The sequence below is a fragment of the Balaenoptera borealis genome (assembly GCF_965194805.1).
Source record: "Balaenoptera borealis genome assembly, chromosome: 14".
NCBI lineage: Eukaryota > Metazoa > Chordata > Mammalia > Artiodactyla > Balaenopteridae > Balaenoptera > Balaenoptera borealis.
Window position 1 is genome coordinate 74,590,706 of NC_138875.1, and position 254,096 is coordinate 74,844,801.

The 254,096-nt window shown below is 43.2% G+C and overlaps 4 protein-coding genes and 2 long non-coding RNA genes across 12 annotated transcripts; 5 read left to right on the forward strand and 1 right to left on the reverse strand.

The window, feature by feature from the left end:
* Positions 1-41,655: 41,655 nt before the first annotated feature.
* On the forward strand, positions 41,656-59,891 carry OASL (2'-5'-oligoadenylate synthetase like). The gene is made up of 6 exons (XM_082354486.1): positions 41,656-42,058; positions 47,025-47,307; positions 48,727-48,902; positions 53,666-53,907; positions 56,164-56,311; positions 58,873-59,891. Exons 1-6 carry the CDS (start codon positions 41,861-41,863, stop codon positions 59,434-59,436), a joined length of 1,611 nt encoding a protein of 536 aa, XP_082210612.1. The 5' UTR covers positions 41,656-41,860; the 3' UTR covers positions 59,437-59,891.
* Positions 59,892-61,873: 1,982 nt separating this feature from the next.
* Positions 61,874-69,832, forward strand: LOC309610939 (protein CUSTOS). 2 transcript variants are annotated; one of them, XM_082354530.1, is made up of 6 exons: positions 61,902-62,050; positions 64,175-64,217; positions 64,397-64,495; positions 67,272-67,345; positions 67,883-67,973; positions 68,486-69,832. In XM_082354530.1, the coding sequence occupies exons 1-6, from the start codon at positions 61,927-61,929 to the stop codon at positions 68,835-68,837; spliced, it is 783 nt and encodes a 260-aa protein (XP_082210656.1). In that variant the 5' UTR covers positions 61,902-61,926; the 3' UTR covers positions 68,838-69,832. The 2 variants fall into 2 exon arrangements, with proteins under 2 accessions (XP_082210655.1, XP_082210656.1); XM_082354529.1 differs by lacking the exon at positions 64,397-64,495 and having other exon boundaries at positions 61,874-62,050.
* HNF1A (HNF1 homeobox A) lies at positions 69,781-95,196 on the reverse strand. Of its 3 annotated transcripts, XM_082354483.1 has the most exons (10): positions 85,562-95,196; positions 78,757-78,956; positions 77,050-77,236; positions 76,370-76,611; positions 75,228-75,379; positions 74,905-75,106; positions 73,946-74,137; positions 72,698-72,819; positions 72,470-72,614; positions 69,781-71,079 (listed from the first exon to the last, which is right to left on the reverse strand). In XM_082354483.1, the coding sequence occupies exons 1-10, from the start codon at positions 85,888-85,890 to the stop codon at positions 70,952-70,954; spliced, it is 1,899 nt and encodes a 632-aa protein (XP_082210609.1). In that variant the 5' UTR covers positions 85,891-95,196; the 3' UTR covers positions 69,781-70,951. The 3 variants fall into 3 exon arrangements, with proteins under 3 accessions (XP_082210609.1, XP_082210607.1, XP_082210608.1); XM_082354481.1 differs by having other exon boundaries at positions 71,020-72,819; positions 76,382-76,611; XM_082354482.1 differs by having other exon boundaries at positions 71,020-72,819; positions 74,965-75,106.
* A 13,227-nt stretch (positions 95,197-108,423) lies between these two features.
* On the forward strand, positions 108,424-114,812 carry LOC309610960. Its single transcript, XR_014234262.1, has 2 exons — positions 108,424-108,569; positions 111,915-114,812. It is a non-coding gene; the product is annotated as an uncharacterized lncRNA (long non-coding RNA).
* Positions 114,813-119,667: 4,855 nt separating this feature from the next.
* On the forward strand, positions 119,668-173,587 carry LOC309610958. Its single transcript, XR_014234261.1, has 2 exons — positions 119,668-121,829; positions 154,618-173,587. It is a non-coding gene; the product is annotated as an uncharacterized lncRNA (long non-coding RNA).
* Positions 173,588-187,803: 14,216 nt separating this feature from the next.
* Positions 187,804-243,030, forward strand: SPPL3 (signal peptide peptidase like 3). Of its 4 annotated transcripts, none has more exons than XR_014234234.1 (12): positions 187,804-187,943; positions 194,395-194,472; positions 223,617-223,705; positions 227,056-227,175; positions 227,949-228,027; positions 228,946-229,058; positions 238,276-238,382; positions 238,865-239,028; positions 239,777-239,976; positions 241,061-241,229; positions 241,803-241,844; positions 242,042-243,030. XR_014234234.1 is itself a non-coding variant. In XM_082354506.1 (12 exons), the coding sequence occupies exons 1-11, from the start codon at positions 187,891-187,893 to the stop codon at positions 241,842-241,844; spliced, it is 1,155 nt and encodes a 384-aa protein (XP_082210632.1). In that variant the 5' UTR covers positions 187,804-187,890; the 3' UTR covers positions 242,042-243,030. The 4 variants fall into 4 exon arrangements, 3 of the variants coding, with proteins under 3 accessions (XP_082210632.1, XP_082210633.1, XP_082210631.1); XM_082354506.1 differs by having other exon boundaries at positions 241,061-241,170; XM_082354507.1 differs by having other exon boundaries at positions 241,803-243,030.
* The last annotated feature ends 11,066 nt before the right edge of the window (positions 243,031-254,096 follow it).

The following is a 254,096-nucleotide window of genomic DNA, read 5'->3' on the forward strand; positions in this document are numbered from 1 at the left end:
TACATAAAAGGAAATAGAACTTTCTTCTCCCGACTCTACATTGGCTACATTTATCCAGCGTCATCAGGGCATCCATGGGTATTTGCCCCAATTGTCATGGAAAACTTGATTTCAAATCCAGAAAATCCCTGACAAATCATAAGGTCCAAGATTTAGAAATTCTGATTAACTGGATTTTCCAGTCAATTGAAGGTTAATCAGGAAATCTTTTGTGCTTTAACCCCTCTGGCTGGTTATCTTTCAATACGTGTTGTGGTTCTCTCCTGCTCTGAATCCCAGCTCTATCCCTGAGGAGCTCTGTAGCCTTGGGCAAGTTACTGAATATCTTAGTTATCTATTGCCACATCACAAATTTCCTCAAGCTTAGTGGCTTAAAACCACATGCAATCAATATCTCGCGGTTTCCATGAGTCAGTAGTCCAGGCATGGCTTAGCTGGGTCTTCTCAGGGTCCCACGATGCTTCAATCAAGGTGTCAAGTAGGCTCCTTCCCAGAGCTCAGGGTCCCCTTCCAAGCTTGCAGTGTTGTTGGCAGAATTCAGTTCCTCGTAGCTGTAGGACTGAGGTTCCCATTGTCTTCCTGGTTGTCATCTGGGGCTGCTGTCAATTCCCAGAGGACACCTACAGTTCTTTGCTATGTGACCCTCTTTCAACATGCTAACTTCCTTAGCATTAACTTGTTTAGTGTTCACCATGATCCTCTGAAGGAAATGCAATTATTATTCCTACTTAGCAGATGAGGAAACTGGGGTTTAATAATGTGCTACGATTGGTACAAGGATATCCATCTGGCAAGTGGCAGAGCCCAAAACAAAGTCAAGTTTGTCTGGCTACAAAGCCCATGTGCTTACGTAACCACTACAAGATCCTGCGTGTTGTGTCTTATTAAAACCTGGCTGAGGGCTTCCCTTGTGGCTCAGTGGTTAAGAATCCGCCTGCCAATGCAGGGGACATGGGTTTGAACCCTGGTCCGGGAAGATCCCACATGCCCCAGAGCAACTAAGCCCATGCACCACCACAACTGAGCCTGCACTCTAGAGCCCACGAGCCACAACTACTGAGCCCACGTGCCACAACTACTGAAGCCTGCATGCCTAGAGCCCGTGTTCCACAACAAGAGAAGCCACCGCAATGAGAAGCCTGTGCACCACAATGAAGAGTAGCCCCCGCTCACTGCAACTAGAGAAAGCCTGCGCGCAGCAACAAAGACCCAACGCAGCCCTAAATAAATAAATAAATAAATAAATAAATTTATATATATAAAAAAAACCTGGTTGAGCTTTATTTTGTCTTTTTTATTCTAGAGTATAGCTCTTGCACACAGGATAGAGATGTTCTTGGGGAAAGGAGCCAGGTCTCAAGTTATATGTGTCCTAGGTCCATAACGCAAGTTGTAGCACATAATGAGTAATTAATAAACGTTTGCTAAATGGATGGATAGGGTGGGCAAGTGGTGGATGTCTGGATGGATGGATGGATGGATGGGATAGATGGGTGGATGGATGGATGGATGGGATAGATGGATGGATGGATGTCTGGATGGATGGATGGATAGATGGATGGATGGATGGATGGATGGATAGATGGATGGATGGATGGATGGGATAGATGGGTGGATGGATGGATGGATGGATAGGATAGATGGGTGGGTCTGAAGGGAGATGGAGTGGGTAGAGGAATAGATGCATGAAGAATGGGGTGGGTATTAGGTTGGATATGGACTGGGCAGTGGGTGGAGGGATGAATGTGTGGCTGAGTTGGTGGGAGATGGGGATGCGTATGAGATAACTGGGTAGAAACAGAGAGTAACTTCTCCCTGAATAGCTTCCTAGACATTTTCTACTTACCCCCTGTAATCCTCTTATACTGTACACATCATGTATCTACAAGATTCAGGCTGGCCTAAGTTCGTCATTGGCTTGATACCCATAAATGTATATTTAGATTCAAGAATTCACAAATCCTAGGCTATTACAGGGACTGGCAGAGCCCTGTTTCTCAGGAATGGAGCAAGCTGAATGGCTGTTTAATAGGTGGATGATCCCAGACCAAGAGGCTGATCCTAGGAGAAATTCCCTGCCCAGTGCATCCCAGAGCTTTGGAGGGCTGAGGGATACCTCAGCTCCTACCTGCCTGGAAAGGAGAACAATTTTACTTTTCTAAGAGCCTATGATATCCCACTGATCGAAAAACTGTGCATAGCCCTCCCAATAGCAGGGGTGGGTAACCCAGTGCTGTAGCATCAAATGGAGCATTCTGTGATATCCTAGCCCCATTCCGGAGTCTCAGTCTTTACCCTGACCTCATTTAGGACATGTGTAGTTACAATAACAGTTTAACAAGCATTAGCAAAGTACTGTGCCAAGGGCATTAATGTACATCCCATTTAATCCTCAAAGTGGCCCTAGAACCTGGTACTGATATTCTCTCCATTGGTTGAGGAATCAGGTGAGGTCATCCTTCAAGGTCACCCAGCTGCCAAGAGGGGAACTTGGGCTTCACAACAACTTCGATCTGACTTTAAAACTCTCGTTCTGCACTTGTGTTCCAAACTGCTCCTGTCCAAGGAGAAGAAACGCCTTGTCTCTTGACTAGCAAGATACTTGGAGAGGACAGGACAGAGCTGGGCCTCTTGTGAACAATCTCTTGGAACACATGGTTTTGATAAAGACATTGGGAGGCAACAGATTCAAACAAATATTCTCTAAATCCCCCTCTCAACCCTAATAATCTTGGGAATGGCTCTTGCTTGGCTGATGTATTGCGGAGGGGGGAAATTCCTGAAATAATTGTAGGATTGTTCAAGGAAGCCCTTCTGGCTAAGTCCACGGAGAGATCCCAAAGACCGATCCCAATCACTGGCCAGAGCAAGAGAAAACCAGGGAGACTGAGAAGGTGCCCAAAGGGCTGTACATAGATGGGGCTCCTTGTGCAAAGCCCCACAGTGCTTTGTTAATTCAAGTGCCCCACACACCCTCTTTCGTTCTTAACTGTGCTGCCAGCTTGGGGTAAATAAGAATCAGATGGACAAAAATCATGCCATCTTCTTGCTGAGCTCACACTGTATCCTGTGCATGGTGCTGATTTATCTTTTTGTGCATTATCTCATTTAATGATCATAGCCGCCCTGGGCAGGGACTTCTATTACTATCCCTATATATGAAAACTGAGGCTCAGAGTGGTGGAGTAACTTCCCAAGGTTACTCAGCTTGGAGGTGAAAGAGGCAGGATTCCACGCCAGGTCTGCCTGACTCCACAGCCTCTTAAGGACTGCACTTGACGCCCGGCATTGCAGGAAAGACAAGGGCTTTGCAAACACGGACTCATTTCGTCCTCATCTGTGCAACTGGTTCAGTTAATTGCCCATTTTACTGAGGAGAAAACCAAGCATCAGGGAACAGAACCCAATTTCCTCAGAGAATCACAGGCAGAAAACAGCACAACGGAAATACAAATCCAGTTCTGTCCACTCCAGAACTTAATCTCTTTCTTCCATGCCTCATCGCCAATCAAATCTACTCTCTCAACGAGATGATGTCCTGAGCAGGTCCCAGTGGGAACTCTGGGCAGCTCTGTCCACAGCTCCCTGGACAGAGGTCGGCCTCCTCCACCCTCTGCCTCGTCTCTCCTCTAATAGCCTGGCCCCTCTCCAGGCCCTGCAAGCTCTCCACCCCCATGTCAACTGCTTTTCAGGCTGCCTGTCACCCATGGTTTACAGCTCACTCGATGAAGAGCAAATTTGTATTGATCTCAGAACAGCTCAAGCTGTAAATTACTGGTCATGATTGGCTTGGTCACCTCAAGATGAGGATCTATCCACTGCACCAGGGGTCTAAATCTAATTATCATCCCAGAAAACCCACTGGCACTGTGACCCAATGTCTACGTGAAAAGAACTATTAAGATGGCCAAGAGCTACCTGTAAAAATACATACCACATGATTCAGAGCTGGCCCTGGTCTTGGCTGATGGATCAAAGTCTTAGCGGCTTACTTTGGCCATTGAATTAAGTTTCAGACCTGACCGTGAGCCATTTCTGTTATTAATAATAGTGGTAATAATGACCATGGCACAACAATAGCTAATACTCACTGACCCCTTTCCATGCAGTATTTTATCCTCACAAAAGCCCTGTTACTTATTAGCTATGGGATTCTGGGCAAGTTACTTAGCTTCTCTGCACCTCTGTTCCCTCACCTGTAAAATGAGGAATAATATTAACAGCTCCCTTATCACAGTGGGGGAAAGGTTAAATGAAGTGATTTATGTAAATTGCTAAGATCAGGAGCTAGGTGTACTCTTACCCTCACTATTCATAAAGAAACAGAAGCTCAGGGATGTTAAGAGACTTGCCCAAGGTCACACAGCCAACATGGGGTTTTATTATAGATCGCAGTGCATTGTTTTTAAAATGTTCAACTGCCAACACCGAAAACTAGAGATGACTTCCTCTTTCTCTTGAACACTGGGGGAAAAAACTGGCAGCACCGGGCTCGCCTTTCTTTCTGCCATATTTTTCTGCTAACCAAATCTGTTCTCTCCCATCAGCTCAGCCCAACAATGCCTAAATCTGCCCACAGACTCTTGAAAAAAAAAAAGTCTGGGATTTTGAGGTTTACTAGAATGCCTGGAGCAAATGCCTGAGTGCCCTGGGGCAGGTGACTCTGGCCAGCAGCTGCCACCATTCCACGGGGTTAGGGCTCCTGGTTTACCACAGTTCCCACCACTCCCTGCTGCCCTACACCTGGCCTACTTCTCACGTTCACAATGCCTGCCTGGCCCCTGGAGGCACCTGAGACTGTGGAATACATTAGCACACTCGACCCTCTGAGGGATGTGCCATCGTCATTCCCAGGTGCAGAAGCACAATCAAGGAGACCGTGACTTGCCCAAGGTCACCCAGTCAGTGAGCCTCAGGACCAGAATTCCAACGCAAGCCTACCTTGTCCCAGAGCCAACCTTCTTTGTCCTTTGCCGAGTTTCCTTCCCAGGCTCGCGGGCTACGTGAAAGTCTGCAGGCAGAGACAGGAAAGAAAAATCAATATCAATCTCTCACCCTGGGGAAGGAATGTAAAAAGAGAGAGTCTTCAAGTCGTCTTTCAGGTCTCACAGCCTCTCCTGCAATGACTCTTCTGAGGACAAAGGGCTGTTTCCAGTGGTTAATGGCTTGGTCTGTGAAAGACCCATATCGGGGAGAACACAGAGCTTACATGTGTCCCTGTTTTGTGACCGTCACAAAAAGGCTCCCACGTTCAGGTTGCCGTCCCTTTTTCCATCTTCAGACCTCGCAGGAAAGAGGCAAGGAGGGCTGTGGCTGACAGACACCCCACGCCCAGCCCCGACCCCAGTAGGTGACAGCACCAAGGCCCGTGAAGAGACGGCTCCCCCCACCCCAATGAAAGCAGCGCCCCTTCCTGGCCCCAAGGTTCGGGAGGTGGGGCGGAAACGGAGGCGGCGCCCGGAAGAGAGATTTCATTTTCTCTCCTCTTCCAGAGCTGACAGCTTGGACAGTAGCTTCCGAGGAACAAACTTTATTCTAAGGCAGACCGACAGGCCTGAGCTTTAAGCGATGCCATGAATATTTATGGCTTTTCTCCCTGCTTCTTCCTCAGCTTTGGCCATTACACAAGGTTCCCGCTCACTGCCGGCAGATGCCTCGTTATTGCTCCGCGGAAGCCGCTTCTCTGTGCCCGGGATGAAGAGCCACCAGGTGGCGCTGTTGTCTCTCGTGAATGTCGGCGACGATAAATCTACATCAGCCTCTGTAGTTTATGGAGTGTGCTAAGGGCTTTACACAGGTTACATCATTTAATCCTCGCAACGACCCCGAGGAGGAAGCAGTGAGGCGCAGAGAGGAGAAGCTGCTTACCCAAGGTCACACAGCTAGGAAGCATGGAAGACAAGATTCAAATCTATACGCCGGCGGCAGAAAATTTCTGTAGCAAAAATGTCAGTGTACAAACACCAGCTGTCCCTGCCTGGGAAAGGCTATGGTTATTTTTTTTTTTCGTGAAGTTATGTCCTTCTTATGTTTAGGTGTTAAGATGGATTTTCTTTTTGGAAATGATGGAGATGGGATGCGTGGTGGGTTTTCATGTCTTTAATAAGTAAAATTTTAAATTTCCTATCCAATGGACCTAGAGATTATCATACTAAGTGAAATAAACCAGATAGAGAAAGACAAAAATATCATTTGATATTGCTTATATGTGGAATCTTAAAAAAAATGATACAAATGAACTTATATACAAAACAGAAATAGACCCACAGACATAGAAAACAAACTTAAATTACCGAAGGGGAAGGAGAGGGGAGGGATAAATTAGGAGTTTGGGATTAACACATACACACTACTATAGATAACCAACAAGGACCTGCTGTATAGCACAGGGAACTATACTCAATATTTTGTAATAAACTATAAGGGAAAAGAATCTGAAAAAATATATATACGTATAACTGAATCACTTTGCTGTACACCAGAAACTAACACAACTTTGTAAATCAGCTATACTTCAATAAAAAAAATTTTAATAAGTAAAATTTCCTATCCAAAACTTTTTCCCCCCAATTTTCAAGCCCCAGATATTCAAGATCAAGGACCATTTCCCTTAATGGACAAGCTCTGGTGTTCAGTTAGGAGGATATTCAAGTTTGTACAACAGAATTCTGTTGGTAACCCAGTCACACAGGAGTACAATCAGTAATGCATCGTCTGGTACAAGTGGATGTAGACAGGGGACCCAAGGTCTCTGGGCCTCCGTCTCCTCACTAGTAAAATGGGATAATAACAGCAACTCACGGTCTTGTGATGAGGACTCAGTGAGATGATGCGTGTAACTTGCTTATCACATTATCTGGCCAACAGTAGGTAATCTGGTGTCTGATTTCCTTCCTCTGTGAGGTTCGTCTATCTTGTTCCATGCAGTTGTGGTTTGCTCATTCTCTGCGTGTGTAGCGTCCCACTGTGTGAATATGCCACGCTTTATTCATTCTGCCATTAATGGGCATGTGGACTGTTTCACATCTGGGATTTCACAATCTTAGGGACTGTGGTCCTATGAACATTCCAATACATGTGTATTTGTGAACATAAGTACACATCTGTGTTGGAATTATGCAGAGGGGAGACTGTGGTATCCAAGGTATGGATGTACTCACTTTTAGGAGATACTGACACATAGCTTCCCAGAGTGTGTGTCAACTTACCCAACTGTCAGCCCTGGAGGAGTTCCAGTTCCTCCACATCCTCAGCAACACTAGATATGACAACTTTTATATACTTTTGACATTCTGGCAAATGTGTGGAACTGTCACATTGGGGTGTCAAACTGCATTTCACTGAAGACTAATGAGCACATTTTCATTTGAGTTTTAGCAATGGATATCCTCTGTTGGGAAATGTCTATTCACGTCCTTTGTTCATATTTCCTTTTTTTTTTTTGCCACATCCTTTGTAGGAAATGTGTTTTGCAGAAAGTCTTTTCCATTGCACTTTACTGTTTCTTTCACTTAATTGTGTCTATTGATGAATGGAACTTCTTATTTTAAAATAGTCAATTTTTTCCCTTCATGGTTAGCACAATTTTATCCTAGTTATGTAATCTTTGCCTACTCCCAAAGTCATGAAAACATTCTCCTTTGTTTTAGTCTACAAGTGTATTGTTCTACCTTGCATAATTAGATCCACAATAGACCTGGAACTGATTTTGAGGTCGGTTTAAAGACTTCCATATGGAAAATTTATTGAAAAGCATGGTCAAATTTATTTTTATTTTCACTTCCAAGAGTGAGGTGTTTTAGCTGCAATCATCTTTAAGTGCTTGTTGTAGAACCTGCACTAGTCTATTCATTTATTCAGCCAACATTAACTGAGGTTGTACTTTGTGCCAAGCTCTGTGCTGGGCACTGTGGACACTCGGGTGCTGCCCTCAAGATTCCCTGGGGAGTGGACACAGGACATACTGTCCATTGAATGGGTCTGTCATTCACCTCTGTATTCTCCAAGCCCCACACAGTGCCCAGCCCATAGTAGGAGCTCAATAAATAGCAACTGCCTTGGGCAACAGAACAATATTATGTCTCTGGTATCTGGACTTGGACAAAAACTTTGTCAAATCACAGCCTGTCCAGTTATGAGCTGTGTGACTCTGGGCAGGTCACACCATCTCTCTGAGAGTCGATTTTCTGGTATGTAGGATGGGAATTTACATCGCAGGGTCTCCTGGGGGTTTAAGGAGCTAATCCATGAAAAGAGCCTGGCACACACTGAGTGCGTGACAAGTTACAGCTTTTGGAGTTAATATTGTCACCATGATGTCAAGAAGCCCTGGTAAATACTACGGTCTCCATTCTCCCTTCTGGAAAATAAGGAGGACGGACCACATCGCCTCTGTCTCCTCCACACCAGGACCCTAAGGGATCAGACATGGCTGCTGTGAGACCGTCAAGATGGCGGAAGAGTAAGACGCGGAGATCACCTTCCTCCCCACAAATACATCTACATGTGGAACAGCTCCTACAGAACACCTACTGAACGCTGGCAGAAGACCTCAGACCTCCCAAAAGGCAAGAAAACTCCCCACGTACCCGGTTAGGGCAAAAGAAAAAAGAAAAAAGAGACAAAAGAATAGGGACGGGACCTGCACCTCTGGGAGGGAGCTGTGAAGGAGGAAAAGTTTCCACACACTAGGAAGCCCCTTCGCGGGCGGAGACAGGGGATGGTGGGGCGGGGCGGGGCGGGGGGCTTCAGAGCCACGGAGGAGAGTGCAGCAACAGGGTGCGGAGGGCAAAGCGGAGAGATTCCCGCACAGAGGAGCGGTGCCGACCAGCTCTCACCAGCCCGAGAGGCTTGTTTACTCACCTGCCGGGGCAGGTGGGGGCTGGGAGCTGAGGCTCGTGCTTCGGAGGTCGGATCCCAGGGAGAGGACTGGGGTTGGCGGCGTGAACACAGCCTGAAGGGGGCTAGTTTGCCACGGCTAGCCGGGAGGGAGTCCGGGAAAAAGTCTGGACCTGCCCAAGAGGCAAGAGAATATTGTTCCGGGGTGCGTGAGGAGAGGGGATTCAGAGCGCCGCCTAAACGAGCTCCAGAGACAGGCGCGAGCCGCAGCTATCAGCACGGACCCCAGAGACGGGCATGAAACGCTAAGGCTTCTGCTGCCGCCACGAAAAAGCCTGTGTGCGAGCACAGGTCACTCTCCACACCTCCCCTCCCGGGAGCCTGTGCAACCCGCCACTGCCAGGGTCCCGTGATCCAGGGACAACTTCCCCGGGAGAACCTATGGCGTACCTCAGGCTGGTGCAACGTCACGCCGGCCTCTGCCGCCACAGGCTCGCAGCGCACTCCGTACCCCTCCCTCCCCACCGCCTGAGTGAGCGAGAGCTGCTTAATCCGCTGCTCCTTTAACGCCGTCCTGTCTGAGCGGGAACAGACGCCCTCACGCGACCTACGTGCAGAGGCGGGGCCAAATCCAAAGCTGACCCCCGGGAGCTGTGCGAACAAAGAAGAGAAAGGGAAATCTCTCCCAGCAGCCTCAGGAGCAGCGGATTAAATCTCCACAATCAACTTGATGTACCTGCATCTGTGGAATACCTGAACAGACAACGAATCATCCCAAATTGAGGCGGTGGACTTTGGGAGCAACGATATACATATTTTTTTCCTTTTTCTCTTTTTGTGTGTATGTGTATGCTTCTTTGTGTGATTTTGTCTGTATAGCTTTGTTTTACCATTTGTCCTAGGGTTCTGTCTGTCCGGTTTTTTTTTGTTTTTTTTTTTCAGTACAGTTTTTAGCACTTGTTATCATTGGTGGATTTGTTTTTTGGTTTGGCTGCTCTCTTCTTTCTTTTTTAATTTTTTTCTTTTTTTAAATTACTTTTAAATTATTTAATTTTAAATTATTTTTTAATAACTTTATTTTATTTATTTATTTATTTTTCTATCTTTTTTTCTCCTTTTTCTTCTAAGCCGTGTGGCTGACAGGGTCTTGGTACTCTGGCCGGGTGTCAGGCCTCTGCCTCTGAGGTGGGGGAGCCGATTTCAGGACATTGGTCCACCAGAGACTTCCCAGCTCCACGTAATATCAGATGGCGAAAGCTCTCCCAGAGAACTCCATCTCAACGCTAAGACTCAGCTCCACTCAATGACCAGCAAGCTCCAGTGCTGGACACCCTATGCCAAACAACTAGCAAGACAGGAACACAACCCCACCCATTAGCACAGAGGCTGCCTGAAATCATAATAAGGCCACAGACACCCCAAAACACACCACCAGACGCGGTCCTGCCCTCCAGAAAGACAAGATCCAGCCTCATCCACCAGAACACAGGCACCGGTCCCCTCCCCCAGGAAGCCTACACAACCCACTGAACCAACCTTAGCCACCGGGGACAGACACCAAAAACAATGGGAACTACGAACCTGCAGCCTGCGAAAAGGAGACCCCAAACACAATAAGTTAAGCAAAATGAGAAGACAAAGAAACACACAGCAGATGAAGGAGCAAGGTAAAAACCCACCAGACCAAACAAATGAAGAGAAAATAGGCAGTCTACCTGAAGAAGAATTCAGAATAATGATAGTAAAGATGATCCAGAATCTTGGAAATAGAATGGAGAAAATACAAGAAACATTTAACAAAGACCTAGAAGAACTAAAGAGTAAACAAACAATGATGAACAACACAATAAATGAAATTTAAAAATTCTCTAGAAGGAATCAATAGCAGAATAACTGAGCAGAAGACCAGATAAGTGACCTGGAAGATAAAATAGTGGAAATAACTACTGCAGAGCAGAATAAAGAAAAAAGAATGAAAAGAAATGAGGACAGTCTCAGAGACCTCTGGGACAACATTAAACACACCAACATCTGAATTATAGGGGTCTCAGAAGAAGAAGAGAAAAAGAAAGGGACTGAGAAAATATTTGAAGAGATTATAGTTGAAAACTTCCCTAATATGGGAAAGGAAATAGTTAATCAAGTCCAGGAAGCACAGAGTCCCATACAGGAAGAATCCAAGGAGAAACACACCAAGACACATATTAATCAAACTATCAAAAATTAAATGCAAAGAAAAAATATTAAAAGCAGCAAGGGAAAAGCAACAAATAGCATACAAGGACATCCCCATAAGGTTAACAGCTGATCTTTCAGCAGAAACTCTGCAAGCCACGAGGGGGTGACAGGACATATTTAAAGTGATGAAAGGGAAAAACCTACAACCAAGATTACTCTACCCAGCAGGGATCTCATTCAGATTCGATGGAGAAATTAAAACCTTTACAGACAAGCAAGAGCTAAGAGAATTCAGCACCACCAAACCAGCTTTACAACAAATGCTAAAGGAACTCCTCTAGGCAGGAAACACAAGAGAAGGAAAAGACCTACCATAACAAACCCAAAACAAGAAAATGGTAATAGGAACATACATATCGATAATTACCTTAAATGTAAATGGATTAAATGCTCCAACCAAAAGACATAGACTGGCTGAATGGATACAAAAACAAGACCCGTATATATGCTGCCTACAAGAGACCCACTTCAGACCTAGGGACACATACAGACTGATAGTGAGGGGATGGAAAAAGATATTCCATGGAAATGGAAATCAAAAGAAAGCTGGAGTAGCAATTCTCATATCAGACAAAATAGACTTTTTTTTTTTAACATCTTTATTGGAGTATAATTGCTTTACAATGGTGTGTTAGTTTCTGCTTTATAACAAAGTGAATCAGTTTTTGGTCACAAATACATATACATATGTTCCCATCTCTCTTCCCTCTTGCGTCTCCCTCCCTCCCACCCTCCCTATCCCACCCCTCTAGGTGGTCACAAAGCACCGAGCTGATCTCCCTGTGCTATGCGGCTGCTTCCCACTAGCTATCTATTTTACGTTTGGTAGTGTGTATATGTCCATGCCACTCTCTCACTTTGTCACAGCTTACCCTTCCCCCTCCCCATATCCTCAAGTCCATTCTCTAGTAGGAAATAGACTTTAAAATAAAGACTATTACAAGAGACAAAGAAGGACACTACATAATGATCAAGGGATCAATCCAAGAAGATATAACAATTGTAAATATTTATGCACCCAACATAGGAGCACCTCAATACATAAGGCAAATGCGAACAGCCATAAAAAGGGAAATCGACAGTAACACAATCATAGTAAGGGACTTTAACATCCCACTGTCACCAATGGACAGATCTTCCAAAATGAAAATAAATAAGGAAAGACAAGTTTTAAATGATACATTCAAACAAGCTTTAAATGATACATTTAAAGACAAGCTTTAAATGATACATTAATTGATATTTATAGGACATGCCATCCAAAACCAACAGAATACACTTTCTTCTCAAGTGCTCATGGAACATTCTCCAGGATAGATCATATCCTGGGTCACAAATCAAGCCTTGGTAAATTTAAGAAAATTGAAATCGTATCAAGTATCTTTTCCGACCACCATGCTATGAGATTAGATATCAATTACAGGAAAAAATCTGTAAAAAATACAAACACATGGAGGCTAAACAATACACTACTTAATAACCAAGAGATCACTGAAGAAATCAAAGAGGAGATCAAAAAATACCTAGAAACAAATGACAATGAAAACATGATGACCCAAAACCTATGGGATGGAGCAAAAGCAGTTCTAAGAGGGAAGTTTATAGCAATACAAGCCTACCTCAAGAAACAAGAAACATCTCAAATAAACAACCTAACCTTACACCTAAAGCAATTAGAGAAAGAAGAACAAAAAAACCCCAGAGTTAGCAGAAGGAAAGAAATCATAAAGATCAGATCAGAAATAAATGAAAAAGAAATGTAGGAAACAATAGCAAAGATCAATAAAACTAAAAGCTGGTTCTTTGAGAAGATAAACAAAATTGATAATCCATTAGCCAGACTCATCAAGAAAAAAAGCAAGAAGACTCAAATCAGTAGAATTAGAAATGAAAAAGGAGAAGTAACAACTGACACTGCAGAAATACAAAAGATCATGAGAGATTACTACAAGCAACTCTATGCCAATAAAATGGACAACCTGGAAGAAATGGACAAATTCTTAGAAAAGCACAACCTTCCAAGACTGAACCAGGAAGAAATAGGAAATATAAACAGACCAATCACAAGCACTGAAATTGAGACTGTGATTTAAAATCTTCCAACAAACAAAAACCAAGGACCAGATGGCTTCACAGGTGAATTCTATCAAACATTTAGAGAAGAGCTAACACCTATTCTTCTCAAACTCTTCCAAAATATAGCAGAGGGAGGAACACTCCCAAACTCATTCTACAAGGCCACCATCACCCTGATACCAAAACCAGACAAAGATGTCACAAAGAAAGAAAACTACAGGCCAATATCACTGATGAACATAGATGCAAAAATCCTCAACAAAATACTAGCAAACAGAATCCAAGAGCAGATTAAAAGGATCATACACCATGATCAAGTGGGGTTTATCCCAGGAATGCAAGGATTCTTCAATATATGCAAATCAATCAATGTGATACACCATATTAACAAACTGAAGGATAAAAACCATATGATCATCTCAATAGATGCAGAAAAAGCTTTTGACAAAATTCAACACCGATTTATGATAAAAACCCTCCAGAGAGTAGGCATAGAGGGAACTTACCTCAACATAATAAAGGCCACATATGACAAACCCACACCAACATTGTTCTCAATGGTGAAAAACTGAACCATTTCCACTAAGATCAGGAACAAGGCAAGGTTGCCCACTCTCACCACTATTATTCAACATAGTTTTGGAAGTTTTAGCCACAGCAATCAGAGAAGAAAAAGAAATAAAAGGAATACAAATCGGAAAAGAAGAAGTAAAGCTGTCACTGTTTGCAGATGACATGATACTATACATAGAGAATCTTAAAGATGCTACCAGAAAACTACTAGAGCTAATCAATGAATTTAGTAAAGTAGCAGGATACAAAACTAGTGCACAGAAATCTCTTGCATTCCTATACACTAATGATACAAAATCTGAAAGAGAAGTTAAGGAAACACTCCCATTTACCACTGCAACAAAAAGAATAAAATACCTAGGAATAAACCTACCTAAGGAGACAAAAGACCTGTATGCAGAAAACTATAAGACACTGATGAAAGAAATTAAAAATGATACAAGCAGATGGAGACATATACCATGTTGTTGGATTGGAAGAATCAACATTGTGAAAATGACTCTACTACCCAAAGCAATCTACAGATTCAATGCAATCCCTATCAAACTGCCAAAGGCATTTTTCACAGAACTAGAACAAAAAATTTCACAATTTGTGTGGAAACACAGAAGACCCCGAATAGCCAAAGCAACCTTGAGAAAGAAAAACAGAGCTGGAGGAATCAGGCTCCCTGACCTCAGACTATACTACAAAGCTACAGTCATGAAGAGAGTATGGTACTGGCACAAAAACAGAAATATAGATCAATGGAACAGGATAGAAAGCCCAGAGATAAACCCACGTACCTATGGTCACCTTATTTTTGATAAAGGAGACAAGAATATACAATGGAGAAAAGACAGCCTCTTCATAAGTGGTGCTGGGAAAACTGGACTGCTACATGTTAAAGAATGAAATTAGAACACTCCCTAACACCATACACAAAAATAAACTCAAAAGGGATTAAAGACCTAAATGTAAGGCCAGACACTATAAAACTCTTAGAGGGAAACATAGGCAGAACACCCTATGACATAAATCACAGCAAGATCCTTTTTGACCCACCTCCTAGAGAAATGGAAATAAAAACAAAAATAAACAAATGGGACCTAATGAAACTTAAAAGCTTTTGCACAGCAAAGGAAACCATAAACAAGACCAAAAGACAACCCTCAGAATGGGAGAAAATATTTGCAAATGAAGCAACTGACAAAGGATTAATCTCCAAGATTTACAAGCAGCTCATGCAGCTCAATATCAAGAAAACAAACAACCCAATCCAAAAATGGGCAGAAGACCTAAATAGACATTTCTCCAAAGAAGATATACAGATTGCCAACAAACACATGAAAGAATACTCAACATCACTAATCATTAGAGAAATGCAAATCAAAACTACATTGAGATATCACCTCACACCAGTCAGAATAGCCATCATCAAAAAATCTACAAACGGTAAATGCTGGAGAGGGTGTGTAGAAAAGGGAACCCTCTTGCACTGTTGGTGGGAATGTAAATTGATACAGCCACTATGGAGAACAATATGGAGGTTCCTTAAAAAACTACAGATAGAACTACCATACGATCCAGCAATCCCACTACTGGGCATATACCCTGAGAAAACCATAATTCAAAAAGAGTCATGTGGGGCTTCCCTGGTGGCGCAGTGGTTGAGAATCTGCCTGCCAATGCAGGGGACACGGGTTCGAGCCTTGGTCTGGGAAGATCCCACACGCCGCGGAGCAACTGGGCCCATGAGCCACAACTACTGAGCCTGAGCGTCTGGAGCCTCTGCTCCGCAACAAGAGAGGCCGCGATAGTGAGAGGCCCGCGCACCACGATGAAGAGTGGCCCCCACTCGCCGCAACTGGAGAAAGCCCTTGCACAGAAACGAAGACCCAACACAGCCAAAAATAAACATAATAAATAAATAATAAATACAAAATTAAAAAAAAAAAAAGTCATGTACCACAATGTTCATTGCAGCTCTATTTACAATAGTCAGGACATGGAAGCAACCTAAGTGTCCATCAACAGATGAATGGATAAAGAAGATGTGGCACATATATACAATGGAGTATTACTCAGCCATTAAAAAGAAATGAAATTGAGTTATTTGTAGTGAGGTGGATGGACCTAGAGTCTGTCATACAGAGTGAAGTAAGTTAGAAAGAGAAAAACAAATACCATATGCTAACACATATATATGGAATCTAAAAAAAAAAAAATGGTTCTGAAGAACCTAGTGGCAGGACAGGAATAAAAACGCAGATGTAGAGAATGGACTTGAGGACGTGGAGAGGGGGAAGGGTAAGCTGGGACGAAGTGAGAGAGTGGCATGGACTTATATACACTACCAAATGTAAAATAGATAGCTAGTGGGAAGCAGCCGCATAGCACAGGGAGATCAGCTTGGTGCTTTGTGACCACCTAGAGGGGTGGGATAGGGAGGGTGGGAGGGAGACGCAAGAGGGAGGAGATATGGGGATATATGTATATGTATAGCTGATTCACTTTGTTATACAGCAGAAACTAACACAACAATGTAAAGCAATTACACTCCAATAAAGATGTTAACAAAAAAAAAAGAAAAAAAGAAATGGCTGTTGTGTTGGGTGGGTGTAGAGTGGCATCTAGTGGAGAGGAAGAAAAAGTGACAAAGTGTCACAAGGATATTTGGAAGAGAATGTTTTCAAGGCTGGCAGAAAATCCAGGAAGGTGACTGGCACGTGCTTGTGTCCCCAGCCGGGGAGGTAGACAAACTGCCCTCGGCAGCACTCAGGGCTCCCTCCCATGTGCCTGAGCCCCATGTACTAATGGAAGACTCCCCCCTCCCCCTCCCCAGGCCTCTCTGGGTGCTGGGTCTCTGGGTCCTGTGGGCTCAGAGGCTCACCTTCCCTGTTCTGCTCCACCTGCCCCGTGTCCAGCTAAGGGCATTGCCTCCGCTGCCCCCAAGTCCCCAGCTCTCAGGATAATTAAGACCATGTACGTTAGCAATGTTCAAACACATTTTTCTGTTTCCACGTTTTGCTACTCCGAGTGCAGGAGCAATCTAAGGCCTGACTCCAGCCTTTTGTTTTCCCTGTTTGTAAACAAATCAATTTTCTTTGTGGTCCTGACAGGTCATTGGTCTGTAACACCTTCATGTGACACAGTCAGGCAGGACCTCTGTAGGTTCAGATCACAATTTCACTGGAAGCAAAACCTGCAAAGTCTTCTTAAATAATGTATCACAAAGTCTTCCACTCTGTGAACACAGGATATCTTTCCATTTATTTGTGTCTTCTGTATTTTGGTTTAACAATGCTTTGTAGTTTGTGGGAGATGGGATATCTCTGCAGATGGCAATATGGGGACAGAGGTACCATTGCTGGACACCAGTAGGTGTCTATGGACAGAAGGAGGATGTGGAACTAAATGGAAGAGTATTTTTCATACTGTGTGAGAGGTGAGGCCTTAAGCAAAATAAAGAGGAACAATGAATCTCCAGATATCATGGAAGGAACTGGTCTGATTAATTTGACTGATTAAATTGTGCTTAATTTGTGAAATAACAGTTTTGTTTTCAAATTACAAACAACTTGAACATAATCTTACTGTTTTTCCCCACCTAAAAATGTATCATAAATTAAGTATCTTTTCTTTCTTTGTATACATTTTTTGTAAGACCGAATTTTGGTCCTATCTGATAATGATTTATCATGTGATTAGTAGACACAGAGAACAGACTTGTGGTTGCCAAGGGGTAGGGGGGTAAAGGAGGGATGGATTGGGAGTTTGGGATTAGCAGATGCAAACTATTATACATAGGATGGATAAACAAGGTCCTACTGTACAGCACAGGGAACTATATTCAATATCATGTGATAAACCATAAAGGAAAAGAATGTGTATATATATATATCTATATATATCTATATATTTCTATATATATCTATATATATCTATATATATCTATATATCTATATATATATATATATATCTGAACCACTTTTCCATACAGTGGAAATTAACACAACATTGTAAATCAACTATACTTCAACAAAATTTTTAAAAAAATTTTTTTTAAATATCAAAAAGAAATCATGTGATTAGATGACTCTTACAGATTCAATGTTTTAGCAGTGGGAATAAAGACTCAGGGAGATGGTCTGAAAGAGGCCAGGTTAATTCTCAATGGTTGGATTAAATTGTATTGCATCTAGAAAGTAATCACCCGGTGTTTGCTTTTTGCTGGATCCTTCGGTCATTGTAAAGACAGAGCCCAGCGCTCCTGTATTATCTAATTAAGAAAAACTGAAAAAGACGCATCTCTAGCTAAAAACCGTGACCCGTGTTCTGTGAGGTGGGGGCTAAATTTCAAGTGTAAGAACAAAAGACAGTGGAAAGCATTTATCTCAGTATAAGAACAAGTTTATACAGAGTGCAGCCAGTGAGCTGGGCTTTCAGTTTTCGTGGAGCCAAATACGCTCATCTCTGGGCTGAAAGGAGGGTATGTGGATGTCGCTGGAAGAGTGAAAACAACATAGGCTGGCTTTTTGTTTTTTACCTTTTGGCCCCGCTACGCGGCACGGGGGATCTTAGTTCCCTGACCAGGGATTGAACCCACGGCTCCTGCATTGTGAGCGTGGACTCTTAACCACTGGACCGCCAGGGAAGTCCCCTGTTTATTAATCCTGTAGATGTAACTTGTAGGGAATAGGAGGACCCTGATGACCGCGCTAATGGGAAAACGCACAGTATGTCCATGAGGTGGTGCGAGGACCATATTCTGTGACCTGTGGAAGGATGTACAGTATTTGCCTGCGGTGCTCCCAGCAGCTGTGCTGGTGAGCATCCTGCGTGGCGGGGACGGCTGGGTGCTGAGACCAGGATGAAGGTAGTCATGGTTTGGGGGAAAGTTAACAGAGAGCAAGGAGCTGAAGTCTTGGAGCAATGACGGGGTAGGCCCGGCAGCTATTGCGTCCCTGCGGTGAATCCATGTATGGCCCTAAGCAAGATGCTGAAAGAGCACAGTCCCCAGCAGAGAGGTCCAGCAAGGCAGCAGTGTAACCAAGGAGACGCCAACTCCGGTGATGGAAGCAGCGGGTGGAACCTTCAGAGAATCAGCTCAGGACACGTGGGAACTGTGGGTGAGTGTCCACGATTCTGAGGCAGCCGAAGGAGGGTGGACGGGAGGCCAGGGGGTGAGGCACTCCAGGCCCCACCTGCACAGAGCCAGGGGTGATCCAGGCAGTGGGTGGGCTGTGAGGTCGACACCTGGGGGCATCAGACAGCAGGTGTGCCAATTTTTCAGATGCTGGTTACTACTATAATTAATTTTGTGAAGGATGGAAATATTGATGGCATCATCGCTTAAAATTCACTGTGGGTAACGTTTGCTTTGTTTTACCAAGAGCCCAAATTGACCTTTTTTAGTCTTTTATATTATGTACATATTATTTTGATAATGTTATTTAAAAAATAAAATTTCCAAATTGTGTTACATTTTTAAACAATATTGAATATTTTTAAATTACATTTTCAGAAGTTTCTTTCCTGAGTGTTCACCAATTTCACCATGTATTGCTTTCGTCCAGTGTTTATTGATGTTGCTTTGACCTTGAGGAAGAAGTTTACATTATCAACAAAATTAAATCTAGACATTCTACGTCATTGTTGCATGTACATATATAATTATTACTGTATAAATACATATATAAGTACAATATAAATATAACATTAGATACATATATGTGTGTTTGTATATGTGTGTGTAAATATTTCATGCTTAATCTTTAGCCAGTGCAATAGTGGGTTTTTAAAAAAAAAACAACTCTCATTTTAACTTCACTTGATGGCTTTTTAAGGCTTTTTAAGATTTAAAAAGTTCATTATCACATAAATCATATCAATGTTTTGTTAGGTCAGTCTCCCAAGGCAATAGAAGTAAAAGCAAAAATAAACAAATGGGGCTTAATCAGACAAGTTTTTATACAGAAAAGGAAACCATAAACAAAATGAAAAGAAACCTACGGAATGGGAGAAAATATTTGCAAATGATGTGACTGACAAGGGATTAATTTCCAAAATATCCAAACAGCTCATACAACTCAATAACAAAAAAACAAACAACCCAATCAAAAAATGGGCAGAAGACCTAAATAGACATTTCTCCAAAGAAGACATACAGATGGCCAACTAGCACATGAAAAAATGCTCATGATCGCTAATTATTAGAGAAGTGCAAATCAAAACTACAGTGAGGTACCACCTCACACTGGTCAGAATGGCCATCATTAAAAAGTCTACAGATAACAAATGCTGCAGAAGGAGTGGAGAAAAGGGAACCCTTCTACACTGTTGGTGGGAATGTAAATTGGTGCAGCCACTATGGAGAACAGTTCGGAGGTTTCTCAAAAAAAACAGAATTGCCATATGATCCAGCAACCCCACTCCTGGGCATATATCTGGACAAAACTATAATTCAAAATGATACATGCACCCCAATGTTCATTGCAGCACTATTTACAATAGCCAAGACATGGAAACGACCTAAATGTCCATCAACAGATGAATGGATAAAGATGTGGTGTGTGTATACACATACACACACACACACAACGGAATATTATTCAGTCACAAAAAAAGAATGAAATAATGCCATTTGCAGCAACATGGATGGACCTAGAGATTATCATACTAAATGAAGTAAGTCAGAAAGAGAAAGACAAATACTATATGATATCACTTATATATGGAATCTAAACTATGACACAAATGAACTTATCTATGAAACAGAAACGGACTCACAGACAGAACGGACTTGTGGTTGCCAAGAGGGAGGTGTCGGGGAGGGATGGATTGGGAGTTTGGGATTAGCAGATGCAAACTATTATACAGAGAATGGATAAACGACAAGGTCCTATTGTATAGCACAGGGAACTATATTCAATACCCTATGATAAGCCATAATGGAAAAGAATCTGAAAAAGAATATATGTATATGTATAACTGAATCACTTTGCTGTACAGCAGAAATTAACGCAACATTGTAAATCAACTATACTTCAATAAATTTTTTAAAAAAGATTTTAAAAGTTCAGTGTTGTTATTATTCACTCCATTGTTCATTCATGATATAAATTTTCACTTGCTTTAGCTACAGTACTTAGAAAATGTAGGTCCAGGAAGAAGAACGGATGGCATGTTTTCCAAATAATCATGTTGTATTGTGATCTAAAGTAAAGTGAGATGGAATCTGAAAATGTTTTATTGCGATCTGATTCTTTTCCTTGGCTTCATTTCCAAGCAGAGTAGAAAGAAGGAATCTTACTGTCTTGTTTTACCCCTTGATTAAATGTAAAAAAATTTAATGATCAAAAATAATGAAGCTGATTCTCTTCTTATAAATTTATTTATTTATTTATTTATTTATTTATTTTTGGCTGTGTTGGGTCTTCGTTTCTGTGCGAGGGCTTTCTCCAGTTGCGGCGAGCGGGGACCACTCTTCATTGTGATGCGCGGGCCTCTCACTGTCGCGGCCTCTCGTTGTGGAGCACAGGCTCCAGACGCGCAGGCTCAGTAGTTGTGGCTCACGGGCCCAGTTGCTCCGTGGCATGTGGGATCTTCCCAGACCAGGGCTCGAACCCGTGTCCCCTGCATTGGCAGGCAGATTCTCAACCACTGCGCCACCAGGGAAGCCCCTGAAGCTGATTTTCAATATTTTTTAAACTCATAGAAATGAATAGGCCGTAGGGGCAGTTCACAAATTGCAATAATTATTTAATATCTTTAGAAATTACTGGGCACTCTCAATGCAATTTGATGGTGTGTGTGTCAAAGATCCTGCACAGGTGTTAGTGACAACTGCAGACCCTTTGAACATAGTAAATGACCCTTTGACTAACAAATTTGTGCTAAAATGAGCAGCAACCCTCAGGGGTCGTTATATCACCATTTACAAAGGGATGGGTACCTCCCTCTTCTGATGCAGGTTCCAGGACTCCATTCTACTTTCTGAACACCCACCACAGTCCAGGACTAAGGTGAAACCATCTCTGCTCAGTTCAGTAAACATATGTGTCTACTAAGACCTAAGACTTGACCCTGCTCCTTACAAGTTTATTTGAAATTACAGCAGTTTCAATTCATATGCAGCCAATGTTTTTAGGAGAAGATGCACCTACACTGCCCTCCCTTCTGCTTCAAAACCTGTAATTCCGGTTATAAGATAAATAAGTACAAGGGATGTAATGTACAACATGATAGTTATAATGATCACAACTGCTGTATGGTATATATGAAAGGCGTTAAGAGAGTCAATCTTAAAGGTTCTTATGAACCCAGGAGGAAATCAGGCTGCTACCAGATGAAGGGGGTGCAGTCTCTGGCAGTCAAATGTACCAGCCCTTATACTTGGGCTTCCCGAAAACACTTCCTGTGCTTGTCCCTGGGGGAGGGGCCTCAGCCACCCACGTCCAGGTATTTGCATGTAGTCCCTAGAGGGCGTGGAGATCCTGGCTGAAGGACCGTTCAGGGTGGGGCTGCTGAGATTATGAAAAATGGGGCAGGCAGACCCCTCCGGTTTCCAGATCTGGGTCTTTCGCAACTTATCTGGGTGGCCACTTATTTATTTATTCAGATCAGGCCCTCCATTTCACTGAATTGCATGTGTTTATTTCATGCCTCTGAGCCTTCACTCCATTTCTTTTAAAAGAAGCAGAGAAAGGCAAAATACAATGTCGCAGTTCTGCTTAATCCGGTGCAAGGCTTAAAAACCAGACTTTCCTCAATTTCCTCATTCGTTGAAATGGAGACGACATAAGGAAACCACTAGAACAGTAGCATGCCACGTCATTTAGGGGCTGAAACGTGACACTATTTAAGGACAGCTGCCCCCTGTTAGGCCCTTAAAATACTGAGCACCTGGTTTGTGGTGACCCCGCCATCATTGAACGTTAATTGAGTAAGTTCGTTCCTTAAAGACGCATTTATACATTGCCGCCTACAGATGGCGCCAGAGACCGCGATCCGCGGCCTAGGGCCCAGAGCACTTTCTGGTCCGGCGCGCTGGAACCCCACATGTCTCAGCCTTCGACCTTCTCACTCTCGCAGGACACACTAATCACGCACACGAGCCCCTCACCTCTCATTCACTCTCTCTCAAACGCACTCGCACACTCTCACCTGTACCGTCTCTCTCTGATACATGCTCTAGAAGTTTCTCCCAATATACAGCATTAAGTAGCCCTGGCAGATCCCATGGCCCGGAAGCCTAAAACACGTGCTCTGGCTCCTTGAGAAAACATATGCTGACTCTTTCAGCTGGCGCTTTGCAGGACTTCTCGTGCCCGTCACCCACAGCACCTCCAGGCCATCAGTGGGCCCAGTCCCCGTGACAACCATCCGGCTCCCCGTGGGTTTCCAAGAGGCTCCCACTGAGAAACTGCTTTCAGGTCTTTTGTCTCCTATTGACTGCCTCTCCAAATCTTTATCCTACTTTTAGGGATAATGCTTAAACAGTAAAATATTATTTAATTATTTTACTTAATTTGCACACTTACGATTCCAAAGCCTGGGGCTGTCAGGAAGGGCTTCTGAGAGATGCGGTCTGAGCTGATGGGAGGCAAGGGGGGAAGCTGCCGAGGAGGAGAGGTAACAGGAGTTACAACCACTTCTTTATGGGCACTTTCTGTTTGTCAGATGTTTTCTCGGACTGTTACTGCTTCTCTAATCAGAGTATTACTGAGAAGGAAATGAAATCAGAGGTTTGAGGGTGGGGACTTAAGAGGAGATAGAAGAGCTGGGGCTGGAACCAGTCTCGCTGTCCAGCCGGGTACTCTTAACTTCTGGGCGTCCTCCTTTTCTGAGGCCTCTGCATCCTCAGAGGCCTATGGGGTGCCAGGAGATCCACTGCTAATGTTATAAAAGGAGATGAGGCCAAGATCCATCTTCAGGAAAATCCATGAAGGTCACTAGACCTGGGCTGCCCAGTACTGTAGCCACCAGCCCCATGTGGCCGCTGAGCACCTGAAATGTGTCTTATCTGAATTGAGATGTGCAGTGAGTGTAAAATGCTTCAAAACTGATTTTGAAGACGTTATAAGAAAAGTGATTTCAACTATTTCATTTTGAGATCTTTTAAACATTGATGACTCATTGAAATAACATTTTGCCAAATAAAATTATTTTGACTTGGTTTCTTTTGCTCTAGTTTAATGTGGCTACTAGAAAATTTATAATTAGATATGTGGGTTACATTCTCCTGGACATCCTGGTCTAGACTCAGAGACCCTCCAACTTCCGCCAGCTGGTCCGACTCGGCTGTGGCTCAGATCCCCAGCAGCAGCTGAGAGGTTGAATCAGTCAACGGGGGAAACTCGGTTCACCATGTGGTAGAGGACTCCAACCAGGATCTGATTAAGGAAAAAGAGCATCATCTCTCCAGCCTGGGTGCTGAAACCTAGTCCTGCCTACAGCTCCTGGAGCAGAGGGCCCAAGGGTCCCTAAGTGTACACACTAGGTCTGGGATTGAGCTGGCCTCGGCATCACTTGCTGTATTAATAAATTACTCCATTCCCCAAACTTTGTTCTGTCATATTTGCCTTTTGTAGAAAACTGAGAAGCAAAAAAGAAATTACATAAGATTGGACTTGCCTCTCTACTAGATCCTCCTCTGGCCTCCAACTCCTTCTGAAGGTGATTCAGCTCTTGAGTGAGATCCACCTACAAGGGGCTTTTAATTTTTAAAATTTTTTAGAAGATTCTTAGTCACACATTTAATGAGACTTGTATAGGACTTGTACAGGGTAAAATCTGTAAAACTTTGCTGAAGGATGTGAAAATTGATTTTTTTATTGAAGTATAGTTAATTTACAATATTAGTTTCAGGTGTACAGCATACTGATTCCATATTTTTACAGATTATACTCCATTAAAAGCTATCTATTCTATACATAATAGTTTGTATTTCTTAATCCCTTAATCCCATACCCTCCTCCCTTCCCTCTCCCCACTGGTAACCACTAGTTTGTTTTCTATATTTTGAGCCTGTTTCTGATTTGCTATATACATTCATTTGTATTATTGTTGAGTTCCACATATAAGTGATATAATACAGTATTTCTCTTTCTCTGTCTGATTTATTTAACTAAGCATAATAAATACCCTCTAGATCCATCCAATTGTTGCAAATGACAGAATTTCATTCTCTATGGCTGAGTAATATTCCATTGTATGTATATACCATATCTTCTATAAGGGGCTTTTTATACTGAAGGATCTCTTCCCACCCTATTCATACCAGGCCTCTTTAATCTGATTGTATTTTGATTTACTTCTAGCAAAAATGAGATTTTTACTAAAGACAAAGAAGTTACCACAAACATTCTTTATTGAAGTAAATTATCACAAGCATTTTTACTCAACATTTTAAATGAATTGCACGTGCATTAATTAATTACAATTCATTAATATTACTTCATATATATTTGTAAATATGTCATGCTTAATCTGTAAACCACACAATGGTAGGTAAAATTCTCATTTACTCTGACTCATACATTTTTAAGATTAAAACATTCAGCTTTGCTAATTAATATTGACCCTTCACTAATACCTGATGTAAATTCTCACTTCAGCTAAACTATTTAGAATATGTGGGTCCAGGTTGATGGACACACAACGTATTTGCTAAGGAATCACGTGGTACCAAGGGGAGGTGAGATGGGATTTGGCCGTGCTTAATTCCCATCCTATGAGATAGATTCTTCGTCTTGATTTTATTGTCAGTCAATGACTAGAAAGAAGATATTGCAAATTGCCACCTTGTTTTACTGTGCATTAAAATGTAAGAGTGAAGATGTAGCAAAAATCATGAAGCTGATTTGAAATAGTTTTGAGATTCAAAATATGAGGTCATAATGGCAGTTCATAAATTGTACATATTTTAAATACCCATATTACTGAACACTCAATGAAGTTTGAGAATTTGTTGTTGTTTTTAGACACTTCCCCACATATTTTGACCTTCTTTCTTCATATATAAAAAAACATGGACAGGTTTTAGTTCTTGAGTGACAGTTGCAGACATATTTAACATTTGATTAATGAAGTAATCATAAAAGGCTCCAGCCATCTCACAGCTACCCGCTAGGTGGCGCTATGTCAAAGTCTATGAGACGATTTGGCTCTTCCCTGTTCTGATCCAGGTTTCCTGCCTCCTAGATTCTACTTTCTGAAATGCTCACCAGAAAGCAAGGACCCATCTGATCCTGTGACGGCTCAGTTTTGTAGACATTTCTGTCTCTTGATAAATAGGATATCCTGACTATCTGCTCCTCACAAGATTATTAAAAATTACAGCAGTTTAAATTCGTAGGTAAATGTTCAGCCTTCCTTCTTCCTGGAGACCTTTCACCCTGAGTGACATGGCAAAACTCCGCCACACCCAATGCCTGGATCAGCTGTTCCTTCTTCTAGGAACCGTTCCTTTTGTCCCAAGACAAAACACTGCTTTATGTTGCTCTCCCAGGACAATTTATAAACATTTCTAATAGAATCTGTTACCATTTTTATCTGGATTGGTGTGGTCTTAAAAATTCTTTAATGAGACAAACTTAGTAGAAAGCTGAGTCTGTGGCCTTGATTTTGGATATGAAATACAAAGATATCCAGCAAAAAGTAGACAACAAACAATTACCGTTGGATTGACAGACAATTGTATGTAATAATTTGAAATCAATCTGACTTCCTTCATATTTTCTCCTGATTTTCATCCTCCCCACACTCTCCTGGTCCTCTAGGTGTCATCTAAAACAATAAAAGAACTCAGCTGGCCTCATACCTCCAGACCCTAAGTATGGAACCCAGGTTAGCCAGAACAGACTTCTGACTTACAGAACTGTGTGATAATAAATGGCTATTGTGAAAGAGGAAAACAAATATCATATATTAACGCATACATGTGGATTCTAGAAAAATGGTTCAGATGAACCGGTTTGCAAGGCAGAAATAGAGACACAGATGTAGAGAACAAACGTACGGACACCAAGGGGGGAAAGTGGGGATGGTGGTGGGGGGATGAACTGGGAGATTGGGATTGACATATATACACTAATATGTATAAAATAGGTAACTAATAAGAACCTGCTGTATAAAAGATAAATAAATAACTAATCTCCTATAAAAAATGGCTATTGTTTTAAGCTGAAAACAAAATTTGTGAATTAATAATGTAATTTTATTCATTGATTAAGTGGGTGGTATTTATCCACTCATATTTATTTTATAACCCAGACAGACGTACTGTATGTTACTTTGTCCATTGTTTAATTCATTGAAGACGCCTAGAGAAGACAAGGCTTGTTTTCAAAGCTTGACCATGGTGTAAAAAATTAATAAAGGGAAACCTCAATTAAATAGAGTTGGGAGACCAGAGGGGGAGCTCTCGTGCCCTGTGACCATAGCAGAGCCCAACAGGAAGAAGAAAGACTCCTCTTCTTTCCTGGCAAGACTCAGCCAGTGAAAAGCTGTGAACTCTTGACTAGAGCCCTCCCAACTTCTTTGTCCCCTCTATAAAAGCATTCTCCTTCCCTTGCCGCTTGGGGACTTACACAAAGCTCACCATGGTGGCCGACCCTGAACTGCAATTCTCTGCTGACCCTGAATAAACCTGTCTTTGCTGAAGAAATATCTGGTAGTCTATCTGTTTCAAGTCAACACTTTCAGAATATATAAATGCCAAGGTTTTCTGATTTAGAAAGTACCCATTTTGGCCAATTAGTTTCTATTTATTGTCTCCTCTGATGCTCATTTTAAAAAATCTGATTTTTTTTTTCTAAAGACGAGTTTATCTTTAAAACACATGTGGGGTTTTATTGTACCTAGAGATTTTACTGTGGGATGGACTTTTAAAAACTGCAATAATAAACAAGTGCAGAGTTTTTAAAAATCATGAAGCTGTAGCAAGCAAACTTGACTGTACATCATACAAAGGAAACTGATATGAGTTGTGGTACAACAATGAGAAGGGGCAATATTAAGATTATATATGAATTATTTGTGATTTCCTGAGAAGTAAAGACCACACTTATCATTATTCTTGTGTATTTTCAAACATTTCCAAACTTGAAATGAACAAAAGAAAGCAAGTACAAAACACATAAGATGCCAACATTGAGAAACAGTGGTTACATTTGACTTTTAGGTTCATTCTACCATATATATTTCCCAGTCTCTGTGGGAGAGTGGAAACCTAACTTTGATGGGCACTAAATACCACACAGAGATGTCCTAATCACAGAGAAAAACCATTGCAAACTCAGGAATAACTCAATGCTCTGGAAGCACCCCATAGATCAACCCCACCTCAGCACCGAGAAACTCTCCTGCCTTTTGTTTCAGTGAAGCTGAGCCCAGACTGAGTCCTGGTCTTTCTCCCTTATTACAGTAGTCTTCAATATCATCTTCCTTCCCTATTTAACTCTTTTGGGTGCAATTTTTAAAATTAATTAAGTAAGTTATTTATTTATTTATTTATTTATTTATTTAATTTATGGCTGCACTGGGTCTTCGTTGCTGTGTCTGGGCTTTCTCTAATTGTGGAGAGCAGGGGCTACTCTTCCTTGCGGTGCATAGGCTTCTCATTGCGGCAGCTTCTCTCCTTGCGGAGCACAGGCTTCTAGGCACGCGGGCTTCACCAGTTGGGGCACGCGGGCTCAGTAGTTGTGGCGCACGGGCTTAGTTGCTCCACGGCATGTGAGATCTTCCTGGACCAGGGCTTGAACCCGTGTCCCCTGCATTGGCAGGCGGATTCTTAAACACTGTGCCACCAGGGAAGTCCCTGGGTGCAATTTTTGCTTTGACGAAAGTAAAATGTATTACAGAAGTCTTACAGCAATATAGATTTTCTTACCCTTTGTTCTTTATGTTATAGTTGTCATATGTAATACCTCAGCATGAATTGAACTTGACCTTCTGAGATTGTGGTGTAATTTTTTCCTTCAAAAGTCATACTTATAAGTAAAAGAATTTAAGAGGAGAAAACTAAGCTATCTCATTTATCCAGATGCTACCCCTTCTGTGGCTCTTTCTTTCTTCCTGAAGTTCCAACTTTAGGAACTCTTGTGTCATTTCACTTCAGCCTGAAGAAGTTCCTTTCCCATGATTTTATATCTAGCCACCTGATAATTGACTATTTTGTCTTCTTTCATCTTCATCAGCCTTTGTTTTATTTTCATTTTTGTTTTGCCTTCAGTCTTTAAGGATATCTTGGCTACATCAGTATCCTGAGGTGATAGTTTTCTTTCAGTAGTTTAAAGATATTATTCCGATCTCTTCTAGCCTCCGTTTTCAGATGAGAAATCACGTCTCGAAACTGATATTCTTTTACATTTAACTGACTGCATTCAAGGTTTTTCTTCCTCTTTGATTTTTAGCAGGTTGATAAAGATGTGTCAGGTTGAAGGTTTTCTGATTTTATTTGAGATGAATGCCAACCTCGGACACTCCTCAGGTTGTCAGAAATCACGAGTTGTCATCGGCTGTATCTACATGCGAGGTCATAGCCACTGGAGAGAGAAAATAATTTAGCAGGTAGACTGAATCCTTGGCCCAATCAGAGAAGGCACCCACATATCCCATTTGCATTTAAGTTGGTTTATTTCTGCTCTTTCCACAGTCAATAAAACCTTTCCCCAGAAATCCTTCTTGAACTCCCAATGTAGGACCTAGGAACTGGGCCTAGATGAGATTTTTCAATACCCAACCTGAAGAAGTGGATTATTTCCTTATTTTCATAAATGAAAGTATAGCCTGGGGTATATATCTTGAACAGACTGTCCAATATATATTTCTGTGATGGAAATGATGTATATCTGTGCTGCCCAATATGGAGGCAATGAGCTCCATGTGGCTCTTGAGCCCTTGAAATATGACATTTCTCCTGCCACATGTAGAAATTCTAACATTTTGCAGATACTGAATTAAAAATCTATTATTTACATTGACTTCACCATTTTCATTTTCCTGGTGTGTTCATTAGAAAATTCAAAATTACATATGTGCCTGGCATTATGTATTTTTTGGTGAGCAGTGATCTAGAGGATGGAAATGTATGCCTCCTTCGACTCCTTAAACTTAACCCCACTCTGGGGCAATGTCCCAGCCAGGCAGAAACTGCAGGTGGAGCTGGAGACCTTGAAAAGTTTGGCTATACTTCCAACTCAGCCCAAAGCCCAAGGATGATTCTAGACTTCCATTCTGACTCGTGCATTTCAGATCTTTCTGGGTTTGGACCTGGTATATATGTCCCTCCTAGCCCGCCCTGGCTGCCCCTTCAGTTGTCACCCCAGCAGGATCTGGGTGGCTTAGGCACTTCTGGGTTTTTTTGGGGTTTTTTTTGTACTTCTGTTCTTAGCGGCTCTTCCCTCCAATGTTACCAGGCGGGAGGCCAGGCGGACGCACAGGCGCTGATGCCGAAGCTGCCACCTCGGGCGGCGGCTGCTGAGCCAGGTACCCTGCTCTTCAGCTTTCCCGCTCTGGTGGCCGGGGACCCATCCTGTACAGTTAGAGCCGGCCGAGGGAGAAGGGGCAGCTGCCCTGCCAAGAAGCTCATCACCCTCAAGGCAAACACCTCCAACCCGCAGACCCTGGGAGATCTGGAAGCACCTATGCAGCCCCAGGGCCTCACATGTCCTCTGCGCATGCGCCACCCCTCCCTAACCTTTTGCGCCCTGCGAACGCGCGCCCATTATTCGCTCACAGGTTCCAGAGCTGCATCCCAGCAACAGGTCAAACAGTGCGCACTTCGCCTTTGGCCGAGTTGGCAGCTGAAGGAGAGCGCTCGGAGCCCAGCTCTCTGTCCAAGGACCGACCTCACCCAAGTTCTCTAGGGACAGTTACCTAGGCAGGCCCTGCCCCTCACCCCCGCCCAGGGCACTGGGGGACCAGCACCTCCCAGGAGGGCTCGCCGCCCCCAGCCTGCTCCCCGCGCCCACCGACTTCCCGTGGCTGGCCCGGGTCACCCAGTTGTTCATGGCCCGCTATCCACTCGCAGGCCAGCCCACAAGTGTCCAGTGACTCTGCATCTGCGCTTTGCCACAGAGTCTCTGAGACCCCATTGCAGCATCCCGCAGACCCTGCGCTCCTTTCTGGGGGTCCTTATCTCCATCTGCAGGCGAGGCCATCGGAAGAAGGCGGTGATGGGTGCTCACACCTCCACGATGTCCCGCAGCTCAGTGTCTGCAGTGGACACAGTCCCTGTCAGTGTGGCGCGGGGGCAGCCAGTGCCGCCCACGACACCCAGGTGTGTTCCGAACAGTAGTCGGTGCACAGAGAAGACGGCATTGAGGGTCCTGGGAGAGAGCGGGAAAGAGATGGCCAAGCAGGAGGAAGTCCCCACAGTCACCGGGAGGAATGACGACCGGAGAAGCGGCCCCGATGGCACCGGGGGCACACGATCTGCATTTAGGCCCCTGGGGGTCTCTTTCTTAGTGCCCAGGCCTGGACCTCTGCAGATACACCTCGACGCCAAGAGAGCAGAAGACAGGTACAAGAGGAAACTCCAGACCTCTTTTATGAGCTCCTGCCGCCAAAGAAACGCCATCACGAGCTCATATAGCTCCAACCCGAGGTTTCCCGCCAGTGCAGAGAAGGAGGGGTCCCGCCATACCGCAAGGGCTGCCCCAGAAGTCCTCAAAGAAAGGGAGCAGGGAGGGCCGTCCATCGCCCTCTGCAGCTCCGGTGGTTTCCCAGAGCAAAAGCCAGCCTGACAAGGATGCAGAAGCAACAAGAGGGCAGAAACGGACCTGGAGGAACTGCTCACCCACATCTGACAGTCCCAGGCCCCGAAAACGCAGGATTCCTCTGCTGCCGCACAGGCGAGGGGAGCCTCTGAGGCTGCCCTCACCCCCTGAGCTGGGTTTCCGGGTCACCGCTGAACACCTAGACGCGGAGAAGGAAGCAGCGCTCCAGCGCATCAACAGTGCGCTGAGGTGAGACCCAGGCCATCGGGGGCCTCGGCGCCACGCAGCCTTCCTGTCCCTTCCCCCTGCCTGCCGCAGGGGCTGCTTCTCCACCAGCCGTCCCTCCAGACCCCAGCAGGGATCCACCGCTGGAGAGATGCGGTAGGAAGCAGGACTCCCCAGCCCCAGTGGACATCCCGGCATCCGCTGGAGGGGCCTCCTCTGTGCATCCCTTGTCTGGGAGGCAGCACAGCTCACCCGGCCGCCTCTTCTCCCTGCCGCAGCCTCTTCTCCCTGCCGCAGCCTCTTCCAGGTACCTCTTCACACTCACGGCCCTCAGCCCCTCTCACCTTGCTGACCCCCGCTTCCCCCCCAGTATCAGGCAGGGCTGGCCTGTGTGCTAGGCCCCCAGACCCCTCCGCCCCTACTCCCTCCCCTGTGCCAGGCATGGCCGGTGCGATCAGAAGCCTGGCTCCTGACCGGCCCGCTCCTCGGCTGCTGCGGCTTCCCTTCCCTGCTTCAAGTTGAAGCTCATCTCGGGGCCTCCTACGAATGGGGCAGGAGGAGGCCGTTTACAGCCCAAGGCATCCGTGATGCCAGACCTGCCTTCCCTGCAGCTCCCAGCACCTCCCGAATGGAGTCCCGCACACCCGTGTGCGTGGGGTCTCCTGTCTTCACCCCACAGAGCCTCCCTCCTGTCACCAACCCTACTGCCCCCCCCCCAGCCTGCCCATTATGTGTACTGTCAGTTCCAGACCCTCAACCAGCACATCTGCAGGCCTGGCTCCCCAGGCCGCTTCTGACCCTGAGGTCACCCCCATGGACACCCCTCCACCCTCCCAGCCTCTCCTCTTGGGGTCCGCCCCTGGCTCCAATGGGAACCTCTTCTTGTCTACCCAGGCCCTGCAGACGCCCCCCCAGTGACAGCACATCCTCAGTCACCGTCACCAGCGGCCTGCCTGCACTCAGGTTCTGCGGCCCCGCCCAGACTCTGAGGTTTCCTCTTCAGCCTGGAGCCACTACCCAGCCCATCTCTGGGGCCCCTGATGGGCAGCAGCGGGGAACCACCGCCTGTGGCAGCTCTCCCCACCGTAGAAAACGACAGCTCCAGCCTTAGCCTCTGCTCCGGGCCCCCCAGCTTCGGGCAGCCCCACACAAGCATCTTCTGGGAGTTCATCATCCACAAATTCCACCGTGGGCACCCATGCCAGCACCTAGCTGGGTTTTGGGAGCGGAGCGGCTGCCCTAGATCTGAGCTGCATCTTTGCAGCTCTCAGCATCACAGCAGGAACCAGGGGGCCCCCGAGCACCACACACAGCAATGGGGAAAGCGTGGGCCTGAACTCCTGGGGCCCTCCTCACCAGAGCACCCCCATGGTGACCATGGGACCCAGCACTAAGAATAAGCCTGGGTTTGGAGGCACTACTGCCCCCATCTTAAGTCACATCTCTGGGGGCGCACCCAGGCAGGACTCCCCTACTTCCAGCCGAGGGCCAGCCCATGCCAGCCAAGGCTGCCTTTAGGGGCATGTCGGTTCCAGCCTCTACACCTAGTAGCCCCGCCTCCACGGTGGTCACAGCAAGGTGCAGCCTTCTTGTTAGGGCCCCCTCATCACCTGCCCAGGGGACATAAAACCATTGGGCCATCGACCAAGTCATTCTCCTCCAGGTCGGGATTCATTACCTTGGGGTGTAAGAAGAGAAAGTTGGCCTGAGCCAATAATTTTGGGGAGAAGCCATCAGTGTCCACCTCCTCCCAGGCTGGGCCTTGTGTGGACCCTGTTTCCATGTGAAACGGACATCTTAGCCCTAACCTCTGTAATCCTGGAGCAAACTGGGCACCCAGAGATACAGCATTCCGTTCCCACCCCCGGCCTGCAGTCTTCCTCCCAAAGGTGGGTGGTTTGAGTCTCTTGTCCCATCCCAGCGGTCAGAGTCCTCAGGACAGTAGACAGAGGCCCTAGCTTCGTCTCCTTCAGTCCTGGAACAAGGGGATGCCCTCTGTTGCCTGGAGCTGAGTCCTCCCCTCTCCCTGTTTTCCTTCCAGAACCCTTGTGTTGTGTTCATAACTTATAATAAAGCTTTGTTCTTGTTTATTTGCATAATCCTCACCTGTCTGTGATCTGTAGATCAAGTGCGGAAAAGCACTGGCTTGTATGAGTGGTAACATGGAAAGCCAGACCTGTTTACCGTTTCCTGTGACCCTGCTCATGGGTTGTGAAGAGTAGCACAACAAGATGGCTACAAGGGCCCTGTATCAAAAGTGTGTTTTGAATTTAAATGATGCAGTCCAGAATAAAATGGGCCCTGGGGGAGGGGTAAACAGGGAGGATCATCCTTGTCTGTTGTAATTGCTGCTTCTCACCCACCTCTCTGACCTGGAAGGGGCTGGATCATCCCGAGCATACACCAGCCGCCCATACTCTACACGTTTAGTCTTTTCTAATGTAGCAGTTTCTTTGACTTTTTTTGTTTTGCTTTAATAAGTCTTAGGCAAATCACCTACATACACGTCTCACTCAGAGAGTATATGTCCATACAACCTAAAGCAATTTACAGATCCGGTGCAATCCCTATCAAAATTCCAATGACTTTTTTTACATAAATAGAAAAAACAATCCTAATATCCGTATGGAACTGCACTAGACTTCAAAAGCCACAGCAATCCTGAGAAAGAAGAACAAAGCTGGAGGCAACACTTTTCCTGATTTCAAATTATCCTACAAAGCTATAGTAATCAAAATGGTATGGTACTGGTATGAAAACAGACACGTACACCAGTGGAACAGAATCAAGAGCCCAGAAATAAACCCACACACATACAGGCAACTAATTGACAGGGATCCAAGAGTACTCAACAGCGAAAAGATAGTCTCTTCAGTAAATGGTGTTGGGAAAACTGGATACTTACATGCAAAACAATGAAACTGGACCCCTATCTTACACCATTTGTACAAATTAACTTGAAATGGATTAAAGACTTCAATGTAAGACCTGAAACTGTAAAACTCCTAGAAGAGACAATAAAGAGAAAGCTCCTTAACATTGGCTTTGGTGATGATTTTTTGGGTATGACAACAAAACCACAAGCAACAAAAACAAAAAGCAACCAATGGGACTACACCAAACTAAAAAGCTTCTGGAGAGCAAAAGAAACAATCAACAAAATGAAAAGGCAACCTAGGAATGGGAAAAAATATTTGCAAACCACATGTATGATAAGAGGTTAATATCCCAAATCTATAAGGAATTCACACAACTCCATAGCAAAAAAACCCCAAATAATCTGATTCTAAAGTAGGCAAGGCAGAGGACTTCCCTGGTGGTCCAGTGATTAAGACTCCACGCTTCCACTGCAGGGGGCACGGGTTTGATCCCTGGTCAGGGAACTAAGGTCCCGCATGCCATGCAGAGTGGATTAAAAAATAAAATAAAATAGGCAAAGCAAGACTAGGAAACAACTCAGTGTCCATCAACAGGTGAATGGATAAAGAAAATGTGAGAGAGATATATATAATGGAATTTTATTCAGCCACATAAAAAGAAGGAAATCTGCCATTTGTGACAACACAGATAGACCTTGAGGGCATTATGCTAAGTGCATTAAGTCAGATGGCGAAACACAAATACTTATGAGATCACTTATATGTGGAATCTTTAAGAAAAAGAAAAAAACCTCACAGATACATAGAACAGACTGGTGGTTGTCAGAGGTGGGAGGTGGGTGAAATAGCTGAAAGTGGTCAAAAGGTACAAACTTCAAGTTATAAGATAAATAAGTCCTGGGGATATAATGTGTAGTGAAGTGACTATAGCTAACAATATTGTTGTATATTTGAAAGTTACTAAGAGAGTAGATCTTAAAAGCTCTCATCACAAGAAAAAATAATTTGTAACTATGGGTGGTGATGTATGACAAGCCATGGAAGAAGCTTAAATGCATATTGCTAGCTTAAAGAAACCAGTCTGAAAAGACTACACACTGGATGATTCCAACCATATGACATTCTGGGAAAGGCAAAACTATGAAAATAAGAGGACATGTGGCCCCAGTGGACATCACTGTCTCTCCTTTCAGGAGACTCCAGATGCTGGAGACCTTCCCTCCTGAGATCCAGGTCTTCATGAAGGACTCCAGCGGCCAGAGCAAGCCTTATGCCATTGACCCTGAAGACTCCATCCATGACTTGAAAGAGAAGATTGAAGAGGCTGGAGGACCTTACATGGAGGATCAGATACTCAGGTTCTGGGGCCAGAAACTGTGGAATCAATAGCTTCTCAGACCTGCACATCAAGGATTGTGACACCATCATGCTTGTTAAGAGAGGCCCCACATCCTCATGAGTGCCAAGATCTGGCTGTTCATTTTGTAGACTTCTATGGTCCTCTCCCCCTAGCTCACCCCTTTCTACCCAGACCACTGTGCTCTTTCTGAAGCATAAATAGAAACAGAATCCTCCCCTGCTTAAAATCGTCCAGTGGTTCCTATTACCTGCAGAATCAAGTTCAAGTTCCTTTGCTTGGCATTCAGGGTCCTTGACCATTTAGCTCTTGCTGACTTCTCAGTCTCTCCCCATCACTCTCAAAACACACCAGACGTGGCCAAACACTTGCAATTCCAGAACACTGAATGCTGCTCACAACTCCATGACTTTGAGTCAACTGTCCTTCTCCCCCATTTTGTCATCTTTCAAAGCTCAAACCTCTAAGTTATTAATTCTCAAAAGTATGGACCCCAGACCAGCAGAATCAGCATCATCTGGGAACCTCTTTGAAAAAAAAATTCTCAGCAACTACACCAGAATTACCTGAGTTAGGTTCTCTGGTAGTGGGACTCAGCAATCTGTGTCTTAACAAGCCTTCCAAGTAATTCTGAGCAAATATGGAAGTTCCAGGGAGTTAACACCCCAGGGGGTAAGCCTTGGCCCATTGAAAGACAGGAACCAGCGAGTGCATACTCCCCTCCTCCACCTCTCAGGTGGATAATTTTGAGGCACGTTCCTCAAAAGTTTTTGAGGCATTTGCTCCTTACGCGTTGCTCCTTAGAGAGTCCGCAGTGGGATCAAAGCTCAGCTGCCCACAGTAGTGATCAATTTCATGATATTTCTTGGACTGGTTTTTCCTCCTTCTCAATCCCCCACACCTGTCCCTTGGGATCATTTCCCAAAACAAGTCTCATGCAAATCCTTGTCTCAGGCTCTGCATTTAGAGGACCACAAGCTAAGAGAAAACCCATCTTTATGTATCTTCCTCCTTCCTAAAACCCAGCCCACACCCTTCCTAACCACTAGCTCTTCCCCCACCTCCATAGGAATGTGCCCAACTGGATGGCATTTCTACAAACCATAAAGCCAATACACAATCGACTTCATGTTCCCTTTTTAAATCTTTTTTTTTTTCTTTTTTTGGCCACGCTGCAAGGCTTGCAGGATCCTAAATACCAGACCAGGGATTGAACCCCAGTCCCCGGCAGTGAAAGCCCAGAGTCCCAACCACTGGACCACCAGGGAATTCCCCCTTTTTAAAACTTGAAAGCTGCTGAACTCCCAGATATTTCATGAAAATCAATAATGAAAATGAATCAAAACTAATATGTAAAGTCTATTGAGCAAAGTGGTGGCTACCAGTGGGGAGAAGGAAGGGGGGAGGGGCAAAATAGGAGGAGGGGATTAAGAGGTACAAACTACTGTGTATAAAATAGATAAGCTACAAGGATATATTGTACAGCACAGGGAATAGAGCCAATATTTTATAATAACTATTTTTTTCAAAGATTTATTTATTATTTGTTTATTTATTTTACTTATTTTTGGCTGTGTTGGGTCTTAGTTGCGAGATGCAGGATCTTCATTGAAACATGCGGGATCTTTCATTGCAGCGCATGGGCTCTTCATTGTGGTGTGCGCGCTTCTCTCCAGTTGTGGCCTGCAGGCTCCAGGGCTCATGGGCTCAGTAGTTGTGGCGCGCGGGCTTAGTTGCCCTGCGGCCTGTGGGATCTCAGTTCCCCAACCAGGGATCGAACCTGTGTCCCCTGAATTGGAAGCAGATTCTTTACCACTGGATCACCAGGGAAGTCCCTATAATAACATTAAATGGAGTATATAACCTGTAAAAATATTGAATCACTATGTTGTACACCTGAAACCGATATAGTGCTGTAAATCAACTATACATCAAAAAAAATGTTTTAAACTAAGATGTAAGGTCTGAATGTTTATTGTTTGAATAACTTGTATATTGCCTTGAAGCTCATTATCTGTCATTATAAACATAGGGCAAATGTTTGGAATCTCACTTTATTGTCGACTTTGGTTTGCGAAATTGGCCACTGCTCTTTAAACAGTTACAATATAGGACTGTTTAAGGACCAGGCACTACCAACCTCTGAAAATATGGAGACTTTTAGAATTCATGTAATTAAAAAAGTGATTCTTTCTGTTTGGGGTTAGCCAGTTGGAAAATTTAAATTGAAACGTGTCATGATTGAGGGTTTTTTTGTGTTTTTTTTCCCCCCAAAATGGTATTTAAGACAACAGACACCCTCCACCGCACCACTTCCTCCAGCTAACGCCTGTCTTTCTCCTCCCTTTCACGACAAAGTTCTTGAAAGTGTTATCTACACTCCTGGTCTCCATCCTCCTCACCCAACTTACTCTTCAACCCCACCCCTAAAATCTGGCTTCTGCTCCCAGCTCTCCTTTACATTTCGCCCACAATGATCACCAGTAGCCTCTTGGGTGCTTCTCAGACCTATATTCCTGAACTTATCAGAAGCATTAGGCAATGTGGACAACTTTTTTAAGCTCTCTGGCTTAAACAGCTACCCTTCTAGACCTCTCCCTTTCCCATTCCTCCTTGTATCTTCCTCCCTTTGTTAATAGTACCCTCCATCCGTTACCCAGGTACCCAAGCCAGAGAGCTGATAGCCATCCTGTCTTTTCCCTCACCTCCTACCTGTAGTCATCGAGTCCTGTCCACCCTTCCTCCAAGGTAGACCTAGAATCCCATCCCTTCTCCAGCCCAGTCCAGGTCACCTTCCCTCTCACGTGGACCACAGTACAGTGTCCTGACACGTCTCCCTATATCTACCCCTGCCCCCTGCAATCCATCCTCCCCACAGAAGCAGCCAGACCAATCTTTCCAGAATGGTAATTTCACCTCTGGTCGCTCCTCTGATTTGCCAATGCCCTCAGGACAAAGTCAGCACAGATTCACCTGATATTTGACCCAGTGGATCACTTTCTCTTTCCTAGAACAATGTTTCCACTTGGCTATCAAAACACACTCCTGATTTTTCTTCCACCTCCCTGGCTACTCCTTCTCATTCTTGTTTGCCGGATGCTTGCCTCTCCCCAATCACTTAATACTATTAAGTATTTCAGGGCCCAGTCATTGGTCCTTTTCTTGTCTTACTCTATACTCACTCACTTGGTGATCTCATCCAGCCTTATGGCTTTAAATATGTCTATGCTGGTAATCTGTATCTCAACCCCAGATTTCCTCCCTGAAATCCAGACTCAAATATGCAACTCCCTACCCCATTTGGATCTCACTAGTCACTCAAGTTCACTTCCAAAACCGAGCTCCTGATCTTCATGCCTACACTGTGCCCTTGCCCAGTCTTTCCCTTCTCAGTTAAGGACAATTGCATCCTTCCAGTTGCTAAGGCCAAAAGCCTTAGAGTGGTCCTTGACTCTAATCTTTCTCTCACATCACACTCTATCCATTAGCAAGACCTGTTTATACTCAAAATATAGCTAGTGAAATGATATGATGTCTGGGATTCACTTCCAAATAATACAGGAGGGGAGATATGGATGGAGATATCGTTGAAACAAGATTGTCTATAGGCTGGGACTTCCCTGGCAGTCCAGTCGTTAGGACTCTGCGCTTCTACTGCAGGGGGCACGGGTTAGATCCCAAGTTGGGGAACTAAGATCCCGCGTGCTGGGCGGCCAATAAAAATAAAAATGGGCAGAAGACCTGAAAAAACATTTTAAAAACTGTCTACAGGTTGATGATTGTTGAAGGTGGGGGATGGTACATGGAGGTTCATTATATTATTCTACTTTTGTTCATGTTTGAAATTTTCCATAATAAGAAAATTGAATCATACCACTTCTCCCTACCTTTCACTGCTACCATTCTGACCCAAGGTGCCACACCTCTTGTCTGGACTGTTGTAGTAGCTTCTTAACTGAATTCCTGCTTCTGCTCTCACCTCCACTCCCCACCCTCTGCTTTTAATCTAATCTTCCCACCAACAGTCAGTGTGATACTGTTAAAATGAAAGTCCAACCATGTCCCTCTTCTGCTTGGAACTCCCCAGTGGCTCCCCATTTCAATCAGAGTAAAAGCCAAAGTCTTAATAGTCTTCAAAATCCTACACAATTTACCCCCCACCCTTGTACTCAAACCTCATCCCCTCCCACTCTCCCCCCTTGATCATTCCATTCCAGTCACACTGCTATTCCTCAATCCCACCAGGCATACTGCCGCCACAGGGCCTTTGCACTTGCTGTTCCTTCTCCCATTCTTTTTTTTTTTTTTTAATATTTATTTATTTTTTTCTTTTTGGCTGAGCCGGGTCTTAGCTGCAGCACACGGGATCTTTCGTCGCAGTGTGTGGACTTCTTAGATGCCGCATACAGACTGTTAGTTGCGGCATGCATGTGGGATCTAGTTCCCCGACCAGGGATCGAACCTGGGCCCCCTGCATTGGGAGAGTGGAGTCTTACCCACTGGACCACCAGGGAAGTCCCACCTTCTCTCATTCTTCCCTCTGACATACATACAGCTCACTCTTCGCCTCCTTCATGTCTTGGCTCAAATGTCTCCTTTTCAGACCTTCCCTAACCACCTTCTTTGAGACTGAACCCCTAAACATCGCCACTTCTCACTCCCCACACGTAGTCGATACCTTTTAACCTCTTTCCCTGCTTTATTTTCCTGATTAGCACTTATCACCGTCTTAATTACTATAATGTTACTTATTTATCCTGTTTACTATCTGTCTCCACCATTAGAGTGTAAGCCCTCTGCGGTCCAAGAATTTTGCCTATTCACTGCTGTATCCCCAGGACGCCTGCCTGGCACACAGCAGGCACTCAACAAATGTTTGTTGAATGAATGAATGAATGGCATTCTGAGTCTCAATCCCTGCCCACCTGTCCAGGCACAGCTCTCACCTCTCCCCTCCCTGCCCTCCATGCCAATGTGGATCTGAAAGCCGAGTCCTGGCACATACCAGGATGATTCACACTTCTCAGCCTTATCCCGTCTTGTGCCCTCTGTCTCCTGGCCGCATTCCCAGTCTTTTAAGACTCATCTCAAGCAGGTGTCCACTGACACCACAGGTGACCCCAAAGAAACTCTCCTGCCTGAATTTCCACCAGGTTTCTGTGCCCTCTTTTCTCCTAGTTCACAGGACACTGGACTCTCTGTGTCTCCTCTGTCTCCCCTACTGCTCTGGGAGCCCCTGCGGCAGGAACCACGTCTCATGTTTTCTTCTTAGCACAATGTCTGGCACCCAGCCAGCACTCACTAGATGTACAGTGAACGAATAACAATACTTGCATTTACTTAATGTTTTCTCTGCTAAATGTTCTCACGCTTAATCCACACAACCTATGGGGTAGGTATTATTCTTAAACCCATTTTAAAGATTATTTATGTGAGGATCAGAGAGGTTAAGAGTCTGGCAGAGGGCAGAGTGGAATTCTAGAGTTTGTTCTGCGGGACCCTAGAATTCCCACTGTTCAGCCCAACCTCGAGCGAGTCCCTGCTCTTACTGACCTGTTTCAGGTGACAAGGTGGTGGGGATGGGATTGGTGGATACCGTCCAATTCCCATCTCCTGGGGGAGTTGCCTTTCCCAGGGCCATCCTCAAGCCAATTTCAGTTTCCAAGTTGTAAAAGGGAAACTAAAAGTTGAGAAACGAAACCTACAGCAGAAAGGGTGACTAAAAGCCACGCCTGTTAAGGTGGTTTCACTCAGTGTCCCTCGGTGCCCCAGCTGCAGTGAACGGCCTCCAGGAAGAGGATCGCCTGGTCAGCCAGACACCCCTTGTTTCCTCTCCACTCTGATCCTTTATTCCACAGGGTGCTGGAGGTCAGCTGAGGAGGAGTCCCCTTAAAGAAGAGTGTGTGTGCCAGGAGCTGGGTTGGTGTGTGTGTATATATCTAGCCACCAGTGGTACTCTCAAGACAGAGATGGCAGTGCCCCCGGAGCTGTTTGTCACCCCGGCTTCCAGGCTGAACTCCTTCGTGGCTCACTCTCTGCATCCCAGCCAGGAGTGGAAAAAAGAGGTGCTGGAGACTGTGCAGACTGTGGATCAGTTCCTGAGAGAGCAGAGCTTCCAGGGGGAGCACAGGCTGGACCAGGAATTGTGGGTGCTGAAGGTGGTCAAGGTGAGACTGGTCCCCTCCATCCCCAGACCAGGGCTGGGCAAAATGCAGCTTGTGGGTCTACATCCCTGAGGATGCTGGGACCTCTTGCCTCATTATCCCTAGCCCCTGCTACTGACATCTCAAGACACTCCATCCCAGTGCACTGCTGCCTTGAGCAGAGCAAGTCCAGTAAGGAAGCTAATAATAATAGTGCACTTTTTTGGATGCACTACCCTAACCCCTTAACGTATATTATCTCTAATTTGTGTACCCTGTGAGGTATGTACTATTCTTTTCCCATTTTACAGATGAGCAGAATGGAAACTCAGTGATTTAAGATCCATAATGACCAAATACAATGCAAATTCTCTGATTGGATTTTGGTGTGAATGGACCATCTGTAAAATATAATTTGGGAACAATTGGGGAAATTTCAATATGGCCAGAATATTAAATAATATATATAAGGGAATTTTTAAAAAATATTTATTTATTTTATTTATTTCTTTTCTTGGCTGCGTCAGGTCTTAGTTGTGGCAATGCAGGATCTTTCGTTGCAGCGTGCGGGCTCGGGCTTCTCTCTAGTTGTGGCGTGTGGGTTTTCTCTCTCTAGTTGTGGCGCGTGGGATCCAGGGTGTGTGGGCTCTGTAGTTTGCGGCACGCGGGCTCTCTAGTTGAGGCGTGGGAGCTCAGTAGTTGTGGCATGTGGGCTTAGTCGCCCTGCGGCATGTGAGGTCTTAGTTCCCTCACCAGGGATCGAACCCGAGTCCCCTGCATTGGAAGGTGGATTCTTTACCACTGGACCACCAGGGAAGTCCCAGGGAATTGTTTTTTTGAGACATAATAGTTTTGTGATTATGGGGGAAAATGTTCTCCTTTGTTGGACACAAATGCTAAAGTATTTAGGGACAATAGTCCTTAGCGTCTGTAATTGACTTTAAAGTGGCTTAGTTGAAGCAAATATGGCAAAGAGTTTAGACTTGTTGAATCTGGATGGATGTATAAGTGTTCATTGTATTCTCTTTCTATTTTTCTGTTTAAAATTTTTGATAATGGAAAATTTTTTTAATGGAAGCTCAGAGAGGTGAGGTCACTTGCCCAAGGTCACACAGCTAGTGGTGAAGCTGGGATTTCAACCAGGATCTATCTTACTCCACTCCAGGCTGAGCTTTTTTCCCCCAAGCCCTTCCTGCAGCTGCCTTATGTCACCTCCTGTCCTAGCTAGGATAATAATGCAAGAGGGTCAAAACTAGAAAGGCATGATGAGAAAAACAACTTTTGAGGAAAACAATTTTGTTTTTCTGAGTGGCTGCCTAGGCCTTTTACAGTATGGTGACCCTACTAACACCAAAAGTTCAGAGTCTGGACTTGTAGATAGGTTTAGGGTATCCCCACAGGTTCCTGCTTTGCCTTTCCCAGTGGAACCTTTTAAAATAACCACTGAGTGGGCTTCCCTGCTGGTCCAGTGGTTAAGACTCTGAGCTTCCACTGCAGCAGGCACGGGTTCGATCCCTGGTCAGGGAAGTTCTGCATGCCACACTGTGTGGCCAAAAAACATAAATAAATAAAATTTTTTTTTAATGTAGAGCTAAGAGCGTTTTTTTAAAAAATTTTTTTAATTAAAAAATAATAACCACTTAGAGTTAAGCCTGTGAAAAGTTAGTAACCTCTGCCCCAATCACCTTGTAAGTACTAGGTGCTTGCTACCCTGCTCTATCTCCTGCTGGCTTGTGACCTGGGGCGGAGAACTGCCCTTCCCCCAGCTCACTGCGTCCCCTTGCTTCTGGGATCTGTAAGTAATAAATCTTTTTTTTTTTTTTTTCTTTTTTTTAAAAATGGTGCTGAAAGAAAGGTTGTAACCAAATTAAAGGTTGTTGACCAAATTTTTTTTTTAATTTTTATTTATTTATTTATTTATGACTGTGTTGGGTCTTCGTTTCTGTGCGAGGGCTTTCTCTAGCTGCGGCAAGTGGGGGCCACTCTTCATCGCGGTGCGCGGGCCTCTCACTATCGCGGCCTCTCTTGTTGCGGAGCACAGGCTCCAGACGCGCAGGCTCAGCAGTTGTGGCACACGGGCCCAGTTGCTCCGCGGCATGTGGGATCTTCCCAGACCAGGGCTCGAACCCGTGTCCCCTGCATTGGCAGGCAAATTCTCAACCACTGCGCCACCAGGGAAGCCCTAAATTTTTTAAATTAATTTTTGTTGGAGTATAGCTGCTTTACAATGTTGTGTTAGTCTCTGCTGTACAGCAAAGTGAATCAGTTATACATATACATATACCCCCTCCTTTTTAGATTTCTTTCTCATTTAGGTCACCACAGAGCATTGAGTAGAGTTCCCGGTGCTCTACAGTAGGTTCTCATTAGTTATCTATTTTTGAAAGTAATAAATCTTATGACTCTACTCCCTTTGTATGGGTGTATTGAAACTGTACCTTTCCTCCAAATGACCCCGTGGGTTTCATTTCCCCACGGAGGGAGTTTGGATGCTGAGGGAGCTACCTGCCCACCCTGTGTGGGCGGCTTGTGCCCCCCCAACACCAATGAGAAATTAACACTTTATTTGGGCTTTAAACCCTCCCCCCACCCCTGAAAATCTGGTGAGCTGTGCTGGTCCACAAGAGTGAATGCTTGTCCTTGGGTTTGAATAGGTTTGGACTGAAGCAAGTCATGAAGCCTGTTCTAGAACGCTCTTCCCTCTCTGCCTGTATCTTACCACTGGAAAAGGTGGGAAGGGCAGCACAGGCACAGCCTTCAGCGGGATGTGCTCTTCATCTGCACCCAGGGTGCCATTCCCAACACTCTCACATGGGGCAGAAACGCTGAGTCCGAATGCAGGTGGAGAAAGAAAATGGAAAAGGAAGAGGAAAGAAAAGATGGCGGACTCCTGCACAGAAGCAGGGCCTGCCACATAGACTTGGGTCACAGGGAAGAAAGAGGTAGAACCACCACACCTGGTGTTCTGACTCTATCTGACTGTGACTATCACTCCTGGCTGTGAGTCCATGGCAAGTTGATTAACCCCCAACTGCCTCCCTTTTCTCATCTGTACAATGGGGATAATTATACTAGTCCCCCCACCTCAATTAATGGGGGTGAGGATTAAAAGACATTGTGTGTATAAAGGGCTTTCAGTGGTGCCAGGCACAGCGAGGGCTCAACTGGCGGCAGCTGGGTCATCATCAATGTTCCTTGACTCCACCCACCAGCAGAGGTAGCCGACCTGTGGTCTGATGCATCCCTGGCAATTCCACCTCCCGACCTGGAGTGAGAAAGAGAGAAGGCCAGAGAGTTGGGGGACTTAGTATACCAGAGGCAACAGTGCTGGAGAGCAAGTTTAGGATCTCAGAACATCAAAAAGACCCTTTCAAAATCATCCAGCTCAGGCTCCTTCAATTCAGATGGGGAAGCTGAACTCCAGGCAGCAGAAGAGATGATCTAAGTCAAGTAGAGCAGAAGGAAGAGAGATATATTGCTGACTTCCTGTGTGCCAGGCACCACGGCAAGCCCTTGGCACACATTGTCTTATCGAATCCTCCCAATCACCCAGTGACTCATGTGCCATCATTACTCTGAGGTGACAGATGAGGGACGGCGTTCAGAAGGATCACGCAACTGAGAAACAGGGGCAAGAGGCGAGGTCAAGATCAGGCTGCCTCATTCCCCAGCCCGTGGTTCTTATCCACCAGGCAATACTGTGCCCCCCTTTTATTTTTATTTTATTTTATTTTTTAGATATTTATTTCTTCATTTATTTATTTATTTAGGCTGTGCCAGGTCTGAGTTGCCACAGGTGGGATCTTAGTTTTGGCATACAGACTTCTTAGTTGCGGCATGCATGCAGGATCTAGTTCCCCAACCAGGGATCAAACCTGGGCACCCTACATTGGGTGGGGGGGGGGGGCAGAGTCTTACCCACTGGACCACCAGGGAAGTCCCTGTGCCTCCCCCTTTTTTTTAAAATTTATTTATTTATTTTTGGCTGTGTTGGGTCTTCGTTTCTGTGCGAGGGCTTTCTCTAGTTGTGGCGAGCGGGGGCCACTCTTTATTGCGGTGCGCGGGCCTCTCACTGTCGCGGCCTCTCGTTGCGGAGCACGGCTCCAGATGCGCAGGCTCAGTAGTTGTGGCACACGGGCTTGGTTGCTCCGCGGCATGTGGGATCTTCCCGGACCAGGGCTCGAACCCGTGTCCCCTGCATCGGCAGGCAGACTCTCAACCACTGCGCCACCAGGGAAGCCCTGCCCCCCTTTTTAATGTCATGAAATTATTCAGACCCCCCCCCCAGAATCCTCCTACCACCACCCTGTGGAGGATGACTGTTCCCTTGGAGTGGGGATCACTCTGCCGATAAGGCTGAGTCTCAAAAGCGAGGCAGTGGAGTAAATAAGAAACGTGGGCTGTGGAGTCTGGCTCCCTGGTTGGAAGCGCCCACTGTGTGACCCTAGAGGAGAGGCTTGCCTCTCGACATCCCCGTTTTCTCCCCTGTAAAGAAGGGATGTTAATACTCCCCACCCGGACATCCCTGGTGGCACAGTGGTTAAGAATCTGCCTGCCAATGCAGGGGACACGGGTTCGATCTCTGGTCCGGGAAGATCCCACATGCCGCAGAGCAACTAAGCCCATGTGCCACAACTACTGAGCCTGCGCTCTATAGCCTGCGAGCCACAACTACTGAGCCTGCCTACCGCAACTGCTGAAGTCCGTGCGCCTAGGGCCCGTGCTCTGCAACAAGAGAAGCCACTGCAATGAGAAGCCCGCGCACCTCAATGAAGAGTAGCCCCCGCTCGCCGCAACTAGAGAAAGCCCGCGCACAGCAACGAAGACCCAATGCAGCCAAAAATAAATAAATAAATAAATAAATAATTTTTAAAAAAGGAAATACTCCCCGCCCATCCCTCAGGGCGGTGGTGATCATCCGTGGAAAGAGCCTCAGGGATTGCCTGGTCCAGGCAGTGGCCTCGTGGTGACGGGACTCTGTGCTCTGCAGGTGGGCTCTTTCGGGAACGGCACAGTGCTCAGGGACAGCTCGGAGGTGGAGCTGGTGATGGTCCTGAGCGGTTTCCACAGCTTCCAGGAGGAGGCCAGGCGCCTCGACGACGTTCTGAGCCTGCTATGTGAAAAGCTCAGGTACTGCCAGGACCTCCGGAGCCTCCAGCTCCAGGACCTGAGGCTGGTCCAGGGAGTCCCCTCTGCTGTCGCCTTCACCATCCAGTCCTGGGAGACTGCGGAGCCCATCACTGTCACCGTCGTGCCGGCCTACGGGGTCCTGGGTAAGGGGAAGCCCACCAGACTCACACGACCGCCCTCCCGGGGGACCCGCAGCTTCCTCACCTCTCCTTCGTGGCCACGTGCAGACACCTGTATTCACCCATTCAACCCACGTCCTGTGCTGGGTGCTGGGTGACCGCAGTGCCTGGGACTGACTCAACTCTGGCTGTCCTGTGGCTCAACTTAGGAAACAGATTTATCAAAGAATCACGCAGATAAATATATGGTTGGAGAGGAAGTGAGAGCCATGGAGGGGAAGGAGGAAGAGCAACCTCGGGTGCTTCTGGAACATTTACCGCGGGGCCGGGGGCCTGTCATTGTCTGTGCTTTCCCGGAAGCAGACCCTGAGACAGGGATTTGGGGATAAGCAGTCCCAGGAGATGCTGGTAGGGAAGCAGCGGAGCGAGACGGAAGGGGAGGAGCCTGACAAGGTGCACGTGGAACTAGTCACCACGGTGAGCAGCTGGGCTTGTGCCCCTGCAGAGCTCCGGTAAAAGTGCAGAGCACGTCTCCCAAGTGGGTTGTTGAGTGTTTCATCCACGAGCTTCCCATCGGCCATTGGCTGAGGGCTGCTTCCCGGGAGCACCGATGGCAGTAGCAACGGTATCAGCTACAAACCCAGATGATACAGCTTTCACCTGGTGCACCAGCTCCTCTTAACTAGAGTGGCTGCTGGGAGTTGCTCCATGGAGAAAGTGTCACAATTGGGATCCCATCTGAGCCAGAAAGAGACAGTGGGAGACATTAGTGGTAGTGATGTACGCCCCACCCTTCAGCAAACGTGCTCTCTGAGCCCAGCTTTCTTATACGGAACTGGTCCTTCCCTACAGTGATGGAAGCTTCATATAAATCGCTGAGAGATCCAAAACAGACATTAAGGGAAACTGAGGGTGTTGGGCACATCAAGAGAGGACAATAGTCCTTGAGTAGCCTGAGGAATAGAAAACCCACTTTTAAAAAATATGTATTTTATTGAAGTCTAGTTGATTTACAATGTTGTGTTAATTTCTGCTGTACAGCAAAGTGAGTCAGTTATCCATATATACACCATTATGTTTTATCACAGCATATTGAATCTAGTTCCCTGGGCTGTACAGTAGGACCTTGTTGTTTCTCCATCCTATGTATAATAGTTTGCATCTGCTAATCCCAAACTCCCAATCCATCCCTCCCCCACCCACCCTCCCCCTTTGGTAATCACAAGTCTGTTCTCTGTGCCTGTGAGTCTGTTTCTGGAAAACTCACTTTTGATTCTCCAGAAGGACAATCAAGAAGGCAAACTGTTAGTCTCTTAAGCTATGTGGTCCCAGGTTTCCCTGGAGAGATACTCCAATAATTACCAGTCTCTCCCCCATGGACTAGTCAGCAACCTGGGGCTTCCTGAGCCCTCACTCTCTCCCTTTTGCCTCCTCTCTCCTCAGGGCCTTCTGTTCCCAACCCTCATCCCTCCCCAGAGGTCTACGTGAGTCTGATTAAGGCCTGCGGTTCCCCTGGACATTTCTCCCCATCCTTCAGCGAGCTGCAGAGAAACTTCGTGAAACACCGGCCAGCCCAGCTGAAGAGCCTCTTGCGGCTGGTAAAACACTGGTACCTGGAGGTGAGGAGGCTGCCAGGCTGGGGGCAGGAGCGGAAGATGGAGGAGGGAGGGGAAGAAAAAGGCAGGAACCATAGCTGTTATCTCGGGAAACTGCACCCAGAAGCAATGAAGGTTGGGTGGGAGGGAAGGCTCATCTTTTAAAATGTAAACCTGGCAGAAGATGCAGATGAAGAAGGAGGAAGGAGAGGAGGGGGAGGAGAAAGAAACAGAGGAGGAAGGAGAGAAATAAGGAACGTACTGTATTTCAAAGAACGAGTGCTTGTAATGGTCCAGCTACAGTCCAGTGCTGGCTAAGGTCAACTTCTCTGGGCTCTCTGGACATTAATCTCAGCTGATTAAGGACTAACAAGAGGAAAAATTCGTTTAATTCCACACTGCACCAATTCCCCCTCCAAATGATTGAATTCCTGAGTATCATGATCATTACTGAGTGAATACATCCACAGCAGCTACTTTTTAGATTTCACATATGATGTCTGCATGGTACCAGGTATATTTCAAAATACCCAGATGAACATGTCATCTGAATTTATGAAAGGAAGACTCAGAAACAAGCAAAAAATGAGAAAGAAAGAAAAAAGATGCTTTCTTATTTTTAAAAAAATGATAAGGGTCAGATTTTAGAAAGACCGGTCCAGTCCAAAAAGAAAAAAAAAGTATTTAAAGATAAAAATCAGAATATTACCAAAGTTAGTTTATAGTTAGTATGTTTATGGTGGGAAAGCAGTCATTTTCTTACATGATTATCACTTCTACCGAGGTTGTGATGTATCTTCAGATGTTAGCATCACAGAAGCCAAGAATGAAATTGGTTTTTTTGGTCAGTCAGGCACTTAAGAGGAATTGATCCAAGATTTTGTGGATTTGGAGAGCTAGAACTCAACAAAATGATCTGTTTGCTTTGTTTGTCTGCCTGTCTAAGTGTACAAAGTGTTTTCTTCCTGTATATGACTTGCACGTTTATTGTAATGTCCACAGAACAACATATCAGCTTTACTTCTATAGCCCTTTCTTTGTTCAAGTCTCTGCCACTAAGGGACTTCCCTGGCAGTCCAGTGGTTAAGACTCCATGCTTCCACTGCAGGAGGCACAGGTTTGATTCCTGGTCAGGGAAACAAGATCCCCGCGTGGCCAAAAACAAACAAAAAAGCAAACAAAAAAACCCCAAAAGTCTCTGCCTCTAAGACAAGAATTTGTCTGCATATGGTTTTTTGAAACAGTTTTTTGATTCAGTATTATTATTTATTTATTTATTTATTTATTTTTGGCTGCGTTGGGTCTTCGTTGCTGCGCCCAGGCTTTCTCTAGTTGCGGCGAGCGGGGGCTACTCTTCGTTGCGGTGCGCGGGCTTCTCATGGCGGTGGCTTCTCTTATTGTGGAGTACGGGCTCTAGGCGCGTGGGCTTCAGTAGTTGTGGCTCGCAGGCTCCAGGGCGCAGGCTCAGTAGTTGTGGCGCACAGGCTTAGTTGCTATGCGGCATGTGGGATCTCCCTGGACCAGGGCTCCAATGCGTGTCCCCTGCATTGGCAGGCGGATTCTTAACCACTGGGCCACCAGGAAAGTCCCGATTTATTCTTGATTTATCTAAGTCTATCCTGGTAGGAAGGAGGACAGATTTTTTTGAACGTATGTAAACACTACATATTCCTGAAAAGGAACTTAATAAAGACACTTTGTGAATATTAAGCCATCATTCTGAATAGTTTTATAAACGAGGCCAATTTACGTATGCTATTATTTTACAGAATAATTATTTTTGTTTTCCTGAGGATTTGTTAGTTCATAATCTATAGTAGGAATTTTTATAGGGATTTTTTTTAATTCTGAGGTGTCAGTTGGAATAATATATCATTTACAGAATGTATCTTAGTTTGCACATGTATTTCCGTATATTGAGGGTAGGAGAGTAAGAAAGAAAGGGTTTTTTTTTTTTTCTCTCTCACATAGTCATCAATAGAACATTAACCTGAGTAATTAATTCTCATTTTGTTAAGCAATCTGTTCTTATGAAGTTGCCTACTTCTGAAATAAAAGATTCTGGTGAAATTCTGACTCAGTCCCCTTTGGTGGCCATGAGTCTTTATCCACGAATTTATTACACTTCATAAATTTCCCATAGTGGAGTTGGGAGGAAGAGATTTGCTGGCAGATAGATTATATTGTAATCAGACCATTCTTTTATGAAATCCTTTTTTTTTCATTTACATACATAAAAACAAAAAGAATTGGCAGCTGTGATTTTACTATTTTAATTATGTGTCCAAAATAAACACAGCATAAAATCTAACAGTCCATCAGCTCCTAATTTTACAGGGCGGTTTTCCAGGAATCACATGTGTGTGCGTGCACACACCACACCCCTACCCCCCAATTTTTGAGTGATTTAAATTCATAATGGCATAGAAGACAACAATAACAGGGCTCCCAGGAGATATCTGAATTCTCAAGACAAACTGACCAAACGAGAGCGAGAGAGAGAGAGAAACACAAAATACAATCAAATTCTCATCGACTGCCACCCAGCAGAGAATAAATTCCTATCATCTGTCTCCCGATAGAGACCACCAGATGGTCAAACCATAAAAGCAGAGTTACAGATTGTAGTCATCAGTGGGGACATAAGTGGCCCCATACAAATACGTACAAGAACCAGAATCAGACTTGTCCAAGAATCAGACAATCTAGAATCAGAAATAAAAACAGAGTAGAGGTGGGGAGGGAGGAGAGAAACATCAGAAGAGTAAAAACTATTGTACTACAAGATTCACCCTCAGAGTTGAAAAAAGGGGCACATCTGAGTGTAAACAGCCCATGGGGCGCGTTTCTCAGGCAACACAGTTTACTCAGCTTTGGAACAGTCTCAGTGGAACCTCCAGCTGCAAACAGAAACAAGAGGTAAAAAGTCATTTATTAAATAAGAACTTGCAGAGAAGTTGCAAGGGAATCAGACTGCAGAAGGAAAGGCTTAATCCAATAAAAAATATATAATAGGTGTTTAAAGAAAAAACGATTACCAAGATTACTAGGTTTATAGTTCATCTCTGTTGGTGGTGGAAAAATAGCAAATTTCTCACATGCTTATCAGATCTAGAAAGGTCATGAAGTATTGCAACTTCGCAAAAGTCAGAGAAATCCAAAATAGGAAGAAATCAGAGCATCGCTAACATAAATCAGCACTGGAAGGGAACATAAATCTTTTCTTCTGGTTTGCTCTTTTTTTTTTTTTTATGTACCATTAAATAGTCTATCAAAGGTCCTAAAAGAAATGAACGGCTCATTTTTCCTAAGGCTTACATCTTATGATTACAGGCATTCTGCATTTTCTTTGTCATGTAAATTTAAGAATCTAGCTAGTAAAATTTCACTAGTATTGGAGAAAATAAATTGTCTTGTCATGAGTTTACATTCTTAACAAAATTATAATTTTATTAGTTAAGATTTACAGCTTTGTGAGATGTGAATTCACAAAATGTTACAAAAACAAATTCATTAATTTATGAATAAGTTTGAAATCAATTAAAAAATTTTAAAGTCAAGGATAAAGTTGTTTTTGTTAGTGAGTCAATAACTTACAGGAAAGGCACAGGTTTCATTTATTTTGGGGACTAGAACTAGACCAGATGGCCTCGTTTCTGTTTGTTTCAAGGTCAAAGTGGGTTTTTGTCCCTTTGAGGGGTGTGATATAAAACTTATTTATAATGGCCACAGGACAAGATGTCAATTTTGCTTCCACAAACCAAATAGCTGGATGTTTGACAGAAATTTTCATTTCCTAGCTCAATGTTAGAGAGGTTCTTTAGACAGGAGGTGACTGGTATCCGTTAAGATGCTTTCTTTTGCAAGTAACAGAAAAACAGAAAAACCAACTCAAACTGGCTTAACCAATAAAGAGAATTATCAGCTCATGTGTGAAAACCCACAGCAGTGGAGAGGAGGCTTCAGGCACTGTTTGATGAGTGCTCCAGCTCAGTTTCTCTATAATACTCTCAGCGTCTCTCAATTCTATATGTCACCTTGGTCCTCAGGCTGGCTTCCCTCATGGTGGCAAAATGGCCACATCTGTTCCTGCCCTCACATCCACATACAAGAGAGGACTTCTCTTCTTTCAACCACTGAACAAAAGAACTAAGCTTGACTCAAATTAGGCCAACTTAGATTACAAAGCTTCTCTTGAACCAATCACTTGGCAAGGGGAATAGGTTTATACTGGTGACCCTGTCCAGTCAGGGCCAACCCTGGACAGGAGGATTGGGTCAATCCCGTCCAAACAGCATGGCTACTATACAATGGGGAAGGAAGAAACGCCTGTTAGAGAGGCAACCCCGATGTTCACCATGGATTCTCAGCTATTACCTAGTCCTATAGTCCCCCAACACACTCATACTATTTTTTTTCTCTTTAGCTAAGAAGACTTTTCTTTAAAAGAAATCTTTCAGAGGCCCAAATAGATTAAAATGGAGCTGCTTAGGCTGGGGTGCTGGTGACAGAGCCCAACCTGCTCACTCCTTGGGACACCCCTTTATCATTCAATTTCCGGGAGTTATGTCAAGCACAGTTTGAAACCAACTGGACTAACCTAGCTGCTTAATTCTAAAATGGAGAAACCCATTTAGGGTCAGAGAGGGAAAGTGACTTGGCCATGACTACGCAGCCAGTAGGTAGCAGAGCTGGGACCAGAACTTGGATTTTTCTAGTTTCTGGTCCAATGTCATCCTTATAAGGAATCTTGGGGTCTCGCTCTCTCTTCCCATGTCTTTCAACAGTGCGTGAAAGCCTGGTGCCTTCGGGCCGAGCTACCCCCTCTCTATGCCCTTGAGCTACTGACCGTCTACGCCTGGGAAGTGGGTACTCAGGAGAAGGAATGTTTCCGGTTGGACAGAGGCCTGGCCACCGTGATGAGCCTGCTCCAGCAGTATCAGTTCCTCTGTATCTACTGGACCAAATACTACACGTTCCAGAACCCAATCATTGAGGACTTTGTCAGAAAACAGCTCAGAAAAGAGAGGTACTAGATCACTGCATGCCAACCACATCTCAAAGAGAAAAGAAAGAGAATTAAGGGAAAGGTGGTATCGAGTTTTCTGGGTGGGCTTCATTAAGTAGGAAAGCTGATACCTCACGCTGACACACTTGACATCTCAAGTTGACTGCCTTTCAAAATTGCAAGGACCTTAGGGGCTATAAGCCTTTTCCTTGTTCCTCGAGCCACCACCCCACCCTACCTTAGCCCTCTTGCCCTCAGAAGACCATTTCAGAAAAACATTTCAGAAAAGCTAAGCTACCTTAGCTTTTTAGTGACAGCACAGGAAACTGGAAAGAAACGTGGAGACCCAAGTGTGAGCCCAGCTCCACCATTTTCTCATCTCTGTGAGCCTCCGTTCCTCATCCGTAAAACAGGAGTAATTGGCACCAACATGCAGGACTGTTGGGAGAGTCAGACAAAATATTTGTAAAGGGCCTACAGTATCTAGCCTATGGTAGATGCCAGACAAATGTTGTAGCACATGCTGCCTGTACCCATTCATATCCCCTGGGCCTTTACCGTTTCCAGGAAGGCTGGTTCAACCTCCAGCTGTCAGCACCTGCGTCCCTTTGCCTGTGGGTTTTCAGCTTCCCCCAGTGACTGATGGAAGTTGGTGTATAAATACCCCAGTTCCCTCCCATCTCAGATGGAGGGACTCTCTTTGGGACACATGTTCTATACTACTTCCCAGAGTCCACCCTGGGGGACTAACCCCCAGTTGCTCACAGTGGTAATCACCTTGACACATACCCTTTATTGGCATCCTTCCCTTCCCTGTCTCACTTTCTCACTCTCTTATTGGTGCTTCCTGGTATCTCCTTCCAAATAAATGACTTGCACTCAAATCCTGATCTTAGGATCTGCTTCTGGGGGAACCCAACCTGGGACAACTCTTTACATTAGAAGTTTTAGGTCAATGCAAGCAATATCGCAAGATTGTTTATTATTCCCTTATGTGAGTGTTGGGTCTTTTTTTACAAGGGAGAAAATCCCGGCTTCCTAATGAAAAGAGGATTTATTGTAAGGATGACCAGAAAATTGACCTTGGAAAACCACTGGGACCTGAGGCAAATCTATAGACTCCCCCTCTCTCTGTTGCTCACTCTCATTGCCCACGTGCTCCCTTTCCTCTCACTGCTTCTCTCTCCACACCTGTTCGGCTCCCCTCTTACTCCTAGTTGATGAGGAACCTCCATCATTCCTGGTCCAAACTCCAGAGGGAACCAGTCTGATCGCTGGGCACGGGCCCTGCATATCAGGTCACCTGGTGGGTCACTTTGGGTCGGGTGACCCCATCCCATAGGACAGCGTGTTATGACTCTAAATGAGGCAGGACCATTCAGTGAGCCAGGGATGTTGGGAGTTGAGAGCATGGAGCCTAAGGTGTCTAGTTCATGTCAGTAGCCTGCTATCACATTCTGTCACTTAGATCAAATCTCAGCTCCCATCTAAGTCAAAAGCTCCTGGAGTACAAGGGCCGGGTCTTGATCATGGGCTTGCCATCCAACACATGTGGTCACCCCAAGCAACCCAAATAGGCTATTAGACCCCCTTCAAGCCAATATTCTTTAAAGTATTTATTCAACATTTACCTAGAGGAGAGATGCTTGGAGACAGCCCAACCTCTCCTCTGTTGAGGCAGAGGACATGGGTAAGAACCTCACCTTCAGGTTGGGAGAACCTAGGGAGGTCTGTGCCTCAGTTTCCTCATCTGTAAAATGGGGGAAAATCATCATCATCACCATCATCATCATCATAGTCCCTACCTTATAGAATTGTTGTAGGGATTAAAATAGGTTAATTCACTTAGGGTTTGAGCCCGTGCCTCAATAAACATCAGTAAATAGTGGTGGTGGTGTTACTGTCATCCAAAGCAATTCAGCAGCTCTAGCCTTGAACTCACTTCCGTAGCCTGTTCAGCAAAATGAAAGCTCTGAACTTGAGGCCCACCTGCCTGAGTGGGCCGCTGTTACTGTTCCAGCATGCCTTTGGGGCTCTCACCCTCCATACACCTCAAAACTTCCTTGCAAACACCTAAAGTACTCTCCCCAAGAGGAATTCTTGGAAAAAGAATCCTCTCCATTCTGTTACTCTCCGGCAATGTTTCTGGGCCCTCCTAGACTGATAGTCCTGGGCTCTGGACATAGCAGATGCTCAGATGATTGCCAAGAAGGTTTCTTTCTGGCTTGCGGGCCTCCAAACCAGAAAGAACCTGGGCGCCTTCTCTCTGTGTTGCAGACCTATCATCCTGGATCCGGCTGACCCCACCCATAATGTGGCAAAAGGCTACAGATGGGACATAGTCGCTCAGAGGGCCTGCCAGTGCCTGAAACAGGACTGTTGCTATGACGACAACGAGAACCCAGTCCCCAGATGGAACGTGAAGGTAATGGCTCCTCTCTGGGCTGCCAGGGGCTTGAAGCTCAGAATGAGATAACTGCATAGTATTTACTTCTGTGTCGATGGAGCCAAGAGGACTCTAGTGTCAGTTTGAGGCCTGGCTGCACCACCTACCAGCTCTGTGAACTTGGGGAAATTATTCAACTGTCTGAGCTTCAGATTCCTTATCTTCAAATTCTTGTTTTCCTGTTTTTTCTTCTTCCCATAACCTACCAAAGAATCACTGGGATTCTTTGCTCTCAATCATTCTCTGCATAAGCTGAGCCCAGGCAAGTCAATTCAATCAGCTGTTTTGTGTTAGCACCAGGCTTGGGGTTGATGGGGGGTGACGAAGGGGGCAACAATGGTTCAGAAATAAGACATGGCCACAACCCTTAAGAAACTTGCCAGATGGAAGCAAACTTGCACAAAACTCCTAAATAGAATTACCAGAGAAGATACTCAGAAAACAAAAAAATGCCATATAATATTATAATGTGATGTCAAACCCACAGTACAGGTAAAGAACATAATAATCTATTTTATTCACATTGTGCTTTACGACTTGCATAGCACTTGTTCAGGGACAAGTCTGTAAAATAGAAAGGTCAAGTAGTATTATTAGCTTATCATTATTATCCCCATTTTACAGATGAGGAGATTGAGGCTCAGAGAGGTAAAGTGAATTAACCAAGGTCACACTGCTAAGAAGCAGCAGAGCCAGAATTCACACCCAGGTCTTTGTGGGGCTGTGGAATCGGAAAATAAATGTCATCATCATAAGTCACCAAGGAAGATTTCTTGAAGAAATTAAGCCTTGAGGTGGGCCCTAAAAGCCAAGGAGGGATGTAGACACTCAGAACAAAGAGTACTCCATCCAGGTAGAGGGTCAGGTAGGGGATGAGGGGCAAAGGACTAAAGTTGTGTTCAAAAGACTGAGGTGCTTAGAGCAGAAGGCAGAAGCAGAATCAGAGGCTCCCTAATAAGGAGCAGAGATTACAAACTGGGGGCCCACCAGCCATATGAGGCCCACAGATGGGCTAAAAAGTATATGCCTTTGGATTTTTCCTGAATATAAAAAGCATCATGAAAAGATTTTTATCTTGACAAATCAGAAGACTTGGCAATGCTGGGCCTATATTCCTTCTTAAAAGGATCAGCTAGAGGTCTGCCCACCATTCCCCTCCCCCAGCACCTTCCAGATGTTGCTCTTCAGACATCTGGGGCTCTCAGGCCCTTGAGTGTGGCCTCCAGTGGTGAAGAACAGACTTTGGAGTCTGGCTGACCTCAGTTCAAATACCCGCTCTTGTGGGCAGAAGACCTAAATAGACATTTCTCCAAAGAAGACATACAGATGGCCAACAAATACATGAAAAGATGCTCAACATCACTAATCATTAGAGAAATGCAAATCAAAACCACAATGAGGTATCATCTCACGCCAGTTAGAATGGCCATCATCAAAAAATCTAGAAACAATAGATGCTGGAGAGGGTGTGGAGAAAAGGGAAGCCTCCTGCACTGTCGGTGGGAATGTAAATTGATACAGCCACTATGGAGAACTGTATGGAGGTTCCTTAAAAAACTAAAAATAGAACTACCATATGACCCAGCAATCCCACTACTGGGCATATGCCCTGAGAAAACCATAATTCAAAAAGATACATGTACTACAATGTTCATTGCAGCACTATTTACAATAGCCAGGACATGGAAGCAACCTAAATGTCCACCAACAGATGAATGCATAAAGAAGATGTGTCACATATATACAGTGGAATATTACTCAGCCATAAAAAGGAACGAAATTGAGTTATTTGTAGTGAGGTGGATGGACCTAGAGTCAGTCATACAGAGTGAAGTAAGTCAGAAAGAGAACGCATATATATGGAATATGAAAAAGCATTACTGATGAACCTAGTGGCAGGGCAGGAATAAAGACGCAGACATAGAAAACGGACTTGAGGACATAGGGGGTGGGGAAGCGGAAGCTGGGATGAAGCGAGAGAGTAGCACTGACATATATACACTACCAAATGTAAAATGGATGGCTAGTGGGAAGCTGCTGCATAGCAAAGGGAGATCAACTCGATGCTTTGTGACAACCTAGAGGGTGGGATAGGGAGAGTGGGAGAGAGGCTCAAGAGGGAGGGGATATGGGGATATATGTATACATATAGCTGATTCACTTTGTTGTACAGTGGAAACTAACACAACATTGTAAAGCAATTATACTCCAATAAAGATGTGGAAGAAAAACAAACAAACAAATACATGCTCTGCTCCTCACTACTTTTGTGATGGTCAATAAATGGCGTAACCCTGCTCAGCCACAGCTTCCTCATCTGTAAAATGGGCTAATAGCAGAACCAACCTCATAGGGCTGTGAGAATAAAATACATTAAGAAGAGTATGAACGGCGCCCAGCACAGGGCCTGGAAGGTGATTGGCACCCCCTAAATATTTGCAGCTGCTGCTGTCGTTGTAAAGATGAGGGCAGGTAAAGGGCACTTTTGTACTCAGACAGAGGGATGTGGACTTAACCCCTCTTTATCCTCTCCCTTCCAGGGGGCACGAGACATCCAAGTGACAGTGGAGCAGTGGGGTTTCTCGGATTTCATCATCACGGTGAACCCTTATGACTCCATAAAGAAGGTTAAAGGGAAGATCCAGGGGAACCTGGGCTCCACAGCCCTACAGCGTCTGTCCTTCCAGGAGCCCGGTGGGGAGCGACAGCTACTCAGTAGCCAGTACTCCTTGGCTGATTACGGGGTTTTCTCCAACACTCGCATCTGTCTGCTGCAGACCATCTCCCCTGAGATCCAGGTCTTTGTGAAGAATCCCAGTGGTGGGAGCCACGCCTATGCCATTTGCCCTGATAGCCTTGTCCTGAACCTGAAGCTGCAGATTGAATTCAAGGAGGGGCTGCTCAGAAAGGAGCAACAGCTAGAGTTCCAAGGCCAAGTCCTGCAGGATGGGTGGAGTTTGAGGAGCTATGGTGTCCAAGACAGCACCACCTTCACGCTGAAGAAAGAAGAAGAACGTGGAAAGAAGACGAACCCAGCTAGTTCCTCTGAAAGACCTCTCTGTGCATTTCTGCCATTTAATCCAGACCCCATCAGTTCCACCTAACCTTGCCAGTGGACGGATGACGAGGGATATGAGAGACTAGATATACAAACGAACAATGGCCAGACTATATTCGACAATAGAACTCTGACCCACAAGCTCTGTAGCTACCAGCCCGAAGCCAAACCACAATCCCTGCATCAATCAACCCCAAACCATCAGGATTTGGTCAATAACTGCCAGCTTCCTTATTCCCTCCCTTCCAATTTAGGATCAATGAAAGAAAGCCAAACAAGCTCCCTAACCAATCACATAGGACACCCTGCTTCTGCTTAGCCCACCTCCAGCTTCCCCATGCAAACAACCTCAGTCAGGGTATGCATGAAGCCTTCTCTTTTTCCCACTATATAGCTGTCCCACCGCCCTGCTTGACTTGGAGTCTCTGCCAAAGGCAAGGGATGGTGGCTGATTCCCTGGTTATGGCAAGTTGGGAATAAATAATCTTTGTTTGTTCTCTTTTGGATGGTCTTCATTTCTTTCCACAGATGCTAAGGCTGTCCTGGCATTATTGCTGAAACATTTGAGCCTCTTAACTCTGGAAAGTGAGGACTGTAGGGAAACTGAGATGAAGAAAAGCAAAGTCTGGGAGAGCGAGGATGATGTGGTGTTAAACATCCCCTTGGACTTCCCTGGTGGCGCAGTGGTTAAGAATCTGCCTGCCAATGCAGGGGACCACGGGTTCGAGCCCTGGTCTGGGAAGATCCCACATGCCGCGGAGCACCTAAACCCGTGCGCCACAACAAGAGAAGCCATCACAATGAGAAGCCCGTGCACTGCAACAAAGACCCAACGCAACCAAAAGTAAAAATATAATAAATTTTTAAAAATCCCCTCAACTTATTTACAAAACAGAAGTAGAGTCACGGATGTAGAAAACAAACTTATGGTTACCAGAGGAAGGCGGGTAGGGGTGGTGAGGGATAAATTGGGAGATTGGGACTGACATATACATACTACTATATATAAAATAGATGACTAATAAGAACCTGCTGTATAGCACAGGGAATTCTACTCAATACTCTGTAATGGCCTATATGGGAAAATAATCTAAAACGAAAAAAAAGAGTGGATATATGTATATGTATAACTGATTCACTTTGCTGTACACCTGAAACTAACACAACATTATAAATCAACTATACTCCAATATAAAAACAAACAAACAAAAAAATTCCCTCAGCTCCTGCAATACACACACAAACAGTACCTAATGGTCCAAGGATGTAAGGACAGTAATAGCATCTTTAGCATCAAAGGACATCATGTGATCAGGTTTACTCCAATCAACCCATTAAAAAGTTTGCTTTTCCTCCCCTCCCCTTTGACCCACTTTCTAAAGGACTACTCACCGTAGGGGGGAAAAATGTACTTTATAATTGGTACTCAATAGTCTCTGGGCAATTTATCAATAGCAGCCTGTTTCCCACCTCTTTTTGCCTTCAGGGGCGGAAAGAGTGCCTCCTTTCCATGGAGCAGACAGGTGAGTCCATCCCACACCCTTTGTATCCTTTATAAAGCCCAGTGTAGCCCACATTGTAGGTAGTGGACCAATTCTTGTTTAATAGAATGATGAATAAGTTACCTTCCTCTCTTTCGTAATAGGAAAGCTGAGGCCAGAGAGTTTATTTTTTTTTTAATTTTGACACACTCAGCTTCAAAGATAAAACACAAAGAAAAGCATTCCAAAGACAAAAGTGATTTTGTTCATATTTTATATTGGAGTATCTTAACTGTGGAGATTCTAATGTGTCGGTCTTGGGGGGATCTTAGGAGTCAGTATTTTAAAGTTTCCCAAATGTTTCCGATGTGCAGGTTGAGTGAAGTCCTGAGCTAGAAAACTGCAGAATGTTTCCCAAACCATATTGTGCAACAGAATCACCTAGGATAGTGCCTCTCAAACTTTAGTGTGCACACAAATCACTTGGAGATCCTGTTTAAATGCAGCTTCTGATTCAGGAGGTCTGGGCTGAAGCCAAGATTCTGCATTTTCTAACAAGCCCTGGAGTTTGCCGGTGCTGCTGGTTCACGGATTATACACTGAGTAGCAGCAAGGCCCTAGGATGTTGGAGGAAATACAGATTCCTGAGTCCCACTCTCGGAGATTCTGATTCGCCTAGTTTTTAGTGAGACTCAACAATCTGCATTTTAAAAAGTTCCCTAAGGTGCTTCTGATGCCCAGACGGATTTACCAAAACCTGGGAACCAATCCTGGCTCATTAACCCCTTGTGTGACCTTAGGCAATTCTTTCCTCTCTATAGGTCTCACTTTCCTCCTCAAGGATAGATAAGTTGATTTCTTAGGCCCTTCCAGCTCTCACGTTTAAGGAAACCCCCATAACAGTTTAGGACCAATGGCGGCCTGAGTCTGAGAACTACAATCCCCACAATGCCCTGTGCTGCTCCGCTCCCTTGTGGGATCTTGGAAGAGGATCGCTCCTGGAGGCGCTCCCCACAATCCTTTGCGGTGCTTCAAGGTGGCGGCGCCAGGGCGCCATGAGCGATATGGAGAGCAGCAGCAGCAGCAGCGATGCGGAGGAGCTGGAGCGGTGCCGCGAGGCGGCGATTCCGGCCTGGGGCTTGGAGCAGCGCCCGAGGGGCCCGGAGAAGCCAAGAGTCGGTAAGGGACTATGTTCGGGGAGTCTGGCCGAAGGGCGCAGGATCTTCCCCTGCGGCCTGAGAGGATGGATGGTGGGGAGGGAGTCCCTGGAATTCGACTTCTTTCCCCGAGGAGGCTCCAGGGTCTGGGTGGGGTTCAGAGTCAAAGCGCGGACAAGTTCAGCAGGGAGGGTTGTTCCATTATCCCCGTCAGAAAAACCAAAGCACCTGAATGTCTCTTGACTTTGCTTCCCTGGGTCCATCCTAGCTGTCGCACCCTGGGCAGCCCACCACCTGTCCGAGGTGAATGCGACCCTTACTGGATTTTCGCATCCAGGCTTTCCCCGCCTCCAACACTTTCTCACTCCCTGGGGCTGCCAGCGAGCTGTGTCCTACACGTCTCTCTGACCGTGACTCCCTAGTGCCCTGGGAATAAATCCAAATCCCCATAACTTAAGGGTCCCTAATCCCGGACAGAATCCAGAGGGTCCGTGAATCTGAATGGGAAAAATATTTCATCTTTACCTTCATTAATCTCTGTTTGAAATTTAGCATCTCTTTCCATCATGCATGTGAACAACAAGCCACAGTAGTTTTGGTAATACCTGTTAACTTTGTCTTAACAAAAGTCACAGATTTTCAAATCCCATTACAGTCTTTGCAGATATATCAAAAATATTTTATTCACAGTAAAATGTTGAAAAAAATCATTTCCACTCATCCCTGCTTTAAAATTACAGTAATTTTTAGACCCATCAGTAGATCTTATACATTAATTAAGAAGCACATATATTAATAATATCCCAAATTTGGCTTTTTACTATTAATGATAACTGAATTTCAGTATCATTGGTTTTCTTTGTAATCCTATGTGTTACATTTTTTGCATCTAAAACATTCTGAGAAGGGATCCAGGCTTTACCAGACTGCCAGAGCAGGCCGTGGCAAAGAACCCCTGCTTTTGTTGAGAAGGACTTACAAGCCCTTTGGTAATCTATTTTTTTGCCTTCCTGCCATACTGCACACTTCCCGTAGGTAGGCTCCAGACCATACTGTGCCCTCTCATCTGTGGGCACCATAACTCTGCAGTTTTCTCTTCATTTTCTATAGGCAGAAATGCCTTTCCATCCCCATCACTTACTGGCAGTAAGAAATTTGGGCAAGGTACTTAAATCTCACTGTACTTAAATTTCCTCATCTGTAAAGTGGGGGTAATGGTAGTACCTACCCCGTAAGGTTGAGAAGGAACTGAGATGATGTATCTGCAGTGCTTGGCGCATATTAAAGGCCCAATAAATAGCAGCAATTATGTGATCGGTCTCTCTTCGTGGACTGCTTTCCCCCTCCTGTCTGACTCCCACTCATCCTTTAATACTACAGCTGAGACACCATCTCTTCGGGAAAGCTGGGTTACACGCCTTCTCTCCACCATCATCATACTTTGTGTGATTCCCTTCGTATATAATGCTTTCCTTTCTTCTACAATTGCCTCTTTATTTATCCTGTCTTTTTTCCTTTCATCCCCTGCATCCCCAGCACCTAGAGTCAACTCTGGCCTGTACTTGATCCACAAATATTTATTGAGCGAGAGGTTACATGATGTGAACTTCACGAGGGCTGGTATCCCTTCACCATGGTATCCCCAGGGCCTACACAGTGGTCAGGAAAATAGTTCTTAAATAAATGAACTTGCTGGAAAGGCACCTCTAATGAGTGGAGGCTGAGACCCCAGCCAGACTCTGAGTCCAGTGATCAATATAACTGAGCCCCCTTCTTCTCTCTCTTCCACAGCACTTAGCACACAGCCAAGCACATAGTAGGCACTCAATAAATGCTGGAATCAAATTACACTTGCTTGTTCAGCATAGTGGTTAAGGGGGGACCTTTGGAGCCAGATGGCCTGTGTCCTCATCCCAACTCTGTCGCTTATTAGCTGTTTGACCCTGGCTAAGCTATTTTACATCTCCTTGCCTCAGTTTCCTCTTCTGCAAAATGGGGATAATGGTAACCCCCACCCCCCACCCCATGGGGTCATTGGAAAGATTCAATGAGTGATACATGTAAATCACATAAAATAGTGCTTGACACACAACTGATGCTATAGTCGTTTCCTCTATAAATGCTTTGGTGTTCGTTATTTTCACAGGTGCTGCAAATACTCAGTTGCCAACCACCCAACCGAGCCTCAGGTACTGTGCACTTTGGGTTCACGTTTCATGCATTCATTCATTGATATTGCTCCCCTGCTGTGTGCCAGAGGCTATTAGACCCTGGGATGTCAGTGCGAACCAGACACATGTGTTCCCCGCCCTCATGGGGGCAGCTTCTGAGCTGGCAGGAAGTGAGGTCCTTTTCGTGTGTGTTGTAGGCACAAGGTGGATGAGCACGAACAAGACGGCAACGAGCTGCAGACCACCCCTGAATTCCGAGCCCATGTAGCTAAGATGCTGGGAGCCCTGCTGGACAGGTAACCTGCCCTTATTCATTAATACGAAGAGTAAGGGCTCCCATGGCCTGGAAGCTCAGCGTGTGTAAGTCGACATCGCGGCAAGCACGTGGCATCTGTCACATCATCGCTTTTCATAATCACCCTACCACGGAGGTCCTGTCGTTGTCCTTCTCTAGATGTGGCAACAGGCTCCCCTCTGTGAGAGGACGCATTTGCTTGAAGTCACAGGGAGGGAGGAGCAGAGTGGCTTTGACTCCAAAGGCCCTGCTCTTAACCACTGTGGAATCCTGCTACCACGAGAGGAAGAGGGGAACCCGAGCTCATTCCCACTGCAAGAGGGCAAGGGACCAACTGTATTCCTATTTCTTGGGTGCTTTCTGTATGCCAGGCACTGTGAGAATACAATCTGTAAAGATCCAGGTCAGCATTCCCAAAATAGGTGCCCAGAAATGTGAGTCCAGAGTGTGGCTCTTGACAAAAGGGGTCCAACAGCAAAGAGGTGGAGAAACGCTGCACTCTGCATACCCCCATGCCTGGGAGATTTAGATTCCTAATAGTGTATTCAAGGTCCTGAGAAGTCCTGCAGTAAAGAGACCTGTGTAACTTTGTTTAGCCCAGCATCTTGCGAATTCATTTGGCCACAGTGCCGCTGTTCCATGGATGACTGATAGTGTGTCATGGGACGTGTTCCAGGATAGGCTGGTCTACATCCATCCCCACTTGACAGAGCCCTAGCAGGGTTTTTGTTGTTGTTCTTTTTTAATATTTATTTATTTATTTGGTGGCACCGGGTCTTAGTTGCCACTCCAGGGCTCCTTAGTTGTGACATGCAAACTCTTAGTTGCAGCATGCATGTGGGATCTAGTTCCCTGATCAGGGATCGAACCCGGGCCCCCTGCATTGGGAACGTGGCGTCTTATCCACTGTGCCACCAGTGAAGTCCCCAACCTAGCAGGTTTTGAAAAGGAGATTGAGGGTGTTCAGGCCATAGTCCTGCAATTTGAAGTAGTCATTGAAAAAGGACAAATAAGCCTTCCCAAAGTGCACACCAGCTGCTCCTCCCAGACAGAATGTTGGGCCAGGCCTCAGCAGCCTGCACCCCCATGGCGTTAGTGCCAGTCCCCCAACCTGGGAATGTGTTAAACATGTTTAGGAAGGTCAGTTAGCATCTCACCCCACGGGAGCGGTTTTTCTCCATGACAGTTCGGCTTCAGGGTGACCAGGGCCTGCCTGGCGTTGCAGTGATCCACAATGGATGCTTCCCTAGGTGGACATCCAGCAGGATGCGGGTTACACGCGGTCAGGATATTCCCTGCAGCGTTCCCATATTTCTCTCCAAAGAAACGATACTCCAGTTGGTCCCTTGTGTTAGATCAGGGTTTCTCATCTTGGCACTATGGACGTTTTGGACTGGATCGCCCGTGGTTGTGCGGGGCTATACCGTGCACGTAGGATGGTTCGCTGCATCCTTGGCCTCTACCCATGAGATCCTAGTAGTGTCTCTCCACCAGCCGTGACAACCAACTGTGTCTCCAGACATTGCCTGGTGTCCCCTGCGGACCGACGTTGAACCACTGGGTTAGATACTACCCGGGTCAGGGGCGGCGCCCAGTTGGGCCAGACCGCGTCTCCGCTCCCTCTCCCCAGACCCCAGACCGCGTCCCGCACAGGACTTCGGGGAGGCCTCTGGCGCCTACAGAAGGCAGTTAGGAGAAGCACCCAGTGCATTGCTGTGTTCGCTGCGAGGATGTTGCTGAGAGCGTCGGTCTCTGCGGTGCGAGGTGACTGCCCCACCAGCATTCCCCCAAGACCTGCTTCCTGGTCTCGTCAGTTCTCCCCGCTCTCTCTGTGCTTCTAGAGAAAGGGGGTCCTGTGAAGCTCATTGCTTATCTCGACAACAGTAATCGTCTTCAGCATCGTCGTAGCTGCTGTTTACTGAGCACTGGCTTGCAGCCAGGCTCTGTGCTCAGGGCTTGGTACCCACTGTCTCATTTAATTCTTGTGGCAGCCCTCGGAGGCGGGGACTCTTATCACTCGCAGTGTAGAGACAGGTAACACAGGCTCAGAGAGATGAAGTCCCTTGTTAGTAAGTGACAAAATCAGGATTCAAAACCCAGGTCTGAAGTCTGAAAAAGGTCGGTGGGTTGTAGCAAAGTCAGTTTCCCAGTTGTGATAATGGACCCTAGTTACACACAGTGTCACCAGAGGGAGAAATGGGGTGGGGGGGAGTCCGTGGATCTCCCCGTATTATTTCTTGGTACTGTATGTCAATCTACAATGAGCTCAAGTTTTTAAAAATTTAAAAATGAAAAAAAAACAAACAACAAAAAAAACAGGTCTGCCCTGCTCTAGGAGCTGACCTCTGAACTGTTTTTTGCTAGACTGGTCATATTTCCCTTTTCGTGCTTGCTGCCAGGAAGTTCACAACGAAATGTGTACCCTCTGTCTAGCAAGTGTGTAGGGCTTCCTGGCCACACTTCTGGCTCTTTCTGTCCTTCCTGCTCTTGTTTTCTCTTTGCCTTATTTGAAATTGCACTCATTTTGTTGTACTGTATCTTCAAAACTTCTTCAGCACTTTCTGGAATAAAGTAGGGTTTAAACCAGTGAGGCACCGCAGTTTGAGCTGGCACTATGGACATTTGCATCCCCATCAGGCCGGGGTGCTCTCCGCCTTTGCACTTAGTATCGCGTTACCCTACCCCCTCCACTTAAAGGGAGAAAAGCAAGTTTTAATTAAAAAGAATTTTCGTTGTTACCCAGAATCTCATCTTAAATCCACCCTCTCTTCGCTTAGCTCCATTACCATCTCAGAAGTAGTGAAGGAGCCAAGAAAGGCTGAGGTACCGAGAGGCGTCCTGGAGGATGATGGTGAGCAGTTATACTTTCCTTTATCAAGCACCTCCCGTGAGTCTGGAGCTGGGAAATACATTTTTGGCATTTTATCTTCTTTCATCCCTGCAGCCCCTGTGCGAGGCATGTATTATGGTGATCCTGTTCACAGGGGGGAGTCATGAGGGGACTGGGGCTCTGGGGAATGCAGACACTGGCCCGAGGTGACCCTAAGCAGGAGCGCCTAGCCACTGCACCCTGCAGCCTCTCCTGCATGAGTCTCTGTCCCCTGCCCAACTCATTAGCCACTCTGAGGGCTGCCTTAGGCGGGAGGCTCAGCTGCTGGCTCCCTGAAGCCTCTGAGGGCTTGCTGACTTGATTCGGCAGCCGGCATCCCCTCAAGCACCCCATCCTCTCGCCGCAGCAGGTAGCAAGTGAGCCTCTCATCCTACGAGGCACCGTTTTGTAGTTAGGAGCGATGCCCGCTGGACTGGGAGCTCCTTGAGGGCAGAGACGGGGCAGCCTCGGCCCCTGGGGTGCCCCTGGCGGTGCTGACTCCGCCCCTGTGGGTTGCAGGCTTCCGCCTTTTCTTCACGTCCATCCCTGGAGGCCCTGAGAAGGAAGCTGCTCCCCAGCCCCGCCGGAAACGGTTGCCTTCCAGCTCCAGGTAAGATGGGACACCCATTCCTCAAGTTCCCTCGTTGTTGCCTGTGTTCTGTCTTGGCTAGTCCCCCCTGCCCCCCAAATAGCCAGGCCAACTCCAGTCAGGTCCAGGCCCAGAAGGAGCCCTGCAGTAGCTGAAAAAATAGTACCTCAGTGGAAGGGGGAAGAGTTTCCACTGGGCGTTGGCTTTGGATGTTTACTGCTTTTCCAGCACCCATCTTGTGCTGGACACTGCACTCCTGGGACATCCCTGTGAGGCCTGGGCTCTGTTAAGATCCCCGTTTTATAGATGAAGACACTGAGGGTCAGAGAGGTTAAGTCGCAATATGAGGTCACACAGCCAGGAAGCAGAGAAGCCAGTATTGGAACCCAGCTCTGCCTCACTGCCAAGCCCGAGTTCTCCAACCGCCACCCTCTGTCCGTGGCCTCTCTCTGGTGGCTTGGACTGAGGGAGTGAGAGGCGGCTTTGGGGCCCCGTCCCGACTCCAGCTGACCTGGCCTGCACTCCCGTTGCAGCAGCGAGGACGGTGACGAGGAGTTGCAGCGCTGCCGGGAGGCGGCTGTGTCAGCCTCTGACATCGTCCAGGAGTCCGCCATCCACGGCCCTGGCAACGTGGAGAAAAAAGCAAAGAAGAAGAAAAGGAAGTGGAAAAAGAAAGCCAAGGAGGACAGCACCAACCTTGCCCCCGTGGCCACCACTGCAAGCAAGGCCGCATCTGGGGAGCAAGGAAGGGAGTCCACCGGGCTCAATGGAGACCAGGCGCCGTTTGGGACCAAAAAGAAGAAAAGGAAGAAAAAGGCAAAGAGGGCCAGTGAGGCCTCCCCATCCCCACCAGCAAAGAGCGCGGCAGCCGTGCCTGCAAACTGAGCCCCGCCTGTGAGCACGGGGCCCAGCTCGGGCACCTGCCGGGGACAAGGCATGTCCAAGCCCCGCCTCCCTCTCCAAGTGCAAGGACTTGGCTAGCAAGTCTAGACTTCGCCCATGACTGGGGCTGGCCCAAGGGTCGGGGCAAAGCGGTTGTGGGGTGAGCAAGGCCTGCCCTTCTGTGCTCCCACTGGGGCTGGGGCAGACCCGTGGTACCAGAACATTCTGTGGTCTCAGGAAGAAGGAGGAGCCTCCCAGTTATTGAAGGCTGATGGCCAAGTGGTAGAGCTTCCACCTCCTCAGCCTGGTGTGGGAGACGACCTGAAGAAAACGAGGGAGGGGGTCTCCGAGATGCCAAGCCCCAGGAGGAGTTTTGTGCGTCCCCCCTCCAAGCCACACAGACCTGATATAACACTGTCTGGAAAAGAAGGAGAGAGATCCCTGCCTCCACCTGGTTTTCCAGAATTTTCTTTCTTCACATTGTGAATACGCCATGCATGATCATGTCTCTGAGCCAACCAGATAATTGAAAATAAATTGTCGAGGGACCCAGAATGTAACAGAGGGATTTGGGTGCTACCCTCGTGTCCGTGCTGAATCCTGGTGAGCCACTGTAAGTAAGCATCACACAGGAGGGGTCCTGCCTGCACCCCCAGAAGTGTTCCACTGCCCCAGCGTCAAGACTTCAGGAAGTGTCACAGCACTCGTCGCCTGGGGGATTCATGGACCCATGTATCCTGCAAGAAGGAGCAGAAGTTCAAGGTGAAGGTGAAGTGCTGGCTTCGTTGCCTGGCCTTGGAGATTCGGCAAAGCAAGGAAGACAGAGGTGGGATGTGAGAGCGTGTGTGCCGGCCCCATCCCTCCTTGGGCTCCTGGTCCCCTTCCACCCCCCTCTGCCTGCCCAATCCCATCTGGGCGATGTGTGGACAAGCAAGACGTTTCAACATGTTCCTCATTTACTTTACTAAAAGTTAAATAAATGTACAGGCTCGCCCTTAGCCGGCTGCAAGCTGCAGGGGATGCCAGTTCTCCCCTGGCTCCTTCCTCAATCCAGGATGGAGGCAGTCCACTGGGGCTGGGTTATCTGCAGCAGCCCCAGGGAGATGAGCCCTGCGTTGGCACGGCTCCCTTGTCCCTCAGGACCTCAACCTCCCCGGGGTGGTGGGCTGTGATCGCCTTCCCTCAGCCAGCTGGGCTCCAAGCTTCCAGGCGGCAACCTCTTCTCTGGTCTCGCCTCTCTTCTCCCTCTGGGCCCCTCAGCTCTGCCAGCTGCCCTGGCCTTACCGCCTTCTGAGCTCAGCAGCTTCTCCCCCAAAGCAGGGAAGGGTCTGCTGCCCCACGACCTTGACTTGGCACCAGGCACAGAGTCACGAGTCTCCCATAGGAGCAGGGACAACACCTAGGCCTGCGGGGGTGGGGGCTTTCCAGTAGAGGCGAGATGCCAGGCTGGCATCAGAAGGTGTGATGCACAGGGGGACAGATGTCCAAGAAAACGGGAGATCATGGCGGCCGGGGAGAGGGATGGCTCAGGACGAGGGAAGCTGGAGAGGCCTGCTTGCCCCAGGCCCTGGCACAGAGGAGCCACTCAGGCGATGCTTATGTGATGGGGGACAGGTGGGTCCAAATGGGTGTGCGGGTTAAAAGCAGGAAGGGGGGCTGGGTGGAGTGGCCTGATTGGGGCACAGGTGACAGCATGGGGCCACGTTGACCTATGACCTCTCTCCCAGCTGCACAGCCTGGTGTCCTGAGAAGTGTGGCCTCTCCACAGGCCCGGCCTGGGGGTACCAGAGTCCAGGGCTGCCCCCTTCTGTTCCAAGTGACAAGATTTACCCTGAGCAGCAGGGACAGTCCCTCCCGAGTCCCACCAGGAGCAGGCTCTGCTTCCCAGCTCTGCACGGTTCCCTCTCGTGCACTGAAGCAGCCCTCCTCGGGTTGGGGCGCCTCAGAACCCCCCCCCCCTTTTCTGAGGGGAACAGGGTGGGGACTGAGGCACAGTTTTCCAGGGAAGAGCAGCAGCCTGGGGGCAGTGAAAGTTTTGCAGGCTCAGATGTCTTGGTCACCCCTCCAGCAGTCTGTGTAGGCTCCAGGGCCCATCCCCTGGGAGGCCGTGTCCATGGTTACTGGGAGGAAGAGGCCATCTGCGTGGAGATGAAGGTCTCAATGACGCTGTGGTTGGACGGCAGCAGATGGCCATGGCCGTTGGTGGAGTCGGAGCTCTGGTACAACACCAGGCTGCTGGAGGACACTGCAGAGGCAGAGGAGGCGGCTGGCTTCCTGCCATGCCCGTCCCGACCCCTCCCCACCCACCATCCCTAAGGGGTACTCGGGATGGGAAAGTGGCACCTCGCCACCTCCTAAATCTCAGCAGGTGACCGGACCCCAGAGTCACACCTCTGCCCTCGGGCCTTATTAACCCCCAGCTAGGCTCCAGGGCCACGAGGCAGTGGTCTTCCCAGCACATTTTAGTGGGAACATCACAGAAGCGCTGGTGAGCTGGCTTCGTGGTTAGTTTTATGCGTCAGCTCGGCTGCCTTTTAGTACCCAGTCATTGAGCCAAACCCTAATGCAGGCGTGGCTGTGCAGGTATTTTGTAGATGTGGTTAACACCTACGCAGTTGACGTTAAGTAAGGGAGAGTTCCCTTGATAATGTGGGTGGCCCTCATCCAATCAGTTGAAGGCCTCAAGAGCAAAGGCTGTGGTTTCCCAGAGGAGACTGCAGCGTCACTTCCTACCCTGCAGCTCTCAGACTCACCAGCCCTCACAGTCGTATCAGCCAATTCCTTATATATATGTGCGTGTGTGTGTATTCCTATTGGTTCTGCGTCTCAGGAGAACCCTGACTGATTCAGATGGTTAAGAGCATGGATGGGCTTTGAGTTTGGACCTGGGTTCAGGTCCTGGCCCCACTACCTAGTGGCTGTTGGAAGCACCGCCAAGTCCCTCTCCTCCTTGAGTGCTTTCTCATCTGTAAAACGGGGATGCCGACACACACCTCATGGGTAGAGCACAGAGCCTGGACCGTGGAGCCCTCAGTGACTGTCCCTGCAGCCACCAGCGCTGGGCGGAGGATGCTGAGGCTCACACTTAGCAAGCGGCTGCCCTGGGTCTCAGAGCCCAGCAGCCTGACTCCAGAGTGCCTGCTCTTCACCCTGACGTTGTGGGCTGCAGACTCAGGTCTTCAGGGAATGGAAATGTGTGGGTTGGGTGGGACGTGGTGGGCTGGAGAGCCCACACTGTGGTTGCCACGGGGCAACACGAGTCCTTCCGACTTTCGAAGAGGAGCCAGAAGTCTATGAAAGCTCTTAATTTTTAGCTGTTGGCAATGAATTCAAAAAAATGCTAAACCCTGAGCTAAAGCAACACATCCATGAGTCACTTCTGGTCCCCAGCAAGCCCAGTTCTCGCCTCCTGATTACCCCCTACCACCTCTTCCGGTTATCTTTTTCCTCAACTGAGTTAATAGATGTTCCTGTGAGACAGGCCCATTTCCTGTGGTTTCACACCCCCCTCGGCTCACTTCAGGGGAGCACAGGTGCCCCCTCGCATTTATCCCCTCCCTGCCCCCCGTCTGCTGCTCACGTCTTCCTCCCCAGCTATGGGGACAGCAGGGGGGCGGCAGGGAAAGGCCACTCACCGGTGGGGCTGGCGCTGAGCCGATGGGTGGGCTGCAGGTGCTGGATGCCAGCAGGGTCCTGGCTGGGGATGTGGATGGTGGCGGCCTGGGACGCTGGTGTGTGAAGCCCGGACTCACTGGAGGCCTCAGCGTCTGAGGTGAAGACCTGGCAGAAGGGCAGCTCTTGAGCCGCCAGGGTGTGCGCTGGGGCAGGACCCAGGGAGGGGCCGGGGCAGGCCTGGGCCTTACCTGCTTGGTGGGTGTGAGGCTGGCCAGGGCGCTCAGGTTGGTGGTGTCGGTGATGAGCATGGTCTGCGGAAGCAGGCCCGTGTGGGTGTACTGGGCCACCTCGGGCTTGTGGCTGTAGAGGGCTGGCCGGGAGGGAGGGAGGAGAGAGGACACAGACTTGGCACCTGGGCTGGGCTGAACCCCTCCCAGGAGGGCCTCAAGGTGGGGGGCTCCGGGGAAATGGGGCGTGGGCCTGGTGAGCAGCCCAGTGGGGCAGTGTCTGGGGACTCAGGGCTGATTTCCCAAACTGGGGGCTCCAGATAGAGGGGTTGGACACTCTCCCCAACCACAGGGGCCTGCTCCGCCTGTCTCAGTGGAGAGGAGCCTGGGCGAGGCCGGGACCCCAAACCCAGCTCCTGCGGTCACCTCAAGAGGACAGGTGTGAAGGGCAACGGGAGCATAGGTGCTGTTAAGGCACTACGTACCGGCCTTGGAGGGAAAGGCCAGGGCTCCTGTTAGGGGGTGAGGAGGGGGCAGCATTTCTCCATCTCCAGGACCCCTCTCCACAGTGTAACCCAGAATTTCACCTGCAGTCCCCAGCCCCACAAATATACACACAGATGCCAGTAGAAAACAACGTAAATCACGTATTCTCACATGGACTCAGATGAAAACACAACCACTCACACACATAAATGGTGCCCTCAACCAAATACACAGATGTTCAGGTCCACAAGCCCTTATCCAAGAGTCCAAGTTCCAGAAAGGTCTGAAAGCCAACAGGTTTTTGTCTGGTTGGCACTAGAGCTCATTTGGTGGCAAAATCTGACCTGAACCTGATGTGAGGCTGAGTCTTTATTAACCCACTTCGTGGAATTCTACCTTTTGCTGCAGGAATCATGGTGTTTGATGACAGAGTGTTGCTCCAAGCCCTGCTGGGAGTGTTGTGTCATTCATGGTGTATGCTCCACATTACCTTTCTAAAAGCTGAGAAATACATATGGCCCCAAGGGCACACGTGGGTGTGCACACACAAACACCCACTCACACAAACCCATGTGCGTGCACATGCAGCCACACACTGAAACGTATTCCAGCCCACAGACGCTCATCTGAGCCCCCGCAGAGCCTCCGCCACAGAAGCACTCACGCTTGTATCAGACACACACACAGACCACAGCGTCTGCCATGCCGCCCCCTTCCCCTGGGCTCAACGACAGCCAGCCTCTCCCACCACCTCCCCCAGCAGGGGGGCCGAGGGGTGCTCACCATGGGGGCTCTGCAGCTGGGCCATGGTGGCCATGAAGGGGCTCTGGGCCACGTGGCTCTGCACGGAGGGCATGAGCGGCTGCTGGTAGGAAGGGTGCAGAGGCTGCGAGAACTGGACGGGCTGCAGGGTGGTCAGGCTGCTGCCCATGCTGTTGATGACCGGCACACTCTGCGCCTGCGTGGAGGCCAGGCCTGGAGCGGGAGCGGCAGGAGTCAGCCAGACCTCCTGCCGCCTCCATGGCCTCCTCAGGCCCAGCCCCGACCCCCAGGGGCACCATCTCTCCCTCCTGGAGCCAGTGGGGTGGAGGAGGGGACAAGGTAATCAGGAAAGAGCCTTGCACTAGGAACCTTCACTGAGTTACAGCCCTGGCAAGTTAACTCCCCCTCTGAGCTGCTAGCTCATCATAAGGGCAGGGGGTGTGTCAAACTAGGGTCCCTGGAGCCCTGCGCTTCCACAACAATGCAAAGGCCCTGGGGCTTAACTCTCTGTACCCGGCTCCCAGCAGCTCCCTGTCTGTCTTATATATTGAGTTTCTGCCTAATAGTTCTGAATAAAGTTTTTCTGGGCTTTTTAAAAAAAAAACTAAAACCTAAAACCTAGAAAACTTCAGTCCTCCTTGCTCTGCTCTGTTTTCCCATAGCTGTTTTACCTTTATAAGGTACTCTATAACTTACGTATTGGATTGGCCAAAAAGTTTGTTCGGGGTTTTCTGTAAGATGTTAGGACAAACCTGAACGAACTTTTTGGCCAACCCATATTCTGCTTATTGTCTGCCTCCCCACTTGGGTGGCTGAGATTTGGCGCTGTTTGGTCCACTTGTGTATCACTGGTGGAGCACGGAGTGGGCACTCAATAAATACATGAAGGAATGAGTCCCAGTGGCTCTCCCTGCTCCTGGATTCTGTGGGAGACCCGGGAGCCCCTCCCCCAGATGCCCCCGTCCACCCCACCAGCTTACCAATGACCAGGGTGGAGGCGCCCGTGTTGGTGAACGTGGGGCCCAGGGAGGCAGGCTCACCAGGCCCTATGGCCATGACCCCGGGAAGCGAGGCCATGATGAGGTTCTGGGGCTGCTGGCTGAGGCCCGGGGATGTCTGCTCCAAGCTGTGCAGTGCTGTCAGGGTGCTGACCGGGGGCAGCGGGCCCCCAGTGGCTGAGACCTTGAAGGGGAAGCCGAACTGAGTCAGGTGGGGTCCCACCCTACCTCCCTGGGGACTGCTCCAGAATCTCCCAGCCAAGGGGAGATTGGCGGGGGTGGGGGGGATGGGGCAGGACACTCACCAATTTGGCTTCTGTGCTCAGCAGACTGTGACTGGGCTCCAGACCAGTGGGGGACACTTGATGCAGGGGTGCAGACACTGTCACCAAGGGACCACCACTGCTTGAGGGCACTTCTGCCCCCTCACTGCTTGCAGGCTGTCCGTAGCGCACTCCTGGAGCGGGAGCAGTGTCCAGCCTCAGCACCCCGCTTCCCTGCCCGCCTCCATGGCCCCCATCATTCCAAACTGCATTGGTTTGCGCAGACCCCTCACCCCATCCCTATGCAGCCAGCAGACTTTGCTTGAGTGTCCACTTCCTGCCAGGCCCTGTGCTGGTTGCTTCCAACTCCTTGAACACAAGGGCCACGTTTTATTAGCTCTGTGGCCCTCACTGCCCAGGGCTATACCTGACGTGAAGTAGGTGCTCAGTAAAAGACAACTGAGCCAGGGACTTTCCTGGTGGTCCAGGGGTTAAGACTCTACGCTCCCACTGCAGGGGGCACGGGGTTTGATCCCTGGTCGGGGTAAGATCCCGCATGCCGTGCGGTGCAGTGTGGCCAAAAAAAAAAGACAACTGAGCCAAACTGAATTGACGGTAGTGAAATTAAACCACAGCAAACTGAGTTGAATAGAATGAACTGGAATTAGTTGAATGAAACTGAGTATCATTGAATCAAACCAGAAATGAATTGAGATTGATTGAGTCGAATTGGATTGGAACTGAACTGATACAAAATTAACTGAATTTCCTTGAAATACATTTAGTTAAACTGAATCAACTGGGAATTGGATTGGATCAAACTATTCCAAATTTAAATGAACTAAATTAGATTATAATGAGTTGAACTGAATTGAGTTGAATTGAACTGAGCTGAAATGAATTGAGTTGGTTTGATCTGGAATGAGTTGAAGTAACTGAAATCAAATGAGGGTGGAGTGAATGGAGCGGATGGAATGGAGTACAGTGGGCAAAGTTGAGTGGTCAATGGAATGGAGAGGGGTGGAGTGGATAGAGCAGTGCAAATAGAGTGGAGTTGGAGCCGTAAGGAAGTGCTAAGAGGTTTGGGTGGCTGCTGCCACTGGGGTGGTGCTCCCCAACTCTCCCACCCACCCCCATATTCTCTGTACCCACCATCCCAATCCCCCTGCCCACGTGGCACTCACCGTGGACCTTACCGGGGGAGAGGGCCGGTGGGGGCAGGCCAGGGGAGCCGTGGGCAGGCAGCGCAGGGCCTGGGCCTGGCCCTGGTGGCGGCCCGCTGTACGTGTCCATGGCCAGCTTGTGCCGAAAGGCTTCTTCCTTGCGCCGATTGGCAAACCAGTTGTAGACGCGCACCTCTGTGACGAGGTTGGAGCCCAGCCCCTGCGCCTGTGATGGTGACACCCCCCTCTGGATGCACTCCGCCCTGCAGAAATGGCCACTCATGAGCCTCTGGATCAGGCACAGAAGAACCCTCCCTTGGGGCTGGGGGGAGGGTTCTGAGAAGTAGGGCTCTACCTGAGTATTTGCTGAGGCTGGCAGACCTGGGTTCCGAGCCCAGTCTGCTGTGCAACCTTGAGCAAGTGACTTAGCCTCTCAATCTCTTCAGTTATAGAGTGAGCCCAGTAAGTGTAGGGTTGTAGTGAGGATGAGTGAGACGAGCAGCCACTCAAGGGCTGCTTGGGTCAGTGGGGGGTGGGTGCCAGGAATGGAGCTAGGTGTCAGACACTGAACAGGAGCTGAGAACTCCTGGGCCAACAGCAGGAGCTCTCAAAACCTGGGGAGCCTCCCTCAGGACCCAGAGCCCCCCTCGCCTTCCCCCAGCCCAGACCAAACCAGCCCTGCTGACCACCAGCCATTCTACCTGTTACACTCCTCCACCAGCGCCTCCCGCTCCTCCTTGCTGGGGTTCTTCTGCCTCTCGTAGGCCTGGAACAGGATCTGCTGGGATGCTGGGCCCCATTTGAAACGGTTTCTCCGACCCTTCTTGGTTGGTAGCTCATCGCCCGTGGGCTCTTCAATCAGCCCACCCTGCCCTGCGTGGGTGAACTCTGTGGGCACAGAGAGCCATTAGCAAGACACTGGCCAATCCCACCTTCCAGCATTGGTTCACCATGCTGGAATTGGTTCACCTAACCATGCCTCTGGTTCTTTCTCATTCCTAGGATGCTGAGCCAGAGGAGCTTACAGCTAGAACTTAGAAATCATCTAATCCAGTGATGACAGACACATAGCACACACACCACCCCTTTCCTAACCTGTGTCCAAGGCAGACATCACTAATCAACCCCTGCATACTTTGCTACTGGGCCAAGATATAATCTCACAGTCTTCAATACAAGGCTCCAGGTAAGCATTAAGCATTTGTTCACATTTGACACATATGCCGTCCCATTTTATAGATGAGGTAGCTGAGGATCAGGGAGGTTAAATATTTTTCCAGGGTCACACAGTAGAGCAGAAACTTGAACTGTATCTCCTGAGTAGATTCCGCGCTATTTTCAACATTCCAGACTTGAAAATCAAGCTTAAAGTATAAGAATTAGCCAGGAGAGAAGAGACCCAGGCACTTTCTCAGCTGGTTCTTTGGTAGGAGGCCAGTTAATGGCGCCTCCAAATAACAGAACAGCTAGCAGCCCTTCAAAGAGCAGGGGAAATATGTATATAGCCAGTATATACATACAGTACCCCTGGAAGGTTACGTATGAGACTGGGAATGCCAGTGGCTGCCTTAGGAGAAGGACACCTAATTTTTATTGTAAAATCTTTACTTTCTTCTATTTTTTTTTTAATTAAGTGTGTATTACCTTGAAAACCTGGATAATTGTAAAAGAAACATCAAAAACATTTTTTTTTTACACTTAGGCTCAAAAGTGTGGAAGTGCACTTGGGATTTTGTGGGGTATGAGGCCCGGGTAGTGAAACCCACCATCCCCGGAATAATAGTGCACCTAGCTCTTCCCAGGTTTGCAGTGGAGGATTCCCTAAGCACGCACCTCACCTCTGAGCCTTTACTCCTGCTGTTCCTTCTGCCTGAAACCCCATCCCTGCATCTTCATGGGTCAAAATTCAACTCACACTTTAAGACTTAGTTGAAAGATCATACTTCTAGTTGATCCTTCCTGATGCCCCTGCCTCCCTGAGGAAGAGATTATTCTCTCCTCCTCCACCAGCTCAACACTTGGAAACACTGTCTGTAGTGCCCTGCCCTGGGCCTGGCGCACGGTGAGTGCTCCATAAACACTAGCTTTTGTTGTTGGCGTTATCACATTTTAATACTTGTCTCACCGAATCATGATGATTTGTTCTCCTGCTTCCCCTCTACACAGGGAGCTCTTGGAAGGCAGGGGCCCAGTTCACCCACCCAAAGAGGATGCCCAAGACCAACCCTCCTCCCCTCCCCCAGAGCGCCTTGCGCAGAACAGCTGTCACATGCTGGCTGAATCCTCCCGACTTCCTCTCAGTCTGCCTGTCCGAGGAATGGGGTGGGAGTCTTCCAGCTCCCACCCTCGAGCTGCAGGTAGTCCCGGGCCCTGCTGGGAAGACAGGGCTGCAGTCGGTTATTACTTACGCTGGGCCACCTCTCGCTGCTTGCGGACGTACCAGGTGTACAGGGCAGCTCGCTTCTGCGTCTTCATGGGGGTGCCCTTGTTGAGGTGCTGGGACAGGTGGGATTGGTTGAGGCCGGTGGTGTCGACCACCTCCCGCTGCGGGATGTTGTGCTGCTGCAGGTAGGACTTGACCATCTTAGCCACACGCCATGGGTCCTCCCTGGGGTGGGGGGGGCGGGGGCGCAAGGACAGGCTGCTCAGCCCAGGGTGGGTGCTGGGAGCCCTGTCCACCCGGGGGGTGAGGATGGTAGATGGAAGCAGGCGTGGAGCCCAGGAGCCTGTACCTAGACTCAGAGACAGGAGATAAAGGCACTCATGCCAGGACACAAGGACATGGGGACAGAGACTTGCAGACACATGCACATGGCAGACGTGGACACAGGCCCCAACCAGTCCCACACAGACATAGGAACAGATAAAGTTTTCGAAACACGGACACACAGAAACGTGGACACAGATGTAGACAAAAACAGACCCCCTGGGAGCTGCCCAAGCCAGATGGGGAGGGTACTCATCTTTGTGCCTCCTTTAAAGATTTCCCCCGCCATTCTACCTAGAAATGTTATTTGTGGCTGTGTCTTAACCACTGTGAGAGACTATAAACACCTGGAGGGCAGGAACTGTCTGGTTCTCGGCACCCAAAATAGGCCTGGCATAGAGTCTGCCCTTGGTGAATGCATGAATGAATGAGTGGATGTGTGTATGTATGTATGGATGGGTGGGTAATGGGATGGTCAATGGATTGATGGTGGATGGTGGGTGAGAGGATGGATGGATGGATGGATGAATGGGATGGTTGATGGGTAGATGTTAGATGGATGGGTGGATGGGTGGGTGGATGGATGGATAGATGAGAGAGATCTACCGGAAAAAAATTTGGGTCTGAAAACAAGGAGAGAAACATGATTCTCCCACTTTACATCCAGGGCCACTGAGGCTCAGAGCACTGTGTCACTTGTATCTCTTGTCCAAGGTCACAGGGCCAGCCCAGTAGAGTCCCACCCCAGCTGAAAGGATTTGGTTCTAAGTCAGCCTGTCAGATAAAAATCACATAGCATCAAAACGCCTCCTGAAAATCTGCACTAAACCCTAGATGGTGGCGCGGCCAGTCTCCCCACAGCACTGAGACGGGTGGCTAATTTCTCAACAGAGTCCCAGGTGAAGGGGTTAGGGGCTGGCATCCCAAGGCCTTGTAAGAAAAATGAGCGTGTCTGAGCATGGAATCGCACTCTGTGGGCTCAGTTCTCTCACTCGAGGGATTCAAGGGGACCTGAGGCCACCTGTGGCTCAATCTCCTGTTCTCTGCTCACTGTGGGGAATGGAACGGGTCAGGTTGCCTGTACGATATAAATTCTTCTCTCTCCCTCTTCTGCTCTGTCTCAACCCTCCTCTCTTCCCTTCATCCTCTCCTGAGCTTCTATTACAACCATGTGTCAGATACAACAGTGCTGAAACAGGCAGAGCTGGGATTTAAACCCAGGTCTGTGCGATCCCAAGCCTGTGTTCCCACAGCCTTGATGCAGCAGTTTGCTTCTAGAATTGAGGCATATGTGACAAATGGCGTGTGTAGGAAGTGATTCATCTCCATGTCGTTTGCCACAGCCAAAGATTGGAAACAACCTAAGCGTTCAGCAAAAGGATGCTGATTAACCAAATTGCAGTGCCTCTGTACAATGCAGCCATGAAAACCCACTGAGAAAGCTCTGTACAAGCCCAGATGGAACAGTTTGTGTGATAGGTCTACTGTGCTATGTGTGTAAAATTTTAAGTGGGATAAAAGAAGATTTCTACGTATTTGTTTTGTTCACATGAAATACCAGAAGTATACGGAATGAACTGGAGTCACTGATTGGATGCTGGGGACAGGGTGAGAGGGGAGGGTTTTCTCTGTTACTCTTCTGTACTTCATAAATTATGTATCAATAATATAGTATCATATAATATACTACATATGCATATATAATGTTTAAAAGTGAATTGTGAAAAAAAAAAAGAAAAGAAGCCCCCCAGTGCTCTGAAGCCCACCCCACACTGCCTTCTCCCCTGGCCCTTCTCTCTTTCCTCAAAGAACCAGCCTCGCCTGTGTCCTTGACAATGCCCTTCCAAGACATGAGGGCACAGAGCCTTTCATCCACTTTGGCCCTCTGACTTCCTCCTTTTTTAATCAGCAGTTCCCATACAGGCAGGGAGGAATGGAAGGTGGGGACAGATATAGTTAATCAGCAGTCGGTCCAGCAAAGTCCCATTTGTGTAGAAATGATAGCTGTGAGAATTCATGCTTCTTGAGTATTTATGGTGAGCCAGGTAAGGACTGGTCATTTAAATCTTAGAATAACCCTAGGAAGTATGCCCATTTCACAGGTGAGAAGATTGAGGCTCAGAAAGGTGAACACTTGTCCAAGGTAACTTCGCTGGGACTCAAGAATATTTCACTTTCCTGAACCCCGCAACCTCTCCCCAAGCCCTATCTCCCTGCTTTCCTAGGAGCTTCTCCTCCCCACCTCCCCCGTTCCCCGGGTGCCAGTCAGAGCTGGGAGGGAAGGGCAGGACAAAGTCCAGCCTTGTGCTCCGTGGCAAACATGTTTATCTGACTCCAGGGCTGGGCTGCCCGATGGCCTCCCTCCTCCCCCAACTGCAGTCATCACCCTCCTGAGAGATCCTCCCTCCCTCTGTCTCTTCTCCAGAGAGAAGGAGCCCAGTCTTCCTTCAACAGGGCCTCTCCTGGCTCAAACTAAAGATTTACTGTCTGTCTCTGTCCTTCTGACCCCATGTGTCTCTATCTGTCTCTGTTTCTCTCACTCTCTCTCCTTCTGTCTCTGTGTCTCTCTGTTTTCTGCTCTCTTTCTCTCCCCCCACCCCACCCCGCCCCACAGTCTCCAAGAACATGGCTCTTTTCCGGACATTTTCCCCAACGCAGAACTAAGAGGCCAGGTCTCCAGGCATCTCCTGCTTTCACTCTAATGGGTTTGAGAGTCGAACCAACCTGGGTTCAAATCCCACCACTGTGACCTCGCGCCCAATGTGCACATGGCCCGCATCTCCCCTGTAACACAGCGGCAAATTCACCCCTGCCTCCCTGTTCTCTGTTGGGAGAACTGAATGAGTTTCTAATAGGAGTGAAATGCTGAGGACAGGGCCAGGCACACAGTAAGTGCTCAGTAAGTGGAACAATATTGTTACCATCAGCAGCAGCAGCAGCGACCTAGTCCTGGGACCTCCAGCCCCACAGCAGAGGGAAGAGGGCCCAGGAAAGGTGAAGGTCTGCCCACATCCCTCCTCCTCTTGCCTCCTGTCAGTTCTAGGGTCAATCAGAGGTTCGAGGCTTTGGGCCTCTTGCTCCCTGGCCCGTGGGGTTTCAGTGGGTCCAAGGCTGCAGAGCTGGGAGACCAGCCTGAAGGCCACTCATCCGGAGGGGGAGCTGAGTTCTCAGTGTGAATCCCAGCTCTGCCACTCACTCTCCGGGTGGCCCTGGGAAGTTTCTTAACTTCTGTGTGCCTCAGTTTCCTCAGCTGTAATAGGGAGCTAATAATATTTAATAGGCTGTCAGGAGGAGAAAACAAGCTTAATGCACTTGTAAGCGCTTCGTGAGCCCTCGAGCACTACGCAGAAGTGGTCGATGGTGACATTAACAGCAAGAATGACCCAGGAGGGTAAAGAGGGAGATAAATGTATCAAGGACAGGCATGCGACCTCAGGGTGCTGTGCAAAGTGTGGGATTAGGAGGACCTGGGTCCAAGTCCTGGCCTTACTGCTTTGTAAGAGTTACTTTGTGCAGGTCACTTTGCCTCTCTGAGCTTTAGTTTGCTCATCTGTAAAATGGGACCACTGATAATAGCAACTGTTCGTTGCACTCACATGCTTACCCTGTGGGTAAGCGTTATGATCAACTCTGCCTTGCAGAGAACACTGGGACTCAGAAAAGTGAAATTGCCTGCCTGAGCAGAGCTGGGGTTCAAGCCCAGGCAGGCTGGCCTCAGTTAGGGATGTCAGATTGCCCCACCTTGGCCACTGTCTTCCTGGGTCTCAGTGCCTTGGTGCTGCCCAGTGGAGAGGACCAGAGACCCTCAAGATTGAGTCTGAGCTGCTCAGGGACAGGAGGGCCCAGGAGGACACTGAGGAAGGAGCCCTGGGAACATGTTACTCCCTTGGCCATTGCAGCAGACATCCCCAGGGCTCAGAGAAGCCTAGTCCCTCGTTCATTCATGCTGTGTGTCAGCACTGGGCTGGATATCAGGGGTCTGAGTGGTGAACAAGCCTCTGGGAGAGCTTCTGTTGTCATAGCAGGAGATAGAAAACAGACAAATAAGGTAATAAGTAATGATAAGTTTCAGGGGAAAGTCAATGAAAGTAGTGGAAGAGGGAGTGACTGTGGTGGAATTTGAGCAAAACGAGAAGGAATTGACCGTGGGAAGATCTGGAAAGAGGGTTTCGGGGAGAAGTTACAACACATGCAAAGGCCCTGAGGTGGGAATCAGCAAAGTGTAGTGTAACTGGAGGAAAGTGAGGGAGGGAGAGAGGTCCCTCAGGAAGAGATCAGGGAATCAGGGCAGGGAGTTTGAATTTTACTCATTGTCCAGGTAGGGAAACAGAGGCAGGAGGAGAAGAGACTTGCCCGAGGTCACTCTTGGTCACACTTGGCTTCCACGGGAAGCCCTGCCTCTTCACCATCCTTTCCAGCCTCAACCTCCCCCACTGGCCAGGCCTTCATGGGGGTCCCCCACCCCTCTGCAGCCTGTGCCCTGAGGCTCGAGGCCCCACTTATTCCCCTCGGGGCGTTTTCAGATCCCTTTTGTTACCTGAACAATAAGTAACCCAGGTAGTTAGTTATAAACCCCGCAGGAACAAGGAGCTGGTTGATAATTTATAGCAACATCTCAAATTTAAATGGAAAGTAAATAGCATGCTGTTAGCATTAAAGAAAACCCAATCGGGGCGGGAGGCAAGCACTCCAGCTTCCTCGCAGCTTGGGGCGCCTCGCTCTCTCCCCAGCCCATTCTCCCAGCTGCGTGTCAGCCCCTCTCCCCTCCCGGCTCCTCCGCTCCACTCTGCTTCTCCAGGCCTCTCTCTCCATCTCCCCTGACGCCCTGTCTCTTCCTCCATGTCTCCCCTCTCTCCCTCAGTTTCCAGGTCTCTGCTGGTCCCCAGGGAGCACTTTGACCCCTGCTTCCTGCTCGAGTGCTGTGGATCAAGCCTTTCCCTCCACCCATCATCCCACCAAAGGGGCTGCTGATCAAGAGGCCCCACCCAGCCAGGTAAGGCCTTTGGCACTCCCTGCCCCCAGTCCCCCCCGAAAGCCCCCAGTCCCATCTGGGGCCCTGAGCAGGTCTGGCCCTGCCCCACCCTTGTCCGAGTTGCCCTCGCCCTGGGTCTGGAGATGCCAGACTCTTTGCCCCTCCCCTGCAACGCGGCAGGGCCCTTTGCCCTCCTCTTCCTGCCAAGTCAGGGGGCCCTGGCTACTCCCCTGCCCCCTGCCCAGGCCCTCACAAGGCCTGGCAGGCCCTGAGAGCTCCCTGAGGCAGGGATCCAGCCCTCCCCAACCCCAAGCTGGGATCAGGACCTTGGACAGAAAAGAGGTGGTCTTTGGGACTCTTCCTCAGAACCCCCAGCCACCCCCCAGCTGGCCCCTGGACCCGGTCATGGTGATTGAGGACACCGAAGAGAGTGGGTGTGGAGCCCCAGCTGGGTGGCCTTAGTCCAGCTCCGCCCCCCCTCTGAGCCTCAGTTCCCTCATCTGCGAAGCAGTTGTCCCCAGGTGCCTCCAGAGTTCATCTCAACACTACCCGAAATGATACCTATGAAACCTCAGCACGTGCCCCCCTGGCTGTTAAGATGGAGGTTACAGAGCCTTAGGGGAGGGGCAGTCCCTGCAGCCCCCAGGTTCCCCTTCCCTCACCTCCAACCTCCCCCACCCCCGCTCCGTGCGAAGTTGGTTGGCCCAGGCCTCACCAGGCTACCAGCCCTCCAAGTTAATGATCACAGGCCTTATCAGAGCCTTTTGCCATTTATAAATTTATAAAACAAAAGAGAAATAATAAAGCCCGTGGGTAATTAGTAACCAGGTCAGCACTGCTGAGGAGAGGGGAGGCATCGGGCTCAGACCCACCCAGTTCTCCAGGAGATGGGGAGCCAGCCAGTGGGTGGGGTACAGAGTGGGGAGGCTTCTAACGGTACCCACTGGTGAGGGGCATGGCCTGAGGCTGTGCTGGAAAGGGGAGCAGCTCCCATCCTAAGGCTCCATTTCCCTCAGGTAAGAAAGACCTGGGTTCTGCTGGCTGAATGCTTGAGTTCCGGGGAGGCCAAGCGGGGCGCCCAAAACCCCGGCCTGGGCTCCCCCTCCCCACTGGTGCATCCGGGGGCCTAGCAGGGAAGTTGGGATTGGGAGAGTCGAAATGGGCATGGTAGCTAAAAATTCCCTGCCTCCCCACCCCCGTTGTCCAGGGACTAGAGTCGTGGACTCTCCTGCTTTGTCCCCACCTTGGGGCTCCCCTGGGGCATGCCCCACTTCCCAAGCACTGGGCTGAAAGCCTTGGCTCATGGAGACTCGGGACCCCTCAGAGGGCCGGGTCAGGGGCTGGAGGCTCCAACCTCCGAGCTAGGACCCCACCCCACCCCCGCTTCCAAGCTCTAATGGGCCCTGTCCCCCTTGCCGACAACCAGCCTAAAGGCTACAGCCCATGGGACTCTGGACTGGCAAGGGCTGGTCAGGAGCCGAGGCTGGGCCCCTCCGGGCTCCTTGGGAGCTGGGGACAGGGGAGGGGTCCTTACTGCAGCAGGGTCTCCACCACGGCTTTCTGGTGGGCTGCCTCCTCGGGGCTGAGGTTCTCCAGCTCTCTGAGAATGGGCGGTGTGAAGTCTTCACCCTCGTCGTCCGTCTCGTCCTCGGAGCCCCTCGTCTCCCCCAGCCCATTGGGCAACTCGGCCAGCTCCCCTCGACCGCCGCCACCGCAGGACTCCCCCTTGTCCGGGGGGCCGTCTCCGGCCAGCAGGTAGGGCCCCGGCTCACCCAACGCCTGGATCAGCGCCTCTTTGCTCAGGCCCGACTCGAGCAAGGCCGCCAGGAGCTCCGTCTGCAGCTGGCTCAGTTTAGAAACCATGGCTCCACTAGCGCGGGCCACGCGGCCCAGGGCCACTGAGCCGGCCGCCTCCCCGCCGTGTGGGCTGGCTCCGTGCTGGCCGGCCAGCAGGCAGGCCCAAACCAGGCTCCTTGCGCCCGCTGCCCCCCCAAACCCCACTAGCCAAGCCCTGTGGGCACCCCCAACCCCCAACCCTGGCCCCAGTGGCCAGTGAATCAGGGCCCCTGCCCGCTCTGTTTACATTGGAGCTGGGGAAATTCTCCAAGGTTCATATTTATCCATGTGCTTAGCGAAGGGACTGAACTTTGGACTTCACCCTGCAAAGTGCAGGCCTCATGGCAGCGCAGAGGGATGGGGAGCCGTGGCCTTCCATGGGAGTGGGCAGAGTGGAGGGCGGGGGAGGCAGCGGTGGGGGGCCCAGGACAGCTGGGATGGAAGGTGCTGGGAGCCGGGGAGGCCTTCGGGTGAGCAGCATCAGGTCCCTCCCCCAGTGACCTCGTAGGGGGCCAGGCTGAGGCAAGAGAACAAAAACAGCCTTGGGAACAGAAGCAGCAGAGAGTTCTAGGCTGTCGGGTAAACTCTCCTCAAGGGCAAGGCTAGGACACATCCATTTGAGGACCCCCCACTGCCAGCCCCAACATCTGGCCTCCCAGGAGGGAAAACGCTTCGACTTAAGTCTACTGTGGGCTGGGTCTGTAACGTGCGTCATTACCTCAGTGTAGCCCCCTAACAGCTGTGAGTAGGTACAGGGATTATGCCCATTTTACAGAGGAGGAAACTGAGGCTCTGCGAGGGTAAGCAACTCGCTCAAAGTCACACAGCTAACAGGGACAAAATTTGTGGAGTGGGAGCAGGGTGAGGCCAGTCAAGCACTTGGTGCAGGTGCAAATTTTAAGGGGACGTCGAAAAACTCAAGATGAAAAAATATTTTTATATACTCTATTAAAAATTCAAAATTAATGCAAAACCCAAAAGAACTTAAAAGAAATGTCCACACGAAAACTTGCTTGCGAATGTTCTCAGCAGCATGATTCACAAGAGCTAAAAAATAGAAAAAACATAAATATCCATCAGTGGATGAATGGATAGAAGAAATGTGGTCTGTCTGTGCAATGGCATATTATCTGGCCATAAAAAGGAATGAAGTCCTGATTCATGCTACAGTAGGCATGAATCTTGAAGACATCATGCTAAGTGAAAGAAGCCAGACACAAAAGGCCATCTATTGTATGATTCCATGTATAGGAAACGTCCAGAATAGGCAAATCCATACAGACAGAAAGTAGATTCGTGGTTGCTGGGGGCTGGGGAGGTGGGGGTGGGCACAGGGAATGGCTGCTTAATGGGTACAGGGTTTCTTTGGAGATGATGGAAATGTTCTAATATTGATGGGGTGATGTTACACAACTCTGTAAATTTACTAAAAACCACTGAAGTTTGCAATTTAAAAGGGCAAATTTTATGATCTATGAATCAATAAAATATACTTTTCATTAATTTGAAAAATTAATGCCAAAAATCTGTGATGAACAAAAAATATCAAAATGTTAAATAAAGGCAGGTTCCAACCCTCACTCACCTCCCGCTAATGCCAGTCCTAGGCAAAAACTCATCCTCAACCCCCACCCTTCCCTCTTCCGGTAAGAGCCTGGACAAAAATTCCTGCTGTCTGTCCCCTGGGGTGGCCCTAAGCTCCCAGAACAAGGGGTGTGCGCCATTGCCTGGAGCAGGCAGGGTGGTGCTGAGGGGCTGCCCCCAGGCTGGGGCATCTCTCAGGGGTCTGCAGAGCCAGGGTCATGCTTGGCAGCGGTGGAAGGGAAAAGGCGCCCTTGGCCAGAAGGCCCTCCCTGCAGGCCAGGCTAGGCCAGCAGGGGGACAGGGGCTTCTCAGTTCTTCATTTTTGTACTCACCTGACACACTCGGCAGCTGTGAGGCCCGTGCGGCCACTGAGCACTTGAAATGTGGCTAATGCCTCTGGCTGAAATGATAATATTTTGGATCTATTGAGTGAACGTTTTTAATTTTAAAACTAAATATTTTAAAAATTAGAAAACTTAATTTCACCTGTTTCTTTTTACTTTTATAATGGTACCGCTGGAAACTTTTGAATTACATTTGCGCCTCACATTCTGTCTCTATTGGACAGCACTGCTCTGTAATTTACTTACACGTATGATGTTTATTATTTATGGTCTGTCTGCCTCTGCTAGAATGTCGGGCCCCCCACCCCCGCTCCAGAGCAGGGCTTTTGTCTGTCTTGTTCACTGCTGTATTCGAAGTGCTTAGTATGTTGCCTCATCCGTACTTAGTAGGTGCTCAGTAATATTTGTGGAATGATAAATTTCATTGCACACCGCCCAACGTATACTTAGCTCCACACCAGGCTTTAGTAATGTGTGAAATGCTCAGAACCCCTCTATGAAGTAGGCACTGTTATTCCCAGAGCCCGGCCGTCTGCACAGGATGATGCTGGCAGTTGCCCCTTGAGAAAGTGGGCCCCCCACATTTCTCTCAGTGCTTCCCTTCTCCTCTAGCACAACTAGCTTTGGGGTCAGGCAGCTCACTACTGGGGGCAGAATTCTCAAGTCCAGCTAAAGGACAGGGAAGATGCGGTGTGCTGTCCCTTCGCGGTTTCATGGCTCTCCTCCTTGCTACCCCGTCCAGGAGGCTGCTTGCTGCCTGCAGCTGCCCTCGGAGACTTTCCTCTAGAAGAGGGAGCCAGACAGGGTGGGGCCCGGATACTTCGCACAACTTTTGGGCTCATTGACTGCTGGGTCCCCCCGGCAGCCAGGTGGCTGAACTGGTGACTCCGGGACTGAAGGTGGATTTAGTTGGGAGGAGGAGAGTGGCGTGGGGCGGGGGGAGCCTCTAAGGTGTCTAAGGAGAGAGACCCCCCAGGGTCCAACTTCAGCTCCAGTACACACAGAGGCTATTGTCCTGCCCCCCCACCCCGACTAGGGCTCCCTCTGAAAATGAGAAGAGTGTTGGGTATTGATACTTGGCAACAGACAATGGAAACGGCGGTTCCAGCCCCCAGCCTGCCCTTCCCCACAATCAGGGGACACATCTAAACAGACTCAAAGGTTGGGAGAGGCATTTTGCCTTCTTGAGAATCACTCAGGACCTAGTGTGCGTTTCACGGGCCCCCCACACACACACCCCAAGCCCGCACTGGGTGGCCTCAGGCACTGAGTTCGCTTTTCATGACTTATTTATAAAACAGAGGTGTTGATCTCCTAGGGTTGCTTGAGACAACTTTATACACCTAATGCAGAGATTCCAAACTTTCTTGGTTCCAGGTACCCCCAGTGTCTCAGTAATGTATTCTTATGACAGCTCCTACCCATATCCTCCAACCCCCCAGCCAAAAAACTAACAGTTCTGTTTAGTAAGTAGTTAGGTCAAAACAACTAATAAGTATTTATGTCCTAACAACTTAGTAGCCACTTGAAAATGCACATAAACTGAAGAAAAGTAATATTTTAGTTTCTTCTTAAATAATCATAAGTATGTACTAATATGAGTGGATTTGTTGGGCTCTACACAACTGCTCAAACTTTGGAATTAGATTGGACATGACCACCTTCATTTCCTGTTCCACAATCATTTTTGCATGATGCTTACTTTTTTTTGTTGTTGTTAGAACAACTGCCGTAAACCCAGCTTCACAAAGTTATGACATCATCTTAACATTCAAACTGCAAACTACCTTGAGCTAGCGCAAGGTGGCCGACAGATGTCGCTGTGTTCCTTTCAAAAATCCTCTAAAATATTCTGCGGCGCCCAGGGGCACCTCGAGGCGTAGTTGGGAACTGCGGACCTAAGGGATGGTCTTGGACACAGAGGGTGTTCGGTAAACCGTAGTTGTGAACTTTATCACCATTCTCGCCTACTGAGTGAGCAAATGTTTGCAAAACCGAAGTTCTGGCAAGGCACAAGTCTTCTCCTTGGCCTTAGGAAGCGGCGCAAGAGGGGTGCCCCGTCAGCCAATCTCAGGGCTCTCTTGGAATTTAATCGCCAACCCTACCACCCCACCACCCCCACCTCGGGGCCCACCTGTATTCATACTTGGACTATTCTTCCTCCCAGCCCCACTACCTTTAACCTTTTAACCTTTATTGAGCAGTCGCTGGTATATGCAATTTTCATGCTTTTTCTCATTTAACATCTCAACAGCCTCATGAGGTAGGTACTTTTATCCCCATTTTACAGATGAGGAAACTGAGGCTCTAGGAGGCTATGTAACCTGCCCAGCTAGTGCTTGGCAGAGCTAGGATTTGAACGCCGATCACCCTGATGCCAGAATCCAAGCCCTTGACCACTATTCCACGCTACCTCTTTCTGTGAGGCAGTTCACTTTCACTAAATACTTGTTACTATTATTTTGTTGTCATCATTGTTTTGTTGTTCTGGTTAAGCATAACTCTGCTTATTGGACTTGTCACCTTTGTGTTGGTTTTACAGATGAGGAGACTGAGGTGCTGAGGGAATAAAAGAGTGATTAAAAACCAGACTGCCTGGGTTTGAGCCTGGCTCTGACATTTACCAGCTTTGTGACCTTGAGCAACTTGCTTAACCTCTCTGTGCCTCAGTTTGCTCTTCTGTACAATGATAATGAAAATACTATCTGCCTCGTGAGTTGTTAGGAGGATTAATGAAGTAATACACAGACAGCACTGTGCCTGGCACATTGTAAGCACTCCCCACTACTGAATGATAATCGTTACCTGATTACTAAAACAGCCGTTCCACTCCTATTACCCAGGCTGAGTTTTCTTCGTTTGCGAAAGTTCTCCACATGAGTCCCTGCCACCCACTTTATTTGACTCTTAAGCCCTGCCTACTCTCTATCCAGTCACACTATTTGCCATCTCCAGAGCATACCTGAAACTGTCTCCCATCTATGACTTTTGCACAAGCTGTTTTCCTGGAGACCCTCACCTGTGAACCTCAAGATCCTCAAGATCCTCCTGGGTCTCCTCCTGATCCCTTCTCCTTCCCACAGCAACATGAGCCTTCACTAGCCAGCCTTCCCTGACTCACTGGAGCAGGACCAGCAGCAACAGAAAGCCTTGGGTTGAGGATTAGAAACTCAGATTCCTGACTCCACACTCAAAGGGTTTCTTTAGTAGATCTGGGGTGAAGCCCAAAGTGTGCACACTCCTTGCATCAAAGGGCAGAGAACTGAATAGTGTTCTCTGCAAATCAACAGTAAGTGTGGTTGTATGTATGTGTTTGAGAAAGATGTGAAAGGACATACTCCAAGCTGTCAACATCAGTTATCTTTGGCAGAGAGGTATACATAAAGAAAAACAAAAACAATAGCAGGAGGAGAGGAAGAGAAATAAAGAAAAGAAACCTCAAAAAAAAATTGTAACTCTATGAGGTAACAGATATTAACTAAACTTATTGTGGTAATCATTTTGCAGTATATATGGACGTATATCAAATCATCATGTTGTACACCTTAAACTAATGTGATGTTATAAGTCAACTATATCTCAATAAAATTGGGGGAAAATTAGTTTATGATGATGGTTGCACAACTCTGGTAATATACTAAAACCATTGAACTGACACTTTAAATGGGTGAGTTATATGGTATATGTATTATATTTCAGTAAAGATCTTAATAAAAAAAGAAAGAAAAGGGGACTTCCCCGGTGGTCCAGTGGGTAAGATTCCATGCTCCCAATGCAGGGGGCCTGGGTTCGATCCCTGGTTGGGGAAATAGATCCCACATGCATGCTGCAACTAAGAAGTCCACATGGCACAACTAAAGATCCCACATACCGCAACTAAGACCCGGTGCAGCCTAAATAAATAAATAAATATATATTTTTTAAAACTAAAAAACAATGGACCTTCCCAAGCTTAAAAAAAAGAAAGAAAAGAAGCCTCAATAAAATATTGCATGTATAATGAAGTGACTGGGTGTGTATACGTGTATCAGTATAAAAGCACAGTGAGCCATGTGGAAAGATGGTCTTCAAAGGTATATTTGCAGTTATTGCTAGGTGGTAAGATTTCAGGTGATTTTTACTTTCTTGATTATCCTTGTCTGTATTATTTGAATAGTTTAACATGAATATTTATTTTCATAGATATAAAATAGAAAAACAATAAAGTTATTTTTATTTGAATGGTACCTCCTCCCCCCCCCCCACCCAATGAGCCAGATTCCCCAGGCTATCGTGATGCCCACAGTTCTGTCCCCCATCTCAGGTGTTTGTCCCTGGACCCCCACCTGGCTGTGAGCCACAGATGGCAAGAACCATGGTATGTCTATTCCTGGGCGCCCAGGGCTCCCAAGTGCTATTACCTACGCTAGTGGAGTTCCAGACACAGCTCATGCTCAGGAAATAGTTGCCGGATGGAGCCCCATCCAGTGTTTCCGAATGCATTTCTCATGATTTCCTGAAGATGTCTTGTCAGTTCAATTAGATTGTAAATTCTGTGAGATCAGGGAGAGCCTTTGCCTTCCTTTTACTCCCCTTGCCCCTGCCCACCTCTGATCTGGGCACATAGTGACCTTGAAGGGTAAAAAAAAGACTCGAGGCAGGAAAAACACCTGCAGGAGGAAGGGACCAAACAGCCTGGGAGTGCCTCCGTCCGTTTTATTGTCATCCTCTTCATCGACAGCAGAGGGCGCTCTAATTCTACGCAGCAAAAGTTTCCAAATCTGACTTATGTTTAGAACTCCGGGTCACCAGGGCAAACAAACAAATAACAACACCAAAAAAACCCCACCAAATCCGAAATCCAAGGCCCCACCCCCATTGTTTCTGAATCTGCCTCTTTAGCAGAAATACCAGAGAATCCCTCCTTTGAACAAACACCTCAGGCAATTTTCTCAGGATCAAGCAAGTTGCAGAAACTCTGTCTCACACAGCCCTCCAGGTGTTTACAAGATAAATAACGTGGTTTTGTGGTTTCGACAAGCAAAAAGCCCAGAGAGACTTACAAGGGTGTGAATCAAAGTGAGCAAACAAATTCTTTAGCCAGGATGTCACACTTCAGCCCCAGGGCTAGGTGATGGTGCTGCCTAGAGGGCAAACTATTACAGGCTTTGCTGTTGACTCTGAACAAGTCCCATAACCACTTTAAACCTGTTTCCTCATTTGTAAAGTAGGGACAATGTGGGCCTGAATGGGTTGTTGTGAGAATTCAGTGAGATAAACTGCAGTTGTATTTATACAGCAAGCAGGCATTTGGACAAATGTGAGTTTTCATCCTAGTGAAAATAGCTAGTTTTTGAGCACCTACTACCTGCCAAGCCCTGCATAAGTGCTTTACATTTATTTGTTCCTTTAAACCTCGCAGAAACCCTATGAGGAAAGGTCTGTTATTCTCCCCATTTCACAGATGAGGAAACTGAGGCACAGAGAGGTTAAGCAACTTGCCCATTGTCTCCCAGCTAGGAAGTGGCAGAACTGGAATTTGAACCCAAGAAGCCTGGCTCCAAGCCCCAGGATGAACTAGCCCCATGGGAACAAAACTATAACACCTTTGGGTTTTTTGTTTGTTTTTGTTGTTGTTGTTGTTTTTGGCCGTGCCACGCGGCACATGGGATCTTAGTTCCCCGACCAGGGGTCGAACCTGTGACCCCTGCATTTGAAGGTCAGTCTTAACCACTGGACCAGCAGGGAAGTCCCAACAACATCTTTTAGGAGTCATGAAAATTGCCCCTTGGCTTCTTTGGGGAAAAGTAGACCACCCAGATGAGCGAGTCCAGAAATTAGCTGAGGGGCCAAATGCAGATGCAGGTTGCCGGCTGGGATTCCTAGTCCTACAACTTTTCTCAGATTGGCTTACACACATCTGAATTCATGGGACCAGGAAGTGCTTGGTCTTGCTAAAGCTGGTTCCCGTTGGCGGACTTCCGACTCACTGCTGGACTAGTGTCAATCAGTTGCAGCCTCAATATAGGACATGGGTAATTCCAGAAAGCTGTGGCTTCTGGACACCGCCCCCTGGAAACAAGGCTTTTGTGAGGATACAAAGGGACAAGAGGGAAATCAAGCTGAACTAGTGTCCTCGGGACCTGGCATTGGGGTCATGTCCACTCACGTGCCTGGCTTGACTCACAAGTTATTGATAATCCCAAACAAGCTAACAGAAACGAGGCAATCATGTTTCTGGATGGAGAGATGCAAAGGAGCCTGGGAACACTTTCTGGGGAGGGGAAACCAGAGCCTGGAGGACAGGGTGGGATGAAGGCTTTGCTTTTGTGCAGCTTCATTTTTACACCCTGAGCGAGTTGGTCAGGGTCCTGGCAGGATACAGCTGGCACTCTCTCAAATGAAATGATGCAGCCAGGCTTTCCTGCCGGGGCTCTTTACCAAAGTGGGAGCAGATGTAGGGAGACCAAAGGGATGGAGTGTCCGGGGTGGGGCTGGGGCCAGTAACAGTGGGGAACTGTTGGCAGGCCTGGGCCTGGCTGGGTGAGGGCTGGGATGGCCACCAGTGCCGTGGAAAGGGCTGCCCTAGGAGGACAGGTGACTTAAAGCGTGGAGGCGGGGAAGGGCAATACATACCTCCACCTCTGCCTTGCTCCAGTCCTACCCTCCAGTCTCCTGCTGGCCTCTCCACTTGCCGAACCCAACCACCAGGCAGAGACAGGGGGAGACTCCGCGGGCACGGAGCAGGGTGGAGACGGGCAGGGAGCACCTCTGTGGAGCAGACCAGAACACTGAGCAGTAGGCATAGTTATGGAGATATGGGGATGTAATACGAAATATATATTTGGTCTTCATAGAGCTCCTAAATCCTTGTAAAATTGAGTGATGGGGTGAGCAGAGCATCTTTTGTTAGACCGTTTGATCTTAGTCCCCATTCCTGACATAGAGTTCCTAAGACCTTCGAACCTCCAGAGTGATTAAGAGCGTCTTTCTGTATGTTAAGGAGGCGATTGATGACTGGGGGCTGCAGGGAGTCCTCACCAGAACCAGAAAGACCGAGGCATGGTTAGAGGGTTAGAAATTTCAGCCCGACGCCCACTCCGACCTCTGGGAAGGGTAGAGGGGCTAGAGGTTGAGTTAATCACCTATTGCCAGTGATTTAATCAATCATGCCTATGTAATGAAATCTCCATGAAAATCCTAAATGAAAGGGTTGGCACTCCTTGCACTTGGGAATATATTCATGAGCCCGGAGGGTGGTACACCCCTACTCCACGGGGATAGAAACTCCTGCACATGGAACTCTTCTGGAACTCACCTATGTACCCCTTCCTCTGTCTGGTCATTTGTGTCCTTTATAATATCCTTTATAATAAACTGGCAATTGGGACTTCCCTGGCAGTCCAGTGGTTAAGACTCCTCACTTCCGTTGCAGAGGGAGCGGGTTCGATCCCTGGTCAGGGAACTAAGATCATGCATGCCGCGAGATGCAGCCAAAAATAACGACAACAACAATAAACCAGTAATAGTATGTAAAGTGTTTCCCTGAGTTCTGTGAGCTGTTATAGCAGATCATCCAATGTGAGGAGGGGGTCAGGGGAAACCCTGATTTGTAGCCAAGTTGCACAGAAGCATTGATGCCCCAGTACTTGTGAACCCAATACCTGTGACTGGCGTCTGAGGTGGGGACCATCTTGTGATATGAAACCCCTAACCTGTTAGGTCTGCGTGAACCCCGGGGGTTTAGTGTCAGAACTGAATTAAAGGCTGAGGCTTCTAAAAGTCTCATGCAGGGAATTCCCTGGCGGTCCAATGGTTAGGAATCGACGCTTTCACTGCTGTGGTCTGGGTTCAATCCCTGGTCGGGGAACTAAGATCCCACAAGCTGCACAGCGCGGCCAAAAAAAAGTCTCATGCAATACTTCTACCTACGGTTCATCGAACTAAATGCAGTCACGTGGCCTTGCCTAGGTTTGAGAGAGGCTGGGAAGTGTCTTTATTCTAGGCAATGAGAGCAGGGTTCTACTAAAGCAAAAATGGGAAGAATGTATATTAGGAATGTAACTGGCTACAAATGATAAAAATAGCATCTCATTGAGCACTTACTATGTGGCAGACCCAGTGCTGAGCACTTAATAAGTGTGGTCTAGTCAAACAAGATTGCCCTCTTGTAGCCAGGAAGACGCACACACACACACACACACATACACAGAAGCCTCTTGGACATGGCCCCTTCACTGTGAGCCATTGATGTGAGAAGTCTTTGTGACCCAGCAGAGAGGGAGGGGTAATATTCCCTTAGCATAATAAGGTCAGGATTACTGGTTCTCATGAAATTAAATCAAAATCTGTACCAGGAAGAATATGAGTGTTCCATGTACAAGATAGGGGGGAGGGATGTTTTCAAAAGGAAATTAATCTTTGTGGTTTGAGACGTGTTTGATTTTAAATACATGGAGAGAGAACCAGCCACTACCCGGCAATGGAAACCCCCGTTCTTCCAGCCTACCCCATCCTCCCCACACCTGCCCCCAGAGGAGTCAACAAATGATGAGACCAAAGTCCCTCTGTCCCCCTCTGCGTGTCAGCAGAAAACTCGGAGAAGAAAGACTTTTAACAGTCAGCAGACTCTGGGAACTGTGTACTTAGCAATTTACAAAAAGGGGCTTCGTGGGGACTTTGACATTTTTACAGAGAAGGGTGATGTTTCACGAATAGTGAAAAGGTCAGAGACAGAAGTAGGCAGTTCAGAGAGGAAGGGAGCATCACAGGGCTGCCATTTTGCACAACTCCAGGGTAACGCCCACCCACAGAGAAGAGAGGACGACAGTGGTTCTAAAGGCTTATTGAAAGGAGATTCCACAGGACCTAGGGGGTGGGGGCAGGGGCTTGGAAGAACAGTTGGAGGGTTAGAGGCTGAAGTAGTGGGAGATACCCCAGGACTGGAGACAGGTTTGGGGTTCCTGAGCATCTGGGGAGACTGGATCTGAAATATGAGTAGCCAGTCTGAACCAAGACCCCTGTGTCAACACTTGGCACAGAAATAGCGATGTTAGCAGCCTTCAGAGGATCCACAGGCTTGATCAGAGAGCACATCAGGGTAACCAGTGTAGACCAAAGGCCAGAAGGCTTCCCCCAAACCATTTTGCCTGGATAGGAATCCTACCACCCTTGTACAAGACAAGAAATAGGAAGCCCTGAGTTACAACTAGGCCTAAATACCACCCCCCTAACACGTGGAAGTCTTGGGTCAGGAATAATTTGATTTCAGAAAACTTAAGCGATGTTCCCAGATTCCAATCATCATCATCATCATCATCATCATCAATCACAAAGTTGGGTGGGCTTGAGATAACATTAGGATCCCAGGTTCTCTCCATCCTCCCTCTCAGCAGGCCACAGCATCAGCTTCCCTGAAGGCCAACTCCCCTGATGGTCACAAAGTGGCTGCCACCACTCACTGAGGCATCTTGGTTTTGCGGAGGGTGGGCGGGGAGGAGAGGGAGGAGCTGCTCACGCCCATTAGCTCAGACCACGCCCCCCTTGCATCTCATTGGCCCACCAGTTCAGGCCCACTCTGAATCAATCACTAGCAAAGCGAGATGGAATTGCCGTGATTAAGTTAGGCCAGCTGTTCTCCCTGTGGTCCCAGGACCAGCAGCATCAGCATCACCTGGGAACTTGTTAGAAAGGCAGGTCCTTCAGCCTCATCTCATATATGCTGGATCACAAACGCTAGGGATGGGACCCAGCGGGCTGGATTTTCACAAGCTCTCCGGGGATTCTGATGCACGAACCCCTGCCTTAGGTAAAGGTCTTCTTAAATTGCTCTCAAGGTCTGTGCGTGAGGATGACTTTGGAGGAAGGTAGGTGAGGCGGGCTGAGGGTGGGGGATGGGAAGAATACCCTCTTCAGTGGGCAGTGCAGCTCCCGCTGTCGACAGTTTGATGACAGGGACCATGTGGACCCAGGAGTCCTCACCTGCAGTAGGGAGACAGCAAGACTAAAGTCTCCTCTTAAGACCATCCCCCCCCCCACCCCAGAGGGAAGGGAAAAGCCCAACGGACAGGAAAGAAACCCAAAAATCTACATGCATATTATGTCACTTGACCTCTCTGCTATCCTCTAGAAGGGATATTATTAAATTCTCATTTTAGTGACGAGGAAATTGAGGTTCAGAGAAGTCGCTGCTACACGGCTACACACAGCCACCCATTCCACGTGAGATGTCCAATCTCTTGTCCGTGTGATGTAACAATGGCGGGGCAGTGGGAGTGGTCAGGCAGCAAAGGGGAACATTTTGTGTAGAGAATTTTAAAACAGTAATAAAACAGGCTAAAAGTCCTTTATTGTGAAAGTGTAATGGCAATTTTAAAGATCAAAATGCAATAGCAATTCTAATTATTTCTCAATAAAACTGGGCAAAAATAATAAAAGCAAAAAAAAATGCAATAACAATTCTAAACAGTTCTAAACAATGTCAGTGACAAGACTCTCTCCCCTGAGTTGGTTTGGGTTCTAAACAATTTCTGTGGTTGCTGTTGAGTTTTAGTAAGAGAAATGATGATATAGGGAATTCCCAGGTGGTCCAGTGGTTAGGGCTCCCACACTCTCACTGCCGAGGGCCGGGGTCCAATCCCTGGTCGGGGAACTAAGATCCCACAAGCCGCGTGGCAAGAAAAAAAGAAAGAAGGAAGAAAAAAAGATGATATAATGATAGAAGTTAAAATATAACACAAATAATACAAATTAAAAACGAGCACTTTTTAATAACCCCTCTTTTAATAAACATTGTAGTCTCCATGTAAGAAGTTAATTCAGAGAATTTTCCCAGTTATACAGCTGGTCCCTGACACAGCTGGTCTCAACTATCTTGGTTTCAAAAGTAAGTTTATAATAATATGAAATCACTGGACCTGGTTTATGACTCCAACCCCTATGGTACTTCATATTCCTCATTTAAACAGTAGATTAAAAAAAATAATAATACAGTGATTGTAAAGATGAAGGAACAGAACCTAGCCTACTTCAGTTCTGTCAATCTATATGGCCACTTGGAGTTTTTGTTTGTGTTTAAAATTTAAAACAGTGAAACAGCATGTAAGTGACAAAGTGTCATACTTTTTTGGTCGGTCAATGCTAATTGTGGTTCATGCATGAAATATTTTACTGAATTTCAATAATATCTTTAAAAGTGAAATATATACCTACTTCCTAATTGTTAATGGTTTTTAAATGAAAGAATGAATCAAGAAAATGATGATGATTGATTGTTACATGATTAATACTGAAAATATTTTTATCACCTAGAGGAGGAAAGTGTTAAATACGGTCTATTCTGGGTCGAGTACAATTATTCAAATGTCTGAAGACTATTTCATGCCACTGCTGAGAGTTCTCTCTTCCTGGCTAAATGGCCCTAATTCCTTTGTCCACTCCTCAGCTGACACATTTCAGACAGTTCACTTGCCCAGTGTTACTCCTGGAGCCTAGAGGAGATCTTCTAAGATTGTGGCATCCAGAACGGAGGATTCTGCAGGAGAGGAGAGCGAACACAAATTTTAGAATCAGGTGTGCCAGGATGCAAATCCAGGATATGGCCATGTGGCCTCAGGCAGGTCATTTTGTCTCTGAGCCTGTTTCCTCATCTCTACAATTTGATTAAGGATCTTTATAATCTCTTGGGGTTAATACGAGCTAACTTATTTTTATCTAGATGTGATTATTCATACTGTTTCCCTCCCCACCCTCTAAGGGGAGAGGATTCTTGCCAACTCAGCTCCATGATACCTTCCCTTTGTTTTGCAGGATCCCAGCCACGGGTTACAGCCTGGGAGAAAAGTGGTCAGGGAGTCTGAGATCTGAGTATGGGTCCAAGGGACTGCCTTTCCCAGGGAGACCTCTGTAAGGGAAGAAGGAGTGTTTTGGAGAAGTTTTACTCTGCATTGAAAATGAGCTCCCTCCAAAACCACACCTATGAGAATGGCTACAATGAAAAAGACTGACCTAATCAAGCCCTGGCGAGGATGTGAAGCAAGGGGAACTCTCATGCCCTGCTGTTAGAAATGTAAAGTGGGGGAATTCCCTGGTGTCCTGTAGTTAGGAATCTGTGCTTCCACTGCCAGGGACCATGCGCTGCCAAACACACACACACACACACACACAAGAAATGTAAAGTGGTGCAAATACTTTGGAGTTTGTAGTTTCTTTTCTTTCTTTCTTTCTTTTTTTTGGCCGTGGGGCATGCAGGATCTTAGTTCCCCAACCAGGGATCGAACCCAATGCAGGGGCCACGGGTTCGATTCCTGATCGGGGAACTTAAGATCCTGCATGCTGCACAGCGCAGCAAAAAAAAAAAAAGGAGAACATACCATGTGATTTCACTTAGATAAAAGTCTAGAAAATGCAAAGTAATCCACAGTGATAGAAGGCAATCTAGTGGTTATCGGGTATGGAGGGAGGGTGGCAGAGGCAGGAGGAAAGGATTACAAAGCACAGGAAGAAACTTTTGGATGTTACAGGTATATTCATTATCTTGATTGTGATGATGGTTTCACAGGTGTATACTTATGTCAAAACTTGTCAAATTATATACTTTAAATATGTGCAGTTTATTGTATGTCAATTATACTGCAACAAAGCTTTTGTTAAAATGTACTCACCCCTTTGCATTCTTTGAGAGATTGGGAAAAGATTATAATTACTTCCGTTTTTCTGACAAATAAGTCACCATGCAGAGACAAGGCCACCAGAAGCCCTGGGTATATTTGGTTTACATATATTATGCAGAAAGCCTGGTTCCTGGCTCAATAAATAGCAGTGATTGGAATTATTAATGCAACATTCTAGGTATCATCTGACCCGCACAGAATTCTCTATTTAGACCAGAAGTTGCAAGCTCAGAGGACTTTAGGGGCCAGGCAGGTGAATTAAAGCAAGAGTGAGACAAGCATATATGGCAGAGACCATGGCAAAAATAATTTATGTCCATTCTAAATGCATCCAAGTTCTAAGTGTTAAACAACAGACATTGGTGGGCTGAACTGGGCAAGTTTGGGGCTGGGGGGAGGGGCAGTCCCTGCACTATCCCTAAGACAAGATACCTCAGGTCAAGTAGGTCCATGAAATTTAGTGATTCGATAGCAACAGGTGACATCTTACAAAATGCTTTTATCAATATTTGGTCCTCCCGACAATGCTGTATGCTCGAGAGGATTATATCCACTTCTAGATGAGGAAACTGATGTTCAGAGAAGTCACCAAGACTCCCACCCAGGGCCAGTGAAACCGAGACACCCCCTTGCTGCTTCTCACCCCAGCTTGAGTTTTTTTCCCCACGCAGCTACAGCTATGATTGTATTAGCTTTGTTTACTCCTGTGGATAAAACTCCACTGTCTCTTCCTTCCCATGGTGGTTACCTCAGGGGCTGAGGATATTTTGAAAGGAGAAAGAGCTCAAGAAGCCCTCTGGTGGACGTTCCAGGAAAAAAAAGAGTTGAAAACGCACTGCCTGTTACGACTCCAATTTTTTTTTTTTTAAATAAACTCCCTTTATAAGGAGTTCATCTGTGAATATCCTAGGATATTATGCAGGTAAGTTCACTTTAAGAAAACTATTATATATGGTCAGTAATTATGTAATATCTTTATATGGTGCCAGGTACCCAGACTTATCGTTGTGATCATTTTTAAATGTATAGAAACATTGAATCACTATGTTGTGTAACAGGAACTAACATAGTGTTGTTGTAGGTCAATTATACTGCAAAAACAAACTCATAGAAAAAGAGATCATATTTGTGGTTATCAGAGGTGGGGGTAGGGGGAGGAGGAATTGGATGAAAGCAGTTATAAGGTACAAACCTCAGGGAATTCCCTGGTGGTTCAGTGGTTAGGACTCCACGCTTTCACTGCTGAGGACCCAGAACCCTGGTGGCGGAACTAGGATCCCTCACATCGCAGGGCGTGGCCAAAAAAAAAAAGAGGTACAAACCTCAGTTATAAGATAAATAAGTACCAGGGATATAATGTACAACACAATAAATATGATTAACACTGCTGTATGTTACATATGAAAGTTGTTAAGAGAGTATGTCCTAAGAGTTCTCATCACAAGAAAAAAATTTTTTTGTCTATTTCTTCTTTCTTTCTTTATTTTTATTTTATTTATTTATTTTTGGCTGCGATGGGTCTTCATTGCTGCGTGCAGGCTTTCTCTAGTTGCAGTGAGCAGGGGCTACTCTTCGTTGCAGTGTGCAGGCTTCTTATTGCAGCGGCTTCTCTTGTTGTGGAGCACAGGCTCTAGGCGCGTGGGCTTCAGTAGTTGTGGCACGTGGGCTCAGTAGTTGTGGCTCGTGGGCTCTAGAGCACAGGCTCAGTAGTTTGGCGCATGGGCTTAGTTGCTCCGTGGCATGTGGGATCTTCCCGGACCAGTGCTCGAACCCGTGCCCCTTGCCTTGGCAGGCGGATTCTTAACCACTGCGCCAGCAGGGAAGTCCTTTTTTCTATTTCTTTACTCTTGTATCTATAGGAGATGATGGATGTTCACTGTACTTATTGTGGTCATCATTTCATGATGTATGTAAGTCAAACCATTATGCTGTACACCTTAAACTTGTACAGTGCTGTGTGTCAATTATATCTCAAGAAAACTGGAAGGAAAAAATTAAGGGTATTAATCCTATTCATGAGGGCTCTGCCTCCCAAAGGCCCTATCTCCTAACATCATCCTATTGGATGTTAGGATTTCCAACATGTGAATTTGAGGGAGACATAAACATTCAGATTATAGCACCATTCATCACACAAAAGGATAGGATCCTCCCCCAAAAAACCCAAAACCATTACGTAAGAACGTAAACTGCAAAATAGATCTGCAAATACACCTGGTGTGTGACAATCTTAACAGTTGATGGGCTAACTATGCGCCAGGCTCAGTTTTAAGTGCTTTACAGGTGTTAAAAATTAGTCCTGAAAAAACAATTATTTAGGTGGATTCTGTTATGTCTTAGTCCGTTTGGCCTTCCATAACAAAATAACCATTGACTGAGTGACTTAAACAACAGGAATTTTATTTCTCACAGTTCTGGAGGCTGGGAGTCCAAGATCAAGGTGTCAACAAGGTAGATTTCATTCTGAGGTCTCTTTTCTTGACTTAGAGGTGGCTGCCTTCTTACTGTGTGCCCACAGGACCTCTTCGTGCTCTGGGAGACAGAGAAGGTGAGCTCTCAGTTGTCTCTCCTTTTAAGGTCACTAATCCTATTGGATCAGAGCCCCAACCTCATGACCTTGTTTAACCTTAATTATTTCCATAAAGGCCCTATCTCCAAATACCATCCATTGGGGGTTAAGGCTTCAACAAGTGAATTTGGTGGTAGTAGAGGGGGGCACAAACATTTGGCCCATAGCAGTTCCCATCCCCATTTTACAGATGAGAAAAATAAAGCAACCCTCCTGAGCTGACAGTCTGGTGAGAGAGACTGGTATCAAATTACAAATTTCTATCATCTCCGTGGAGGAAAAGCTTGGGGAGTTATGCAAGCCTAGGGAAGTGGAACCCTGTCTAAGTTTGGGGAGTCAGAGAAAGGGACTTTCCTGAGGAAGTGCTGGTGAGCAAAGGAAGGGGGTGGGGCGGTGGAGTGGAAGGCAGAGTGGAAAACCCAGAGGCAGACAGGAGCAAGGCACATTCTAGAAACCAAAGAACTGTGGACAGGATGCAGAAAGCCAATGGAGGACCCAACAGAGGACAGTGGTTGAATTGGGTTTGTATTTTGAAGATAGGTGACTTAGAGGGACAGGGAAGAGCAGGGGATGGCCCTGTATGAGTCCCTGCTTCCCTCAAACTGTTATTGGGGGACTTCCCTGGTGGTGCAGTGGTTAAGAATCCACCTGCCAATGCAGCGGACACGGGTTCGAGCCCTGGTCCGGGAAGATCCCACATGCCGCGGAGCAACTAAGCCCGTGCGCCACAACTACTGAGCCAGCACTCTAGAGCCTACGTGCCACAACTACTGAGCCCACGTGCCACAACTACTGAAGCCCATGCGCCTAGAGCCCGTGCTCCACAACAAGAGAAGCCACCGCAATGAGAAGCCCGCGCACCACAACGAAGAGTAGCCCCCACTCTCCGCAACTAGAGAAAGCCCGCGCGCAGCAACGAAGACCCAATGCAGCCATAAATAAATAAATAAATAAATGTATTTTTTTTTAAAAAAACTGTTATTGGGAGCAAAGCAGAAGCAGCAGCAACTGTGGAGACTGTAGCAGAGTCGCTGGCTCCCCAGTGCGAGCTGCTTGGGGCGTGGAGAGACCTTGCAGCGTTGGGACTCAGATTTTGATGCCTCCCCTCAATGGCTTATTGGCTGTGTATCCTTCTGCAAATAGCTTGCCCTCTCTGGGCCTCTGAGCCTCTGGGTGGACTGCAGGAGATGAGGCTGTGAGGCTCTGAGCTGCCTTCTCAGCATTACGCAGCATGTTGTACTCTGAGCGCATCATGACAAGCCCCAGGCTGTGCTGATAACGGCAGGAGTCCCCACGCCACCGCCTGCCTCCTCCGAGTGGCTTCAGAGTCCTCAGGTAAATACCTGAGCTCACCTGGCCAACCCCAGCTCTTAAACAACAGAGCTGTGCGTTAGGAGAGCGTGTCCCCCCTCCAGGACCTCACCTCAGTCCCACAGCTTCTTGAGCCCAGGCTTGTCCCCAGTCCACCTCCAGATTACTCCAGGCTCTTGTCTTTGCTGAGTTCAAATCCCACTTCTGCCGCATCCTAGCTATGAGCTTGGGCAAAGAACAGGCTCTCGAACCCCAGTTTCACCATCTGCATAATGAGGACTTGTGAGGATTCAAGGAGATCTTACTGTACATAAAGTGTTCAACACACGACATGGTACACAGCAACCCCAATAACTGTCTCCATTGAAAAAAGACATTGTACTATATAATATTCAACACATACCATATAACATATTTATTCCAAAACCATTTATGAAGGACGTGCTGGGTACCAGACCCTGTTGTAGATGCTGGGGATACAGCAGGGACTGAGATTTCATTGCTGCTTTTGCAGAGCTTACCTTGTAGAAAGAGCTATAGATGATATACAAACAAAAACTAACATTTTCATCTCTCACATGGGAATAAGTGTTCCAGAAAACTATTAAGTAGGGACAAAGTAAAGGAGCACAGAGCGGGCGATGGGGGTATAATTTTAAAGAGGATGACCTTAAAAAGCTTCACTGAGGAGATAATTTTTGAGCAAAACCCTGAAATATGTTATAAAACTTAATCACAAAATAAACATCATCCTGGAACCCACCTCCTAATTTATGGCCTAGAACATTATCTCCTGTGAAGCTATTATTTTTATTTTTTATTTTTTTTGCATTGCTTTCCCCACACTGAATAGGCATTGCTTTTCAAACTTTAATGTGCTCTGGAATCACTTGGCAATCTGGTCAAAATGGAAGCCAGGCCTCAGGCTCTGCATTTCCAACAACAAAGCTATGGCTTTCATATTATGGTTTTCGTTTCTTTATTATGGCCTACCCCAGCTTTAGCCATCTTAAGAGGTCTCTCCTGGACTTCCCTGGCGGTCCAGTGGTTAAGACTTCGCGCTTCCACTGCAGGGGGTGCAGGTTCAATCCCTGGTCTGGGAAATAAGATCCTGCATGCTGCAAGGTGCGGCCTGGAAAAAAAAAAAAAGAGATCTCTCCATCTTTCTCCATCCTCCTCCGTCAAGAGGGCTTCCTGTCTGCCATACCTCACATTTGTCTCCTTTCTCATGAGTTCTGAAGTGCTTTACAGCTCAGTTGGAAAACCTGAGTCGGGAGGTCTGGGTTCAACGTGTGGATTGACCACAAGCTCTCTCTGTGACCTTGAGCAAGTCATTGGCCTGTGCCTCAGTTTCTCCATTCTGAAACTGAAAGATAAGAGGCTCTTCAAGACCCCTTCCAGCTTAGACCATGGATTGGACCTTGTGCGTGTGTATGTGTGTGTGTGTTTTGTCTTTCCAGCACGGGAACCTCATTCCTGTGTTTGGAGGATCCACCTTGTAGATCAAATCAGATTTTGTGTGGAACAAAAGTATCAAATACTTGTTCTCACCAAGCTGGATCATTTGGAGGGAATCCCTCGAAGCACAGGCTGAAGGCTACACAGGAGGAGAGGTGGTCTGGACTTCAGGTGGCCGCCAGTATCCAGAAGAGGCAGCAGGCTGTTTGTGGTGAAATCCTTAGCTGTGGTTCCAGCCATCCTGCTCCTGTGGGTTTCTGCCAATTCTCAGATCCTGTCTCACCCATCAGTTCTCTAAGCTTCCAGACATCCTTCCAACAAACTCCTTTCTGCCTAAGTTACCTAGAATTGGATTCTGTTGTTGGCAACTGTTGGGCTCAGAACTTCAAGTGATCCTGTGACATAAGCATGTGTCTTTAAAAAAAAAGCAATCATTTTAATTAATTAATTAATTAACTTATTTATTGGCCACACTGTGCAGCTTGCGGGATCTTAGTTCCCTGACCAGGGATTGAACCTGGGCCCCAGCAGTGAAAGCACTGAGTCCTAACCACTGGACCCCCAGGGAATTCCAGCATGTGTATTTTCTTAAGTGTCTTGCCTTTTGGATGTGTATGATTTACGTCTCACCACCCCCAGCTTCCCCTCCCCAGATAGAGGGGTATCTTGAGGGCCCCAAAGTAGTGCAAAACTCAAAACCGGGTGGTTCAGAGACATGGAATCCTTCCAAAGATCGTGGAGCATCTTCCAGGGGACCAAATTGTCAGCCCGATACAGCCAGCATGTGGATACCCTTTGTTTGCAAATTTCACACAAAAGTTTCAGATTTCCAGATTTTCTCAGAAAATCAGAAGATCTGTCCACACTGACCCAAAGTCCCACATGGCAGCATTTGATTAGAGCTGAGTAGCACCTACTCCCTTTGGATGGAGTGTGACTTCTCCAGTTATCCACAGTCTCCACTCATCCCTTTTGTGTTACACCTGGACGGCTTCACTCATTTAAATGATCTATTGGAGTCCAGGAGGCACTGGAGTTTGCATCCCTTGTTTAGGTGGGCAGAATGCTATAGTTCCTACCTTGTTTTCCTTGAGCATGTCTTTTAAGGCCACAGCTGGGGATAAGATGCGGCAGTGTGAGATCAGCACAGACTTCGGAGTCATTTACTAGCTATATAACCCTTGGAAAGTCCCTTAACCTCTCTGACCCTCAGTCCCTTCAACTCTCAAATGGAAATAATAGTTCACAAGAATGTTGTAAAAAAGATAAGTGATAAAGCCTGACACAGAGAACGTGTTCATAAAAGTTTATGGAAGAGGGACTCCCCTGGTGGTGCAGTGGTTAAGAATCCGCCTGCCAATGCAGGGGACACGGGTTCGAGCCCTGGCCTGGGAAGATCCCACATGCTGCAGAGCAACTAAGCCCGTGTGCCACAACTACTGAGCCCACGTGCCACAACTACTGAAGCCCGCACGCCTAGAGCCCGTGCTCCACAACAAGAGAAGCCACTGCAGTGAGAAGCCCGCGCACCGCAGAGAAGAGTAGCCCCCACTCGCTGCAACTAGAGAAAGCCCGCACGCAGCAATGAAGACCCAACGCAGCCAAACATAAATAAATAAATAACTTTATAAAAAAAAAAAAAGTTTATGGAAGAGTTAGGGGATTCTGAGGTCTTAAATTTGGAAGGGCTCAGTAGGGCCCAGGCTCAGAGCCGGTGCTTTGAAAATGTGCTTTCTCTTCCCCCAGCTTCTTGATTGCTGGGCAGAGTCCCTGGGTACGTATGTTATGGCTGAGACAGGCTTGGGCAGTCAGGCCACGGTGCCCTCCAGTGGAGTCTTGTGGGCTAGAAATAGATCAGTCCCTGAATAGCTTTGGGACATTAGATATGAGGTATGGCCAGCCACACTCCCTGATTTGCATGGGACTCGAGGGCTTCTTGGGAAAGAACTGATATCCTGTCCAGGTGTGTGAACCTGGGATTCAGACAGGTTCAGACCAGCCCAACAGTCTTGGTGGGGCAGAAAGAAGCTGGATAGAGGGAGGAATGGGGCCCGAGGGAAAATCACAGGAGGAAGACAACTGGCAGAGAGGGCCTGACAGAGAGCTGGGCCTGAGATTGGAGAGAACAGATGTTCAAGGAACAATCTGAGGCTGTGTTTGCCCTCCTTCATGCCCACGTGGTCCTCGCTTGCTCCGGATGGAGAAGCCTGTGGTGTGAAGGCTAGAAGGGGCTCACGTGGAGCCCAAACAGCTCTGCCAAGGGATCCCCCTCCCTGTAGAAGCTCCACAGAAAGCGTTGCAGGAGTCAGCAAATAGCCTCCTCAGTCGACAGGCCGGGGGAGGCCAGCAAGGGGCACAGGGCCTGAGAACCCCAGAGAGCAAACAGCAGCTTGAGTCACACCTGAGGCAACTCCTCCCTTCCGGGACCTCGGAAAGAGCCACAGCGCCTGTCAGAACCCGGAGCATCCTGGGATGCTTGCGGAAGGGGACCCACGTCCAGGACAGGACTTCCTGCTGGTCCAGCTCAGGGTGGGGGTGGGGTACGGGGGTTTGGGGGGGCCTTGGAGTACCAAGACTGTAGGTAGAGGCGTGGCTGTACCCGTGGTCCCTATTATATTTGCGGCTCATCTCCACCTATTCACCACCTGCTCTGTGCTAGGCTCCGTCCCAGGTGTACAGCGGGAGCAATGGGCGAGAGCGTCAAAGCAGCGGGGGAGATAACAAGCAAGTGATCAGATGAGTCAAGGAAACAGGAAGTGCTATGTGTTGTGATGCGTCGGAGTGGCTGAGGTAGGTGGGGCTGAGTGTCCAGGGCAGACTTGATCCTTGTGTCACCGTGGGATGAGCTAGGTAGAGGCAGAGAGGCCACCGCTGTTTCCTCCCAGGTCCTGCATTGCGGGGGCCCCTGTCCCTCCTGAGAACTCAGGTCCATGGAATGGCCTGCCCAGGAGGGCAGGTCAACCCTGCGGCCCTCTCAGCAAGCCAACCCCGGCTGTCTCATTTTAGGAATAAGACCAAATGGGTGGGTGTCCTCAGAACCACTGGTGGGGTTGGCAATGTGCTCCTACCTGCCCAGGTAGGCCCAGGCTCCAGGGCTGGGGCGTCACCTGTGACTCATCTCAGGTAGCACTTGGGGAGCTGCCTGCTGCACCCCTACCGCCCACCAAACACACACACACATACACACACACACACACACACACACACACACACACACACACACACAGAAACTCTGCCCCGGCTTTGGGCTTCTAGGAGAGGATGTGACCAGAGATGCTTACGGCAATAGGGGTTTATGATCGCTGGGGCAGCAGCCGTACCCTAACCCCCTGCTGACCCCATAGTGGCCGTGATGAAATTTAAAGTTCATTTCCACCCCTTCCTGTGGTCAGGGGGTGTGGTCCTTGAGGACATGATGTCAGCATTTCTTAGGGGAGTGGCCTGGGCTGTCTTGCAGCATCCAGAACACTTGCTCTAGGAGGCGGCCAGCCAGCTGCCCCACACAATGCCCACCCACCCCCTGCTTGCTCCTTCTCCCTCAGAAGCGCCTCCTCCAAAGTCCACTCTGTTTCTGCCTTTGCACCCCCATCTCATTCCTCAAAGCCAGACCATAGCCTCCCCACCCCCCCACCCCAGATCTTTCACTTCCTAGGTCATCACCTTTCCCTGGATTCAAAGCCTGGCCCCTGTCCATTTATTACCTGTCTGCCCTTCGACCACATCTTATTTCCCTCTCTGCATTTTCAGTTTCCTCTTCTGTAAAATAGGAAGAAAGAATCCAGCCTCATTTTTCATCCAGCCAACATCGTGTGAGTTAAGAGACCCAAAGCACTTTGAACAGTGCCTGGCATGTAATAAGCATTCAATAAATGGTAGCTATTTCACTATTATCATAATTAAATAGCGAGTGTCTCTTCTGCTAGGTGTTGGGGACTCAGTGGTGAGGAAAACAGCCAACATTACAGTGGCTGAGGTAAGATAAAGGACGTGCAGGATCTGACACATAGAGGACCCCCAATAAATAGGGGGATCCTCCTGCCTTCCTTCCCGGGAGCATTCCCAGCTCTGAGCATGCCTCTGGTCCTCAGTGTTCACCAAAACCTACAGACCTGACACGGGATGGAGGCTGAGGGATGTTTCTGGCTGGCAGTAGAGTCCCAGGAGGGTCTAGTCACCTTGGGGCGGGCCATGTGCCACCCAGTAAAGGTTTCCCTGGGGAGGAGTCCTGAGGAGAAGTCTGGCAGATGGGGGGCCAGCTCCGAGGGTGGTGGTGAGTCTTTTCATATTCCCCGAGCTGCCTATCCGGCTTCTAGAAATGAGGTGTTAGGAGCTTGCCTTCCGTGGGTCCTTTTTTTAAAATTTTTGGCCACACCGTGTGGCATGCGGGATCTTAGTTCCCCAACCAGGGATCAAACCCGTGCCCCCTTCATTGGGAGCACGAGTCTTAACCACTGGACCGCCAGGGAAGTCCCTTCTGTGGGTTCTCTTAGTCGGGCCCAGGTTCCCCTGAGTCTGACTCAGGCCTGACTCTCAGCAACAGAGGTGGTTAGTTTCAACAATTTAAGTCTGGTTTTGTGATTTTCACACCCCATTCTGGTATTCAGAGTTGCCACTCAGGGCTTCACTGAGGGTGTGACCTAGAAGGTCCCAAACATAGGCAAGAAGAAGCACAAGCTGAGGCCAAGGGCATCTGAGTCACTTCTAAGAAGCTCTCCCAGGCTCTGGGCCCAATTTTAAATGCTTCTTGCTCCAGGGCAGAGGGAGTTGGTGGGGATGGGTCAGTGGCAAAGATAGAGGTTGGGTTAACTTTTGGGAGAGGGGGATTTTGAAATACCTTAGAAAACGTAGGTCTGGTTTAACTCTGCAAGTCAGATTTAGGTAGGAGACAGAACAGAGTTCAAGGTGGCAGAAAAGCTGAGGAGCTGAGGGTGTGTTAATAATAATAGCTACTCTCTGTGGAGTGCTTACAGGTGTCAGGTGCTGTGCAAAATGCATCATGTGCATTATCTCATGGAATCTTTACAACAGCCCTGTGAGGTTGCTGCTATTATTATCTCCATTTAAGAGGAAAGAAGACAAAAGGTTCAGAGAGGTCTGGTCACCTGCCCAAGGCCACCTAGCTAACAAGTGATAGAGCCAGGATGTGGATCTAAGTGGAGTGACTTTAGAACCTTCAGCCTTAACCCCAGCACTGGTATCACTACCTAGGTGAAGCATGATGGAAAAGTGAGAGTCCTGAGCTACAGTAGACAGAGGAATACTGGTGGGAGGTACTTTGCCTTTACCAGAGGGATTTTAACCCTGACTGGGCATTAGAATCATCAGGAAACAGTATAAAATGTAGATTCCTAGTCCCTACTGTTAGAGATACTAATCCACTAAATGGGGCCTAGCATCTCTATTTTGCATAGTTTTGCAAATGATTCTGATGATGTGGGTTGAAAACTACTGCCCTAGCCTGAATAGGGGTTTTGAGGGATCTCACCTCTTCCCATCCTTGGATATTTTCCAGTGGGCTCTAGGCTGGAATCCAAACCACCTTGAAGATGTTTGGGAATGGTTGTGAAGTGCAGCAAGGATACGGTTATGTCATTTGGTTGGTTTCAAATTGTGACTCTGCCATGAACTAGGTATGTGACCTTGGGCAAATGGCTTCACTTTTTTCAAAGCCTCAGTTTCCTCCACTTAATAATGGGGGCTAATTATACTGACCTTAAGGGGGTACCCTGATGAATAAAGGGTTAAAGAATATAAGGGGTGGTAATAGCAGAATTAACCTTCCCTCAAATAATGATAAAATCTGAACAAAATATGTACCAGAAAACCCCAATTATTTGAAGGCACTGGGACAACATCCACTAGCAGGCAGAAAGGTGAAGGAAGTCAACACTTGAAAGATAAGAGCTGCATTGGATGAGATTTGAGTTTTTGTGGCCTCTTACCTCTGGCACTCTCTAATCTGTGTGGGAGGTGGGGTTGTGTAGAAAGCTTTGATCTCACTGGTTTGAGGTGTCAAAGGTACAGAATTCCAAGCTAATTGCTGGAAAATTAAGCAGGAAATCCCAGGGGAAAAATTAGCTGTAGAGGAACCCCAAAATCTGTATATAAACTCTGTCTAAATCCTTGCCTGTACAGGGACCTACACATAGGCACAGGAAGCTCCAGGGATCCCAGTGAAATCAGTGGCTGGAAGCTGAAAGAACGGAGTGGAAATTTCAGCTGCTGCCCTTTACAAGCGATACAAAGTTTGGAGTTTGAATCCAGCCAAGTTAATTGACTGCTAGAATAAGATTAACACTCTTGAGAGAAACATAATAGAATCCAGGATCTCTACAATGTATCATTGACAATGACCAGCACACAAAAATCAAGTGCTAGACATAGGAACAAACAGAAAATGGACTCAATTTCAAAGAGAAAAAGTGATTACCCAGATGTTGGAATTAGCATCAAGAATTTAAAAGCAACTCTTATAAATATTTTCAAGGCCCCTCCCCGCAAATATAGTCATAATGAAGGAACAGATGGGGAACCTCAGCAGAGAACTGAAACTATAAAAAAAAGTCAAATGGAAATTCTAGAACTAAAAAGTACAATAACTGAAATGAAGAATTAACTTGATAGGTTCAATAGTAGAATGAAGAAAAAGAAATAACTGGAAAAAATTAAGCAGAGCTTCATGGACCGGTGGGATAGCATTCAAAGATCTACATACCCCATGCAATTCAAATTTCAGAAAAAGAAAAGCGGGAGAATGGGACATAAAATTATTCGAAGATAGGGAGTTCTCTGGTGGCCTGGTGGTTAGGATTCCAGGCTTTCACTTCCATGGCCTGGGTTCAATCCCTGGTCGGGGAACTGAGATGCAGCAAGCCATGCGGCGCAGCCAAAAAAAAAAAAAAAAAATCGGAGATATATTTCCTGCTGATTTCTCAAATTTAATCCAAGATAAATTTACAGATTCAAAAAGCTCCGTGAAGTCCAAACAGGATGAATGCAAAGAAAACCAGGCCCAGGCATAGTGTAGTCAAACTACTGAAATCCAAAGATAAAGAGAAGAATCTTGGAAACAGCTAGAGAAAAATGGCGCATTATAAGCAGGAGAACTATGATACAAATGACGGCTGACTTCTCACTGCAAACAACGGAGGATAGAGCCTAATAGATCAACATCTTTAATGTACTGAAAGGGCAAAAAAGACCCTCTCAAACCAGATTTCTACATCCAGTGAAGGTATGCTTTAAACATGAAGGCAAACTAGACACATTTTCAGATAAACAAAAACTAAATTTGTCACCAGCAACCTTGTATTATGAGAAATGCCAAAGGAAGTTCATCTGGCTGAAGGGAAATGACACCAGATGGACACTCAGATCTATAGGAAGGAATGAAAAGGACTTGAAATGGTAAATATGTGAGTGAATATAAAACACTTTATTTTTTTTCTTCTCTTTTTTTAATTTTAATTTTTTAAATTGAAGTATAGTTGATTTATAATGTGTTAGTTTCAGGTATACAGCAAAGTGATTCATATATGTGTATATATATATATATGTGTATATATATATATATATATATATATATATATATATATATATATATATGATTCTTTTCCTTTATAGGTTATTACAAGATATTGAATATAGTTCCCTGTGCTATGCAGTAGGTCCTTGTTGTTTATCTTCTTTTCTTCTCTTGATTCCTTTAAGAGACATAGGACTGTTTATTTTTAATATTTATTTATTTATTTGGCTGTGCCGGGTCTTAGTTGTGGCACGTGGGATCTTCGTTGCTGCGTGCGGGATCTTTAGGTGTGGCATATGGGATCTAGTTCCCTGACCAGGGATCAAACCTGGGCCCCCCTGCATTGGGAGCGTGGAGTCTTAGCCACCGGACCACCAGGGAAGTCCCCATAGGACTGTTTAAAAGCTAAAATTATGACTTTGTATTGTGGGGTTTATAACATAGAGAGATGTAATTTATATAATAACAGTAGCATACAGGGTGAGAGTGGGGATAAGTGGAGCTATATTGTTGTGAAGTTCCTACATCTTATGTGAAGTAGTAAAATACTAATTTTAAGTAGATTGTGATAAGTTAAAGACTCATGTTGTAATCACTAGATGAACCATCACAAATACATTCAAAGAAGGTAGAGCTAAAAAAGCCAGGAGAGGAATTAAAATGCAATACTAAAAAGTATTCAATTCGGGGCTTCCCTGGTGGTGCAGTGGTTAAGAATCCGCCTGCCAATGCAGGGGAGACGGGTTCAATCCCTGGTCCGGGAAGATCCCACATGCCGTGGAGCAGCTAAGACCATGCGCCACAACTACTGAGCCTGTGCTCTAGAGCCTGCAAGCCACAACTACTGAGCCCACGTGCCACAACTACCGAAGCCCGCGCACCTAGAGTCTGTGCTCCGCAATAAGAGAAGTCACCGCAATGAGAAGCCCATGCACCACAACGAAGAGTAGCCCCCGCTCGCCACAACTAGAAGCCCATGCACAGCAACGAAGACTCAACGCAGCCAAAAATAAATAAATAAACAAAAATTTTTAAAAACAAACCAAAAAAACACTATAAAAAGTATTCAATTCACCCAAAAGAAGGCACGAAAGGTGGAACAGAGGAACAATAACAAAAAAAGATGGAAGAAGTAAAAAGCAAATAGCAAAATGGTAGAATTAAACCTAAACATATCAATAATTACATCAAAGGTAAGTGGGCTAAGCATTCTAATTAAAACAACTGAAATTGTCAGACAAGGCAGAGAAGCAAGATCCCCGAATATGCTGTCCACAAGACACACACTTTATTTATTTATTTATTTATTTTTAAATTTTATTGAAGTATAGTTGATTTACAATATAGTGTTAATTTCTGCTATACAGCAAAGTGATTCAGTTACACATATATATATTCTTTTTTAAAAAAGTATTTACCTATTTATTTATTTTTGCCATGCTGGGTCTTCATTGTGGCACGTGGGATCTTCGTTGCAGCATGCATACTCTTAGTTGTGGCATGCGTACTCTTAGTTGTTGCTTGTGGGATCTAGTTCCCCGACCAGGGATCGAACCCAAGCCCCCTGCATTGGGAGCACAGAGTCTTACCCACTGGACCACAAGGGAAGTCCCCATATATATATTCTTTTTTATATTCTTTTCCATTATGGTTTATCACAGGATATTGAATATAGTTCCCTGTGCTATACAGTAGGACCTTGTTGTTTAACCATCATATACATAATAGTTTGCATCTGCTAATCCCAAACTCATAATCCTTCCCACTCATAATCCTTCCCACCCCTACTTCCCCTCCCCCTTGGCAACCAGAAGTCTGTTCTCCATGTCTGTGAGCTTGTTTGTGTTTCGTAGATATGTTCATTTATGTCGTATTTTATATTCCACATGTAAGTGATATCAATATCATACGGTATTTGTCTTCCTCTTTGTGACTTACTTTCCTTAGTATGATAATCATTTAGTATGATAATATCTAGGTCCAACCAAGACACATACCTTAAATACAAAGCCACATTTAGGTTGAAAGTAAAGGAATAGAAAAATAAAACCACAAATCATAAGAAAACTGGAGTGATTCTATTAATATCAAATAAAGTAGACTTCAAAATAAAGACTGTAACAGAGATATTTTACAACAATAGAAGAGGCAATTCGTCAGGAAGATATAACAGTTTTAGGTGTGTATTAACCTAATCATAGAGCTTCACACATGAAATCCAGATAGAATTAAAGGAAGAAGTAACAAACTCACAATCATGATTAGAGATTTTAATACCTTTCTCTCAATAATTGATACAACTATTAGATAAAAAACCCATGGTGGGGGTGGTGGTGGTGGGATGAATTGGGAGATTGGGATTGACATATATACACTAATATGTATAAAATGGATAACTAATAAGAACATGCTGTATAAAAAAAAAACAAAGTAAGGACAGAGAAGACCTAAACAACATTAGCAACCACCTTGACTTAATTGACATTTATAAAACACTACATCCCAAAATAATGGAATACAAATCCTTGTCAGGTATACACAGAATATTCACCAAAATAAGTCACATGCTGGCCCATAAACAAGTTTAACAAATTTCAGAAGGTTGAAATCTTACATAATATGTTCTCTGACCACAGCAGAATTAGAAATTAATAACAATAAGATAGCTGGGAAAGCCCCAAATATTTGGAAATTAAACAACACTCTTCTAAAAATCCCATGGTGGGACTTCCCTGGTGGCTCAGTGGTTAAGAATCCGCCTGCCAATGCAGGGGATATGGGTTCGATCCCTATTCCGGGAAGATCCCACATCATGGAGAAACTAAGCCCATGCACCACAACTACTGAGGCTGCATGCCACAACTACTGAAGCCCATGCTCCTAGAGCCTGTGTTCCGCAACAAGAGAAGCCACCGCAATGAGAAGCCCGCGCATCACAACAAAGAGTAGCCTCCACTCGCTGCAACTAGAGAAAGCCCGTGCGCAGCAACAAAGACCCAACACAGACAAAAAAAAAAAAAATCCCATGGTATTCTAAAGTAAATTGAAAGTTATGTCCATGCAAAAACTTGCACATGAATATTTATAGCTGTTTTATTCACACTTGCCAAAACCTGGAAGCATCCAAGCTGTCCTTCAATAGGTGAATGGTAAGCAAACTCTGGTACATTCATACAATGGAATATAATTCAGTGATTAAAAAACAACAACAACAAGGTATCAAGCCACGAAAAGACAGAGAAGATTTTTTTTTTCCTTTGGCTGCATTGAGTCTTAGTTGTGGCACACGGGATCTTCGCTGAGGCAAGCAGGATCTTTCATTGCGGCACGTGAGCTCTTCGTTGCAGTGCGCAGGCTTCTTTCTAGTTGTGGCCTGTGGGTTTTCTCTTCTCTAGTTGTGGCACACAGGCTCCAGGGCGCATGGGCTCTGTAGTTTGCAGCACGCAGGCTCTAGCTGAGGTGCGTGAGCTCAGTAGTTGTGGCATGTGGGCTTAGTTGCCCCACGGAATGTGGGATCTTAGTTCCCTGACCAGGGATAGAACCCGTGTCCCCTGCATTGCAAGGTAGATTCCTTACCACTGGACCGCCAGGGAAGTCCCACAGAGAAGACTTAAAAGCATATTGCTAAGTGAAAAAAAAGCCAATCTGAAAAGTCGACATATTGTATGATTCCAACTATATGACATTCTAGAAAAGGCAAGCCTATGGAGACAGTGAAAAGACTGGTGGTTGCCAGAGGTTTAGTGGGAGGGAGGGAGGGAGGGAGGGATGAATAGGGGGAACAAAGGGGAATTTTAGGGCAGTGAAACTATTCTGTACGACACTGTAAAGGTGGATACATATCATACATTTGTCAAAACCCGTAGAATGTACAACACAAAGAGTGAACCCTAATGTAAACTATGGACTTTAGTTAATAAGAATATACCATTATTGGCTCATCAATTGTACCGAATGTACCATACTAATGCAAGATGTAAATAATAAGGGAAACCTTGTTGGGGAAGAGGGAGTATGTGGGAACTCTCTGTACTTTCCCATCAACTTTTCTGTAAACCTAAAACTGCTCTTAAGGGACTTCCCTGGTGGTCCAGTGGGTAAGACTCTGCACTCCCAACGCAGGGGGCCTGAGTTCGATCCCTGGTTGGGGAACTAGATCCCACATGCTGCAACTAAGAAGCCCAAATGCTGCAACTAAGAAGCCCACATGCTGCAACTAAGAAGCCCACATGCCGCAAAGAAGACCAGGCGCAGCCAAAATAAATAAATTTTTTTTTTTTAACTGCTCTTAAAAAGTAAAGTATTTTTTTTGGAAAGAAAAAAAGCCCTCATGATCAAAAACTGCAAGTGACCTGATACCTAATAAGCTTACCATGTACCTTACCTCCAATCATCTGTCTTCCTATAATGTCTCTAACAGAGATTTCTTTGCCCCTAAGGATTCTCTTTCTCAGCCGGGAGGAGGTCGTGGGGGACGGGAGAGGGTGCTGAATTTGAGATCATGGACAGAATCATGGGACTATCAGGCAGAACCAGTTGTTTCGAAACCTGGTTTGCCTTCTCACTCACTCAAGCATTCATTCCACAAACTTTGAGCTTCTCTGAGCTGAGTTCTGCGCTTGACACAAAAGATGGAACTAGCAACAAGCCACAGTCCCTTCCCACAAGGAATTTGCAATCCAGAGGGAGAAGATGACAAGTAAACAGGCAGTGACCATTCTCTGTGCTAAGTGCTAGGACACCGGGAAATTCAGGGGTCTGTGGGAGCGCGGGGGAGGAGTACCTAACCCAGCCTAGGTTTGGTCAAGTGAGACTTCCTGAAGGAGGGGACATAGAAGCCAAGCTTCAAACTTAATGAGCAGCAGTTGAGAAGCAGAGATTTAGAAGCAAAGAAGAGCATAGCCCATTGGAAGCTGCAAGCGGTTCAGTGTGTGTGTGTGTGTGTGTGTGTGTGTGTGTGTGTGTGTGTGTGTGTGTGTGTGTGTGTGTTGGGACCGTTGCACAGAGGTGAGAAATTGGCTGCAGAGGCAGGCGGGGACCGGTCAGACCAGAGCCTTTGACCCTCTCAGAAGCAGCACCTAAGCAGCCCAGTCAAACCTGGCAATGCCTGCTCCCTGGAGTCTGCACCTGAGGCAGATGACATGTCCTGGGGAGACTCACCAAGTCTCTTTTGAACACTCTTGGTAGAAAGAGCAATCCTATAATTACCGTGGTGATAATTAGAGGAACTTCCATTGCCTCTTTCAACAAATATTTCGCAAGCTGTGGCCCTCCCACCTGTGTGGCAGTTGGGGGTCAGTGGGGGGAGCCAGTGCCTGTGCCTCCTGCCAAGCACACCTGACTCTCCAGCTGAGGCCCAGAGGTGCCATAGATACCACCTGGGACCACTCCAGCCTGGAGCTGAGTGCTGCTGGCAGAGGGGCTGAAAGTCACTCCCCAAGTACCCCAGGCTGGGTGGCCTCCAGCCAATGGACAGACTTCAGATTTATTTCAGCCTGGCCTTCTCCAGGGGACTTCAAGCCTGCAGAGGTCCTGACCAGGACCTGGAGGTGCCTTCTACATCTGGGCAACCTTAGCCTGAGACACTTAAGCCACCAGTTTCTGGGCTCACACTCCAACTGCCTGGACCATGCACACAGGCTTTCCATGGCCTGGATACCTCCCAGCCCTGCCAAATGCTGTTTGGCTTCTTATACGGTCTGCGTTCACATGTCTTCCCAAGAGATGCTTGGAGGGCCTCTGGTTTACACGGAGAGAAGAAAAACTTACTTCTCATTTCGGACCCCATACCTTCACCCAGACCCCTTCTCCCTCCTTTCTTCCACCAGATTTTTCTCAGTGCAAAAAATGGTCCCTTTGCTTCTGGGAAGGCCTTGACTTTCTTTCCTCAGCACCTCCTGTTCCATCCCTCCAATACCAAGTTTGCCCTTAGCTTTGCTTTCTCTGACTCACTGGGAACGAAAGCCCAGGTGAATTGCCCAGGGGCTCAGTGTGTCTTTTTGTTTCATTAGTGACATGTCTGGTCTGTTTTGTTCTTAGCTCTCCAGGGAAGGAGCCTCTGCACCTCCCAAAGCCATTTGTGCCAATAGCTTCTGGCCTTTCTCATGGGGCCTGAAGCCTCACCCATTTGAGACTCAGAATGACTGTATATCACATTCAAGCGTACAGCTGACATTCTGTAAGAGCACCTGGAAAAGCTGTAAGAGCTAAATGAAATAAAAAATTTAGGCTCTTTGCTTTCCTGTCTCCCCATGATATCTCCACATCCAGTGCCATTTAGAGCTGGGCAGATATTTGCAGGCTGGTACCTTTCTGTGAATGGTCAGGGGAGTGGCCCTTGGTGGTCTGGTATATTCTTGGGGAAACCTTGATCTTATCATCTTGCCCTTTCCCAGGGCTCTCTGGTGGAGCTTCAGGAAACACATTGAACCTGACTGGTCCTAGTCCCTGGCAGTGGGGGAAGGAGGAAGAAGGAGAGATGGCTTCTGAAGGAAAAGTGTACTTGGTTTTCTCATGAAAGGGTTCCCCCTGGGGAATGGGCAAGTGGCAGATGTATGGGCAATGGCCAACTGATCCATTTGGAGATAGATTCAGGGCATGGTGTTCCCCGTAAGGCTGGGCAGGTCTTGGGAAACTGGAGCAGCGCTAGATCCTGGCCTGAAATTGGTCCAGCTGCAGAGGATCTTGAGTATGCTGGTTTCAGGTGTGCCAGCTCTGCTCCCTGTGGAGAATGGGGGTCTGGGAAGTCTAGTGTGTCTGTTGCCCAGGCATGCTTCTGAAACCTGGAGCTGCACTGCTCATTTTCATTCGTGAACATAGAAATTGGCAGGGAGGCTTAGCTAGGCCCTTCAAATTCTGGCCTCAGAGCACTTTTTCAGTCTCTCAACACTCTCCAGAAGGAATCATCCATCCCTCTCCTGGATCCAAGCTCACTCCAAGCCTTCACATCTTTGGGCCTTTCCTCATGTCATTCTCTTTTTCTATAATGTCTTTTCTCCTAGTAAGCCTCTCCTCTTTCAGACTGCCTCATCAGCTCCTGGAAATGTATTCTGCAGTGCCCCTGGGCTCAATTCATCTCTCCCTCCTCTCTCCTCCTAAGCCCCAGATTCACTCTGTCGGTCTCGGGGTCTAGCTCTATTAAGTTTACTTCTGTGCCTGCCTCCAGTCCTCCAGATGGGCTGTTCCCTGAGCTTTCCTCTTGCATGGTCAGCTCCTCCTCATCCTCAGATGTCACCTCCTCCACCAGGCCTTCCTTCACCATCCTATCGAAACTAGTCCCCACCCCTACACACTCTTTGTCCCATTACCTTGTGTTATAATCTTCATAAAACTTAGCATCTGAAATGATCTTCACTTATTTGTCGGCTTGGGCTATCTATGTCGTTTCCTCTAGAATGTAAGCTCTCAGAGGGCAGAGACCCAGCAGAATGAATTGATACATAGTTGGCACCCAGTAAATATCTGCTGATTGATTACATGAAGGCAAGTGTGGCGTATTCGACTTGGCCCCAGAGGACTTGGCAGAGTCTGGGCGCAATAAAAGCTGGCTGCGTGGAATATTTGCTAAACGAATGAATGAACCAACGAACATGCGAACGAAGGCATGCAGCGCTCCGCCTGCTGACTGACAGGTTGACTGACAGCTGGGAACCCGAGGCCAGCAGACTCTTGATTGATGGGTGACAGCTGAGTGGCAGCCAACAGACGCGCATCGGGGCCCCTGATTGGCTGGCTGCAGCAGCCCCTCGGAAAGGGTAAGGGGAGGGGGTCCGAGGCGACCGCTCCGCGTGGGGAGGGTGCGGCACCAAGCGGCGGGAGGCGGCCGAACAGCCAGAAGCCGAGAGAGCAACTGTCGCCTCGAACTAAGGAACCGACGTCTCCGCGCATGGGCCCGGCGCGAGGGGCGGGGCGCGCGCATCACGTGAGCGTGTTTTGGACACGTGACCCGCGCAGGGCCAAGGCTCGCCCCCGCCCCCTCCTCACCTCCCCTTCGCGGGTGTGAGCGGAGCGGTCTCGGCTCACCGCTTAGCGCCCCCCTCAGCCGCCGCCGCCGCAGCCGCCGCCTCCGCCTCCGCCCGCTGGCCATGTCCTCCGGCCGCCGCCGCCGCCGCACGAGCGCGGGGCTCCCGCGGCCCAGCGCGCAGTGAGCGCGGGACCCTCTTGCCGTTCGCCCGCCCCGGGCCCCCTTGTTCTCAGCGCCGCCGCCGCCGCCATGTTGGGTTCAGAGCCGCAGCGGAGCCGCCGCCGCCGCCGCCGGTGAGGGAGGCCGAGAGCGGAGCCCGCCCCGCCCCGGGGCCCAGGGAGCGGGGCCGCCTCGGAGCCCGGCGTCTCCCCGCCAGCCGCCTTCCCGGCCCGCCCGCTCGCCCGCGGTGTAAGCGAGCGAGCGAGCGCCGGGCCGCGGCCGCGCCTTCCGTTCCCGGCCCGAGCGAGCCCACCGTCCGTTCGTTCTCCCGCCGCCGGGCCCGGCCACATCCTGCAGCGGAGCCCTTGAGAGTCAGCGCCATGGCGGAACAGACCTACTCGTGGTGAGTGCGGGGCTCCGGGAGACCGGGGCGCGGCGAGGGTGGGGGTCGGGGCGCCGGCGAAGCCAGCCCGGGGGGAAGAGGAGGAGGAACAGGTGCCTGTTGGGGGGGCCGCGGGATAGGGGTGCACGCCCCCCTCACCCCCACCGGAGGGGACAGCAGGCTCTTGGGGAAGGCGTTGAGCGGCCGGGGACCCAGCGTCCGAGGAGGGGGTTGCAGGAGGAGGAGGCCTCCGCGGCGGATGTCATCTGGTCATGGGCGGAGCAGGTGATGGAGAAGGGGAGCTTGACTCCGGGGTGGGAAGCCCACGGAAGGGAAGTGGATTCCCGCGGGCACCCCGGAACTGGCCTGAGGGGGTGGCTGATGGGCAGGAGCAATGGAAAAGGTGGAGAGGGGCGGGCTGGGGCAAAGGTGGGCCACGGAGCTGAGAGGCATCTTCTGAGAACAGGTGATAAGAGGCCGAACTTGGAAGTTGTGAGAGAGGAGGAGCCACCTCTACTGGGGCTGCTGCTTAGCCTTGGGATGGGGAATGAATGGAGAGTTGGTAAGGTGGGCAGAGGCCCAGGTGTGAGCGGAGGAAAGCTGCGGAAGGAGAGAGTCTTGGGAACCCTGGAGGGACACCCTGGTGAAGAGGTTGGAAGGGGAGACTGTTTGGATAACTAGATTCTGGACAGGAAGTCATTGGTGACAGTGGGGCCTGGGCAGGATCTTTGTAAGGGTTATATGAAGTGGCCCGGTGCCCTGGGTCACATATGGGGATGGAGGATCTACAAGTTATGTCCATTTTAATGGGACTTTTTAAAGTTATAAAATAGCTTGTTAAGGACTGAGAAGCGTACTATGTAGTTTATGGAGTGAGAACATACCTATCTTGAGAAGGGAGTGCTGCGGTTTGGGGAAAGGGGGATGAGACACCTCCCTTTAGCAGGCGGAGGTGGAATATTTTCAGGAGGGAGTTGAAGGAATGGCGATAGTATCCTTGAGGAGTGGAGTGGGGAGGAAGCAAGAAATGGGATGATGGTAGGTGCAGGGATGGAAAATCTGGTTGCAGTCTAGAGCGATTGTTCGAAGATGGTTTACTCTGTGAAGCCAATGTGGTTTGGGATAGAACTAGAGGCTTTCCCTTCTTAGAAAAGAGCATAGTAGAGTGGGAAGAGCATGGCGTTTAGAGTTGGTTTGGATGTCGGGTTCACCACTTAACTCGCTTTACAACTAGACAAGATAGTAAGTTTTCCATTCTTTTCTCCTTACCTATAAAATAGGGGGATTACCTTTTTCATAAGCTGTAAGGATTAAATGAATAACTTTACAAAGCACAGGGTAAACTGTAAGGTGTCATATTTTACTATATTATAATTATCTTAGGGAAACAGCAAAGAAATGGATAATATCTGAAAATGAGGAATGGCTTTGGATAGATGGCTTTAACTGAGTGGATGATTTGTGGTGGTTGGGGTTATGTGAAGTCAGGAACTCATTGTGTCTTCACATAGGGGAAGAGGATTGGTGATTGAAGACGATAATTCAAAAGGGAACTTCAGTGATGTATATACAATCTCAAAAAGAAGATAACTGAGAGATTGAGAGAAAGCAATGCTAAAGCAAGAATTAAAATCTTAGTGAACAGTTGTGACAACATATATATTTTTAAAAGACGTTTAAACTACTTTGTTGTGAGCAGCAGTGAGCTGCCTCTCTGTAGCAGGTGATTCGGAACACAGGATTAGCATGTTTCTGAAGAACTAGAGCTTTCTTATGGACAGAATAAGAAAGGAAGTGAAGGTGCCCCTGCGTGCCTTGTGCTAACTAACTCATCTTGAGCGTCTTAACACTCTGGCCCAGCTGAGAGTCCTGATGACGATCCTTCTGTTTGTACTGTGCTGTAGAGAGGCGGTGGATGGTTCAAAGAGTAATAAGCACAGTGGCCAAGAATTGGGGATAATGAGAGTGTTTTTACTAGGTAGGTTGGCCACACACTGTGTGATGTTGGATGGCTCTGCTACTTAGAGGAGGGTTGTTTGGTGAAGTTTGACAGTTTATAAGATTTATCCTCCTGAAATACTTCCTTCAATCTCAGGTCCCTTAGTTTGCTTTACAGGTAAGGAAAGAAGCTCCTTGACATCAGAATGCTTAGCTCCTCACCTTTAGCATGTTTTGAGATGGAGAAAGTTTTTACAGCATCTTGGGAGAGGGTGGTGTATGGAGGGAAAGGATTGGGAAGCCAGGCAGCTTTCTTCCTGACTAGTTCTTCCCAGGTCAACCAGGCAATAATATAAAGAACTATCCATGTGGCATTTAATATATACGCTCACTTGATTCTCACAAGTCCCTGAGGTAGGTGATCTTTCCCTGTTTTATAGAGGAGGAAACTTAGGCTCAGGAGCTCAAATGATTTGTCCAAGATACTTCAACTGTGGTGCTTTTTGTTGTTGTTGTTTGGCATGAATTCTCCATGATTTTATTCATTCTCATTGAAATATAAGTATGGAAAAGGTATGCCCAAAGTACATGTAAACCGTTTTGGATTGTCTGTCATTTTGCAGTATCTTTGTCACTGTTCCCTTGGTTTGATCAACAATCAAGAGTTGATTTTCTTGAAAATAGGTTTGCACTTTATTTGTATGTGGCCTTTAGGAAAATCAACCTTGTGGAGACTACTGTGGTGGTATGGATTTGTCTGAGGTGGAGTCAGTGAAGAAGGTAGGGACATATGAAAATAGGTTCCTTTAGGGTTTTTGTGGAGTAAGACATGTAAATTATAAAACAGGATTGGCTATGAGTTGATTATTGTTGAATCTCAGTGGTGAGTCCATTTATTCTGTATACTTTTACATGTTAAACATTTTCATAATAAATAGATTAAAAAAAAAAAAAGCCGCTACACAGAAGTTCATGCTGTTCTCTGGTTTCTTGTGCCTGCTTTTTTCCTAGCAAATTCTATCAAAGTTCTGTTACCCAGCTGTGAAGCATTTTCTGACTGCCCCAACTGAAAGTAAGCTCTTTGTTTTTTTTTTTAAGTTTATTTATTTTTGGCTGCGTTGGGCCTTCGCTGCTGTGTGTGGGCTTTCTCTAGTTGTGGCAAGCCAGGCCTACTCTTTGTTGTGGTGCTTGGGCTTCTCATTGCGGTGGTTTCTCTTGTTGCAGAGCATGGGCTCTAGGTGCGCGGGCTTCAGTAGTTGTGGCAAGTGGGCTCTGTAGTTGTGGCTCGCAGGCTCTAGGGCGCAGGCTCAGTAGTTGTGGTGCACGGGCTTAGTTGCTCCGCAGCACGTGGGATCTTCCCGGACCAGGGATTGAACCCGTGTCCCCTGCATTGGCAGGCGGATTCTTAACAGCTGCACCACCAGGGAAGTCCCAGCTCTTTGTTTTTGACACTTGTTTTGTCTGCCTCACTTCTTCCTTTTCAAGTGTGAATACCTAGTCTCCTCACTGGATGGTAAGCTTTTTGAGGGTAAGGATGCAGTTACACTAACCTTTGTCCTCCTCTAGTGCCTAGCACATTGTCTTGCCCATAGATCCTGTTTAGTAAATACTGAACGATTGAATATGATAGGTTTTCAGAGTGGTTCGTCCTTTGTTGAAAGAATATTAAGTGCAAGAGGAAGCTACAGATAGATGAGTGTTTGTAATAATTTACTTATAAAAGAGAGCTTTTGGTAACTTAGTTTCCTGGTGTCTCAGTGTTGTAAGAGTGAAGGGTACCATCCCTTAATAGTTTTAAATAAAAGCGATTGACAGAAGAAATTAAAGTAATTGGTAGTAACACCACAATCTTTATCACGGGTTACGATTAACCACAAGATTCTGCTTGTATCCTTTTTATTCGTAAAAACTGAGGAAATAAAAGCATGCATGTGAAAACACACTGAAGGTGCAAACTAGACTTTTATTAATTTGAGAGAAACACCTTGCTCAATGTATATTTATGAGCAGTTGTTTTAGCATAAGTTCTGTGAGAAACAGTACCTTCTCTCTTGTTGGAGTCAATGCAGTACTTGTATATACCTACACTTGAATCTTGGTAAAAATTACTTATATTAGGGTTAATGTTGGTGTGTAGGGGGAAAAGGAAGTCAGTCCATGTGAACCTCATTCACATGAATTTCGTTACCAAAGTAGTATCATCATAATTTATTGTGTGTTTTCTGTGTGCTGGGGCTTTACAGTCATTGCTCAGTAAGGAAACTGAGGCTCAGAGAGTGTAAGTGACTTGCCCAAGGATATAAATAGAAAAACGGTTCTAAGTCAAGACCGTTGGACACCAAGATTCCAACACTGAATCTGTCTGCTTCCTTGTCCACAGTCACTACTCTAAGCCAGCCCTCTTTTGCTTCAGTTCCTTGTTAGCCTCCTCACTGGTTCCCTCCATTCTCTGCACAGTGGCCATCCATTCTCCTGCGTAGTCTTCTGACAGCCTAACTCAGGTCATGTCAGTCCTGCGTTTAAAACTCTTTAATGGCTTTTGGCCACATTTAGAATAAAATCCAAATTCATTAGTGGGGCTCTTCATGGTCTCATTTTGTGTGTGTTTTTGAGGGATGACAGATAGTAAACAAACTATAGGTTACACAGAGGTAAAAGTTTTTCTCTTTCGGTGCTCTGTCCAGTGCTTGGCATATAATAGGTGGTTTGGCAAATATTTACTGAACAGTGAATGAACATGCCTCCCCCTGGGCTGCCTGTCTGAAGATCTGTTCTAAGGACTGCATTATATTGAGGTGATATGTTGTGTGACAATGGACATTGTCAATGTCAGGTATTTGCAAATAATGCTAAACTGGATAATGAAAAGCAAAGCAGATCTCTAGAACAAATGGAAGTTATATCTGGTTTTGGATTTCTGTTATGTATCACTGTATCTGTTATGATCATATCTGATTGTCTTGTGATCATCGCATCTGGTGAAAGTTTTTCGGAGAGAAACTATTTACTTGAAAATGTATGTCTAGCATTATAGACTTTAGATTTGCTTATTATTTTTAAAACATATTTTGCCTGTAAAGTGCTATGATAGTAATGTTTTGGGGACTTCTTGGTGGCGTGGTTAAGAATCCGCTTTCCAATGCAGGGGACACGGGTTCGATCCCTGGTCGGGGAACTAGAGCCCACATGCATGCCACAACTAAGAGTTTGCATGCTGCAACTAAGGAGTCCTTCTGCCACAACTAAGACCTGGAGCAACCAAAATAAGTAAATTTAAAAAAAAAAGATAATAATGTTTTGGCGATACATGATTCAACCTAAAATTAGCCAAAGATAAGACCATGAATTTGTATTGAAATAACCTTCTTCAATGTTTCTTATGTGTCCTCAGTGTTGGGGAGCTGGGGACTTGGTAACCATATAAGCCTGTAATTTATGAAGTAGTACTACAAATTAAAACGCCTAATGTTCATGCATTTCTCAAAATAGATTTCTGTGATCATTTATTTTAGAGATGATAAATGCCACTGAACTGAGGTGTTATGTAGTTCTGTATAATTGTATTTTACTTCAACATTAATAACTTATTTAGTTTTCATCATTCTTACCTGTTTAATCAGACCATCTCGTGAAAAATCAAGGATACCCTAAGAAGAAAACGTCTAATGAAGTGCTGTTTTAGTTGGCTGTATTTAGTACCTGAAACTTTATGTGATTGCTGTCCTTGACAGTAGAGCCATAAGTATAATTTTATTTTCAAAATTCTATAATATATTTTCTGGAGTTTAATGGTTCCTTCTTAGGAGTTAAAGGAAAGTAGTGGTTTTATTTGTTGTATGTATAAATCAAGAAACGTTTGCAACTTTGAGTTTCTATAGCATATTTTCTAATCCTCACTTAAAGAGTTAGAGGCAGAGTGCTCCTTTTCTGGAATTTTAACCTCTTAGATGTCTAGAGGGGCTCCATGTGACCAAATTCAGTTTTACAGGGAAAATCTACAGTTAGTTCCCATGATGCTCACAATGAATTACCTCTCAGATTTTGTTAGTAGGTCTCATTAGGGCCACAGCTTAAAATAAATCAGACCCACTCATTTGCTGTGATAAGACTAGATTGAGCTCCTATGAAAAAGTTAGGTTTGAAAATACTTTTAAGGCATTAGACCGATGAATATTAGCCAAATAGAGACCTAAGAGAAAATCCCATTTCTTGATTGGTCCGGTTCACTCTAACTTGGTAAGAAAACTTGATAATCTCTGTTTTGGAGTTCCAGGTTTGATAATGAAGAACCACTAAAGGATTTTAAAAAATGCACTAAAGTAGAGGTGTGTTTTAATTGCTTTTTACATGTTTATAAATTGTACTGAATATAAGTGATCACTCAAAGTATTCAGTTCTGTCAGTACCACTCATTAAATTTTATTTGAAATCCTAAGATAGGATCTAATTCTGTTCTGATTTTTTTTTTTTCTTTTCCTTTTTTTTTAAAATTAATTTATTTTTGGCTGTGTTGGGTCTTCGTTGCTGTGCGCGGGCTTTCTCTAGTTGCGGCGAGCGGGGGCTACTCTTCGTTGCAGTGCATGGGCTTCTCCTTGCAGTGGCTTCTCTTGTTGTGGAGCACGGGCTCTAGGTGCGTGGGCTTCAGTAGTTGCAGCACGTGAGCTCAGTAGTTGTGGCTCGCGGGTTCTAGAGCACAGGCTCAGTAGTTGTGGCACACGGGCTTAGTTGCTCTGCGGCATGTGGGATCTTCATAGACCAGGGATCGAACCTGTGTCCCCTGCATTGGCAGGTGGATTCTTAACCACTGTACCACGAGCGAAGTCCCATGTTCTGGTTTCTTTAAATTGAGAAGTCTTTAGTTTGAAGGTGATTTTCATCTCTGATTAACTGTGACCTAGTCTTGTCTTAGTCCCAGTGTTGAATTTTGTACAATGGTTATGCCTGTCATACTCCACAGGGTTGCTGCAAGGATTCAGTGAGGTAATATATGTGAAAATGCTTTGAAAATTGCTACATGCAATATAGAAGCAAGTTATTTGTTCTCTACATTTTTAGACCCGGATCAGCTCCAGACAGAGTTCCTCACTGCAGATAAGATTTTTCTTTTTTCTTCTTTTTTAAATATTTTTTTAAATTGAAGTATAGTTGATTTACAACATTGTTAGTTTCCGCTGTACAACATAGTGATTCAGTATTTTTTATAGATTATACTCCATTTAAAGTTGTTGCAAAATATTGGCTCTATTCCCTGTGCTGTGCAGTATATCCTTGTAGCTTATTTATTTTATGCATAGTAGCTTGTACTTCTTAATCCCCTATCCCTATCTTGCCCCTACCCCACAAAAAAGATTTTTCTTGTTTCACAATTTAAACAGCATTTAAACTTTGAGATATCTATTCTAGTAAGAATTCTATGGAGATGTTTGAATAATGCCATATAAAAAGAAATAGAAATATTAGTTTGCAAGTTGTCATTGATTTCTGTTGTTGCCTTTGAAATGTGTTATAAGGTCATCTCCGTTTAGTCACAAGTTTCATAGTCCAGTGCTGCTTACCACAAAACAAGAAAAATTGTGACTTGAATAAAGGCTAAATTTTTTCGTAATAATTGTATTTTGATCTTTTGAAGGCAGTTTCCCTCATAATCGTGGATAATCCTAGTCTTTGTCTCTTTTTTGTTTTTGTTTTTGTTTTGTTTTTAAATGCACAGGAAAATTTTCTACCTTAAAATGCCTGAGGAGGGGCTGTTAGTGGTGGGTTATCTGTTTTTCTTACCGCACACCAAGTCTGCCAGGCACTCTCACTTCCCTTTATCTGAGGGCTTCAGGCTTGGGCTTCACTCTTGACCTAAATAAAACATGTGTAGTAAAGTTTTGTTAATTGTTTCTTCAACCTGGTTATACACACATTTTGACCTAAGTACAGTGCTTGACCTTTTGTTATTTCCTTGTCTTAATTTTTGCCCAGAATTGTCTAGCTTGACCTTCCAAACTTGACTAAATCTTCACACCTTGCCTGACAGTCTTAACTTTTAAACCTTTGACTGTACACTCTGATTTTATAAATGCCCAGAAATTTACATTAATTTCTCAGAAGTGCTTGCAAAAATACTGTTAGAAGTAAAAGCTAGTTTTAGAGAGTGAATGCTCTTACGCTACTGATTAGTACAAGCACTGATACCTTGAAAATATTAAGGTCTAATACCTTAAAAAACATTTTCAAACGTAACTTCATAGGGTTCAATCTAGTTTTATTACAGGAATACATCCTGGGACCACAGGTAGGTTAGCTAGAGTTAGTTTAAGATTTGAGATGAGGTCAGTTAACCAAGAGGGAGAGTGTAGAGAGGACAGAATGGAGGACTAGAGTTGAGGCCTGGGAAACTCACAGTTGAGAAATGGGAGGAAGAGGAGGAGTCAAGGGAAGCTCCATCAGAGGTAGGATAATTAGGAAGGTGCAATGGTGATGAAAGAAAAGGCACAGAGAATTTTTAGGGGCAGTAGTGTAAAAAGCTTCAGGATTCAAAGAGAATGAAGGAAAAACAGGCTATTGACTTTGCAAAGGAAGTCGTTACTGAAAGTGCTCTAATAAAGATCAGAGTAGTGAGGGTGAAACCCAAATTAGGGATGGATAGTGAAGAAGTAAAGGTGTCCTTTGGGTACTGGCCATTTGTTTGAGAGATGGGATGTGAAAGACATAAGGAAAGAGGATGGTTGATATAGACAGCAGAGTCATAAGGATCTTTTGTTTTTATTTATTTTATATAAGGGAGAGAACTGTGTATTTGAAGCCAAGGAGGAGAAATTGATCTTGGAAAGAAATTGGTTTTTTACTGTAGTTTAAGTTTTAGAGATTTCTACTTTTTTTTTTTTTTTAAGTCATGGATTTCAGTTAGAGTTGTGGAGAGGACTTAATGGGGAATGAATGCTATGTAGTGTACATTCAGTCTTTGTTTCTTTTGATCTTTACATTGTCACTAGTTTGGATTGTATTACATTTGGATTCCTAGGGCTTTTAAAATTGCCTACAGTATAAAATCCAATCTTCGGTCTGCTTTTCAAAATAATCTGGCCTTGTAACCCTACTTTTCTTTAAAAACTTGTTATTTCAGCCAAACTGGGTTACTCACTGTTCCCGTTTTCTTTAAGCTGGCTGATACACCTGGTTAGCCTTTCTCCCAAGTCTCTGAAATATGTGAGTCCTACCTGTCTTTTCAAGGTCCAGCTGAATTGCTGTCCTCTTGTTACAGAGCCTTCTGATTGGCCCAGGAGAAATATTCTTCTGATGGCTGTAGTTCTTTATCTGATCCTGTCAGATGGCAGTGCTTTTACGATTTTCTGACCTTGTATTGAATGTATTTATGTGGCTCTTTTCCCATGTTGGCAGTGAACTGTGTAAAGGTAGGCTCAAAGGCATTAATTTCATGGTTTAATGACCTATATGCATAATAGAGGCTCAGATTTTTTTTTTAAATTTATTTATTTATTTATTTATTTATTTTTGGCTCCATTGGGTCTTCGTTGCTGAGTGCAGGCTTTCTGTAGTTGCGGCGAGCAGGGGCTACTCTTCGTTGCGGTGCGGGGGCTTTTCATTGCAGTGGTTTCTCTTGTTGCGGGGCACGGGCTCTAGGCGCATGGGCTTCAGTAGTTGTGGTGCATGGGCTTAGTTGCTCCGCGGCATGTGGGATCTTCCCGGACCAGGGCTCGAACCCATGTCTCCTGCGTTGGCAGGCGGATTCTTAACCACTGTGCCGCCAGGGAAGTCCCTTTTTTTTTTTTTCTCTTTTGAAGAATGAATACTTTAGAGGTGAAGTTTGTCAGGTGCAGGATTTTACGATAGAATGTGTCCTTAAAAATAAAATGGCAGGGCACATAGAAGAGAGAAAATAATAACTTGCATAACGTCTCATTCCTCTTTGAAGAAAATACAAAAGTAAAATTGTTACTGTTAAATTGTGTCATGTGTTGTGGCGAGATTCCCCTAACTTCTTAATATCCATACAGCACCGAGAGAATGAAAGTGGCTCAGCCTGGGAACTGAACTCCTAAGGGAGACATTTACAAAGGACCACAGGCCCTTTAGAGTAGTCATCTCTATTTATCTCCAGTCTTCTTCAACTGCCCACAGACTGACTGCTAACTATTTATAATTTATCTCCCAAACAAGTATTGGTTAAATATGTGACATATATGACACATATGTAAGTGGAGAAGCTCTGCTATTTTGTTTCTGCAATTAGCAAAACAGTTTAAGGGAAATTTTTTTCAAATGAAAATATTTTGCAGGAAACTTCCTTTGAGGTGTGAGGAGAGCTATAAGCTATATGGAAACTAGCTTCTGAAGAATTTAACATTTTCTCTTTTGTTTCTATTTCAGAAATTCATATTTTTTTGTATTTAAGCTTCTGTTTAAAAAGTTAACATTTTTAAAAGTAGAAACTTACATTTCATTTTTTTCCTGTTTCTAAAAGACTGTTTTCTCTTTTGACTCATTTTTTTTGTCTCTCGTTTAATAATTAATATTCAGAAAGGGAAATTAAAATTTTTTAATTTTAATTTTTTAAATTTTTATTGGAGTATAGTTGATTGAAAATGTTGTGTTTCTGCTGTACAGCAAAGTGAATCAGTCATACATATACATATATCCACTCTTTTTTAGGTTCTTTTCCCATATAAGTCATTACAGAGTTTTGAGAAGAGTTCCCTGTGCTATGCAATAGGTCCTTATTAGTTATCTATTTTATGTATATATTATAGTGTATATGTCAATCCCAATCTCCCAGTTTATCCCTCCCCCACCTCGCCTCTGGTAACCATAAGTTTGTTTTCTACATTTGGACTCTATTTCTGTTTTGTAAATAAGTTCTTTTGTACCATTTTTTTAGATTCCATGTATAAGCGATATCATATGATATTTGTCAGAAAGGGCAATTTAAAAATATATGGCTTGGTGTGTGCATATTTTAAATTTCATAGATACAGTAGTGATTCAATCTTAGGTCCGAATTAAATAACCTAGTCAGGACTTCCCTGGTGGCGCAGTGGTTAAGAATCTGCCTGCCAATGCAGGGGACACGCGTTCAAGCCCTGGTCTGGGAAGATTCCACATGCTGCGGAGCAGCTAAGCCCGTGCGCCACAACTACTGAGCCTGCGCTCTAGAGCCTGTGAGCCACAACTACTGAGCCTGAGTGCTGCAACTCATGAAGCCCGCGTTCTTAGAGCCCGTGCTCCGCAACAAGAGAAGCCACCACAATGAGAAGCCCGTGCACTGCAACGAGGAGTAGCCCCCACTCACTGCAACTAGAGAAAGCCCACATGCAGCAACGAAGACCCAACGCAGCCAAAAAAATAAATAAATAAATAAAATAACCTAGTCATCTGGAATAGGCATAAACCAGAAGTTTGGGGGATTAGGAGTTTGTTTTTGAACCTTTGCATGCTGCACGATGGTGAAAATAACCTGCAGGCCTAAGGATGATGTATTAGGCTGGTATTCATGGATAGCAGAAATTCTAAAAGCCAAACTAAAGATAATCAACCAACTTAGAAAAAAGGGAGTAACAGGTAACCTCTTCATTCTCTCTCATCTTTGCTCCTGGATGACCCTTCATTGTGTTCTCTTAGTACACTACACTTGCCTCTTTCAGTTGTTTGTTTCCTTGTTTCTCTCTCCGTAAAGTTTTGAGGACATGGGTTATAGTTTGTTCATGTCTTTATCCTCAGTGGTTTGGTACCTAGTTTATTTAAATTAGTATTATTCTGTCTTTAATTTTTTAAAATAATAACTCTAAAATAATAAAATTAGTAAGATGGAAGTGTATGTAATATCTTAAATTGCTCTCAACCTTTAAGAGCTTAAAGGGACAAGCATTAAATATCTTTTGAGATATATAGATCACTCTCTTAAGCTGAGTAAATGAAACTATTTTTATTCAAGGTGCTAAGCTGGACCTACCTTGATAATCACTTTCATTCTTGGGACCTCTTCAAAATACAGTGGGAGAATTGGGTACTGTATTGGTTAACTATTGCCACCATAATACTGCCTAACAAATTGCCCCATAACTCAGTGCTTAAAATAGCAATTGATCTGCACGTTGGCTGGAACAACTTTGCTTCTTGCTTCAGATCTGTAAGTCAGCTGGGTGACTGCTTCATGTGTGTTCATTTTGGAGCCCAGGCTGAATGGGCAGCAGCTACCCAAGGGAAGTTCTTCTCATGACAGTGGTAGAAGCACAAGAGGGCAAGTGGAAACATGCAAGACTTCTTGAAGCTCAGGCTCAGAACTGGCACACTGCCATTTCTGCTTCATTCTTTCGGCCAAAACAAGTCATGTGGTGGAACCCAAAGACAAGGAGCCACAAAACTAAACCTTGCCCTTTTTGTGGGAGGAGCTGCAGAATCACAGGGCTAAGGAGCAGATTTGGGGAGGGGTGAGGAATTGGGGCCAGTAATGCAGACAACCATAGTTGAAATTCTCTCTTCCTTTTCATATGGCTAGCTTTCATTTGTTCATTCTGTTCTATCTAAAATGAAGGATTTCATATAGGTCCCTTTCTATAACAGTATTGTTTTCATTCTAATGTTTTATGTTTTTAAAATGGCTTTTTTGAGATATAATTCACATACTATACAACTCACTAAATATACAATCCAGTGGTTTTTAGTACATTCACAGAGTTGTGCAACCATCACTACAGTCAAATTTAGAGCATTTTTTTCATCCCAAAAGAAACCCTGTACCTGTTAGCAACTACTTCGTTTCCCCCTTTTCCCCAGCCCTGGCAGCTGCTAATGTGCTTTTGTTTTCTGTGGACTTGTCTATTTCATATAAATGGAGTAATAAAATATGTGATCTTTTGACTTATTTCACTTCGCATAATGTTTTCAGGGTCCATCATATTGTAGCATGTATTAGTGCTTCATTCCTTTTTATTGCCAAATATTCAATTGTATATATTACCACATTCTACTTATACACATTTGTTGATGGTTGTTTGGGTTTTCACTTTTTGGCTATTATGTATAATAATGTTGCTGTGAACATTTATGTAAAAGTTTTTGTGCAGATATGTTTACATTTCTCTTGGGTAGATACCTAGGAGTGGAATTGCTGGCTCTTAGGGTTTCTGTGTTTAATATTTGGAAGAACTGCCAAACTATTTTCCAGAACGTCTGCACCATTTTGTATTCCCACAGCAATGTCTGAGGGTTCTCATCTCTCTAAATGCTCACCAATTCTTGTCATTGTCCTTCTTTTTAATTATAGACATGCTAGTGGGTGTGAGTGGTTTTTGTGTAATACTTATATCTTAGGGTTTATAAAAGAGGAAAAAAGCAGTGGTTTTAGAAGGTTAGATCTGTTTGTTCTTAACAGTGTAGTACCAAAGTTGAACCTCAGTTTTAGTTATCTAAAAATCTAGCATTGAGGGAAAAAATATAATCTTTTGGCTCACAGATTTTTCTTCAGACTACTCCTTGTATTTTTTACATGCTAGAATCATTTAGGAAGAAATTAGCCTCAGATGATTGTTACTTCCCTTTGGGTAAGTGAATGACCAGATTGCTCTGGCAACCTGCTGCATCGTCAGTAGTCCTGGGACCGGTTTAATGACTGAAGTTGTTGTGGTTTTGTGTGTGGGGGGTGGGTGGGGCTCCATATCTCTTTTTGCCAGGAAGGTACTCACTAGAGGAATTAGTTGTAAAATATGACCTTCTCTGGGGAACCACTGTCCAGTAGAAATATAATGTGAGGAACGTATATAATTTAAAGTTTCCTAGTAGCCACATTAAAAGCAACAAGTGAAATTAGTTTTAATAATGTCATTCATTTAACTCAGTATATCAAAAATATTTATCATATCATTTATTGTATGTAATCAATAAAAAAATTATTAACGAAATATTTTATGTTATATTTTTAGCACAAAGTCTTCTCAGTTCAGACTAGCCACATTTCAAGAGCTCAGTAGCTACATGTGGCTAGCAGCTACCATATTTTACAGTACAGTCCTGGAGGTCTAAGAGTTTATGATCTAGATTTCTGCTCACATGTATGATGATTGTGTATCTTTAGGAAAAACAGATGAGTGCTTAATCAGCCTGTATTTCTGGTTCTTTAATTTTATGTTGTTACTGACCCCTCCCCAACCCCCCCCCCTTTTTTTTTTTTTAATGTGGAAGACAGTCTTTAGAAGGGTACAGAGAGGCAAGCTCCTTACAGGTCAAATTTTTTATTGTGAGTAGAGATTAGTTAGCAAGAGGAAGAAAAACATTGGTCTCCCTCATCATTAAGGATGTATGAGGTTCCATTGTTCTTAGCAAATGAAAGAAATCTGTTGGATCTGCTGTTGTTTGGTCCTAATTCTAATTGTTCTGTATGTTCAGGGTCTGCTTTGGCCTGTTCTTTATCAGTTATGCACTGCTTGTACTGTTTGACCACATAACTCACTTGGTTAGACAGAAAAAGTTGTAGATTTGATCTCTATAATTAATGAATGACTTTATGCCTGCTGGGACTCCAGCATAGTAACTAAAGCAGAGTAAACAGGATCCTCTCTCTTCCATGAGTTTGCGGTGTTGTTAGAGACTGTTTGGCATTTGCTGGGTCAAATGCCAGCAAATGTAATTAAGACAGTTTTGAGAGAAGGGAAATTTCAGGGTGGGCCATTATATAGACTGTGTGTCCCAATCATTTGATTACTGGAAGGACTGAATTTGGTCAAAAGTGTCTTAATATTTGAGTGCCTTTACTCATAGTATATATTTTCTTTTTTCTTTTTTTTTTTTGGCTGCACCTTGCAGCATGTGGGATCTTAGTTCCCTGACCAGGGATCGAACCTGCACCCCCTGTGGTGGAACTGCAGAGTCTTAACCACTGGACCACCAGGGAAGTCCCTCATGGAGTACATTTTCTAATTTGCCTCAGTCCCTACCACCTTCTGCTCCTGTACACTGAGTCTCTACATCACTAGTTTATATTATTTACCTAGCCCCTGAAGGCAATCAGGTTGTGGCCCCCTGGTGTCTGTAATCAGTTCGTTGCCTCAAGGATGGGCTAGGGATAAGGAGATAGCGATCAGTGCCCCAGTGACACTGGATATGGGCACTTGCATATTGAAGACACAAATCCTTTCACCAAATTTGACCATTGCATTAAGTATCACTGACAGTCGGATACCTTAATGTTCTAACAAATGTTCCATCAGCCATTGTTCTGGTTTTCTAAGTGTTAACATGCAGTTATTCTAAGTGGAATTCACATGCCTTTGGATTGGGGTCTATGAATGGTATCCTGACCAAGAAAACAAAGATCACTACTTAATTTACATGGAATAGCCTAATGCACTCATCTTTGAGCTCTTGGCACTTTTGATAGTGTGGACCCAGGGCCTGTTTGTGAGTTCATGGATTTGAATTTGAAGGCCATGTGAAATCCTTGTGTATTGTAGGTCCTCAGTGCACAATTGTGGGATTAAAGAATACTGTGAGTGGTACTATTTTTTTTGGTCAACAGTTTATTTGGTGGCTTTGTTGTGTTTTTGATATACATTATGATTTTGATAATTTCCAAATAAAGTTTGTCTCTTGTTCATTAACTTAATTTTTTGAAATGGGCTTGAAAGCTTTAGCCAAAGAGGGAAATAATGTTTTTTAGTTGTTGAGTTTTAAATGCTTTGGTTTGTTGGTAGGATGAAATATTAATTTAAGGGCTATTTTACTTGTTCTCAGCTGAATGCACAGTCTGCAAGTGGCTGTGCTTCAAGTTTGTTGGGCCAGTGTGGACAGAATTGGAAGCCTTACTTCTTCTCTGGTCTTGTATACTAAATAATTCCACTCCTCTGGTAGTAAAACCTAATTTAGATCTCTTCTGGCAGTAAAAACACAAGACCTTAACTGATGTGAAGTTAGTTATATGACCTATTTATCCCACTTAGTGTAACTCTTCTCTTTGCTGCAGGAATGTTTTTGTTTTTGCTTTTTTTTGCCATGCCGCGCGGCTTGCAGGATCTTAGTTCCCCCACCAGGGATTGAACCGGCCCTGGCAGTGAAAGCACCGAGTCCTGACTGCTGGGTCGCCCGGGAACTCCCGGGAATGTTTGTGTTTGGTTGTGGAGCACTGCCTGAAACCCTTCTGGGGATGTTGGGCAGTGCTAATGTATGTGCTGTGTTGCCTTCCTTAAAGTGAAAAAATCAGCATCCTGAAACATCTTTAGTTGCAGGAATATCAGATAAGGAATTATGGAACTGTAATACGTATTTTATTGGTACAGTTTTGGAAAACGTAGATAAACGGAAAATGGTAAGAACACTACTCAGAGTCCCACCAACCCACAGAAATCCTTCATTAAATTTGTTGCTTGTCTTTCAGTTCTGTAAAAAAAATGCATATGCTTGTGACCCCCCCCTTTTTTTTTAAATTTACACGAAAGTTCGCTGACGATCAGAAATCCCGAATAAGGAGTAATTTAAAAATTACAGCTACCTAGAATTTAAATTGCCTAGAAAACTCATGGTAACATTTCATATTACCCTTTGGGGTAGATCATTTTTTACACAAAAATAGGAACAGCTTCATACTGTGTTTTCATTTTTATGTGATGTTTAATATCTGCAGAAGAATGTGTTCTGTGTATGTAAGTTATGAAGCATAATCAACACTCATGAACATCACCAAATAACTAAATAACTACGGGATTACGAATACTCTTGAAGTTCTCTATGTACTCCTTGATCCCTCCTCCTGCCTCTGTCCCCTACCCCTGCAGGGTAACCTCTGTTGTGATTTTGTGTTTACCATATCTTTGCTTTTTAAAAAATGAGTTTTACGTTTACTGTGTTTTTATGTTTTACTGTACAACATAATGTTTAGTTTTGCTCTGTTTTTATAAACTTGAGTATTATAAAGATACATATTATCTTTTATAATTTGCTTTTTTCAATAAATATTGTTCCCAAGACTTGTCTGAGTTACAGTATTCATTTCCGCTGCTGTATATTGTTCCATCCTGTGCATATCCCATACTTTATTCATCTGTTCTTCTGTTGATGGATATTTAGGCCTCTAGTTTGGGGCTATTGCAAAGAGTTCTGCTGTGAGCATTCTTGTATGTATTCCTGGTGTTTGTGTTTATGAGTTTTCCTAGGGTTTATACCTAGGGCTAGAATTTATCAATCTCTTTTATGGCGAGTGCTTTTGTGTCATAAGAAATCCTTTTCTGGCCTGAGGTCTTAAAGGTATTCTCCGGGCTTCCCTGGTGGCGCAGTGGTTAAGAATCCGCCTGCCAGTGCAGGAGACATGGGTTCTAGCCCTGATCCGGGAAGATCCCACATGCTGCAGAGCAACTAAGCCCGTGCGCTGCAACTACTGAGCCTGCGCTCTAGAGCCCGTGCTCCGCAACAAAAGAAGCCACCGCAATGAGAAGCCCGCGCACTGCAACAAAGAGTAGCCCCCGCTCGCCACAACTAGAGAAAGACGGCGCACAGCTACGAAGACCCAATGCAGCCAAAAATAAATAAATAAAGTAAATTTAAAAAAAAAAAAAAGGATATTCTCCCATATTTTTCTGTAAGTAGGAATGGGTTAGGGTTAATACTTTGCCTTTCACAAACTTAGAATTTAGTCTAAATTGAGATGGCTTTAGATAAGACTAAATTAAGACGTCTAGAATAAAGTTTAATTTATCTGTGGGTGAGTTAGGAATCCGGTTGTCCCAGCACCATTTACTGAATTGTCCCATCTTTCCCTAATGATCTTTAATGTCACTTCTTAGACTCTTTCTGGGCAGGTGTGTGTGTGTGTGTGTATGTAAGTGTAAGGTTAAATGGTAAATAATATTTTGTTATCTGCTTAATATATCATGAACATCTTTTCATACCATTAATATTTTATAGATCGGTTTTTAGTGCATACAGAGTAGACCACTATATTCAACCCCTCTTTATTGTGTTCATTCTTGATCCTACAGCCTCCCTCTACAAGAAAATTTATAACATGTGTTTTCTCTCCATTCTTCTAGAAATATATGCATATAGGCACATGTATGTGTATAACCCTGTTTTTTTTTATTATTGTAAAATATACAAAACATACAGTTTTTCATTTTAACCATTTTTTAAAATAAATTTATTTTATTTATTTTATTTTTGGCTTCATTGGGTCTTTGTTGCTGTGCACGGGCTTTCTCTAGTTGCAGCGAGTGGGGGCTGTCTTCGTTGCGGTGCGCGGGCTTCTCATTGCGGTGACTTCTCCTGTTGCGGAGCACGGGCTCTAGGTGTGTGGGCTTCAGTAGTTGTGGCTCGCGGGCTCTAGAGCGCAGGCTCAGTAGTTGTGGCGCACGGGCTTAGTTGCTCCGCGGCATGTGGGATCTTCCCAGACCAGGGCTTGAACCCGTGTCTCCTGCATTGGCAGGTGGATTCTTAACCACTGAGCCACCAAGGAAGCCCAGTTTTAGCCATTTTTAAGTGTAATTTCATTGACATTAAATACATTCACATTGTTGTGCGACCATCACCACCATCCATCTTCAGAACTTTTTCATGTTCCAAAACTGGAACTCCATATCCGTTAAACACTATTTCCTCCATTCTTCTCTCCCCGTTCCCTGGCAACCACCATTCTACTTTCTGTCTCAATGAATTTGACTACTCTAGGTAAGTCACATAAATGGAGTCATATAATATTTGTCCTTTTGTAACTGGCTTATTTCACTTAGCATAATGTCTTCAGGATTCATCCATGTTGTAGCGTGTGTCAGAATTTCCTTCCTTTTTAAGGCGGAATAACATTCAGTTGTATGGTTATATACCATATTTTGTTTATCCATTTATCCATCGATGGCCATGGATTGCTTACATTTTCTGCCTATAGTGAGTAATGCTGCTATGAATGTGGCTGTACAAATGTCTCTTAAAGACTTTGCTTTCAAATTTTTTGGATGCATACTCAAGTGGGATTGCTAGGTCGTATGGTAATTCTCTGTTTAATTTTTTGAGAAGTTATCATACCATTTTTTATAGTAGCTGTACCATTTTACAGTCCCACCAGCAATGCACAAGGGTTCCAGTTTCTCCATATCTTCTCTAACACTTGTTATTTTCTGGTTTTTTGTTTGTTTGGTTGGTTTTTTTAAAATAATAGCTGTCCAGATGGGTGTGAAGTGGTATCTACTGTGGTTTTGATTTACATTTTCCTGATGACTGTTGATGTTGAGCATCTTTTTATGTGCTTATTTGGCTATTTGTATATATTTGGAGAAGTGTTTATTCAAGTTATTTGCCCATTTTTTATTCAGGTTGTTTAGTTTTGTTGTTGAGTTGTGGGAGTTCTTTACATATTCTGGATATCAGTCCCTTCTCAGTTGTATGATATGCAAATATTTTTTCCCATTCCATAGGTTGCCTTTTAATTCTGTTAATAGTATCCATTGGTGCACAAAAGTTTTGAATTTTGATGAGGTCTCAATTTATTTTTCCTTTTGTTTCTTGTGCTTTTGGTATCATATCTAAGAAGTCTTGCTAAATCCAAAACCATGAAGCTTTTTCGTATGTTTTCTTCTAAGAGTTTTATTGTTTTGGGTTTTTACACTTACAACTTTGATCTGTTTTGAGTCCATTTTTGTAGATGGTAGTAAGTGTTCAACTTCATTCTTTTGTGTAATGCCTTTTTAACAGAATGATAGCATACTATACACTATGATGCTGTATCTTGTTTTTTTCACTTAATAGTGTATTTCAGCCCCACTAACTTGTTTCCTTTTGTACTATAGTATTCAGTTGAAAGGTGTGAGTCAATACATAGAAGAGCTTTTGAGTATGACTTTAGTAGTTAAATTAAAAGAAAATCAAATAGGAATGTTAAGCCCAGGAATGACCACTGAAAGGAAAAGACAAAAGTAAGGAGAGAGGGAGTGTATGGGAATAAGTATCATCAACTTTTGTTCTCAGGAGGACAAATTGCAGTATTGTTGAAAATTTATCAGGTACATTTGTTAACACTCTCTGTGTGTATAACCTACCCTTAAGTCAAGTCCTCTGAAGTTTAAGTATTGTTTCCCCCATTTTACAGTTGAAAAAACTGATTACTCAAGATTATATAGTTACTGGGTGGCAGAGCTAGAATTTGAACACAAGTATTTTTAACTCCAAATCCAGGGCTCTTTGCCATTAGTGGTTCTCTGAGAATAAAGGGAACCTTTAATCAAGTAAGCTTGAGAAAGGCTGCATGTTAAATCCCTCTTTTGGAAAGTCATAGTTTGAATTAGCATATTATGAGCTCTGGTAAGTTGGACAGTAAAAAAGAAACCTGTTTAATTTTATTTTAAATGTTAAAAGACACTTGCTCAAGGGAGGAGTTTGCTTGGCATCTTAACAGTACCTGGAACAGTTCTCCTTTAACACTGTTTTGGGAAGTGCCACTCACAGTTGTGTTCTCTTTCTTGTATCAAAGCTCAAAGGCTAAGGACAGGAAATTAAATCCTAACTTAGTGAAAAGGAACAGCCTATAGAATTACCAAACACAGACCAGGGTTATTGCTTTTTGGAGAGTGAGGGTCAGCTTATACCCCAGAGTCTACTGTGAGGTAACTCAGAAGGACAGGTGCTCTTCCAGAGGTGAATTGCATGTGACTACAACTTCCCTTGTCCACATGACGAGTATTAAGTTCTAGCTTTATTTCGGTGTGTATGATATGATAAAACTGTAATACAACAAAAGGATCTAAGACATTCATTTAGAGATATTTAAGAAAAAATAACATTTGATCTGCAGTACTTCTTACACATGAGCTTTGTGTTAAAGATTCTGTCTTGGTCATGAATTGTTCATTTTAGCTGTACCACAGGTAGCATAAGCTATGATTTAGGAAATGAAAGATTGTGTCTATTATGAGGGTAACATTTAAACACTGGACAGAAACTAGTGTTAGAGATGGTCAGCAAATGAATGACTCAGCCATCTATTTGCATTTATTTTGTAAGAGAAAGTCATTTATCAGTTTGAGACCCAACCCCTCGATTAGGTATTGCTTTTAGTATTCCAAAAGGCTAATCCTATTTTTTTTCACTGATTGCTCTTTGATTTTTTTTCCCATTTATTTTTTCAAGTTCTCAAGTTCCGTAAAGTATGTTGTTAATGTTTGTTTTTTTTGTTTTTTGTTTTTTTGGGCCTCACCATGCTTGTGGATCTTAGTTCCCCGACCAGGGATTGAACCTGGGCCTTCGGCAGTGAGAGTGTGGAGTCCTAACCACTAGACTGCCAGGGAATTCCCTTGTTAGTGTTTTTATTTTTATTTATTTATTTAATTTTTAAAAGAATATTTATTTGGGCTGCACCGGGTCCTAACTGCAGCATGCGGGCTTCCTGGTTGCAGCAAGTGGACTTCTCAGCTTTGGCACATGGACCTCTCACTTGCAGCATGCGGACTCCTAGATGCAGCATGCGAGGTCTAGTTCCCTGACCAGGGACTGAACCCAGGTCCCCCGTTTTGGGAGCACGGAGTCTAACCCACTGGACCACCAGGAAAGTCCCTTGTTAGTGTTTTTAATTGGGAGTACATTACATCTGTATTTTTTAATTTTTGCATACTTATTTATTGAAGTATAGTTGATTTACAGTGTTTCAGGTGTACAGCAAAGTGATTCAGTTATACATATATGTATTTTTTCAGATTCTTTTCCATTATAGGTTATTACAAGATACTGAATTTAGTTCCTTGTGCTGTCATAGGTCCTTGTCTATGTATTTTATATACAGTAGTATCTGTTAATCCCAAATTCCTAATTTATTGCTCCCCCGCACATCTATTTTTTAACTTGTGCAAAATTGTCTCCTTCATGATGTTATGGTATATTTCTTCTCTGCAACTAACCAAGTTTTTCTCCTGTTAAAGTTTACTACACTAATTTTATATTCACTACACTAATTACCAAGTATTTTATACTTTTTGTTGCTGTTTTAATGGAGATATTTCCCCATTTTTTTCTAGGTTATTACTGGTATATAGAAATAGCATTGACTTTTGCAGATTTGCTTTATATCCAACAACTATAGTAGACAGATTATTCTAATGGTTCTTTGCTTAAATTTTATATAAAATCAAGTAGTGATATATATTTTTCAGTAAGTTTTGTAATTCTCTTGTTTTATCTGTCCCTTCAAAAAAAATTACTGTGCAGTAAAGAGTCTGTAATATACTATTATAACTAATTGAATCAGGTGTCCCTTGGTCTTTTAAGTGGAAGACCGCTAATGTTTAACCATCATATTTGTAATGTGGATTGTTTTAATTATATTAAAAAAGAAAAGTTCTTTATTGCTTTTTATAAAAAGGGAGAGGAGCCAATAAAAATTGTGAATCACATTTTTTTAAAAGAGTGTGGGATTCATTGAATTTTATAAAAGTTAGTCTTTTTTTAAATAATTAAATTTATTTATTTATTTATGGCTGTGTTGGGTCTTCGTTGCTGCACGTGGGCTTTCTCTAGTTGTGGCGAGTGGGGGCTACTCTTCGTTGCGGTGCACGGGCTTCTCCTTGCGGTGGCTTCTCTTGTTGCGGAGCAGGGTCTCTAGGCGTGTGGGCTTCAGTAGTTGTGGCTCGCAGGCTCTAGAGCGCAGGCTCAGTAGTTATGGGTCACGGGCTTAGTTGCTTTGCGGCATGTGGGATCTTCCCGGACCAGGTATCGAACCCGTGTCCCCTGCATTGGCAGGCAGATTCTTAACCACTGCGCCCCCAGGGAAGTCCCTAAAAGTTAGAGTCTTGCTGTCATGACATTTTTTTTTAATTTTTATTTATTTATTTTTGGCTGTGTTGGGTCTTCGTTTCTGTGCGAGGGCTTTCTCTAGTTGTGACAGGCGGGGACCACTCTTCATCGTGATGCGTGGGCCTCTCACTATCGCGGCCTCTCTTGTTGCGGAGCACAGGCTCCAGACGCGCAGGCTCAGTAGTTGTGGCTCACGGGTCTAGTTGCTCTGCGGCATGTGGGATCTTCCCAGACCAGAGTTCGAACCCGTGTCCCCTGCATTAGCAGGCAGATTCTCAACCACTGTGCCACCAGGGAAGCCCCCCCCCTTTTTTTTTAAAATAAATTAATTTATTTATTTTTGGCTGCGACGGGTCTTCCTTGCTGCCATGTGGGCTTTCTCTAGTTGCGGTGCACGGGCTTCTCATTGTGGTGGCTTCACTTGTTGCAGAGCACGGGCTCTAGGTGCGTGGGCTTCAGTAGTTGTGGCACACAGTCTCAGTAGGTGTGGCTCACAGGCTCTAGAGCGCAGTCTCAGTAGTTGTGGCACACGGGCTCAGTTGCTCCGTGGCATGTGAGATCTTCCCAGACCAGGGATTGAACCCATGTCCCCTGCATTGGCAGGCGGATTCTTATCCACTTCTTATTTTCTTCCACCAGGGAAGTCGTGTCGTGACATTTTGCATGAATCTTTTGCTTGTATGATATCAGTAGTTATACTTATTTAAAACCCTTGCATTCTTAGAACAAAACCTGTTTAGTAGTATTTAATAAATCTCTTGAGGTATTGCTTTATTTGCTTGAGTTTTATTTAAGATTTTCACATCATTATTTGTAAACAAGATTGTCATATAGTTTTCTTTTTTCATTTTATCTTATCAGCTTAACGACCTGTTTCCTCCACAGCACTTGGAGGTGAATATACCTGCCACATTTTTGTTAGAAACCTTTAAATTTTCGTGTAATGCTGTTGGGTTTTAGTGCTCTCGTGGGGGTAAAGAAGGGATGGTTGTGTAATTTTTTGTTATATTGGTCAGCGTCTTCTGTTATGGATTTGTTTCATGTTTTCTTGTATCAGTTTTGGTATTTAACATTTTACTAGCATACTATTCATTGAACTTAAGTTTTAAAGTTTATTAGCATGTAAGTGTGTATGGTATTCTCCAATAATTCTGAGCTCTTTTATTTTGGCTCTTATGATTTCTTTCCCACTTCCAGCTTTGAGATTTTTCTTTTCCCATGTAGTTTTTAAAATTTTAATCAACTTTCTGAGGTATATTTGCCTACAGTAAAATTCACTCATTTTAAAGTAATAATTTGTGAGTTTTGGACAAGTACATGCTATTATTGTGAGACTACAATCCCAGTCAAGAATAGGACATTTCTTCCTATCACTCCAAACAATTCCCTTGTGCCCCTTTACAGTTAATTTTCTCCTCTCACTCCTAGGCCCTTAGCAACCACTGATTGCATTTTGTCTCTCTCTCTCTCTATAATTTTGCTTTTTCTAGTATTTCATATAACTGGAGTCATACAGCAATAGTCTTTTGATTCTGGCTTCTTTCACTTAGGATAATGTTTTTGAAATCATGTATTTTGTTGGGTGTATCAGAAGTTTGTTCTTCCCCGCCTCAAGGCTGGCAGGATCTTAGTTCCCCTACCAGGGATTGAACCCAGGCCCTGACAGTGAAAGCGCTGAGTCGTAACCACTGGACCTCCAGGAAATTCCCCAGAAGTTTGTTCTTAATTGCTGTGTGGATACATCACAATTTGTTTACCATTCACCAGTTAGTTGATGGACGCTGTTTCTTTCTTTGTTTTTGGCTATTATAAATAAAACTGCTATGAATATTCAAATACAAGTCTCTCTGTGGACACATGATTTTATTTCTCTTGCATAAAACCGGAGAGTGGGAATATTGGGTCATATTGTAAGTATATGTTGAATTTTTAAAGAAACTGTCAAACTGTTCTCCAAAGCCTGTAGCATTTTGCATTCCCACCTGCAATGTGTAAGTTCCAGTTGCTCCATTCTCATAGTGGAGAGTTTTAGTTGCTTCATTTTCTAGCCATTCTAGTGGTGTGTAATGGCATCTCATTGTTGGTTTAAATTTGTATTTCCATGGTGACTGATTATATTGAGCATCTTTACATGTGTTGAAATGCTATATAAATATCTATTAGGTCAAGTTGATTGATAGTGTTCAGATCCTTGCTGATTTTTTAAAATTCTGTCAATTACTGAGAAAGGTGCGTTGAAGTTTCCAGCTTTGCCTGTTTCTCCTTTCCGTTCTGTGAGTTATTGAACCCCTTATTAGGTATATACATATTTAGGATTATGTCCTTTTGATGAATCGACTCCTCCTTCATTATGTAATATCTCTCCTAATATTCCTTGTTCCAAAGTCTACTTTTGTTGTAGAGATATAGTATAGTCTTCTTTTATCTGTTCCAGGATCCCCAGTGGATGCCTGAAACCATGGTAGTACCAAAACCTGTATATACTTTTTTTTTAAATGTTTTTTCCTATACGTACATACCCATGATAAAGTTTATAAATTAGGCACCGTAAGAGATTAACAACTAATAGGACAATTATATTGTAATAAAAGTTACGTGAATGTGGTCCCTCTCTCTCTTAAAATACTTTATTGTACAAATTTAATGTTTTTTCCACCTTGGCTAAGCACTTATCACTCCCTATAGCTGTAACTTTTGCAGTTTGAGGTGTGACATCAAAATGAGCATGAATTTCTTTTTCTTTCTGTACAATTTCAGAAATTCGTTCTTACTGTAGATCTTAGCAACCTCAGCATATGATTGTTTTTCTTATGAAGTTGAAAACTTTCACCTTTTCACTTAAAGGAAGCAGTTTGCAGCTTGTCTTTGACGTGTTGGAATTGCCAACATCACTACTCTTGTGCTTTGGAGCTATTATTCAGTAGAATAAGGGTTACTTAAATACAAGCACTGTGATACCTCAACACAGCTAGATGGCTGGCTAGTAAGTGACTAACAGGTGGATATTAGAGCACACCTCTTTTTAATAGTCTGTGTGGTGTAGTGGGAAGTTATAAGGCGCTTATAACTTCTTATAAGTGCCTTAAATTATAAGGCACTTACTTCTTCTGCAAGTTGAAGTTCCGTGGTGGTTTTAACATGGAGGATTGATTGAGTTGCACGCTGACCTAGCAACATTTTTCATGCGATACCATTTTTACTTGAGAGAATAATTGACAGAAAAACAGTGGTTATTCAGATTTGAATATTTGGCAAACATTTTCTCAAAAATGAAGGAGCTGGTAGTATTTGTTGCCAATGATAAAATTTGAGTTTGACAAATTACCACTATTTAAAGACTTCTCTGATGAGATCAGTGGTAATGTTAAATAGGGATTTTTGGTATTGAATAATGAAGTGTATCAATGTTTTAGGAGTCACACAACACTAGTGGACTATTTGCTGAGTAAAGATTCATGCAAAGTGCAAAATAGACTGATGGTTTTTAATGTAACAGAGTACAGAAAGTTCATTGGTAGGGTTTCAGATTCCACACTGCATGTAACCTTTAAGAAGCTACCATTTGTTGAGTTTTTTTTTAATTTTTTTATTATTTTAAAGTTTATTTATTTTTGGCTGTTTTGGGTCTTCGTTGCTGCACGAGGGCTTTCTCTAGTTGCAGCAGCGGGGGCTACTCTTCATTGCGGTGCGCGGACTTCTCATTGCGGTGGCTTCTCTTGTTGCGGGGCACGGGCTGTAGGCACGTGGGCTTCAGTAGTTGCAGCATGTGGGCTCAGTAGTTGTGGCGCACGGGCTTAGTTGCTCCGCGGCATGTGGGATCTTCCCGGACCAGGGCTCAAACCCGTGTCCCCTGCATTGGCAGGTGGATTCCTAACGACTGCACCACCAAGGAAGTCCCCATCTGTTGAGTTTTGTTGCAGTATTAAAGAAGAATATCCAGTTATCTGAAAGGCTATTAAAATACTCCCCTTTCTTTATTCTTGGCTGTGTCGGGTCTTAGTTGCGGCCCGCGGGATCTTCATTGAGGCATGCGGGATCTTTCTTTGCGGTACACAGGCTTCCTTCTAGTTGCGGCCTGCGGGTTTTCTCTTCTCTAGTTGTGGCACGCAGGCTCCAGGACACGTGGGCTCTAGTTGAGGCGGGCGAGCTCAGTAATTGTGGCGTGCGGCTTACTTGCCCCGTGGCACGTGAGATCTTAGTTCCCTGACCAGGGATCAAACCCACGTTCCCTGCATTGTAAGCCGGATTCTTTACCACTGGATCACCAGTGAAGTCCCAATACTCCCCTTTAAAACTACAGATTTGGGTGAGGCTGGATCTTCTTCATATACTTCAACCAAAACAAATGATCACGTCAGATTAAATGTAGAAGTAGATATGAGAATGCACTTGACTTCTGTTAGAGTAGGCATTAAAGATATTTGCGAAAATGTAAAACAGTGCTATTCTTCTATTTTTTGTTTGTCTTGGAAAAGTTATGTTTCATTAAAACATGTGATTTATGTAATATGTAATACTGTTTTTTGTTTTAAAATATTTTTAATGTTCACAGTTTTAATTCTAACATAAATATCAATAGATATAATGTACATAAACAAAAGTTTGAGAACAGCTAGCTACTTTAGACATTATGGACATTATTTTACAGTAGTACTGATTGCATTATACTTATTGTTGACTAAATTATTGTTGTTTTTGAGTCTTAGTCTCTTCAAGTACGTTGCCCAAAATTCTAGAATTGAAACCATGAGGAAAATATGAAAATGTTGAGAGCTACCACCCAAAGCTGTGGTCTCAGTCCTTTGAGAGTTATCTCTTACCCCTAACTCCCTCTTGTCCTTCTTTGGTATCTCAGAACTCTTGGGTATCAGGGATCCGGGTCATATTTTGAAGGGTACTTTCTGCTCTTCCCTCCTTCTCTGCCACATCGATTACCTGTGTTACTCCTGTAGTATAGTTATTGGCCTACAGTTTACAGTTGAGAGATTGTTCTTCAGAGGTATTTTAGGTATCTTTTAAGTTTCATAATTTTATTTAAGATGGTTGGAAGTCTGCTGCTGGTGGAATTTTGTTCTTTACATATATTGAGGCAATCAGGGTCTGGTGGGAAACTGAATAATAGGGGTTAGGAAATCTGGATTGTGGTCTTGAATCTGCTTTTAACCAGCTATAAAATTTTTGTTCCCTTAGCTTCCTCATCTTTGAAAGGCAGGTAGCAATTACTCACCCTTACTCACACCTTACTCATTCAGCAAATGGTTGGTTGGTTGGTTGGTTGGTTGATTTTATGTGCTTGTTAGAAGAGATGGAAAGAAGACTCAGACATGAATCCTGCTCTCAAGTAACTTAGGGTCTAGTAGGAAAAGTAGTGTCATTTTTGCGTTGCATTTTGGTTATTTATGGGTGTATCTTACTTTAATCACTAGGATGTAACTTTTTGAAGGCAAAATCTTATTTTTATACCCTTAATAATGCATACCACCGGCAGAGCTTTGCAACTCTTAGGCACAAAAACTATTCCAAAACACAAATAATGAGGGACAGAACTAATCTGTTAGGAGATTGGATTGTTTTATATGTTCTGATTTCAAGGATGTGATTTTTTTTTTAAATCAACCAGAGATTTGATTATATAAGTGTAATGTCAGACAGTGTTCTCCCCTGCCAGTTAAACCAGAATTCAGTCCTTTGCGAAGAAGTATATAAACAGAGACATCTTACCTGTGTAGTATCATCATAGTGCACTGTAGTTTATTATAACAAAGCAAGAATCCACCACAGCCTGTTTAACATATGACTAGAAACATGGCTGATGGCATAGCTAAATGAGATCTAGACCACATTGATAGCAGTCTCTTCAGGATTGGTTTCCAAAAATCTTACTCTTTTACTTTATTGCCAAAACCCTTCCCAAGGTTCTGTCCTTTTGGAACATTCTGTGCTTTGTCTCCTTTCTTATTCTATTTTTCTTGAATGTTACAGTACGGGAATCAGCAAACTGTGACCTGCAAGCCAAATCTGACCCACCGCCTGTTTTTGTAAATAAAATTTTGTTGTAACACAGCTATACCCATTTTGTTTACATGTCATCTATTGCTTCTTTCATGCTGTAATGGCAGAGTTGAGTAGTTGCAGCAGAGACTGTATGGCTTGTAATGCCTAAAATATTTACTATCTGGCCCTTTACAGAAAAAGTTTGCTGGCTTCTGCTTCTCAAACTATTTCTGGTAATGTACCAGTTCCTCTTTCTTCCCTCCTCCCAGTTTGTCACAAACAGATTTTTTTGTTAAAATACACTAAAAATAAATTACCAGATTAAAAAACCTTACAAAACGCATGCCCCAAATTTTCATTATCAGGGTCAACAGGCATAAAATTACCAAATTGCTGTAAAGGTTTTGAAACATTTATTGTTTTTCTTTTTTTTTTTTTTTTTTAACTTACCTTGAAGTGGATCAGTTACCAGTGGTTCGTGGACCAACACCAGGGCTGAACTACCCTTTGAATAGTCCTGTTCTAGTAGTCAATGTATTACTAGAAAACTTTGACATTTATACAATTTATTCACCCCTTTCGTACAAGTATTTTTGTAGACCAGGTATATTATATGTTATATACACTTGTGGTTAAGTATGATGAAGATATATCATGCAAGTGATGGGACTCTTCCAGTGGTGAGCCAGATCCTTCCTAGGTCATTTGTATACTTTTATCACCTCAGTGATTGAGAGGACTTTTGGACTCTATATGTTTTTCTATTATGTTGAAACTTAACATAGCTTCCTTATTAATAGGGACAATATGACTGTAGGCATAAGTGTTCAAAAAATTCTTTTAAATCAGTGGTTCTTAAATAATTTCTGTTTCAGGTACTGTTGGTGGGTTTTTTTTTTTTAAAGAATTTAGTAGGTTCTTTTTAATTTTTAAAAAAATTGATTATTTTTGGCTGAGTTGGGTCTTCGTTGCTGTGCGTGGGCTTTCTCTAGTTGCGGCGAGTGGGGGCTACTCTTCCTTGCGGTGCGCGGGCTTCTTATTGCAGTGGCTTCTCTTGTTGTGGGGCATGGGCTCTAGGCATGTGGGCTTCAGTAGTTGTGGCACGTGGGCTCAGTAGTTGTGGCTCACAGGTTCTAGAGCACAGGTTCAGTAGTTGCGGCACATGGGCTTAGCTGCTCCACGGCATGTGGGATCTTCCTGGACCAGGGCTCGAACCCGTGTCCCCTGCATTGGCAGGCCGATTCTTAACCACTGTGCCACCAGGGAAGCCCCTGTTTTGTTTTTTTTGTTTTGTTTTTTTGGGGGGTTTTTTTTGGTGGGAGGGCAAAGTAAACTACATACACACACACAATACTATATATAGTATGTATACTATACTATCACAATTTTAACCTCAGTTACTGCTTGATAAAAGCATTTAGATTTGGCAGTCTTTATCTTATTTAGGTGACATGTTAGCACTTATCTTTATATTTTGCTTGTAACATGCTATAAATTTATACATAAAATCTCCCCATTGGAAAGTTGTTTTACTGTGTCTCTGAGAAACACGATGAGACAGAATAGAAAATGAAAATATAACTCTGTACTATAAGGATCCTAAATACAGTTAATAAGTAAGGGGAACACTAATAGATTCTAAAAAGCAACTGGCTCTTAAGAAGTTAAACAAATTTACCATATGACCCTACAGTTTCACTCCTACTAGTTTGACTGCCTGTAAGTTCTTGGCTCATGTTTGGTTTCCTCTATCGTCTTCTGCCATGTAGCATTGCTTTCAAAGACTAATGATGTTCTGATAGTCTTAACATTACAAGTGACTTGGACTTTTTGTCAGGATGCCAGGACTTCTGCTTTTTAAAAGATCCAGTAATTATACTAGACTGTTTCTCAGAGCTGGTCATTAGGGATTGATTGATTCAATGTAGAATTTTTTTCGTGGAATTTTTCTTAAATTGTGATTTTTTATTATTTCTTAGGTCGCATTGCTTTGATTTTTTTTTTCCCCCCTTTGGGGCATTACGGCATTATGTCATTTTCTTAAATTTTTAAAGCTGATTTTGAAATATAAAATTATATTCATCTGTTTTAAACTATTGTTTTTCTAGTATGCTTTCATTGTTTTTAGGAATACTGTCTGTACCCCCCATCCCCTTTTTTTTGGTTTTTTGTTTTCCTTATAATGACTTTTAGGTGTAACCACACTGCTTTCCCGTGCTCATTTTAAAATTAGATTAATTTTTCTAAACTATTAGAAAAAAGAGGTGAGTCGTGAAAGTTTTTCTAGCTTCATGGTTCTAGAGCTCCCTCTTCTGAGTTTTTTTGTGGGGACCTTGTACTTTCATACATTTCCTGGCCCTTTCTCCTCCCAGTTCCTTATCTGGGCTGCCTTCTTGCTTTACCGCTCTTGTCTCTGTTCTGCTTAATTTGGATTCTGTTCCCAGTAGTTTTTCCTCAGCACAAGACTTTGTTCTGAAAGGAACTTCGGATGGTTAACTTTGAGTTCATAGGGCCCAGGTTACTCCATCCCCTTCAGACTGCCAGTCTCCTTGTGCTCACGCATAAGTTGAAATGTGCAAAACTCCTTTCCTTTTCAACTGCTGTTCTCAGTTTCGCCCAGTGCACTTTCCAGTGAGTATCTGTTGTCTCTTCGGGGTTTTCCTAAGTTCAGGTTCATCAAATACCCTGTTGCTTCCCTCTGCTTTTTCTCACACAGATGGTAGTTCCACGTGAGTCTTTAGCAGTCAGTAGTTTGTCTCCACCCACTTGTATTCTGGGTTTCATGAGATACCTTATCTCTTAGTATTGTTGTAAATGCAGGCTTTCAGTTTTGCTATCCAGATTGCTCCATGTGTTTTTTATGGGAGAATTCAGGAGGATTCAAAAACAACTGTGCCCTGGCTGCTGCCATCATTCTAGAATCCTGTCCCATAATTAAATTTCTTTAATTTTTTTTTTTTTAAGCAGGAAAGTGGCAAAAATTGAGGACAATAGTGTTCTGGTTTTGTTTTTTAATTTCAAATGTGCATGTAGTCTGTTTAACACAATATGGTGGAAAAGCTCTAGTGTGGTACACTTAACTTGATCCATTAGGGGTACCAAACAGATTTAAATTATTTCACTTTGGAAAACGGTAGAGAGGGAGTTGAATGGAGGAGAAAGTAAGTTAGAAAATTTTTCTGTTTGTACCTACATCTTTTTTTTTTTAAATAAATTTATTTTTGGCTGCGCTGGGTCTTCGTAGCTGTGCAGTCTTTCTCTAGTTGCGGCTAGTGGGGGCTACTCTTTGTTTTGGTGCGCGGGCTTCTCACTGCGGTGGCTTCTCTTGTTGCAGAGCATGTGCTCTAGGCACACGGGCTTCAGTAGTTGTGGCTCGTGGGCTCTAGAGCGCAGGCTCAGTAGTTGTGGCGCATGGGCTTAGCTGCTCTGTGGCATGTGGGATCTTCCCGGCCCAGGGCTCGAACACGTGTCCCCTGCATTGGCAGGTGGATTCTTAACCACTGCGCCATCAGGGAAGCCCTGTACCTACATCTTAATAGTGATAACTTTAAATGAGTCCTTGGATGGTAGTGTACAGGTGGTTAGTTTACTGTTAACCATATTTATTTATTTATGTTCCTTAGTAGTCTGGCCTTAATATTTGCTAACAAATGATTTTTAGCAAAGTACTTATGATCCATTATTTAGGATATATTTGTTCTAGAATTACTCTCTTTGGAATTGACATCAGTATCTGATCTTTAAATACCTAGGTTTATTTCACTACTGCTCCAAGGAGGACAGTTTACTTCATCTGCTTTTACTTTGTGTCTCTTGTGAATTAGTATATCTTCAGCTATGGTTAACCAAAAAATTCTGATTTGGCTGACTTAAACAGTAAGAATTTGTTTAATTCTTATGGACAGGAATTTTTATCTGTGAGGCTTATTGCTGTATCTCTAGTCAGTGCTTAGGAAATATCTGAATAAATGAAAATATCTAAAATATCTTAAATAAATAGATTAAAATGTTATCTCTTCGACAGTGGTCAGGCAGCTAGCTCATTGATAGTTTCAAGGGGTCGTGTTCTTTGCATTCTTCTGTTCTGCTCTCTTCAGCGTATTTGTCTCATCTGTAGGTTTGCTGCTCTACTATTTGCAAGATGGCTGCAGCATTTCCTACATATTACATCTCAAGACCACATCCAGAGGCAGAAAAAAGAAACTTCTCTGCCTTGTGTGTGTGTCCTTTTTTTTTTTTTTTTTCCCAATACAAGAGAAATCTTTTCCCCTTATCTCATTGGTCAGAACTGCATCAAACGCCTAAGCCAGATCACTGCCAAGGGGACTGGAATCCCCAGGATTTTCTTAGATCTGTGCTGTCCAATAAGGTAGCCACTAGCTGCACATGGCTATTTACATTTAAATTCATTAAAATAAAATTACAGGGCTTCCCTGGTGGCGCAGTGGTTGAGAATCTGCCTGCTAATGCAGGGGACACGGGTTCGAGCCCTGGTCTGGGAAGATCCCACATGCCGCGGAGCAACTAGGCCCGTGAGCCACAACTACTGAGCCTGCGCGTCTGGAGCCTGTGCTCCGCAACAAGAGAGGCCACAATAGTGAGAGGCCCGCGCACCGCGATGAAGAGTGGCCCCCGCTTGCCGCAACTATAGAAAGCCCTCGCACAGAAACGAAGACCCAACACAGCCAAAAATAAATAAAATAAAAATAATTATGCTTGCCTTTATTTAAAAAATAAAAAATAAATGAAATTACAGTTTCAGGTCCTCAGTTGCGCTCACCACTTTTCTAGTGCTGACTTATTGGACAATGCAGATATAGAATGTTTTCATCATCACAGAAAGTTCTGTTAGACAGTGCTGGCTTACATTAATCATGGGTCACCCTTTGGGCCTTTCAGAATTCCACTCACTCTTAAGACTGGAATTCTCTCAGCTGCCTTCCAGGGACATCTATGTGGTGGATAGGCACAGTATCTGACAATGATTCCATCCTGGTGTGGCTCTTGGGCTTCAGGTACACTCCACTCCTTGGAGGAGTGACATATTTTCTCCATGTATGAAAAAGAGTAAGGTGGTTTTACTGCCAGAAAGAAGACAGCGCATTTCTGAAGCAAGTATTATTTTACTTGAGACCAATAAATTTTTTTGAAAATAAAGCTTTGGGGTTTGCTCGTGGCGCAGTGGTTAAGAATCCGCCTGCCAATGCAAGGAACGCAGGTTCAAGCCCTCGTCCGGGAAGATCCCACATGCCACGGAGCAACTATGCCCACGTGCCACAACTACTGAAGCCCACGCACCTAGAGCCTGTGCTCAGCAACAAGAGGAGCCACCTCAATGAGAAGCCCGCGCGCTGCAACGAAGAGTAGCCCCCACTCGCCACAACTAGAGAAAGCCCGGGCACAGAAACAAAGACCCAATGCAGCCAAAAATAAATTTTAAAAAAAAATTTATAAAAAAAGAAAATAAAACTTTTAAGTCATAATGCTAAATAGCAGGGACCTATGATTTACTTGATAAAAATTGGTTTATATATGTTTGCCAGTTTCTAGTTGTGTGGTTGAAAAATACCATTAATCTGTGTTATTTCTGTTCATTTATTGTGCTATCTGGAAGCTCTTCTACTGGGAAAGTCTACTTCATAAGTTATTAGAATCAGAAGTTGAGAAGTTGTGGAGTACCCAAAAGGTGCGAAGTTAAGTTGTTAGGCCATAAATGCTTATTAAGTTTGGACCTAACAGACTATTAGGCATTCCTTTTGGCCTAGAGCGTGCTATGAGAAAGTGACCTACATTCTAAGAGAGCAGTGACCTGAGAAGGTTTAGGAACCTCTGGTGTGGTCTAAATTTTTTTGGTGACTTGAATTTTGGACTTTCAGTGTGTTAAGTTGTCCAAGAAAAAAACAAGGGAGAAAGGCCAGGGAATTATAAACAGCACTGTGGAGGAGAAGGCAGTATGTGGTTCTGGTTTTGAGTTTTAGTTCTTTGGCTAACTTTATGATGCCCGAGAAATTAACTTTTCTAGACCTACTTGATCATTAATAAAAAAGTAATGATAATACTGCATGAGGTTTAAATGAGATATTGTAGATAAATATGCTTTATAGAATTTAAAATCTCTATACAGGTGTGTGGTAGGCTGAATAATGGCCCCTCAAAGATGTCCATATCCTAATTCCTGTTACTTGTGAATATTGTAAAAAGAGACTTTGCAGATGTGATTAAGTTAAGGATCTTGGGATGGGAGAATTAGCCTGGATTATCCAGGTGGGCCCAGTATAATCACAAGGGTCCTTAGAAAAGGGAGGCAGGAGATCAGAGTGCATAGTAGAAGATTTGATGATGGAAGCAAGAGGTTGGAGTGATGTGATGCAGAGTAGGTGACCTAAAGCGTACAGGCAGGCCTCTAGAAGCTGAAGAGGCAAGGAAACTAATTTTCCCCTCAGAGCCTCCAGAAGGAACCAGCCCTGCCAGCACCTTGATTTTTAGCCCCGTAAGGCTCGTTGTAGGTTTATGACCTCTAGAATAAATTTGTGTTGTTTTAAGTCACTTAGTTTGTGGTAGTTTGTTACAGGAGTAATAGAAAACTAAAATAGGGTATTACTCAAGTTGAAAAGGGGAAATTTTCTTTAAGAAACCATTAGTTCATTATTCAACATTCTTTTTCATAGTGTGAAGTCTGGAATAGCAGCAGTTGGCTTTTTAGACTTCCCTGCACTGTGGCATAAACTTCCATGGTGTGGGCATGTTGGTGATTTCATTTGGCCTTAACACTCGGATGGCTCTAGAGACTGAGTAAGTAATTAGATTTGAAGGGGGCAGTGGGGAGGACTCATTAGCCTCTGGTACATCTGAGATAAAGAGTGTCTCCAGAAGGCTTAATTTAATGGAAAAGGTTCTAGGAACTGAGTTCCCTTGGTAGCTTCTGGAGCTGATCCTTTACTGATCATCCATCATATTTCCAAATCTAGCCTGGTCCAGCAACTTAGTTTAGAACAGTTTCTCCAAGCTTAATATACTTTAAGTTTGCACACCAGAGGGTAGTATTTCAGAACCTCTCTGAGTGCAAACTTGGGGTTTTCCATGGCCTGATGATTCAGCTGAGGGAAGCATCTGACCAGCGTCTGCCTAAATGTATCTGTTACACTGTTAGGAATGGTTATTTTTACTGAATCCTTGTCCACATTTTTTCAGTCTTAACTTTTCCAATGAAAATATTTTACACTAGAGTTATGGATTTATAAAGCAACAGCTATCATAAAGAAGTGGTGAGGCTTGAGGACATGAAAACTCTAGGGGGAGGGTATGTGTGAGAAGATTAGGAGCCTATAACCCAGAGTTGTTTTCAGGAATCTCAGCTGAATAGGATGTGCCCAGTCCTAAAAGGTATAGACCACATGTATTAGTCATAGCTAACTAGCATGCCTGGGACAAAGCCAGATATTTTCTTGGAGATATTCTCAGATGCCACATGCAAAAATCACACAGAATATGTTGGTCTCTGTTTTTTAGAGCAGTTTTGATTTTCTAAGTAAAACTCATGATTTTTTAAACAGTTGCTGTTGTAAACAGATCACCCATTTCATCTGCCTCTGTGGTGGCCCATTAATCCATTAGTAGCTACTTAAACAATAGTTTAGGAAATGTTCTGCCAGTTGGCTACAACTTTGTAGAAGTTGGTACAAATTACATGAATTTTTTTACCTTTAGAAAACTGACTTAGATGGTTTGATATACAAGAAAGCTTTTTAGAGTTGATGATCCCATCTCTGGTAACTTTGTTAGAGGGAAGGGAGAGTATTGGGGGGGGTGTATATGTAAGTTTAATTCTACTGTCATTAATATAAAAATATTTACATACACTAATCAAGTTTGCATTACATCCTGGGCCCCGAAAGATGGTTAAAAACAAATAAATAAATAAGTAAATAAGTAAATAATTGAATGTCATACAGATCATCTCTAGCGTGCTTTTTTTTTGTCATTGGTGTTACATCACAGAGGTAATAAAGAATAGTTTATATGCAGATTTTTTTCTGAATTCTTTTCCTGTTTGCCTACTTTCTTCATTATTTCCTTATTCTTTAGATATAATAAGATATGCTACAAGAGCAGTATTTTAAAATACCTGTGAAAAACCTAGCCTTTCCCTTTGTCGCCTTCTGGGTTAAAGTTTGACTTTTGGAAATGAAACCATTAAAAAGTAGTTATAAAAATTATAGGGGGCTTCCCTGGCGGCGCAGTGGTTGAGAATCTGCCTGCCAATGTAGAGGACACGGGTTCGGGCCCTGGTCTGGGAGGATCCCACATGCCGCGGAGCAACTAGGCCCGTGCGCCACAACTACTGAGCCTGCGCGTCTGGAGCCTGTGCTCCGCAACAAGAGAGGCCACGATAGTGAGAGGCCCGCGCACCGCGATGAAGAGTGGCCCCCGCTTGCCGCAACTAGAGAAAGCCCTCATAGAAACGAAGACCCAACACAGCCAAAAATAAATAAATTAATAATAATAAAAAAAAAGTATATTTAAAAAAAAAATTATAAATTTGGCTTCCTTTTATCTTAAATATATAGATTAATTCCACAACTAATCTGTATGTGAGATATGCAGATGATTAAAGTAGTATAACAATTCTAAAATAATACTTGTTAAGCTAGCTCACTTGGGTGGGGGGAGTGGGGGCAGGTAAATTAGTTAAAATAAACTCTTGCCATTCTCTCAATGGCACCACTATTCTCAGTCATTCGGACTGGACAAAAAGTAGCAGTGCTCATGTCCCACCTTCCTTGCGGCCCTCCTGTTGAGAGAAATTAATTTGAGGCTCTGTGAGTATGACAATAATTCTAGACCCATACGCATCCCTGTAGTCCTCAGCCCGCTCCAGGATTTTAGGATCCAGTGGCTGTGGTTTGGCCTGTTTTCTGAGACTTTCCTTGAGATTTACGTCCTGATCCTGGTATATTAGAAAGAAGCCATTGGAGAAAATGAGGTTAGACATTGCAAGTACAGCTTTGCTTACAGTGCCAACTAGAACAGCCTTGAGTTTCTCTGTTCTTTAATTGTTCCTTCCCTCGAATGGATCCTGGCTGCTCTTTTCATCAGGAGGTGGTTTATAGTCTAGGTCAGAATCTACTCTTGTACACATATACCACCTTCTCATCCCACTCCAGTGTTGGTGAACAAGACTAGTTTTGTTTTGTTGCATAATGCCTTACTTCTCCTTTTCTGTCACCAGACATTCAACTGCTTATAAAAATGACTCTGTCCAAATAGAGGTTTTCCCCTTTATCTGAGCAGTTCAGGTGAACACTGGTTCATATTCACTGTGGCATTTATAAAGTAGGAGTACACACCCAAGCTGATTATGGTATTTAGGTACAGAAGAACAGGAAAACCAGTGCTCTGCTATGGAACATTAATTATGAACATTGGCATTATTTTTTAAATTAGTTTAAAAGCCGGTTCAAATGGCTACTTTAAAAATAAACCTAATCTGTATTTCCAGCCTCCCCAGAGAGACTAAATTAGTTTCCCCCCCCCCCATTTTTCTTGTTTTCTTTCTCTCTTGTTAGTGTTGAAATCAGTGTTACATTTTTTTTTTTTTTTTTTTTTTTTTTTTTTTTGGTGGAGGATCTCCTTTGTTTGTTTGACTCTCCTTTTGCCTGATGTTTGGTTCTGTGCATAGGAAGCTTGAGGCTGTTGGTGTGGGTGTTCAGTGACCTAAAACTTCCATTTATTTGTGTTTATAAGTCAGAATCCTATTTCACTTCTTCCTGAGCCTGAGGGGAAGTCTTAGAAAAGTCCATTGAGATTTAAGTTATAAACACACTGCTTAATTACTGCACAAGCTTAACCACAGAGTTTGCTGTCACAATATAAATACCCATATGAAAGCCTGAGAAAAGCCTCCACACTTCCACCCCCGTGAACTCTCGTGGGTTTTCTAATCCTGCCCTCTGTCTGGCAAACAAAAATATGAAATCCATTCCAAGAGCTTCTGTGAAGCTGGTTTAGAAGCCTTATAAATGGCTCAACTAAATGCTCAAAACTCTACTACTTCCTTTCTGTTTTGCCAGCTTTCTCCAAGCCATTTTTTTTTAATTAAAAAAAAAAATTGGTTATTTGTCTTGAAAACCTACTGTATTTTACCTAATTTGCTGCAAGGATTTTTAAAAAATATTTACTTATTTATTTGGTTGCATCGGGTCTTAGTTGCAGCCGGCGGGCTCTTTAGTTGTGGCTTGTGAGCTCCTTAGTTGTGGCACACGAACTCTTAGTTGCGGCATGCGTATGGGATCTAGTTCCCGCACCAGGGATCGAACCCCAGCACCCTGCACTGGGATTGCGGAGTCTTAACCACTGCACCACCAGGGAAGTCCCTGCTGCAAGTTTTTTAAAACTCCAATTTTAAAACTTGTTTCTCTTTTTTTTTAAAACTCCAGTTTTAAAACTTGTTTTTCTTTTTGGTCTTAAGTAGCATACACTAAATAAGCAAAACAGCCCTGGCTCACTATTTTACTCTCCAAAGCCTTTATAGGATAAAATGTGTTCAGGCTTTAGGATTCTCACACAACTACTTTAAAGTGAAATAGCAGCTGTGTGAGTAAACCAGAAACTAGGATATTTCATCTTAAAACAGTAAATTTTTTTAAAAAATAAATTTATTATTTATTTATTTGTTTTTGGCTGTGTTGGGTCTTCATTGCTGCGCGCAGGCTTTCTCTAGTTGCGGCAAGCGGGGGCTTCTCGTTGCAGAGCTCGGGCTCTAGGCGCGTGGGCTTCAGTAGTTGTGGCACACGAGCTTAGTTGCTCCGTGGCATGTAGGATCTTCCCGGACCAGGGATCGAACCTGTGTTCGATCCCTGCATTGGCAGGCGGATTCTTAACCACTGAGCCACCAGGGAAGTCCCAAAACAGTAAAATTTTGCTTTTACTATAATTAAAAATCTATTTGAAGAGCTTGACATATACCATTGATAAAATTAAGTGACACACTAAACAAATGTGCCATACTGTGCATGCGTTTGAAATGAATTTATGAAATGAGAAATTTTTTCGTTTCAAACGCTTTATTTTTTTGTTTTTGTTTTTTAATTTTTATTAGAGTATAGTTGATTTACAATGTTGCATTAGTTTCTGCTGTACAGCAAAGTGTATCAGTTAACACATTCATATATCCACTCTTTTTTAGATTATATTCCTATATAGGTCATTACAGAGTATTGAGAAGAGTTCCTTATGCTGTATAGTAGACCCTTATTAGTTATCTATTTTATATATAGTAGTGTGTATATGTCAATCCCACTTTCCCAGCTTATCCCCGACCCCCTTCGCTTTCCCCCCTAGTAACCATAAGTTTGTTTTCTACATCTGTGACTCTATTTCTGTTCTGTAAATAAGTTCATTTGTACTGTTTTTTTTAGATTCCACATATAAGCGATATATGATATTAGTCTCTCTCTGTCTGACTTAACTTCACTCAGTATGACAATCGCTAGGTCCATCTGTGTTGCTGCAAATGGCGTTATGAAATTATAAAATTATTTTATCAGTCCCCTTAGTGTGGCCCTACTTTTCAGTTTTTCAGTCATGTAAAATATTTACTGAACTCCAGTTATGTGCCAGGCACTGTTGTAGGTGGTAGGGATACAGCAGTGACCAAGATGTCAAAGCCCCTGCTCTAGTGGAGCTTACTGGCTCATGGGGAGCAGTAAACAAGTAAAGAAGGTACCAGGAAGGAATTCTAAGCAGAGAATGAATAGAGAATGATATATAGTGATTGGGATGGCCCTGAAATTGGGTGGGCAGGAAGTGCCTGTCTGAGAAGGTGACATTTAAGCTGATGTCTTATTAACAAGAGCCAGCCATACAAAGATCAGAGGCAGCATATTCTAAGCAGAGGGCCTAGTCCTACGGTGGAAATGAGTTGGGTATTCAAAACAGAAATATGGTCGCTGAGGCTGAAAGTGTTTGTGTATAGCATGGGGTGAGGGAGGGGATGTTTTTAGGGAATAAGGGTAAGTTTGATGTCAGATAGGCAGACAGGAGCTAGGATTTTATTGGTACAGTGGGATGCCATTGGAGGATTTTAACACAAGCATAAAGAATGGAAGTAAGACCAGTTTGGAGGCCATTGCAGTAGTTTAGGGTAGAGATGGTGGTGACTTGAATTAGGATGCTTACATTGGAGATTGAACTGGCAGGATTTGGGATAGGTTTTGGAGGTACGGTTGATTTACTTGTGTTGTAGATTTTGACCTGAGTACCAGGATGGCTGGTGTCTTTACTGATATGGTAAAACGGGGGGAAGAGCAGCTTTTTGGGAAAAATCAAGAGTTTCTGTTTTGTCCATTTAAAGCTCAAGATACCTATTATTAGATAGCCAACTGGAGATCTCAAATTAGCAATTGAATATTGCTAATTTGAACTCAGGAGTTCCCAGGAGAGGCCAGGTCTATGGGTATAGATTTAGGATTAAGCAGTAGAGAGCAGGTACTATTTAAAACTGTTGGACTTTATAAATCATGAGGGCAATTGTGTAGGTTGAGAAGAGGAGAAGACCTAGTACTGCCGACTTAAAAAAAAAAAAAAAAAAAAACGCACAACGTGAGAGTTGTGAGTTAAGTTTTATTTGGAGCAAAATGAGGACTGTAGCCCGGGAGACAGCATTTCAGATAGCTCTGAGAAACTGCTCCATGCTCCAAAGAGTTAGGGGGGAAGGTCAGTATATATGTAATTTTGGTGAAGGGTGGAGTACATGTAATGAAGCACATAGTTTTGGAGTAGTTTTCTGGTAGTCACGAGGAGCAGATGTCACCATGAAAGATTTTAGTGCTTTTCTAGATATGAGGACATGCAAGAATTGGGCTCGTAAAATCGTCTCTTGAAAATATCTGTTTGAAGACCTGTTCTGTGGGTTTTTCCCAGAGCACAGAGGGCCTCATTTATGATCTCTGCCCTGAACTCCTTTCAGGGGTTGTTAAAGGTCAGCAGCTGCAGCGGCTCATAATTTAATCCTTGTAGAGGTAAACGGCAAGTGCCAATTTGTAGGTGACAGTACCCTGGGGACTTCAGGAGAAAGAGCCAGCAAAGATGACTGAGGAGGAATGACCATTGAGGTGGGAGGAAGCCAGTGGATTGCGGCATCAGAGAAACGAAAAGTTGAAAGTTTCAAGAAGGAGGCCTAGAAACCAACATGCTACTCAGAGATCAAGTTAAATAAGAATGACAGAGACACTGGTTTTGAGAATCACTCATGATCTTGACACCAGCATTCTCAGTGGAGTCAAGGAGAGAATAGACCTGAGGAAGGAGACAGTGATTATACACAACTCTTGAATCACAACGGATTATATCAAGAATAGATACAACAGGTAATTATGTTTTCTAAGAGAGAAGAGGGATAGCAAACATATACTGTGTTCCTAATGCAAATCAACAGAAATATCACTATATAATTTATACATGTGTATCCGCCACCTGGGGACCCAGACACAGATTAGAACTGTAAACTCTCGTGGTGTGAATGCTATTGAATGGAGCACAGGCACAGTGGTCCTTCATGTAGCTGCACTCCTGGGGATGTGCTAAGGAACTCACTCTACTAGTTTGAGGCTGTAATTCAATATATTTCACGCTAGAAATAGTGCAAAATGCATAGTTGGAAGGTGTGTGTGTGTGTGTATGTATGTGTGTACTGCCTCCTGCAGCTTCCAGATCACTGATCAGGTCCTGTTTTGCATTTTTAAAAATGCCTTCTTGGTGTTTTTTCCATTAACTGAATGTTTGTTAGAGCTCTGTCTTTAATACTGTATTTTTTCTTTTCCAGTATTTTTGAAAAATAATTTGTTCAGGAACCTTTTTACATAGGAACATCTTCTAAGCTATTGGTAAGGTTCCCCCCACCCTCTGTAACTTGGAGAGTAGTGTAATGCTCTGCCACTATCTTAGGTTGAGGAACACGAGTTTCTGATATTTGTTTGTAGATGTCTTTAACTTTGTGGTGCCCGTTGGCATTATTACTTTTATCAATCAAGTAGACCATCAGAGGACTTTTATCAATCATGTAGACCATCAGAGAACTTTTATGACTATTTTCTCTTATTACTCTACCTAAAAAGTATCAACTTCTTGTGTGTGCTTCTGACCCATCATTTCAAAAATTGAGCTCTTTTTTTCTGTTTGCCATCACAGCTTATAGCTACACTTTATTTTCTATCTGTACAGAGATAGTCCAGCAGAAGAGATACAAGACAGTCTGTGTTGGTGATCAAAATAAATTCAGCCTGCAGATACTTAGATTTACTCTTCCAGATAGTAAGCTAGTATTGTGGTGTGATAGAAGCTTAGAATGTAATAGTTATTATGTCATATTTTGCCTTAAATGCCTAACAGTACTGGTGCACATTTAAATGTGCAAGCCAGTAGTTCTGTGATTCAGGCTATTGATTAGTAGTAATAGGAGAAAGATAAGTTATGTTGATGCTTATTTTGCTTTGAAGAAAGAAGTTGTAATTGCTAGGTAGTCAGATACTGAGACTGTCTAACGGAAGGAAAATTCAGTTATCACTCTTGTGTCTGACCTTTCACTTTCCAAACTCAGAAACTGAATAGATTTGGATAACAAAGGGTAGTTGTTTCTGTAACATTGGGCTAATTGTGTAAAGCACAGACTGGGACTTGCTTGGTTAACACATTTTGTTTCATATTCCAGAACTTCTGACTTATACAGTCAAGTAATTTAACCTAATTCACATGAAGGAACAAACTGAGGCAGTTTTCTCTTTTCACTCTTTTAAGGAAAATATGTAACTTAGCCTTTTATTTTTCATTCTCTTACAACATGAAGGTTTCAGAAATCTGTAAGAATGAAAAACTGAGTTGCAGGAAGGAGACAACCCAGATGTTTTGCATATAAGTATTCTTTTCACTTAAAAGTGCATAGCAGAGAAAACCAGTGAATAATAAAGATATGAACAATTCAAAGCTTTTATTGTTTCTTTTTTAAAATAACAGCTTTATCGAGATGTAATTAACATACCATAAAATTCATCCTTTCATAGTACACAGTTCTGTGGTTTTTAGTTGTGTCGCCATCATCATGATCTTATTTTTATTCCCGCCATAAGAAACTCGTATATACAATCACTGTCCATTCTCCTATCCCCCATCCCCCACCCCAGCCCTAAGCAACCACTAATCTACTTTCTGTCTCTATTGATTTGCCTCTTCTGACATGTCATGTAATTGGAATCATACAATATGCGGCCTTATGTGTCTGACTTCTTTCACTTAGCATAGTGTTTTCAGGATTCATCCACATTGTAGCATGTGTCAGTACTTGATTCCACTTTATGGCCCACATTATCCATCACATGGATATACCACAATTTGTTTATCCATTCCTCAGTGGTGGACTTTGTTTCCACTTTTGAGTGATTATGAATATCTATGTACATGTTTTTTCTGTGTGTGAACATGTGTTTTCAATTCTCTTGAGTATATACCTAGGAATAGAATTGCTCCATTTTATAGTCTTATTGTTAAGTAATATAGTTGTTGACTAGTCCATTGAATGAAATTATCAGATGTATCTACATAGTGAAAAAATAATTTAACCCTGGGGCTAGGGGTATTATTATACTATTTTCCATCTTTGGTTATTTAAAGAGAAAGACTCTTAAATTAAAGATGAGTTCAAAGTAGCTCATTGGGTTTTTCGAGCTGCCCGCTTTCTTGGAATGATAGCTTATGTATATAGTACTTTGGTACTCTAATTCTCATTTCACATTTGCTCCTTGGTAACTCTAAAAATTTTATCAGTTGAATGTTTGGAAGCAAATAATAAAATAGAAAGCCCAATGGCTTAAGCAGTAATGAGGCTTTTCTAGAACAATAACTGAAAAGTCCAGGTAGCGCTGGCTTCGGGCAAGACTTGTTCCTTCACTCTTAGAGTTCCTTGGTGGCTTAAACAGAGGGCCCAGTTGAATCTTATTTGCCCTGTTGATCTATCTTGGGTTGTGTGCTTATCTTTGGTCAGGATTTGGAATAAGCTAGAGCTGGGAATGGGTACAGTCCATGTCAGTGTTCTGTTAGGAAAGGAAGGAAGAATGTGTGCTGGAAAAATACCAACAAGGGTGCACTGCAGAGTCACACCTCTCTTTCTGTAGCGCTGATAGGAAAAAATAAGTACGTATTCACTGCACTTGAGTCTGTATCTGATAACCTACTGAGTTCACAAAGCCCATCTTTCCTAAAAAGACCAACCCTTTTCTTTTTCTAGCCTTTCCTGCAGATCCTTTGGATGTCTGTGCCTTTTTATTCTTAAGTATTTGTTTGGTAAAGTATATTATAGCTTTGTTAAACAAAACTGGTTCTTTTGTTTTAAGTGGTAAGTGTGGGCTGTATTCATAATCACTGTGTCTGAGATTTAATTCTAAAGAGACAGTGAAGAATGTTTTTATTACTTTTGCTCAACGATAGTCTTGTTTGACACAAGGGTTGGGCTTTTAGTGACTGGTGCAACTTGAGTTTTGTCTGAAGCAGCTTCTCTACATGACCCTTCCACTTAATTCAATAAGTAACAGGACAAAGAAGTGGGCAGATTACAAATGATTAAGCAATGCTAATTTACAGTAAATTGCGGTCTTAAGATGGGGTGCACAGTACTAGTTGTACTTTGGTTATTACATGTCAGTGACCGACTAGGTGCTGATTTTTTTTGTGTTGTAGTGGTAGTTCTATGTTCACCCCCACTGTAGAAAGAGTACCACAGTGTTATTTGGCTTTTAGGTATTAACTACCACCTTGCTCTTGACCGTAAGTACAGCTGTGGTCTCCACCTGTGCTGAGGGCCCCTTCTAGGTTTCCTGACCTGTGTTGCTTTCTTGCCTGGGATCCGGAATCTCAGAGCCTGATCACCTGCAATTCTAATCTACATCCTGGCCCTGGCCCTGGCCCTAGTTTTTATTGTGCCCAGCCAGGTCTTGTCACTGCCCTACCAGCCCATCTGATTGCCCCCTATCCTAGGGTACCTCAAGTCTAAGCCCCGGTTTCCTGATTTTATTAACAGATTTGTCATTACTGGTTGGGCTGGCTGACAAAACAGGCTCTCTCAGCTTTAATTGTTCTAGCTGTAAAATGAGGATAACACCCGCTGTTCCATCAATCTTATAAGAGATTTGTGAGGCTCAAAGGTTTTATATGTGAAAATACTTTGTAAATTCCTGTAAAGAACTAAAAAAAAAAAATACTGAGTAAGGTGGCTTTAAACATCCCCCTCTGGGCATCAGTGAGGAAAATGAGATGAGCATTAGGTGAGTTTCGGCATATCATGTGAATTGTATCCAATTTAATAACTTTCCTTGTATAGTTCTGTTGGCCTTTTTTTCCCCCTGCTGGGTAACAGCCTCAAAACCTCACAGTGAATTACAACCAACAACATTTATTTTTATTTATGGGTATTCAGGTTGGTGTAGTTCTGCTGATCTAGGCTTTTCTAGTCTAGGCCAGGCTGGGCTTAAACTTCTGGCCAGGTTCAGTTCTCTTTCATGAGTTTGTATTCTGGAGCCTAGGCTGAGAAGCAGTGGCTCCCTGGGCATGTGGCTACATGATCTTCTCATACAGGTTTGCAGGAGTTTAAGAAGGGTGAGTAGAAACATGCATTGTCTCTTAAGGCTTCATCTGGGAACTAGCACGTTGATAACTTTCTCCCAGTTTTAATAGACAAAGTAAATTATATGGCTAAGCCCAGTATCAGTGGAGCCAGGAAAATACTGCTCCCACAGTGGGAGATTGCAAAGTCACACAACACGGGTGTATAATTCTAATAAGGATGGAGTGAAGAATTGGGAATGAAAATCTACTTAGCCATAGGTATTATCCTAGGAATAAAGGTGCAAAAAACTGTGTGTGACAAAAGCAGATTTCTCTGTAGAGTGAGTAGATTAGGATTATGTAAGAATATACTTGGGTACATTTTAATAATCTGATTAAAATGATTAGTAATGTTCACACTAAATTAATAAATGATGTTTTGTTTACTGCTATCTCGGAGAAAGCAACCATGGTGGTACCGTGTTCAATTCCTCACCTCACTGTCTGAGGACCCTTGCTAAGTTGCTTAGCAATTTTTAATACTAGCCTCTTGTGTAAATTTTTTTTAATTTATTTTGTTTTGGGCTGCGTTGGGTCTTCGTTGCTGCACGCGGGCTTTCTTTTCTCTAGTTGCGGCGAGAGGGGGCTACTTTTTGTTGCGGTGCACGAGCTCTAGGTGCGTGGACTTCAGTAGTTGTGGCTCGCGGGCTTAGTTGCTCTGCGGCATGTCGGATCTTTCCCGGACCAGGGCTCGAACCCGTGTCCCCTGCATTGGCAGGCGGATTCTTAACCAGTGTGCCACCAGGGAAGTCCCCTCTTGTGTAAATTGTAATAGGGCCTGAAATACTAGCCTGTGGTCAGTCTTAAATTATTAACCAATTCTTATTCCCATTCTTTCTCTAAAACTTAGCAAACTACTAATTGGTCAGTTTATACATCAGCCGTTATAAGACTTTCATGACAGCTAGAATATAGAAACAGTGAAAAGGTGAGGCATTTAAAATTATATTTAGAAACATCTAGGTCATCTAAGGAACATTTCAGGAACGTTGTATGTAGTTCCCATAGAAAGAATTATAAATTTGTTTTTGTCTTTTTTGAGAGTTTACAATGCTGGCAGAGAAGTGACTTTTGTAGACTTTGAGGAATCTAGGTTTTAATGGCTAGGACAGTATTTTCCCTACTAATTGAACTATGGAACTCTTCCACAAGAAAAGGATATTTTGAAAAACTAAGCTTCCATGAGGTACATTTTGGATAATACTGTTGTAGGCCATATTTATTTATTAGGATTAGGTTTAACTATATGTAATAAAAACTCAAGGTAATAGTGGCTTATACAGGAAACAACTATAAAAAAACACAAATGTTTTGTGTTTAAAATGCAGCTAAATAAATATTTGGACTTTAAAAAGCTCATATTTTAATATAATGTATTTCAGCTAACCTAGACTGCTAATGTAAAATGGCTCATTATTTTGTGCCACTAAAAAAGAAAAAAATATACTGTCAATTGTAAAACACACTTCACTTTCAGAGATGTTAAAATGTGGGAAAGTGTGTCATTGACAGTATTAAACATTTTCATGTCTGGCTTTTGTCTCCTCCCATTTTTCTCTAACTAGCCCATTGGAGGTGTCTTTATTGTGTGTAATTGAGAGCTGTTTGTTCAAATGCAAATAAACTAGGTAAAAATTATGCACCATACCACTACTAATAGCAATTGTTAACATTAATTATATACCCAATAAGTCTTCTCTTATAAAGCTGAGCTGTTAGTTACATTAAAGTATTACTACTCTGTGTCACTTATCTATTACTGTATAACAGCCTACCTCAAAATCTCATTGCTTAAAATAACCATTTTTAAAAAATTTTTTTTTCTTTTAATTAATTAATTAATTTATTTATTTTTGGCTGCATTGGGTCTTCGTTTCTGTGCGAGGGCTCTTTCGACTTGCGGCGTGCAGGGGCCACTCTTCATCGCGGTGCGCGGGCCTCTCAGTGTCGCGGCCTCTCTTATTGCGGAGCACAAGCTCCAGACGCGCAGGCTCAGTAGTTGTGGCTCACGGGCCTAGTTGCTCCGCGGCATGTGGGATCTTCTCAGACCAGGGCTCGAACCCGTGTCCCCTGCATTGGCAAGCAGACTCCCAACCACTGCGCCACCAGGGAAGCCCCAATAACCATTTTTAATTGACATTAAATTTAATTGAGATAATTGTAGATTCACATGCAGTGGTTAAAAAAAAAAAAAAGAAAGAAAAGAAAGTAATATGGAGAGGTTGCTGTGTATCCTTTGCCCACTGGTAAGGTTTGCAAAACTCTAGTGTAATATCACAGGATATTGGCATTGATACAATCCACTGATCTTATTCAGGTTTCACCAATTTTACTTGCACGGGTGTGTGTGCACATGTGTGTGTTAAGGTCTGTACAGTTTTATCACCTGTGTGTGTTTGCATCTACCACCAAGTCAAGGTAGTGAGCAGGACTAACACTAAAAGTACCCCTCATATTGCCCTTCTATGAGCATACCCCATACTCACCTCCCTCTCCATGCTGAGCTGCCACTCTCAGTCTCATTCCTAACCACAGGCAGCCACTGTCTGCCATTTCTAAATTCTCTCCTTTCAGAAATAGCGTATTTGTATTTGTCTGTGGATCCGCAGTTGGGGCGAGGCTCAGTTGGGATTGTTTGTCTTTGCTCCATGTGGTATCTGCTGGACTCTACTGGGACTGGAGAATCCAATGTGGTCTCACGTCGCATGCCTGGAGCCTCGGTGCTGGCTTTCTGTTAGGGTGTCGAAGTGCTCCTCCCCACGGCCTCTCGTATAGTCTCTTCTCCTCCAGGGCCTCTCTCTCCACGTGGCCTCTTGCTTCTAGCAGTAGAGCCTGGACTTCTCTTTTTTTTTACATGCCAGCTCAGGGCTCCAAGAAGGCACAAATGGAAGCTGCCGAGTCTCTCTTGACCTAGGCCCAGAACTGGCACAGCCTTACTCCTGTAGTAGTCTGTTGGTTGGAGCAATCACAGGGGTAACCAAGGTCCGAGGGGGAGGGGAAACAGACTCTGCGTCTTGATGGGAGGAGCAGCAGGTGTGTGCAGAGAACAGTTCCTTTGCAAGGCAAGTTGCTGAGTTCAAGCTAGCAACCAGATCTGAGGATTCCCAGGGGGCCTGTGGTATTTGTAGAACAAGTGGTTGCTTGAAGTGTCTGTTAAGATGTTAGGAATGGTTCACCTCTCTTTTATTTTCCCAGGCTAGCTGTTTTCTCGTGATCTTACAATAGCAGGGGCTTTGTATACATAGTTCCAGCTTCCTATATTACTAACTTCAAGAGACCGTACAGATTTTCCTCCTTTCATTAAGCTTTTTTAGGTAGGGTGTAAGGATATTGTTTTTCAAGATATTTTCAACTTCATAGAAAAGATCTCTTAAGAGGGAATAAGATTGTAGAAGGAAAGAGATACTCATTTCAGCTAAGGATTTAAAACCAGAAGAGCATTTTTCTTTTAAGATTTTTTTGACTATCAAATGTTACATTTCCTTTGTTTTGTTTGAGAGTGGCAGTAGAATGGGTTAAAGGTTAGAGATTCTGAACTTTGCTGGAAGAATTCTTGATCATCTATTATATTGTAAGGAATGAGCTTTCATAGAATTTGTGGAATGAGAGGTAACTCAAGAGCTAGTGCTCAGTGAGGGCTACATGCTTAGAGAGCCTTTAGTAAATCATGGGGATGATTAGGTATAGTGTGGTTGCCAATATAGAAATGACCTTTCACTCTGAGCTTTATTTAGAACAATATGTTATTTGGCTGAGAGTTTCCTTTCCTCCTTCCTTTCTGAGTGGTAACTGATTTCACAGACATTTACTATGCACTCTATATACATGGGACACTCTGTTAGACATCATTAAAAGAAAGTTAGAACAGGGTCCCTATTTTCCAGGAGATTGTGGTCCCACGGGGCGAATAAGATGTTCACAAATAGCTGTTATGTAATACCAAGGTGATAACATACAAGTTCAAAACAAGGAGAGAATGTTACAGACAGCAAGCTAAGTAAGCTGCCTGAACCTCATTTTTCCATAGCTGTAAAATAAATGTGGACGGGTTCTCTTCCATCTCTAAAGTATTGTGATTCTGAAACATAGGTTTCAATTATTAGAGGCTTACACTTTTTTTATAAGATGCATCAGATTCCACGTGATGGTGTGGAAGATTTATTACTGTGTATTTTTGGCACATTTTACCCACGGTGCACACAGGTGAACACTTGTTTTATTATTCGTTAATGAAATACAGAATTACAGAAAGGGAAACACAAATGTTGTTTTTATCTTTGGTTAAACCAGAGTAGTTCAAAACCTTCATTTAGTGCTTTTCATACCATTCATAACAGCTGATCCATATTCACTGTGATAGGAAAGGAGAATGAATTTAAAATTGCAGAAAGAAGTATCAAGACATAGACAATGGGGAGGAAATGCCTTCCCTTGTTTTAGTAGACATTTCTAACTTCTCCTTCTTAGGCAACATCCATGGTCCTCTTTTGATTCCCACCTCCTGACTGTTAGGTGTCCACGTGGAAGCTGTCATGGCCCATCTGTCTGTCTTTCAGACAGTCTCTCAAAGGGTGCTTCAGAGGGCAGGATCCTCACCCACCACCCCACTCACAACCCCTGTTGGAGATGACTGAGCAGACTTCTGGACCACTGAGCCCCTCTCACTACTCTGTGGCCCCCTTATTAACCATGGCACAGCTGCCTTGAAATTGGTTAGCACAGGTGATTGTGCTGAAAATGAACAGAAAGATTCTCATGCTAGCTTGGTTGCCTGTTATGAACTGAAGACTTTTAAAACTCAGTCTAGTGAGGTTTCCTTTGTTTCTGCATTCCAGATTGTGATTAACATAAACTAGTTATGTTAATCACAACTAGTGAACTCATTAGCTAGGAAGAATTTATAGGCCAAATACTAAAATTTCAGGAAATGGTGATAAGTAATCTTGTGAAATAAGTATTATCTCATTAGGATTAAAGGAGAATATAAGTGAAAGTGTCTGATCCTTGACACATATTTATTCTGAGTCTTTGAAGGTCAGTGCTGTGCAGATTTACAGTCACCTTTCATATATGTGTGTATGTTAAAATGAAATCTCAATCCTGAGCTCTAGCCCCACATTTGCAGCCCACTTTAGTTGTATAAAACAAAAGTGGGGGCTTCCCTGGTGGCACAGAGGTTGAGAATCTGCCTGCTAATGCAGGGGACACGGGTTCGAGCCCTGGTCTGGGAGGATCCCACATGCCGCGGAGCAACTAGGCCCGTGAGCCACAACTGCTGAGCCTGCGCATCTGGAGCCTGTGCTCCGCAACAAGAGAGGCCACAATGGTGAGAGGCCCGCGCACCGCGATGAAGAGTGGCCCCCGCTTGCCACAACTAGAGAAAGCCCTCACACAGAAACGAAGACCCAACACAGCCAAAAATAAATAAATAAATTAATTAATTAATTTAAAAAACAAAACAAAAAAAAACTTAACCTGAGTTGCCAAAACTCAGGTTAAGATAGTGGTGATTCTTCAGATGCCTTTAAAAAAAAAAAAAGTGGATCTCACTGCTTATATATCTCTCTATCACTTGAAGCTCAGTATATAAAGAGCAACTCTTTTCCCTGTCCCTACTCGCATGCATTCGTTTCTCCTCCTTTGCACCACACTTTTATTATTTTTGTTACTGTACTACCACCTTCTTATTTACCCAGCTTCACTCCTATTTCTCTCTTGCTCTGCTATAGCAAGTCAGCTGCCAAATGCTGTCCATTCTACTTCTCTTCTACCTCTTAAAATGATTCGGATATTCTTCCTGTCTAGACTCCCTCCTAGTCTCTCTCCCTTTTTTAAGGCCTGTCTGTGCCCAGCCTAACCAACCTGACCAGGCTTCTTTTCCTCTATTTCCTTTCTGGTCCCCGTGCTCCAAGTAACCTCCAAGTACTTAGCACATCCCATACTTCTTTGTCATTATGCCATCATTCCTCTTGTATCCTTTGCTTGTGAATGTTCTCCCTGTTGGATTCCACATATCCAGATCCTACTCATCTTTCAAGAACAACTCAAATATCATGTCTTCAGAAGAGGCTAATTTGAACTCTGCAGTTGGAAATAGTCTCTTCCTCCTCTCCTGTAGCTGTCTGTTCCTTTTACTGAATTTTAGATGTCTTTCTGGTTCATTTAGAGTTGTTTACGTGCGTTTTCTTTTCCCACTTAGATTGTAATCTTGAGGTCAGGAGCTGTGAGTTATCACCATATCCCCATAGGGCTGATGTAGTACATAAAGCATTCCTTATACTTCGGAAGGGCTCAGTAAAACATCTGTCCCAAACACTGTTTTCAAAGAGTCTTCCTTGTAGTTCAGATATCTAATATTAAACAACAGCATGGCAACAAGTTGCCTGTATAGTATAGTGAGCTCTGACCAGCTATGAGAGCAACTTGACATTTTCACATGATCCACTTTCTTTAAGAGGGGCATGCCTCTATTTTTTTTTCTTTTTTTTTTTTAATGTTAGAGCCAGGAAATAATAGTATAAGGCATAAACCGATCTCTCGTGATCCTTTGAGGATTAATTAAATGCCATACTCCTTAGTATACTGCCTAAATATTGGACATTCAAACCAAATTTTAGGTACTTGGTGCTTGCTTATTTTATTTCTAAGGTTGACATAATACCTCCCGTTTTTATGAATGTTATCTTAAATTGAATGCTATCTTTGCATGTGTAACAGTAATGATAATTTTGTCACAGGATTATTTTGAGTATTAAATGGGCTGATTTATTTAAAGCACATAGCACAGGGGAGACCTTCAAGATGACGGAGGAGTAAGACGTGGAGATCACCTTCCTCCCCACAAATGCATCAGAAATACATCTACATGTGGAACAACTCCTACAGAACACCTACTGAACGCTGGCAGAAGACCTCAGACTTCCCCAAAAGGCAAGAAACTCCCCACGTACCTGGGTAGGGCAAAAGAAAAAAGAAAAAATAGAGACAAAAGAATAGGGACGGGACCTGCACCTCTGCGAGGGAGCTGTGAAGGAGGAAAAGTTTCCACACACTAGGAAGCCCCTTCACCGGCAGAGACGGGCGGGGGGCTGGGTGCAGAGGGGAGGAAGCTTCGGAACCACAGAGGAGAGCGCAGCAGCAGGGGTGCAGAGGGCAAAGCGGAGAGATTCCCGCACAGAGGATGGCTGCCGACCAGCTCTCATCAGCCTGAGAGGCTTGTTTACTCACCTGCCGGGACGGGTGGGGGCTGGGAGCTGAGGCTGAGGCTTCGGAGGTCAGACCCCAGGGAGAGGACTGGAGTTGGCTGTGTGAACACAGCCTGAAGGGGGCTAGTGCGCCACAGCTAGCCAGGAGGGAGTCCCGGAAAAAGTCTGGACCTGCCCAAGAGGCAAGAGAATATTGTTTCGGGGTGTGTGAGGAGAGGGGATTCAGAGCACTGCCTTAACGAGCTCCAGAGACGGGCGCAAGCCGTGGCTATCAGTGCGGACCCCAGAGACTGGCATGAAACGCTAAGGCTGCTGCTGCCGCCACCAAGAGGCCTGTGTGGAAGCACAGGTCACTCTCCACACCTCCCCTCCCGGGAGCCTGTGCAGCCCGCCACTGCCAGGGTCCCGTGATCCAGGGACAACTTCCCCGGGAGAACACATGGCGTGCCTCAGGCTGTTGCAACGTCACGTTGGCCTCTGCCGCCGCAGGCTCGCCCCACATTCCGTACCCCTCCCTCCCGCCGGCCTGAGTGAGCCAGAGCCACTTAATCAGCTGCTCCTTTAACCCCGTCCTGTCTGAGTGAAGAACAGATGCCAGAAGGCGACCTACACGCAGAGGCGGGGCCAAATCCAAAGCTGAACCCCAGGAGCTGTGCGAACAAAGAAGAGAAAGGGAAATCTCTCCCAGCAGCCTCAGGAGCAGCGAATTAAATCTCAACAATCAACTTGATGTATGCTGCATCTCTGGAATACCTGAGTAGACAACGAATCATCCCAAAATAGAGGCAGTGGACTTTGGGAGCAACTGTAGACTTGGGGTTTGCTTTCTGCATCTAATTTGTTTCTGGTTTTATGTTTATCTTAGTTGAGTTTATTATCATTGGTAGATTTGTTTATTGATTTGGTTGCTCTTTTTTTTATATATATATAGATATATATAGATTTATTTTTTTCTTTTTCTCTTTTTGTGAGTGTGTATGTGTATGCTTCTTTGTGTGATTTTGTCTGTATAGCTGTGCTTTTATCATTTGTCCTAGGGTTCTGTCTGTCCGTTTTTCTTTTTGTTTTTTTTTTTTGTATAGTTTTTAGTGCTTGTTATCATTGGTAGATTTGTTTTTTGGTTTGGTTGCTCTCTTTCTTTCTTTCTTTTTTTATTTTTTTTATGACTTTTTAATATTTTTAATTTTTAATTTTAATAACTTTATTTTATTTTCTTTTTTTCTTTCTTTCTTTTTTTCTCCCTTTTCTTCTGAGCTGTGTGGCTGACAGGGTCTTGGTGCTCCGGCCGGGTGTCAGACCTGTGCCTCTGAGGTGGGAGAGCCGAGTTCAGGACAGTGGTCCACCAGAGACCTCCCAGCTCCATGTAATATCAAATGGCGAAAGCTCTCCCAGAGAACTCCATCTCAACGCTAAGACCCAGCTCCACTCAATGACCAGCAAGCTCCAGTGCTGGACACCCTATGCCAAACAACTAGCAAGACAGGAACACAACCCCACCCATTAGCACAGAGGCTGCCTAAAATCATAATAAGGTCACAGACACCCCAAAACACACCAGCAGACGCGGTCCTGCCCTTCAGAAAGACAAGATCCAGCCGCACCCACCAGAACACAGGCACCAGTCCCCTCCACCAGGAAGCCTACATAACCCACTGAACCAACCTTAGCCACCGGAGGCAGACACCAAAAACAGTGGGAACTACAAACCTGCAGCCTGCAAAAAGGAGACCCCAAACACAGTAAGTTAAGCAAAATGAGAAGACAGAGAAACACACAGAAGATGAAGGAGCAAGGTAAAAACCCACCAGACCAAACAAATGAAGAGGAAATAGGCAGTCTACCTGAAAAAGAATTCAGAGTAATGATAGTAAAGATGATCCAGAATCTTGGAAATAGAATGGAGAAAATACAAGAAACATTTAACAAGGACCTAGAAGAACTAAAGAGCAAACAAGCATAGATGAATAACACAATAAATGAAATTAAAAATTCACTAGAAGGAATCAATAGCAGAATAACTGAGGCAGAAGAACGGATAAGTGACCTGGAAGATTAAATAGTGGAAATAACTACTGCAGAGCAGAACAAAGAAAAAAGAATGAAAAGAATTGAGGACAGTCTCAGAGACTCTGGGACAACATTAAATGCACCAACATTCGAATTATAGGGGTCCCAGAAGAAGAGAAAAAGAAAGGGACTGAGAAAATATTTGAAGAGATTATAGATGAAAACTTCCCTAATATGGGAAAGGAAATAGTCAATCAAGTCCAGGAAGCACAGAGAGTCCCATACAGGATAAATCCAAGGAAAAACACACCAAGACACATATTAATCAAACTATCAAAAATTAAATGCAAAGAAAAAATATTAAAAGCAGCAAGGGAAACGCAACAAATAACATACAAGGGAATCCCCATAAGGTTAACAGCTGATCTTTCAGCAGAAACTCTGCACGACAGAAGGGAATGGCAGGACATTTAAACTGTTGAAAGGGAAAAACCTACAACCAAGATTACTCTACTCAGCAAGGATCTTATTCAGATTTGACGGAGAAATTAAAACCTTTACAGACAAGCAAAAGCTAAGAGAATTCAGCACCACCAAACCTGCTTTACAGCAAATGCTAAAGGAACTTCTCTAGGCAGGAAACACAAGAGAAGGAAAAGACCTATAATAACAAACCCAAAACAATTAAGAAAATGGTAATAGGAACATACATATCGATAACTACCTTAAGCGTAAATGGATTAAATGCTCCAACCAAAAGACATAGACTGGCTGAATGGATACAAAAACAAGACCCATATATATGCTGTCTACAAGAGACCCACTTCAGACCTAGGGACACATACAGACTGAAAGTGAGGGGATGGAAAAAGATATTCCATGCAAATGGAAATCAAAAGAAAGCTGGAGTAGCAATTCTCATATCAGACAAAATAGACTTTAAAATAAAGACTATTATAAGAGACAGAGAAGGACACTACATGATGATCAAGGGATCAATCCAAGAAGAAGATATAACAATTGTAAATATTTATGCACCCAACATAGGAGTACCTCAATACATAAGGCAAATGCTAACAGCCATAAAAGGGGAAATTGACAGTAGCACAATCATAATAGGAGACTTTTAACACCCCACTTTCACCAATGGACAGATCATCCAGACAGAAAATTAATAAGGAAACACAAGCTTTAAATGCTACATTAAACAAGATGGACTTAATTGATATTTATAGGACATTCCATCCAAAAACAACAGAATACACTTTCTTCTCAAGTGCTCATGGAACATTCTCCAGGATAGATCACATCTTGGGTCACAAATCAAGCCTCAGTAAATTTTAAAAAATTGAGATTGTATCAAGTATCTTTTCCGACCACAACACTATGAGACTAGATGTCAATTACAGGAAAAAAAACTGTAAAAAGTACAAACACATGGAGGCTAAACAATACGCTACTATGTAACCAAGATATCACTGAAGAAATCAAAGAGGAAATTAAAAAATACCTAGAAACAAATGACAATGAAAATACGATGACCCAAAACCTATGGGACACAGCAAAAGCAGTTCTAAGAGGGAAGTTAATAGCAATACAATCCTACCTCCGGAAACAAGAAAAATCTCAACTAAACAACCTAACCTTACACCTAAAGCAATAGAGAAAGAAGAACAAAACCACCCCAAAGTTAGCACAGGGAAAGAAATCATAAAGATCAGATCAGAAATAAGTGAAAAAGAAATGAAAGAAACGATAGCAAAGATCAATAAAACTAAAAGCTGGTTCTTTGAGAAGATAAACAAAATTGATTAACCATTAGCCGGACTCATCAAGAAAAAAGGGAGAAGACTCAAATCAACAGAATTAGAAATGAAAAAGGAGAAGTAACAACTGACACTGCAGAAATACAAAGGATCATGAGAGATTACTACAAGCAACTATATGCCAATAAAATGGACAACCTGGAAGAAATGGACAAATTCTTAGAAAAGCACAACCTTCTGAGACTGAACCAGGAAGAAATAGAAAATATAAACCAATCACAAGCACTGAAATTGAGACTGTGAGTAAAAATCTTCCAGCAAACAAAAGCACAGGACCAGATGGCTTCACAGGCGAATTCTATCAAACATTTAGAGAAGAGCTAACACCTGTCCGTCTCAAACTCTTCCAAAATATAGCAGAGAGAGGAACACACCCAAACTCATTCTACAATGTCACCATCACCCTGATACCAAAACCAGACAAAGATGTCACAAAGAAAGAAAACTACAGGCCAATATCACTGATGAACATAGATGCAAAAATCCTCAACAAAATACTAGCAAACAGAATCCAAGAGCAGATTAAAAGGATCATACACCATGATCAAGTGGGGTTTATCCCAGGAATGCAAGGATTCTTCAATATATGCAAATCAATCAATGTGATAAACCATATTAACAAATTGAAGGAGAAAAACCATATGATCATCTCAATAAATGCAGAAAAAGCTGTTGACAAAATTCAGCACCCATTTATGATAAAAACCCTCCAGAAAGTAGGCATAAAGAGAACTTACCTCAACATAGTAAAAGCCATATATGACACACCCACAGCCAACATCGTTCTCAGTGGTGAAAAACTGAAACTGTTTCCTCTAAGATCAGAAAAAAGACAAGGTTGTCCACTCTCACCACTATTATTCAACATAGTTTTGGAAGTTTTAGCCACAGCAATCAGAGAAGAAAAAGAAATGAAAAGAATCCAAATAGGAAAAGAAGAAGTAAAGCTGTCACTGTTTGCAGATGACATGATACTATACATAGAGAATCCTAAAGATGCTGCCAGAAAACTACTAGAGCTAATCAATGAATTTGGTAAAGTGGCAGGATGCAAAATTAATGCACAGAAATCTCTTGCATTCCTATACACTAATGATGCAAAATCTGAAAGAGAAGTTAAGGAAACACTCCCATTTACCATTGCAACAAAAAGAATAAAATACCTAGGAATAAACCTACCTAAGGAGACAAAAGACCTGTATGCAGAAAACTGTAAGACACTGATAAAAGAAATTAAAGACGATACAAGCAGATGGAGAGATATACCATGTTCTCTTGGATTGGAAGAATCAACATTGTGAAAATGACTATACTACCCAAAGCAGTCTACAGATTCAATGCAATCCCTATCAAACTACCAGTGGCATTTTTCACAGAACTAGGACAAAATATTTCACAATTTGCATGGAAACACAAAAGACCCCGAAGAGCCAAAGCAATCTTGAGAAAGAAAAACAGAGCTGGAGAAATCAGGCTCCTGGACTTCAGACTATACTACAGAGCTACAGTAATCAAGACAGTATGGTACTGGTACAAAAACAGAAATATAGATCAATGGAACAGGATAGAAAGCCCAGAGATAAACCCACACACATATGGTCACCTTATTTTTGATAAAGGAGGCAAGAATATACAGTGGAGAAAAGACAGCCTCTTCAATAAGTGGTGCTGGGAAAACTGGACAGCCACATGTAAAAGAATGAAATTAGAACACTCCCTAACACCATACACAAAAATAAACTCAAAATGGATTAAAGACCTAAATATAAGGCCAGACACTATCAAACTCTTAGAGGAAAAGATAGGCAGAACACTCTATGACATAAATCACAGCAAGATCCTTTTTGACCCACCTCCTAGAGAAATGGAAATAAAAACAAAAATAAACAAATGGGACTGAATGAAACTTAAAAGCTTTTGCACAGCAACGGAAAACATAAGATGAAAAGACAACCCTCAGAATGGGAGAAAATATTTGCAAATGAAGCAACTGACAAAGGATTAATCTTCAAAATATACAAGCAGCTCATGCAGCTCAATATCAAAAAAACAAACAACCCAATCCAAAAACGGGCAGAAGACCTAAATAGACATTTCTCCAAAGAACATATACAGATTGCCAACAAACACATGAAAGGATGCTCAACATCACTAAAAACTAAAAATAGAACTAACCATATGACCCAGCAATCCCACTACTGGGCATATACCCTGAGAAAACATAATTCAAAAAGAGTCATGTACCGCAATGTTCACTGCAGCTCTATTTACAATAGCCAGGACATGGAAGCAACCTAAGTGTCCATCAACAGATGAATAGATAAAGAAGATGTGGCACATATATAGAGTGGAATATTACTCAGCTATAAAAAGAAACGAAACTGAGTTATTTGTAGTGAGGTGGATGGACCTAGAGCCTGTCATACAGAATGAAGTAAGTCAGAAAAACAGATACCGTATGCTAACACGTATATGTGGAATCTAAAAAAAAAAAAAAAAAAGCTTTTGAAGAACCTAGGGGCAGGACAGGAATAAAGATGCAGATGTAGAGAATGGACTTGAGGACACGGGGAGGGGGAAGGGTAAGCTGGGACGAAGTGAGAGAGTGGCATGGACATATATACACTACCAAATGTAAAATCGATAGCTAGTGGGAAGCAGCCGCATAGCACAGGGAGATTAGCTCCGTGCTTTGTGAGCACCTAGAGAGGTGGGATAGGGAGGGTGGGAGGGAGACGCAAGAGGGAGGAGATATGGGGATATATGTATATGTATAGCTGATTCACTCTGTTATAAAGCAGAAACTAACACACCATTGTAAAGCAATTATACTCCAATGAAGATGTTAAAAAAATAAATAAAGCACATAGCACAGCACCCCACACATATTAAATGGTCAATAAAGCCAAGGAGCTATAATTACTATTAGGAATTTACAATTTGAGAGTTAAGATTGTTGGTGGTATAAAGGCAAGTGTACTGCTGGTTTTTATGTATTGAACTGTGCCAAGTAGTTTCCTAGGAATTAGATTAGCCCTGAAATGTTATGTCAGCTGAGAATTTTGGTTTCTAGGTGACAGTGCTACCGTAGGAAACAGCACTGGCATGCTCTTCAGAGAAGAAAACCTTTCAGGGGAAATCTATAGTAGCTTTTTCTTTCTTCTCAACTCTCGGATTAAAATGATAGTCAATGTAAAGGAGAGAATAGAGAGACTCTGCAAAAAGGATCAGGAGCTACAGAACTTAGGAGAAACTGCTAACAGATGGGAGAAATGAGAACAAAAGTTTTTGTTTTGTTTTTTTTCTATTAAGCACGCACTTTACTAGTAGAAATGAAAAACTCCATAATAGGAAGGAAAAGCTGTATCAGAAATATAAGTGATTCAGACATGAATTCCCAAAGTATACAACCTCTCCTTCGCATAAACTAGTGGGATAAACATTGAACATAAGGAGTGAAATATAGAAATAGTAACGGAGGAATTTCTTCAAGAGGGGTGTAAGTGGAACCTGATTAAAGGAGCCAAAGATAGTGAACACATTTTTCCCTTTTGTAAAAGAGGAGCATGTTTAACTTGGGGGTGAGAGCTGGTAGACCCATCAAGCTGCAATGAGCAGAACTGTATGATGGCTGGGCTTCCTTCTAGGGTCACAGCAAAGTCTGCATAGTAGGACTTCCAACTGAAATGGAGAATGCAGTGATGTTTACAGAAACAAAACAAACTATGAGTTAACTAATGGCATAATCTCTATTTTACAACAAACTAGAACTTAGAACTGAGTTCCTGATCCCCACTCCCCAACCCCCCTTCCTCCCCCTCCAACACTTGTTCCATCTGTAGCCTTCCCATCTCTGTTGGTGGTGGCTCCATCTTTGCACTTGGGCTAAAACCATGGTAGTCATCCTGTGCTCCTCTTTCTCTCGTGCTCCATGTTCAATGTATCAGGAAATTCTGCAGAGCTTTATCTTCAAAATATAACTGGAATCAGATCACTTCTCACCATTACCATGACTTTTACCCCAGTGCCAGCCGTCATCTGTCATCTGTCATCTTGTGCCTGAATTATCACAGTAGCCTGTTCTCTCTGCTTCTGCGTTACCGCGCTATAATCTGTTCTTTCCCCCCACAAGGTTGATATTTATTTATTTACTTAGTATAGTTGATGTATAATATTACATAAGTTTTAGGTGTACAACATAGTGATTCACAGTTTTAAAGGTTATATTCCACTATACTAATTTATAATGAGTATAAATTTTTGACTGTATTCCTATATTCCCTGTGTTGTATTATATATCCTTGTAGCTTAGTTATTTTATACATAGTAGTTTGTACCTCTTAATCCTCTACCCTCTTCCCCTTCCCTCTCCCCACTGTTAACCACTAGTTTGTTCTCTATATCTGTGTTTCTTTTTTGTTATATTCACTAGTTGTATTTTTTAGATTCCATATATAAGTGGTATCATACAATATTTGTCTTTCTCTGTCTGACTTATTTCACTTAGCATAATACTCTTCAAGTCCATCCATGTTGTTGCAAATGGCAAAATTTCATTCTTTTTTTATGGCTGAGTAGTCATTTTATTTATATATATTTTTATATGAAATATATTTTATATATATGTTCCACATTTTCTTTATCCATTCATCTGTTGTTGAACACTTAGATTGCTTCTATAATCTGTTCTTTTTTTTTAAGATTTTTTTTTTTGATGTGGACCATTTTTAAAGTCTTTATTGAATTTGTTACAACATTGCTTCTGTTCTGTGTTTTGGTTTTTTGGCCGCGAGGCATGTGGGATCTTAGCTCCCCAACCAGGGATCGAACCCGCACCCCCTGCATTGTAAGGTGAAGTCTTAACCGCTGGACCGCCAGGGAAGTCATAATATGTTCTTAATACATCAGCTAGTCATCCCTTTTCCCCCTACTTTTCTAAAACTCAGATTTCTTTAGGTATAATTTACAAACAGTAAAATTCACTCTTTTTAGGAGTAGAGTTCTGTGAATTTTGACAACACACATAGTCTTGGACCATCATAGTCAAGAAATAGAACATTTCCATTGCCCCCCAAAGTTCCCTTATGCCCTTTTGTAATCATCCCTCCTCCCACCCCCAACCCCTGGCAATTAGTCTCTTTTTTCTTCCTTCAGTTTTGTCTTTCCTAGAATGTCATATAAATGGGATATATTTGTAGTGTTTTGAGTCTGCCTTCTTTCTCTGAGCATAATGCATTTGAGATTCATACATACACAGTGCATTGCTCAGTAGTTTGTATCTGTTTATTGCTGAGTAGTTCTCCACTGTATAAAGGTACCACAGTTTGTTTATCCTTTCACTAGTTGATGGACATTTGGATTGTTTCCAGTTTTTGGCAATTTTGGATAAAGCTGCTTTAAACATTCACATTTAGGATTTTGTGTGGATATGTATTTTCATTTCTCTTGGGTCAATATGCTAACTTGTTTACCTTTATATGACACTGTCAAACTGATGCTAAAGTGACTGTACCATTTTGCTATAAATTAAGCACGGTAAGAGAATATCTTACTGTGGCAGTATCACTACTCTTGCGCTTTAAGGGCCATTATTAAGTAAAATAAGGGTTACTTGAATACAAGTACTATGATACCATGATAGTTGATGTGATAACTGAGAAGGTTAAGTGACTAATGGGAGGGTAGGTATACAGAGTGGATATGCTGGATGAAGAAATGATTCACGTCCGGGAAGGACAGAGCAAGACGGTGTAAGATTTCATCACACCATTCAGAATGATGTGCAATTTAAAACTTATTGTTTTATTTATGGAATTTTCCATTTAATATTTTCAGACTGCAGTTGACCATAGGTAGCAAACTGTGGAAAGTGAAACGGTGGATAAGGGGGTTACTACTATATTGTGAAATGGTTTAGAGTGTGACCTCTAGATCTGGAGACAGGCTACCTGGGTTGGCATGCTAGCTCTTATTCCTCCTTGGGCAAATTAGTTCATCTCTCTGTGCTTCAGTATCTTCATCTCTAGAGCTGATAATAATAGTGCCTTTTTCAAAGGAATGTTGTGAAGATAAAATGAGTTAGATGTAAACAGCTAGTACAGTGTCTAAACACATAGTGAGAGCCCCAAGAGCATTAGCTATTGTTGTTGCTGTTACTGTTACTATAACAGCAGTTTTATTTCTCGGTCTCCTAGGCCTTTCAGATAGGGCTTTGGACACTTTTTAATGAATTACTCACCTTTTAAAGGTTGTTCTCATGTTTATTATTTACGGGAGGCCAGGTAACATTTGTCTGAGTGTTTGCGGCACCTGTGTGTAGAGGAAAACTGAAAGTTTTGGGGAATTTATATAGCCCAACCTTTTAAAACACCGTAATTTAATCTCTGTTTGTAAACAGGAGTTTGACTTGTACTAAACCAACAGTTTTCTCTGAAAATATTCTCACAAGTGGCAAAAGTCTCCAACTATAGAATAGAGTCCAGCATCCTTTATAACTACCAACTAAAAGTAGTCTTTTCTTAGTGTGACTTTAAAATTTGGACATTCATCTTATGAATGTCTCACTTTTTGTCAAGATTAATTAGAAAATTCACAAGTAAAATCACCCAGGGCTTCTCATTATTGTTTAGGTTTCTAACAGTATATTTGTATTGGGGTTTTTCCCCTCCTCTTGGAGCCCTGGACAGTAGTTATTTGATCTGAATCTTTTTAGAGGTGTGACAGTGGATTAATTCGAGCTAAAGACTTCAGTCATGAATTCTTTGTGTATATCTCTAGAAAAAAACAAGGGTATTAAATATTCTTATTACTGCTAAGGACAGAAGAGCCCTCTCCAGACAGCTGAGTGTCTGCTTTTGGGAGATATTTAGCACAGAGTACTTTAGAGCTCTGGGCTCAAGCTGGATTTGAATCCACACTTTGTCACCTACTGTGTTGTGAAGCTGGAGCTGGTGTATTGAATTAAGAACATGTAGATTTTGACCTGATGGATGAGGGGGACAAACCACCCACACGGGGTCCCCAGGTAGTTTCCTCAGCATCTGAGCTCCCACTTTGGGGAAGTGAAATCCACAGGGTCGTTCTGATGGAGGGTGCAGTTTCAATACGCCCACACCAAGGAAATAGTCTTAAGATTTATTACTTACAGACCCAGAAGCAAGGGGATGCAGTGAGCCAGGGGAACAGCAGTCCTTCATCCCTGGGCACAAGCCAGCAGAAGATAGAGCAGGGTAGCAAGCACCTAGTACTTCTAAGGTGATTGGGGTGGAGGTTACTAACTTAGGTCAGGTACCCTTGTGCAGTAACAATAGTAAACAGCAAGGGTTGACATACTCTTTCTGTATAGAGTCAGATAGTAAATATTTTGAGCTTTGTGAGCCATATGGTCGCTGTCACAACTACAGTTGACCCTTGAACAACATGGGGGTCCACTCGAACTGTGCGGGTCCACTTTATAAGGCAGATTTTTCTCAGTAGTAAGTACTACAGTATTACACGGTTCGTGGTTGGTTGAATCCACAGATACAGATGAACCTCGGATACAGAGGGCCACCTCTAAGCTGGCACCCCTAACCCCCACGTTGTTCAAGGGTTAACTGTTTTCACCTCTGCCAGTGAAGCTCTAGAGCAGCCATAGACAGTACCTGAATGAATGAGCTTGGCTCTGTTTATTGGAATAGCAGTAGGTCATGGTTTGTCCACTCCTGGTGTGTGGCAACCCATAGCGCTATGTGTAGGCTGGTGACTCCCTCCTCTAAGTAATAACAACAGTCTTTTATTGAGTAGTGTGTCAAGTGCTGTATTAAATACTTTACATTATTATCCCCCTTCTATAGATGAAGTTAACTGAAACAAGTGAGGTGAATCAACTTTTTTTTTTTTTGGGCCGTGCAGCGTGGCGTGTAGGATCTTAATTCCCCGACCAGGGATCGAACCCGGGCCCCAGCAGTGAAAGCGCAGAGTCCTAACCGCTGGCCTGTCAGGGAATTCCCTCAACTTTTTTTTTTTTTCCTACAGTCATTGTGTTTTGTTTATGAAGAAATTTAAAAGAACAGCATGGAAAACTGTTACAGGAAGAAGCAGGCTGAAGACCAATATATCACATAATCCCACTTTTATTAAAAATGGGACTCATCATTTCACATTTCTTATTATTTGAATTTTTTAAATAACACTAAATTTTTTTAAAATGGTGTTTAAGATCTGCACGTTAAGAAAAGGACAAAGAAGTGTTTGTGGTTTGTGATTTCTGATTTGGCTATACTTTTCATTTATTTTTGACCAAATGCTAGAAGCTTGTTTTACAGTTAAATGTAACATCCCATCTATAGTACAATTTTATTTCAGAGAGCCAAATTTAAAGATGAAGGTTTTCTAAAACTTTAAAAGCACCAACATTGCAATTATATATGTATTTTAAGATTTATTTAGTCACATCACATCAGTTGATATCTTGATTCAGCACTAAATACTATTGCAGGTAAATATTGCTATTCTGATTACTGATACAGCTTTTCACATAGGAAACAGCAGCAAACTTCCATACCTTAATTCATCAAAAGGCAGCTAAAAAAAATTTAAGCAGCTACTATAACACAGGTCATATTTGAATTCCAGGTTCCCCAAACCCCATCCCACCCTCATTTGGAAAGCAACCCAACGTCTGCTCCTGAGCTTGCACCGCGTAATCTCTTGTAGGAAGAAATGCAGTGTTTGCTTCACAGCTGCCTTGATTATACTGGGGACTTGGTCCATAGGTTAGCTTTTCATTTTATTTATGGTTTCCTTTTCTGTGCAAAAGCTTATAAGTTTGATTAGGTCCCATAGCACTTTGTTTCTCTATTAAACATTACATTCTGCCGCCTTGTACAGTGTGTCTTTACTAGATTGTAACCTTCTTAAATGACTGTCTTACTTTTTGTCTTTTTGTATCTTAAACATGGATTTAATTTATTAAAATTTTATTTGATGAGACACCTATTCCATTACTATGCTTAGAATACATACTTGGTTTTTTCCCTTAAAATAAGAAAAGATGTGGAAGATAATTATTGTGGACCTTGTGATAGACAATATTTTTGATAAAAATACAAATTAAATTCTGTTTCAGTATACTCCACCATGAAGAGAAAGATTGTAACATTTCTTAGGCCTGGAATATGTCATTTTCTGCATATTGTATTTGAAGCCAGATATTTTGCAAAGCACAAAAAAATTGTAGCTACCCTTGGTGTTTTGTGGTGTGTTAGCATTGCATGTGAGAAAATACTAGCAGTTTATATAGCCAGGGCTTGTGGGGAAATGTATAAGGCAGCAGCTCTCAAATTGTGGCCTGTGGATCACTGGGGTTTACTCAGACCCTTTCAGGGAGTCTACAAGGTCAGACTATTTTCATAATGCTAATAAAGTTATTTACCTTTTTCATTTTGACATTTTTTTTCTTGCAGTGAAAAGCAGTGGCGCGTTTAAAAAAACCATTGCTGTGCTGCTGTAACATGAATCAACACAGTGGCACCAAACTGAACTAATAATCATTGTATTCTTCACCACCATGCACACACTGCTTAAAAAAAAAAGAAAGGCAGTTTCACTTAGGGCAAAGCAGTGAAAATTGCTTTTATTAAATCTCAATCCTTGAGCACACTTGTTTTTTTCTAATAAAACGCAGAGTTTCCCCCGATTAAAAAATGGGCAGAGGACCTTCTTTTCCAAAGAAGATATACAGATGGCCAACAGGCACATGAAAAGATGCTCAGTGTCACTAATCATCAGGAAAATACAAATCAAAACCACAGTGAGGTATCACTCACCCCTGTCAGAGTGGCTATTGTCAAAAAGACAAGAAATAACAAGAGTTGGTGAGGATGTAGAGAAAAAGGAACCCTTGTGCACTGTCAGTGGGAATGTAAATTGATGCAGTCACTATGGAAAACAGTATGGAAGTTCCTCAAAAAATTAAAAATAGAACTATCATATGATCCAGCAGTTCCACTTCTGGGTATTTGAAGAAAACAAAAACACTAATTCGAAAAGGTAACGCACCCTAATGTTCATAGCAGCATTATTTACAATAGCCAAGACATGAAGTAACCTAAGTGCCCAACGACAGATGAATGGATAAAGAAGATGTGGGGGCATGTGTATGTATACATAGACACACACACTGTGGAATATTACTCAGCCATAAAAAAGAATGAAATCTTGCCATTTGTGACAACAAGGATGGACCTGCTGGGGGCGTTTAGCTTAGTAAAATAAGTCAGACAGAGTAAGACAAATACTGTATGTGGCATCTAAAAAACAGAAACAGATACAGAGAATAAACTAGTGGTTACCACAGGGGAGAAAAGGGCGAAATAGGTGAAGGGAATTAAGATGTACAAACCGGCAGTTATAAATAAGTCACAGAGATGTAATGTATAGCACAGGGAGTGTAGTCAATATTTTATCACTTTGTATGGTGTGTAATCTATAAAAATACTGAATCACTATGTTGTACACCTGAAACTAATATATTGTAAGTCAACTATACTTCAATTAAAATTTTAAAAGTTCTTATTAAGCACTTCTGCTATATAGTAAAATACCATTGGTTTTCTTAAGAAAAACACTTGTGCAGTCATTTAAAATGCTAGCTGAACTAGCTACTTTTTTCTTGGAACCTTCCATTTTTACTTGAAGGATGACTAGTGGACAAACTATGGAGTTATTCACACTTGGGTGTGTGGCAGACAGTTTCTCAAAAATGAATGAAGTGAGCCTGTTACTTCAAGGGGGAAAAAAGTTATTTTTGCCAGTGATAAAATTTGCATGAAAATAGGAATTTTGGAAATTTTGTGCCCATTATCATTAGCCTCAAGAGTGAAATTAACAGGGCTTCCCTGGCCGGCGCAGTGGTTAAGAATCTGCCTGCCAATGCAGGGGACATGGGTTCGAGCCCTGGTCCAGGAAGATCCCACATGCTGCAGAGCAACTAAGCCCGTGTGCCACAACTACTGAGGCTGCGCTCTGGAGCCCGTGAGCCGCAACTATTGAGCCCACCTGCCACAGCTGCTGAAGCCCTCATGCCTAGAGCCTGTGCTCCGCAACAAGAGAAGCCACCACAATGAGAAGACTGCACACTGCAACGAAGAGTAGCCCCCGCTCGCCACAGCTAGAGAAAGCCCACGCACAGCAACAAAGACCCAATGCAGCCAAAAATAAATAAAATAAAATGTTTTAAAAAAGTGAAATTAACAAATGTGGTTTTTCAGATATTGTGTAATGAAATGTAACAGCATCTGGAAGAGCTGCATAACTCAGTGACCAGTGTCTTCCAGGTGACCAATGCGTGATGTTACAAAATCATCCATGGGTAAAAGATCCATTCAACTGTAATATAGTCCATGGGATTTTAATGTAATATAGTTTTTTTTTTAATTCACTGATAAGGTTTCAGATTCCATGCTGCAAGTAACCTTTAAGAAATTACCACTTGTTGAATTTTAGTATAGTATCAAAGAAGAATATCCTCAGTTATCTGAAAAGGTTATTGCAATATTCCTCCCTTTTCCAGCTACACATCTGTGTAAGGCCAGATTTTTTTCCCCCCATAAAGTTCAACTAAAGTAACATACAGCAACAGATTGAATGCAGGAGCAATTATGAGAATCTGGCTTTCTTCTATTTAAGCCAGACATTAAAGAGGTTTGCAAAAATGTAAAAGGATGCCCCTCATCTAAATTTTTTGTTTGGAAAATAGTTATCTTTCCTTTAAAAATGTAATTTATGTGCTCGTGTAATGGTTTTATTATATTTAAATGAATTAGTAAATAAGCATTTAAATTTTTTCTCACTTTTAATTTCTAGTATTGTAAATATCAATAGCTGTAACCCACAGGAACAAAAGCTCTCAGGGTCCTTGAGAGTATAGATGGTCTCAAGACCAAAAAGTTTGCCAAGTGCTATTCTAGGTCAGTGTGCAGGGTTGGAATAGTAGTTGCTTGGTTTGTTGGGTGGACAAGAATGCTTTCATTGTATAGCTGGCAGGCTGACACATAGAACACATTATAGAACAGAACTCTCTGTGTCTCAGTTTGGCATGATTTTTAGCAGGATATGTGTCTAAGCACTTGCTGGTAAAGCAGCTAGAAATAGATGCTTGACTGTAGAGCAGCTCCTAAAATCCAGCATGGTTCTAAAAATCTTAGGGTGTGAAATATAACTTTATATATGAGAGAACTTTCTGGTAGCTCTTTGTCTATTAAGACTTGGGGGAATGTAGTTAAAGAATTAATGGTTTTCGTAATGACCATATAAAATGTTTCAACTCAACAGCTGACCTATACTAATACTTTATTTGGCAAAGTCTTCAAGTCTGTTTTTAGTACGTTTGGCTAACCTGCTTTCTGCGTGTCTCAAATGCATGTATGTAGTTTCTTTTTGCATTTCTGTAAGAATTCCTTTACTTCAGAGTGTAGAGCAATTCCTCCTTTCTTTATCGTGAATCCAGCATCTCTGGAAACAGTCACTTCAATGGGAGGGCCTGAGAGATGATACATTTCTGTTGATGCTTTGGTAGAGTCTGAAGTATAGGATACAGAGGGCTGTAAAATAAGATTGCTGGCCTTTGATTTTAATCCATGTTCTGTATTTTATAATAAATTCTTTTGGTTAAAAGGCTTTTTGTAAAACTTCCATAATGATAGTTTGAGTTGAAATTTGTGAAATTACAAATAACACTGTGAAATAAATTATAACTTCTAATTATGTGATATTTGGTAGTTTGCAAAGTTGTTCAAACTTTTTAAAAAGTTTTATTATAAATTATAAAATACCATGAGCTATATTAGGAGTCAGTTTTAACCAGATTTTCTTGGTACAGATTTATTTGAAAAATAAACTGGTCCAGTATAGAAGAAACCATTAAATGAAACATCAGAACATTTTTTCTGAAACCATACATTTAGCTCTGCAGTGGGTAGCGTGCTTATCGCCAGAAAGTGGAGATGAGAACTGTAGTGCTTATCAGTCTCTTCGTAAGGTATTTAACACATGGCCAAGACTGCACCTTGAAAAACAGGTTGTGAGGAGAGTCAGTGACTAAGTTTGGTTAGTCACACAGAGTAGAGCACAGCATAGAGAATCTGTGGAGGAGGAAGAGCTGGTTTAACCAAAATTCAACCCAGACTTCTAGAAGTCTTAAGTGATGTCTCTGGAGAGTCTCCATTGATTTGAGAGTTATAGCAAAAGAAAGAAACAATAGTACCAAACCTTAAGACACTGAGTTTGGGAAGTTTAAATGTTTAATCTACCTTTTAGGGAATGGCAATATTCTTCAGAACATGAAGGGTACAGAAAAGCTAAGTCATCTAAGTAAAACACCATCAAAAGAAAAGTGCCCCCCCCAAAAAACAGGCTCCCTTCATGTTTTATAGATCAGGAGTCTGAAAAACTTTTAAATTGCTTTTTAAAATGCCTGTTGGCCCTTAATTATACGAAAAGCTGCTCAATCTCACTTTAATTCACTTTAAAATTAATTACATCAGCAAAGTAATTAACGCAAATGAAAACTAACTGCTGGTAAGGGGTAGAGCAATTTAAGTTCAGGCAGCATCTCATCTGATCCTGCTGCTCTTTGAAGACACTTCATCAGTTACCGTGCTATCCTGGGTTTTCTTCCTCCTTCTCTGTTTCATTTTGTTTTCTTTGCAGCTCCTCCTCCCTTCTGATCTTTAAATTTCTGAATTTTCAGGCTTTCATCCTGGGTCCTCTTCTCACCCACACCCGTGGCTTCAATTACCATGTGGAAGGTTATGAGCTCCCAATATGTATCCTTAGCTTAGAGCTGCTTCTGAACTCTAGACCCAGATAGCCAACTGTTTCCTCAGCACATCCAGAACTTCAAATCTGCTCCTCCTGTTGCCTTTTTTGCCAAATGGTATAGCCATCCATCAGCTGCTTAGCAGAAACCTGGGGATCCTCTCTTAGCCTCATAAACAATCACCAAATCCTATTTTGTTGAGTCTTGTGTCTCTCTCATTCATCTGCCCCCACTAAGGAAGCCCCCCCCACCCCTAGTTCTTAGGTAGAATCCACCTATTATATATTTTCAAGGTACCCTGTACTTGTTGAAAATTTATAACATTTTCACCAATTATATTCACTTGCTTATGTTAACTTTTGTTTTCATTGCTTTAGAACAAAATTTAATTTTTAAATTCCTTTAGAAAAGACATTCAGGGACAAGACCAAGACAGTCTTGTTTTTTATTACATCCCTGGGGGCTAGCAGAGTGCCTGGCACAGAAGCATCATTAAATATTTACTGAGGGAAAAAAATGAAGAGAAATTTGTTTTAGGAAAATCCATAACATGAATGGATAGTGTGCACGGTGAATTCCTGAAGACAGACTTGCAAACGTTGGGAATTCCCTGAGACTCTGCGCTTCTACTGCAGGGGGCCTGGGATCGATCCTTGGTCCAGAAACTAAGATCCCACGAGCCAAGCGATGTGCCCCTCCCCCCCCCCCCAAAAAAAAGATCTCTGATAGTCAAGCCATACAAGGGAGCTAAGGAATTGGCAGTAGGATTGAGAGAAGTAGGGTATTTGCGGAAGTGGAACTTGTGAGACTTACTGTCGTCACATGTGGGAGGTAAGAGAACAGGGTGTCGAGAATGCTGAGGGAATCATATCATTCCTTAAGACATTTGGGTATGAAGGGAAGAATAATGACTTCAGTTTTGGACCTGTTGACTTTAAAGAACCTTCTGTGGGACACCTAGATGGAGAGAACCAATAGGCAGTTATAAAAATAAAACTAGAATCCAGGAGAGAGACACAGGCTTTACTTCATCACTGAGCAAAACCAGTAAAATACTATTGATAATTCAAGTGTACAGAGTTGGTAGATGTTTTGGTACTTTTTAACTTGGGAGTGGAAGCACATATTGCCTATCATACGGAGATGGCATTTTTTACATTGATGTCATTTAACATCCTGTGAATGAATGTTAACTAATAATAGCTGTGAATCTATACGTTTACTCTTTATGTTAAGCTAGCAGATCTATGTTTTAATTATGTATTTTGTTAATGCTAATTTATACCTGTTTTCCTTCCTAAAGACAAAAATAAAACTTAGTGGGGTTTATAGAAATCCATTAGACTGTAAACTCCATGAGGACTTGCTGCCATGTGATTAAAATTTTTTTCCTCTTATTTCTCTAGGGCCTATTCCCTGGTGGATTCCAGTCAAGTGTCTACATTTCTGATTTCCATTCTACTTATAGTCTATGGTAGTTTCAGGTAAGATGCTCTCAAAATGGGATTGATTTCTATTGGAAGTGGAAGAAGCATTGCTCTGAAAATGTTGGCACCAAAACTTACTGCTTCTGTGAGGAAAAACATGACTTTGACAGGAATTGAGTTGAACAAGATAATTCTGATATTTATTCTTTGGTTGGCTTCTGTTAAAACACTTCTTGGTTTTGCTTATGGCTTTGGCATTTTAATGCAAACAAGCAAAAACTAATTGCTTAAATTCTGGTTCTGAAAAAAAGGATTCACGTAAATACACTCATTGAGAGGGTTAAGGAGAGTCCTTGACAGTGATTCTGCAGAGTCTCAAAGGGGACATAAAGTTTTTCTTAATTAAAAAAAAAGGCACTGACCTACGTTGAGCCATATGAGACTGCTGATAGTCAAATTTTTGACCTACACAAATAATTTCATATGGTTCAACCTACTTTTATGAGGATTGTGTACGGTAGCATTTACCAAGTATTCTCTCTGCTGACCTCGAAGTTCCCATCCTAGCAAACAGCCATAGAAATACAAGGAAAATCAGGAAGCTAGATACTCTGTTCTTTTCACTATTCTTACTTTAGAGGAAATTTGGTGGTTGTATAACTCAAATAGTTTTGTGGCTGATACATTTAAAAATGAAGGCTGCCTGAGAAATTTTAAGTTGAGAACTTGAAAGGGAGCAACAGTGATAAACGAAATAATGAGGCATAAGGATTTTGAACTATCCAGTATTATATCTGGATTTTAATGGGTATTTGGTAAAATCATAAGACTTTCAGGCTTTATCTCAACACTGAGTAGGACAAGTAAAATACTGTTGATAATTCCAGTATCAGTTGATAAAAGTTTTAATCATTGAGACTTCAGCTGGGAGCCCTAGGTTCATAACCACTCTTAGGAGGCATTAGTCAAGCCAGGGCAATTTAGAACCTCATCAGCATAATCCTGATATTTTGTATCTCTATCCTTTGGACAAGTTTTTGGTTTTTTCTTTTTGAGTATATAATGTTTCAACATTTCAAAAGTCTTTATAATTAAAAAAAACCTTTAGACTCACAACTCTAATACTCCTTTCATTATAGCTCATATGACATTTTATTTGGCACATACTTATATACTGTGTACATTTTTATAGTTTAAATCATTTATATTCTGATTATTATCTAACAAAAATATTTTTCATTATCATCTTCATACTAATTTTTAATAATTTGATATTTCTTTGTATTACTATCTTATTCCACTCTTTTTGGACATGTGAGTTGTTAAAGTGACCATCTTTTTATGTATTCTTTTGCTTTGGCTGAAAAATATCCCTAAGATAAATATCCAAAAATTGAAAAACTTCTCCAAAGAGTAGGAACTGGCTCTTACTACATATTGCCATGTTGTTTTCCAGAAGGGTTATACCAACTTAGAATTGGGCAAGATTTAAACAAAATTTTATGTAATAAATGTACCATAGAATTATATTATGTGGATGGAAAGGATTTCTCTGGTACGTCTCCTTATTTTACAAATGAGGAAACCGAGGCCCAACAAGATGAGGTAACTTGCTAAAGATTATACAACTAGTTGGTAACAAAATCTGGATTGGAACCCAGTTCTCAAGACTTGTGGTCCAATACTTTATGTCTTTTATACTTTAATAATGCACTTTCTGCAAAAAGTAAATCATTTTGCCTTTAATTATACATTTAAATTTACCTCATTTTAAGTAAATTTGGAAGTATTTCCTCCTCTTCTGTTTTCTGGAAAAGATTACGTGAAATTGTGTTACTTCTTTTTTAAATATTTGATAGAAATCACCAGAGAAGCCATCTAAAGATGGAAGATTTGGGGGGGTTTGGCTTTGGTTTTTCCTGCTTTTTTCATCTTTTTTTTTTTTTTTTTTAAGTATTGGTAAAGGCTTTGTGTGTGTGTGCAGTAAAATATACATAACATAAAATTTACTATTTTAACCATTTCTAAGCATACAGTTCAGTAGCTGGTATAAGGGCTTTTTAAAACACGTTACTATTTTTTTTTTAATTATTTTTAAAATTTATTTTATTTATTGTTTTTGGCTGCATTGGGTCTTTGTTGCTGCGCGCGGGCTTTCTTTAGTTGCTGTAAGCGGGGGCTACTCTTCATTGTGGTGCGTGGTGGGCTTTTCACTGCGGTGGCTTCTCTTGTTGTGGAGCACGGGCTCTAGGCGCGTGGGCTTCAGTAGTTGTGGCATGCGGGCTCAGTAGTTGTGGCTCATGAGCTTCATTGCTCTGCAGCATGGGGGATCTTCCCGGACCAGGGCTCGAACCCGTGTCCCCTGCATTGGCAGGAGGATTCTTAACCACTCCACCATCAGGGAAGCCCACTATCTTTTTATTATAGCCGTTCTAGTGCTGGGGTATGAAATATCTCATTGTGCTTTGATTGCATTTCCCTGATAACTGAGATCAGGTTGAAAAGATGTTGAGCATCATTTAATGTACTTGTTAGGCATGTGTTTTTCTTCTTTGGTGAAACGCCTATTCAAATCTTTGCCCATTATAAAATTGGGTTGTCTTATGCCAAATTGTAACAGTTCTTTAAATATTCTAGATCCAGGTTCTGTCTCAGTCACATGATTTGCAAATATTTTCTTCCAGTCTCTAGCTTGCCTTTTCATTTTCTTAACAGTGTCTTTCAAAGCGTAAACATATTTTATTTTGATAAAGTCCAACTTACCAACTTTTTGTCTTGTGGAGTATGCGTTTCGTGTTGTACCAGAGAACTCTTTGCCTTATCCATGAGCACAGTTTTTCTCCTATATTTTTACGTTTTACATTTAAGTCTATAATTCATTTTGAGTTGATTTTTGGGAAATACAAATGAAGTACAAATCTAAATTCATCTTTATGAATATGACTATCCAGTTGTCCCAGCACCATTTGGTGAAAAGACGATCCTTCACCCATGGTCAAAAATCAGTTGTCCGTAAGTGTAAGGATTTGTCATGGGACTCCCCATTTCTTTCTTTTTTTTTTTAATAAATTTATTTATTTTAGTTATTTATTTTTGGCTGTGTTGGGTCTCGTTGCTGCACGCGGGCTTTCTCTAGTTGCAGTGAGCGGGGGCTACTCTTTGTTGTGGTGCGCAGGCTTCTCATTGCGGTGGCTTCTCTTGTTGAGGAGCATGGGCTCTAGGTGCATGGGCTTCAGTAGTTGTGGCTTACGGGCTCTAGATCACAGGCTCAGTAGTTGTGGCATACGGGCTTAGTTGCTCCGTGGCATGTGGGATCTTCCCGGACCAGGGCTCGAACCCATGTCCCCTGCATTGGCAGGTGGATTCTTAACCACTGTGCCACCAGGGAAGTCCGATTGCTAGAGCTTTTATAGTAAATGTTGAAATCTAGTAGTGTAAGTCCTACAACTCTGTTCTTTTTCAAAAGTGTTTGGCTATTATGGATCCTTTGTATTTCCATATTAAGTTTAGGTTCAGCTGGTCTGTTTCTACAAAAATTCTTCTGGGATTTTGATAGGTATTGTGTATCTATAGATCAGTTTGGGGAGAATTGCTATCTTAATAATATTGAGTCTTTCAGTCCAGGGACCTGGAATGTCTCTCCATTTATTTAGATAATCTTTAATTTTTCTTAGTAATGTTTTGTAATTTTCAGTGTACAAGGTTTGCACCACTTCTGTTAAACTTATTCCTAAGTATTTTATTCTTTTTGATGTTATTGTTGATGGAATTTTTCCTTGATTTATTTTTAGATTTTTCATTGCTAAGTATATAGAACTATGAATGATTTTAAAATATTAACCTGGTATCCTGTAGCTTTGCTGAACTCATTTATTAGTGCTAGTAGTTTTTTGTGTATGGATATCTTGGGGTTTCCTACATGCAGGGTAATGCAGCCTGCAAGTAAAGACAGCATTGCATCTTACTTTCAAATCTGAATGCCTTTTATTTTATCTGTTAATTTCTAGGGTAGTTAAAAGTATTCAACTGTGATTGGAATTAGTCTGTTTTCCCTTATATTTTTGTTGATTCATTTTTAAAGTTATGTTATTAAGTACAAAGAGGTTTATGATATTATATCTTGGTAGACTGTATTTTCAAATTATTATCCAGTAGCCCTTTTTCTTATGTTTTATGCTTTTTGCTTTGAGTTTTATTTTGTCTGACATTAATATTGCTATACCTGCTTTCTTTTGATAGTATTTTATTTTTAATTTCTTTAAAACATTTATTTTGAAATAATTTCAGACATAAAAGTTGTAAAATTAGTACAAAAAATTCTCATATACTCTTTACCCAGATTCCTCAGATGTTAGCATTTTACCATTGCTTTCTGTCATTCTTTGTGTGTGATAAAGATAAGTACATTTTTTTTTCTGGAAAAAAAAAATCTGACTGCCTTTAATCTTTCCTCCTCCTTCTCCTCCTCTTAATTTCTGTTCATCAGTAGTGATGTTCCCTCTTCCATTTTCTATTTTAGTCATTTATGTCTTCTGTCTTTTTTTTCTTTGTTAGTCTAGCTAAAGGTTTGTCAGTTTTGTTCACCTTTTCAAAGAACCAACTTTTGATTTCATTGATTTTTCTTTTTCTTTTTTCTATTTTCGCTTTTCATTGATTTCCACTCCAATCTATCATTTCCTTCTTTCGGCTTGCTTTGAGTTTATTTATGCTTCTTTTTCTAAATCCTTAAGGTAGAAGCTCAATTTACTGATTTGAAACCTTTCTTCTTTTTTAACATAGGCATTTAAAGCTACAAATTTCCCTCTAAACACTGCTCTAACTGCAACCCATAACTTTTGTTATGTTGTATTTTCATTTCATTCAATTCAAGATATTTTTCCTGGTGATTTTTTTCTTTGATCTATGGGTTCTTTCTAAGTGTGTTACTTACTTTCCTAATAATTGGAATATGTCAAAATTCTCTCTGTTATTTAAAAGAATTTCAACAGCCTCACTTCTGCTGTGTTCAGAGACATACTTTTTATGACTTCAATCCTTTTAAATATTTGCGACTTGTTTTATGGCCTAGCGTATGATGTGTCCTGGAGAATGTTCCATATGCAGTTGGAAAAATCAACCTACAACAGAGTGTTGAGAGCAGGGAGTGATATTATCTGGTTTGTGTTTTAGAAAGGTTGGTCTAGGTTCTGTATGGGAAATAGATTGTTGAGTAAGAAGGAAGAGTGAAATAAGGGAAACCTGGGAGACTGCTGCCCTAGTATAGGCAAAAAATGATGGTGCTTTAACTAAGCTAATAATGGTGGAGTGAGATATCAGTGGATTTAGGACAGGATTGCTGATGGAATGGATATAGTGTGTGAGAGAGAAGAGTCAAGGGTGACTCCAAGGTTTATGGCCTGAAACAGCTGGACCCAGTGATGGTGCCATTTTTGAGATGGGAAGCTCTGTAAGAAAAGCAGATTTTTCATGGAAACTTGATACACAAAGTAGACACAATTTGTTAAGAGACTGATACTGGTTCTAGTTTGGCTCTTCCCACTGTTTAATTTGGGGCAAGTAACTTAACCTCTGTGAACCCATATCTTGAAAGTTGTTATTTCATTAATTATGAGTATTGTAACTATAATTTATAACAATAGTGGCATAGTGTTAACTATATTCTGACTTGTAATGCACTCTCTTTAAGCTTTCCAGAGTGATTTGTAAGTGTATTGTTTTAGTAGCGCTTAACCAAATAGTTTTACCAGAAATTTTCACATCTCTTTCTAAATATTTAATAAACAAACCATACTGAAATTACTGTTTTGATAGGTCAAAACTTGTCAAATATTGTAGTTCAACTGATAGTTTCTTTTTACTCATTGACCTGTGATCACGTGGGAGCTTTTAGGAATGCCTCTTATCAAAAATATCTCTTTGTGGTAACAAAATGAAAATTGCAGTAGTCAGTGAGTTAAAACTGGTAGCAGCAACATCACTAATTATTAGAGAAATGCAAATCAAAACTACAATGAGGTATCACCTCACACCAGTTAGAATGGGCATCATCAGAAAATCTACAAACAACAAATGCTGGAGAGGGTATGGAGAAAAGGGAACCCTCTTGCACTGTTGGTGCGAATGTAAATTGATACAGCCACTATGGAGAACAATATGGAGGTTCCTTAAAAAACTAAAAATAGAATTACCATATGACCCTGCAATCCCACTACTGGGCATATACCCAGAGAAAACCATAATTCAAAAAGACACATGCACCCCAATGTTCATTGCAGCACTATTTACAATAGCCAGGTCATGGAAGCAACCTAAATGCCCATCAACAGACGAATGGATAAAGAAGAGGTGGTACATATATACAATGGAATATTACTCAGCCATAAAAAGGAACGAAATTGAGTCATTTGTAGAGATGTGGATGGATCTAGAGACTGTCATACAGAGTGATGTAAGTCAGAGAGAGAAAAACAAATATCGTATATTAACGCACGTATGTGGAACCTAGAAAAATGGACAGATGAGCCGGTTTGCAGGGCAGAAGTTGAGACACAGATGTAGAGAACGGACATATGGACACCAAGGGGGAAAAACTGCGGTGGGGTGGGGATGGTGGTGTGCTGAATTGGGCGATTGGGATTGACATGTATACACTGATGTGTATAAAATTGATGCCTAATAAGAACCTGCAGTATAAACAAACAAACAAACAAAACAACTAATACTAAACTTTCATTGGGTTATGTGTATGGAAATATGTTAATATAAACGTTTCAGACATTACATGAAATTTCTAAAAATCTTATATGTTCTGGTATAATGTTATAAGTCATAATCCTAGTTATTACTTTAAAATGTGTATCTCAGAAATAACTAATTTTCTTGTCAACTGCATTATTAGGAACTTTCATCAAATCTTTAACCGTGGTCATTTTTAAGTCTTTTGTCATTTACAGATAGTTCTGGGTGTACTCTGATGCTTTTGCAAATATGTTCCTATAAAAGGGTTTCATCTTCAAGAAATTCATGGAAAAGACTCTGACAAGTACAGGTTTCTGGTAACTGACGGTACTGCTGAACTGAATGAATAAGCATTTTCAGAACTCTAATGAAAAACTCATGAACTCATAAAAGTGCTAACAAAAGATCAAGATGAAAAAAAATATTAATTATATGGGACTGAGTGAACTGATGAGGATGAGTATAATTTTTGTGACTTTCTGTCTGAATTAAAAAAAAAAAAAATCCCACAAGGACTCAGAGGCAAAGAATATACAAATCAATTTTCACTGCAAAGTAAAGGAGCTGTTACAGTGGAGGATTACTGGACTGAATGTCAATATTATGACATAGTATGAGTGTGTTTCATGTTTGGTAATTGCAGTCATTGTTGCTTTTGTTGTGGTCATCCATGTACAATGCTTGGTGTCAGTCTATTTATCTCTTGTAAAAATAAAATACAGTGTGTGTGTGTGAAAAAAAAAAAACTGGTAGCAGGGTAATTTCCTTGATTCTTGCTTTAATGTAAACAAGGGATAGCTAGATGAAGAACTGACCTGTTACTTATTTGGATGTGGATTCCTTGATGAAAATACTTAAGGGAGTTCTTCATTAAGACACAGCCAGTTGGGTACCCTAGGGTGCTGAATGATGCTTCCCAATCTATCTTGCTCTCTGACTTCTACCATTTCTACCAGTGTAGATGCCTCTCAATTGTTGTGAGTGACTTCTTTTTCTTACTCTGAGGGGATTGGGTAGCGATGTATGATTTTTATTGGCTATTATAATTTTTTTTTTACTTAGACCTTGACTATATTAAAGAAACCTGATGAAGAAAATAGCTAACATTTTACTGAACATTTATGTACCAAGTACAGTGCTAAGTGCTTTACATAAAGTCTCATTAATCCTCACATCAATTCAACAGGATAGGTATTGTTATTCCCATTGTATAAATGAGGAAACTAGGGCCCAGAAATGTCAAGTAGCTTACCCAAGTAATAAGTGATGGAGCTGGGATTCAAACTCAAGCAGTACTTTACTGCTGCTGGCTATTGAGAACAATAATAAAGTTTTAAATATGAAGCAAATAAATTGATCTGGTAGTAAAGTCAGAAGGAATGAGAAGCTTTCTTAAAAACCCCTTTTTTGGTGATTTTTTTTCTTCAGCAGTGGTTCTCAGACCTTATTGTGCATAAAAATCACCTGGGGAAGATTGTTCAGTAGGTTTAGGATGGGGGCCCAGCACCTCATTCAGGTGACCTACACAACACACTGATAAACTCTTACCTAACACTAAGTTGTTGGTTCTTCATTGCTGGTAGCATTTTACGGACCCATTCACTGATATGTTATTTACCTTTTACAACTCTGTTGAAGTTCTCCTGAAGTTCTCAGAGTTTCCCTTTTTGCTAAATCAAAAAAGTTTCCCCTCAATCCTCATCCTTGATAAGCCTTGATGGTTTACCACCACTTACCTATTGCAAATTTCTCCTCCCTTGGCTTCCATGATTCACTTTCATGCTCCATTCCATATAGGTCATGCACAAAAAAATCCTTCTTGAATTTGTTTAGCCCTGTCCCTATTGCCCCTCCAAATGCCCAGCCAGATATTAATATGTTCTTATCTCCTCTGATTTGGGACCATAAAAATATATTATTTGCTCACTTAAATTATTCCATTTTATTTGTTTAGAGCTGGGATGACATGGAGAAAATCATAAAATACAGGATAAAAGATTTGTGAATTGTACTGGTTAATTACCCCCAGGCTTTCACATTTCAAAGTACAGAGGGGAAAACTGTGCCAAATAAAATGAGATTCTAAAGCCCAAAACAAATCCTTGATTTAGGAACCTTTAACGTTCGCCATCCCTTGGCTGAGCTTTGCTAGCTGGACTTCCTATATTACTTAAAGATGACACCTGTCTCTCCTTAATCTTTCCAGCTGCTCAGGAAAAAAATAGCATAATTACTCACCTAATATGTATGTCCCCAAAGCCTTTGACAAATCAACAGGAAAACATTAATGGAGGGGAGAGGGGAGGAGAAGGGGACTGTCCTGATGGGCATATGGACCCAAGAATTACAATGTGAGGATGGTTTAGAATTTCTTAGACAGCTTATTACTGTCAAGACACTTAAGTTCTGTCCCATCAGGAATCATAGACAAAAGAATAACAGGTTGGAAGTAGATGTAGGGACTTCCCTGGTGGTGCAGTGGTTAAGAATCCGCCTGCCAATGCAGGGGACACGGGTTTGAGCCCTGGTCTGGGAAGATCCCACATGCCACGGAGCAACTAAGCCCATGCACCACAACTACTGAGCCTGCGCTCTAGAGCCTGCGAACCACAACTACTGAGCCGGCGTGCCACAGCTACTGAAGCCCGCGTGCCTAGAGCCCGTGCTCTGCAACAAGAGAAGCCACCACAATGAGAAGCCTGCGCACCGCAACAAAGAGTAGCCCCCCCTCGCCACAAGGAGAGAAAGCCCGCACGCAGCAACGAAGACCCAATGCAGCCAAAAATAAATTAATTAATGAAATAAATTTTAAAAAATGAAGTAGATGTAAAAGGAAATCAAAAGGAAGATACACTTTATGATCAATAGACAAATAGATAATATATAATACATATATCTCTGTATATGTGAAGTTGCTATATAAAGGAATAATGGAACTTTTATAGAGTAACTACTACCTTTTTTTTAAGGCAAGCACCTACCTGTGCTTTCTTTAATGGTGAGGATAGTTTATTTGCTTATACCCAAACCTACTTTAGGAAGACAATGTCATCAGGTTAGTAAGACCGCAGAGATGATAAGAAATGCACTTCATATGATTGTGTTGCCCTTCATACTAAATGCATGTAATTAAGTTAGATCAGGTTAACCAAACTAAGTCTGACTATGGTTCACAAATGTCATGATGTGTTTATCACACACTGATGTGTGATATGCTTATCTTTTGAATTGTTCTTTTTGCCCTCTCATAACCTGTCCTACTTTAAGAAAACATACAGAAATCTGAATTTATTAGATAATGTAGGGAATGGTTATGTACATTGTAATGTATATGGACAAGTTCCTTGATATATTTAACAGTTTTATCAGTTCCTTTTTCAATGTTCCATTTATAAAATCCACTGTAACTTTTCTAGGAACACACATTTAGCGTAAAGCCAAGTTCAGCCATGTAGTGTTTACCTTGACCAAGTGAATTCTCCCCTTCATTGTGCTTGCTTCCAAAACTGAAATGATCAAAAAACATGGTACTTTTAAATTAAAATATTAAAATAAAAAAGTTCAATTTGCCTTTCTCCTCCAATATTCACAGTTGTACTCCGTTATCAGAATTCAAACATGAACAAGTATAACTTTCAGTAAATGTGTTCTCAGCTCCATTTTGCTTCCTGCAATTGTTTATTTTTGCTCTGCCCTGTCCAAAAGGATTTCAGACCATTTATTAAGTTTTACAAGTTGTGATGAGATAAGGTAAATTAAAATGGGGCCAAAGAAAAGTATGGGTGGAGACAAAGTAGAGCCAAAAATAAGTCTAAAAATGTATACCATATTGGCCAGCACGCTTACTACTGGTGGTCCACTGACACCACAGTAAGCTTTCTAGCAGCCAACTTTCAGAAGAAAGAAAGAAAAACTTTACAATGTCCTTGAATAAAAAGAACCCAGTTGTTCAGGTGAATTGCAGTTATTCTTGGTCTTAAGATCAGACAGACCTTTATCCCAAAGACCCTCAGAAGGAGGATGCAACATTGAATTTCATAGCATTCATAATAGGCATTCATTGTTTGTTGAATGAATTATAGTACCCTTCAATATAAGCTGGTAGCATTTTGTGAAAACAGATTTCAGCAAAAGCAATTTCGCCAAAACTGGGGAGACACAGCCAGCAGCAGAAAGCTGTGGTCTAGATTGCTAGCTTACTGTGGTCTAATGTTACATTGTACAATACCTGGAGAAATTAATGGGTTATTAATTCTTCAACTGATTATTCCTGAATATTGATTTCTTGATAAATGTGGGCAGTGGTCCAGATGTGTACTCCGTGGCTGGCTGAATACAGACCTTTTTGTCTTAACAGTTCTTACAGCACATTTGCATTTTTATCACAACCAAGGAATGTAAAATGGCCTAACTATAAGCCCATATTTCCCCTTGTCCTCAGCAAGCAGTGGAAGTTCTCATGGGCCTAGGACTTTCTCAGAAAACCCTATATAATCCAGTCTAGTACCTAAAGATACTAATAGTTGATTTCCTAAAGTTCTGTTCCTTACAACTGAATTAGTTTTAGCCTGAAAAAAATTTGAAGCAAATATAACCAGATCTCTACCTCAGCCACAATAAAACCTTATTAAAGCACTCAGAGAATGTTAAACTACTTCCTGATGTACTGTCTGTGATAAACTACTTGTTAAATGTACATCAAAGTGACCAAAAAATGCACCCTGGGGTTTATACTTATACATCAACTTAAATTTGAACAGTGTTGATCAGTTGTCATTCTTTCTGACACTACTTATCTAGCAGGCTCAGTTGTCGGTTATACCCCATCCATCAAGATCAAACCATATCATCTGCTTGGAAAAGGTTGCTTTTCTTACTATTTCTCTCTAATAAGGCAGGATATATGCAATTCATCCAAAAATAATGTCAGATCAAGTTAACCCAAGGAGAAATAGTCTTAGCTTTTTTTCTTGTTGTTTTTAAATGAAAAGGAGTTGTATGTATTGATGTGGAAAGATAATCTTGGCATACTACTGAATGAAAATTAACTTGTGAGATGACATATTAAGCCTCTTTTTTTTAAAAGGCAAAATATATACCAAACATATATATCTCTGGAGATAGGGATTATAGGAGTCTTTTGTTTTGTACCATTCTCTATTGTTTGAGTTTTTAAATAATCATATATATTACTTTTTCAGAAAAATATATAGAAGTTTGGTTGTTTTGTAAGGGGAGATGATACAGCCAGGGCAGAGTGGTATAATAAGAACCTTGGTTTCCTTACTATAGGGATAATAATAGAGCATCTCTGTATAGTTTGCTAGGGCTACCATAACAAAGTACCACAGACTGGGTGACTTAAACAGCAGAAATTTACTTCCTCCCAGTTCTGGAGGCTAGAAGTCCAAGATTGAGGTATTGGCAGAGTTGGTTTCATTCTGAAATGGCTTACAGATGACCATCTTCACATGTAGATGGTGCCCTTCCTGTGGTCTTTTCTCTGTGTGTGCATGTGTCTAGTGTATCTGTCTCTCTCTCTGCCTTTTTTTTTTTTTTTAATTCAAACAGAAAGTCACAAAAATTATACTCATCCTCATCAGTTCACTCAGTCCCATATAATTAATATTTTTTTTCATCTTGATCTTTTGTTAGCACTTTTATGAGTTCATGAGTTTTTCATTAGAGTTCTGAAAATGCTTATTCATTCAGTTCAGCAGTACCGTCAGTTACCAGAAACCTGTACTTGTCAGAGTCTTTTCCATGAATTTCTTGAAGATGAAACCCTTTTATAGGAACATATTTGCAAAAGCATCAGAGTACACCCAGAACTATCTGTAAATGACAAAAGACTTAAAAATGACCACGGTTAAAGATTTGATGAAAGTTCCTAATAATGCAGTTGACAAGAAAATTAGTTATTTCTGAGATACACATTTTAAAGTAATAACTAGGATTATGACTTATAACATTATACCAGAACATATAAGATTTTTAGAAATTTCATGTAATGTCTGAAACGTTTATATTAACATATTTCCATACACATAACCCAATGAAAGTTTAGTATTAGTTGTTTTGTTTGTTTGTTTGTTTATACTGCAGGTTCTTATTAGGCATCAATTTTATACACATCAGTGTATACATGTCAATCCCAATCGCCCAATTCAGCACACCACCATCCCCACCCCACCGCAGTTTTTCCCCCTTGGTGTCCATATGTCCGTTCTCTACATCTGTGTCTCAACTTCTGCCCTGCAAACCGGCTCATCTGTCCATTTTTCTAGGTTCCACATACGTGCGTTAATATACGATATTTGTTTTTCTCTCTCTGACTTACATCACTCTGTATGACAGTCTCTAGATCCATCCACATCTCTACAAATGACTCAATTTCGTTCCTTTTTATGGCTGAGTAATATTCCATTGTATATATGTACCACCTCTTCTTTATCCATTCGTCTGTTGATGGGCATTTAGGTTGCTTCCATGACCTGGCTATTGTAAATAGTGCTGCAATGAACATTGGGGTGCATGTGTCTTTTTGAATTATGGTTTTCTCTGGGTATATGCCCAGTAGTGGGATTGCAGGGTCATATGGTAATTCTATTTTTAGTTTTTTAAGGAACCTCCATATTGTTCTCCATAGTGGCTGTATCAATTTACATTCGCACCAACAGTGCAAGAGGGTTCCCTTTTCTCCATACCCTCTCCAGCATTTGTTGTTTGTAGATTTTCTGATGATGCCCATTCTAACTGGTGTGAGGTGATACCTCATTGTAGTTTTGATTTGCATTTCTCTAATAATTAGTGATGTTGAGCAGCTTTTCATGTGCTTCGTGGCCGTCTGTATGTCTTCTTTGGAGAAATGTCTATTTAGGTCTTCTGCCCATTTTTGGATTGGGGTGTTTGTTTCTTTAATATTGAGCTGAATGAGCTGTTTATATATTTTGGAGATTAATCCTTTGTCCGTTGATTCGTTTGCAAATATTTTCTCCCACTCTGAGGGTTGTCTTTTCGTCTTGTTTATGGTTTCCTTTGCTGTGCAAAAGCTTTTAAGTTTCATTAGGTCCCATTTGTTTATTTTTGTTTTTATTTCCATTACTCTAGGAGGTGGATCAAAAAAGATCTTGCTGTGATTTATGTCAAAGAGTGTTCTTCCTATCTTTTCCTCTAAGAGTTTTATAGTGTCCAGTCTTAGATTTAGGTCTCGAATCCATTTTGAGTTTATTTTTGTGTATGGTGTTAGGGAGTATTCTAATTTCATTCTTTTACATGTAGCTGTCCAGTTTTCCCAGCACCACTTATTGAAGAGACTGTCTTTTCTCCATTGTATATCTTTGCCTCCTTTGTCATAGATTAGTTGACCATAGGTGCGTGGGTTTATCTCTGGGCTTTCTATCTTGTTCCATTGATCTGTGTTTCTGTTTTTGTGCCAGTACCGTATTGCCTTGATAACTGTAGCTTTGTAGTATAGTCTGAAGTCAGGGAGTCTGATTCCTCCAGCTCCGTTTTTTTCCCTCAAGGCTGCTTTGGCTATTCGGGGTCTTTTGTGTCTCCATACAAATTTTAAGATGATTTGTTCTAGCTCCGTAAAAAATGCCATTGGTAATTTGATACAGATTGCATTGAATCTGTAGATTGCTTGGGGTAGTATAGTCATTTTCACAATGTTGATTCTTCCAATCCAAGAACATGGTATATCTCTCCATCTGTTGGTATCATCGTTAATTTCTTTCATCAGTGTCTTATAGTTTTCTGCATACAGGTCTTTTGTTTCCCTAGGTAGGTTTATTCCTAGGTATTTTATTCTTTTTGTTGCAATGGTAAATGGGAGTGTTTCCATAATTTCTCTTTCAGATTTTTCATCACTAGTGTATAGGAATGCAAGAGATTTCTGTGCATTAATTTTGTATCCTGAAACTTTACCATATTCATTAATTAGCTCTAGCAGTTTTCTGGTGGCCGTTTTAGGATTCTCTATGTATAATATCATGTCATCTGCAAACAGTGACAGTTTTACTTCTTCTTTTCCAATTTGGATTCCTTTTATTTCTTTTTCTTCTCTGATTGCTGTGGCTAGGACTTCCAGAACTATGTTGAATAATAGTGGAGAGAGTGGACATCCTTGTCTTGTTCCTGACCTTAGAGGAAATGCTTTCAGTTTTTCACCATTGAGAATGATGTTGGCTGTGGGTTTGTCATATATGGCCTTTATTATGTTGAGGTAGGTTCCCTCTATGCCCACTTTCTTGAGAGTTTTTATCATAAATGGGTGTTGAATTTTGTCAGAAGCTTTTTCTGCATCTATTGACATGATCATATGGTTTTTATTCTTCAATTTGTTAATATGGTGCATCACATTGATTGATTTGCATATATTGAAGAATCCTTGCATCCCTGGGATAAATCCCACTTGATCGTGGTGTATGATCCTTTTAATTTGTTGTTGGATTCTGTTTGCCAGTATTTTGTTGAGGATTTTTGCATCTATATTCATCAGTGATATTGGTCTGTAATTTTCTTTTTTTGTAGTGTCTTTGTCTGTTTTGGTATCAAGGTGATGGTGGCCTCATAGAATGAGTTTGGGAGTGTTCCTTCCTCTGCAAATTTTTGGAAGAGTTTGAGAAGGATAGGTGTTAGCTCTTCTCTAAATGTTTGATAGAATTCACCTGTGAAGCCATCTGGTCCTGGACTTTTGTTTGTTGGAAAATTTTTAATCACAGTTTCAATTTCATTACTTGTGATTGGTCTGTTCATATTTTCTGTTTCTTCCTGGTTCAGTCTTGGAAGGTTATACCTTTCTAAGAAGTTGTCCATTTCTTCCAGGTTGTCCATTTTATTGGCATAAAGTTGCTTGTAATAGTCTCTTAGGATGCTTTGTATTTCTGCGGTGTCTGTTGTAACTTCTCCTTTTTCATTTCTGATTTTATTGATTTGAGTCCTCTCCCTCTTTTTCTTGATGAGTCTGGCTAATGGCTTATCAATTTTGTTTATCTTCTCAAAGAACCAGCTTTTAGTTTTATTGATCTTTGCTATTGTTTTCTTTGTTTCTATTTCATTTATTTCTGCTCTGATCTTTATGATTTCTTTCTTTCTGCTAACTTTGGGTTTTGTTTGTTCTTCTTTCTCTAGTTCCTTTAGGTGTAACGTTAGATTGTTTATTCGAGATTTTTCTTGTTTCTTGAGGTAGGCTTGTATAGCTATAAACTTCCCTCTTAGAACTGCTTTTGCTGTATCCCACAGGTTTTGGATCGTCGTGTTTTCATTGTCATTTGTCTCTAGGTATTTTTTGATTTCCTCTTTGATTTCTTCAGTGATCTCTTGGTTATTTAGTAATGTATTGTTTAGCCTCTATGTGTTTGTGTTTTTTACGTTTTTTTCCCCTGTAATTGATTTCTAATCTCATAGCACTGTGGTCAGAAAAGATGCTTGATATGATTTCAATTTTCTTAAATTTACTGAGGCCTGATTTGTGACCCAAGATGTGATCTATCCTGGAGAATGTTCCATGAGCACTTGAGAAGAAAGTGTAATCTGCTGTTTTTGGATGGAATGTCCTATAAATATCAATTAAATCTATCTGGTCTATTGTGTCATTTAAAGCTTCTGTTTCCTTATTTATTTTCATTTTGGATGATCTGTCCATTGGTGTAAGTGAGGTGTTAAAGTCCCCCACTATTATTGTGTTACTGTCAATTTCCTCTTTTATAGCTGTTAGCAGTTGCCTTATGTATTGAGGTGCTCCTATGTTGGGTGCATATATATTTATAATTGTTATATCTTCTTTTTGGATTGATCCCTTGATCATTATGTAGTGTCCTTCCTTGTCTCTTGCAACATTCTTTATTTTAAAGTCTATTTTATCTGATATGAGTATTGCTACTCCAGCCTTCTTTTGATGTGCATTTGCATGGAATATCTTTTTCCATCCCCTCACTTTCAGTCTGTATGTGTCCCTAGGTCTGAAGTGGGTCTCTTGTAGACAGCATATATATGGGTCTTGTTTTTGTATCCATTCAGCAAGCCTGTGTCTTTTGGCTGGAGCATTTAATCCATTCACGTTTAAGGTAATTATCGATATGTATGTTCCTATGACCATTTTCTTAATTGTTTTGGGTTTGTTTTTGTAGGTCCTTTTCTTCTCTTGTGTTTCCCACTTAGAGAAGTTCCTTTAGCATTTGTTGTAGAGCTGGTTTGGTGGTGCTGAATTCTCTTAGCTTTTGCTTGTCTGTAAAGCTTTTGATTTCTCCATCAAATCTAAATGAGATCCTTGCCGGGTAGAGTAATCTTGGTTGTAGGTTCTTCCCTTCCATCACTTTAAGTATATCATGCCACTCCCTTCTGGCTTGCAGAGTTTCTGCTGAGAAATCAGCTGTTAACCTTATGGGAGTTCCCTTGTATGTTATTTGTCGTTTTTCCCTTGCTGCTTTCAGTAATTTTTCTTTGTCTTTAATTTTTGCCAATTTGATTACTATGTGTCTCGGCGTGTTTCTCCTTGGGTTTATCCTGTATGGGACTCTCTGCGCTTCCTGGACTTGGGTGGCTATTTGCTTTCCCATGTTAGGGAAGTTTTCGACTATAATCTCTTCAAATATTTTCTCGGGTCCTTTCCCTCTTCTCCTTCTGGGACCCCTATAATGTGAATGTTGTTGCGTTTAATGTTGTCCCAGAGGTCTCTTAGGCTGCCTTCATTTCTTTTCATTCTTTTTTCTTTATTCTGTTCCACAGCAGTGAATTCCAGCATTCTGTCTTCCAGGTCACTTATCCGTTCTTCTGCCTCAGTTATTCTGTTATTGATTCCTTCTAGTGTATTTTTCATTTCAGTTATTGTGTTGTTCATCTGTTTGTTTGTTCTTTAATTCTTCTAGATCTTTGTTAAACATTTCTTGCATCTTCTCGATCTTTGCCTCCATTCTTTTTCCAAGGTCCTGGATCATCTTCACTATCATTATTCTGAATTCTTTTTCTGGAAGGTTGTCAATCTCCACTTCATTTAGTTGTTTTTCTGGGGTTTTATCTTGTTCCTTCATCTGGTACATAGCCCTCTGCCTTTTCATCTTGTCTATCTTTCTGTGAATGTAGTTTTTGTTCCACAGGCTCCAGGATTGTAGTTCTTCTTGCTTCTGCTGTCTGCCCTCTGGTGGATGAGGCTATCTAAGAGGTTTGTGCAAGTTTCCTGATGGGAGGGACTGGTGATGGGTAGAGCTGGCTGTTGCTTTGGTGGGCAGAGCTTAGTGAAAAGTTCTTAACAACACTAGTCATCAGGGAAATACAAATCAAAACCACAATGAGGTACCACTTCATACCCACTAGGATGGCTGTAACCAAAAAGTCAGATAATAATCAAGTGTTAGGAAGGCTGTAAAACTGAAACCATCACACGTTGCTGGTGGGAAATGTAAACTGGTGCAGCCACTTTGGAAAACAGTCTGGCAATTTTCAATTTCTTTAATAAGTATAGGGCTATTTGGGTTACCTATTTCTTCTTCTTTTTTTTAATTAATTAATTTATTTTTGGCTGCATTAGGTCTTCATCGCTGTGCGCGGGCTTTTCTCTAGTTGTGGCCAGCGGGGGCTACTCTTCGTTGTGGTGTGTGGATTTCTCATTGCAGTGGCTTCTCTTGTTGTGGAGCATGGGCTCTAGGCACGCGGGCTTCAGTAGTTATGGCGCACGGGCTTAGTTGCTCCGTGGCATGTGGGATCCTTCTGGACCAGGGCTCGAACCCATGTCCCCTGCATTGGCAGGTGGATTCTCAACCACTGTGCCACCAGGGAAGCCCTATCTATTTCTTCTTGAGTGAGCTTCGGTAGATTGTACCATTCAAAAAATTTGTCCGTTTCATCTAAGTCGTCAAATTTTTTGGCATAAAGTTGTTTATAGTAGTCCCTTATTATCCTTTTAATATCTGTAGGCTCTAGTAATATCACCTCTCTTACCCCTGATATTAGGTTTGTGTCTTCTCTTTTTTTCCCCAGATTAGTCTGGCTAGAGGGTTACCAATTTTATTGATTCTTTAAAAAAATCCGCTTTTAGTTTCACTGATTTTTCTCCAGTAGAGGAAATCTATTTGATTTACTTTGGCTTTGATCTTTATTCTTTCCTTTTGTCTACTGAATTGGGTTTCATCTGCTACTTTTTTCTAGTTTATTAAGAAAGGTAAAAGCTTAGGTCATTGATACTTTTTGCTCTATTCTCATCCAGGCATTTGGAGCTACAGTTCCCTAAGTATTTGCTTTTGCAGCATTCCATAAATTTGGTGTGTTGTGTTTTCACTTTCTTTTCATTCAAAGTATTTTCTAATTTCCTTCTTGATTTCTTATTTGATACATGGAAGTGTGTTATTTTTGTTTCCAAACATCTAGGAATTTTCCAGAGCTCTTTCTGCTCAATTCAATCGTGATTTGTTAGGAGTTGAATGTTTGTGTCCCCCACAAAGTTCATTTGTTGAAGCCCTAACCCTCAATGTGATGGATGGTATCTGGTGATGGGGCCTTTGGGAGGTAATTCTGCTGAGGTCCTGAGGGAGGGGCCCTCACGATGGGATTAGTATCCTAAGAAGAGAAAGCAGAGAGTTTGCGTGCGTGCTCTCGCGCTCTCTCCTTCTCTCTCCTGGAGCATGCACACACTGAAGAAAGACCATGTATGTGAGCACACAGTAAGAAGCGGGCCATCTGCAAGCCAGGAAGAGAATGCTCACCAGAACCCACCCATGCTGGCACCCTCACCTTGGATTTCCAGCCTCCAGAACTTGAGAAAACAAATTTCTGTTGTTTAAGACACCCAATCTGTGGTATTTTGTTATGGCAGCCCCAGCTGACTAATAGAGATCAGAGATCATACTTTGTATGCCTTGAATCCATTTACTGAGACTTTTTTTAATGTCCCAAAATACATTCTATCTTGGGAAATGTTCCACATGCACTTGAGAAGAATGTGTATTCCACTGTTGAATGGAGTGTTCTATAAATGTCAATCAGGTCAAGCTGGTTGAGAATATTGTTTAAGCCACTATATCTTTACTGATTTTCTGACTACTTTGTTCTATCGATTACTGAGAGAGAGGTACTAAAATCTTCGGCTACATTTGTGGATTTGTTTTATTTTTCCTTGAAGTTATATCAGTTTTTGCTTCATGTATTTTGAAAATCTCCTATTAGATGCACAAACATTAAGGATTATTATGTCTTGTTGCTTAACTGACCCCTTTATCATTATGAAATAAGGTTTTTTGTCTGTGGTAATATTCCTTGCTCTGAAAGTTGCTTTGTCTGACATCAATATAGCCACTCCAGCTTTCTTTTGATGAGTATAAGGTGTATCTTCTCCCAACCTTTTACTTTAAATTCTTTTTCTGGCTTTATATCTATAGTGTGTTTTTTGTAAGCATCATGTAATTGGATCTTGCTTTTTAATTCAATCTGACAACTGCTGTCTTCTAACTGGAGTTTTTAGGCCAATTTCATTTAATGTGACTATTGTTACGATTAGGTCTGAGACTATCATGTTTGTCCTATCTCTTCTGTTGTTGCTCCCCTTTACCTGTCCTCTTTTGGATTAACACAGTATTTTTTATGATTCTGTTTTATTTCCTCTGTTGTCTTATTAGCTGGAAGTCTCTGCTCTTTTGTTTTAGTGGCTGTTGTACAGTTTATAGCATACATCTTAATCAGCACAGCCTACCTTCAAGTTATATGGCAGTACTGCATATATAGTATTAAAACCTGATAACAGTTTACATTTATTCCCCCTCAACCTTTGTACTATTATTACCATGCATTTTATTTTTACATGTTATGCTATGAACGCCATACTATATTATTTTTGTTTATACAATTATCTTTTAAGGAGTTTTAAATAATAAGGGAAAAAACCCCTTTTATATTTATCACTGTAGTCAACATTTCTTTTTCTTTTCTTTTTTTTTTTTTGGGCTACATCCTGCACGGCTTGCAGGATCTTAGTTCCCTGGCCAGGGACTGAACCCAGGCCAGAGCAGTGAAAGCACCGAGCGAGCCCTAACCACTGGACTTCCAGGGAGTTCCCATGTAGGCGTCATTTCTGGTGATCTTCATTCCTTTGTGTAGACCCAGACTTCCAACTGGTACCACTTTTAATCTGCTTGAAGTACTTCCTTTAACACTTCTTGTGGTGCAAGTTGGTTGGTGAAGAATTCTTTCAGGTTTTGTGTGTCTTAAAACATCTTTATTTTGCCTTTTCTTTTGGAAGATACATTTGCCATAGAATTCTATGTTGACAGTTTTTCTTTCTGTACTTTAAAGCTGTTGTTCCACTGTCTTCTCACTTATGTTGTTTTCAGTGAGAAATCGGATTCCCTCCCACCTCCCATCCCCTCCCCCCTCGGCTGCTTTTTGGATTTTTTTAATCACTGGTTTTGAGCAATCTGATTATGATGTGCATTGGTGTAGTTTTCTTCATGGTTCTTGTGCTATGGGTTTACTGAATCTGTGGGTTATAGTTTTCTTCAAGTTTGGAAAAATTTTGGCCATTCATTCTTCAAGCCTTTTTCAGTCCCCCTCTTTCTTCTCTTCCCTTCAGGGACTCCAATTACCATATTAGGCCACTGGAGATTGTTCTTTGATGTCCAACGATAGCTCAGTGACACTTTTCATTAAAAAAATTATTTTTTTCTTCTCTAATTCTCTTTGGATAGTTTTTATTGCTGTGCCTTCAAGTTCATTAATCTTTTCTTCTGTAATGTCTAATTGCTGTTAATCTAACCCTATGTATTTTTGATCTCAGACATTGTTGTCTTCATCTCCAGAAGTTTGATTTGGGTATTTAAAAATACCTTCTATGTACCTACCTAACTTCTTGTACATATGGAATATACTACCATGGGTCACTATTACACAAAACAGAAATCTGGCTAAATGAGGTTGTGAGGCCCCATATATTTGCTCAAACACGGAAGATACATGCATTCCAGCTTTATAAAATGACATCCTGGACCTAAGTTTAGCAGATCCCAGGCTTCTATGACTGGGGTCTAGTAATGGTTACCCACACTGCATAGCTGACAGCAAACTTAAGCTGTTAAATAGAGCCTTTGTAGAAGACCCTGCCTCCTGAGCTATCCAGGGACCACTGTGGATTATGCGCCTTTATCCCAACTTACTTGGTAATCTTTCTTAACTCTACAGATATGAAATTGCTTGGCTGGACCTAGAACAGTTTGTTCCATCTTCATAGAAAACTACCCTTCAATCCCCCCACCCCTGCCATCACAACCCTATTGTTATTACTATGCAATAACATACAATATGATATTTATACATTATAATATTATTACTAGATATTCCATCCAGATTGTATCTTAGCTATCTGCTTAACAAACAGCAAGTCTAGTTTACTGAAATCAATGTTTAAATAGTAACAGAAAGACTTGAGCTATGGCTGTTCCATCACAGACAACCATTTACCATTACGGAAAAAGCCATCTAAATTATAGCATATTATTTGCTATTTTCAATTTGTCTTTTCACCAACTATGACTAAACAGGAAATAGTTACGGGTGTCAAGTTGTAGGAGGCAGACAAATTTCTAATTATCGATGCTCATATAGACCTACATTAAGAACCTACTACTAAGAATCCAAGTAGAAGAGATGGTCTTCTGACTATGCAGCCGTGGATTAAAATATTTTTAATAGTTAACCTTTATTGAGCTTATACTGTCAGGCACTATGCTAGGAGCTTTGTAGTCAATATTTCTTTTGATTCATAGAATAACTATAATTAAAAATGTGACTGCATTTGGAGACAGAGCCTTCAGAGAGGTAATTAAATTAAAATGGGGTTGTTAAGGTGGACCCTAATCCAATATGACTGCTGTCCTTATAAGAAGAGGAGATTAAGACAGAGAGAGAGAGGGCAGACAGTAGAAGCAAGAAAAACTACAATCCTGCAGCCTGTGGAACAAAAACCACATTTCCAGAAAGATAGACAAGATGAAAAGGCAGAGGGCTATATACCAGATGAAGGAACAAGAAAAAACCCCAGAAAAACAACTAAATGAAGTGGAGATAGGCAACCTTTCAGAAAAAGAATTCAGAATAATGATAGTGGAGATGATCCAGGACCTCGGAATAAGAATGGAGGCAAAGATCGAGAAGATGCAAGAAATGTTTAACAAAGATCTAGAAGAATTAAAGAACAAACAAACAGATGAACAACACAATAACTGAAATGAAAAATACACTAGAAGGAATCAATAACAGAATAACTGAGGCAGAAGAACGGATAAGTGACCTGGAAGACAGAATGCTGGAATTCACTGCTGTGGAACAGAATAAAGAAAAAAGAATGAAAAGAAATGAAGGCAGCCTAAGAGACCTCTGGGACAACATTAAACGCAACAACATTCACATTATAGGGGTCCCAGAAGGAGAAGAGGGAAAGGACCCGAGAAAATATTTGAAGAGATTATAGTCGAAAACTTCCCTAACATGGGAAAGCAAATAGCCACCCAAGTCCAGGAAGCGCAGAGAGTCCCATACAGGATAAACCCAAGGAGAAACACGCCGAGACACATAGTAATCAAATTGGCAAAAATTAAAGACAAAGAAAAATTACTGAAAGCAGCAAGGGAAAAACGACAAATAACATACAAGGGAACTCCCATAAGGTTAACAGCTGATTTCTCAGCAGAAACTCTGCAAGCCAGAAGGGAGTGGCATGATATACTTAAAGTGATGGAAGGGAAGAACCTACAACCAAGATTACTCTACCCGGCAAGGATCTCATTTAGATTTGATGGAGAAATCAAAAGCTTTACAGACAAGCAAAAGCTAAGAGAATTCAGCACCACCAAACCAGCTCTACAACAAATGCTAAAGGAACTTCTCTAAGTGGGAAACACAAGAGAAGAAAAGGACCTACAAAAACAAACCCAAAACAATTAAGAAAATGGTCATAGGAACATACATATCGATAATTACCTTAAACGTGAATGGATTAAATGCTCCAGCCAAAAGACACAGGCTTGCTGAATGGATACAAAAACAAGACCCATATATATGCTGTCTACAAGAGACCCACTTCAGACCTAGGGACACATACAGACTGAAAGTGAGGGGATGGAAAAAGATATTCCATGCAAATGCACATCAAAAGAAGGCTGGAGTAGCAATACTCATATCAGATAAAATAGACTTTAAAATAAAGAATGTTGCAAGAGACAAGGAAGGACACTACATAATGATCAAGGGATCAATCCAAAAAGAAGATATAACAATTATAAATATATATGCACCCAACATAGGAGCACCTCAATACATAAGGCAACTGCTAACAGCTATAAAAGAGGAAATTGACAGTAACACAATAATAGTGGGGGACTTTAACACCTCACTTACACCAATGGACAGATCATCCAAAATGAAAATAAATAAGGAAACAGAAGCTTTAAATGACACAATAGACCAGATAGATTTAATTGATATTTATAGGACATTCCATCCAAAAACAGCAGATTACACTTTCTTCTCAAGTGCTCATGGAACATTCTCCAGGATAGATCACATCTTGGGTCACAAATCAGGCCTCAGTAAATTTAAGAAAATTGAAATCATATCAAGCATCTTTTCTGACCACAGTGCTATGAGATTAGAAATCAATTACAGGGGAAAAAAACGTAAAAAACACAAACACATAGAGGCTAAACAATACATTACTAAATAACCAAGAGATCACTGAAGAAATCAAAGAGGAAATCAAAAAATACCTAGAGACAAATGACAATGAAAACACAACGATCCAAAACCTGTGGGATACAGCAAAAGCAGTTCTAAGAGGGAAGTTTATAGCTATACAAGCCTACCTCAAGAAACAAGAAAAATCTCGAATAAACAATCTAACGTTACACCTAAAGGAACTAGAGAAAGAAGAACAAACAAAACCCAAAGTTAGCAGAAAGAAAGAAATCATAAAGATCAGAGCGGAAATAAATGAAATAGAAACAAAGAAAACAGTAGCAAAGATCAATAAAACTAAAAGCTGGTTCTTTGAGAAGATAAACAAAATTGATAAGCCATTAGCCAGACTCATCAAGAAAAAGAGGGAGAGGACTCAAATCAATAAAATCAGAAATGAAAAAGGAGAAGTTACAACAGACACCGCAGAAATACAAAGCATCCTAAGAGACTATTACAAGCAACTTTATGCCAATAAAATGGACAACCTGGAAGAAATGGACAACTTCTTAGAAAGGTATAACCTTCCAAGACTGAACCAGGAAGAAACAGAAAATATGAACAGACCAATCACAAGTAATGAAATTGAAACTGTGATTAAAAATTTTCCAACAAACAAAAGTCCAGGACCAGATGGCTTCACAGGTGAATTCTATCAAACATTTAGAGAAGAGCTAACACCTATCCTTCTCAAACTCTTCCAAAAATTTGCAGAGGAAGGAACACTCCCAAACTCATTCTATGAGGCCACCATCACCTTGATACCAAAACAGACAAAGACACTACAAAAAAAGAAAATTACAGACCAATATCACTGATGAATATAGATGCAAAAATCCTCAGCAAAATACTAGCAAACAGAATCCAACAACACAGTAAAAGGATCATACACCATGATCAAGTGGGATTTATCCCAGGGATGCAAGGATTCTTCAATATATGCAAATCAATCAATGTGATACACCATATTAACAAATTGAAGAATAAAAACCATATGATCATGTCAATATATGCAGAAAAAGCTTTTGACAAAATGCAACACCCATTTATGATTAAAACCCTCCAGAAAGTGGGCATAGAGGGAACCTACCTCAACATAATAAAGGCCATATATGACAAACCCACAGCCAACATCATTCTCAATGGTGAAAAACTGAAAGCATTTCCTCTAAGATCAGGAACAAGACAAGGATGTCCAGTCTCTCCACTATTATTCAACATAGTTTTGGAAGTCGTAGCCATGGCAATCAGAGAAGAAAAAGAAATAAAAGGAATCCAAATTGGAAAAGAAGAAGTAAAACTGTCACTGTTTGCAGATGACATGATACTATACATAGAGAATCCTAAAGATGCCATCAGAAAACTACTAGAGCTGATCAGTGAATTTGGTAAAGTTGCATGATACAAAATTAATGCACAGAAATCTCTTGCATTCCTATACACTAATGATGAAAAATCTGAAAGAGGAATTAAGGAAACACTCCCATTTACCATTGCAACAAAAAGAATAAAATACCTAGGAATAAGCCTACCTAGGGAGACAAAAGACCTGTATGCAGAAAACTATAAGACACTGATGAAAGAAATTAAAGATGATACCAACAGATGGAGAGAAATACCATGTTCTTGGATTGGAAGAATCAATATTGTGAAAATGACTATACTACCCCAAGCAATCTACAGATTCAATGCAATCTGTATCAAATTACCAATGGCATTTTTTACAGAACTAGAACAAAAAATCTTAAAATCTGTATGGAGACACAAAAGACCCCGAATAGCCAAAGCAGTCTTGAGGGAGAAAACGGAGCTGGAGGAATCAGACTCCCTGACTTCAGACTATACTACAAAGCTACAGTAATCAAGACAATATGGTACTGGCACAAAAACAGAAATGTAGATCAATGGAACAGGATAGAAAGCCCAGAGATAAACCCATGCACCTATGGTCAACTAATCTATGACAAAGGAGGCAAGGCTATACAATGGAGAAAAGACAATCTCTTCAATAAGTGGTGCTGGGAAAACTGGACAGCTACATGTAAAAGAATGAAATTAGAACACTCCCTAACACCATACACAAAAATAAACTCAAAATGGATTAGAGACCTAAATGTAAGACCGGACACTATAAAACTCTTAGAGGAAAACATAGGAAGAACACTCACTCTTTGACATAAATCACAGCAAGATGTTTTTTGATCCACCTCCTAGAGTAATGGAAATAAAAACGAAAATAAACAAATGGAACCTAATGAAACTTAAAAGCTTTTGCAAAGCAAAGGAAACTACAAACAAGACGAAAAGACAACCCTTAGAATGGGAAGAAATATTTGCAAACGAATCAATGGATAAAGGATTAATCTCCAAAATATATAAACAGCTCATGCAGCTCAATATTAAAGAAACAAACACCCCAATCCAAAAATGGGCAGAAGACCTAAATAGACATTTTTCCAAAGAGGACATACAGCTGGCCAAGAAGCACATGAAAAGCTGCTCAACATCACTAATTATTAGAGAAATGCAAATCAAAACTACAATGAGGTATCCCCTCACGCCAGTTAGAATGGGCATCATCAGAAAATTTACAAACAGCCAATGCTGGAGAGGGTGTGGAGAAAAGGGAACCCTCTTGCACTGTTGGTGGGAATGTAAATTGATACAGCCACTATGGAGAACAGTATGGAAGTTCCTTTAAAAACTAAAAATATAATTACCATATGACCCAGCAATCCCACTACTGGACATATACCCAGAGAAAACCATAATTCAAAGAGACACATGCACCCCAATGTTCATTGCTGCGCTATTTACAATAGCCAGGTCATGGAAGCAACCTAAATGCCCATCGACAGACGAATGGATAAAGAAGATGTGATACATATATACAATGGAATATTACTCAGCCATAAAAAGGAATGAAATTGGGTCATTTGTAGAGACGTGGATGAATCTAGAGACTGTCATACAGAGTGAAGTAAGTCAGAAAGAGAAAAACAAATATCGTATATTAACGCATATATGTGGAACCTAGAAAAATGGTACAGATGAATTGGTTTGCAGGGCAGAAATAGAGACGTAGATGTAGAGAACAAACGTATGGACACCAAGGGGGGAAAGCAGCAGGGGGTGGGGGTGGGGGTGTGCTGAATTGGGAGATTGGGATTGACATGTATACACTGATGTGTGTAAAATGGATGACTAATAAGAACCTGCTGTATAAGAAAATAAATAAAATTCAAAACAAAGAAAGGAAAAGCAAGATGCAGAAAAGTGTGAATAATATGATCCTGTTTTTGTAAAACTAACAGCAATAAAAATATTTCATGTACATGTATATATGTGTAAAAAACAAAAAAAAAAGAACTTTTCATGTGCTCATTGGCCATTTGCTTATCTTCTTTGGAGAAATATTTATTCAGAGTCTGCCCACTTTTTAATTGGGTTGTCTTTTTATCATTGAATTGGAGGAGTTCTTTCTATATTCTAAATGTAAGGCCCTTATCAGATACACAGTAGCACGTATTTTCTCCCATCCTTTGGGGTTGTGTTTTCATTTTTTTCAAAGTGTTCTTTGCAGCACACAAGGTTTTAATTTTGATGAAGTTCAATTTATCAAATTTTCACTTGTGTGTTTGATGTCATATGTAAGAATCCACTGCCAAATCCAAGGTCACAAAGATTTTGTCTAAAGTTTTATAGTTTTAGCTCTCCAATTATTTAAATTTAAATTAATTAAAATGAAATAAAATGTAGAATTCAGTTCCTCAGTTGTGCGCCCACATTTCAAGTGTTCACGTGGCTAATATCTACCAAATAGGTCAGTGCAGGTACAGAACATTTCCACCATCACAGGAAGTTTGGACGCACAAACACTTTAAAGGAACGCAGTAGTAGAAAATGAGCTAAGGACTTGAACAGTTAGTTCACAAAAAGAGAAATGGGCAAGCTCAGGTACATAAAATTGTTTAATAGTTAAAGAATTCTAAATTAGGACAGAGACAGCATTTTTAGTCCCCCAGATTGACTGTGTCTACTTCCTTAAGGTCTTGACTCAGAAATCACACCAGTGTGGCCTTCTCTTGCCTACCCTGTTTAAAATTTCAGATCTACCCTCTCTATTTCCTGCCTTTTCTCCTTAGCTCTTACCATTAGCATACCCTGTATTTAACTTATTTTTCTTGTTTATTGTCAGTCTCCCCCCTCTTCGAATGTAAAATCCATGAAAGCCTATTTTACTCACTATTTATTGTCTCTCCAATACCTTGAATATTCCCAGATATAGCAAAAACTCAAATCCATGTTGTTGAATGAGAGCTGACAAGGTATAGAGAAACAAGTGCTCTTATACACTGTTCTCAGAGAGTGAATTGGTCCACCCTCTTTGGAAGCAATTGTGTGGTATGTAAAAGTCTCAAAATTGTGCTTGCCTTTTGACCCAATATTTCTCCTTCTAGGTATTTAGCATAAGGAAGTAATTAAAGAGGTGCACAGAGATATGGCTGGAATATTCAGCCACAATGGAATGCTTTTACCTGCAGTCAGGAAAACTCTTGAACTGACACTGTAAGGAATGTAGATTGTTTTTTTAAATGTGGCATCAAGAAGTGTTTTGCAGAGCTGTTCAAAAGAGATCTTCCTTTCTTTCCTAATGCTTTAGCATTTAAAAGTATGTCTCATTACTGACTTTTCTGGTCTGCTTCTTAAGTAAAACTAAAACTTACCTATACAATTTTTTCCCACAGGTCCCTTAATATGGACTTTGAAAATCAAGATAAGGAGAAAGACAGTAACAGTTCTTCTGGGTCTTTCAATGGCAACGGCACCAATAATAGTAAGGCATTTTATGACAATTAGCTTTCTACATGTAGTTGTCTTAATTTGATTCTTTCTATAACCCCAGTAGATAATTTACTGGGTTCAAGGATTATGTTTGGTATAATAATAAAATTAAATCTGTATGGTATAATTTGTTAAAGTCTTATGTTCTGAACCTGAACTGTGGATTTCTTGTGTACTGCTTTTAATTCATGCCTAAAAGCTTGCTGCCGAGATTCTTTATTTTCTTTTTTAAAATAAATTTATTTATTTTACTTTATTTATTTATTGTTTTTGGCTGCATTTTGTCTTCGTTGCTGTGTGCGGGCTTTCTCTAGTTGTGGCGAGCGGGGGCTACTCTTTGTTGCGGAGCGTGGGCTCTAGGCACGCGGGCTTCAGTGGTTGTGGCTCATGGGCTCTAGAGCACAGGCTCAGTAGTTGTGGCACACGGGCTTAGGTGCTCCGCAGCATGTGGGATCTTCCCGGACCAGGGCTTGAACCTGTGTCCCCTGCATTGGCAGGTGGATTCCCAACCATTGCATCACCAGGGAACTCTACATCTTTGTTTCATGTACCTTTCTGTAGTGTGTTATGTTTTACAGTAAAAACAGTTAGGAAGTGGAGGGGAGTGAGTTCCTTCCAGGTCCTCTCTGATTTTCCCTAACCTTGTCCTAACTCCTGTCTTATCCCTGAATCTGCCCCAGGAAACCTATATAGAAATTTCCCCCTTCTGGCACACCAGTCCTTCATCTAATTAGCATTAAGAGGGTTTAAAAAAAAAAACAAAAAACCCAACCCCCCCCACCTCCAATTATCTGATATCTTGAAGTTCTTTACTAGGCTTCCCCTATAATTTATTTGAACTGTGAAGATTGATGGAGATGTACGGTTAGAATTCTCTTCATTAATAGAGAAACACATCTTAATCTCCCCACCTAGACTGCAAACCCCATAAGCTCTGGAAATGAGTTTTTTAAAAAAATCCCTTGCTTCTCTCGTGGAGGTGCAGACGCAGTAACTTTCATAAACAGTTACCAGTACATCGGTGTATTGCTCTGCAGCCTGTTCACCACATACAGAAAATAATGTCTCTGTACATGATTTTTAATGCCATCATCATGCCTGTTTCTTAACGTTGATTTTGCCTTTAAAGGTAATGCCACTGCAGTTGAGCAAGTCGGCCCAATTATGGCTGCTCTGTTTTGCTTTTGCTCTGTTTTGTTTTGTCACTGGAGTTTGGCTAAAATTTCTAATTAATTAGCTCCTTCCCCTTCAGGACCATTATTTCCAGACCTTTAAGAAGTGCAGTATTAAAGTTGTGTACATTATTTTTGGTAACATATTGTCAGCAACTAAAGGAGCTTCACTTGCCCTGTGACATTGCTGTTTGATAAACTCTCTTGGGCAGTCCTTCTATAAAACTAATGGAAATAATGTCTAATACTTACTGGTTTAAAAATCTGTGCTTTCAAAAAACAAAAATCTGTGCATTCTATCTAATATTCTAGAAAAGTTCTTTGTATTCTGTTTCGCATTTTAATTGCAGACTGAACTTGTAAAATATAGATTGATTATAAACAAATACTTCTCATAAGCCTGCCTTAGTAAACAGTCTTAGTTCTAGCCAGTCATTTGATTTTTTTTCTTCTCATATTTTAAACCAGTATAATTAATCTGTAGAGTATATGATGCTTTGTTTTACAGAAGGAGGGGGGTGTGGGTGTGTGTTTTCAGATTTATAGATTTCTTTTCAAAGATTTGTTTCTTATATAACAAATAATCATTTATTTGAGAAACTATTATTTTCTGTTGTGAAAGGCACCTGAAAATCTAGCTTCCTCAAGTAGTTCTTTGAACTACTGTAGAGCACTCAAATAAAAAAAACTATTTAGGTGAAATTTAGTTAGAGATTTCATAGAGTTTTGCCTTACAAATGCCCATAAGATACTTTAAGATATGCGCCCCCCCCCCCAAAAAAAAAAAAAAACCTATCCATGGGCCAAGATGAATGGGTTTGACTGCAGTTCAGGTTAGACTCTTCTCCAGATCATTTGTTTGTCTTGACACATGGCTCACTCTTCTGAAATTGAATTGCCCTGTTCCTTAGTGAATTATTTGACCCATCTACCTAGCCAATATGAAGCAATTTTGTTTTGTAGAAATATTTAATATTCATTTCACAAAAATCCCTAAATAGCCTTCTTGAGGACAGGTAAATTTGAATACTGATGAGCAGGGTTTTTATTTATTTATTTATTTATTTTTGGCTGTGTTGGGTCTTTGTTGCTGCGCGCAGGCTTTCTCTAGCTGTGGCGAGCAGGGACCTCTCTTCGTTTCGTTTCGGCCTCTCATTGAGGTGGCTTCTCTTGTTGGGAAGCACGGGCCCTAGGCGTGCAGGCTTCAGTAGTTGTGGCACGTGGGCTCAGTAGTTGTGGCTCACAGCCTCTAGAGCGCAGGCTCAGTAGTTGTGGTGCACGGGCTTCGTTGCTCCGCAGCATGTGGGATCTTCCCGGACCAGGGCTCGAACCCGTGTCCCCTGCACTGGCAGGTGGATTCTTAACCACTGTGCCACCAGGGTAGCCCCCAAAATAAAATCTTGTGGGGAGTTTTTCCTGGACCTACTAACCCCTTGAGATTTCAGTTTAGTTGGCTCTGGGGTTGGGCCCAGGCACTGTGATTTTTTTAAAGCTGTCCTGTGATTTTTTTAAAGCTGTCCAGGTGATTCTAATGAGCAGCCAAGACTTGAGAACCACTGTGCTAAATCCTGCTCTATCCCAAGAGCTTCTGGTTCCCCCATTTATCTCCTATTTACTCTTTAAAATGTTCCCACAAAGAAGTGTTTTTGATTTACTGTTTCCAGATATATCTTGTTCTCCCCTCCTCCCCCACCAAAGTCAGTCCTCAACTATTAGCAACAATGGGGAAGAATGAACATGAGTACATTAAATCCACAGATGATGAGAAATTATTTTAGTCAGGGGGTTTAAACCACCTCTTTTACCAAACCTATATATACAGGACCACAGATGTACTCAAATTGACTAAAATGAATTTTTACTACCTCTTAATGTTCTTGTTTGTTGTTTGTTTGTTTGTTTTGGCACCCTGTCATCCAGATGGTTAGCACCAGGAGGTAGTAAGTCAATTCAACAAGTATTTCTTGGGCACCTACTATAATAAAGGCACTATGAGGACAGCAAGGAGCTCATAGTCTCACTGGGAAGGAGAGAATCCAAGGGCCTAGATAATCTATATTTTATATACTAATCCCTAGAACTGTCTGCATTTTATGAGTTAATGTATCTGAAGTACATGGGTACAGTGTCTATTAGGTAAGTCGTTGATATGTCCCTTTTTCTCTTTCAGGTATCCAGACTATTGACTCTACCCAGGCCCTGTTCCTTCCAATTGGAGCATCTGTCTCTCTCCTAGTAATGTTCTTCTTCTTTGACTCAGTTCAAGTAGTTTTTACAATATGTACAGCAGGTAAATGAGTTCCTCTATCTACTCTTAACATTAAGCTAAAAGGAAATTTTTAAACCTTTTTTAAAATCATCATTCAAAAATTAAGATTTATACACTGCACCATGCAAGTTTTTCTTCATAAGTCTGGCTTTTTCTCCCCCCACTCCTCCTTGAACCACTTGATACCTGTATCATCAGTTCAGACCTGCGAGATACTTGATACCTGTATCATCAGTTCAGACCTGCCAACCCAATCTGAATGAAAGGCCAGGAGTTGAAAACTCACGAGCTTTGTGGCACCAGAGCAGAATTGCTTTGGCTGTGGCTCCTTGTCTGATAGGTTACCAGAAAGTCCAGTTTGGCAGAGTAGTCATTGGCAACCCCTACCCATGTTTCTGCAGATAGAAACACTCATAGCTAATCACAGTAATTCGACTGTCATCTATCTGATCAGTTTTCAAGCTGAGCGATGATGGACATGTGTGAAACATCAAAATGCTAGACATGTTAGATCATACCCTGGCCCGCTGTTTATCATTTCTTGTTGAGATAGGTGAGAAAGAGAAAACCTACCAATGCTACCCCTACTTCAAATCAGGTAATATTTTTTTTAAGAGGTTGTCTGTGCGGTGCTAAAGAAAGATACTTTTCTTCTCTAGTTAATTAATACTATTGTATGCACTTGTCGAGAAAAGTATTCTGGGCAATGATTGTTTCCATAAGTCATGCCATTTTTCTTATACTTAGTAAAATAATAAACAACAAAAAATTAACCATACGTTTTCTTTCTCTAGTTCTTGCAACGATAGCTTTTGCTTTTCTTCTTCTCCCGATGTGCCAGTATTTAACAAGACCCTGTTCACCTCAGAACAAGTAAGGACTTGGGATTTTCCTCTAAATTGTAAACTTGTATATGTATGTTTTTGTCTCATACTTGTTAGCAATATTAGGGGTCTAAATTTTTGGTATTGACTGAAGCACACAAATGCCAGAAGACTGGAAAGTGAGATGTTTGATTTTTTTAAAACTGTAGGATAGTACTTCTTTTTGCACCTTTTCATAGCAGAGGAAATATAAACAAATCTTAGGAAGTCAGAGTCACTGTAATATGCTTCCTTGCTTTGATTATATTGAAAGATGAGTTTTCTTTTGAAGCAGCATTTTCATTCCTTTACTAGTTAATGGAATATGAAAATAGTGCTTGACTCAAACATTCTTTGCCTTTCATCTTTGATGACCTAGAATATATACTAGCCACTTAAGTTTAATCCCAGTGTTCACACCTTAACTCCTAAAGCCGTTGCTCCATGGAAACAAAATGCTGTGCTAATGGAGAATGCTGTGTGCACTTAGGAAATCAGTCACTTGGGGCGGCTGATCTTCCCAGGAATTAGTGATAACCAAATAGATGTACCATCTTAATTTTATTCATCTTTGCTTAATGAATTGAATTGTTGACTTTCTTCATTTTGTTTTCCTCGTAAGAATTAGAATTTCCCCTACATTTAGATTTTCTAAAGATTGATATTATCACTTTAAACTTCTCAATACCCATGTTGATAATTTGGGATAAAAAGTACATTATCTAATTGGTGCAGAAGTATAATTCCTTTGAACTTTCTGTAGCTTTTTCCAAAGAGATTTGGGTATTTTGGATTTCTGGGTATCTAGGTATTGCCTACTATTTTAATCTGGCTGTCACAAATTCTGATCATGAAGAACCAAAGGAGAGTTTGATTATTGAGTATAATTTATTGTCCATTAGTCCAATAAATGTTGTGTATTTTCCAGGATTTCCTTTGGTTGTTGTGGGCGTTTCACTGCTGCTGAATTACTATCATTCTCTCTGTCTGTCATGCTCGTCCTCATCTGGGTTCTCACTGGCCATTGGCTTCTCATGGATGGTAAGTAACTACTGTGTGACAAGTTGAAATTTTAATATCATTTATGGTTAAATTTGTCCTCTCTTCCTCTACTTTCTGTGTTTTAGTAGTGGTACCTCTGAATACCCTGAAAATTAGGTGTCCAGAGATGGTGTTATGTATCAAATTTTTTATTATTTTTACCTATATTCTTTTTTGTGTGTGTGTGATTTCTTTTTTTTTTTTTAATCAGTCATCAATTTTATACACATCACTGTATACATGTCAATCCCAATCGCCCAATTCAGCACACCACCATCCCCACCCCACTGCAGTTTTCCCCCCTTGGTGTCCATACATTTGTTCTCTACATCTGTGTCTCAACTTCTGCCCTGCAGACCGGTTCATCTGTACCATTTTTCTAGGTTCCACATACATGCATTAATATACGATATTTGTTTTTCTCTTTCTGACTTAGTTCACTCTGTATGACAATCTCTAGATCCATCCATGTCTCAAAAAATGACTCAATTTCGTTCCTTTTTATGGCTGAGTAATATTCCATTGTATATATGTACCACATCTTCTTTATCCATTCGTTTGTCAGTGGGCATTTAGGTTGCTTCCATGACCTGGCTATTGTAAACAGTGCTGCAATGAACATTGGGGTGCATGTGTCTTTTTGAATTATGGTTTTTCTCTGGGTATATGCCCAGTAGTGGGATTGCTGGGTCATATGGTAATTCTATTTTTAGTTTTTTAAGGAACCTCCATATTGTTCTCCATAGTGGCTTTATCAATTTACATTCCCACCAACAGTGCAAGAGGGTTCCCTTTTCTCCACACCCTCTCCAGCATTTGTTGTTTGTAGATTTTCTGATGATGCCCATTCTAACTGATGTGAGGTGATACCTCATTGTAGTTTTGATTTGCATTTCTCTAATAATTAGTGACGTTGAGCATCTTTTCATGTGCTTCTTGGCCATCTGTATGTCTCCTTCGGAGAAATGTCTATTTAGGTCTTCTGCCCATTTTTGGATTGGGTTGTTTGTTTCTTTAATATTGAGCTGAATGAGCTGTTTATATATTTTGGAGATTAATCCTTTGTCCATTGATTCGTTTGCAAATATTTTCTTCCATTCTAAGGGTTGTCTTTTCGTCTTGTTTATGGCTTTCTTTGCTGTGCAAAAGCTTTGAAGTTTCATTAGGTCCCATTTGTTTATTTTTGTTTTTATTTCCATTACTCTAGGAGGTGGATCAAAAAAGATCTTGCTGTGATTTATGTCAAAGAGTGTTCTTCCTATGTTTTCCTCTAAGAGTTTTATAGTGTCCGGTCTTACATTTAGGTCTCTAATCCATTTTGAGTTTATTTTTGTGTATGGTGTTAGGGAGTATTCTAATTTCATTCTTTTACATGTAGCTGTCCAGCTTTCCCAGCACCACTTATTGAAGAGACTGTCTTTTCTCCATTGTATATCTTTGCCTCCTTTGTCATAGATTAGTCCATAGGTGCGTGGGTTTCTCTCTGGGCTTTCTATCTTGTTCCATTGATCTATGTTTCTGTTTTTGTGCCAGTACCATATTGTCTTGATGACTGTAGCTTTGTAGTATAGTCTGAAGTCAGGGAGTCTGATTCCTCCAGCTCCGTCTTTTTCCCTCAAGGCTGCTTTGGCTATTCGGGGTCTTTTGTGTCTCCATACAAATTTTAAGATGATTTGTTCTAGTTACGTAAAAAATGCCATTGGTAATTTGATAGGGATTGCATTGAATCTGTAGATTGCTTTGGGTAATACAGTCATTTTCACAATATTGATTCTTCCAATCCAAGAACATGGTATATCTCTCCATCTGTTGGTATCATCTTTAATTTCTTTCATCAGTGTCTTATAGTTTTCTGCATACAGGTCTTTTGTCTCCCTAGGTAGCTTTATTCCTAAGTATTCTATTCTTTTTGTTGCAATGGTAAATGGGAGTGTTTCCATAATTTCTCTTTCAGATTTTTCATCATTAGTGTATAGGAATGCAAGAGATTTCTGTGCATTAATTTTGTATTCTGAAACTTTACCAGATTCATTGATTAGCTCCAGTAGTTTTCTGGTGGCATCTTTAGGATTCTCTATGTATAGTATCATGTCATCTGCAAACAGTGACAGTTTTACTTCTTCTTTTCCAATTTGTATTCCTTTTATTTCTTTTTCTTCTCTGATTGCCGTGGCTAGGACTTCCAAAACTATGTTGAATAATAGTGGTGAGAGTGGACATCCTTGTCTCGTTCCTGGTCTTAGAGGAAATGCTTTCAGTTTTTCACCATTGAGAATGATGTTTGCTGTGGGTTTGTTGTATATGGCCTTTATTATGTTGAGGTTGGTTCCCTCTATGCCCACTTTCTGGAGAGTTTTTATCATAAATGGGTGTTGAATTTTGTCAAAAGCTTTTTCTGCATCTGTTGAGATGATCACATGGTTTTTATTCTTCAATTTGTTAATATGGTGTATCACATTGATTGATTTGCGTATATTGAAGAATCCTTGCATCCCTGGGATAAATCCCACTTGATCGTGGTGTAGGATCCTTTTAATGTGTTGTTGGATTCTGTTTGCTAGTATTTTGTTGAGGATTTTTGCATCTATATTCATCAGTGATATTGGTCTGTAATTTTCTTTTTTTGTAGTATCTTTGTCTGGTTTTGGTATCCGGGTGATGGTGGCTTCATAGAATGAGTTTGGGAGTGTTCCTTCCTCTGCAATTTTTTGGAAGAGTTTGAGAAGGATGGGTGTTAGCTCTTCTCTAAATGTTTGGTAGAATTCACCTGTGAAGCCATCTGGTCCTGGACTTTTGTTTGTTGGAAGATTTTTAATCACAGTTTCAATTTCATTACTTGTGATTGGTCTGTTCATATTTTCTGTTTCTTCCTGGTTCAGTCTTGGAAGGTTATACCTTTCTAAGAATTTGTCCATTTCTTCCAGGTTGTCCATTTTATTGGCATAGAGTTGCTTGTAGTAGTCTCTTTGGATGTTTTGTATTTCTGAGGTGTCTGTTGTAACTGCTCCTTTTTCATTTCTAATTTTATTGATTTGAGTCCTCTCCCTCTTGATGAGTCTGGCTAATGGCTTATCAATTTTCTTTATCTTCTCAAAGAACCAGCTTTTAGTTTTATTGATCTTTGCTATTGTTTTCTTTGTTTCTATTTCATTTATTTCCACTCTGATCTTTATGATTTCTTTCCTTCTGCTAACTTTGGGTTTTGTTTGTTCTTCTTTCTCTAGTTCCTCTAGGTGTAAGGTTAGATTGTTTACTTGAGATTTTTCTTGTTTTTTAGGTAGGCTTGTATAGCTGTAAACTTCCCTCTTAGAACTGCTTTTGCTGCATCCCATAAGTTTTGGATCGTTGTGTTTTCATTGTCATTTGTCCCTAGGTACTTTTTGATTTCCTCTTTGATTTCTTTAGTGATCTCTTGGTTATTTAGTAACGTATTTTTTAGCCTCCATGTGTTTGTGTTTTTTATGTTTTTTTCCCTGTAATTCATTTCTAATCTCATAGCGTTGTGGTCAGAAAAGATGCTTGATATGATTTCAATTTTCTTAAATTTACTGAGGCTTGATTTGTGACCCAAGATGTGATCTATCCTGGAGAATGTTCCGTGCGCACTTGAGAAGAAAGTGTAATCTGCTGTTTTTGGATGGAATGTCCTATAAATATCAATTAAATCTATCTGGTCTATTATGTCATTTAAAGCTTCTGTTTCCTTAATTATTTTCATTTTGGATGATCTGTCCATTGGTGTAAGTGGGTTGTTAAAGTCCCCCACTATTATTGTGTTACTGTCAGTTTCCTCTTTTGTAGCTGTTAGCAGTTGCCTTATGTATTGAGGTGCTCCTACGTTGGGTGCATATATATTTATAATTATTATATCTTCTTTTTGGATTGATCCCTTGATCATTATGTAGTGTCCTTCCTTGTCTCTTGCAACATTCTTTATTTTAAAGTCTATTTTATCTGATATGAGTATAGCTACTCCAGCTTTCTTTTGATTTCCATTTGCATGGAATATCTTCTTCCATCCCCTCACTTTCAGTCTGTATGTGTCCCTAGGTCTGAAGTGGGTCTCTTGTAGACAGCATATATATGGGTCTTGGTTTTGTATCCATTCAGCAAACCTGTGTCTTTTGGTTGGAGCATTTAATCCATTCACGTTTAAGGTAATTATCGATATGTATGTTCCTATGACCATTTTCTTAATTGTTTTGGGTTTGTTTTTGTAGGTCCTTTTCTTCTCTTGTGTTTCCCACTTAGAGAAGTTCCTTTAGCATTTGTTGTAGAGCTGGTTTGGTGGTGCTGAATTCTCTTGGCTTTTGCTTGTCTGTAAAGCTTTTGATATCTCCATCAAATCTGAATGAGATCCTTGCCGTGTAGAGTAATCTTGGTAATAGGCTCTTTCGTTTCATCACTTTAAGTACATCATGCCACTCCCTTCTGGCTTGTAGAGTTTCTGCTGAGAAATCAGCTGTTAACCTTATGGGAGTTCCCTTGTATGTTATTTGTCGTTTTTCCCTTGCTGCTTTCAATAATTTTTCTTTGTCTTTAATTTTTGCCAATTTGATTACTATGTGTCTCGGCGTGTTTCTCCTTGGGTTTATCCTGTATGGGACTCTCTGCGCTTCCTGGACTTGGGTGGCTATTTGCTTTCCCGTGTTAGGGAAGTTTTCGACTATAATCTCTTCAAATATTTCCTCTGGTCCTTTCTCTCTCTCTTCTCCTTCTGGGACCCCTATAATGCGAATGTTGTTGCGTTTAATGTTGTCCCAGAGATCTCTTAGGCTGTCTTCATTTCTTTTCATTCTTTTTTCTTTAGTCTGTTCCGCAGCAGTGAATTCCACCATTCTTTCTTCCAGGTCACGTATCCGTTCTTCTGCCTCGGTTATTCTGCTACTTATTCCTTCTAGTGTAGTTTTCATTTCAGTTATTGTATTGTTCATCTCTGTTTGTTTGTTCTTTAATTCTTCTAGGTCTTTGTTAAACATTTCTTGCATCTTCTCGATCTTTGCCTCCATTCTTATTCCGAGGTCCTGGATCATCTTCACTATCATTATTCTGAATTCTTTTTCTGGAAGGTTACCTATCTCCACTTCATTTAGTTGTTTTCCTGGGGCTTTATCTTGTTCCTTCATCTGGTATATAGCCCTCTGCCTTTTCATCTTGTCTGTCTTTCTGTGAATGTGGTTTTTGTTCCACAGGCTGCAGGATTGTAGTTTTTCTTGCTTCTGCTGTCTGCCCTCTGGTGGTTGAGGCTATCTAAGAGGCTTGATGGGAGGTTCTGGTGGTGGGTAGAGCTGACTTGCTGTGTCTACCTACATTCTTAAGATCTTTTTTAGTAACAGCTTTTTGGGGATGTAATTCACATATCATACAATTTACTTATTTAAAGTGTACAATTCGGGGAACTTCCCTGGTGGTGCAGTGGTTAAGAATCCGCCTGCCAATGCAGGCGACTCGGGTTCGAGCCCTGGTCGGGGAAGATCCCACATGTCATGGAGCAACGAATCCCGTGCGCCACAACTACTGAGCCTGCGCTCTAGAGCCCGCGAGCCACAACTACTGTAGCCCATGTGCCTAGAGGCCGTGCTCTGCAACAAAGAGAAGCCACCACAGTGAGAATCCTGCGCGCCGCAGCGAAGAGTAGCTCCCACTCGCTGAAACTTGAGAAAGCCTGTGCACAGCAATGAAGACCTAATGCAGCCAAAATAAATAAATAAATTAATTAATTAAACTTATTTCAAAAAAATTAAGTGTACAATTCAGTGGTTTTTAGTATATTTGCAGAGTTGTGCAACCAACACTACAATCAGTTTTGTGTTTTTTTAATTTATTTTATTTTTTTATTTTTGGCTGCGTTGGGTCTTCGTTGCTGAACGGGGGCTACTCTTCATTGCAGTGCCCAGGCTTCTCATTGCGGTGGCTTCTCTTGTTGCAGAGCACAGGCTCTAGGCACACAGGCTTCAGTAGTTGTGGCACGTGGGCTCTAGAGCACAGGCTCAGTAGTTGTGGCGCACGGGCTTAGTTGTTCAGCGGCATGTAGGATCTTCCTGGTCCAGGGCTCGAACCTGTGTCCCATGCATTGGCAGGTGGCTTCTTAACCACTTTGCCCCCAGGGAAGTCCCCGGTTTGTTTTTTTGTTTGTTTGTTTGTTTTTTAAATTTATTTTGGTTGCGCTGGGTCTTAGTTGCTGCTCACTGGCTCCTTAGTTGTGGCATGTGAACTCTTAGTTGCGGCATGCATGTGGGATATAGTTCCCTGACCAGGGATTGAACCCGGGCCCCCTACATTGGGAATGCGGAGTCTTATCCTCTGCGCCACCAGGGAAGTCCCCTACAATCAGTTTTAGAGCATCTTCACACCCACCCTCCAAAACCCACACCCAGTAGCAGTCACTCCCCCATTCCCCCACCCCAGCCCCGGGCACCCACTAATCTACTTCCTGTCTCTGTGAATTTGCCTCTTGTGGACATTTTGCATAAATAAAATCACATATGACCTTTTGTATCTGCCTTCTTTCACTCAGCATAATGTTTTCAAGGTTCATCCATGTTGTAACTTGTATCAGTACTCCATTCCTTTTTATGACCAAATACTGTTTAATTGTACAGATGCATCAATTTTATTTATCCATTCATCAGTTGTTTCCACTTTTTTGGCTATTGTGAATAATGGTACTGTGAAAATTGGAATGCAAATTTTTGTGTAGACTATACTTTGTTAATATAAATGGGATTATACTGTAATATAATACCCATATTATTTATAAATATATGTGGAATATATAATGTATGTCATATAATATGTTATATATGATAGAGACTTCTTTTGTGTAATTACATAAATACATGTCTATATCATTTTATAAAGGTACTAATAGCTAACATTTATTGAGTAATTTTTATACATTGGGCACTCTGCTGGGTGGTTTTTTTTTGTTTTTTTTGTTTTTTTTGTTTTATTTATGGCTGTGTTGGGTCTTCGTTTCTGTGTGAGGGCTTTCTCTAGTTGCGGCAAGTGGGGGCCACTCTTCATCGCGGTGCGCAGGCCTCTCACTATCGCGGCCTCTCTTGTTGCGGAGCACAGGCTCCAGATGCGCAGGCTCAGTAATTGTGGCTCACGGGCCTAGTTGCTCCGCGGCATGTGGGATCTTCCCAGACCAGGGCTCGAACCCGTGTCCCCTGCATTGGCAGGCGGATTCTCAACCACTGCGCCACCAGGGAAGCCCAAGAATTTTTTTAAGGGAGGAATTTGGAAAGCAGAGATTATGGGTATGGATCACACTTTTTCCTGTTACCCATTCCAAGCGACCACGAGGCTAATCCAGACCTTGGAACAGAGCTCTTTGGAGACAGTGCCAGGTCTGAGGGGCTCCTCTCCTCTCCAGGCACTGTGTCCCTGCAGCTCTGAGGACGGCTCAGCTACAGTGGTGCTGTCATTGAGTGTTCAGGGAGGCTCTCCAAACCCTTACTGGCCCTAACTTGTAAACTTTTATATCATTTTCTGTCATTGTTGCTACTTCCCAATATCTACTTGTCCAAGGATCTCTTACCGGTTTACACTAGTTAAATTGCCCTTGTGACCAAGCTTAGTTTTCCCTCAAAAAAAAACAAAAACAAAAAACGGAGAGAGTCTTTGAGCTTTTTAGTTGTTTGTTTCTCAGATTGGTATTTGATGTGTGTTTGACTTGTTTTCTGCCATTAACAGAAAAGATAGCCTTCTAGCACGTGTCTGTAACATTCTGAAATATGTTCTTCTTTGACTTGGAAATTGTCTTTCCAGACTTCTTTGCAGAATCAGAAATCATTTTGTTGTTAGCGATAATGTGGTTGTAGAGTTTTTTTAAATGAGTGTTTTTTAATTAAAGCCTATTCCTTGAAGTTAATTTACAGTGAAAACAGAATGATAAATGTGGTTATTTTAAAGGGCGAGGCATGAAGTATGTTTTCAGAGTTATACCAAGAAGCATTAATATTAAGAAAGTACTTCAGAGTTTTTTGAACTAAATCTGTAACTTTTTTATCTACTCAGTTTCATCTTACAAATTAATCTTTTAAATTTGGGAAGACTTGAAAGAATTTGACCAATAAGTGGTGTGGTATGTTTGCAAGAGCTGATGAATGAAGAAAAAGAGAGGCAAACTGGATGAATAGTTGAGCGTGTGTTTCAGGGATGTGACATGGCTGGTGGCACTGTTCAGTTGGCGGTGGGAGTGATTCTCATTCAACATGCTTGTATTAAGAACCTTCTCTGAAGTAGTCAGATGGGATGCATGCTGCCTCTTCAAACATGGACTTGGAGTACAGTGGGGAGACTTGGTTGGCATGATTGGAAAGAGGTTATCGCTCATCTTAGAGAGAAGGAGTAGGTGGAGGCATAGGAGCAAAAGAAGAGGCTTGAGGCCAAGCCCGTGTGGTGCAGCGCCATTCTGTGTGAGTCACGCCTTTACAGTCGGACTTGATCAGAGAGTAGGGGACCTCGTGATTTAAGGCAGGGAATGATGTGAACTGATTTTTGACAATGGCAGTGAAGAGTAAGTGGGGGAGAGGGACAGAAAATGGGAAAGGATACACACATCACACTAGGAAGTACGGGAATCATGACCGAGGTGTGCCGTGACAGTAAAGAGGAGCACCCCGAAGTGGTTGCAGCCTGAGTGTGCGTGATGAAGGTTGCGATGAGATGAAAAGGAGCCCAGAGTTTCTTGTTTGGACGATTAGGGATAGAATGACATTGTGTGGAGTCATGCAGAATCCTGTCATTGAGCAGTTCTGTCTTGTGTTTAGTTTAGACCCAGGTGGGGAGGATGAGCATAAAATGAGTGGCTGGAACAGTGTCCTTAAGTGAAAAAGATGTGATCTAGGGTGTGCATTGGCTTTAAAGGAGCAAGGGTGATGCATCTGAAGTAATGGGGGGAGGCAGGAGACGAGAGCTGGGAGGCCAGAACTGAGCTTGGCTTAGAGCTTTAGCATTCAGAACAGTCCCCTGGGTCTTAGATAGTTGAGCACCATCTATAGCATGAGAAAAGGGATTTCCCCAAATACGAGCCGGTCACAGTGGGCCAGCGGTGGGCACTTTGCACTAGTAGGGTGTAAACATCTTAGACTGGGGTTTAGGGCTGCCTGATTTTTTGAGGGACTTACAAACTCTGTTAGGTTTATGAGCTGAATAGCTTGTGGAGAGAAGCTGAGCCTGTGCTCCACACTGACTGCTGTCTCCTCCCCAGCCCTGGCCATGGGTCTCTGTGTCGCTATGATCGCCTTCGTCCGCCTGCCCAGCCTCAAGGTCTCCTGCCTGCTTCTCTCAGGGCTTTTAATCTACGATGTCTTTTGGGTGAGTGTCTGTTTCCCCAGAGCTGCTGCTGTCCTTTGTGTTTAATTGGAACATTCACTCCGGAAAATTTTTAACTCTAAATATCCAAAGTCTGCTGGCCAGAGTACCTCCTGTCTGAGACCACTCCCGGCTGCACTGTACCTGTTAAAAGGTGAGCAGGCAGCTGTCCGTGCCTGGGTTTGTCGAGACTTGTTACAGTAGAGAGTACACGTGTGACTCTCGGGGTGGAAAAGGGAGCAGGCAGGCAAGGTTCTCTGCCCTGGAGCGCTGGCAGCTCTGCTGTAAGGGCTTCCTCTGTGGGTGTGGAGAGAAAAAATCGGCACGTACACACAGGAGCAAAGATTTTCTTTCTCCTCAAAGCGTGCAGTCTAAAAAGCTTGATGATGCAGTACTGAGACTCTGCTCTTAAGAACAAAGAGGGCTGGTGCTGAGATCGGGGTGCTTCCAGCTCCCTCTGGTAAAGGTGACTCTCCCCTCGGCAGGTGTTTTTCTCTGCCTACATCTTTAATAGCAACGTCATGGTGAAGGTGGCCACACAGCCGGCTGACAATCCCCTTGACGTTCTATCCCGGAAGCTCCACCTGGGGCCCAATGTTGGGCGCGATGTTCCTCGCCTGTCTCTGCCTGGAAAACTGGTCTTCCCCAGGTAAGACTGGCGTGTCGGCCTCATCTCGTGATGGTGAGGACACTGCCTTCCTCTGCCCCTCTGTTCCCCAGTTTGTCTGTCTTTGTCATCAGCATTCTGATGCTGGACTGGAAAAGGGTTGTGAGTCATCTCCATTTTACAGATGAGGACAAGAATACTGACTTAACTTGCAAAGACTGATCATTAAGTGATACAGGTGCAGCTTTTTAATATTGAATAATGTTATCAAACAACCCTATGTTACCGCTGTTAGCATAGTTTAAAGTTGGCTAGAGGGAATTAACGGGAGAATCTGGATCTTTTTTACTTCTAATACATTTGTAAAAATGTCTTAATGCTAAAATTATACAGTTCCTGGAACTATAATCTTGGAAAAATTAATGTGCTGCTTTAATCTCCCATGTCTGGCAGTAGTAGGTGCTTATTTGAAGTCTTAGCAGTGAATGTGTGACACATAGTGAGCTGCTTGACATTTCTAGAGGTGGCAGCGCTCAAGCAGATGGCTCCAGCAGTCACTTATGCGGTGCTCTCCCAGAGCGCTGAGCGTGGGGCTGAAGACCTCAATCGCCAGTACCCTTGTGGCTCTTAATCTCTGAACTCTTAAAAACCAGTGTTGTTAAACCCATAGAGATTGCCATCTACCATTCAGATAAGTTCTTTGACTTCTTAGAAAGTGAACAGACTTTGCGCAGGAGGAGAAATGGGGTTGTAGAAGGTGGCACCCCTGACATGTGACACTACGTTCCAGCTCCACTGGCAGTCACTTCTCTATGTTGGGCATTGGAGACATCGTGATGCCTGGACTCCTGTTGTGCTTTGTCCTTCGTTATGACAACTACAAAAAGCAAGCCAACGGTGACTCCTGCAGTGCCTCTGGACCCGCCAACATCTCCGGACGCATGCAGAAGGTTTCCTACTTTCACTGCACCCTCATTGGATACTTCGTAGGTAAGAGAACCAGAGACTGCATGCAGTCCCCCCTCTGGCTGTCCTCCAACCCCTGGAATTAAATCAGGTCTTCTAGCTGCAGATGCCAGATGAAAGGAGAGCAGTGACTGGTTGCTCTTATAAACAAACACAAAGGAAAAAAAACTGACCCACGAGATGAAAGATGCTCTATGTGTTGGCCAGCAGCCTAGTTCCCTATCCAATAATATGTTTGAAGAACATTGCAGGAAAAGTGTGGTCAGGCCTCAAAGTTGAGAAGACCTACCACACGATGATTGTGGAGCAGTCTGTGTGCTTAATTAAATCTTCGGCTTGAGTTTAACGAATGTCATGTTTATTGCCTACTTTATTAGACAGATACTTCCCTTCATCTGCTCTAACATTTCCATCACCTCTGACCTCGGACTCTCCCTCGGCCAGCTTTTCTCTAGCCAGCTCCGTTTCGGGCAGACAGGAAGAGACGGTTGTAATTGGGCTAGTAACCTGTCTGTACTCCAACAGCTACGACAGTGAACGGAAAGGAGCACCTTTCTTGCCTCTGTGCCTTCTACTGAAGGAGCACTTCACAGTCCACGGTGCTCTCATAGGCGTGGGTTCATTGCCACTCCACTCCACTAGCTCTGAGGGGGGCAGGGCAACTGTGGTATCCCCATTAGACGGATGAGGAGGCTGAGGCTCAAGACGTGAAAGGCCTTAGCCAAGGTTATATGGCTGTCATAAGCAGCAGAGTTGAAACTTGAACCCAGGTCTTTTGCCTCCAAGTCTATCATCATATACCACAGGAGACAGAGGGAGACCAGGCACACTCAAGGCTGAAATGAGGCCTGGAACCAGGGACCTGGGCACGGAGTGGGACTTGGGCTACTCACAGGTCCTTGGAATTCTACGCTTTTAAAAGCTGTGCTGCTCCCTGTTTCTTTACCTGCTCAAGCTGGGCATTTCACTCCCCACCATTGGATGGAATGTGTCACATTACAGCTATACAATCTCAGGACTGTGCCAAGAAGCAGCCAGGTAACAGCGGCTCTCCTCTCTCGGGGCTGTCCCCTTGGAGTTATTCACGAATGTTTCTCTCTCCCCGCAGGTCTGCTCACTGCTACTGTGGCGTCTCGAATTCACCGAGCAGCCCAGCCCGCCCTTCTCTATTTGGTGCCATTTACCTTATTGCCACTCCTCACGATGGCCTATTTAAAGGTGAGAGAGGCAGTTATAAACCAGTGAAAGCAATAACATGGCATTGACCCTGGACTTGGGTATGTATTCTCCTTGCTGGAGGTGGTTCTGCTTAAGACCCTAAGCTCCTGATCTTGAGAGTGGGATCTTTTTGTTTTTGTTGTTTGGGGAGGATTTTGTTTGTTTGCTTGCTTGTTTTTGCTAACCTGATAGTAGCAACTTCTTCCAGGTTCTTAGAGCCATTGGCTGAAAACACTAATGAGTAGACCCCTTACCACCTGGTCATGATTAATTAACTGAAATCCCTAAAGCCCTGCTACAGAGACTTCCTGCTTCTCTTAAAAAACAGCACCCTGTTGCCACCTAATAGCCCTTTAATACTCTGCATTAAAGTTTGGAAATAATTAAGAAATGCATTGTAAAAACTAAGGGCATTATCTGATTTACAAGATTTATATTATCATCCACATTTTACAGATGAAACAGGCACAGAGGTTAATTATCTTGCCTAGATCATCTGAATCATAAGTGATAACACTGCCACGAGGACACCCGCTCAAGGGGCCTAAGAGCCCTTCTAGGAGTTCTTCAAAGAATGAGGGGTTATAACCTTTCCAATGAGTAAAATTTGAATGTTCTTTGATTCTCCACAGAAGCAATCTGATCTGAGATCAGGAGTCAGAAAGGACTTGTAGGTATGTATGCCTCGAGTTGAAACCTGTGACTTAGTGAAGTTCCTTCTTTCCCAGGGTGACCTACGGCGGATGTGGTCTGAGCCATTCCACTCCAAATCCAGCAGCTCCCGATTCCTGGAAGTATGATGGGTCACAGAGAGCGACCAGAACGGCCTCTCAGTCCTTTTCTGTCCACGCGTGGTTTTGTTTCCTCTTAGAGCTGGCCTGGTACTCGGAGACGTACCTGTCTAAGGACTGCCGTGTGACCGGATTACGCATTTACAGGAGCGAGGTGCCGGAGCCTGCGCGGTTCCTTCTCTTCCTGCCGTTGGAGAGGCGGAGCCCCTCCTGAAATGACAGGCCTTCCCCAGCGCTCCTCCCTCCCCCGTTTGTATGGCTCTGCACCAGACTGTTAACCTTTGGGGGACGGAGATGTGACTCTTTAAACTGACAAGGGCAAGGAGTCGTTCTGTACCTTTGAACACTAAAAGGATGAAAAACAGTAGCAAACTGGTTTCTTCAGTGAACCCTCAAGAACTTTTGGGACCAGTTTCCTATGGGGGACTCAGTTTCAGAGAACTGAGACAGAAACTCTTCTGTCATTATATTCTTCTTTCCGTTTTTTGGATTTATTAAATATTTTCTGTGGTGTGAAGTGACTTATTAAATCCACAGACACTGAGTGACTTCTTACAACATAAACATAAGAATTTGTTGTAATGAGTTCATGTCCACCCAGATGTTGTGTTGGCAGTGAACGAGGGCACGGTTTTTATACATACATACACACACATGCACATGGATATATATGAATAAACAAAAATTAAAACCTGCTAAGATCATGCTGTATAGCAGACAGGGGCTTGCTGTAATTTTTAGCATGTAGAGCAGTTCACTCTGGCTTCCTTGTATATGGATAAGCGGCTGTCTTTCCCTCCACAACTGAACGTGCAGTTAAAAAACAGTATAGTATTTGTACTGATATACTCATGGACTTTAGGGGATGCTCATTTGGTTTTGATCAGTGTAGCAAATTAGGGATGAAAAGTTAAAACTTTTTGGCCCTTTTTTCGTTTTTACAGGCTTCTCCCTTGCAGGGTTTTTGATAGTTTCTTCTTGAACCAATGCATGTATTATAGCAGCAGGTGTCTTTGTGCTTTCTGATCATAGTAATGTACTACTTGTAAATACATTTTTCTATTTTCTATTTTTTTGTATTTTTTTTGGCATTTTGTTTCATTGGTGTGCTGTATTTTCCATGCCCTCACTCCTTTAAGAAAAAAAAAGGAAAAAAGCAACACGATCCTGTCCTTGCTGTTGTGATTATAGTCTTGGTTTACCTGTTGTGACAACTGGGTATTGGGGACAAATGTCAAACGCCCCCGGAGACGGGCCCTACGTTCCAGGAATTGTGGCAAGAATGAGCTGCTGTGACCCTTAAATCCGCCCGTGTGCTGTGGCCTTGGCTGGAGACCCAGTGTCCCAGCAGTGACTAGTGGGAGTGGTGTCCACAGCCTGAGAGGAAATTGCCCGTTGTTTGGAGGCAGAGAGAAGCCGGGGATTGGCCTGCCCACCTGAGAGCAGGGGTTGGAGAAGGGCCCATGTTTCCCGGGCTCTCCCTTAAGCAGGTGACCTGTGTATAAACTGGGGCGCTGTGGGCCCCGTGGCTGGAGGTCGCGGTGGGTGGCACTCACAGGTGGTGCACGTGGCGGTCAGGATGGTGCGCTCCTCCGTCGTGTCTTCAGATCCTGCTGAAGGCTGTATGTTTTTTGTTGTTTTGTTGGGTTTTTTTTTTTTTTTAATAAATGACTCCTTTCTAGCCTTTGTTACCTCATCTTCACTTTTGGTTGTTGGTACCAAATGGAGCTCCTGTCCCCTCCTACCTGCTCTGCCTGTTCAGGAGACTGACTTCAGGAAGCCCCTGTCTGTCTCCAGATGGGGTCCCCTGCAGCTCTGGTTCAGCCTACAAACGTCAGAGAACGGAGGCTTCTGCTGTCCGCAGAACCCAAAACAGCCTCTGGGTTTAGTGAAGACCAGAAGTACACCCGTGTACTCTCTGCTGAGCAGCTGTACTTCTTTCTTAGCCCTCAAGGATGCTAATGGCTACTTAAACAGGGAGCAGAGCAGGAGGTGGGGGGAATCTTCCAGAATGACTCTGATTAACGGCAAGTGCCAATAATAGTTAAAAATAATATCCTGGCGGTTTGTCATTTTAATTTTTCTAACTTTTCATTACAAAACTAAATTCCAGACAGAAAGAATGTAAATTTTTGTCATCGCTTTTGTGCAGGTTTCAGGGGAAAATACGCATACAGGACTCCTGAATGTAATTTGGATTCCAGTTGTAGTCTTCAGAGCCCTTGAAACTTCTGCAGAGTAACTACAAATGTTCCTTTTGTTTTAAATTAAACACAGGAGACATGCTAGAATTTGCCCGGTTCTGGAGGTGTCAGGCTCTTCTAACGGGGAGAGGTTGAGGGTGGGGTGTGCAGTTAAAGCACATGCTCTCAGTTTCTCCTACAGCCTCCCTCTCTCCTCTGCTTCGTATACTTACGTCCTGGTCTTATTTCTCCTGGTTTCTCAGATACTGAGTTTTGGGGGTTTCTGTCTAAGAAGTTTCTTGCATTAGGCAAGACATGTTGACAAAGTTCCAGCATGGACCCCCTTCCTCCCTCCCTCCCTGGTCTGGGGATCTTCTTCCCCCAAAGAGTCTGCATGTTGGAACTCTCACTTTTTCACAGTAACTTTCTTCTTTCTAATTTGAGCTAATGGAGATATGGCAGCAAAGTTTATCCAAAGCCTAGCACGTTCCATTACTATTATTACCACTTATGCCTTTTCTGAATAAGACAGCTGCAGAGCTCCCTGTGTAGGAACAGTTCAAACTGAAACTGGGGGGGCTTTGCAGGGGGGTGAGGGGCGGTAGGCTACTATCTGAATTGCCTTTGTAACATGCCAACACAGGCCTTGGTTAAGCAGGTAAGTTATGTTACCCACAAGAAAAGCAAAAGGACTAGTTCTCTGTAAGAATGGAGGGAAGGGAGTTTTGCCAATAAAGTATTAAAAATAGAATCTGCCGAGTCTGCAAAGCAGCTCTCACATTACTGCTGACCAGATCCAGATCCAGTGTTGTATGTAGACATTTGTGTTTTGTAAAGCCTAACATTTATGTCAGAGCCTCGGAATGTAGCAGTTTTGTACATATGTGAGTGTCAACTGTGTAATTCTTCTCCACAGAGACAGGTCAGACAGCACAGGCTCAGAAGGGAACCAGCCCATTCCGCTTCTGGCCTTTCAGTGCATTCTGGCCTGGACAGCCTCCTTCCTCCACTCAATCCCATTTTTCTGGCAATTTCCGTCAATGAAATCAAGAACAAGGGCTCCTAACACAGGTGTCAACCTTGCTACAGGAGTTTGTACTGAAGCGCTGCAAATCTAGTAGTAAAACTCGGGCCCTCCCCTCTTCTCAGAGGGATAAGCCAGGTAAGAGGGGGTTTTTTGGGTTTTTTTAATCCAGAAATTATTCCTATTCCTGTGCAATTTACAGACTTTCTACTTGCAAGGCTCTTAACTTCTGCAGGTTCATAATCCAGCTTCTCGTGTATGGAGCCTCTCCCAGGACAGTATTTTTCCCCACTCCTTCTTTTGACTGTGGCAAGCCATAATTTGTTTCCTCCCCAACCTTTTCCTTGGAATTCAAAGCCCTTTGCTCTCCATTTGAGGTAATTCCGTTATGTTTCACTTAAACTGTGTTAGTCACTGGGTGCTCCTTCAACAGAACCAAACATCCTGATCCCTACCCTCGTGGTCTAACGCAGGCCTTGCTTCAACTCGCTTGATGTGTGGGCAAAGTGGGGTGGCGAGCATCCCCCCCACGAGGTTACTCAGCGGCACAGCACAGAGCTGCAGTCGTAGCTTTCTGTGCTTGAATCTGGGTTTAGCTGTAAATGGCAAAGGCGTGGCTGGGAATGCTGATTCACAGGGCTGGGTGCGCCTGGCCAAGAGAAGGTTGAAAGCACGGTTTATAAGTGCTTTTTTCCTGTACCATTTGTGCAGGTGAAGCCCGGTGCTCCTGAGGGACACAGGCCAGCACTGGGCCAAATGTATCCCTGACAGCTGAAGGCAGCGCCAAGCGCAGTTCGGAAACCTCACTACTTAGAGCCAGCGGTTAGTTAGCAGGTGCTTTATCTCAGTGTCCTACGGTCCTTTGTGGAAATTCTAACTTCATGTGGTGCTCTTTAGCAGTGATCCCTTTGCTGTGATGTAGAGCTCTTAGACATTTGAGTTATTGAAGATTCACATAGAAGGCTCAGGCTTAGTTACGGTTTCTTTCATTTGGATTCTGCCTAGTCAAAATTGTTGGGTGGAACCTGTAAAACCTGCCACTGGTTTGCAGGCGAACAGAAGCTCTGAGGGGTCCTGAAATAGGGGAGCCCCTGGGCTTCCTCCAGCGCCCACTGAGTCCTAGGGTTCTCACTAGACCCCAGGAAGACAGAGGAGTGGGAAGTCTGTTAGGGAGAGGAAACACGGGTTGGAACTGGGAGTCGGGAGGTCTGCCAGGCGGTGGGCCGCAGACTTCTGCCTTGTGAGGAATGAAAGACAGGAAGTGGGTGTCCAGAGGACAAAGGCGGAGGGCAGCAAGGTGGCCACCTGCCAGCATTCCAGCCTCAGGATTCTGGGGGCCAGTCCTCTGCCTTGCAACAGACTTGCTCCTGCAGGCAGGTTGCAAGTCAACTTTCTAACGAGAGTTCACTCAGCCCGCTGGATCTGCCCGGGTGCGGCAAGCTCGTGCACCTAACTTCCAGTAGTTGAACCTTTTCCATTGGAGACAGTGGAGTTCTTCCCACTTTCGGTCAGTGTTGTGGCTTGATTGTTTTAGGTTTTTTCCCCGGGTATACAGTAGCCGTGCCCAGCTATGCAGGCTTACAAGGGGAAGGCAGAATCCTGGCTTCAGAGAGGAGATTGAGGACTTGGTAGTTCAGGGAGGAGCAGCCCAGCCTTGGCCTCTGAGATGACGAAGCGCTCTGCAGGTGAGTCATGGTCTTGCCAGCTGGACCGTGGTGGAAACAGTGCTGCGCTCCCCAACGCTGTCAGCAGGTCGGGCCCTGGCCCCAGCCCGAGCTCTGTGAATGGAGAAACACCCTAAGCCACCCCGCTACCACCTCCCACTGCCCTGGCCCGTTCAGCAGCCACTGGTGTTTTCGGGGCCTGCGCCATTGGATGTCACCTACTGGGTCTCCCTGCCTCCATCTGGCCTTCACTGTGGTCTTCCCGTGAGAGCTGCCCCGGGCTACGGGGGGGTGGGAAGAACAGACAGAACTTGGTGCCACATTGGATGCAGAATGTGGCGATTAGAAGATGACTCTGGCTTCTGACCTGAACAATTAATTGCCAAAACTGAGGTAAGGAAGAGAGTGAGTCCTGTTCTAGCCAGTAGAGTAACTAAAGCTAAAAAGTTGGGATGAAAGCATAGAAATGGTATTGAAAGCCTTAGGGGGAACATACAAGCTGTTCTCAACAGTGAGAGGCAAGAGACTGGCTCCCACAAGGTCCTGTGTGTCGAGGCGCCCGCCAGCACACATCCCTCACAGCCACACGGGACCTTGCCTTGGTGACAGAGTCCCTCTGAGCCCTAGTTTCCCCATCTGGAATGGGAATAAAGGTGCACCTTACTTAAAGTATTAAGTGAATATTAGGCACTGTTCAGGTTTACTGAGTTTTCATGTACTCCACAATTTACCAGTCTTCATGCAGTTAAAATACAATTTAAAAAATCAGACTTAAACAGATATACACACTTTCTTTATTCAAGTGACCACAGCTTCTGTAATACTTTCAGTTCATCACTGAGGAAACTGGTTATCCTTCCACTGTTGAGGGGTGAAGGCTCTTCAATCCTAGTCTAGGCTTTCAAAATTGAGTGGCTGCTGGGTAGATAATAGGGTCTCTACCATCAGCCTAGGCCAGTCCAGGATCTTGACGTTTTCCTGGACACGCTGAAGGACTTGGCGCAAGGAGTGGGGGGGGAAGGAGGGGGCGAGGATGAGTGAGCCTGAGTAGAGGTGGTCCAGGTCTGCGTGTCCTAGGATGTCTGGGCATTCCCTCTGCTGCCACAGCTCCTCTGGGGAAGGGCCCAGCCGGTCACCCTGGTCAGGTTTCAGGAGTGGCCCTTAGGAGCCATTCCTTAGGAGGTCAGCTTAGGCCTTGATCATTTGGCAGCCCAGTCCGAGCAGAAGGCTCACAACGGAAGCATGAAGTGTCGTAGCTACAGAGCACAGAGGGGGCCTGCAGAGGGTCCTGGACTTGTTCCTGCAGTAACTCAGCTGGGACAGAGTCTGCCTAACGGATCCTTAACATTTTGGCTGCTTAAAGCCAAGAGTATCAGCCTCTAACCAGATTCTGCAAACAAACCAACGTTGACCTTTCATTGGTCCAATGTTGACATTTTTATTTTTCTATACTTTTGATTTTCTTTTTCATAATAAATGCTTCCCTCTTTTACTTTATTGTACTTTACAGCTCTGCTGCTTGTTTTGAGGGAAAAGGTAACTGCTACACTCACTGTAAAGCTACCTGGTCACTGTGGGCCTGTATTCTCAAATCTCAAGGCTTGTCTTGAACACACTTGGAACAAAAGACTCAATGGGCCAAACTCCCAGCCTGTTTTCACATAAAGAGCAGCGTCTTTCTAAGCCTCTTGGCTCTAGTCAGCCCACAAGACAGGAGAGGAACAGGAGCCAGACTAGGTAGAGGGTGAAGGCTACTCTTTGTTTTTCTTTTCTTAATTTTTATTGGCGTATAGTTGCTTTACAATGTTGTATTAGTTTCTGCTGTACAGCAAAGTGAATCAGTTAAACATATATCCACTCTTTTTTAGATTTCCTTCCCATTTAGGTCACCACAGAGCATTGAGTAGAGTTCCCTGTGCTATACAGTAGGTCCTTATTAGTTATCTGTTTTCTGTATAGTAGTGTGTATATGTCAATCCCAATCTCCCAATTCATCCCACCCACCCCCTTCCCCCCTTGGTAAGTTTGTTTTACTACATCTGTGACTCTGTTTCTGCTCTGCAAATAAGTTCATCTTTACCATTTTTCTAGATTCCACATATAAGCAATATTATATATTTGTCTTTCTCTTTCTGACTTCACTCTGTATGACAGTCTCTAGGTCCATCCATGTCACTGCAAATGGCATTATTTCGTTCCTTTTTATGGCTGAGTGATAGTCCATTTATATATGCATCACCTCTTCATCCATTCCTCTGTCGATGGACATTTAGGTTGCTTCCATGACTTGGCTATTGTAAATAGTGCTGCAATGAACAGTGGGGGTGCACGCATCTTTTTGAATTATGGTTTTCTCCAGATACATGCCCAGGAGTGGGATTGCTGGGTTATATGGTAGCTCTATTTTTAGTTTTTTAAGGAACCTCCATACTGTTCTCCATAGTGGCTGTACCAATTTACATTCCCACCAACAGTGCAAGAGGGTTCCCTTTTCTGCACACCCTCTCCAGCATTACTGTTTGTAGATTTTTTGATGATGGCCAGTCTCACTGGTGTGAATACCTCATTATAGTTTTGATTTGCATTTCTCTAATAATTAGTGATGTTGAGCATCTTTTCATGTGTTTTTTTTGGCCCATCTTTATGTCTTCTTTGGAGAAATGTATGTTTAGGTCTACCACCCAGTTTTTGATTGTGGTGTTTGTTTTTTTTGATAGTGAGCTGCATGAGCTGTTTGTATATTTTGGAGATTAATCCCATGTCAGTTGCTTCATTTACAAATATTTTCTCCAATTCTGAGGGTTGTCTTTTCATTTTGTTTATGGTTTCCTTTGCTGTGCAAAAGCTTTTAAGTTTAATTAGGCCCCATTTGTTTATTTTTGTTTTTTTTTAATTACTCTAGGCAGTGGATTGAAAAAGATCTTGCTGTGATTTATGTCAAAAAGAAAGTGTTCTGCCTATGTTTTCCTCTTAAGAGTTTTATAGTATCTGGCCTTACATTTAGGTCTTCAATCCATTTTGAGTTTATTTATATTGAGGTATAGTTGTTTTACAATGTTGTGTCATTCTGAGTTTATTTTTGTGTATGGTGTTAGGGAGTGTTCTCATTTCATTCTTTTACATGTGGCTGTCCAGTTTTCCCAACACCACTTATTGAAGAGACTGTCTTTTCTCCTGAAGTCTACTCTTCGAAGACTTCAACAAAGCATTTGGAAGATTCTCTATCCTCTGGGTCAAGGTGGGGAAATTGGGGCATCAAAATATCGTTGATGAAGTAGATTAATAACTAGTTGAATGACCCTATTTTCCCAAAGGCCCTTGCCTTTGTCCTCAGCCCTGCCCTGCCCAACATTTCTCTTGACAATTTGGCTGAGGACACAACTTCCAGGCTTAGCAAGTTTGAGGAGGATGTGAAGCAAGGAGAGGGAACCTAACCATGATCCAAAGAGAGCCCTGAGGCCTAGGACAGGGGGTCAAATCAAACACGGGGAAGCCTGATGGAGAGAGCTACTGCAAATGAGAGCACCGGATATCGGATATCGGTGACAGCCTGCAAGAATCCCCTGAGGTAGGTGCTACTATCACCAGTTTTACAGAGGAACTCACCCAGCCCCCGAGATCACCACCTGGTAAGTGGCAGAATAAGCCCTAAACACTGGCCTGTGACCTTAACCACTGTATATCTCCCCATCACAGAATTGCTGATAGCCCCTACCCTCAGAAAATACAGCTGGGTCATTAAACACTGCTGGCTCAGTGGCCTACGCCTCACTCCAAAACACTTTCAATCCAACCACTACCCAGAGGAGACAAGGACTGTTACAGCCACCTCTGCCCTGTTCTTCCCAAGTCCAGTGTATGTTCCACATTGTGGGCCAGAATGGTGGTCAGTTATCTCAGACTTGTAGTAAAATCTCATGATACAATTATAGGCAGGGCAGATTTTATTACCAGTGTTATAGACCAAGAGTTTCAAGCTCAGCTAATTTTGCCCCAGGTCTTCCTGCCTCCAGAGCGTGAGTTCATTCTCAGAAGGTAATCTCAGAAGGTTTTTTTTTTTTTTTGGCTTAAACAAAAGCAGGGAAGTTTCTGTAAACAGAGAAGGGCTGTGCAAACAACTTCCTATTGGAAGTGGAGGACCACTGACCCTATTAGGAAGCAGGGAAGAGCTGGAGTTGGGTTGCCTGAGCCCTATGTGACCCAGCTGCTGCCCAGAGGGGTGTGCAGACCTCCCTGCCAGTAATGCTGTAGCAACATGGACTACTACTCACTAAAATAGGGTTCTGCCTCACACAGGGACCAGGACGCATGCCTCCTAGCAAGCCACGACCAGACAAACTTCAGTGTTAAAAGGAGGAGTCCCCCATCGCTGTCATTAAAACAAAACAACAAACCATGAAAACAACTGTCAGCTGCTGTTCTGATCTCCAATAATGGTGGACTGTAATTCAAACCAATCCTCCTGCTAAAAATAACTTTAAAATATAGATGAAATACAGACAATATCTTTTGAAAAGCAATGGAGAAGTTTCTGCTTCTGCTCATGATGGAAGAACTCCTATTTCATCCAACCCTCCCACAAATGACAGCTATAAATTCTCAACAAAATGTAGAAAGCAACCTTAAGGCAGTGTAGAGCAACCGAACTGAGGAGAAACTGGAGGGGAGCTGACAGTTGGAAATGAACGGCACTGGGTAAGTTCCCACTTTTATGGCTTTTTGCCTGATAACAGGCCCCAAGTGGCACTCTGTGGGGTAGTTAAAACTTATATAGAAACCTGGCTTCAATAACCAGCCAAAGGAAAGGGTTCGAAATGATCCCAGCACTGTGAGGGAGTAAATCCCAGAAACAAGAGAGGGAGCCCCACATGCCCAACTCTATGATCCCTAAATATAGACTCCAAGCAGCCAGCTAAAAGAACTAAGGAGACGTATCAGCTGCTGCTCACCAAAGAGGAACCCAAGTTTTAAGTCTGAGTTCAGACAAGTTAACTGCCTACTTGAAAAATATTCATCAGCAGAATTTCTACAGTGCATTATTAACAATATCCAGGATGTAATTCAAAATTACATACGAAAAAGCAAGAGAATGATCAATACACGAGAGAAAAAGTAATTAATGAAAACTGACTTTGAGATGATCCAGATGTTAACATTAACACTCAAATTTTTTTTTTAGTTGGCTGCGTTGGGTCTTCATTGCTGCGCACGGGCTTTCTCTAGTTGCAGCGAGCAGGGGCTACTCTTTGTTGCAGTGCGCGGGCTTCTCATTGCGGTGGCTTCTCTTGTTGCATAGCACGGGCTCTAAGTGTGCGGGCTTCAGTAGTTGTGGCACGTGGGCTCTAGAGCGCAGGCTCAGTAGTTGTGGCACACGGGCTTAGTTGTTCTGTGGCATGTGGGATCTCCCCGGACCAGGGCTCGAACCCGTGTCCCCTGTGTTGGCAGGTGGATTTTTAACCACTGTGCAACCAGGAAAGCCCAACACTCAAGGTTTTTAAATCAACTGTTATACATTTGCAGCAACATGGATGGACCTAGAGATTGTCATACTGAGTGAAGTAAGACAGAGAAAGACATATGATACCACTTATATGTGGAACCTAAAAAATGGTACAAATGAACCTATTTACAAAACAGAAATAGAGTCACAGATGTAGAGAACAAACTTATGGTTACCAAGTGGGGGAGGGATAAACTGGGAGATTGGGATTGACATACACACACGACAATATATAAAATAAATAACTAATAAGAACCTACTGTATAGTACAGGGAACTCTACTCAATACTCTAATGGGAAAAGAACCTAAAAAAGAGTGGATATATGTATAACTGATTCACTTTGCTGTACAGCAGAAACCAACACAACATTGTAAATCAACTATACCCCAATAAAAATTAATTTAAAAAATTTTTTTAAATAATAAATCAACTATTATAAACATGCCTGAGAATTATCAATGCACAAATAGGAATTGTGAGCAGGGAAACAGTAAAAAAAACCAAATAAAAATTGTAGAACTGAAAAATACAATACCTGAAGTAAATTTAATAGATGGGATTAACAGCACATTGAAGATGACAGATTAAAGAATCATTACGCTTGAAAAAGAGCAAGGATTAGTAAACCTTTTCTGTGAAGGCTCAATAGTAAATACTTTGGGCTTTAAAGGTCAAAGATCCATTACAAATACCCATCTCTGCCATTCTAGTGTGAAAGCAGTTATAGTAAATGAATGAGGTTAAACAGATTCAACCTGGGGTGGTCCATAGTTACAGATAGAGCAAATAGGCATCCAAAATGAGGAAGACAGAATAAACAAATGGGACCTAATGAAACTTAAAAGCTTTTGTACAGCAAAGGAAACCATAAACAAAAGGAAAAGACAACCCACAGAATGGGAGAAAATATTTGCAAACGAAGCAACTGACAAGGGATTAATCTCCAAAATATACAAACAGCTCATGCAGCTCAGTATCCAAAAAAAAAAAAAAAAACCCAATCAAAAAAATGGGTGGAAGATCTAAATAGACATTTCTCCGAAGACGACATACAGATGGCCAAGAGGCACATGAAAAGATGCTCAACATCACTAATTATTAGAGAAATGCAAATCAAAACTACAGTGAGGTATCACCTCACACCAGTCAGAATGGCCATCATTAAAGAATCTACAAACAATAAATGCTGGAGAGGGTGTGGAAAAGGGAACCCTCCCACACTGTTAGTGGGAATATAAATTGGTGCAGCCACTATGGAGAACAGTATGGAGGTTCCTTAAAAAAACTAAAAATAGAGCTACCATATGACCCAGCAATCCCACTCCTGGGCATATATCTGGAAAAAACCATAATTCGAAAAGATACATGTACCTCAGTGTTCATTGCAACACTATTTACAATAGCCAGGACATGGAAGCAACCTAAATGTCCATCGATGGAGGAATGGATAAAGAAGATGTGATACATATATACAATGGAATATTACTCAGCCATAAAAAAAGAATGAAATAAGCTATTTGCAGTGACCTGAATAGACCTAGAGGTTGTCATACTGAGGGAAGACAAATGTGATACCACTTACATGTGGAATCTAAAAAAATGGTACAAATGAACCTATTTATTTCTGTTTTGTAGAGTCACAGACGTAGAGAACAAACTTATGGTTACCAAGGGGGAAAGTGGAGAGAGGGATAAATTGGGAGACTGGGATTGACATATACACACTACTATATATAAAATAGATAACTAGTAAGAACCTACT

Excerpts from the sequence above, each read along its gene's own strand:
- OASL (XM_082354486.1), top strand. The coding sequence starts at position 41,861 with ATGGCAGTGCCCCCGGAGCTGTTTGTCACCCCGGCTTCCAGGCTGAAC. Across the intron at positions 53,908-56,163 it reads AAACAGCTCAGAAAAGAGAG|ACCTATCATCCTGGATCCGG; the intron begins GTACTAGATCAC and ends TCTGTGTTGCAG. Across the intron at positions 56,312-58,872 it reads TCCCCAGATGGAACGTGAAG|GGGGCACGAGACATCCAAGT; the intron begins GTAATGGCTCCT and ends TCTCCCTTCCAG.
- LOC309610939 (XM_082354530.1), top strand. The coding sequence starts at position 61,927 with ATGAGCGATATGGAGAGCAGCAGCAGCAGCAGCGATGCGGAGGAGCTG. Across the intron at positions 64,496-67,271 it reads CTGGGAGCCCTGCTGGACAG|CTCCATTACCATCTCAGAAG; the intron begins GTAACCTGCCCT and ends CTCTTCGCTTAG. Across the intron at positions 67,974-68,485 it reads CGGTTGCCTTCCAGCTCCAG|CAGCGAGGACGGTGACGAGG; the intron begins GTAAGATGGGAC and ends CTCCCGTTGCAG.
- HNF1A (XM_082354481.1), bottom strand. The coding sequence starts at position 85,890 with ATGGTTTCTAAACTGAGCCAGCTGCAGACGGAGCTCCTGGCGGCCTTG. Across the intron at positions 76,612-77,049 it reads CTGGTGGAGGAGTGTAACAG|GGCGGAGTGCATCCAGAGGG; the intron begins GTAGAATGGCTG and ends CCATTTCTGCAG. Across the intron at positions 74,138-74,904 it reads CGCCTCCACCCTGGTCATTG|GCCTGGCCTCCACGCAGGCG; the intron begins GTAAGCTGGTGG and ends CTCCCGCTCCAG.
- SPPL3 (XM_082354505.1), top strand. The coding sequence starts at position 187,891 with ATGCAGTGTTTGCTTCACAGCTGCCTTGATTATACTGGGGACTTGGTC. Across the intron at positions 187,944-194,394 it reads ACTGGGGACTTGGTCCATAG|GGCCTATTCCCTGGTGGATT; the intron begins GTTAGCTTTTCA and ends TTATTTCTCTAG. Across the intron at positions 223,706-227,055 it reads TGGCAACGGCACCAATAATA|GTATCCAGACTATTGACTCT; the intron begins GTAAGGCATTTT and ends TTTCTCTTTCAG.